The sequence below is a fragment of the Misgurnus anguillicaudatus genome, chromosome 10 (genome assembly GCF_027580225.2).
Source record: "Misgurnus anguillicaudatus chromosome 10, ASM2758022v2, whole genome shotgun sequence".
Classification (NCBI taxonomy): domain Eukaryota; kingdom Metazoa; phylum Chordata; class Actinopteri; order Cypriniformes; family Cobitidae; genus Misgurnus; species Misgurnus anguillicaudatus.
The window spans coordinates 38,741,285-39,029,642 of record NC_073346.2 but is presented as its reverse complement, the minus strand read 5'-3'; the positions used below and the strand labels follow the sequence as shown (position 1 = coordinate 39,029,642).

The 288,358-nt window shown below is 37.5% G+C and overlaps 9 protein-coding genes and 3 long non-coding RNA genes across 17 annotated transcripts; 6 read left to right on the top strand and 6 right to left on the bottom strand.

Annotated features, from left to right (window-relative positions):
* Nucleotides 1–37,091: 37,091 nt before the first annotated feature.
* Nucleotides 37,092–39,944, top strand: LOC141367309 (uncharacterized). The gene is made up of 2 exons (XR_012371645.1): nt 37,092–38,377; nt 38,655–39,944. It is a non-coding gene; the product is annotated as an uncharacterized lncRNA (long non-coding RNA).
* Nucleotides 39,945–73,889: 33,945 nt separating this feature from the next.
* On the bottom strand, nt 73,890–75,500 carry hamp (hepcidin antimicrobial peptide). Its single transcript, XM_055210425.2, has 3 exons — nt 75,211–75,500; nt 74,829–74,918; nt 73,890–74,351 (listed from the first exon to the last, which is right to left on the bottom strand). The coding sequence occupies exons 1-3, from the start codon at nt 75,295–75,297 to the stop codon at nt 74,253–74,255; spliced, it is 276 nt and encodes a 91-aa protein (XP_055066400.2). The 5' UTR covers nt 75,298–75,500; the 3' UTR covers nt 73,890–74,252.
* Nucleotides 75,501–104,423: 28,923 nt separating this feature from the next.
* Nucleotides 104,424–132,757, bottom strand: usf2l (upstream transcription factor 2, c-fos interacting-like). Of its 4 annotated transcripts, none has more exons than XM_055211394.2 (11): nt 132,034–132,757; nt 131,509–131,549; nt 131,142–131,263; nt 127,918–128,022; nt 127,586–127,736; nt 127,254–127,341; nt 116,731–116,769; nt 110,901–110,959; nt 110,446–110,540; nt 109,815–109,943; nt 104,424–104,771 (listed from the first exon to the last, which is right to left on the bottom strand). In XM_055211394.2, exons 1-11 carry the CDS (start codon nt 132,069–132,071, stop codon nt 104,682–104,684), a joined length of 957 nt encoding a protein of 318 aa, XP_055067369.2. In that variant the 5' UTR covers nt 132,072–132,757; the 3' UTR covers nt 104,424–104,681. The 4 variants fall into 4 exon arrangements, with proteins under 4 accessions (XP_055067369.2, XP_055067370.2, XP_055067372.2 ...); XM_055211396.2 differs by having other exon boundaries at nt 104,672–104,808; XM_055211395.2 differs by lacking the exon at nt 116,731–116,769.
* Nucleotides 132,758–132,892: 135 nt separating this feature from the next.
* On the top strand, nt 132,893–139,275 carry etfb (electron transfer flavoprotein subunit beta). The gene is made up of 7 exons (XM_055211398.2): nt 132,893–133,050; nt 135,243–135,401; nt 135,814–135,972; nt 136,104–136,166; nt 137,097–137,255; nt 137,856–138,068; nt 138,738–139,275. Exons 1-6 carry the CDS (start codon nt 132,997–132,999, stop codon nt 138,024–138,026), a joined length of 765 nt encoding a protein of 254 aa, XP_055067373.2. The 5' UTR covers nt 132,893–132,996; the 3' UTR covers nt 138,027–138,068; nt 138,738–139,275.
* A 781-nt stretch (nt 139,276–140,056) lies between these two features.
* Nucleotides 140,057–154,948, top strand: vsig10l (V-set and immunoglobulin domain containing 10 like). The gene is given in 12 exon segments (XM_073872555.1): nt 140,057–140,757; nt 141,973–142,299; nt 142,893–143,165; nt 143,732–143,998; nt 144,074–144,319; nt 147,736–148,014; nt 148,238–148,330; nt 148,418–148,615; nt 150,545–150,649; nt 153,990–154,030; nt 154,110–154,154; nt 154,272–154,948. Coding segments are annotated over 12 exon segments (1,983 nt in total). The 5' UTR covers nt 140,057–140,711; the 3' UTR covers nt 154,335–154,948.
* Nucleotides 154,949–155,962: 1,014 nt separating this feature from the next.
* On the top strand, nt 155,963–161,057 carry lim2.5 (lens intrinsic membrane protein 2.5). 2 transcript variants are annotated; one of them, XM_055211338.2, is made up of 5 exons: nt 155,963–156,218; nt 158,682–158,876; nt 159,259–159,408; nt 160,498–160,632; nt 160,713–161,057. In XM_055211338.2, the coding sequence occupies exons 2-5, from the start codon at nt 158,702–158,704 to the stop codon at nt 160,772–160,774; spliced, it is 522 nt and encodes a 173-aa protein (XP_055067313.1). In that variant the 5' UTR covers nt 155,963–156,218; nt 158,682–158,701; the 3' UTR covers nt 160,775–161,057. The 2 variants fall into 2 exon arrangements, with proteins under 2 accessions (XP_055067313.1, XP_055067312.1); XM_055211337.2 differs by having other exon boundaries at nt 155,971–156,218; nt 158,691–158,876.
* Nucleotides 161,058–161,519: 462 nt separating this feature from the next.
* On the bottom strand, nt 161,520–166,272 carry LOC129449017 (free fatty acid receptor 2). The gene is made up of 3 exons (XM_055211759.2): nt 166,209–166,272; nt 163,522–163,586; nt 161,520–162,866 (listed from the first exon to the last, which is right to left on the bottom strand). Exons 1-3 carry the CDS (start codon nt 166,216–166,218, stop codon nt 161,931–161,933), a joined length of 1,011 nt encoding a protein of 336 aa, XP_055067734.1. The 5' UTR covers nt 166,219–166,272; the 3' UTR covers nt 161,520–161,930.
* Nucleotides 165,534–186,622, top strand: nek10 (NIMA-related kinase 10). 2 transcript variants are annotated; one of them, XM_055211757.2, is made up of 35 exons: nt 165,534–165,721; nt 166,215–166,301; nt 166,380–166,440; nt 167,729–167,823; nt 167,903–168,001; nt 168,096–168,180; nt 168,348–168,389; nt 168,473–168,551; nt 168,656–168,723; nt 169,763–169,842; nt 169,920–170,006; nt 170,085–170,309; nt 170,387–170,526; nt 170,611–170,672; nt 171,518–171,592; nt 171,707–171,771; nt 171,867–171,969; nt 173,988–174,116; nt 174,199–174,336; nt 176,403–176,448; nt 176,526–176,647; nt 176,726–176,828; nt 177,012–177,087; nt 177,158–177,287; nt 177,480–177,550; nt 179,715–179,910; nt 180,018–180,114; nt 180,261–180,309; nt 183,117–183,148; nt 184,089–184,189; nt 184,615–184,725; nt 184,831–184,936; nt 185,014–185,066; nt 186,200–186,255; nt 186,408–186,622. In XM_055211757.2, exons 2-35 carry the CDS (start codon nt 166,240–166,242, stop codon nt 186,451–186,453), a joined length of 3,090 nt encoding a protein of 1,029 aa, XP_055067732.2. In that variant the 5' UTR covers nt 165,534–165,721; nt 166,215–166,239; the 3' UTR covers nt 186,454–186,622. The 2 variants fall into 2 exon arrangements, with proteins under 2 accessions (XP_055067732.2, XP_055067731.2); XM_055211756.2 differs by having other exon boundaries at nt 183,114–183,148.
* Nucleotides 186,623–188,830: 2,208 nt separating this feature from the next.
* nr1d2a (nuclear receptor subfamily 1, group D, member 2a) lies at nt 188,831–194,732 on the bottom strand. The gene is made up of 8 exons (XM_055211392.2): nt 194,509–194,732; nt 192,730–192,957; nt 192,507–192,595; nt 191,707–191,851; nt 190,979–191,631; nt 190,552–190,737; nt 190,261–190,471; nt 188,831–190,182 (listed from the first exon to the last, which is right to left on the bottom strand). Exons 1-8 carry the CDS (start codon nt 194,525–194,527, stop codon nt 189,986–189,988), a joined length of 1,728 nt encoding a protein of 575 aa, XP_055067367.1. The 5' UTR covers nt 194,528–194,732; the 3' UTR covers nt 188,831–189,985.
* Nucleotides 194,733–196,974: 2,242 nt separating this feature from the next.
* On the top strand, nt 196,975–225,029 carry LOC129448789 (uncharacterized). Its single transcript, XR_008645878.2, has 3 exons — nt 196,975–197,146; nt 198,283–198,333; nt 224,423–225,029. It is a non-coding gene; the product is annotated as an uncharacterized lncRNA (long non-coding RNA).
* Nucleotides 205,091–243,985, bottom strand: ube2e2 (ubiquitin-conjugating enzyme E2E 2). The gene is made up of 6 exons (XM_055211393.2): nt 243,799–243,985; nt 241,141–241,320; nt 236,363–236,413; nt 212,138–212,270; nt 209,241–209,388; nt 205,091–205,893 (listed from the first exon to the last, which is right to left on the bottom strand). Exons 2-6 carry the CDS (start codon nt 241,311–241,313, stop codon nt 205,796–205,798), a joined length of 603 nt encoding a protein of 200 aa, XP_055067368.1. The 5' UTR covers nt 241,314–241,320; nt 243,799–243,985; the 3' UTR covers nt 205,091–205,795.
* Nucleotides 243,986–248,858: 4,873 nt separating this feature from the next.
* On the bottom strand, nt 248,859–250,039 carry LOC129414487 (uncharacterized). Its single transcript, XR_012371644.1, has 2 exons — nt 249,523–250,039; nt 248,859–249,189 (listed from the first exon to the last, which is right to left on the bottom strand). It is a non-coding gene; the product is annotated as an uncharacterized lncRNA (long non-coding RNA).
* Between the last annotated feature and the right edge of the window lie 38,319 nt (nt 250,040–288,358).

Sequence of the window (288,358 nt, the reverse complement as noted above, 5' to 3'; positions counted from 1 at the left end):
CTCAGAGCACCTTAGCAACCACCTAGAAACACTTACAGCAGACACAGCATCACTCAGAACGCCTTAGCAACCACCTGGAAACAAACTAGCATCACTCAGTCAGAGCACCTTAGCAACCACCTGGAAATACAGTAGCATAATTTAGAACACCTTAGCATGTCACCTAGAAACACACTAGCATCACTCAAAGCACCTTAGCAACCACCTGGAAACACTCACAGCAGACACAGCATCACACAGAATCCCTTAGCAACAACCTGGAAAACATATAAGCGTCATTCGAAAACACCTAACCAACCACCTGGAAACAAACTAGCATCACTCAGAGTACCTTAGCAACCACCTGGAAACAAACTAGCATCACTCAGAGCACCGTAGCAACCACCTGGAAACACTCATATCAAACACAGCATCACTCAGAACACCATAGCAACCTGGAAGCACATTAGCATCATTCGAAACACCTTAGCAACCACCTGGAAACAAACTAGCATCACTCAGACACCTTAGCAACCACCTGAAAACACAATAGCAGCACTTAAACACCTTGGCATTCCACATAAAAACACACTAGCATCACTCAAAGCACCTTAGCAACCACCCGGAAACACTCACATCAGACACAGCATCACTCAGAACGCCATAAGCAACCACCTGGAAACACACTAGCAGCACTCAGAGCACCTTAGCAACCACCTGGAAAACACTAGAATCACTCAAGCACCTTAGCAACCATTTGGAAACACACTAGCATCACTATAAGCCCATTGACAACAACCTGTAAACACAATAGCATCACTCAGAACCCCTTAGCAACCACCTGGAAACACTCACAGCAGAGACAGCATCACTCAGAGCACCTTAGCAACCACCTGGAAACAAACTAGCATCACTCAGAGCACCTTAGCAACCACCTGGAAACAAACTAGCATCACTCAGAGCACCTGGAAACACATTAGCTTCACTCAAAGCACCCTTGGCAACTGCACAACCACACAGGAACGACTGGACAACATTAACAATACCAAAATATTCTGGTGGCACTTTTGCGCAGGCAAGCATCACTCATATTTTCTGTGAGAGTAAAAATTGAATGTAAAAATCCACTTTGCTTTATTTTTTTATTTGTAAATGTCACACAGGTTTCAAGAAGGTGAAAAACAGCTTTTGTTCAGAAAAGGTTTCAGGAAATTGTCGCTTCATTGCTGAACAGTAAATTGTTTAAAACACGCTCTTTGCTTGATAGCTTTGCGATTACTTTTGATTCTCTTTTTCTTTTCTCCTCTGTCTGTTTCTTGTTGTCGAACTTTCACCCACATCATGTTATTGATTTCATCCATCATTCATCGTACAACTCAAGTCTTCACAATTTTCTTGCTTCCTACACAAAGTATGCATTCACATGCTTGTTCTCTCGCCCATGCGACCTTCTCAATATTTCTTTCCTTTGTTACGCCCCTAAATCAATCATCCCTATTTGGGTTGGAATTGATTGTGTCGTTTCACATTGTAAACGCTGCCTACTTCACCACGCCCACATGTGTCTCAATCCTTTTCATCTGTCACTCCCTGTTTCCTCTTCTAACTCATCACGATTCTCTTATCTGTACTCACTCGCTCCCCTTCACATCCACGAGTGTGAGGATGACGAAACACGTCAAGAAAATATCCTGCTCATATTTCACTCCATAATCAAAAGAAGGATTTAAGACGTGTGAGAAGAAAATGTAGTTTATTTTTAGGACCAAAAATGTTGTGCATTGTGACTTTATTGTCATCACAATTAAGCACATTTTGCCGCCAGTTCTCATTACCATAATCCAAAAAAAGATCTCATTTTCATATCCTCCTCCTCATGAGTAATGTGATAAATTATCTGTAGATATACGGGGTATGTGACCCTGCCTGGGAACATCCAGTTAAAGTCATGTTTTGTGATTTACTGTTTTCTACATTAAATCCTCCTACATAATGTAAAGAACATTGTTTAGAAAATATAACCTTAATATCTTTAATATTGACTGAGTAAGATCATGCCAAAGATTGAAATCCATGAGTTAAATCCAACTTTCCATCATTAGATTATCGCATCGCGTCCTGATCACAATGTCAGGGCTTATTTCTGCGATATCAACCAGCTGCCAATACATTATTCTGTTTATTTCACAGCTATTTACCTCATAAGTAAGGTAAGAAACACTAAATATTGATTTAAAATATTTTCTTTTCTCATTTTTATCCAATGCAGACCTTGCGAGAGAAAAAACTTATTTACTTTTGATAAGAAAAAGATGTTCAAATGTCACAAACACACTATTTTGGTTCAATCATTTGTAAATATAATTTAACGTTTTGGAATCCATTCAGCTGATCTCCGGGTCTGGCGCTAGCACTTTTAGCATGGCTTGGCGTGGTCCATTGAATCTGATTAGACCATTGGCATCGCGCTGAAGAGTGGCCAGGGAGTTTCGATGTTTTTTCTATTTAAAGATTGACTCTTCTGTAGTTACATCATGTAGCCTACTAAAAAAAGATGGGACTATTTTCAGGCAGTGCATAATATCACTACGTCTGCTTCAGTCATGTTACAGCAGCAAAGTCCTTGATTAATACGCCAGTTTGAGAGTATAGTCCTAGCCATATCTGCCTAGAAAATCACAACTTTTAATTTTCTGTCGGTCCTAGTACACGATGCAACCACAGAAGAGTCAAGTTTCAAACAGGAAAAACATAAAAACTCCCTGGCTAACTTTTAGCGCAATGCCAATGGTCCAATCAGATTCAATGGACCATGCCAAGCTATGCCAAAAGTGCCAGCGCCAGACCCGGAGATCAGCTGAATGGATTTCAAAATGGTAAAAATCAAATGTTTAACTCTAGGGGAGTTGGAAAATTAGCATATTTTCAAAAAAAGTGGAGTGTCCCTTTAAACGATACCTGTCAAAATAAAAAAGTATGTTATTAGTTTTGATTGGTACTTATGGTTATAACAAACCTGCAAATGGCAAAATCGCATGGCCAATCAGAATTAAGCATTACAACGAGTCGTTTAATAATAGACTTTAACCTGAATTTCACAGAAATTGTCTTATATTATCTGAAATGTTAAGAATGCATATGATATGGTAGTGTTTGTCAGCATTTGTTAATAAACTAATAATTACATAACAGTATTTTAATGCAAAATGTAGTTTTGTTGGCCCTGAAACAACAATGAAAAACCAACAATCAGCCCAACACTATGACCACAAATGACCTCTTAAACTAGATGTAAACAATAAGAATGTTGTACAAGCACTAAACCTAAAATCTGTTCCAGGATCAGCTAAAATGACCTTAAAATATATATGTGGCTGAAAACATTTTAAAAGAATATATGAGCTGGATTATTCTTAAACACTTTCTAGAATGCTGGGCTGTTTTAACCCATAACAAGGTCAAATACTGACATTTTTGGGGTTCATTTATCCCAATGGTTGGGTTCGTCCCTTTTTGACCCAAATATTGTTTGAAACATGATCTCATGAGAATACGTGTGCATTTTTACGTAAAATGTATAAGTAAAGTATAAGTTATTGTGATTACACTTGTCTTATGCTTTTTTTCTAACAGTACATGATTTTAACATGATAAACTGCACTCAAAAAAAGAAAAAGTGGGATTTACTTAAAAAAACTTCGTCAAGTGGGTTCCACATAGCTTTGTTAAGTAATGTCAACAAATAAAATGTAAGTTGTATTTACTAAAAAATTTTGTGTAAAATTGACAATTTAAATGTTGCATGGACTGAAGAAATCCTAGTAAAGTCATTATTATGAAACATTTAATTAATGAAAAAAAATAAAAATAATGATTTAATAACTCCATAACAACGAATCAATCAATCAAAGTGCAGCTGCTCAATACAACCTTTATTTATTTACAGTTTATCAAACATATCACAAACATATTTGAAATGCAATGTAACATTTCAAACCGTTTGTTATTTGTTTTGTTCTAAAATATATCAGAACAAGTTAATTAACTTATACTTAGCCACTTATTACTCAGGTACCTATCAAATCATGCTACACTTCTGCAAGAGGGTACAACAATTCTGCCAGAACAACAATTTACCCATAATACACTGCAGCATCATCAGCCAATGAGATGCAAGTCTGTATTGGTTTTATTAATCTGTTACTTTTACGCAACAATGTTATATTGGCTAAACAAATAATTTTGAAGTAAAGCTGACAAGACACAGTCTTTTGTTGAAATTACTAAGTTAAATTAATCATATGCCGTTACTTTTGTTTGTTAAGTAAAGTGAACAAGAAATTATTTAGTAAAACTGACTCCAACCAAGTTCATTTTTTTGAGTGTGTTTTGGGTAGGTTTAGGGGTAGGACTGTATAGCTATATTGTTACTAAAATTTCCCTACACATTTTTGTCTGTTATGTTGCATAATATAAAAGAATACATAAATATTTTGTATAAAAACAGTTTGGGTAAGGTTTGGGGTAGGGTGAGGGTAACATTATTGATAAAATTGTTAAAGAGGAATCATGCAGCAATTTTTATGGTATGAAATATTTGTAAATATTTTAAGTTTTTTAGCTGTAAAAACGTAATAAGGCTATGATTAAATGTTGCAAATACGTCTACATTGTACACTTCAGCATCTATTTAAAGGGCACCTATTTCATTGCTAAAAAACATTGTTATTTTGTGTATTTGGTATAATACAATTTGTTTGCATGGTTTATGGTTCAAAAAACACATTATTTCCACATACTGTAGCTCCAGATATCCTGCCTTCCTCAAACACTTTGACTTTGCTCTGTGTCTCTGATTGGAAAGCTAATATGTACGTTGTGATTGGTCTGAATACCTCTGAGGAATTATGATAATGTCGGTCTTTACTGCATCACCAATCCCAGGAAGTGAACTGATGCCTACAATCCGTGTGTTTGTTGTAGTCCAAAAAAAGAGATTTACGTTGGAGACGATAACTCGCATCATCATTTACTTTGAGGTTTGTACCTTTTGCATGTCGTTAACATGTACTAATACACACTTACACACCACAGGAAACTTACAAGGTTAATATAGGTGCTCTTTAACCCTTGTATTGTGTTCGATTTTTGTGGAGCGGGTCAAACTGTAAATAGAAATAATATCTCACTTTTACCCTCTGTGTCTGTAAAAGTCTTTTTCAGTACTGATAAGAGTGAGGAGAAACATTTTTATTCCATTTTGGATAGTAAAACACCAGTACAGCAACATAAACTAAAGACATAAAGATATATTTAATTTGAGTCTATTCAGTTGCTTTGGAACAATGTGGGTCAAATTGACCCACGAACATCAAAATTGTTACAAAATTATTTGCGTACACTTAAAAACATATCAACGTATCCTAACTTTGCATGCATGATCATGGCCATAAATGAGAAAAAGTCATAAAATGTCAAGAATAAAATCACAGGTTAACTGTTTTTAACCTGACAGCTTAAAAATCAAAAGGGTCAAATTGACCCACAAAAAAATCCTGTTTTATGTTTTTTAAGGTTACTAACAGGCTGAAATAACCCAGCATTTTAAAAATAGAGATTTTGGGAGAGTATTTAGAGATTTTTTTGCAACTTTTAGGTACAAAAGAGTACTTTTTGAAAAAGTACTGCCCCCGTGGCAAATTTTGTACCATGTTTTGTGAGAGTGCAGGGAAGAAGCCATTTTCTGGAAAGTTTGTAATGAAGGAAATTAATATGTAGATTAAAGAGAAGCGCTTGCTCTGAAAGACACACATGAGCTGTTCTCCTGAATAATGAAACAGAGTCTGGATAGGAAAGACAAACAAGCCCCAGAAAACCCCAATCTTTGACTGCTGATCACCACTGAATGCATTCACACCCGCTGTATACAGTATATTGTTTATTTCTATTCGAGATATGCAGCGAGTTGTTTGTGTGGCCTTGGTGGAGGAAAAATAAGCAAGAGAGAAATATTTTCTGGTTGTTTGAATTGCAGCATCAATAATCAAGGGAAGAAAAATCTCGCCAGTGAATGGCACACTATACATTACCCTGACAGACGTTTCATTACTGGTGTGTTTATTTAATGACGCCACTATTGATTTTCATCTAATTCCAAAAAGTCAAGATGACTAGTTGAAATAATTAAATGTTGGACTTTGGTTTAGTTCCTGTAATTATTTTACACAACATTGCAATTATTCTTTCGTCATTTATTACTAAATTAAAAGCGGCATGGATTTTACTTGACAAGAATAATTTAACAACCTCATATGCAAAAGAAACATTTGTCAAAGTCAGGGTGATCTCATTTGTATTCACAGGTATTAGTTTGTATGTGCATATACTTTATGTTTGGACAGACACTGAAAAGTGATATCTCAATTGATACCTTCATAACGGCGCATTCACACGGGGCGTAAGCGTTAACGCTTAACGGAAGGTTTGTCTGAAGCGTGACCAACAGCCAACAGATTCTCCATTCTTCCATAAACGTAATTGGCTGGCTCTACCTAGGTTATTTGCATTAGGCCATCTGATTGACTGACGCACGCGTTGCCGCTTGAAAAGTTGAGAAATGTTAAACTTCTGCCGCGAGCAACGACACTGATGCGGCGCCGACGGATCCACAATTCAGTTCGGCAACGCATGACGTCACCCATTAAAAGTGAATGGGAAGCGTTACCGCTGACGCTTTGTGTGAATGCGCCGTAAGGATTCTGCCACAGGTGATAAAAATTAACATTTATATTCAAACGCATTCAAATTTTTATACAGTCATTTATACCTAAAGGTTTCATTTTAGAAACTGTTTATATATTGATATTGCATACTAACTCAATCTCATGGCAATTTGTATGTATTTTATGAAGTGGCAAATTTTTACGACCACATTCATACATTTGTACGATTTGCCTTTGCCCCTGTAACGTTGGGTTTCGTTATTGTTTTTATGATGTTTTTGTACTATTCGCTTCATGCGAATTTATACTAATAAGCCAACTCGTAAAATATGTACAAATTCTATTGAGATCAGGCTGTGTAGACTTGAAAAAATGTCAATGAATACAAATAGGACATATATTTATAGACCAGTTCAAAAGATGTAAACAACACTGGTCCAGAAGCACTTCCTGTTTCCGTTTTTTTAACACTAGATAAATGTTGGGATAAAATAAACCAACAGAACATATAAACCTGAATTAGCTGAAGTTAAACAAACATCTTAAAGATAATAATATATGTAAAATAAAAAAATAACTGTCACAAACTGTAACAGGAACTGTTTCTGGACCAGCGTTGTTTACATCATTTGAACTAAAAATACATTTGGTTCTTTTCCCCAACAGCTAGTTTTAAAACTTAAAAGTCCATGTAAAGTCATTTCAGAGAATTGTTTTTAAAGAAATTATAAATGAAATTAGAAATGTATTTCTTTTACATCTCTGATGTCCATCTCCCTTTCGACTGTGCATGTTGTGCCATGACTGTGATTGTTATGCTTTCGTCTTTCATCAGCTCACTTTCTGATTGGGTATTATTTTGTTCCATGTGACAATCCACAGCATCCATGTTTGGGGGTCCATGTTGAATATTAAAGATTTGTGTCCCAAGTGGCCCAGACATGTTTCTGAGCAGATTCAAGCACTTATAACACACCACAAAATATTGAATAAGATAATCAATACAACTACCAAGATGATCAGGAATTTACCTATGATTGTCGTAACGGAGAAAATATGCCTAAATTTGGCTGATAGTTTGAGTTTTTTCTTAATATCCAACAGCCTTTAATTAATTCTAAGTCATGAATGTGGTTTGTTATTTTGTGCAAATTGACACAAAAAAAGTTGCACAAAAGTTATATTTAACATATAAAGAATAATGTTAGAATTATTTACAATATGGTTTATCCCACTTTTTGCTGTATAGCAGGACTGGAGATGATCCTCAGCAGTAAGAGGATCTTGTGTGCTTCAACAGACGTAAGAACATCTGACATTTGTGCAAAGTTCACACTCTAAAAAACATTGGGTTAAAAACAATGGTTGGGGAAAATATAGGACATAACATGCGCTGGACTAACTTAATACATCATGTTGGGTTGTTAATTTTAACCCAGTAACTGGGTTGTTTTTTAATCCAAAGGATGGTTTCATTTTTATTTAAACATTGGGTTAATTTTATTTCATAAATGGATTAATATTAAAAAGAAAATATTTTGTCTTAATTTATTTTGTTACTTTAATGCAGATGTCAAATACACTATATTAAACAGGGCCAAAATGGTATCTCCTTTATTTTTTTATTAATAACCTTACATGTGCTGTAATACAGTTTACCTCAATCAAAAATATCTAAAAACTTATAATAATAATTAATCACAATAAAAATACACTTATAAACATTTATTTTACCAGAAAAAATTTATAACTTAAAGGGACATTCCACTTTTTTTGAAAATATGCTCATTTTCCAGCTCCCCTAGAGTTAAACATTTGATTCTTACCGTTTTGGAATCTGTTCAGCTGATCTCCAGGTCTGGCGCTAGCACTTTTAGCATAGCTTAGCACAATCCATTGAATCCGATTAGACCAGGGGTGGGGAACCCTGGTCCTGGAGGGCCACTGTCCTGCAGAGTTTACTTCCAACCCTAATTAAACACACCTGAAAAATCTTGAAAGTCTTCAGGATCACTTGGAAATGAAATGCAGGTGTGTTTGATTAGGGTTGGAAGTAAACTCTGCAGGACAGTGGCCCTCCAGGACCCAGGGTTCCCCACTCCTGGATTAGACCATTAGCATCGCGCTAAAAAATAACCAAAGAGTTTGGATATTTTCCTATTTAAAACTTGACTCTTCTGTAGTTACATTGTGTACTAAGATCGACGGTGTCATGGTCCTGTCAGCCCTGTATGTATTTTATGTGTTTCATGTGACAGGATCATGGCAGCCCACTGTTGTCTTGTTTTGTGTGGAGAGGCATGTGGTCTGTGTATGTTTTGGTGTACCGCATGCTCTCCTGTCTTTAGTCTTAACCTTACCCTCCTGTTTCCTTGTTAACTCTTGATTAGTTAATTCCCTCCACCTGTTTGTCATTGTTCCCTAGTTTAGTTTTCCCTATTTAAAGCCCTTGTGTTTGCTGTCCTGTGCCGGTTCATTGTATATCGTGAGATACTGTTGCGTGTGCCTTGTTTGTCCTAGTCGTGATTATTTTCTAGTTCTGTCATTGTTTGCCCCCTCGAGGGTATTTATGTTTGAATAAACGTCTTTGAGTTACGAGCTGTCTGCGATTGGGTTCTATCCACCTCCACACCCTGACAGACGGAAAATTAAAAGTCGCAATTTTCTAGGCAGATATATGGCTATGGACTATACTCTCATTCAAGAGTAATAATCAAGGACTTTGCTGATGTAACATGACTGCAGCAGGTGTTGTGATATAATGCACTGACCGAAAATAGTCCCCTTGATTACTTTCAATAGCAGGGGACTATTTTCGGTCAGTGCGTAATATCACTACGCATGCTGCAGGCACTTTTAATTTTCCGTCGTGCTGCAGGCACTTTTAATTTTCCGTCGTGCTGCAGGCACTTTTAATTTTCATTCAGTCTTAGTGCACGATGTACCTACAGAAGAGTCATGTTTTAAATGGGAAAAATATAAAAACTCTTTTATTTCCAAAACAATTTTTAGCGTGATGCTAATGGTCTAATTAGTTTAAATGGATTGTGCTAAGCTATGCTAAAAATGTTAGCACCAAACCCTGAAGTATATCCTCTTGAAAGGTCCTGACTGGATTCTGTCCTGATGATGGGGTTGATTTGACTCAGCGCACAGTACACTGTTGAGGTGCAGGATAAGCAACTTTAACTCTTTACCTGGACACAAAAAGATGTTCAGAAATGTATTGTGAAAGCTGCATTAGCAGTTTATGCAAGAGTTAAAAACTTTATTTTTAATTATCTGAAAAAAAGATTATGTGTGTTAACATGACATGAATTGCGTCATGCGTAAAAACAGTCTTCTTCCTTTACTGTTATTTGCTTAGGTTTTTATAGGCTATATGGAGAAAAAACCTCATGATAACAAAAAAGCTAATTGCTAATGACCATAGTGGTGCAAACTGGACTGTTGTCACACATATTAGCTTTTTCAAGTAAACAGTAACACTGTAAAAAACAATACGCTGCATTTACTAAAAAATATAGTGCATCATTTTAGCGTCCCTCTTTTTAAGCAAGTTTCACATGGAATTTTAAGCAATTTATTAATTTTTCTTTTTAGCTTAAACTGCTTAAAATTCCATGTAAAACTTACTTTAAAAATTGCAATTGCTTAAACTGCTTAAATTTCCATGCAAAACTTACTTTAAAAAGTGGGTGCAAAGATTGTGCACTATATATTATAATTTTTTAGTAAATCCAGCGTATCATTTTTTTCAGTGAATGGTTTTTGGGAAAAAATATATTTGTACCAACCTTGTTTATCCACATAAATCTGTCCGTGTAAAAACTGCAACCTCTCCAGACCTGAAGTAAATTCAAACAGCACTGTGCATCTATCAAAGCACTTAGTTGAGTTAATTTGACCCAGCATTTGGGTTTATGCTTCGCGGGATGGGTGCATTAATTCAACTGTCTGTAAAACAACCCAAATATTAACCTAATGATTGGATTACACAAAACTACCCAAGACAGCGAATTAAATGACCCAAAAGGCTCAACCCAGCATTTGGGTAGAAATAATAACAAGCAATAGTGCAGAATCTTAATGTAAAATAAGAATTAGGGGGTTTTTCAACCCGGGGAGGCAGCCCTCTTGGGCTTAACTTAGCACCCTCTTCTTTACGTTACATTAGCAATACGCACGCTTATAATGTTGATTCATAGCCGCATCAAATTTAGCTGCTCGTGCTATCGTGTATTATGTTGTGCTATCTGTCGTTTTTCTGTGCTTTCCACTGCTTCTATTAATGTAAAGCTGCTTTGAAACAATCACCAATTGTGAAAAGCGCTATATAAATAAAATAAAATTGAATTGAAATTGAATTAAAATATGTATAAAGCCCTAAAGTTTTCTGTTCATTCCAAGTTATATAAGATATTGAATTTAATATTTTAAAAAGGACTTCTGTATCCTACTGTAAATGTCCTTTAATGCTACAGTAGCAGACATGCAATACAGCCACACAACTCAATGCTGATTCTTTTATTGTTCTTGTTATGAAATCAATGTAATCGCTGCAGTCATCAGATTCGGTTTATTCATCGATTGCTCGTCTTTCACTCCTCCCTCTATGTTAATCTCCTAACAGTCATGTTTTGTTGGTCATTAATTAAACACGTCCCATCGTCTCACACTTCCATCAAGGGATTCTAGTCAATTCTCCTCCAATCGAATCCTTTAGTGCTGATGTCGGTCTGGCCTGCAGCATCCAGAGCGTCAATCAATGCCTTGCCACTTTCTCTCTCTCTTCTGAGGTCCCAATCTTTGTCTCTCGCCCTCTTGCTCTCTTTCCTTTCAAGAATAGTTAATTTGTTAATCTGCAATAGACCACAGAGACCACATACCGAGTTTAAGTTAGTTTTAACAGTCTTTTGCCGCACTTAGTAACGTATTTCGACTTAAAGTTTATTGGAAGCTGCTATAGTTCAGTGCCTTAATTTATAGTTTGGAAGTCACAAAGTTTCGCAGCAGGACACTCATTATCGTACATTTCTAAACACATATTCCCCGAGAGCCTTTAACCCTACTTATTATTGTCTTAAACTTCGCCGCTTTCTGGAATGAATCTGTTGAATTTAACTGGTTAGACAGCCTCAAAATTAAAAGCTTTGTGCCTAAATACTTTCTCTAATCCCATCTTTCTTTCTTTTTCACATCATTCCAGCATCTATGGCTATATTCATGGCAAGAACCGGTTAATCCATACACAAGTTGATTCACACAAGTTAATCCATACACTGGTTAGGGGAGAGCAATTGTTATCTCCAACAGTGGCGGTGACTTCTCTTTCGAGGGCGCATGATGCAAAGCTCGTCATAACATGTATTTGGCCCGTCATGTGTTTGGCACGTCATGTAACTTATGTGCATCAAGCGTCATGTCAAAATACGTGTCTGCTGCAGACGCTTCGAAGGTTTATGATAAAAGAGACGCTCACGTTTGCCAGATTAATCTCATCTGTAATCAGAGTTTTAGAGGCTGTTTACACTTGGCATTAACATGCATTTTCGTCAATCGGATCACAAGCCAGGTGTAAACGGTGTTCAAAACGTTTTGAGCTTGTCCACCTTTGACCACTTTAAACCACAGTCAGAGGTAGTCAAAACCCCTTTCGATCGGATTGCTTTTGTAGTGTAAACGCACATGTGTTTGAATGTGTTTGAACAGCCACACGGACTGCCTCCTCTCCGCCCATTTATCTAATATGAGATACTGAACACAATGTTTTACGTCTTTTCTGACTTCTGGCGCAAACACACGATGTACAGCGCTATTTTTAGCCTTTCATTGATAAAACTAACGTGGCTGATTTCCGCGTAGTTTCATTTTGCAAGCGTGTGAAAGTTGTGTGATCTCATTTCATCAATTGTGCTGAAATATCAGAGAAAGCTTTAAAATATACATGTACAAAACACTGCGCAGCATGTTTACTTACTACACAAGCAGCGGACTCTGACATAATATTAGTTTGCGTCCATATAAACTCATCATTACTCCTGCTCGCGTTTGAATGACAGCAGAGAGACTTTCCCACAGTCTCCCTCAAGTATTCAGGACAGAAGCGGTTGAAAGTGGACAAAAGAGACAGATTTAAATACCAGGTGTAAACGTGATCGTGATTCGATCCAAGTGTAAACAGCCCCTTTGTGTCTTGCGAGCATTTTGTGAATGTCTCTTTTATCATAAACCCTTTCGCCATGTGTACAGCAGGCACGTATTTTGACATGACGCATTATGCACATGGTTCACGTGACATGATGAGCAACAAAGCTTGTTATTAGGTCAAATCTGCATTTTTAGTTATGCATCCTGAGAATGAAGGACACAAATATTGTAGTATAAAACAGGTTTAAAGGAATAGACCTTTCTCACAATAACCAGAAATACGTAATCGTTGTGAAAGCGGAGTTCCTGTCAAGCGTCAACACACCAGAAAAACATAAACCCGGGCAAGTTTAAAATGGATCAAAGAGTCTACACAACTTCGTTAACGGATTTGCCAAATATTACATTTGCTGATGTGACACGACTCAAGGAGGAAAACTTTTTCCATGAAGAATTTGTCCATAAATTTCAAGGTAAGTAGAGAGCAAGTCAAACTGTTTCTGAACTGTTAAATAAAACGACACATTATTAGCGTGTCCACTTACACATAATGTATGTAAAGTAGCTGATATAGACTACCTTACCAAAACATTGTAATTACCTTCAATTACTGCCTATGGTTGTCCAAGTGAACGTCTTGTGTGTAGCAACAATAACGTTAGCTGGATGCTATCATTATCAGTTAACATTTTTGTCTGGTTGTGTGTCGGGTTGAACTCGTTTCAAGGAAAACGGCTAGGAACAACATTTGGTTGCAAGCGGCGACCAGTGAGCCCTAAAATGTAGTTGTCTTTAGTGAAGTGTCTGCTGCATACATAAGTGCTCCCCTTTTTTATGGTGAAGTTAGGTCCTTCATCCCGCCGGATAGCCTGAATCCATTTCTGTGTAAATTACCATCAACAGGGAATGAATGGAACAGATATGGCTTTTTACGTTGCCTTGACTGCGGAGGAAGTAGATTTCCGCGACGATTGCGTATTTCCGGTCATAAATACGGAAGTTGTGAGAAAGGTCTATAGTCCACTTTCATTAAAAATCATATAATTTATTCACCCCCATGTCATCCAAGATGTTTATGTCTTTCTTTCTTTCTTTGTTTTGTTTTTTTAAGGATTTTTCTCCATATAGTTGACTAAAGTGGACCTCCACAGTTTGTTATAAACATTTTCTACGATTTTTTGACATGATGCATGATGAACATGACTCAACAAACACATATTTTGAATTTGCACCCCTTGGAAGAGAAGTCACCGGCCGCCACTGATCTTCAATTCACCTAACTTGCATGTTTTTGGCATGTGGGAGGAAACCGAAGTACATGGAGTAAACCCACGTGGACACAGGGAGAACATGCAAACTCCACACAAAAAGGTCCACCTGACCTAGCCAGGGCTCGAACCAGGCACCTTCTTGCAGTGAGGCACTGTGCCCCCCTAATCCCATTTTAAACTACAAAGACAACAAGAGCGTTTCTTAGGTTGAGTCCTTCAATAAAGTGTAAACACTGCAGTGCTATTAAAGCATTAATAATATCACAGTGCCGAACTGATCTGACACAGGAATATTAACTTAACCATACTGTCATACTAGAAAATGTTGGCTATAACTTGCACATTTAAAATCAGCTTTCACCTCAGTGGAAAATGAAGCATACAGAAAAATCAAGATAAAAGGATTATTTGTCTAGAGAAATCAATGTGGTGACACATCTCACATTAAGTCACCAAACAAAAACATGGAAAAACGTATAATACGTCTTCACTTCGTGACACAACAACCTGCGCTGTTTGTCAATTTAAAAAAATGTAAAATGCACTTTCAAAGCCAAAAAGAAATATTTATCATCTTGCATAAATTTTCACAACTCACCCGTCATTGACAACTATGGACCAGGATGATTAGAACCTGTGAATGATTTGATCAGAAAGCAAACATGTTCACACGACAGGTGTTGTTGTTCATCCGTTTCCGTTTACACCACACGTGAAGCTTAAAACCTAATTTAGCTGGAAATTATCCAGATTTCCTTTGAAAAAACAGCATAGGACAAATAATTGAGCAAAACAAACAGCTTGACAGCACAAAACATATCAGAGGGGATTTTCTTTTTAATGAAAAACTGATATATTTATCTATTAATTTATAACAGTGTAAAATAAACAATGACAGAATTTTAATTTTTGGGCAAAGCTTCGCTCTACAAAATGAGGTTAACAAGATTCAACAAGCTGCTATTCTTCTCCCCCGTGTTATCCCTGGAGAGCACTTTTATTGTATTTTATTTTTCCTGCATCTAGATTGAATCTTTGGGTGATTTATAGTTGCTTTGCAGTGGAAAACCTCTGCAGATAAACACTATAAACAACACTGGAGGGAGGTTGATCAATGTAAATTGGTGTGTGAATGAGTCCGGTAACCTCTGTGTGTCCTTGAAGAGCGAGGAGGGCTTAGGCCTGCTGTTATTGGCTTTTACACACAAATCCTCTCTATTGCTGAATTTGGCCCGTTTCTGTGCTCTCAGCACCATGTCCGTGATGTCATCAGGCCTCGGGCCTTTCATTGGCTGCAGTTACACACAGAATCTGTTTTCATGAAGAGTCGCAGTGCAGTTTCAGCTCACTGAAACAAAGTGACATTGTCAATGCCTTGATATTTATATTAAGTGAATGTGTTGTCATTATTAATATTTATTCAAATCATATTCTTGTTCATGAACCTACACGCAGCATCTTCTTATAAAACATATTTTTATATGTGCATGCAAGTCTGGTAAGAATTTTTTTTTATGCACCAGCAGGTTATACATCACTTGCACTAAATTATATAATAGATTCTGCATTTGTAGTTATGCACCCTGAGAATGAACGCCACAAATATTGGAGTATAAAAGAGCTTTATACTGCAGAGCGACTTATAGTCCGGAAAATATGGTAAGTTTTTGAGGAAAACATTCCAGGATTTTTCTCCATATATCGGACTTTAGTGGACGTAAGTTTACAGTTTCAATGCAGCTTCAAAGGCTCAAAACGATCCCAACTGAGGCATAAGGGTCTTTAGCAAAACAATAATTTTACACAAAAAATTAAAATAAGTACTTTGTAACCACAACTTGTCATCTTGCACTAGCCATGTGACGCATCAGCTTGACCTTGCGTATTATGTAGTCACGTTGAAAGGTCATGATGTATGCGAAACTACCGTTTCAGTGTTTACAAGTGTGGAGAAAGAGCACCGCTCTGACTTTGTTGTATGTGAAACGATACTAATTCATGTATTTGTGTCAGTTTATTGTTAGAATGGTCCGCAAGTGTCCGTTTATATATGTAATGCGTGACCTCTCAACGTGATTACGTAATATGTAAGGTCATGCTGGCGTTACACGGCTAGTGCAAGACGAGAAGTTGTGATTTAAAAACACTTTTTTTGTCAAAAATGACTATTGTTTCGCTAGATAAGACCCTCATGCCTTGGTTGCAATCATTTGAAGCCTTTGAAGCTACATTGAATATGGAGAAAAATCCTGGAATGTTTTCCTCAAAAAAAAAGAAAAAAAAATTCGACAAGACAAGAAAGCCAAAAACATCTTGGATGACCGGGGGGGTAGGATTTTTTACGAAAGAGGAATATTCCTTTAACGATTCACATGGAGCGTAAGCGTTGGCCCTTCTCATTCACTTTTAATGGGTTTTAATGGCATCATGCGTTGCCGAACTGAATTGTGGATCCGTCGGCGCCGCGACACTGCCGTTGCTCGTGGCAGAAGTTGAACATTTCTCAACTTTTCAAGCGGCAACGCGTGTGTCAACCAATCAGATCTTTATGGAATTACCTTTATGGAAGCATGTGTAGCGGCCACTGTGATTGGCCATTGGCCACGCTCCAGACAAGCCTTCCATCAAGCGTTAACGCTTTCGCCCCTCTCACCTGCCTGTGGATCGTCAATAATGGGTCCATTCACTCATACTATTTTTGTTATATTGTCATCTGACCAGTGCCGGGCAGTAGCTTCACTACAAGTAGCGAAGCTAGTAGTTTAACTACATTTTTCAGTAGCTTGGCGGTAGCTTAGCTGCTTTCTAAATCAAATAGCTTTTCAGTAGCTAAGCTCTTTTTTTGACCAAGTAGTGAGGTAGCTTCCACACAGCTACAATTTTCCAAACATTTCTGAAGTCGTCCTGAATTTTAGAATAAGCACGTCATTTTGAATCGACACAGGACTTCGTTTGTCCCGTATGTTTGAGTTGTGCAGCCTTCCTTCATTCATACATACAAAACATTACCACTCGCATTCTGTGAAGACTCGTGCTCTACCTCTGACTGGGTTATGTCATCAAGCCAAGCTAATATAAAAACATGTAATAAATGTTACAATTGAAACTATTAATAGAATGTGCTTTGGCGGGCACCTTACAGACTCTGTGCAGGCTACCTATACTGCCCGTGGGCACCACGTTGGAGACCCCTGTGTTAAGATATGTCAGGGCCAGGGGTTTCTTAAATTAAGGCAGCTCAAACATGCATTTTATTCTGGGAGTAGGATAAGACCTGTCCAGCAAACCGCCCCATAATGTGAAGTACCTAGGCCTACATTATGCTTGTATAGCCTATAATTACCAAAATGCTAAATGGAAACTGGATAAATAATTAAATAATAAAACTGGTTAAAAGTAGCTTGGATGTAGCAAGCTACTATTGATGTAGCTTAGCTTGCTACATTTCCCAGGGGGGTAGCTTCAGTGTAGTGAAGCTTCATATAATGTGAAGTAACTGGTAGCTTAGCTCACTACATTTTCCAAGTAGCTTGCCCAGCACTGCATCTGACTCTATCCAAATCTCCTGATTTATTATACTTGGAAAAGTAGTTATACCAACATCCCTCCAGGCGAGTGAACAAAAGACAAGTATCCTCTGTAAACCCTTATCACCATGTAGAAATCGACTTGAACATCTCATCAGCACCCTGCAGACAATCATCTTCACCTTTAGCTGGTGTACATCTGCAGCTTCATGCGCTGGACACTGTATGCCCAGTCTGTACTGTTACACCCAATTAAGGACTGAATTGTGTAGAGCACATTGTAAGCCTCTTCTGTGTGAAAACCTCGCCAGCTGGATTCAGGAAAAACTAACATGCCAACCAGCGTCTCAGTAGCTTAGCACCTTGCCTCAAACCTGTATTTCTTCTGCTCTTTCCTCTGGGGATTTGATTCTGGGCTGTTCATGCAGCTTGTGGTATGAGCTGATACAGTATTAAAAACATTCATCTGTTACAGTTAGAAATATTCTAGAAGCTAAAATAATTTAGTACTTAAACTACACTCAGATTAGTCTAAATGTTTTGATCTACACTACCCCTTTACTAGAAATATGCAAGAAACAACAAAAGGAACAAAAAGGGGAAAGTAAACCACAAATAACACGACTGTAAACAAAATAAATACTGACCTTGAGCTGAACTAACATAGAGGTAAAAATACACATGAATGAAAGAGCAAACGAAACACAGTTCAACATAATGGGTAACTATGGTAACAGAGGAGGAACTTTAAAGGGATAATATCATGAAAATCTGACTTTTTCATGTTTAAATACTATAATTGGGTCCCCAGTGTTTCTATTAACATTGAAAATGTGAAAAAGATCAACCCAGTAATTTAGTTTTGGTTAACCATTCTCTGCAAGCATGTGAAAAATAGGTCATTGAAATTTGGCTCCACTTGTGATGTCAGAAGGGGATCTTAATAACCCTGTCCCTTAATCTACACTATCCAACCACAACAATGCCATTTAGTGCAGAGATCAACTTATTTGTATTTAAAAGGACACACCTAAAAAAACTTTACATAAAATGCGTCAGCCAATCAGTGCTATATCAAATAATCTTGTCCATGCTTTAAGACACGCCTTCCTTAAAGCGTTAATGTTTACGCCCCTTGTGTACCGGATATTTTTTTTTTTGAGTGTACAATCTACTAACAAATGCTATATCTATTTACCCATATAATGAACTTCAAATATATATAAAACACTGAGCTGAAGATAATTCCTGTTATGTAGTGCCTTGATATTTATATTAAATTATAATGCATTTCTGAAATGTCAAGGCAGGATGGAATATTTAGAGACAAAACGACTAATACTAAAAAACAGAATTCATCAATCTATTCTAATACTTCATAGATGTTAGAGACGGTCACTTGACATTTTCAAAAGACTTAACAGGATGGAAAGATATACTGAAGAAAAAACAAACGTCCCTGGAGATGTATTTGTAAAAAAACGTTGACTGAACAACTTCACTTTTTGAAGAAAATGTACGAAAGCTGTCACAGGAGCGGTACCCTTTAAAAATGTTTTTAATAATAACCCAGCATTTTGCAGCTCAGTTTTGAAAGTGACAGTTTTTGTGCCGTTTTTCAAAGAGTGCATGTATTTGACAAGTCATGAATCTTAAGGAAAATCTCTAAAATGATGCTGATGTTGCAATGATGTGCACAAAACTGGAATCAGTCCTCACAAAGTAACATTTCTGTATAATTACAGGACAATACTAAATCAGCTGAAGTCAGACATGGTCTTGAATTGGTTAGAGGAGAGCTGGTTTCATGCCTGTGGTTCTTGGTATAACAATGATGAATTTAGAAATGCAACTTAAAGGTTTGGTGTTGCTCACATGTTTCAACACATCAATGCAAATCTAAGGTGACCATACGTGCCATTTTCCCGGACACGTCCTGGACAGGATTTCATGTATGTCCTACGGAAGTTGCATAATTCGACTGCATGTCATCGAGGTACTCACATTTCAGTTAAAAACATTATAAAATTAAGATTTATTTATCTTAAGACATACAACCATTGTACTTTTATTCTTGCTTTTCTAAAAAAGAACCTACAATTTTAAACCTCTATGACGTATGCAACTTCTGGAGGACACACCCAAAATCTTGGCCAGGACGTGTCCGGGGAAAATGGCACATATGGTTACTCTATGCAAAGCACACTATCGATACACTAAAACCTGCTTGGTACAAAAATCTCACTAATCAATTGCTAGATACATAACAGACAGCTAGTCAACCATCATGAAAATGTACTGCATAGCAGGAATGACTCAGTAGCAGTAATTTTCAACCCAGCATTGGGTCAAAATGAACAAACCCAACCCACTGGTTTGTACCTATCCTGGGTTGCCTAGTCTCACGAAATTTCGTGATATTGTCACATAAATTTTTTATTCTTTTTTTGTTATATAATCACGAATTTCCGCGTTTCTTGTGATCGTATAACAAATTCCTGTTTTCGTGTGATTATCACATATTTTTGATTTTGTTTTTTTGATACTGTCATAAATTTCCGTGTTTTTTGTGATCGTATAACGAATTCCTGTTTTCGTGTGATTATCACATATTTTTGATTTTTTTTTTTCGTGATACTGTCATAAATTTCCGCGTTTTTTTGTGATCGTATAACGAATTCCTGTTTTCGTGGGATTATCACATATTTTTGATTTTTTTTCGTGATAGTGTCATAAATTTCCGCGTTTTTTGTGATCGTATAACGAGTTCCTGTTTTTGTGTGATTATCACTTTTTTTTTGTGATACTGTCACAAATGTCCACTTTTTTTGTGACCGTATAACAAATTCCTGTTTTCGTGTGATTATCACATATTTTTGATTTTTTTCGTGATAGTGTCACAAATTTCCGCGTTTTTTCGTGATTGTATAACGAATTCCTGTTTTCGTGTGATTATCACATATTTTTGATTTTTTTTCGTGATACTGTCACAAATGTCCACGTTTTTTCGTGATCGTATAACGAATTTCTGTTTTTGTGTGATTATCACTTTTTTTCGTAATACTGTCACAAATGTCCACGTTTTTTTGTGATCGTATAACGAATTCCTGTTTTTGTGTGATTATCACATTTTTTTTCGTGATACTGTCACAAATTTCCACGTTTTTTCGTGATCGTATAACGAATTCCTGTTTTCGTGTGATTATCATGTATTGGTTACTCAACTGTTTTGTCCTATTTTCTTATCATTGTCACTTCGGTTTAGGGTTAGATTTAAATAAAATGACATCCCTACCCAAACCCAACTCTAACCCTAACCCCAGGCGACATTTAAAAAAATAAATCAGAAAAAATAGTATAAACAAATACATAAAGTGACATTCTAATGCAAACACCAAATCTAACCCTAAACCGAAGCAACAATGGTTTGAAAATAGGAAAAAGCAGTTGAGTAACCAATACGTGATAATCACACGAAAACAGGAATTCGTTATAAGTTCAGGAAAAAACACGGAAATTCGTGATAATATCACGAAAAAAGAATCAAAAACTTGCGTGACTATATCACGAAACCTTGTGACACTGGGTAGTTTTAACCCATTGTTCAGTCAAAAACATTTTCTGGGTTAATTTAACCCAATGATTGGGTTGAAAAATTGTTAGATTTTGATAACACCATTGTTATCTACAAATGTAAATAAACACTGTACAGACATGAACAATATGTGCTCATCTCATCACAGATAAAAGAAAAGTGAATATGTAACGGTGGATACAGTTGAAAAGCTGCATGTCCTGCATGAATGGCCCATTTTATGTCCACAAGGATTTCTCTATCTGCACACAGCGTAAGAGATACACACCTTGACACACATCTATTCATGATCTGGTCTCAGTAATGAAGAGAGAGGGTGAGGTCCGTGTGCACTCAATATTCCTGTCAAAGCTCTTCTTATTCTCCTGCAGCTCCGCGACACGTTCTGCCCTTTGGCAAAGGAAAAAAAGAAGAGAAAATGAAGCAGATGAGTGCAAAGAGACTCTTGGGGGTGAAGTAAATGCATCTCGCACGCTAAGCGGGCCAAGACGGGGTCGAGAGAAGTGCTGAAGTCGACCAGCAAGATGGTTAAAAACGCTCTTATGCCGAGTCTGATTATCCAGCGTGGTCTCACCTTTTAATACATACATTGCAAAAAAATATTTTCAATAAAAATGTCTTAGTACTTTTGTCTTGTTTTCAGTAGAAATATCTAAAAATTCTTAAATCAAGATGCTTTTTCTAAATGAGCAAAACGATCTAAGAAAATAAGTCTAGTTTTTAGACCAAAAATATCAAATTTAAGTGATTTTGTGCATAAAACAAGCAAAAAAATCTGCCAATGGGGTAAGCAAATTTTTCTTGAATTTTTCTTGAATTTAGTGTTTAAATGATTTTTTGATAATTTTTGTAAAACTCTAGTTGTCCGTTTTTTATGTATTGTGAACATCCATAAAGTTAAGTTTTTTCTTTTGACATATCTGTTGCATTTTGTTAAATTATCTATTTACATGACAGTTTAATGTAATGTTAACCCATAAAACTAGTTTCTTAAGTTTGATAATTATTCTGATATGTCATGTTTATGACATGACATTATGTTACCTATAGGTTTATGTCAAGTCATCTTTGCATGTCATGTCAGTCTTATGAACACCACCTCAAGTAAAGTATTACCAATAAAATGAACATATTTGTTTAATTTTATGTTGTGTTTTGGTGTAATTATTGTTGCATAGGAGAAAACGCATTTTGTTAATTAAACGATTGTTAAACAATTACAGAACTGTTATTTATTTTAAGGTTTTAAAGTGTCTTGTTTAATATTATGTAATTCTCTGTAAAGTCATGAATATTTCATAAGTTAAATGAATAAACTGTCTTAAATAAGTCGGAAAATAAGACTGAAAACATTTCATTAATATTAGTAAGAAATGCCAAGGCCCACTATATTAATAATTATGAATATGTACAAATGTGTACGTATGTAAAGCTGTTAATACGTAAATAATTAACGTGTTAGTCCCGTCAACAAGTCAATATTATACATTTCAGTGTGTATGAAAATGAAAGTAAATGTACGCAACCACACTTTACGTAAAAATACACACGCTTTCTCATGAGATCACGTTGGATTATTGGCCGGCGTTGTGTAAAATCTGAGAATAACTGAATAATGGTGAAGGATCCCATTCAAACCACTTCAAATGATTTATTCTGTAGGACAGGCACAACTATTGATTGTGGCTTTGAATGATCTTCATCTGTACTGTAGATGTATAAACAAATCATGTCTTATTATAATTTAGTCAAAGGTGCTGAAAAGTGCTTGCCTGTGACAGCAGTCCATTCACTAAGTCTGAATAGGGCTTTAGTGATCTCAATATAATGAGATCTAATCTGATTCTGTGGCCTTTTGTGTTTCTTTTTGTGCAAAGGGCTGCTCATGATTCAAATTGCTGGATTGGGTGCTATTAGAGAAACATAAACCCTGTTTAATGTTCTTTCCCATAGGAAAAGAAAACCACAAACACATTTATAATATGGTATCATTTTAATTCTTTCTTCTTGACAGCTTTTGTTGCTGAATCCCTCAGTAACCTCACATATATTTAAAAGGATTTCAACAAAGTCTTACTGTGCTCAGATTTTTCGATTTCCAAATTTTTAAGAAACACAACCAGCATCTCATTACAGTATAAACGCAATAAAAGATACCCACATTCTTATAGGATCAAATAATCTGAGCTTTGCTGTCCAAATAAATTTTGTTAATGTACTTTGACTTATATGTATCCATTCTGTTTTTCTTTTAATAAATTTTGTGAGGAAGTTTATACTCTATAATTTAGATAAAACTTTGGAAAAATCTGTAATAGGCTTTTCACATTGGGCAATAAAGCGATGCGAATGTGAGACGTGACGTGCTGAAATAAAAACGATAGATCCCTATGAAGTCTTTTATGCTTGACAGTCTGGATGACACTTGAGTTTAAAGAGTTTTTTTAAAAGAATGTGACACACAAATAAATTGTTTATTGACTAATTTAAATGTTTCAGATTCAATATAAGTTACTGCACTGCAAAAAATATATATATTTTCAAGAAAAAATGTCTTAGTATTTTTGTCTTGTTTTCAGTACAAATCTCTAAAAATTCCTAAATTAAGATGCTTTTTCTTGATGAGCAAAACGACCCAAGAAAATAAGTCTAGTTTTTAGACCAAAAATATCCAATTTAAGTGATTGTGTGCATAAAACAATCAAAAAAAAATCTGCCAATGGGGTAAGCAAAAAATCTTGAATTTTTTTAAAACACTAAATTCAAGAAAAAGTTCAGGAAAAATTTCTAACAAAAATACTAAGTAAGAAAGTCATTTTTTGCAGTGCAAGTCAAAACTTAAAATAATAAGTTGAATTGGACAGTGCACTGCAAAAAAAAGACTTTCTTAGTATTTTTGTGTTTCAGTAAAAATATTAAAAAATCTTAAATTAAGATGTATTTTTTAAGCAAATTCAAGCAAATTTGTGCTTAAAACAAGCAAAAATATCTGCCAATGGGACGAGAAGTGTTTATGAAAAAATCTTTTTCTATTCCATTGGCAGATTTTTTTTACTTAACGTTTTTATATATTTTTGTCTAAAAAATAGACTTATTTTCCTAGATAATTTTGCTCATCAACAAAATACATCTTAATTTTATTTTTATTACATTTTTTTACTGAAACAAGACAAAAATTCTAAGAAAGTCATTTTTGCAGTGTGTGATAAGTTTTACGTATCACATGATTCTGGCAACAGGCATTATTAAGGCAATGGAGTCATGTGCTGTACATTCTGCAGTGTGCATGTCTTAGATAACATTACATAAAATATTACAATAAAATTGCATTGTGCTAAAAAGTCTTCTTTTTTTGCTTATATCTGAAAACTTCTTAAGATCAACTTTCTCCAACTCAACTTTGACTTTATAAATTTATCCAGAGATAGAGCATGAACTTTACGAGAGATGCTGTGCCTGGGTTTTTCTGTGGGTTAAAGATAAAAGGATTTCATTTGTTAGTTATTGGTATTTGGGCTGTGAATAGTCATTGGGATACTTTTGGACTAGTTTTGAATGTCCATTGGGCTGGTTTGACACACGAATCTGGCAACCCTGACTGTGCGCTTGCGCAGATGTTTGGTTCGGATTATAAAAAATAAAATACATGTAAACTACCATTTTATTCAGATTGCAATGTTTAGGGTACATGTAAACTATACTGTCGTAACCTGCGATCAGATTAAATTTAGTCGGATTGACAAAATTTTGTGCATGTAAACATAACCAGTTTGGATACGAGTTCAAACTATCTACTGGGGCAATTGAATTACGCTTCAAATGCTGGCAATATAGCTTAAAGTTAAAATGCAATCAATTTTTTTATTCAACTTTATAAAACGATAAAATTGTATAAAAATGAATACTTTGAAATGAACTTTAAGTGACTTCGGACAAAAGCGTCTGTGCCAAATGCATAAACTAAATGTGTAAAGGCAAAGATTACAATGCACAATACAATTATATACAATATATATGCAAAAAATACAGTATACATATGGGTTATACACTGTACATATGTAATTCAAAAAAAAAAAAAAAACACAGATCACAGATGACATTTCAGGTTGTCTTTAACTCACACTGAACCCAGAACTTCTTTTAAACTAGCTGCCAGTTTTCTCTTCAGCAGTCCATTCTGGCGGGGAGGTGGACAAAAATCAAACCATATCAGATATTCTGCTGTTCATATATTTGAAGCTTGCCAACAGCACTGACGGCGCTGTCCGATCCATCAGACCAACTTACTGTCTGGCAGCTCATCTGATATGTTTGTTCCACGTTTGACATTGATCTTAGTTGGGCGAATTTTAATACACTTGTGTTTCGACCATGTCTTGAATCTCCTTTAACTCTCCAACCTTCTTCACTCTCTGCCTATCATCTTACTGCTGACAGATGACATATAAAGCAGGGGGTCTTTCATCTCAGCCTCACCCCCCTTCAGTTCGGCATATGTCCGTTTCCACACCTCCACAGAAAATCTCTACACTTGCTTTATAAATCCACAAAACACCCCGAATAAAAGCTCGCTCACTCTCGGGCTCCGTTCCAAAACCTAGCAGGTGGGCTTGGTGTCTGTTGCTTTCTTTGTGGACTTTAAGCCTATACTAAGGCAACACACTTACTGCAATGGATCCCTAGAAGTGACCAGTTTGCAATACTGTCATACACTTAGCATTCCTCTTGCAAAGTTACAGAAAACTTCAGTCAATTGTGTTCAATAAAGTCTGGGGTGTGCTTGCTGAGTCTCTACCATGCAAGAGATCAATCTGTCTGAAATAATGTAGAGTTTGAATGGATGCACTGCCTTTGATATCAACAACAGAAGATACTGTAGAAGAATTACTCTTATGTTATATTAAAAGATAAAAGGTTATTTATTTTATAATGCCGCTTAATTGCATTTATTATTTAATTTAGTTATGTTAATACTTTCATGTAGATCATGACATAGTGCTAGCAATACCAATTTCATGGGTTTGATACAGAGAAAATAAATGTGTTACTGTAGCTCAGCATTGCATTAGCAGCCCAGCAGGCATATGAATGACCTTCAACGTTGAAATACGGTTGAAATAATGACAGTTCTTGTTTCAACGGTGATATAACAGTTAATGGCAAACGATTGCAAAAGGTTAATAAAAATCAATGTTGAAATTTGGTTGAAAAAATGTCAGTTTGTTAAACGTCGATTCAATTTGCGAAATCAAAAGGTAATTCAATGTTGATTCAACCTTGACGTTGATTTAATGTTGAGTCAACGTTGAAATGCCGGCTGGTAGTACAAGCGGTTGTGGGTTTGATCCCAGGAAACATACATATTGATTAAATGTAGATTTTTCATTGCACTGTACTGTAAGTCAATTTGGATAAAAACATCTGCCAAATGTGTAAATGTAAAATTTATGTAATTTTCGACTGTTTTCATGTAAATTCAAGTGTAAAATCCCATGGGATCACATTTATAACATGTCATTTACACACTATTCAATCAGATGTGAAAACAATCAGCACGTTTCAGATGTGAACCTATTGGCTTTAACATGGGAATTACCCAAAAACTTTTCTAAACCGCATGTTTAAAGGGGACATATTGTAATTGTGCTATCATTTTAAGTGCTATAATTGCATCCACAGTGCTTCAATAAACCTAGAAATGTGAAAAAGATCAACCCAGTAACTTAGTTTTGGTAAACCATTCTCTACAAGCATTTGAAAAAATAGGTGATTGAAATTTGGCTCCCCTTGTGATGTCAGAAGGGGATCTTATTATAATAACACGGCCCCTTAATCTGCACTATCCAACCACAGCACTGCCATTTAGTGCAGAGATCAGCTCATTTGCACACACACAAAAACAGCACACATACAAAGTGGCAATTTTATGAATTATCTGTATGGTATTTTAAGCTAAAAAGTCACATACGTACACCGGGGGCACCAAAGATTTATTTTATATCTTAAAAAAATATTGTGAAACTTTCCTTTTAACATGTGATGAGGTGTTTTTGCACATAAAACACGAAATTCATGTGGTTTTGCTGTAAGCGTATTGTCATAAAAATTGTCAAAATATGTACTCTAGCTTTTACTCGGGTGGTACCCTTTCAAAAAGTACACATTTGTACCTAAAAAGATCATATTAGTACCTCAGAGGTATTGGTACCAAATGTATACATATCAGTACCTAATGGTACATATAGGACATTTTTAAAGGGTACTGCCCACTCACAGCTGGGGTACATATTTTGATAGTTTTTTAACAGTGCAGTTTATTTGTTTTTATTATTTGCATATAACTTTGTTTTCCACTGATGTCTGTGACCCAATCAGTACTCATTTGCAAGCCAACATGTGAGAATCACAGTCTGTACTTACAGTATGTTGTCTTGGTCTTGGCTTTATGTTTGATGTTTAAAATGCAGACTGCATCGGCTTTTGGGTTTTGGAACAGAACCTTAATCTTTCCCTCTGACCAGCTTGAGAATTCATCCACCGCCTCGCTGTACCCGTCCTCCTTCATTTAGGAGATGTAGGCCAGTGGCTTGTAGTGATTTTAGAGAGGCTAACAGCAAGGACAGGCAAAACCACGGTTCACTGAACGCCCCTATAGCATTAACAGGCTGCGAAATAAAATGTACATATAGCAGATTTCACTGCATCATTTTGGGGCATGAAATGGCCGCAGTGGTGAACATTAATCACACATTTTGTTAATGTTATACGCTTTGCCATATAAAAAGTTTACAGTTTTGTTATTGTTTAATTATCATCATGTTGGTCAAACTTTAAAAACTATATTAAACTTGAAAATACATAACAAGATGTAAGAATTTCCTATACTATAAACTATCTATATATTTATATCCACATGCCTAGAATACATACGTATTTTATGAGTTTGCTAATTCTATAAATTCATACAAAATAAATCATACAAAAACACAGGGAAGGCTCTAACCCCGATCTCACAGGGGCGACAAATGTGGTCGTACAAATGAATACAAATTAGTAACCTTGTAAAATATGTACAAACTGAGATGATGTTGTATGAGCTATAAAAGATCAACCTCTGCATCCTTCTTGGGTTGGTAAATGAAGCATGAGATACTTATCCATCAATTATACTAGCACCAAACCAGCATTACCAGTTTAGACCAGCATGATAATTCATGGTTTAACTTTGATTTGTCAGCAGAATGTAATATGTCTGTTTTAAAAGCACTTGTCCTTTTATAATCCACCGCATCACACTGCAGAATTATCAATATCTGCTCTCTTTCTCTCTCTCTGCACTTCAACACAGAGATGTTGAGATGTTGGCAGTTACGCTCTAAAGGTCCAGTGGTCCGGTACGCTTGCAGGGTTAATGGTCCTTGTCTCTCTATCCCATCTCACAGTTTCTCAGCCTATTCAGTCACATGACCTCTGACATACCCGGACAACTCCTGCCTCGGGCAAATGCATTCATTCAGCTGGACATTTCTCTCTCTCTCTCTCTCTCTCTCTCTCTCTCTCTCTCTCTCTCTCTCTCTCTCTCAAAGTATTTGCACCAGCTTTATCGTCATGATGGAAAGGGTTTACATTGCAAAGCACCTCTCTTTGGCTCTCTACCAAACCTGCTGAGTGCCTTTACTGTCCATTACTGTTCAGGTAGCTCCTCTGAATGTGCAGCTTGCCAAACTTCAAGCTACTCATAATTTAAAGTAGATCTATAATCAATATCATTTTAGAAAAGCAGTTTGTTACATGACATGCCACCAATATATTCATGTTTTTCAAATTGTCTTGACAGATGTCATTTAGTTAAAATAATTAACTAATGTTATAGTTATATGTGTAACGATTAAAGGTGGAAAAGAGCATGTTTGTTTTATACATTTTTGCAATATTACTTGAAACTGTCTTTACTAAATGATAAAAGACTATTTATTAGGTGCACTGAAAGTAATAACATTAATGTACGTCATCTGTGCACAAGATAGGGCCTTAAAAAAACATTAGCCAATTGCTCTTGCGGTCGTCGCAATCATCATTGGCCCTCTGGCTTGTCAATCACTGCCATTACGATCCTTGTGAGATACGTCCGCGCTCCAGTAACTTTACACAGGCGACGCATGCGCATAGCGCATGAAACTCCGTCTTAAGTTTCGGTTTGTTTTCATTGTCGATCCTGCTTTCCTCCTTGAATTTGCACCATGGAAGAGAAAAAACCTGAAGTAGGACGCAAAAGAAAGACTTTTTTAAAGCCGCTGGGAATAGGAGAAAATTGTCAGAAGAACGTGACTTAATGTAACCAGAGTCGTTAATGGAGAAACATTTAAACGCTGGAGAGCAAAGAAGGAACAGAGAGGTGTCAAGTCAGACGTGCAGTTCGCAAAAATTCTTCTCAACAGGTAATAGTGATTATTCTTTCTTTGTGGATGTAATTATTGTTGTACTGTTATTCAGGTATATTTGTCACGAGGTGACGACTTTTCAGGGCGGAACCAAAAATTGAAGAAGTTGGTTCCGCCCGGATGTTTCCGCCCCGACCGGAAAAATGGAAACACCGGACATCCGGCAGTTTTGCGAAGGCTGTAATCAGCGGATTGAGCACAGCTGTGCCTAGTTAACGAGATCGCCGGGTAATTGGATAACGGGAGTGTAAGGAGAAGTACAAAAAGCACAGTTAGATGACAGTTGGAGGTCGAAGTGTGTGCTGAGGAACGGAGCTGTGCTCATTGTTAGACGTGGTGACTGGATATATCTCTCTCTCTTCCCTTTTCTCTTGTTGCAGTTACGGTGGACCGGCTGGATTTAAGAAACAACCCTACGGGTGGAGAAGGAACTCCGGTCCAACTAGTAATTTGGAAGGAGTAAAGCGAGAAGCGATTTGATCGCATTGCACAACGTACACAAAGGCTATCCGCTGTGAGTATGCCCGTGGTGTAGTATAACTAGCAGAAACTTGCATTGTGGGATTCGTTGGAATCCTCCAGGATTAGGAAGGCGGCCCTACCCCTATCATTAGCGTGGTGGGCGAGCCGCTAGAAGCATACATTTCATACAGCCACCGCGACGCGACTTTGGTCTGGTCGTTTTGCCATCGCCTCTACGTTAGCCCCAAGCACAGTGGAAGAGACCGGGCGTTTCCCTTGTGGTGTTGCACTTGCAGTGTGGTGAGTGAGATTTTACATATCATAAGCTTTTTCACGTTAGAGTGGTGCTGTGTATTTGCCGTGGGTTGCTGTGTGTCTTGTCAGAGGAACCCCGCACCATCCATTCTCTCCCCTGGAAGGAGGACGGAGGGGCCAACGACCGTAGACCTCATTGCTATTATACACTGTGTGCTGTTTTAAGAGTACGAAGAGACGCAGGCCAAGAGCTGTGGAGGACTGTGAGTATTATATTAGAAGCATTTGTGGTGTGAGCTTATCTGCGTTTGCATTGTCGCAGAGTCGGAGGCGAACGGGTCCGCTACCCCCGTGGTCTCTACGAAAGGGCGCCCCTATCTGGGATTCGATCAGCCTACGGCCACTGGGGATGGGGCGGCCCTCTACCCGGAGAGGTGGTGTGTGACCTTCGCCCCCCTGCTGACCTACCGAAGAACCGCCTGTGAGTAAAATCTTAAAATCATTTGTTGTGTAAGCTTAACTGTGTTTGTATTGTCGCAGAGTCGGAGGCGAACGGGTCCGCTGCCCCCGTGGTCTCTACGAAAGGGCGCCCCTATCCGGGATTCGATCGGCCTACGGACAGTGGGGATAGGGCAGCGTTCGACCCGGCGAGGTGGTGTGTGACCTTCGCCCCCCTGCTGACCAACAGTAAAGAGCCGACTGTGAACGTGATACTTACCCAGAGAGCTGTAAGCAGCGGAGCTGGTGAGAACCATTCAAAGACCAATAACAGTGTTCTGTGTCCTAGCGATCACCTGTGGAGAGAGAGAGGAAAACGAGAGAGAGAGTCAGTAAAGAGCCGACTGTGAACGTGATACTTACCCAGAGAGCTGTAAGCAGCGGAGCTGGTGAGAACCATTCAAAGATCAATAACAGTGTTTCTGTGTCCTAGCGATCACCTGTGGAGAGAGAGAGGAAAACGAGAGAGAGAGAGTCAGTAAAGAGCCGACTGTGAACGTGATACTTACCCAGAGAGCTGTAAGCAGCGGAGCTGGTGAGAACCATTCAAAGACCAATAACAGTGTTTCTGTGTCCGAGCGATCACCTGTGGAGAGAGAGAGGAAAACGAGAGCAAGAGCCAGTAAAGAGCCGACTGTGAACGTGATACTTACCCAGAGAGCTGTAAGCAGCGGAGCTGGTGAGAACCATTCAAAGACCAATAACAGTGTTTCTGTGTCCTAGCAACCACCTGTGGAGAGAGAGAGGAAAACGAGAGGGAATCAGTGAAGAGCCGACTGTGAACGTGATACTTACCCAGAAGCTGTAAGCAGCGGAGCTGGTGAGAACCATTCAAAGGCCAATAACAGTGTTTCTGTGTCCTAGCGATCACCTGTGGAGAGAGAGAGGAAAACGAGAGTGAATTATTGAGGAACCGACGGTGAACGTGATACTTACCCAGGAAGCTGTAAGCAGGGAGCCGGTGAGACCCCTTTCAAAGTCAGTAACAGTGTCTTTGTCGTCCTAGTGGCCGCCTGTGGAGAGAGAAGAAGGCGAGAGTGAGCCATTGGGCACGGACAGTGGGAAAGATCCCTACCAGCCACACCAGAAATTGTCTGCCTCCAGGAGAGAAGAAGGAGGGCGCCACGGCCAGCAGGGTCCAGGCGGGAGCCTGACGTTTCCCCCTTGCCCCCGTTGATGGTGGTTGGCACCCCTGTTGTTTCCATCCCTGTCACCCGTGGCTGTAGTCCCCTGGAGGGAGTAGAAGAAGCCATTAGTTTTAAATTTCCCTTCCCCAATTTCCCCAGTCCTTTTAAGTATTTAAAAATTCAATAAAGCTTGTTTTAAATTTTACTCACCTGTCTCCGTGTTTGTCTGCTCATTGGGTCGGCTTTGGGGACCTCCTCGAGGTGGGAGTTGAAAAGGGGCGTGGCTTAGTCAAATACAGCCAGCCCCTAGTGGTGACAGATTTTGGCGTAGTCGGCAGGGTCCCACCTCGAGTTGAGTAACCAAGGTCACCCAATGACTGACAACGCGGGGCCAGCAGCCCCACCCCGTGCCACACCCGTTATCATGGGCAGTCCATGGGTCCAGAGATACGGAGGAGCCGAGTCGGAGGTACGCCTGACCGAATGGAAGGCCCAGCTGGAGTACTTGTCCGACCTGCAGGGCCTTAGCGCCGCCCAGCGGCTCCAATTTGTGTTAAACTCCCTAGAAGGAGAAGCACGGCGAGAGGTACAAGCCGCCCCCGAAGCGATTAGAGCCACCGCCCAGACTGTGTTCCAGTTCCTTGCTGAACAATATGGTGACCATACCCCCGTAGCTGTCCTCCGCTCACAATTTTTTAATTGCAAACAAGGCCCCCGACAACCTATTCGAGCTTTCGCCCTCAGGCTGCGGGAGCAGTTCACTCGCCTGCAAGCCCGACGAGACCATGGGCTAGGAGATGGAGAAGCTTTGTTACGCGACCAGGTCCTCCTGGGGATGAAAGAAGGCCCCGTGAGGCAAAGTCTGAGGGTCCAGTTCCGGAGGGACCCCGGGCTGACCTTCGAAGATCTAAAGAAGGAGGCGCTAGCCCTGGAGAGTGATGAGGCCGAAGTAACCGAAGCCCCCGTGTGTGCAGCCGTAAGTGGAAACACAGCAGCGCCACCTGAACACACAGACTGGAAGCAAGCCCTGAGGGTGGAATTGTTGAAAGATGTCCGAGAGCAGATGTCGGAGCTATCTAAGACCCTCTTGGGAGAACTTCGCCAAAGTAGGGCGCGAGAGGAACCGAGGCCGGCACCCCGAGAGCGAGTCTACTCTGAGAGGGGCCGAGAGCCACCGGGACGCCCGAATCGTTTGAACCGGCCCCGCTTTGAGTGGGATGACCAAGGGCGGCCAATCTGCAATCGGTGTGGAGAACCGGGGCATTACAGTCGCCAGTGTGGGCCTCGCAGGGCATCAGAGGGGGGTTTTTAAGACGACCGGCCACAGTGGGTCGTGTGGCCGGGACCCCCAGAGAAGACCCTGGAAGACGTGAGGATTCTAGAGACCAGATGGTTGGGCACAGCCCTGTGGCGGAGGTGAAGGTATGTGGCAAGACAATACAGTGCCTAGTAGATACGGGCTCTCAAGTGACATTGTTTGCGGAAAGTCTCTCGCAGGAAGTATTTGGGAAGCAGAGTGCCCAAGGAGGGGAGGCCCCCTGGCTGACGTTGCGGGGCGCCAACGGCCTAGAGATCCCTTATATTGGCTATCGGCTGGCGGACTTAGAAGTTCATGGGGTGTTGGTTCCCCAAAAAGGAGTGATTATCGTGGAGGACAGATGTTTGGGTGCCCATCGAGCCCTATTAGGGATGAACGTCCTCTCCGAATGTTGGGAGGAGTTATTTCGGGCTAAGCCCGGCCCTAGGATCCCCCCTGTCGAGAGGCCCCTATGGGAGCAAGTAGTGGCCGACTGTCGTCGGGTCCAGATGACCCAGGTCCGCAGAGGCCGGGAAGAGGTAGGAAGAGTGATGTGTCGATTTGCTCTGTCTATTCCCCCTAGGAGTGAGGCCATGGTGTGGGTGAGAGTAGCCCCCCGAGGAGTTGGCCCCGAAGAATGGGTATTGGTCGAACCTCACGCCGATTGCCCCCAAGTGGAAGTAGCCCGAGGCCTAGCGGCGGTCCGCCGGGGGAGGGTCCCTGTGAAGGTCCGAAACGACCACCCCTACCCAGTATACTTACACCGACACCAGCGGCTGGCCCGATTAACGGGGGTTGCGCCCCACCAGGTGAGGGAGGAGAGAGACGTTAGGTTCCGTCAGGTGTGCCCCACTGTCATCGAGGTGGCCCTGACCCAGATGGAAGCCCCTTCGAACAACAGAAGGAGGGACGTGCCGAGGCACTTGGCAGGTGAGTCCCTGCAAGGGGAAGAGTTGGAACAGGCGCAGACACAAAGACTCCAAGCCCTCCTTCAGAAATGGCAACATGTATTCGCAAGACATGAGGAGGATTATGGGTGTACGAAGGTGGTGGAACACCATATACCGACAGGAGATGCAGGACCCAGTAGAGAGAGGTACCGGCCGATCCCACCCACCTTGTATACAGAGGTACGCTCGCTACTGCAGGGTATGCTGGAGCGAGGAGTCGTCCGGGAAAGCAGTAGCCCCTGGGCAGCCCCCATCGTACTTGTGCAGAAAAAGTCAGGAGCTTGGAGGTTTTGCGTGGACTATCGGAAGCTTAACCTGGTGACCAAGAAAGATGCGTTTCCCTTACCCCGGATTGAAGACTCCCTTGCCGGTCTCACACGGTCCGCTTGGTACTCCACCTTGGATCTGGCCAGTGGATATTGGCAGGTGCCAGTGGCCGAGGCCGATAGAGAGAAGACCGCCTTTACGACCCCGTTCGGACTATTCGAGTGGGAACGGATGCCTTTCGGGCTCTGTAACGCTCCGGCCACGTTCCAACGCCTCATGCAGCGCTGTCTTGGAGGTCAGTTAATGGAGTCAGTCCTGGTATATTTGGATGATGTAATTGTGTATTCCCCAGATTTCGATTCCCACCTCCGACACCTCGAAGAGGTTTTCCAGGCGATGGAGAAATATGGGCTGAAGTTGCAACCCGACAAATGCCATCTGTTGAGGCGGGAAGTCCAGTTCCTGGGCCACGTGGTCAGCGCTGCTGGGGTGGCCGTAGACCCTGGGAAGGTCTCCGCGGTGAGAGACTGGAGTGCACCCAAGACTGTGAGGCAAGTGCGGTCATTTCTAGGGTTTGTGGGGTACTACAGACGGTTTATAAAAGACTTTTCAAAGATTGCCAAACCCCTTAACCAGCTACTGGTCGGCACAGGGCGAAACCGGGGGCGGGGGTCGCCCTCTATTGATTGGGACGAGTCCTGTGAAGGGGCATTTCAGAGGTTGAAACAGGAATTGTTACAGGCTCCTATCTTGGCCTATGCAGACTTTACCCAGCCATTTCTTTTGTATACAGACGCTAGCAACCTGGGGCTGGGAGCAGTCTTGGCCCAACGACAAGCGGGTACGGAACGGGTGATCGCCTACGCAAGCCGAAGCCTCCACCCAGCGGAGAGGAACGACGCGAACTATAGCTCATTCAAGTTGGAACTGCTGGCCCTGAAGTGGGCCCTGAGCGAGAAGTTCAAGGACTACCTCTGGGGTGCTAAGGTAACGGTGATTACAGACAATAATCCTCTGGTTCATTTACAGACAGCGAAGTTGGGGGCTGTGGAGCAGCGCTGGGTGGCACAACTTGCCAACTTCGATTACCAACTGCAGTATCGGCCCGGCCGGGAACACACGAACGCGGATGTCTTGTCCCGATTGCCAGAGGTGGACGGCCCCGGTGGCTGTGATGGCCAAGAAGAGGAAGGCCAGGGGGAAGGCTACCTGATAGGGGTTGTGGAAGCACCAGGAGGCCAGCAGGAGGCGGTACCCGGGAGCTGGGGTTGGGACCCCTGCCGGTGGAAGGAAAGACAGGCCCAGGATCAGGATTTATGGCAGGTGAGGATGTGGGTGGAGCAAGGCCGGCGACCAACGTCGTCCGAGAGGCTGACCGAGACAGAGACGGGAAAGAGACTGCTGGGACAGTGGGACAAGCTGGAGATACAGGAGGGGGTGCTTTGCCGAAAAGTAAGTGATCCGAAGCTGGGCGAGGAGGTGCGCCAGATCGTGGTGCCCGCCGACCAAACAGCAGCCCTGGTGTCTGCCTACCATGACCAATTGGGACACCAGGGACAAGAACGGACCGTATCACTGCTACGCAGGTTCTTCTACTGGCCGGGGCTGGAAGCATCAGTGCGTAGCTTGGTCCAAGCTTGCCCCAGGTGTACGTTATTCAAGTCTCGACGAGAGGCCCGAGCGCCGATGATACCCATATGTGCCAAAGCCCCCCTTCACATCATGGCGATGGATTTCCTGACCCTGGGCCGGCCACAGGACCGTAATCCGAACATCTTAGTAATCACCGACCTATTTACGAAATATGCTTGGGCAATTCCCACACTCGATCAGACGGCAAGTACCACCGCAACGGCTTTATGGCGGCACGTCTTCCAATCGTTTGGATGTCCAGAGTTCTTACACTCAGACCAAGGGGCAAACTTCGAATCAAAGGTGATCCGGGAATTATGCCAGCTGTATGGGTGCACGAAGACCCATACGACGTCCTACCACCCTCAAGGAAACGGCTGCTGCGAGAGGTTTAATCAAACCCTGCTGGGGCTCTTAGGGACCTTGGATCAACGCAAGCAGAGTGATTGGGTGAGTGCTCTACCGAACCTCTTACAAGCTTATAATAACAGCATTCATAGTACGACGGGGTATGCCCCCACTTATCTGATGTTCGGTAGGCATGTGCGGATGCCGACGGACCTGGTCTTGGGAGCGGCCGCGAGCCAGGAAGAAGGAAGCGTGACTGAATGGGTAGGGCGCCACCACCAACGGCTGCACTTTGCCTATGAGCAGGTATCCCAGAAAAAAAGGGCCACCGGAGAAAAGAACAAGCGGTTGTACGACCGAACGGCCCGGGAAGCCCCCTTGCTGCCAGGAGAGAGAGTCCTGGTACGAGATAACCGGCGGCAAGGCAAAGTAAAGTTGAGCGACCGTTGGGAGGCCACCCCGTACGTAGTCTGTAGGCAGCAGAGACCGGGCCAGCCGGTGTATACCATCCGGCCGGAAGGAAAGGCCGGCCCGGAACGGGTGGTTCACCGAAACATGAGTCGCCCTTGTCCAAATTTTCCCGAGGTCACGGAGGAGGTAGTTGCGGAGCCGGCACCGACGGCCCCCTGGATGGAAGGATGGGCTGTGGTCCCAGGTTTACCTGTGGTGGCACCACCCCCAGCCGCCCCAGGAGAGCCAGAACTTGCACCTGAGCCAGCTGAACCCCCAGCCGTCCAGAGGCAGCCAGGACCAGCACCAGAGCCAGCCGAACCCCTGGCCGCACAAAGACAACCTGAGGTTGTGCCCGAGCCCGCTGCACCTGACTCCCCTGTAAGACGCTCCCAACGGGAGAACCGCGGCCGGCCCCCTTCCCGCTATGGTGAGTGGACTACTCAAAGGCATTCCAGGGACTGGAATGTATTGGCGGGGGAGGATGTCACGAGGTGACGACTTTTCAGGGCGGAACCAAAAATTGAAGAAGTTGGTTCCGCCCGGATGTTTCCGCCCCGACCGGAAAAATGGAAACACCGGACATCCGGCAGTTTTGCGACGGCTGTAATCAGCGGATTGAGCACAGCTGTGCCTAGTTAACGAGATCGCCGGGTAATTGGATAACGGGAGTGTAAGGAGAAGTACAAAAAGCACAGTTAGATGACAGTTGGAGGTCGAAGTGTGTGCTGAGGAACGGAGCTGTGCTCATTGTTAGACGTGGTGACTGGATATATCTCTCTCTCTTCTCTTTTCTCTTGTTGCAGTTACGGTGGACCGGCTGGATTTAAGAAACAACCCTACGGGTGGAGAAGGAACTCCGGTCCAACTAGTAATTTGGAAGGAGTAAAGCGAGAAGCGATTTGATCGCATTGCACAACGTACACAAAGGCTATCCGCTGTGAGTATGCCCGTGGTGTAGTATAACTAGCAGAAACTTGCATTGTGGGATTCGTTGGAATCCTCCAGGATTAGGAAGGCGGCCCTACCCCTATCATTAGCGTGGTAGGCGAGCCGCTAGAAGCATACATTTCATACAGCCACCGCGACGCGACTTTGGTCTGGTCGTTTTGCCATCGCCTCTACGTTAGCCCCAAGCACAGGGGAAGAGACCGGGCGTTTCCCTTGTGGTGTTGCACTTGCAGTGTGGTGAGTGAGATTTTACATATCATAAGCTTTTTCACGTTAGAGTGGTGCTGTGTATTTGCCGTGGGTTGCTGTGTGTCTTGTCAGAGAAACCCCGCACCATCCATTCTCTCCCCTGGAAGGAGGACGGAGGGGCCAACGACCGTAGACCTCATTGCTATTATACACTGTGTGCTGTTTTAAGAGTACGAAGAGACGCAGGCCAAGAGCTGTGGAGGACTGTGAGTATTATATTAGAAGCATTTGTGGTGTGAGCTTATCTGTGTTTGCATTGTCGCAGAGTCGGAGGCGAACGTCTCAGCTACCCCCGTGGTCTCAACGAAAGCACGACCCTATCTGGGATTCGATCAGCCTACGGACAGTGGGGATAGGGCAGCGCTCGACCCGGCGTGGTGTTGTGTGACATTCGCCCCCCTGCTGACCTACAGAAGAACCGACTGTGAGTAACATCTTAAAAGCATTTGTGGTGTAAGCTTACCTGTGTTTGTATTGTCGCAGAGTCGGAGGCGAACGGGTCCGCTGCCCCCGTGGTCTCTACGAAAGGGCGCCCCTATCCGGGATTCGATCGGCCTACGGACAGTGGGGATAGGGCAGCGCTCGACCCGGCGAGGTGGTGTGTGACCTTCGCCCCCCTGCAGACCAACAGTAAAGAGCCGACTGTGAACGTGATACTTATCCAGAGAGCTGTAAGCAGCGGAGCTGGTGAGAACCATTCAAAGACCAATAACAGTGTTCTGTGTCCTAGCGATCACCTGTGGAGAGAGAGAGGAAAACGAGAGAGAGAGTCAGTAAAGAGCCGACTGTGAACGTGATACTTACCCAGAGAGCTGTAAGCAGCGGAGCTGGTGAGAACCATTCAAAGATCAATAACAGTGTTTCTGTGTCCTAGCGATCACCTGTGGAGAGAGAGAGGAAAACGAGAGAGAGAGAGTCAGTAAAGAGCCGACTGTGAACGTGATACTTACCCAGAGAGCTGTAAGCAGCGGAGCTGGTGAGAACCATTCAAAGACCAATAACAGTGTTTCTGTGTCCTAGCGATCACCTGTGGAGAGAGAGAGGAAAACGAGAGCAAGAGCCAGTAAAGAGCCGACTGTGAACGTGATACTTACCCAGAGAGCTGTAAGCAGCGGAGCTGGTGAGAACCATTCAAAGACCAATAATAGCGTTTCTGTGTCCTAGCGATCACCTGTGGAGAGAGAGAGGAAAACGAGAGTGAATCAGTGAAGAGCCGACTGTGAACGTGATACTTACCCAGAAGCTGTAAGCAGCGGAGCTGGTGAGAACCATTCAAAGGCCAATAACAGTGTCTCTGTGTCTTAGCGATCACCTGTGGAGAAAGAGAGGAAAACGAGAGTGAATTATTGAGGAACCGACGGTGAACGTGATACTTACCCAGGAAGCTGTAAGCAGGGAGCCGGTGAGACCCCTTTCAAAGTCAGTAACAGTGTCTTTGTCGTCCTAGTGGCCGCCTGTGGAGAGAGAAGAAGGCGAGAGTGAGCCATTGGGCACGGACAGTGGGAAAGATCCCTACCAGCCACACCAGAAATTGTCTGCCTCCAGGAGAGAAGAAGGAGGGCGCCACGGCCAGCAGGGTCCAGGCGGGAGCCTGACGTTTCCCCCTTGCCCCCGTTGATGGTGGTTGGCACCCCTGTTGTTTCCATCCCTGTCACCCGTGGCTGTAGTCCCCTGGAGGGAGTAGAAGAAGCCATTAGTTTTAAATTTCCCTTCCCCAATTTCCCCAGTCCTTTTAAGTATTTAAAAATTCAATAAAGCTTGTTTTAAATTTTACTCACCTGTCTCCGTGTTTGTCTGCTCATTGGGTCGGCTTTGGGGACCTCCTCGAGGTGGGAGTTGAAAAGGGGCGTGGCTTAGTCAAATACAGCCAGCCCCTAGTGGTGACATATTGACGTTGTTATTGTACTGTAGTTGTAAGGCAGTGACCAGTCTGCTGCATGCTAGTTGAAATGGGAGTAAGTTAGCGTCGACTGATCTAACGTTTTAACGTCTTATGTGTTTATTATCATATCATTTCACATAATGAATTCACTGACGCGACACAGCATATGTCGGTGGCAAACAAACACTCGTTCGTGCACGAGTTTTGGAAGGCGTTCCCTAGAAATGAGCTGTGATGACGGGAGGCTGTTCTTATCCATGCGCTCATTTAAAAAACTCAGTAACCGTTTTTGGATTCTCGGTTGGCGAAAAACATCCTCTTTTGCGCCTTTAATCGTGCAAATGCGCATTTTCTCAATGAATGAATTTTAATGAATTACGGTAAAATCCTGTATCATGGAAAACATTTTCTTTACTTATTTTATCTTTACTTATTTCTACTGTTTAATGATTTGAGGATTTATTGCTGTTTATAGAGTTTTATGGTATAAACTGCACAAGTTAACTAAGCTATATTTTTTCTGTCTTGACCTTAAGTTTAGTTAGCTACGTAACATATAGTGATATGGTTACTGTTTAGACTTAATCTTAGGTACAGAGTGTACAGACAGTATTTGAAAATGTCTAGCAGCTAAGTATAAAAGTGTGAACGCGGAGTTGAAGTTTGCCTTTTCTCTGCACAGTTTGAATTGTGCAGACAGAAGTGCCTATTGCAAGATATTAAAATCATTTCAAACTGTATTGGGTTCTGACTATAATTATTTATGTCAACAAGGTAAAAAATTCCACAACACCCGGCACATCCGAACGCCAGGGGGGGACTCATGCAGAAACTCCCTTTGTGCCACAGAAGAAGTAGCATTACAAACACCGTAGATATACACTAGAGCCGTTTCTCAATGTCAAGGATACTTCTTTGGCAGGACTAGTCCTTACAAGTCACTTCCTTCAGAGGCTAGACGAGGCTCCTTTAAAGCATTCGGAGAACATGTTATATGGAACAGGCTAGCAAGTGCACGTCATTGCGTCATTGCGTCATTGCGTGATTGAAAGGTGTGCTTTCTGTGCTGCGCGCATAGGATTGTGGGTGATTTCAGCGTGTGAAAAGCGTGAAGGATACACATATGCATCCTTTCCTGTACATAGGATATTTCTCGAACGAAGGACTCAGTCCTTGGCTGAAATTTTGAGGATCCTCAACATTGGAACAGTCCTTCGACGGACGTCGATGACGTAGCATCCTTGAAATTCTGGCTTCCGAGGATCCTTCCTTGACATTGAGAAACGGCTTAGATATCGCCTTGGGGTTCTAAGCATGCGTACAAACCGCCGCCATCTTGAAACAGGGGCCTTGTCATAGGATGTAGCTAGGTAATGCTACTATCTCCACCTGTACTTCGAATTCATGGACGATGCCGGACTTTTGTGATGCGTATGGATGTTAGGCCTACTAGTACTATGCATTATAGAAAAAGTAGATTTTCATAATATTAAAACTTAAATTGTTTTCTGGACTCAATGCTAAATACATGTCTGACTGTTGAAATGAACCAAAAGTAAAACCAAGATAATCGCATTTATAACAATTTATGGTGATTTTATTTCCGTTACACCATTGCCTACAATGACGCTGATGCGGGGTTCCCCTGTTTCAAGATGGTGGCTCTATTTGACGCATTGGGTCCAATGAACTGCCGTAGCCAAGGCGACATCTAGTGTACATATCTATGTACAAACACTATTCCAGGAAATGTCTGCAGGAATATTTATATGTTCTCCAAATTGTTTCAGGTATTTTCATGATAATAAAGAATTTTTTGAATGATTTTTATTTAACGAGTCTTGCTTTTTTAAATGCACGTTATAAACGACTCTGACTCCTAATGATTTTACATTGATAAGGACTTCCTACTGACCAAATGCCGTAGTACACGCACAGGCTGTGCATGAAACAAAGAATCGCAGCCTTGCGATTCAGAATCGATTTAAGACAGGCATTTTTAATGTGACACGCAATTTAATCGTTACATCCCTAATATATTTATAGGTTTGACCCCCTTTCGCCTTCAGAACTGCCTTAATTCTATGTGGAATTGATTCAACAATGTGCTGAAAGCATTCTTTATAAATGTTTGCCCATATTGATAGGATAGCATCTTGCACTTAATGGAGATTTGTGAGATGCACATCCAGGGCATGAAGCTCCCGTTCCACCACATCCCAAAGATGCTCTATTGGGTTGAGGTCTGGTGACTGTGGGGGTCATTTTAGTACAGTGAACTCATTGTCATGTTCAAGAAACCAATTTGAAATGATTCAAGCTTTATTATCCTGCTGGAAGTAGCCATCAGAAGATGGGTACATGGTGGTCATAAAGGGATGAACATGGTCAGAAACAATGCTCAGGTAGGTCATGGCATTTAAACAATGCCCAATTGGCACTAAGGGGTCTAAAATGTGCCAAGAAAACATCTCCCACACCATAACACCACCAGCCTGCACAGTGGTAACAAGGCATGATGGATCCATGTTTTAATTCTGTTTACGCCAAATTCTGACTCTACCATCTGAATGTATCAACAGAAATCGAGACTCATCAGACCAGGCAACATTTTTCCAGTCTTCAACTGTCTAATTTTGGTGAGCTTGTGCAAATTGTAGCCTCTTTTTCCTATTTGTAGTGGAGTTGAGTGGTATCCGGTGGGGTCTTCTGCTGTTGTAGCCCATCCGCCTCAAGGTTGTGTGTGTTATGGCTTCACAAATGCTTTGCTGCATACTTTGGTTGTAACGAGTGGTTATTTCAGTCAAAGTTGCTCTTCTATCAGCTTGAATCAGTCGGCCCATTCTCCTCTGACCTCTAGCATCAACAAGGCATTTTCGCCCACATTACTGCCGCATACTGGATGTTTTTCCCTTTTCACACCATTCGTTGTAAAGTGCATTTGCGTGCAAATCCCAGTATCTGAGCAGATTGTGAAATACTCAGATCGGCCCGTCTGGCACCAACAACCATGCCATGCTCAAAATTGCTTAAATCACCTTTTTTTTCCCATTCTGACATTCAGTTTGGAGTTCAGCAGATTGTCTTGACCAGGTCCACACCCCTAAATACATATATATAGTTTTTATATGGTTGTACTATGTTTTTACTATGTTGCATTGTTTTGCAAGAAAACACTGAAAATATGAAATCATTGAATAAATACAGAATGCATACAAAATAGACAACATTGTGATGTTGCCAATTTTATTCTCCTTTTAAAAGATTGATATATAAATGTGATATTAACCCAAGGTTTTGTCAATTTGTCAAGAAAGTAACATTACAAGTAAAAATCTACAGTATAAAGGAAACAAAATATTTCACAGCATCTTTTAATTTGTCTGACCTGATATTATCATGCAATGACATGAAAATCAATTAGCACACCTGCTGGGGTGAAATAACGGAAAACGTTTTGTTTTACGTGTTTGACATCATGAAGCACCACACTGATGTTGTCATGAAATCAGCGACCCTCCCATCTGATCACAAGATCAAAGCTGTATTTAATAGCAAGGGTACACACTAATCCGTCTCGCTTCATCACTTGTAATTAAATCACCCAAGACAGATGTTAAAACCAGATGCAAACAAGGCCTGTGATGCCTTAAAATAATGCCTGTGTAAGCAACTCACCCAGACTTTCTTTGCTGCATGTTCCTCATTTCTGCATCCACTAACTCACAGATTTGTCTATAAAAATAGTTTTTATACCATGAATCATTATATAATTTTTAAGTGCACTAACATTTGCACATTTTGAATTATCATTCTTGATTATTTACCAGTCATCCCTAATTTCTTATTTCTTTCTCTCTCCCTCTCGTTCAAATCCCAAAATGTGTTTCATTGGTACAGCGTTCACAGTGTTGCCAGCACATTTTCCATAGTTCAGATATGGCACTGCATTCAATTTCATATGGAGTCTGTCATGCAGAAACCTTACAGGATACAAATATTTATTCATTTGCTACTGTATACTTGAAACTCCGTCTGCTCTCACTCATTTCTCCAAGATCATTCCCGTTCACCTTTTCCTGCTGTTATCTGTCTGAACATCTTCACTGGCCATCTCTATCTCTCTTTCTCTTACACGCGCGTATCTGGGCTGAGAACAGAGAAACTCTTTGAGTTTGAGAAAAACACTTGTGAACGATTGATCCAGAAATCAAAGAGCAAAATCACCTTCAATGAAAAAAATCTGGACTTCGACCACTGAGGAAAACGTTTAGAAGAGCTTTTCGGCTACAAAGGATGGCAGATTAAGGTAATGGAAGAAAAAAGTGAAATAAAAATGAAACAAAAACCTCGTCTGGATTTATTTGTTTTTAAAGGATTTGTCACACTTTCTTTGTTAGTTTTTATTTTGTTGTGTGATGATAATTCGGTACCTGCAGGGTGGTGCGATTATTTCATTATTTGCTCTGAGAAACATCATCTGTTGTCATCAGACAGTGAACGCGAGGTGATGTGAGAAGTGTAAACGATGCAGAGGAACGAACATCAAACATTTACAAGATGGATGGATGCCAAAGTTACCAAAATATTATTCCTGATTTTTTATTATCTTCCAGGGGCCACTGCACTAATCCTTTCAGATACCCACTGCAAATGTTTTATGTCACATACACTGTTAAAACTATACAGCATCACATCAGCATTTTTATCAGTAAGGGGATTTCTAAGTGGGCTATTGATACAACATTTCCACCAGATGTAGCCATCAAGCCAAATATTGAATTCATACAAAGAAATCTGAACATTTAGGTATACAAGTTGAGTCATAATAAATAAAGTGAAGTGACACAGGGAATAAGTATTGAACACCTGAAAAGAACAAGGTGCAAAATGGCATAGAAAGCCAGGAGATCACCTGCAATCTGTCAGTATTGAGAGAAAAACCCTGCCCCCTATCAGTACTATTAGTATCAGCTGTTTTAGTACTAATTGATGGCCTATAAAGACTTCTCATTACCCAGGAGGCACACAGGAAAGACTTCATGATGGGTTAAAGCAAAGAACTCTCTTAAAATCTTCGTAATCTTGTTGTAGAAAACATTATGATGGGAATGGTTATAGGCACGTTTTTTTTAGAATGCTGAATGTTCCTGTGAGCACTGTGGGGACCATTATCCAGAAATAGAAAGAGCATCACTTCACCATAAACCGTCCATGATCAGGTGCTCCACGTAAGATCCCTGTCCGAAGAGTCCAAAGAATAATCAGAAGAGCCAAGAACCACTTGTGCAGAACTTCAGGAAGACCTTGCATCAGCAGGAACTGTTGTTTAAAAAAAACTATAAGCAATGCACTGAACCGCCATGGCATTCATGCACGCAAGACTCCATTGCTGAACAAAAAGCATGTTGAGGCTCGGTTAAAGTTTGCGAAAGAGCATTTGGAGAAGCCTGTGGATTATTTGGAGACTATAGTATGGTCAGATGAAACCAAAATTAAACTTTTTTGGCAGTCATACCATGTTTGGAGAAGAAATGGCACTGCCCACCACCCCAAGAACACCATACCAACAGTTAGGTTTGGGGGTGGAAGCTTCATGGTTTGGGGCTGCTTTTAGCAACGGGTACTGGCAGACATCATATTATTGAAGGCAGGATGAATGGAGAAATGTACCGGGACATTCTGGATAAAATCTGCTGCCATCTACCAGAAAGCTAAAAATGAAAAGAGGGTGGACATTTCAGCAAGACAATGATCCCAAACACAAGGTCAAGGAAAAAATGAAGTGGTTTCAAAGAAAGGAAATCAAGTTGCTTGAATGGCCCAGTCAATCACCTGACCTAAATCCCATAGAAAATCTATGGAGAGAACTGAAGATCATAGTTTATAAAAGAGGCCTCAAGATTCAAAGACTATTTGTGTGAAAGAATGGGCCAGAATCACTCCTGAGCAATGCAGACGACTGGTCTCTCCATACAAGAGGCGTCTAGAAGCCAACAAAGGCTTTTCTACAAAGTATTAAATAAAGCATGTTCAATACTTATTCCCTGTGTAATTTTACTTTATTTATTATGACTCAACTTGTATACTTAAATGTTCTGATTTCTTTATGATTTCAATATTTGGCTTGATGGCTACATCTGGAGGAAATGTTGTGTCAATAACCCACTTAGAAATCCCCTTACTGATAAAAATGCTGATGTGTCAAATACTTATTATCCCCACTGTATGTGATATCTACTTAATAAATTTGGTAGCAATATTACATATAATATTTTAAGTACTTTTGAATGCTTATTTTTTTAATAGATATTCATGATTTAATAATGTAAAGTTACCTAAAATGTTACCGTAAAACTGTAAAAATGTTACGCTTTATTTACTCAGATAACAGAGAAGCTGATAACTTAAAGTTTACTGCTTTTCCTTAGCTTTTTTAACATATTTATTATTATATACCACAATTTTATAATCAAGTAAGAAGAGACTGGTTTCAGTATAGGGGAGAGCAGTAGTAGTCAATTAACTTGAACTAATGACATCTAAATCTGTCCTCTGGACTTCCTTTAGGTGTTCCTTCCACATCTGAAGTTTATAACTTGAATGCACTGCAAATTGCTTTGGATTAAAGCATCTTTCAAATGCATAAAAGTAAAAAGTGTAACTCAGATCTGTATATGCCAACAGTGAACGAATCAACCCGTCTTCTGATATATGTCATGCACATAATGTTGATTATGTAAATACAAGCATGAACTATGCAGGCACTTGAGTAATTTCTAAAAATGAATAATCTTATTTGCCTTTAAGACAGCTATAGGACTTTAAATGTTTTAATGTGACAGGCCTGGAAATTATGGAATGGATGCTTGCGTACGTTCATGAGCTCATTTACATTGCACTAGAAGCATGTTGGGGGCTCATTGCATGAACTGTCATATTTAATGTCTTCTGTCTAGTGTGCATATGTGCGTATCGTCATGCAAATGTCGATGTGTCTTTTGCTATTGGTTTGTGAATGTATCTGTCTTGTTACGGCACTTTGCAAGGATACCTTCATCTGCGTCTAACCTGCTTTACAGACATGATGAGCGCCTGCAGCCAGAGGCACCTACACGCTTTCAGTAATTAAAGTCTTTGATCTGCCTTCCTTCCCATAGAGACGCGCAAGTCCTGACGCACCGCTGAAACTGTGATCAATGACCGAGCAGTGAGAGAGAGAAAGAGAGAGAGAGAGAAAGAGAGAGAGAGAGACGGCCACAGACTGACACCTCTAAGATTGAAGACAGAGGAAGAGGGCAGACGGCTGCAGGGTAAGAGGAACAAGAATTATTTCATTATTTCCTCTTTATTAGCAGGACCGTTGGATGTGAACTGAGGATGTTTTTTGCATACAGAGTGAAACGCATAATTATGACACTACCGTATAAATATTAAAAAAGTTTCAATCTTCCTTCAGGTTAGCAATGTTTTTCGAATGCAATAATGAGAATGTTTATGATTGAAATTCATATTTTAAGATGCCTGGACCTACCTGGACAACCTGTGATGTTTATAAGCATGCGCACCTACAGTAAACTAACCAACCAAGATAAATGAAACTGCCGCTTTACTAACTCATCCAGATCTTCTCGTGATTGTGAGATTTTACTGCGCAGGACCCTCGCCTGGCTGACCTTGGGTGGGAGCAGATCAGACACAGACAGCTCGAGGTGGAGGCTCCATCTATCTTTCAGCCAGCTGCCAGACTTTCTAAACAGGCTGGAGAAACGATTCCTCACCAGGGAGGCTTCCCTGTACGCCCGGCCCATGCGGTGTAATCGCTCAAATTTCCTGGACCTTGGCTGTACCTGCAGCTAAATGCGCTCCTGTGCTGCACATAGTGATGAAAAATTGCATGGAATTTGAGAATTGTAAGGAATTCCTGGTTCTATAATGGTTGTGGAATTGTTTTAGCAATTGATTTATTCTTTTTATGGTGTTTTGACTGTTATTGAAATAAAACATCATGAAAAATATTTATATTCTATATTTATGCATGTTTCAAAAACCAAATTTTTTACTCATTTACATTTATTTATTTATTTGAAAGATGCATTCGTGTAAATGCCTTAGTGTGGGTTCACACCAGCTGCGTTTGAAGCGTCAAATTTGTGTTTACCGCGTTTAGTTTGCCGCTTGAACACTTTGAGTTTACTCGCTTTATTCGCGTGTAAAAGCTGCGTGTGAAATCCCAGTCATCAAAACATTCAGGCTCGCTCACTTCCTGTAGTCACGTCATTACTAGAGAAAGCTCCTGATTGGTTAATGCGGCAGGTTTTTCTGCCAAAGTTCACATTTTTCAAATCGCACGTTTCCCGCAGCAACGCTCAATTCGTGCTATTCGCAGGAACTAGACGCGTGAATGAGGCGGAATCGCGTCTACTGCGCTAAACGCCTCATTCGCGCCGTGAGACCTCCAGTCGCGTGTCAACGCATCTTTACATTGAGTTAACATTGAAATCACTCGCGATTGATGCCTCTAACGCGGCTAGTCTGAACGTAGCATTAGGGGCCGGATCACACAGAACGCGTTTCTGGCAGTGGCAAGCGCCTATTTCACGCATATTTGATTGACAGGACAGCTGTCCCAATGGTTGCAACCAACCGGCTCACAGCGAATTTATCAAAAATGGAAGTTAAAAAGATTTCAAGATTTATTTTAACTGCCTTTATGTTTGATAGTCATTCTGAGTCTGATATCTAACATAAATTTGTTTACAAAAACGCAATTTTTTAAGCTTTTTGCTCAAAATGTTGTATTTTTGAAGAGAAATATCCATATTTCAGTGGTTAAATTAAGTGGAAAAAGTAAATATATAATGAAACGTTTTTTCCCCATTTTTTTTCTTTGTTTGTTTGTTTGTTTATTGTTTGTTTGAAAACAAAGGGTGTGTTCTTTAATTTGATATAATTTGTATGTTTATATATTTATAGAAGATCATTTTTCCTGCAAGGAATTTTGTGAAACTTTTGTTAAAATCACAAAAATGCAGGTGGGCAACTTTTCTCAAAAAGGCTGGCGGTGAATGAGTTCATTTGTACAACCACGATTTGCTTAAAACCCTTTTTTATGATAATCGTATTTGTTTTGGTACAATTCACTTCATACAAATTCTCATGAGATAATTTGTAAATCGTATTTACACATTATGGGGCGGTCACACTTTGAGCATGAAATATCGTTTAGACGTTGTTGCGAATATAAGCACTTTGTTCATCTTTGCTTTTCAGTAGAGGAAGGTCACACCGTGACGTATCTATGTTTTACTGGTCAGATGTCTTGATGTTTTACAAATTTGCAGATCATAGTTCACCAGACTTGAACTTTGGTACGCAGCTAAATATCTTTGCATATGCGTGCGTTTTTCAGTCTGGAAGTCAGTGTAACGAAAAGTGTAGTGTGACCGCCCCCTTATTCTGTATTCTCACATTACTAAACCTCACGGGTGTTTATCCTTTTTATTCATTAGCCTGTTATTTCAGTCAAGCATTCTTCAGTTGTGCATAAGACTCCTTCTTTTCAGCATCTTTCTGTGTGGTCCCTTCATTTCCTCATCTGTTTTACTCGCCGGTACTTCTCTATTCCTCCATCTTCATTATACACCTCTCTCAGCAAAAAAAACAAATGATAAGATGGGGCACTCCGGGGCTGTTTGGTCCTATGTGGCAATCAGTTTGCAAATCATCGCAGTGCAATGAAAGCGCTACCAAGCTGTTTGCATCACTCCGGCTTAATCTAAGAAACGCCTGGAACGGTATAGGCCATGAAGCGTGCCGTTAGGAGTGGATTTGAGGTGCTTTAAAAGCCATAGAGAGAGAGGGAGACATATTTCTTTGAAAATGAAGCACCTTGTAAACCTCTCCTGAGCTTGAATGATGACAGAATACAAAATACTCGGAGCAAAATCCTTTTCTTTATGGTGACTACAGTGTTGCATTTTGAACTGTGCTGAAGAAGAGAATAGTTTACAGACGCTAAAGACCATCACAGAGCAGAAAAATACTCTTCAAGGTTTTGGCACGAAGTGTACGGAAGCTGTTTTTGTTTGCTTACAGCTCATATAAATGTTTCTATTTAAAAAATACCAGCAGATGTTTTGTTTACTCAAGAGACGTGTAATTCATTTAAATGCATAGATTATTACGTTTTTATATTTGATTAAATCTGTATTGTTCGGCACATCTAAAGCAAACTCTTAAAAGCTAAAACTGAATAAGAAAAAATATTTATTCATCCTCATAGTCTCCTAAATCCACAGAGAGAATCAAACTTCTGAATTTGTACACTGCAAAAAATGGCTTTCTTACTTAATATTTTTGTCTTGTTTTCAGTACAAATATAAAAAATTCTTAAATCAAGATATATTTGATGAGCAAAATGACCTAAGAAAATAAGTCTAGTTTTTAGACAAAATCTATACAATTTTAGTGAATTTGTGGATAAAACAAGCAAAAAAAAATTCTTGAATTTGTCTTGAATTAAGTGTTTAAGAAAAAAGTTTGTTTAATCTGCAAATTCACTTAAATTATTGACAAATAATAGCAATAGTTTTGATATCACGTCTTTTGAGATTGCAATCAAATTTACATTTAATTTATACAATGAAAATATAAACTACTCTCTTCTTAAAGAGAAAAAAAATCTTTTTGTATTTCATTTTTTTTTTTTTTTGCACATTTCTATAAAAATACACTCACCTAAAGGATTATTAGGAACACCATACTAACATTGTGTTTGACGCCCTTTCGCCTTCAGAACTGCCTTAATTCTACATGGCATTGATTCAACAAGGTGCTGAAAGCATTCTTTTGAAATGTTGGCCCATATTGATAGGATAGCATCTTGCAGTTGATGGAGATTTGTGGGATGCACATCCAGGGCACGAAGCTCCCATTTCACCACATCCCAAAGATACTCTATTTGGTTGAGATCTGGTGACTGTGGGGGTCATTTTAGTACAGTGAACTTATTGTCATGTTCAAGAAACCAATTTGAAATGATTCAAGCTTTTTTACATAGTGCATTATCCTGCTGGAAGTAGCCATCAGAGGATGAGTACATGGTGGTCATAAAGGGATTGACATGGTCAGAAACAATGCTCAGGTAGGCTGTGGAATTTAAACGATGCCCAATTGTCACAAAGGGGCCTAAAGTGTGCCAAGAAAACATCCCTCACACCATTACACCACCACAACCAGCCTGCACAGTGGTAACCAGTGTTGGGGTTAGTTACTCAAAAAAGTAATATATTACTTATTACATATTACTCTCAAAAATAGTAATGCCTTACTTTACTTTATTACTCCCTGGAGCAAGTAACTAGTTATATTACTAGTTATATTACTAGTTACATTTTTTTCTGGACAAGAATGTTTATTTGGGCAAGCCACGGCCAAGAAAACATCCAAACACAAAACTCCCAAATCAATAAAAAGTTACAATTTTATTAGATTAAATTTGATAACAATTTACTCATTCAAAATACATGGATGACAACAGGTTGCAATTATTTTTAGATGGACACCTTTAAATGGACAGCTGATGAAATAATGACGGTTCACAATAAATTATTTCCTGATTAAGACTTCCAAGAGTTCTGTATTCTTAGCAGGGGAATACCATGATGTTAGTGCACATTATTTACCCACCCACTATACACAGCAAATTTATCCAACACCCAAACATATAAATATATCAATTTAACACCGCAAAGTAATAAATACACAATCAATTCAATAAATATCATTAATATCACTCAAGCTAAAGACACAGCCTTCGTCAATTACGGTAAAATTGATATACAAAATTGATGGAATAAACAACCTGCACGCAACCCCTGTTTACATACAAACAAACAATGAAATGAGCGCCGGGAGACCGTGGCATAACCTCACATTCGACGAGAAAACCCACCGTAAATACACCACATTTTAATACAACATAAAAATTACTGCTGGCTTCCTTACCCGCTACCGGACGTGGGGCACAGCGTTCGGAGAAACATTAAAGAGTGTGCACTTCACCGTCAAGTTATTTTCCTTCCGTTGAACATAATAAAATAATGACTGAATCTCCTCCCGTCGAAACTAGCGAACCTTCCTCTAAAAAAAAGCTTGCCGTTGTTGACGCTTCCATTTTCCCGATCTGTCTTTGAGTGTGCCGCTCTGCTGCCGGCTGCCGGGTGTCGACCAATCGGTGATGGTAAATGATACCTCATGCCAAACTTAGACCAATCACTGTTCCATTCACGCCCTCCTCCCCTTCCCTTTTGTTCTCTGTGTTGTGTGCCTTTGTGTGATGAAGGTGCTACTGGCGAATGTAACGCAAGTAACTAGCTCGGGAAAACTGTAATAATATTACCATTTTCAGACGGGTAATGCGTTACACTACTAGTTACTGAAAAAAGTAATATTATTACAGTAACGCGTTACTTTGTAACGCGTTACACCCAACACTGGTGGTAACAAGGCATGATGGATCCATGTTCTCATTCTGTTCATGATAAATTCTGACTCTACCATCTGAATGTCTCAACAGAAATCGAGACTCATCAGACCAGGCAACACTTTTCTAGTCTTCAACTGTCCAATTTTGGTGAGCTTGTGCAAATTGTAGCCTCTTTTACCTATTTGTAGTGGAGTTGAGTGGTACCCGGTGGGGTCTTGTGCTGTTGTAGCCCATCCGCCTCAAGGTTGTGCGTGTTGTGGCTTCACAAATGCTTTGCTGCATACCTCGGTTGTAACGAGTGGTTATTTCATTCAAAGTTGCTCTTCTATCAGCTTGAATCAGTCGGCCCATTCTCCTCTGACCTCTAGCATCAACAATGAATTTTTGGCCACAGGACTGCTGCATACTGGATGTTTTTCCTTTCACACCATTCTTTGTAAACCCTAGAAATGGTTGTGCATGAAAATCCCAGTAACTGAGCAGATTGTGAAATACACAGACCGGCCCGTCTGGCACCAACACCCATGCCACGCTCAAAATTGCTTAAATCACCTTTCTTTCCCATTCTGATATTCAGTTTGGAGTTCAGGAGATTGTCTTGACCAGGACCACACCCCTAAATGCATTAAAGCTATTGCCATGTGATTGGTTGATTAGATAATTGCATTAATGAGAAATTGAACTAATCCTTTAGGTGAGTGTATATTTTGGTGGATCCTGAGATACAGTAGATTATACCTTTGGGTAGCAGAATTTGGGAACCACAGACAGATGGGAACCACTTCCGTAAGATTTGATTTTGCCCATGTGCATGAGCGTACATTTTATCTAACGGTATCAATGTAAAAAAAACTGCAGCATGAAGTTAAAAAAAAATTTTTTTACAAGTCATTGCAACCTACTATTTTAAAGAGCAAATATTATTCGATTCACAATTTTACACTTCCTTTGGTCTGTAAGTGTGTAGTACATGTTAACGATATGCAAAAGGTAAAAAACATGAGGTGAGTTATTGTCTCCAATGTAAATCTCTTTTCTTGGACTACAACAAACACACTGATTGTAGGAAACAGTTTACTTTCTCAGCCTGTTGATGTGGACACGCCGATCATTATCATAACTCCGCCCACTTCAGACTCACATCCTGTAAGTGGTCGGTGTTTTCATATTTAAAGACTTTACTACAGACTAAACCATGATTCAAACATGAATTTTGTGCAGTGCAGAGTGGCGCTTCTTGTTTGTCATTTCTACGATCACAAATGCAGACATGGTTTTAATATTTTAGTATTCTTACCTTACCAATCTGTTACGACCTGCGCAAAGCAAAGTAAAGTTGATCGATCAGCTTGGTCATCAGCATTTTCTGGATCAGATTTGGCTCATATGGATAAGTAAAGATGATATTAACTCCTGTCAGCACTGCATTGTGACCAAATCTTTCAAACATGGTACTCATAAAATATCTACTGTGAGATCAAGTTTGAGATTTCATATCACATAGTGTATGAACTGGTTCAATGGTGCTTTTTGTGTTTGCTTTTGAGTCTTGAACTAAAAAGAGCTTTTTTTCAGACTCTCAGTTCCTTTGAAAAATAACAGCATGCAGTTTTACGGACAAACAGAGAGCAAATAACTACTTATTTTCATTTTTAGATAAATTATTTTTTTTAAATCTCACAGCATGCTAATCACTCTCCAAACAACACATCTGCAGTCACATGCAGATCGCAGCAGTGCATGCACGGTCTGTATGCGCAGCTGCATTCCAGACTGCCGCCTCTCTCCATTTGGCCCTTCATGCTGGGTTGAGCACAGACGGTGGAAGCTCTTTGAGGAAAACTCTTTTCTCTGGACTGGAGAGACCCCACATCTGCGACAGCTCCATGAGGCCGCATGCCGCATGTGCAGATGGTGGCAGCCAGGGATGGCAGCTGCGTTCGATAAGCAGCCCTCGCATGATGAAATGGGCTGGGCAGGTGAAAAGAGGGGCGTTAGTTATTCACCTATAAAAGTCGCAGTCCTCCTGGGAGCTGAGTCAGCGTGCGCACGTCGTGCAGAATAGCCGCATGCGTAATTTCACCAAAGACCCATTTGTTTAGGTGTCTCTCCACCACTGCATAGAAATAACTCAAAGAAGCTCCAGAGGGGCATGCGTGTGCAAATAAAGACACCGGATGTGTCGGCTTGCGTTCATGTTCGGCCCACTCAGCAAACCGGGGTCGAGCGCTATATATTCAGGATTGATCTGTGAATGCATTTAAAATTCAAGGTCAGTTCCAGAATTTAAATTGAGGTTGCATGGATGAATCATTTAAATTTAAATAAGTAGAATTAAAATTAAATGTAATATAGGTTCAAGCTATACCACAACAAAATATTGTGGCCAATTCAAAATTCGTCTCATCCTGGTCTTAAATTCTGAAGTCTTTATGTTTTGTCACAGAGCAGAAGGATCAGATCACCCTGCTCGCGCCCCTGTGATGCGGCGGTCCTGTACGGGGGTACAGTGATTGCTCAATACGTTGTGCTCCTGCAGAGATGCTGTAGCTTTAAAGATGCACACAGATGCTGCCCTGAAATCAGATGAGTATTGTGTAAGTGGATACAAGAAGCAGTTTGCAAGTGATCATGCAGAAAATGGAGAGAATACAAAAGTGCCGACTGAGACTGAAATTAGGACGCGTCTCCTGTTGCTACAGATGTGCTTGCGCTACAGTCTTCGGTTTCATTTTGCACCGCACAAAGTCACAATTGATATGTTTACATGCACATCTAAAGTAAATTGAACCCCATTAAAGATTCAATTCTGCTTAAATGTACCACACCGCATGTCTGCACTGAATGTCTTGGATGTGAACATAGGCGATTGGTCTGTAGTAATCCATCAGTCAGCTTTGATGCTCTCATAGACAACACAAGAAAATACTTTTTGCTGGGGGGGGTGAAAATAAACCAACATGATCTCACAAAGTTCCGTGGGATAGACGGTTTCAGCAGAAACAAGTTTTTTAAACTTAGTTTATTTATATAACAAGCAAAAAAACAACACATAATAGATTACCTAGAAAACCAAAACATTTGTTATTTTCGACAAGGCATTTGTTCAAGAAATCAGTTTAGCAACTAGTCAGATCATTAAAAAAACGAAAGCGGAAGTAAAGTTCGGATCCAGACGTGTATCACGTTACCGCACATGCGTCTGATGAAACCGTCTATAGTCACAAAATATTTTGCTCATTTTTCCGTGGCATTGTCACGGATCTCCAAATTTTTCCGTGACCGTACCACGCACTTTCTTTTCTGTGTCATTGTCACGGATTGGTTACTCAAACGCTTTTTCCTATTTTAAAACCATTGTCGCTTCGGTTTAGGGTTAGATTTGGTGTTTGCGCTACCGTGCATTCACACCAGCCACGTTTGATGCGTCAAATTCGCGTCTACCGCACCTAGTTTGCCGCTTGAACAGTTTGAATGCATCTAGAGCAAAGTAGACGCGCGGAAAAAGCAAGCATTTGACGCGCGTCAGAGGCGACATCCGCTTCTTGTGGGAGGGGCAAGTGCTATGCGGTTGTCTGTTTGCAAGATGGCTGATGTTGATTGTGCATTTATCGAGTGAGTTACTAGTTTGATTTGGTCACCTTTTGACCTTTTGATTTTGACGCCTCTACCGCAGCTGGTGTGAACGCAGCATTAGGCTGCGTTTACATCAGCCACGTTTGAGGCGTCAAAATCGCGTCTACCGCACCTAGTTTGCCATTTGAACAGTTTAAATGCGTCTAAAGGGAAGTAGACGCGTGGAAAAGCAAACATTTGACGCGCATCAGAGGCGAAATCCGCTTCTTGTGGGAGGGGCAAGTGCTATGCAGTTGTCTGTTTGCAAGATGGCTGATGTTGATTATGCATTTATCGAGAGAGTTACTGGTTTGTTATTGGTCACCTTACTATATGGGGAAAAATAGTAAAAAAAACGACGGGAATAATAAAATGTGTATTTACAACTTACCAGGTTTCCCAATGTCTCTATAGAAATAAGAACTTGTGTCGTATAGCTCCGGGTGACTGCTCACGGACAATATTAAGCGTTCCTTAATGTTGAATGAGTGACTCCAGGCGGGGCTGCCGCCACAGTAGCAAGCAGGCTCCTGATTGGTTAAGTTCAAATTTTTCAACTCGGGCGTCAGCCGCAAATTCGCGTCAAACGCAAAATGCACAAAAAGCACCATTTGCGCGTATCGCACCAGATGCTTAATTTGCGGCATAGACACGTGAATGAGGTGGAATAGCGTCTACCTCGCCGCGCTAAACACCTCATTCGAGCCGCGAGACCTCCAGACGCGCATCAACGCGTCTTCACATTGACCTAACATTTTAATCACTCGCGCTTGACGCCTCTACCGCAGCTGGTGTAAAAACAGCATTAGAATGTCACTTTAGGTATTGTTTTATACAATTTTTTCTGATTTATTATTTTACATTTTCTAAATTTTAAACCATAGAGACAGAGCGCAGCGCGTCATAACCTGAAAACCACGCCCACCGGGGGGGATAACAATCCAACCGTCTCCATTGACTTTGTATTGCGAGAAGCCGCCTCCTTGTCATTTCTGGCTTATAACAAAAAACTGAACAATGCCCAAAAGCCGCTGTGTGACAACACGCACAGCCAACAAGCCAAAGAACGCAGAAATAAGTTTTTATAAGCTGTCGAGCCGTAAAACCCAGCATTTAAGGAGAACAAAGTGGATCGCCGACTACGTTTCCCCCTATTGGACGCAGTTTTACTATTAGGAGTACTATGAAAAGTTGCCTGTCTCCATTGTCTTTAAACGCTCGTTTTTTGAAGTTGAAAGCTTATAAAAACGTATTTGTTTTTTTTTTGGCTTGTTAGATGTACACCTTGTCACACAGCAGCTTTTAGGTATTATTCTGTTTTTAAGTTTAATCTGTAAATAAGTTTTTATAAGCTGTCGACCCCAAAAAACAAGCGTTTAAAGACACAAAAATGGACACAGGCAACTTTTCATAGTTCTTCTATTAGTAGAACTGCGTCCACTAGGGGGAAACGTAGTCGGCGATCCACTTTATTCTCCTTAAAGACTGGGTTTTACGGCTCGACAGCTTAAAAACTTATTTCTGGGTTCTTTGGCTTGTTAGCTGTACATATTGTCACACAGCAGCTTTTAGGCATTATTCAGTTTTTTGTTACAAGCCAGAAACGACAAGGAGGCGGCCTCTCGCAACACAAAGTCAATGGAGACGGTTGGATCGCTTTCCCCCCCGGTGGGCGTGGTTTTCAAATTTGCATAACTGCGCTCTGTCTCTATTGTCGCCTGGCATTGGGGTTAGAGTTGGGTTTGCATAAGGATGTCATTTTATGTAAATCTAACCCTAAACCGAAGCGACAATGGTAAGAAAATAGGACAAAACAGTTGAGTAACCAATACGTGACAATTACACGGAAAAAAAGTCTGTGTACGGCCACGGAAAATGCGGAGATCCGTGACAATGCCACGGAAAAATCAGCACAATATTTTGTGGCTACACCACGGAAATTCAAACAGGCCTTATAGGTTAACCCTAGTTCTTCAAACTTGTTTTTTGAGATTTCAAACCCTTTGAAAAGCTTCAAAGTTTCCAATTTTGAACAACAACCAGAATTTCTCTTTATCTGATCTACTAGAAAATCAGTCATACGGGTTTGCAAGAACACAAGGGTGAGTAAATAATGTCAGAATTTGTACAGTATGAACAACGCCACAGATAATTTATGCAGTGCTTCTCAAGTAAATTTAGTTTTAGGGATATTTAGTTATTTTCCACAGAAAACAAGACAAGCATGCAAATGAAGAAAATTCAATTTAAAGTTTATTGAAGGGAAAGTGTCCTTTACTTTCAGACTCAACCTTCCCTTTTCCTCCAGGAGCACGACTACAAACATCGTCTTGTTCATTCTTATCCTCTCTGCATTCTGAACAGACAATGATTAGACAAATTTGGAATATTCAATTTTGGAATAAAAGAGGCGGACATGCACCAATAGACAGCTGGATGAGAGTCAGCATATATGAGAGAGAGAGAGAGAGAGCCAGTGAGAGAGAGAGAGAATAAATAAGCTATGTGGCTTGAAATCTGATGGTGAATTATTTGTACAGGAGCTGTGCTGCACAGATTTGCTGACTAGAGTCAGCAAGAACAATACTTTATAAATCAAAAATAGTTTGTACTAAAAAGAAAATCATTTACTCGTCCTCGTGTTGTTTCAAACTCACATTTTATAGGAACACAAAGTAAAGCTGAATGTCTGAGCTGATCTTTTTTTATATAAGGTATACCAGAGACTAAAAATCTCATGACATATAGTTTTCTTTTCTGTGTTCCTGTAAAGCTCAGCGGTAGATCATAGCATTAATAGCGAAAAAAGGTCATAGGTTCAAAACCCGGGAAATGCACATGATAAAAAATGTATGCTGTGTAATGCACTGTATGTCGCTTTGAGGCAAATGCATAATGTACCTGTAAATGTATTTCCTTGAAGTTCCCTTCCCACTAAAACTAGTTTATGTCAAACTTGTTGCTAGTTTGTTGCAGATTATATTAATGAATTATTCAGATTATTGTATTGAATGAAAATGTGTATTTAATTGGAAAAACCAGTACTATCTATTTCTCTGTCCCTGAAAAATAGATGATATCTTCAATATTTTCAGTCTGTTTTCCCATTTCTTATGCGTATATCATCTAAATGTTAATTTTGTGAACTTTAAGGAATAATCTAGATAAAGTTATTCCTATAAGCTGCTGCGGCCTCAAAACTAAGATACATGGACTAAATTTTAATCACATGGGATTTTAAAGGGTCCAAAAATAAAAGAAAAGTACAAAAGTATGGGCTATGATTCTGAAAGTAGACATTTGGAAACATGTCAGGTTTGACTGGTATTGTTTTTTAGTGTTATTGGCATGCTTTGTGCAATCTGATCTTACAAATTTCCGTGAAATAGTCATGCATTATTTTGTTCAGTTTTGCGTGGCATTGTCATATTTCCACCATTTTACGTGCCCGTGTCACGCATTTCTTTTTCGTCAGTTTCACGTATTGATTACTAAACTGGTTTTCCTATTTTTAAACAATTGTCGCTTCAGTTTGGAATTAGATTTGCTGTTTGCATTAGGATTTCACTTTAAGTATTGGTTTATACTATTTTTCCGTATGCGTTTTAAACCATTGACGTTAGGGTTAGAGTTGGGTTTGGGTAAGTATGTCATTTTATGTAACAGAAAGCTGTTCTAACCCCAAAACGAAGCGACAATAGTAAGAAAATAGGAAAACCAGTTGAGTAACCAATACGTGAAACTGACACGGAAAGAAATGCGTGGCACGGGCACGCAAAATGGTGGAAATATGTGACAATGCCACGCAAAACTGAACAAAATAATGCGTGACTATTTCACGTAATTTGTGAGATCAGGCTGGCTTTGTGTGTATTTGGCAGTACATGTTTTCAATATCTGTAAAACCTCTCCCAGCAAGCAATAGCTGTCATTTCACCATGTCCTTTATGTCAAAATAACTTGTGAGGTGCAAGTAACACAAGTAAAGTAAGCAAAGTCAGATTAGCAAGGTGTTATTTTATTTTTTTATTTTTTGAGGGGGATATGTGTCACACCCCGGGGGCGGACCCGAATATGCTACTGGGCCACACCCCTCTTAACTCTTCCACCTCGAGGAGTTTCCCAAGACCACCCCAATGACCAGACAGACGAGTATACTATACTTAAAACAAACTTTATTAAATATTTAAAAGGGGAAAGGGGGAAGGGAAAAAGGGAACTTTAAAACTAATGGCTCTTCTTTGCCTCCAGGGCCACTTGGGGAAAAGACTGGGGGCCGGGGCTCTGGCTCAACAACCCGTGGCGCGCTCCGCTTCTCCTGGAGGCAGAATCGAACACAGCCAGACCAGGGCACACACTCCACTGATGTCCGCAGCCCTGGGGGATCCTCGTTCCCACACAGGGCCTCACTGGTTCAGGTAGGTAGTTGCTGCAAGCATAGAACAGATTAGTCCACAGGTTGCGTTACTCACAGTGCCGGGGGATCCTCGTTCCCACACGGAGCTTCACTGGTTCAGGTAGGTAGTTACTACAAGCACAGAACAGGTATTTCCACAGGTTGCGTTACTCACAGTGCCGGGAGATCCTCGTTCCCACACGGAACTTCACTGGTTCAGGTAGGTAGTTGCTACAAGCACAGAACAGATTATTCCACAGGTTGCGTTACTCACAGTGCCGGGGGATCCTCGTTCCCACACGGAACTCCACTGGTTCAGGTGGGTTGTTGCTATAAGCACAGAACAGGTTATTGCACAGGCTGCGTTACTCACAATGCCGGGGGATCCTCGTTCCCACACGGAGCTCCACTGGTTCAGGTAGGTTGTTGCTATAAGCACAGAACAGGTTATTTCACAGGCTGCGTCACTCACAGTGCCGGGGGATCCTCGTTCCCACACGGAACTCCACTGGTTCAGGTGGGTTGTTGCTATAAGCACAGAACAGGTTATTGCACAGGCTGCGTTACTCACAATGCCGGGGGATCCTCGTTCCCACACGGAGCTCCACTGGTTCAGGTAGGTTGTTGCTATAAGCACAGAACAGATTATTCCACAGGTTGTGTTACTCACAGTGCCGGGGGATCCTCGTTCCCACACGGAGCTCCACTGGTTCAGGTAGGTTGTTGCTATAAGCACAGAACAGGTTATTTCACAGGCTGCGTCACTCACAATGCCGGGGGATCCTCGTTCCCACACGGAGCTCCACTGGTTCAGGTAGGTTGTTGCTATAAGCACAGAACAGGTTATTGCACAAGCTGCGTTACTCACAGTGCCGGGGGATCCTCATTCCCACACGGAGCTCCACTGGTTCAGGTAGGTTGTTGCTATAAGCACAGAACAGGTTATTGCACAGGTTGCGTTACTCACAGTGCCGGGGGATCCTCGTTCCCACACGGAGCTCCACTGGTTCAAGTAGGTAGAAGGCGAAGCTCTCGTTGTCACGCCCCAGGCGCAAAGCTTGATTTTCTCTCTCTCTCTATAGGATTCAGGCCGCAACAGATGTCACCATCTCGCGTCTCGTCGGAGGCTGGGCAGTTCGAACGCTATAAGCACAGCATACGCACAGCAAGTCAAGCGTAAACACCATCAATCAGTGAAACTCACCCACAGCACTCTTATACCACGTCACGTGAATTTTAGATCGTCCTTGCCACCTGACCACGACGACCTCGAGAGATCGGTTGGGCAACAACTGGATCCCAAGGGAGGGAGAGATGTATGGTATTCACAAGCCCGGCGTGTCGGTTATCACTTCCCTGGCTCACCTGCACTTCCTCTTTCCCACAGGGCCACTGGCTTACTGGCGGCCGGTGTTTCATCCACGCTTCTGGTCAACCACGGCTCACCCACGCTCTCCTCTCCAGTGGGGCCAGGGACCTCACGAAACACAAGAACACACACCAGGGTAATCTTTCAAACAAGACATTTGCAGAGAAGTATCACAGCGGCTACTCACGCTTAGTTGCCAATAACCTCTGTTCACGGTGCTCTCGATGGCTCTGTGTCCACTCCTCCTTACATAAACTCCACAATACCCCTTCGTTCGCTGACTGCCTCTCACTCTCTTCCCCAGGAGAGCGATCCGACCAGCGCGATCCGTCTGCAAAGCAGCAACACAACGTACACAACGTATGCCAACAACGCCCCGTTTGATGTCTGCGAAGGTGTCTTTATACCCTGACTCTTCTCCTCGTCAGCCTATTAGCAACCGCTGTGTTAATTTGCCCCATCTGAGCGTGATCAGGCTTAATTTTGCCTTTGGGGAAACCCCGGATATGAAGTGTGGAAGCCGGATTCCGCCCATCGTCCAATTAAAATGTGGAAGCCGGGTTCCGCCCGTCGTTCATTTAAAACGTCACCTGTGACATATGGTTAAACGTCTATTACATTTTCACAGACTTGTGAAAAGCCTAGACGTCTGGGCTGTGTTTGGACGGATATTAGATGCATTTAAACACAAAATTGTCTGCTGGGCTGTGTCTTTAATTCACATATAAATGTTATATGGGTTTTTTTACAACACAAAATTCAGTAATACACAATTCAATGTTTCACTGGCTGATTATGTAGGGGAGAGCGGGTTAAGTTGTCACACTGTTTATAACTCCAGCATTAGAGGCTCTATCTCAAAAAGCAAATTCTTAAGCATCCAGTGACTTATATGCTCGTAATTTTTCTCAAGTGTACACGCTCGATTTCTCAACTAAATACGTAAATATGTATCTGGCCACTATATATTTGGCCATCTGCTAACGTCTTCCATCCACTCCACTAGGATCTGGTAGCCCAATACCATTTGATATAGTCAACTTTTTAAAATAACGTTGTCTGTGTTGCTTAATCCCCTCGTGTAGCTTGACACGCTGCAATACTTCCGTTGCCAAAATGCGCGAGCATACATTGCTACGTCATCATTGTGTACAAACAGTAAAGGTTCTATAGTCAACTTCGTGTCTTTATAGTGGCGTTAGCACTTTTTTTTTTGTTGCTTAAAACTTAACATATTTGCACTTAAAATTTTATGCAATACAACTTGGGTAGGTATGAAGTAAAAATTATTATTTTGCACAAAAAAGAGGAGACAATAATGTGTCTTTTGATACTTTAGGACTCTGAGATTTTGCCAACATTAGCACACATGTGAGTTTGGAGCAAGTCGTCACATGCTGTTCACATTGGAAATAGTTAACCCCAGGTAATTCTAAACCCTGGGTTAACGGAATCCTGGGTTATCTGTTTCACGTTTCACATTGTTCGTACTTAACAAGGGGTTAGGAGATAACCATAGGTATTCATAATCTGACGTTTCAGATTATGCATTCCTAAACCCTAGATCAGCTGTCTGAAAACCTGCTCCTATTCCTGTCTGTAATTATCAAGCAACCCTGAACACCTTGATTAGCTGCTTCAGCTGAGTTTAATTGAGGTCATAACATCTTAATCGTGCTTTGTTTCACACTGTATGCGTTTGGCACCACAACGCAGGGTTAAACCCACAAACGCAGGGCTAGCAGAGTTTCATAACCCTGGGTTAATTTCAGGGATAACCCCGCTTCTAAATTACAAGTGTGAAATGATCGTTAACGCCCCCCCCCCCACCCCCCATTGACGGGTCAATCCGCAATACCGCTATTATCCACCAGGTGGGTTAAAACCCGAACTTATAAAACCCGGAAGTATCGCCCTAAGTTTTGAGGATCACTCTGCATCTGATCTCTATCAAAAGTCCTTTACAAAAATTGAATTATCTCAGCTTTTTGCTCAAAATTAGGTGATATTGAAGAAACTTACCCATATTTGAAGGGGGTTAAAAGAGAACTAATGAAGGTAGGATGAAACTTTTTTTGAAAGCAGAGGGTCTGTTCTTTTATTTATTCATTTTTTCATATTTATATATTTGTTCTTTTATTCACAGCATTAATGTATAGATGGGAAGTAAATGAAAAAAATGATATATTTTTTTAATCATTAAAAATGTAAATATTTTTTGTAATCACTCTTTTAATCTCTGGAGTCATTTTTACAGTCAAGGAACTATCGGAAAATCGGGTCTTTTGAGGGTTAAAGAAGAAAATTTTCTGAGAGGCATTAACCTTTTGTGAAAATCATGAAAAATGTTGGCAGGGAAAGAGTTAACCTAGCGTTAAAAACAGGGTTTCGAAAGAAGATAACCCACGGTTAAGCGCATTGTGAAAAGCCCTAGAGTTAATATTTAGAGTTAACATTTAAAGGTCATGTTCTTTCTGATCCTATTTTTTTAAACCCTAGTTAGTGTGTAATGTTGCTGTTAGAGCATAAATAATACATGTAAAATGATAAAGCTGAAAGTTCACTGTCAGGCGATATATTTTCTTTAACAGAATTCCCCTTTCAAAGCGAACAGCTGGTTTGGACTACAGCCCTCTACTTCCTGCTTTAATGATGTCACTAGGACAGTTTTTGGACTAAACTCCGCCCACAGGAATACGTCAGTCGCCAGCTAAGCTAACGGCAAGCTAAGCTGCTGTTAAACCACACTAAACTAACTACACAATCAGAACTTATGTTTTTCTGAAGGAGGGATTTCATAGAACAATGAAGACATTAGCCTGTTTTGAGGACAGTGAAAACAGCGCTATACAGATAAATAAAGTGTGTGAAAAATACAGTTTTTTTTACACGTGAACCATGAACACATGTTACATTGCGCACCGTAAACACAATCAAAGCTTCAAAAACACAAAAAGACCTTTAGAAGTTCTGGTTTGAATTTAAAGTCACCATGAAACGGAAGCGATTGCCTTATTTTCCCCGTGGTGACGTATATCCGAATGAAACGGCTTTTGACATGAAATAAGGCTCCATGGATTTGAATTTGTCCATCGAGATCTGATTGGATCGTTTGAAGTTTGGCCGTGTTGCTAATTGCTAATCGCTGCGAGCTTCTCCCGGACCCACCCACCTGCCATACTTATGACCGGAAGTGAAGAGAGATCGTTTTGAGGAGGGGAGGAGATTTGCATTTTTGATTAAAGATTATGAGCACACACAAATTTTTTTTTTAAATAATGAAGCTCACAGATAAGTCATTTGTTAATAATACCACAATATTAAAAAAAAGATATAGTTTTTCATTTCAATTTCATTGCGACTTTAAAAATTTAAATCACGATAAATTATTTTTAGATAATCTAGTGTGACAACTTACCCACCGATGGGGCAAATTGTCTCCATAATGAGATATGAAAATGCAATGAATACAACATATGTGCCCAAGACTTCCTTCTTTCATTTGGTATGAGATTTATACCATGTAGTAAATGTTAGACAGTGTGAAAAGTGTGACAACTTACCCCGCTCTCCCTTACTGTAAGAAATCATTGACAAAATTACAGATAAAAAATAATTTATTAAATGAAAGCCTGTGACCAGTTATACAAGCGTGAATATGTGGCTACATTTGCATGTTTTTGCATTGATCTCCAGAGTGCATAAATTCAGTTTCCTGCTGAATAATGTATGCCAAACACATGAAGTAAACAACATAACTGGAGGTCTATTTTCTTACCAGTTGATATATAACCTTCTACACGCAGTTATATGACCAAATAAAAATGAATAGTCCTTGGTTCCTGCAAATTACAATGAATCATATATATTCACTCACAAGAAATAGTTCACAGAAACCTTTTTACGAAATTCAAGAAACCTTATATGTGGTTATTCTCTCCATAAAAATCATCCTATACACAGTAAAGTCCATATGAATAATGTTATATTATTTTCCAAGTTTATAAGACATTTGATTTTTGTGTAAGGAACAGCCTGACATTTAAGAAGCGATGGTGAACGTCAATGAAATAAAATCTAGTCAAGGTGTCACTAAACTGGATGTTATACAGACAGCTTTTATGATTTTTTATATATTAACAGTTTAACAGCATAACATTTACATTCATGAGTAATGCAGATGCTTTTATATAAAGGGACCTACAGTGCATTCATGCCAAACATTTGATTATTAGGTTTGTTGTTTGTAATAAAAACCCTTACGTATGCGCTTTACAGATTTGAGTAAACCGTTACTTTAAAGGAATGCACAAATATTGGAATATCACCCATAAAACATAAAAGAAACATGTGATGCACTCAAGGAAGGTCCCGGTGTAATATCACAGTGAAATAAAAATAACATGTTTTTGTGTGAGTTTTAGTACTTCCCGCAAATTTATGACCATCCAGCTCATGCATATGCTAAATAATGCATGAAAGATCAAGTCATATATCTTAATCTCAGCAGTGTTATGTGGTCATGTGAATGTGCCACTATCACTGTGTCTGTGCTCGGAGTTTGTGTAATGTATGGAAATCTGTGAGTGTAAATAGATGCATTAGGAGCAGATGAAGAAAATGATGTGATTCAATATTTCCGGTGCAATACAAACAGAGAGAACTGAATTTGCACACAATACACAAATAAGATTTCCATACACTCAATATTGCAAGTTTGTTCTGGAACTTTTTGCAAAGATCCAGATGCTCAAGGCAAAACCAAAAAGACTTTACATACCAATAAGACTACTGGAGTGTTTCTGACCTTGAAGGAATTGTTAATACCAAAATTCATACAGTCATCATTGTGTTTTCTTCATCGAAAAAGTGGGTGAAGGTGAAGTGGCTGGGTGTTAAACCCCAGCTCACCTAGCTCGACGGTAAAGACATCAGTCACTCACCTGTCACTCAAATGGCCACGCCCTTAATTATGCAGAACTTAATAAAACCCTTTAACTGGCACCGTCCTGTGAGCGGCTTTATTTCAATAAAACTATGTATCACTGGAAAGGTCTAATGCTACGTAGCATCGCATTGCTCGCTCTAGATTACTCGCGAGATTTAACTTTGTGTCATGCAAATTTTTCGCTTGAGTTGAATATTTTTAACTGCCGCGAAGGCACGTGTCAGGCAAATAGCGGGTGTTTTCGCAGCAATCGCACCGCCCAATTCCCGTCATTCGCATCAGCCCGCGCGAGGACGCGTCTGATCGCGTCTTTGCATTGACTTTGTATGTACACTGCAAAAATGATTTTCAAGAAAAAAATTCTTAGTATTTTTGTCTTGTTTTTAGTAAAAATATCTAAAAACTTCTTAAATTAAGATCGAATTAAGAAGAATTAAGAAGAAAATAAGTCTAGTTTTTAGACCAAAAATATCAAATTTAAGTGATTTTGTGCATAAAATAAGCAAAATAAATCTGCCATTGGGGTAAGCAAAAAAATATGGAAATGTTTTCTTAAACACTAAATTCAAGAAAAATCAAGAAAAATTTGCAGATTTTGTTTTGCTTGTTTTACACTCAAAATCACTTAAATTTGATATTTTTGGTCTAAAAACTAGACTTATTTTCTTGGGTCGTTTTGCTCATCAAGAAAAGGTATCTTAAGTTAAAAATTTTTAGATATTTTTACTAAAAACAAGACAAAATACTAAGATTTTTTTCTTGAAAATCATTTTTTGCAGTGTAATCTACTTGCGCAAATCGTTGAACTCGCATCTGGTGTGAACCCACAGCAAGTCTCTAGATAACATATTTCAACAGTGTTTTATAAAATAAATTATGTAGGGAGAGCAATTGATTCATTTATGGAATGAGTGTGCCTCAAAACATTCATATCCTGTGAAATGTCACTGTCCCGCCAGCAGGACATCTTTGTTTACTTCAGTGTTTTGCATGTGAATTCTTATCCAATCATGACAAACTATATCGTTTGAAAGCTCTAAGAGATTTCATTTATTATCACCATTTTGGTAAAAGAATGACATAGCAAGAAACATTTTCTAAAATGTCACCGGACCACAGGTGGCCCACTTTGTTATTATATACACTGTAAAAAATGACTTTCTTACTTAGTGTCTTGTTTTCAGGAGAAATATCTAAAAATTCTTAAATTAAGATGCTTTTTCTTGATGAGCAAAATGACCCAAGAAAATAACTCTAGTCCCAAGGCAAAAAATATACAATTCAAGTGAAACCGTCCCCAAAACAAGCAAAATTATCCGCCAATGGGATGAGAAAAAAAATGTGAAATAAGATTTCGTTTTCTTAATCACTTAATTCAAGTAAAATTTTCTCACCCCATTGGCAGATATTTTTGCTTGTTTTAAGCACAAATTCACTTAAATTGTATATTTTTTTGTCTAAAAACTAGTATTATTTTCTTAGGTCATTTGCTCATCATGAAAATACATCTTGATTTAAGAATTTTTTGATATTTCTACTGAAAACAAGACAAAAATATTAAGTAAGAAAGTCATTTTTTGCAGTGTATTTGTAACACTAATACCCTATTCTAAACCTAAACAATCTGGACAAACTATATATTATTGGAAAGCTCTATGAATGTAGTTTTCATATTTCAAACCCTTTTTGCATTAAATAAAATAAAAATGTTATAGCAGTTTAAATTTATTTTAATAACTAAAAATAATGCAATAACATATTAATTTTATAAATAAAATTATAAAAATGTACTTTTTTCACAATAATGTAAACATGAAGCCATATGTCACAAGTAGTTGTGATCCAAATTTCAAGTTCAAGTTTTCAAAAAAATAAGTTTGTATTAAACTTTTAATGGTTTTACCAACAACGTCCACTAGGTGTCAACACTTTGCTGTCACTCTTGTCACAAATTAATAAATTGCTGTTACTGCATTATTATTAATGCAAATGGTTTTGAAATATGAAAACTTCTTTCTTAGACCTTTCCAATGATATAAAGTTTGTCAACATTTTTGAAAATGTATAATAGTATATATGAAGAGTTTGGTTCCAAAACGCAATAAATCCATTTTGACAAATTTCGGTAAAAACGTGTTTTCTATACCAAGAAAGTGACAAGATGAAAACCACTATTTTCTGTTACAAACTTTCACATAGCATCTTTAGGTTATAAAAACATAAAAAATTCAAATCCATAACTTGATTTTCAAAGATTTATTATAAAAACGGATTATTTTTTCCACAAAATGCAATAAATCCATGACAAGTTTTTATTAAAAATGCTATAAATCTATTGAATCAATTGCCTATATAAATGTGCATTCATCTTTGCCATGTTATATTCATTTAGTTGACTAGTTGTACACACTAATTAAAAATATAAACATTAATGACATTAATCAAAACACTTACTTTGTGATATTAAGAAGTCATCGGTTAAACTTGACGTCGTCGCTTAACGTTTTTCAATGCGATCAGCTGTAAAATGTTTTGGTCCTGCTCGATTTTCTTTGACTTTGAGTAAAATTATGAAAAGTTTTTCATAAGATCCCCTGGGGATCATGACAGTAACTTGATGCTGTCGGCCCGGCCAAACAAGCACCGGTCTCCCGAGTTCCTCTGCGTAAATTATTAGATGTTGATGGCTTACGTTTCTTTCCCGTCACAGAAAACCATCACAGGTTTATCAATGCTATCAAAGTATTATTTTGTTTTTGTTTGTTTGGTGATCACGAAGTTCATAGTAGATGAGGAAAACTAAGATTCCGTGTACTCAACGCGCCGCCATTCTTTGTTTACATTGCGTGAGGTGCGCTGTAATCTGTGGAGGAGTGGATTTATGGCATTCTGTAAAAAAGGGGGAGTGGCGTTTATTGCATTTTGGGAAAAAAAGGGAGAAAAGATGACAGAATAACACTGCGGAAATTGGATTTTGCATAAAATTAAGAATTTACTTTATAATACTGACCTGATATAATACTGATTCTGGCAGTAACTCATTTTTTTCAAAAATGGCGTTTATTGCGTTTTGGAACCAAACTCTTCATATTGTTATGAATAAATAATAATTAATGTGCATTCCTATGGGGGGGAGGACACATAAAACAAAAAACTGTCACTAGTTTACATTATTTCTATCATCAGATGACCTTGAAATATGAAAACTATACCTTCTGAGAGTTTCCAGTGATATATAGGTTTTGAGTATGGTTTTAGTGTTATAAATATGTAAAAACAAATTTGGCCTACCTGTGAGCCCGTGACCTTTTAGAAACTAGCTCTCACTACATCATAATTCTCCCAAAATGGTGATGAAATAAGAAAACTACACCCTTAGAGCTTTCCAATGATATATAGTTTGTCAAGATTTTTAGGTTAAGAACCGGGTATTAGTGCTATACATATGTAAATACAAATTGGGCCCACCTGTGGACCCGTGGCATTTTAGAAAATGTCTCTTGCTATGTCATTCCTTTACCAAAATGGTGATGATAAATGAAATCTCTCAGAGCTTTCAAACGAAATAGTTTGTCATGATTGGATAAGAACTCACATGCAAAACACTGAAGTAAACGTAGGCTGGCGGGACAGTGACATTTCGCAGGATATAAATGTTTTGAGGCACACTTTCTTCATAAATGAATCAATTACTCTCCCTACATAATTTATTTTATAAAACACTGTTGAAATATGTAATCTAGAGGCCAAGACCTTTCTAATGATACATGGTTTGTTGTGTTGTAGATAAAAATGTACATGCTAAATATTAAAGTAAAGTCAGGTGTCCCGCTCACGGGACAAGCCAGTTAAAGGAGGGTCCATGATCTCTGAAAGCCAATGTTGATATTTGAAATCACCTAAACAAACACGCCCCTAGCCAAATAACACAATAACATATTAATCTTATAAATAAAATTATACAAATTTAAATGTTTCACAAAAGTAAACATGAAGCCATACGTCACAAGTTGTGATCCAAATTTCAACTCTTGTCACAAATTAATAAATTACTGTCACTGCATTATTATTAATATTGTCACATCCAGACATGTCTGTGTCTTCATTAAAACAAGACCAAGATACACTGTAAAAAAAAATCATAGAAATTGCAGCTGGGTTGCCAGTAACTTACCGTAGATTTAAATTAATGTTATTTACTGGCAACATTTTGTTCAAAGTTAAATGAATATTTAACATTTACAAGTCTTTGTCTTTACAGAGTAAAACTAAATAACAGCATCAAGCAAAACATTCTGGGAAACAAAATCTGAAGCAAAAAACAGAAAAAGGTTGATGATGATTTCTGGTTCCCAGAATGCTTTGCAGGAGGCTGGTATTGTATAGTTTTATTCTGTAAAGATAAAGACTTGTTAATATTTAAAATTTATTTAACTTTGAACAAACTCTTGCCAGTAAATAACTAATTTAAATCTACGGTAAATTACCGGCAACCCAGCTGCAATAACATAGTAATTTCTACGGAATTTTTTTACAGTGTAAAGCTTCTAGACCAAAATACCAGAGTTATATTAATTTAAAAGTGTACATCATAGTTTTTTCACATCTACAGTGCTGTTCATTCTAAAGAATCAACGTCATATGAGCTTTACATGAGAAACAGACTGAAATTAACATGTGAGAAGCAATGGTTTTTGTCATCAGTGATATCTGGTTACTTTTAAATCTAAATGCACATGAGATTTACATACAGTATATGCAAACAAGTTGTATGTTGAGTACAGTTCTGCTGAAGAAAATAACAGCCATGGTGAATGTAGTGGGTAAATATTAATGACTAAATCCATTCCTGTGACACATCAACAGAACTGATATATGTAAGCAATAAGGTACTCGAGGCTGTGCTGTATCATGAATAAGATACAGCTGAAGGCCGTTGTTAGGCACGAGTCAATGCAATCCCTTCAGCCGTTACTTAATCATGATACAGCACAGCCTCAGGTACATTTTTGCTTTTATAAAACGATTACTACACAAGAAAAATATCAAAGAGCACCTATTTTGTTGCTAAAAACAACGTTATTTTGTGTATTTGGTATAATACAATGTGTTTGCGTAGTTTATGGTCCAAAAAACACATTATTTTTCACATGCAGTACATTTTTGTAGATGCAGATTTCACTTTCTTCGTGAAATGCATCAATTTGAAAGGCTGTGTGTCCCTGATTGGCCAGCTGATCTGTACGTTGTGATTGGCCTGAATACCTTTGACATCAGCAGGAAATGTGACACTCCTTACCATGTTTGAAAGATTCGTTCACAATGCAATGCTAACAGTAGTTAACTTAAAGGCTGTGAGTCCGAAGCGGGAGGAATTATGATAATGTTGGTCTTGTCTACATCACTAATCCCAGGAAGTAAACTGCCTACAATCCGTGTGTTTGTTGTAGACCAAGAAAAGAGATTTACGTCGGAGATGTTAACTTACGTCATCGTTTACTTTGGGGTTTGTACTTTTTGCATAAACTTTGAACTAATACACACTTACACACCGAAGGAAATTTAAAAACGGAAATCGGACAATAGGTGCTCTTTAAGAAAATATATCGCTTGGCAATGAACTTTGAGCTTTATAATTTTGCAGGTATTATATTGATGCTCTAACAGCAACCTTACACACCAACTAAAGTTTGAAAAATGGCATCAGGAAAACATGGCCTTTAATGTACTATGCATTGAGCAACCTGATTTCACAAATTTCCGTGAAATAGTCACGCATTATTTTGCTCAGTTTTGCGTGACATTGTCATGTCTTTCCACCATTTTACGTGCCCCTGCCACGACTTTCTTTTTCGTGACATTTTCATGTATTGGTTACTCAACTATTTTTCCTATTTTTAAACAATTGTTGCTTCGGTTTGGAGTTAGATTTGCTGTTTGCATTATATGTCACTTAAAGTATTGGTTTATACTATTTTTTTCGTATGCTTTTTAAACCATTGTCGCCTAACGTTAGGGTTAGAGTTGGGTTTGGGAAAGGATGTCATTTTATGTAACAGAAAGTTGTTCTAACCCCAAACCGAAGCGATAATTGTAAGAAAATAGGAAAAACAGTTGAGTAACCAATACGTGAAACTGTCAAGGAAAAGAAATGTGTGGCACGGGCACGTAAAATGGAGGAAATACGTGACAATGTCACGCAAAACTAAGCAAAATAATGCATGGCTATTTCACGTATTTTGTGAGATCAGGCTGGCATTGAGATGCCTATCACATCGGTCTCAGTTATGGAGATGCACATCCCTAATATTTAGGATAAAGAAGCTGTAGTGAAAAATATTTATACAAAATCTTTTCCAGGTCTTTCACTAAGAACATCTCAGAATGTGTTGCACACAAAGACTATATAAAATTGTCCTTTATTTAGTAATAAACCCAAATAAATATTCTATCAACTGTAGGTCACAACCGCACAAATCCTCAACAGTTGGACACAGAAAAGAAAAGGGAGAGAGAAAAAGATTGAGAGACCATTCCCTGGTACTTAATTAAAACGAACGACTCCAGGTGCTGCCAACAACCGGCATAACAAAGAGCCAGGCGTTATGTTTGCATTGGTAGTTTGCCTTGATTAAACTTTTCATCCATTCTGTTTAATTTCTAAAATATCAAATAAACTGCGATGAGGCGAGATCGCCTTGAATTATAGACACTGCATGAGAAGCTGAACACTGAGAGGTACTTGAAAGCGGCCGTATGTGTTTTGTGTCTAGTGATCTGCCCATGTATGTCATCATTTCAAATCACTTATGAGCTTTCATTTCAGTAAGCATGTAGGCACAGCTGTCTATGTAAGCAGTAGACAGTGGGCATCTCACTAGATGTTGAAACAGAGCCATGCGGCAGACTGTTATTGTCACAGAGGTGTTGGCATAAAATATAACATCACTGGTGTGTCAGTGTTGCTGTGTTTGGGCCTTTAGCGCCCCCTAGAGCTGCACCACAAAAACTAAAGAAATCAGGAGTCTGATTTTATTACAAAAGGTTTTCATTTCACTACTAAACAATCATTGATTAAACATTTACGTACACAGGTGTAAAAATATGTACAAAACATGTAAAAAAAACTACATTCAATAACAAAAGAACAAAGCAACATTTCTCCTCATTGTGTTGTTACAAATTTTAGACACTTTACAAAGCAGTAGAAAGCATTCAGCAATCATACACCGCATTTATACCCGTTTTGTGCTTTAAACATAACAGATTTCCTCTTCTGCTCGATTGGCAAATTTCAGGAGGTTTTAAAAAGATAAAATAACTTAATGTCCAACTTGGGATAAGCAGCTCTTATTATGAACTCTCTTATATATCGATATGATCAAAATCTGCAGCAGAATCCGCATCCTTTGTTGCGACAACACTTGCAGCAATATCTGCACATGGAAAGATGACTCTGTCGCTTGCTTCTGAACAGTGCCTAGGGAAAAAAGACAGAAATGAGATTTTAGTGATCTCTGACCCAACAGAAACACTGTATTATTGTACGGTACAGTGATTTTACCACAGTGAAGGGGTATTTCTTAATGCTTGTTTGGTGGTATTACTATAGATTGGCTTATTGTGTTTATAAATGCGGCAAAAGATAAAACATAATTTCTGGCACACGTCATAACATTTTACATTTTCTATGCAGTTACTAAAGTGCTAAGGAGGTTGCTTATGGCTTATGTCCGTCTACAAATGTAATTCTTAGCTTTATCATCTGCAAAACTGTGTGTCTGAACTGAAGATAGTAGGCCTATACCTCTTCTGAACAACACACAGGGCAAACATTCACAACCAGAACACAAATTAAAGTTGACTAGTTACTCGTATAAATACTAGGTCAGGGCGATTAATGCATAAGTATTAGTAGTGATGTCAAATGCCAACAAAATAAAGACTGCTTACATACCAGTGGATTGCTTTGTTCAGGTGTAGTTTCTGTACTGTAGTAGTTCATCTGTGGTGCTTCACTGTTCATCTCATCTTCATGTTGTACCTCCTATAAAAAACAGACAGTGAGACTTTATAATGACCTATTTATTTTTATGAAGTCATAAATAAACATGTTTTATTTTTTAAACAGATTAGTAGTTCACATATTAATATGCTTAATACAATATATAGTTTCTTGACATTGTAACTATTTGACTGTTCATTAACAAGACATTCTGACAACAAGATAATGTTATATTAGATGTTTTAAGTTGCAATGCATTAAAGAGGTGTTTTAAATGCAATAGATATTAATCTGTATTATACGCGGCACTGAGTGCGCATGTGCAGAATCTTACCTGCGTAAATGGAGACGCAGCAGTTTGGAGAAAGCAGAAACACGCAACGATGAACACAGCAGCGAAAAAAAAACGCGTGAGCTTCATTATCTGCTCTGTGATGTTTGTTCCTTGTCAAATTGTTGAATGAGTTTATCCGTTTCAATGACTTAATCTGCTCAGTAGAAGTTGTGCGCAAGACGCGTAAATGCGCATTAACTAAAAGATGAGTGATCTGGCGAAAAGTTATTTCTCTTTCTTTTTTTCTGATACTATATTGGTTTGTCGTGTTCACTAGTCATGATGGTCAGTGCTCTGATATTTATATTCATCGAATAGGGCGTCATTTCTAGCCTTTGACCCGCTTGACTCTTCCCGTCAGCTTCTCTTTACGCAACTGCGGAATTTCTGCGCGACACCTCGAGACGTGCTGGTAATACGCCAAGTTTCCGCTACATTATGCTTACTAGTGATTTAAATGTATATATTTGGAAAATGCTTAGTTTTATCACATTTTACTTACACTGCATTCATTCAGCCTATACATTTTTATAAGTATGCGTGAACCCATGACCTTGATGCTATTGTAATTCTATAGCAAGTAAGATACAAGAACACAAATTAGTAGATTATTAAAGTTAGATTAATGCATAGCCTAGATTTAGATTAATAAATTAGATTAATGTTACCCAAAACGACTAACCAACTAATAAAATAAAAGATGATAATTTTATAACAAAATAAAAAATATTTAATTCGTTATTATAAAGTGCTTCTGTAGCTGAATTGGTAAAGCATTGCGTTAGCAACCAAATGTCATGGGCTCGATCCCATACAGGGATGTATAGTGTGAATGCACTGTAAGTAACTTTGAAAGCCAAATGCATGAATGCAATGATTGCACATAATACAAAAAATAACAGACAAAGAGTTCACAAGCATTATATCAGATACCTCAAACTAAAGCACTGGGCAAAATCAAAGCATTATAGATTAGGTCTTCGCTTTAAATCTTAGATTGATAACCTCTCTGTCTTGTTAAAGGACAAAATGGTTGTGTGGAAATTCCTTGACAAAATGATAAAACGGATTAAAGAAAGCTGGGGTGCGTGACAGATTAAAGGAGTGTGGGAATGATCTGATTTACAGACATTTTCTCTAATCACCTTCAAACATTACACTTACACATTAAACATTAAGTATTAATAGCTTTTGACTTTGTTAACGCCGACTGAGAATTAGCAGTGTATGCACATTACTGTATAATAACAGGGTATAAACACACAAGTGTTGCTAATCTGACACAAAACACGTACTGTTCAGCATCATTAACAGTTACACTGCAGCAAGTCAATATAAACCAAAACTATTAACATCAGAGCAAACAAACTCATTCTGCTTCATCCTCGGGAAAACTTCACGAGGTGTTTAATACCGGTAGACACAGATAACCATCTGCCTACACGTGTTGACGCTGAGAGTCAATAATGTCAATAATCATAAGCGAGTATGGCCTCACGCTGAATGAATAGCGATTTTACGTATTGTTCTTCTTTTCTCATCAGAACAATTTAAATTGCAGATAAAAATCATCAGCGGCTGGCCATTTATTATTTTGGAAATGACAAAATTTCCATTTAAAAAGGCCACCATTTTGTTTTATAATTATTTAGTAAACCAAGTCGTGTATGATCATTAAGGATGATTTTTTTCTTTCTGTTTTTCGTATGCATGTATTTGTATATTTCAAAAATATACAATAATATTCCTGATGAAATGCACTGCAATGTGCATTTGGGTGGTTGTTGTGCCGCTATAGCATTATTTTTCCAATAGTGTGTATTTTCTTCACGGCATGTTGATTTTCTATATGCACAGAATATCCAGACGACCTTCTGCATTTGTCAAAATGTGCAGAGCACTCAGCACAAAATAATGCATCCCACAATGCAATGCGCTCTATTTGGCCTTTCATTTCCAGTGTGACCAATGAACCAGAAGTGACATCAGCTACAATTTTTCAAGCCAATCTTTTATGCCTTACCAAACCCTAATAAGAGTAAAACTGGTTGCATACCAGTTTATTCCTCTGCAGTATCTGTCATGACAGGATGGTTCATCTGGAAATCTTCACTGTTCACCTGATCCTCATGTTGTAAACATTGAGACGTTATAGCAAACAACCTTTTCATGATACACGCACAAGTGTTATATAATTCAAAGCAGATCAGTTTATTGACATTTATGCATTTGGCAGATGCTTTTATCCAAAGTGACTTAAAGTGCATTACAAGGTATACACTTTCCTCTTCAAAAAAAGAGGTTCAAACCCATGACCTTTAGCGCTGAGCTATACAGGTTTGGATTTGTGCATTTTACAAGAAAACAGTATTTCTCAAGAGCACACATTTGTACATGTGTTAGAAAGAGACGCCAGAGCTATCAGCCGTGATCTTCTGGTCAAACAGACGCAGGCTCCAGCGTGACGTTTACTGTCAACCTGACAGGCGCCAAAGCCCTCTCTCTTTCCCTCTGTCCCGGGTCAACGACCCCTTTGTCGCTTGTCCGGACAAATCTCCTTTCCTGTCATTTGACTCATAATTTCCAAAACATTGTTTTCATCACCAAAACGTGACAATCGATATTTTTGCCTCAAGTCGAAAACATTTGGTTTCACCATTTTTAAAGTCAACACAGCGTGTTTTTGTTGGACAGATGCATCAGAAAACAAACAATCATAATATTGAGAGCAAATTCAAACTTGTATCCTCCATACGAGCACCATGGCTCTACATGTAATGGCAAAAAAATGCAATGCTAGGCCACATCTCCAATAGGGTGTTCATTGCTAAGAGAGCCTTTATGGTGAATGAAAGCTTTTAAACCGTTTGGTTACTGAATCCTTGAATGTCTTTGAGCTATTGATCTTTAGTTAGAGACAAAGGAACAAAAAAAACATTACAAGAGCTGAAAAAAAAAACATCAAGGTTTGTCTCAGGACACGGGCACAATGTAAAAAAATAAATCTTTGAAAAGAAAAATTTGCTGAGCTGTTCCAGTAACTTACTGTAGATTTAAATGTATGTATTTACAGCATTGTTCAGCATTAAATGAACTTTAAACATTAACAAGTCTTTGTCTTTAGAGAATAAAACTAAAATAACAGTCTCATGCAAAGCAATCTGGGAACCAAAATCTGAGAACAAAAAAAGAGGATTTTTGGTTCCCAGAATGCTTTGCATGAGGCTGTTATTTTAGTTTTATTCTCTAAAGACAAAGACTTGTTAATGTTTAAAGTTCATTTAATGCTGAACAAACTGCTGGAAATTACATACATTTAAATCTACAGTAAGTTACTGGAAAAACAGCTCAGCAATTTTTTTACAGTGTGCACTTACACTTTATTTAAAGTAGGCTGTATCATGTTTCTCTTAATGACATTGTTGACACATTTTGACACATTATTTTAAACATTTTTTCTTTATGGATACCACCAAAGTCCCTTTATGGAAGTTGAACCACAAGGTGGCCATTTTTTTAATGCTTTCGAGCAGTTGTTTCAGTCATTCAAAACTAAAGTCCTATCTACTTGAATAAGGAAATACTGATTATTTCAAAAATCAAGTGCACAATTAAACAACATATGACCAACAATTAAACCTGACATTAAAGTGCACATATTTTATTTCTAAAAAACAATGTTATTTTGTGTAATTGGTTGATTCTCACGAAAACTTGGTTTTAAAAATGTCAAGCATGAAAATGTAAAAATTGCTTAAATTTACTTTTTTTCCCACCAGACATTGAAAAACAAAGTCTGGAGTAAATGGGAACATTAATTTAAAAACTTTTACTTATCATTTAACACTTTTTGTAACATAACTTAAAAAATGAGTCCTAAAAAATCTCATTACCGCAACAGTCAGAAAACATCAACACTGACATATTTTCAAAATGACATGACAAACCCGAAAGAACATAATTTGGAGATTCTGCACATGCATTTAAAATCAAAGTATTATGCTTGTATTAATTAAATTAACATTAAATAAGCATCTGTTGCGGTAATGAATATCAAAATGTCGTGTAAGCATTCTGACAAGACAATATTTCAAATTAACTGTAAAAAAATGATCTTACTGGTAGCCATCTTGAAGTAACTGGTCCATGTGCTTGGTCACTCAAAATCAAACTTTATTAAAATTCTGTATGTGTGCTTAAAACTGTTCTCAAAAAGTGTTGCGTAGGATGAGAACATCAGGCATGGACACATCATTTTCCTAATTTTTTTTCATTATTATTATACATGAATATTCAGTAAATATTTTTTCTGTCATCTAAAGTAGTCTAGCAAAACATCCATTTATTTATTTTCTTAATATTTTTGTGTTAATTTGATTAAATTACAACATAACGCATGTTCAAACACAGCCGGACGCATTGCGGTAATGAGAATTTCAGCAGAAAATGAGATAAAATTTACAATTATAAATTCTTATGTTGAAATCACACATTGTGCAAGGTAGAACACAGTATTGTGTTAATTCTGATGCTTTTTAATGTTACTATATTACACATTTTAAAGCTAAAATCATTAGTGCCGTGGTGTTTCAATGGTTTCGTGAGAATCACCCAATTGGTTAAATACAATGTGTTCACATGGTTCAAAACATTTTATTTTTCCACATACCATACATTTTTGTAGCTCCAGATTTCACTCTCTTTCTGAAATGCACTGATGTTGCCAAACTCATTGATTTGAAAAAGCTGTGTCCCTGATTGACATCAGCCGGAAGTGTGATGCTACCATGTTTGAAAGATTCAGTCACAATATCCCTTTTCACACAGACATTCTGGAAAATACATGGGAAATGCACCCGGGATTTTTCCGGGATCATTTGATTTTTTGTTCATTCACACTGCCAGTGCTTTCACACAGATTCCGGAAAGATACCATAAAGACACGTGACGTGTTTAAAGTCATGCACTTGTTACAGTTTGCTTAGTCATTATTTCTCTCTCCAGAAACCACTCTTGCATGGGCATTTAAAACCCTCGTTTTGAGGAGCTGAACGATATATATATAGATACGCTGACGCACGGGCATTTATGTTTACTATAAGCTCAAATGAGCGCGGGCGAGATATTCTTTTATGCTGCTGAATAATCTCCGCTTCAGCGTGGTAAGGGACGAGTTAACTTACCTGATATCTGCTTCAGTCCAGTTTGCTGACATTTCTCGTCGTAAATGTTGATCTGCATGTAAATCTCTAATTTTAAAGAGCTGAACCATAACTTCATTGTTACGATGACACTACAACAAGCACATTACGGCATCGTTTCTGGGCGTTGTTCACCCTGAGGGCTTTCCGGGTATCTTACTAGGTCCTCTTTCCGGGAGCGATCCCAGAAAATTTATGGGACGTGTTTGCGTTCACACAGAATTTTCTCAAATTTTTGGGGTATTTTCTGGGACAGAGTGCTGCGTGAATGAGGTTAATGCAATGCTAACAGACGGTTGTGTTAACTTATTTATGATAATGTTAGGGTTAGGTCCAGGAAGTAAACTGTTGCCTACAATCCGTGTGTTTGTTGTAGCCCAAGAAAAGAGATTTATGTTGGAGACGATTACTTTTTACTTTTGCATCTGTACCTTTAGCATATCATTAACATGTACTTATGCATACTTACACACCAAAGGAAATGTAAAATTATGAATCGGACCACTGGTGCCCTTTAACTGTACAATAACTTTTGTTTCTTAAGCTCAAACTGGTTGTTTTAAGCTACTGCTCATGCGCACAGGTTGTCAGAGCGGCCATATTGAGCATTGCATTGACCCCCTATAGCAGTGCTCAATCTTGTTATATCCAATACAGCTGGTGACTTCTTTATCGAGGGCAAACGATGCGAAGCTTGTCACAACATGTATATAGCCCGTCATGTGTGTGGCTCGTCATTTCAAAATATGAGTTTGCCGCGTCATGTGAACCATGTGCATCATGCTTCATGTCAAAATAAGTCCCTGTTGCACACGCAGTATTTTTATGTAAATGTAATTTTTTTACCAGAGATTTTTATTCGTTGGCTGTTTATCTGCTAACAGCAGATGAGAACCATGCACTTTAGGTTAGTAAAGCACCTCCTTGCTGTTTCTGTTCACATCAGATAACAAGCACCTGTTTCTTTTGTTTAGATGATAAGTGAGGTTCTGGGCTGCGTTCCCCGAAACCTTCTTAGCTCTACGTCGTTCTTAAGTTGTACCTTAAGCTGTACCTTATCATTAATACGTGTTTCCCGAAACGTTCTTAGTTACGTATCACTTCTGTAAGTCGTTCGTTCGGAAGGTTGGTCTGGAGCCCTCTTAGCTATACCTTATCCCACTTGACTCCGCTAGGGACCATGACTGTGATAAAAGCTTATGTATATTGCAGTCTATATAACTAAATATCTGTTAAAAAAAAGTTGAAGTACACTCCGTGTTAAATTAGGCATTTTTTATTTATTTAAAGAATAAAACATTCACATAATTAGACATTATTACACTGATGGTTGTAAAATGACCATTAATATGCGATTTCTTCAGATGAACATTCGTTTATTAACAACATGCCACAACAACTCCCCAATCTCTCTCTGTATAGACAACTCAAGTTTTCCCCCGGACACCCCTTCCGTGCTGCCGTCACTCTCCATTAAAGGAACAGTGTTACACCATCACATGACATCTCCCCCCTTTTTTTTTTTTTTTTTTTGTTATATATTAAGCCACATAAAGGTAAACAAACATATAGACGTCAGTCCACAGTAACCCTGCGACAGCAAAATGCCCTGCAAAACAAAACAGCATATATATAGAAATATATATAGATATATATAAATCGCACATAAACATAACCCAAAACCCAGAAGTCACGTACTGAAACACCCATCAGTCCAAAGAACAGAACAAACAGGTTTAGTATCAGAAAAGTGCACCCTTTAACCAGGTAGCGCAACCAGTAACTGAGCATAAGGCATTCAAAGTCCTCACAGATCAAGCCTGACAACAGGCTTACTGACTCGTCCAAACCTAGTTAGCATCAGTCCAGACTTTGGGTCAGGCAATGGTTTCCCGCATGTTTGGGCTGGTACCGACACCGTCGCCTCTGTAGGAGTAGGCTGAAGGTCAACATGCCCTTGTGTTTGTGGTGGATTTGCGTCCACAGTCTGTTTTGTTATCAGGGTTGGTGTTGGTACAGCTTGCAAATGACGTCGGTTACGTCTCAGTACTGCACCTTGTTCTGTCTCAATGACATAGGAACGGGGTGTTACACTTTCCTGCTTAATCACTGCTGGCGAAGCCCAGACCTTCTCATGGTCCAGCTTAGTAAGAACAGTGTCACCCGGTCTCAGCAGAGACAGATTTTTAGCTCCATTACGACGATTATAGTAGAAAGCTTGTCTGTCTTTCTCCATTTTGTCTTTTAACATGACAGACTTCCTGTTTGGCCACCTAGGTTGAAGATTTCTCTCTATGGTTGGAAGCGTTGTTCTGATCTTCCTACCCATAAGAAGTTCCGCCGGGCTGACTCCTGTAGTGGCACATGGGGTTGATCGGTAGCACATGAGAGCTACCAGAGGATCTGTCTGCTTCAGGATTCGTTTTGCTATTTGCACAGCCCTTTCGATGTGACCATTACCTTGGGGGTGGTGAGGGCTTGATGTACAGTGTTTGAAATCCAGTTGCTTGGCCAGTTCCTGGAACTCAGCACTGGAAAACTGAGGACCGTTGTCACTCACCACCTCATTTGGAATCCCGAATCTGGCAAAGACGGCCTTCAACTTTTGTGTGACCTGAGATGTCGTTGTGGAAGGTAAGTGTAGTATCTCTAGAAATCTGGAATAGTAATCAGACACAATTAGATAATTCTGTCCACGATGTTCACAAAGATCAGCTGCAATCTTTTTCCAGGGTCTGTCCGGGAGTGGTGTGGAGATCAGGGGCTCCTTCTGCTGTGCGTTCCTCAGCTCACGGCATATCTGACATGACAGCACAGCATTCTTTATATCCGCTGAAATTCCTGGCCACCACACTGACTCCTGTGCTCTCTCTCTAGACTTTGTAAGGCCCTGGTGACCTTCGTGAATCTTCTCCAAAATCTCAGATCTCATCGCCTTTGGCACAACGATTCTCCTACCTTTGATCACTAAACCATCATGCTCTGAGAGCTCCGCTTTTGCGACTGTGTATTCTCTGGCTGCTACTGGGACTTGGCTCTTGTGTAGTGGCCATCCAGCTCTGATCAGCTTGATTACGGCTTGCAACTCACCATCCTCTGTTGTAGCATTTCTGATACAGTCGATTTTATGGGACGTCGCAGGTATACCCTGTATTACCACGTTCACATAACGCTCCACCTCAGCATGTGTTTCTGTTTCCTTAGTGTGAGCAGTTTGTGGGCTCCTCGACAGTGTATCTGCAACGACAAGCGTCTTGCCTGGTACATATTCTGCTTTGGGCTTAAATCGCATCAGACGCATCAAAAGTCTCTGGCATCGTACTGGAACATTGTCAAGGCTCCTATTGTTAATGAGAGGAACCAGTGGCTTATGGTCTGTCATCAGCTTAAACTCATCCAGGCCGCACAGATATTTCTCGAACTTCTCACACGCCCACACGCCAGCCAGACATTCTTTCTCGATTTGTGCATATCGAGTTTCTGCATCAGTGAGACATCTGGAGCAGTATGCTACCGGCTTCCATCCTTCATTGTGAAGCTGCATGAGCACCCCTCCAAGTCCATAACTGCTCGCATCAGCTGAGACGGCAGTGGTCTTAGTGATATCATAAAATGCAAGAACTGGTGCCTTCATGAGCAGCTCTTTGATGTTTTCAAAAGCTGTCTGCTGCGTGTGTGTCCACATCCACAAACTTTTCTGTCTGAGTAATTCATACAGCGGCTGGCAGACAGTTGAGAGGTTGGGAATGAACCTTCCCAAGTAATTTACCATGCCAAGCACCCTCTTCAGTTCCTGCACATTTTTGGGTGGTGGCAGCTGCCTGATGGCATCCACCTTTTCTGGATCTGGCTGTACCCCCGTCTCATTAATAATGTGTCCCAGGAACCGAAGTTGGCTTTGTCTGTATGTGCACTTCTCAGGATTCAGTTTTAACCCTGTAGACTCCACTCTCTGCAGCACTTGTTCCAAGCGGGAGTCGTGTTGTTCCAGGGAAGACCCGTAGACCAGTATGTCATCCATGAAGACTTCTACCCCCTCCAGCCCTTGGAGCGTCTCCTGCATTTTCCTCTGGAAGATCTCTGGGGCGCTAGAAATCCCAAAAGGAAGCTTCCTGAAACAATATCTACCAAATGGCGTGATAAAAGTGGTAAGTCTGCAGCTATCTGGATGGAGAGGGATCTGCCAAAATCCGCTGGCTGCGTCTAAGGAGGAGAAAACTTTGGCGCCGCTCAGTTTAGCAATAATCTCATCTGCTGTAGGTAGCACAAAATGTTCTCGTTTTACTGCTTCATTTAATCTTTTAAGATCCACACAAATGCGGGCTTTGCCATTTTTCTTCAGAACAGGAACCATTGGCGCACACCAATCCGTTGGTTGTGTCACCCGCTCTATGACGCCATTCTTCTCCATCCTCTGCAGCTCCTCTTTCACCATTTCCAGCATTGGTATTGGAACACGTCTCGCAGCATGTACTGCAAATGGTGATGCAGAGTCTTTTAACTGAATTTTGACAGGGTCGGTCTTGAGTGTGCCATGCTCACCAAATGCATCGTAGTGCTCGGAAGCCACTCTGTTTGCCTCCTCCACTCTCCGTACAAGGTTCATGTCAGCTGATAGCGTCCGGCTTAGCAGGTTATTGACATTGTATCCACGGACCACATAAGCAGAAAATGGGTACGACCGTCCTTTGTACACTGCGGTGGCTTGGAACTGACCTATGCAGGCTAGCTTTCCCCCTGGGCTATTCAGCGTAACATTGACTGGCTCTAGTGCTTTTGTTGGGACTAATGTGCTGAAAGTCTCCTCCGCTACAATATTTACATCAGCACCCGTATCTATTTTAAATTTTACAGGGGTCTCCCCTATCAGCAGCTGCACCATCCACTGCTCTTCTAGTTTGTTTACATTGTAAACTGAACCCAGAAAGTATGAGGGTTGGTCAAAACATTCAGTGACCTCTCTGACTGACCTGTTACTGTGGCATACTCTAGCCCAGGGTCCGATTTTGTGGCATTTGTGGCATTTACCTTTCTTTGCGGGGCAGCGCTCATCGCCTGCATGCACAGCCTTTCCACACTGTCCACATTTTCCATGACTGTCCCCTCGAATTTTGTCCTTATGTTTGCGCTGTCCCCTCACAGGTTTTTTACTTGTGCTGGCAACTGCTCTGACCATGCTCACCGTCTCACCTTGCATGCTAACTTGTGTGGCCACCTCCTCCGATTGACGAACAGTCTGGATTGTTTGTGCTAGCGTGAGATCGGTAATCAATTGCAGCTTCCGAGAGAGATCTTTATCCAAGATGCCGACCACGATGCGGTCGCGAATTGTTTCGTCTCTCATAGCGCCGAACTCACAATGCTCGGACAGCTCATATAGCGCTCTGATGAACGCTTCTGCTCTTTCCCCGGGTTGTTGCACGCGCTGGTGAAAGCATGCTCGTTCGTGTATGACGTTTCTCCTCGGAAAGAAGTACTCGTTAAACTTTTCCAAGACGATCGCGAAGTCATTTTTCTGTCTCTCCTCCGCGAACACAAACGATTTATAAATGTTCTCTGCTTCGCTCCCCATGGCGTAAATGAGACAACTCACTTGCACTTCTCCGTCCTCTTTGTCCAGCTTTGTAGCTGTTCGGAAGCGCTGAAATCTTTGTCTCCAATCCATCCATTCCGTCGGCTTGTCGAAGGAAAAACTCGATGGTGGATTAAACTTCGCCATATTCCGTCACTTCTGACACCATGTAAAATGACCATTAATATGCGATTTCTTCAGATGAACATTCGTTTATTAACAACATGCCACAACAACTCCCCAATCTCTCTCTGTATAGACAACTCAAGTTTTCCCCCGGACACCCCTTCCGTGCTGCCGTCACTCTCCATTAAAGGAACAGTGTTACACCATCACATGACAATGGTTGTTAGATGTTTAATATTTTTCCAAAGGAACATCAGCTTTAAACTATTATTACAGGATAAAGAAACTATTAAAAAAACATTTTGGGTGAAGGAGTTGGTGAAATTATGGCAGGTAGCTATACAGCGAATCTTACTTGGTGCATTTCAAATCCGTTAAATCTTTAGTTTACCGGCTATTTTAGCTGCAAAACAAATCAAGTAAAATCGCATGCCACGGGAGCACATTCATCACAAAATCATAATTGTTGATTTTCCTAAATATTATTATTGATGTTAGGTCCACTGTCCAAGCACATAAACGCTAATGTGAACTAATGAACAACAATTTGTTTTTATATATTTTAAGTGTAATGCCAAGCCAGGTGACTTGCACGACCCACCTTATTCCCCTGTGCAACGCATTTATTGGGAAATTATCCTTTAGAGTGAAGGAATAATGGATGCATTGGAACAGTTTATGCATTATACGTTTGGACATGAAGTTGCGAGTTTTGCATGGGTTTGATATAAAATAAAATATACAAGGTTTATATTTAGTTGTTTGCAATTTGAAATATTTTTACCAGATATCCCTAATAAATGTAACTTGAACTATTTCTGAAATGTTTCTTTAATAAATAACACCGCTCTCTCATAACGCAGCGAAGTACCTATTACATAAAGTGAACAATTGATTGTCGAGCAATCGATATCAACCTATTCAGCACCATCGCCATGGACAGCAACTGGTAACGTCGTACGTAAGAAAGTATACCTTAAGAAACCCGCTAAGGTACAGTTCGGGAAACACGCCTAGAAAAGGTAAACCTGTAGTTAAGGTTTAACTTAAGAGTCTTCGTAGCGCGCTAAGAGAGAACGTTGTCGGGAAACGCAGCCCTGTTCTTATAACCAGAGGTCAGTGAATATACTGATTGGCTCAACCTAGCTGCAGATGGTATAAACAGTGCAGTGTGGGCCATTATCTTTAACTAATGGTCAATACAAAATAAAGTTGAACCTGAACCTGACACTTCAACAAAACACTGGAGAACAATAGGATATGAAATAAAATGCTAATTACAGCGCAACCAGTGTTATATAAAATATAAAATCCACTGCAGATTGATTTCTACAGAAATAATCTTTTGTGTATTCTGAATTAAAATGCCAGTGCTTTTTACTGATGCACAAGTCACTTCCACAAAACATACCAATGTTGCTTGTGGCTGGATATTTCTTTACCAGTTGAGCTACCTACCTAGGCAAAGAAATTTAGTATGCGCCTTATTCTGTTCGCTGACATGTTGATTCCAAAGTGTGGCTGTCATGGACGTCCAGAGCTTTAAACCTATTGTTTTTTATCAGGATGCTGGTCATTCAGCCATATCACAGAAAATACATCATTTTGAACATTTCCACAGGACAAAGAACCTTAGAAATCGATTTTTTTTGTCTAGTTTTCAGTAGAAATATCGATAAAATTCTTAAATTAAGATGCTTTTTCTTGATGAGCAAAATGACCTAAGAAAACAAGTTTAGTTTATAGACAAAAGATATACAATTTAAGTGAATTTGTGCTTAAAACAAGCAAAATTATCTGCCAGTGGGGTGAGAAAAAAAATCTTGAAATTTATTTTTTCTTAAAGGAATAGTCTACTCATTTTCAATATTAAAATATGTTATTACCTTAACTAAGAATTGTTGATACATCCCTCTATCATCTGTGTGCGTGCACGTAAGCGCTGGAGCGCGCTGCGACGCTTCGATAGCATTTAGCTTAGCCCCATTCATTCAACGGCACCAATCAGAGACAAAGCCAGAAGTGACCAAACACACCAACATTCCTCCCACTTAAGACGAGCAGCTATACGAGCAAGTTTGGTGGCACAAAACAAAAGGTAGCGTTCTTCCAAGCGGACTCAAAAGAGGAACTACACTTCATGGCGCAACAGCACTTTTGGGAGCACTTCGACTCGGCGCAGTAACACCCTCCCTCTCCCATTATGAGAGTGAGAAGGGGAGCGGACTTTTCAGGCGAGTCGAAGTACTCCCAAAAGTGCTATTACACCATAAAATATAGTTCCTCATTAAAATCCGCTTAGAAAAGCGCTACGTTTTATTTTGTACCACCAAACTTGCTCGTATAACTACTCATCTTAAATAGGAAAAACGTTGATGTGTTTGGTCACTTCTAACTTTATCTCTAAATGGTACCATTGAATGAATGGGGCTAAGCTAAATGCTATCGAAGCGTCGCAGCGCACTCCAGCGCTTACGTGCACACACACAGATGATAGAGGGATGATTCAACAATTCTTAGTTAAGGTAATAACATATTTTAATATTGAAAATGAGTAGACTATTCCTTTAAACACGTAATTCAAGCAAAATTTTCTCACCCCATTGGTAGATTTTTTGCTTGTTTTAAGCACAAATTCACTTAAATTGTTTATTTTTTGTCTAAAAACTAGAATTATTTTCTTAGGCATTTTGCTCATCAAGAAAATACATCTTGATTTAAGAATTTTTAGATTTTTTTGCAGTGAATGTGGTCCAAAAATCTGTTTGTTATTAGCCTGTTGTCTAATCGCAAATTTCTAATATTGTAAGCATGCTTACTTTTCTTTAAAACACTAATATAGTCCTATAACTAAGTACATATCTCCAATTCGTACAGATTACAAAAAAAAACGCAAAGACATGAATACATTAAAAACTTTTCTCTGGTAAGTTTTTTAAGCACACACTGCAAAAAGTGATTTTCAAGAAACAAAATTCTTAGTATTTTTGTTTTGTTTTCAGTAAAAATATCAAAAAATTCTTAAATAATTAAGATCCTTTTTTCTTGGTGAGCAAAACAACCCAAGAAAATAAGTCTAGTTTTTAGACCAAAAAATATCAAATTTAAGTGATTTTGTGCATAAAACAAGCAAAAAATCTGCCAATGGGGTAAGCAAAAAATCTTGAACATTTTTCTTAAATACTAAACTCAAGAAAAATTTGCTTACCCCATTGGCAGATTATTTTGTGCTTGTTTTATGCACAAAATCACTTAAATTTGATATTTTTGGTCTAAAAACTAGACTTATTTTCTTGTGTCATTTTGCTCATCTTAATTTAAGAATTTTTAGATATTTTTACTAAAAACAATACAAAAATCAATTTTGCAGTGTATTGACCGCAATCAACAGAAGCAAGATTCATTTCTAACTAGATAACATTTCTACACTTTTGGGGTTCATATGGGGTTTTATCTCTAACAATACTTGCATAACCAACTATCACGTAAATAGCTTGTTATCAAGTCAATCATGTTATTAGGTCAATGTTCATGAGGGTAACCATGTGTGCCATTTTCCCAAGACGCATCCTGGCTGGGATTTTCAGACTGATCTCACGGAAAGTCGTGTTATAGTCACAAAAAATTTGATTAATTTATTTGTGTCCATGGCACGAAATTCAGCTTTTTTTCAAGCCTTGAGCACGAATTTCTACAAAGTTTTTTGTGTTTGTGGCACGACTTTTGTTTTCGTTTCATTTTATGTATTGTTTTCTCATAGTTTTTTCCTATTTTCTTACCATTGTCGCTTGGGGTTGGGGTTAAAATAATTTTCTGTTACATATGAAGAGTTTGGTTCCAAAACGCAATAAATCCATTTTGACAAATTTTGGTAAAAACGTGTTTTCTATACCAAGAAAGTGACAAGATGAAAACCACTATTTTCTGTTACAAACTTTCACATAACATCTTTAGGTAAAAACATAAAAAATTCAAATCCATAACTTGATTTTCAAAGATTTATTAAAAACGAATTATTTTTTCCACAAAATGCAATAAATCCATGACAGGTTTTTTTTCAAAATGCTAGAAATCTATTCAATCAAATGTGCATTCATCTTTGCCATTTTATATTCATTTAGTTAAACAGTTGTACACACTGATTAAAAAAATAAACATTAATGGCATTAATAAAAACACTTACTTTGTCATATTAAGAACACTATTGCTGCGGTTATACTTGACTTCATCGCTTAGCATTTTTCACAGCGATCAGCTGTAAAATGTTTTGGTCCTGCTTGATTTTCGTTGACTTTAAGTAAAATAATGGAAAGTTTTTCATAAGATCCCTAGCTGGGGACAATGTGTTAGCATGATGCTGTCGGGAGAGTTTCTTTACCGTCACAGAAAAACATCACAAGTTTATCAATGCATTTAAAGTATTATTTTGTTTCGTTTGTTGATCACAAAGTACAAAGTAGATGAGGAAAACTAGGACTCCGTGTGCTCAGTGCGCCGCCATTGTTTGTTTACATTGCGTGAATGATGCGCTGTAATTTCTGGAGCGGATTTATTGCGTACTGTAAAAAAGGAGGAGTGGCGTTTATCGCAATTTGGGAAAAAAGGGAGAAAAGATGACATAATAACACGGCGGATATTCGATATTGCGAAAAATTATGAATTTAATGTAAAAATATGAAGAAAAAATGAGAATACGTAAAATTACACGAAAGAGAAAGTCTGCCACGGACACGAAAAACTATAAATAGAAATTCGTGCTGAGTGACACGAAAAAGACATTCATGCTCAAGGCACGAAAAAATATGAATTTCGTGCCATGGACACAAATAAATGCATCACATTTTTCGTGAATATAACACGACTTGCCGTGAAATCATGTTGGGATTTCGGCTTTGTCTTCCGGACGTCATCGAGGTTCTGACATTTCAGTTAAAAAAATTACAATCATTTTAGTTTCATTCTTACAGTTCCTTGAAATGTAACAGTTGCTTTTCTGAAAAAGAACCTGAAATAATAAACCTTGATGACATATGCGGTCGACAAATATGACTTCCTGAAGATGTACCCGAAATCCTGGCCAGGAAAAACGACACGTATGGCCAGCCTAATGTTCATGTCTTGAAAAATGTAACTGAGAAAAAGCAGGCAAAAGCACGCACATCAATCGTAGTTTTTGTTAAACAAAACAAAAAACGTAATAGTATAAGAATGCAACGTCAGCAAAGCTCAAAAATCATCAAAAAAAGGTATTATTAAAAACTATTGCATAGCGTATACCTACACGCTATGCAATAGTTTTTAATAATAAAATCTTTTGATATATTTTTGGAGCTTTGGTGTTGCCGACTTTGCGTTCTTATACAAAAACGTATGAGAAAATACATATGGGACATACTATTATGTGAAATACAAACTGGAGACGTATACTTAGTTGTTGCCATAAAATATTGTGTTATTGCACTATATTGGTTTTTTTAAAAGAAGTAAACATGCTTACAATAAGAAATTAGCGATTAGCCAACAGGCTAATAAGAAAACAGTTATTATGTAAACATTGTGCTATTCTCATCTCAAATGAGGTAAGATGTCCTTTCTCATTTTAACAATCCATGATTTCTGAGGCTCTTTGTTCTGTGGAAATTTGTAAAATTATGTGTTTTCTGTGTTTTGATACAAAACAATAGGTTTAAAGTGTACGCTCTGGACGTCTATCCCTTGGTTTGGAATCAACATGGCTGAGGATTGAATAAGGTGTATTGCATAGTAGCGCAAAACTTCATGGGTTCAATTCCAGGGAACACATATGCTGAAAATGTAATGCAAAGCTCTGTAAGTTGCTTTGGATAAAGTATCTGCCAAATGCGTAAATATAAATGTAAGCGTAGATCCCATCTTCCATGCAATCCAATGAGATTTTTCTCCCAGTTTCATTATTCATCATCACCATTTATAAATCTGATTGCATTGAACAGTAATGGCACATCTCATCAATCATGTCTGTAGCATAAACTGAACTGTTAATAGTAACAGTAACGCTCGTCTAAGCAAGCAGCATTAAAAAAAAGTCACAGACAGCACAGACCTCTGATCCACTTACACCACACGCTCATCATAAATTTCTTCTGCTGGAATTTCCATTGACACACGATCTGATGGGAAATGAAATGTGTCAGATAATCAGATTATATAGATGATAATGCAGTTACGTGCATCAGTGAATAACTGTCCATTGTGCATTACTGGATGCCCTGACTCTGTGGATACTTCTGCAAGGATTGATAATATCTGTCATGATTTGAATCCTACACGAAAGGAATGAAAGAATTGTTTAATGTTTCTTTAGAAATCCTCGAAAAACTACAAAAAATAGGAATATCTTGTTAAGGTTATCAAGGAAATCTTTTCGAATTGTGGAGTCTTCTCTTACAAAAATTAGCCAATACACCAAAAACCATGGTTACTACATTTTTACCAGAAAAAAACATGGTTCATTTTCATAAGGGGTTATTTGTCAGTTCACATTCCTTTAAATTTTTCATATTGCAATGATTTTATAGATGAATGCAGTCATCCAAATAATTTGTTTGCTTTTGACCTTTCTGCATTCGTTCATGCAAAAGACAATGCAGTGGTCGCTGCAGTAATGAATCTCATTGATTTTAAAGACCAAAAATAAGAGGAACATTTCGGTCCACAGAGAAAGTCCACTATATTCATACAGACTGCCATACAGGTGCTTCTCTCTTCAGTAAAGTGAGACACAACAAACACTTTTGTTTAAAACAGCAGAGACAGTGCACTGTTTCCACGCTAGACGAGTGATGAGAAGAGCTTGGGAATAGAGGCACGAAACTGTATGAATAAATAAGAACGGCTGTAATCGCCCAACACAAAACCCAGCAGCCGATAGAAAGCATGGCAGAGACAGACGGCAAACAATGGTTTCTGCTGAAACGGTATTACTGTGCTGTAAAATCCATCCAACGCAACACAAAGGAGATGGGCAGCGAACAGCAAAGTTCACCGCTAGTCTGACATGAACGTCGCGCTGCAACAATGAAGTGCTTCAGGGGAACACAGTGAGATGTCGTGAGGTGTACTAAAGCGGGCGACGGCACTAAATGCTTAAATGTCTCTGCTGTGTGTGAAATAGATAGCTTTTGTGAGACTCTCAGAACAAAACATTGCCTTTGAACTTGAGCTGCTGCTATTACAGTCTCAAATCCTTCATCGGTTCACAATGCGACATACAAAACAGCACTGATATTAAGGTCTGCAAAAACAACATTATTAGAAAATTAAAGATGCATTTTGATGGTTACCTGTTGGTTATTTGTTCTGAATTGTTGCCAAACATTTGCTAGGGTGTTGCTAAGTGGTTACCAAGGTGCTGGCATAAGTAGATAGGTAGGTAGAACAACAGACAGAAACATAGACAAAATGATAGATAGATAGACAGACAGACAGGTAAAATGATAGGCAGAACAATAGACAGATAGAGAGACAGGACAGATAGCTAAATAGACAGAATGATAGATAGACAGGCAGACACATAGAGAACTATAGATAGACAGAATAATAGATATAATAAAAGATAAAGAGACAGACAGATAGAAAGATAAATAGAACACCAAAATATAGACAGAACTAAAGATAGAATGACAAACAGACAGGTAGGTATATAGAACAATAGACAGATAGATAGACAAACAGACAGAAGGATAGATAGAACAACAGACAGATAGATAAGACAGACAGAATGATAAATAGAGCAGCAAAAATAGACAGAACAATAGATAGAATGACAGACAGACAGACAGACAGAACAATACATGTAGGTAAGTAGAATGTGAGACAGATAGACAGACAAGGAAAATAGACAGAATGATAGATAGAACGACAGAGAGACAGGCAAACAGACAGGTAGGCATATAGAACAATAGACAGATAGATGGACAGACAGAACGATAAATAGAACAGCAAAAATAGACAGATAGACAGAACGATAACCGACAGAACAATAGATAGAACGACAGACAGACATATAGGTAAGTAGAATGATAGACAGACAGACAGGTAAATAGACAGAATGATAGATAGAACAACAGAGAGACAGGCAAACAGACACACAGACAGACAGACAGGTAGGTATATAGAACAATAGACAGAACAATAGACAGATAGGTGGACAGACAGATAGATCAATAGATAGAACAACAGACAGATAGATAGACATGTAGGTAATTAGAATGATAGACAGACAGACAGACAGACAGACAGACAGACAGGTAAATAGACAGAATGATAGATAGAACAACAGAGAGACAGGCAAACAAACAGACAGACAGACAGACAGACAGACAGGTAGGTATATACAACAATAGACAGATAGATGGACAGACAGATAGATCAATAGATAGAACAACAGACAGATAGATAGGTAAGTAGAATGATAGACAGACAGACAGGTAAATAGACAGAATGATAGATAGAACAACAGAGAGACAGGCAAACAGACAGACAGACAGACAGGTAGGTATATAGAACAATAGACAGAACAATAGACAGATAGATGGACAGACAGATAGATCAATAGATAGAACAACAGACAGATAGATAGACATGTAGGTAATTAGAATGATAGGCAGACAGACAGACAGACAGACAGACAGATAAATAGACAGAATGATAGATAGAACAACAGAGAGACAGGCAAACAGACAGACAGACAGACAGGTAGGTATATAGAACAATAGACAGATAGATGGACAGACAGATAGATCAATAGATAGAACAACAGACAGATAGACATGTAGGTAATTAGAATGATAGACAGACAGACAGACAGGTAAATAGACAGAATGATAGATAGAATGACAGAGACACAGGCAAACAGACAGACAGACAGGTAGATATATAGAACAATAGACAGAACAATAGACAGATAGATGGACAGACAGATAGATCGATAGATAGAACAACAGACAGATAGATAGACATGTAGGTAATTAGAATGATAGACAGACAGACAGACAGACAGACAGGTAAATAGACAGAATGATAGATAGAACGACAGAGAGACAGGCAAACAGACAGGTAGGTATAGACAAATAGATGGACAGACAGAACGATAAATAGAACAGCAAAAAATAGACAGACAGATTGACAGAACGATAACCGACAGAACAATAGATAGAACGACAGACAGACATATAGGTAAGTAGAATGATAGACAGACAGACAGGTAAATAGACAGAATGATAGATAGAACAACAGAGAGACAGGCAAACAGACACACAGACAGACAGACAGACAGGTAGGTATATAGAACAATAGACAGAACAATAGACAGATAGATCAATAGATAGAACAACAGACAGATAGATAGGTAAGTAGAATGATAGACAGACAGACAGGTAAATAGACAGAATGATAGATAGAACAACCGAGAGACAGGCAAACAGACAGACAGACAGACAGACAGGTAGGTATATAGAACAATAGACAGAACAATAGACAGATAGATGGACAGACAGATAGATCGATAGATAGAACAACAGACAGATAGACATGTAGGTAATTAGAATGATAGACAGACAGACAGACAGACAGGTAAATAGACAGAATGATAGATAAATGACAGAGACACAGGCAAACAGACAGACAGACAGGTAGGTATATAGAACAATAGGCATAATGATAGACAGATAGATGGACAGACAGACAGATAGATCGATAGATAGAACAACAGACAGATAGATAGACATGTAGGTAATTAGAATGATAGATAGACAGAGAGACAGACAGACAGGTAAATAGACAGAATGATAGATGGAATGACAGAGACACAGGCAAATAGACAGACAGACAGGTAGGTATATAGAACAATAGACAGAACAATAGACAGATAGATGGACAGACAGATAGATCGATAGATAGAACAACAGACAGATAGACATGTAGGTAATTAGAATGATAGACAGACAGACAGACAGGTAAATAGACAGAATGATAGATAGAATGACAGAGACACAGGCAAACATACAGACAGACAGGTAGGTATATAGAACAATAGACAGAACAATAGACAGATAGATGGACAGACAGACAGATAGATAGAACAACAGACAGATAGATAGACATGTAGGTAATTAGAATGATAGATAGACAGACAGACAGACAGGTAAATAGACAGAATGATAGATGGAATGACAGAGACACAGGCAAAAAGACAGACAGACAGGTAGGTATATAGAACAATAGACAGAACAATAGACAGATAGATGGACAGACAGATAGATCGATAGATAGAACAACAGACAGATAGACATGTAGGTAATTAGAATGATAGACAGACAGACAGACAGGTAAATAGACAGAATGATAGATAGGAAGAGTCATATCACTCCCCCGTTAAATACGGCATACCTCAGGGATCAGTTTTAGGCCCTATCCTATTCTCGTTATATATGTTACCTCTAGGAGACATTATCAGGAAACATAACATAAGTTTTCACTGCTATGCGGATGATACCCAGCTTTACATCTCGTCGCATCCTAGCGAAACCCACCAGTTTTCTAAGCTAACAGACTGCATTAGTGATATTAGGGACTGGATGGCACAAAACTTTCTTATGCTAAACTCCAATAAAACAGAGATACTTATTATTGAACCGAATCGCTACAAACATAATATGTCAGATTACAAGTTGCCCATAGATGGCTGCACGGTGGTGCCATCTTCCACGGTTAAGAATTTAGGCGTAATGTTCGACAGCAATCTATCTTTTGATAGTCATATCGCCAACATCTGCCGCACAGCATTCTTCCATCTTAGAAATATCTCAAAAATACGCCATATGCTGTCTGCATCAGACGCAGAAAAGCTTATACATGCTTTTATGACCTCTAGAATAGACTATTGTAACTCGTTACTCGGGGGATGCCATGCAAATCAGGTAAACAAGCTACAGCTGGTTCAAAACGCCGCCGCAAGAGTGCTTACTCGATCTAAAAAGTATGACCGCATCAGTCCAATTCTGGCATCTTTACACTGGCTACCAGTTAAATATCGTATACAATTTAAAATATTACTAATCACCTACAAAGCCTTAAATGACCTAGCGCCTTCGTATATTAAAGAACTACTATCAGAATACAATCCATCACGTAAACTGCGCTCACAAAATTCTGGTCACTTAATTATCCCTAGAATATCAAAAGTGTCTAAAGGTGGTAGATCCTTTTCCTACTTAGCCCCTAAGCTCCGGAATGATTTAACAAATAATGTTCGAGTATCAGACACAGTCGATCAATTTAAATCTAATCTTAAGACATTCTTCTTTAACAAAGCATTCACATAAAATGTCCAGTAAATGTACATTTCCCGCAGTAGTTAGTTTGTCCAGAACAAAGCACTCACATACCTCATATGGGTAATATACTTATGCCGCAATAGTTAGCCTGTCTGGAACCGAGCCGACTTGAACCACTATAATGTTTGACACTTGCATTGCATGTGAACGGCCCCTACGCTAATAGAATTCTGTTTTTCTCTCCCTGTCTCGTCCTGAACCACGAGGACCATGAGACAAACAGACCCAGTTCCGGTTGCTGTGAAGATCATTGCATCACTGATCCACTGGCTGTCCTTCAACGTGATGACCAGCCGATGCCCGACCAACGACCACCGGCTAAACCAGTTTAATTCGCTTACCCGCCTCCTATCCCTACCGTTTCTATATATATATATATATATAAATATATATTAATTCCTCCCAAGGGTTTTTGTCCTTCTAGGACTTTTTCCCATTGGGTTTTTTTTCCTAGAGGGTTTTTAATCCCAGGGAGAGTCAGCCAACTTTGGCTTAATTTAGCACTTTACAGTATACGTTACTTTATTAATATGCTCGCTTGTACGGTTTAACCGCTTTCTCTACTTCTTATATTATCTATTGATTTTCTGTGTTCTCCTCTACATCTTCTCATGTAAAGCTGCTTTGCAACAATTAACACTTGTGAAAAGCGCTATATAAATAAAATTGAATTGAATTGAATTGAATAGATAGAACGACAGAGACACAGGCAAACAGACAGACAGACAGGTAGGTATATAGAACAATAGACATAATGATAGACAGATAGATGGACAGACAGACAGATAGATCGATAGATAGAACAACAGACAGATAGATAGACATGTAGGTAATTAGAATGATAGATAGACAGACAGACAGACAGGTAAATAGACAGAATGATAGATAGAACGACAGAGACACAGGCAAACAGACAGACAGGAAGGTATATAGAACAATAGACAGAATGATAGATGGACAGAAAAACAGACAATAGATAGAACAACAGACAGACGCACAGAAAGATAGAACAAGAGACAGACAGATAGAATGACAGATAGACAAGAAGGTTAGAATGATAGACAGACAGAACAGATAAACGGACAAACAGAACGATATAATAATAAATAGACAAAAAAATAGATAGAACGACAAGCAGACAGGTAGGTAAGTAGAACAGACAGAGTCAGAGAGACTGAACAATAGATTGAATGACAGACAGAGAGACAGTCAAACAGACAGACAGGTAGGTAGGTAGAACAATAGACAGAACAATCGATAGAACGACAGACAGACAGAATGACAGATACAGGTAGATAGAACGACAGACAGACAGAACAGATAAGATAGAACAACAGATAGACAAAATAATAGATAGAACAACAAACAGAGAATTAGACAGGTAGGTAGAACAATAGACAGGCAGGACAGATACACGGACAGATAGACAAAATAATAGATAGAACAACAGACATATAGACAAACGGACAGATAGACGAACAGACAGAACAATAGATAGACAGAATGATATATAGAACAACAAAATGATAGACAGACAGGTAGATAGGTAGACAGAATGATAGACGGACAAACAGACAGATCCATCGATCGATCAATCAATAGATTAGTAATTAGTCTAAATCACATAAATCATAAGACAATCAACATAATTGACAGTTCCCTTCAGATGTTTACATGTTTTTGTAGTAATAGCTGCAAACATTGGAGGCGACAGAGACACTGATGTCCTAATGGACCCCGGGTCCACAGATCACTCATGTCAAACAGAACAGGGGACACACAGACGCCTGTCTCTATGTGTCTGTCTGACTGACTGACTGGCGGCTGTCCGACGTGCCAAAAAAAGAAGACATGGAAGAAATGAACAACAAAGTCAAGGAAAAGGAGTGATGACCGCAAGTAAGATGAGAAAGAGGTTAAACAGTCATAAAAACAGTGCAAAAGTCACTGCCCCTTATTTATTTACACCTTTAAAATAAAAGAGTTTGAACCCAGTCAACCAGCACTTTGATAAATCAAGAATTTAAATCAGAAAAAAGACAAAGATTGAGAACTTAAACACTTTGAGGAGTAAATAAATGCCATCAAGCCCAGAGAATGACATCACTGAATCAGAAATGCATAAAACACATTATTTGATACTAAATTTATACAGTATAATCTTAAATAATATCCTACATTGACTATGCTATAGGAATGAAACAGATTTTTTGCAGAAAAAACAAATCTTGTAGAAGTTTGAGACTTATTAAGGATATTTAGGATTATGGTCAAAATAGTTCTTAGAAAAGCAAAGTTTACATCACATTTCATCTCTGATTACATTTTAGCATTCTGCAATCAAACCTTTTGGACAATGATAGCTAAACGTTTGTATATTTTATATAGTGTGCTTGTTTCACATTGCATCTCTCCACACACACCTTGCATAGCAAACTAATTCAACTCGAATCAATATTTCATCTCCATTATAATAAGTGGCTTTGCATCCGGGTTCTCCATCACGTTGTTTGTGTTTATTTTGCAATAATGAGCGTCTGGCTGTACATTATCCCTTACTTAACAACCTCAGAGCTCACGGCACATCTGTCCTCAAAGGTTTATACGTTGCTGCTGAGAATTAATTTTTCTTTATGGGGAAATGAATGCATTTTTTTTACCTCTGCTGCTGTGTTTTATTGGAGATGCAAGACACAGCACACATAAATATAGTAATAATATAACACTTGACAATTGACCGTAAAACCCTGAGCGTCTGACATCAGATGAATGCAAGCAGCATGATGTTTTTCATATCGATAGGCATCATATTATTTGTGGAGGTCTGAGATCAGTTCTGCTCATATAGTTAGGGTCATTTCCAAACCAAAGTGTGTAGAATGATAAAACACGAGAAGAATTGTAATGAGTGGAAGATCTCTGGAGATGCTGATGTCTGAAACAAGAAAAAATATGAGCAAAAGTTTTCACGAACGATCGGATCAAATCATCCCAGATGTGACTCAAACCTCATTTAAAGACACAATAGAGATGATTATGAATTGAAAGAGATGGAGTGAAACGCTGTGTGCCCAAGAACTCCTTGACACGATTATCTCCAAGGTCATTTGTTTTAAATTGGCGTACCTTTTAAAATATCGGAGACAATGCATCAATCACAGGAAGGAATACAGGAATGGTTTGCATGAATTCTAGCTTTTACAAATCTCTCTGGTATACAGAAAAAGGCTGTGCAATATATATTTCCACAACGTTATGATGCTTCATCATCTTGGGAGTTTTGAGTATGAGAAAATGAAGAGACATACATTTTAATAGCATCTCTAAAGTTGCAAAAATATCTTTAGTGTATATAAGTTGGATTCATTCATCTGCTCTTCATTAAACTAACACAGGCCCCGTGGATCTCACATGTGCAACCTTAGCACCTATAAAAACCCAATGATGCTCACACTGACAAGACATACAACATGCTTAAAAATAAAATAAAACGAAACATTCACAGATTATTATTTTGAAACCAAGCTTATTTGTTTCTTACAGACTGTGCAAGAAACCCACAGCATCTCTCCAAAGACAACTGATTGTAAACATTTTATGATCCTAATAAAATATCAGCAATTAATATTCAGTGTTTTTGTCAACTGTAAGGCCACTGGGGTAAATACTGCAATGAGGCTTCTGTTTAAGGAGCCTTTATTAAAACATAATATTTTAAAGACGCACAATACCGTAAACAATCCATGTTACTGTAATTTTCAAATAGGTACCTTGCGTCGTATAAGACAATGCATACTGTACTCAAATACTCAACAATCTGTACACTACACAAAGATTTGTGTTCAATGTAATGTCTTAAAAATGTCTAATAAATATTTAGCATTTATTTTAAGTTTTCAAAAATAAAATTGCATTCATCCTCAGTCCGAGCCACATGCATGCCAATCGTGACAGTTTTGTCGAACACATAAACTAAATTAAATATGGTGTCTCACATCAAACTGGAAATCTCATTGGATTCTGCAAGACTTGTGACCAGAAGACAATGACATCAAACCAGATGCTGGAAGATTTTCAGTTTAAATAAAACAACACAAAACTTTTACAATAAAAATCAACATTTATGTTTGGAGCACCATGAAAATGAGTAAATAAAGAAAGTCTTTTGTATGGATTATTTTTTAAAGCTATAAATTTAAATACCAAAGCAGACTGATTTTGTTACTTGGTAAAGTCAAGAAAAGGTGATAATCTATTATGGCTGTGCACTTAATCGTGATTTTCAAATTTTTATGCAAACAATTACAAAAGCAAGATAATCGAGGTAAAACAATTATTGTGCGATTAAAATATAAATTGCATTGTGTTTGTAAGGCACTTCGAAGGCACTACCTTAGTTAACTTCAAATTCAAGGACTTTCCAGGTGCCCTCAAATTCAAGGACTAAGGGCCCTATTTTAACGATCTAAGCGCATTGTCTAAAGCGCACAGCGCAACATCCAAATGGGCGTGTCCAAATCCACTTTTGCTAATTTAACGACGGGAAAGATGGTTTGTGCGCCGAGCGCATAGTCGAAAAGGGTTGGTCTTATTGTAATGGGAGTATTTTGGGCGTAACGTGCAATAAACCAATGAGAGTCCCAGCTCTCATCCCCTTTAAAAGCCAGTTGCGCTGGCGCTATGTCTAATCCCTATTTAGATGACGAACTTTGTAAACTGAAAAACTAAACAGAGGAAGAAGATCCCCAGTTTAAGATTAATGTTAAATAATTGTGTTGTTTTTCACTTGTATTGAAATTGTTATTTTTTTCATTAAAACCTTTAAAAATCGTTTTCTTTTAGTCATGGAAGTAAAAAAGCAGGCTTGTAATTGCTGTAAATGTATGGCTATCCAATATCATCAAAACATAATTTACAACTATGTAAGAAAAGGTTTGTACTCTAAAAATACTTTATTTGTAACAAACAGGAGATAAAGAATTTACAATCGGCTCTCCGCACGTTCATTTCTGCACTTGGACAGCGTCAGTTTTTTAAGCAAAGAGTTTTTTTAAGCATTACTTAAAAATGTTTCTCATCTCACCATATCCACAGGTACAGAGTCATCATATACAATAAATCCATAAGGTAGCATTAAAAAAACATTTAAAAACAGATGCATTTGTTTAAAGCAAAGCATTTATTTACTTACCAGGCTGCAGGTGAAGCAGCTCTTTGCGCCTTCTAACGTCTCATAATTAGTCCTCATTTATGTCCAAGAGACTCAATAATAATCTTTTACATTCAATCCTTTAATCTTTCATATTTAAAAGCATTTTTGTGCTGCTGCGCATTCATGTATGTGATAAGCAAACCCGCGTTGTCCTCCCGTTTATAGGCGCATATTACTAATGTGCTCTTTAAATAACATAAAACATATTGCGCCATTGACTTTAGACTAGGTTTTTGTTGGTCAATGGTGTAGTCTATTTTAGTTGCCTCAAAATAGCAACGCGCCAACAATGCGCCTGAACACACCTTGTTTTTCAGACCAGAACGCCCATGGGCGCAAAAGGGGGCGCAAATGCATTTGCTATTTAAACAACGTGGCGCTAAACGTGAAAATTAGGGTGGAAACTAGCGAAAGACACTTGCGTCGCGCATTGCGCCGGGTGTAAGACAGAGCCCTAAATGTGGGCACACATTTCAAGTGAGAGCAAGGTTACATTGTGTTACCTTGTTACAGGTCCCTTTCAAGGGAACTCACGCTGCGTCACTGTGGTGACACTTTGGGGACACCTCCAGGGGTAAGTGCGTCTGAATGTGTATATTAAATTCAACCAATGGTGAGGCTTAACGATAAAGAAAGTGTGACGCGGGAGCCAGGAAGTATATCGCAATCTGAAATATTGCCAAAGGCGGCGTTACAGGGATGCAGGAAGTATGGCAAGGAGACGCAGCGTCTCGTTCCCTTCTCAGGGAACAACAGTTACATATATAACCAGAGACGTTTTCATGTGTCAAACACAACTATGCAAAAAAGCATTTTGGTATGAATCAACATTCGCATACAGAAGATATAAGCATTTAAAGCGAACAGTTTAGCACGTGTGCTTAAAAAGTCTAGAATTTTTATGACATTATCCTACACTACACAGTAAATAATATGGATTTTTTCCAGAACACTTCTTGCATAAAATAAATTTAAGCACTTTCAATGACCTGTACCCATGTATGATTCAAAAACTTCGCAGGGCCTTGAATTTTTTTCCCCAGATTCACAAACATTCAAGGATTTCAAGGACCCGTGGGAACCCTGTGCTTTAACACATGTAGCTTAATGCAACACTTACTTAATAAAAGGGTTAAATAAATGCATGTTTTCACAGTCACATGGTAATCATGTTTAATAACCGTGATTATGATTTTGCCCTATAATCTATAAGAAAATATTATAGTCTGAGCTATAACACATTGCATGAATGAAACACATGTGTTCAGCTCATTTCTGCCAAATAAACAATATTAAAGAATTAAAGAAGGTATATATTGTTAACTTGTGCATTGTGTTTATCATCTTCAGTCTTTTGATTCAGGTGATGGCAGTAAACACAATAATACTCCAACACACAGTAACAAACATTTGTTGTTTTATCATCAGTATCTTGATATGTCCAACATTAAGCAACAAAACTATGAATATTTTCTCATTGTTTCCCGAACTGAAGCCACTATCTTTTGAAGGTGATCCGAGATAAGAAGCTAATAATCCCAGACGGAGCTCATTTCACGGCATCAGAGGACCGTGTTTGAACACTAAATCTCATGGAAATATACTAATAACATTTATTCCTGGGGTTTTCCATCCCATAACAACTTTCTCAAACACCAGGAAGCAAGATTTACTTAGAGTGAATTTTAAATGAAATGAGGCATCAAATAAACAACTAAACCACCATAACAAAGCTAAGAGAATTTTATTTAAATAAGAGGCTAAAACGTGTCTATTAAAAAGCAAAATACACATAAATAAACGCCACGTCACAGTTTAGTCGGTGTGTTAGGATGAATAAATAATTGAAATTAAAATCATCTTCTGGTGTTGACTCCATAAAGAGTGTCCAGCCACCGAGAGAAGCTCAGGTCAGCTTACTGCGTCATGTCCAGCGCTGACCGTTTTGCCATCCTTGTCTCTTTCCCAGAATTCCTCATTCTGGGTCATTGAGCAGGAACGTCAGGAATCCCCTCAATGCCGTGCTGTTCCAGCTGAGATCGCAGAAGAACATTCTCACTCTTCAGCTCCTCCAACTGCAGCCAATAACATAGGAAACATTGATTATTTGATCTAAAGGGTGTAGAAAATGTTAAAGATGTAAAGAGCTAAAGATCATGAAATTCAGTTCATCTCAAAAGATCTAGAACAAGGAGCATGTTGAAATATTAGAGATAAAGACAAACCTGGAGAAAAATGTTAAGGTAAAAGGTGTAAGGATCTGGAGCAAAAAACATTAAACGAAAGAATATGTTGAAACGGGACAAGCAGATGTAACTTTTAAAGTCACAATGAAACAAAGGTAGCGTTTGTCTTATTTTCCCCGTTGTGACCAGTGCCGGCCCGAGCCTCTTAGGGGCCCTAAGCAGAATGGTGTTTGGGGGCCCCCCCTCACCAATTTTTTATTAAAAAACAAAGACATTGCAAATTTTTTAAAAAGAACAAAGTTGGGCTAAAATTAGCATTAGGTACAGAAATCAAATCAAATGAATCATATCACTGTCTATATTAATGACACAGACTTCGGTTAATTGAAGCACATACCTGGTTTCTGCCTAATCTATACATAAACCTAAGACATAAACTAATGTTTTTATTGGAAAAAGAATACTGTGAAGATCATTTTGTTTGTATGTTCCCTGTCAAGAGTAGAAAGATTTTATGTTTGCTTGCTTTCTGAAACGCATCTCTCCATGTGTGCACTACTGAGTGCACCTAAATGCACGCTGGCACGCGCACACACAGACGGAGGACGAATTACAAATGTTACATTGTTTTTCCATGCTCTATTCCTCAAATGTATGTTAATTGAAGTTATTTAATTGTAAAAAGAAAAAAAAACTATTGGGGGCCCCCTGGTGGCCACGGGGCCCCAAGCAGCCGCTTAGTTCGCTTATGCCTCGGGCCGGCCCTGGTTGTGACGTATTGTATATCCGAGTAAAACAGCTTCTCAAATGAGAAATGCTAGGGTACGACTTGAATTCATCCATTGAGGATTGATTGGATCGTTGGAAGTTGGTTCATGTTGCTATTTCCCCCGACCTCCCACCATTCCTCGTGACTCGACGTAAAGAAAGATGGTTTTAAAGAGGGGAGGAGATTTGCGTTATTTTTATGTAAGATTATAAGAGCAAATTAATTGTTTTTAAAATAATGAAGCGCACAGATAAGTCATTTGTAAAAAAAAAGCACCACAGTATTAAAAAAAGTTTTTCCATTTCAATTTCCAGGGGCGTCAGTTTGTGTTGAAAAGTGGTGGGGACAAAAGATCAGATAAGAAAACATTACAGCACGACGGGAAAATATTGAATAATAGCGCATCAAAAATGGGCATAGCGTAGGCCAGTCAACAACACGAAAATACTCAACAATGTCGACTGCACATGCAACAGTCCCTGCAACACCAGCTCAACCGAACAGTGCCAGAGCACTAGAAAACCGTGTTAAGTCAATGATTACAATGAAATTCATTACATATGTAAAAGAAAACACACCACCCTACTAAAAAATCCAGCAAAGACCAGCATAAGCTGGTAGTTGGTTTTAGCTGGTTTAAGGTGGCAGTAGCTGGTCTAAGCTGGTGCTCCCAGCCTGGCAAAGCTGGTGGGTCAGCTTGTCTTCCAGCTTAAGAAGTGATAAAAACACAGCTAAACCAGCTTAAAAAGCGACCAAAAACACAGCTTGACCAGCTTGCTACACCAGCTAAAACCAAGCTGGCAGACCAGCTAAAACCAGCTCACCAGCTTATGCTGGGCTTAGATGGATTTTTCAGTAGGGCATAAGCATACAACGCAACATATGTGACCCTGGACCACAAAACCAGTTGCAAGTCGCATGGGTATATTTTTAGCAATAGCCAACAATTCTCGAAGTCAAGTTGAGGCACTTCTGCGTTTGATGCTCGTTGTTCGTGCCTCATCTGCTGAAGCAGAGAGAAGCTTTGGTGCCTTGAGACGCCTGAAGACCTGGCTGCACTCTTTAATGTCACAAATCCGACTCAATAGTGTGGCTGTTTGTCATGTTTACAGATATAGAACGTATAACTTGGACAGGAAAAAACTGTGTCAAGAATTTGTTCAAGTTACTGATCGGCGCATGCATGTTTTTGGGTCAATTTAGAATCAGTAATAGTTTATTTAATTACTTTTTTGGATTGTTTATTTCTATATCTAAACTGCATTGCATGTGTTATCTTGTGCAAATAAACCTTTAATATTTCTTGGTTGGCTTGATTTTTCAGAACACTTTAACCAAATGCTTTCAAAAAGTGGTGGGGACAAAATAAGCCATTTCAAAAAGTGGTGGGGACATGTCCCCAGCGTCCCCAGTGTAAATGACACCTATTTCAATTTCATTGTGACTTTAAAAAGACCTTACCCTTGTTTACTGAAATTCATACTTCTCAAAAGCCGTCACATCACAACTATCATTATGAGAAACTTCATCACATCAATGAGAGGTTAGCCAATCACATCAAATGATTTAACCCTCAAACGCTCCTCGTTTTCTGTTTACACTACTGGCCCTTGGGGTCTATATGACCCCAAAATTGAAAGCATAATTGTAAGAAAAATATAGATTTTGAATAATACAAATAATAGATCACTTCTCATCTATACAATGAAGCTGTGTTTTGAAAGATTTTAAGTACTTTTGTACCCATTTACCACAAAAATCCTTGTTAGCCTGCATGTGAAATTTAATTTTTGTTTTTTATTAAAAATTATGATTTAATTAGTCCAAAAATACCACATTTTGAATAAAAAAATCAATTATTAAAGATCAGATTTAGAAAGATGATCCAAACATAGAGTATTTACTGCTTTTGGATTCATAATAGGGATGTGCATGTATGTCACGTATGGCTCTCTGGAATCTCTTGATATTTGATGTTTAAATATGAGATGATTACCCATTGAACCTGTGACAACGACTGTATTTTCGTTTTATCAAATATGAATCCGAAAATGACGGCAATAAATAAACCCGCGAGCGAGCTACCTTCAATTAAGGGGAGCGACGTGTTGGAGACCCCTGATGTAGTTGTTAGGTGTAGAATTCCACCTTTTGCTGGTTAGAGATAAACCTAAAGGAATTACCATTTAAGAAAGAACTAGCTTTGACCAGCAGAGGGCCATAGAAAGCCATTCATTTTACTGGATATGGCCAACTGCTCACATCACTACTTTAGTGATACATTGTGTGAATTTATGTATATATAAACATTATAAAGCACATTAAAAATAAATATTGTGTGCGTGCGTGTGTGTGAGAGAGTCTGTCTGTCTGTCTGTGTGTGTGTGTGTGTGTGTGTGTGTGTGTGTCTGTGTGCGTGCGAGTCTGTGTGTGTGTGTGTGTGTGTGCGTGGGTGCATTAGGTCACACCCCTTTATATCTTTTTATCTGCATTTGTGGCTGATTTCATTTGCCAAAGTCTATCTATACAAATGCTCTCTGTGGCAGTCAAACCTTTGTGTGTGAGCATGTGTTTCTGCATTGTGCACAAGCACCGGAACTTCATTTCTGTGTCAAAATTTTCATATTTATGCTGGATTTTAAGTTTTAATTATTTTTATTTTTTTTGCATATAAAAAATAAAAAAATCATATTGACCCCAAAAGACAGATTAATAAATAAAGCAATAAACCCCAAGAAGCTTTGGGTTACCAGTGCATTTTATAACAGCTAAGGGGCGTTGTTAGGCACGACGCGAAGCGGAGTGCCTAAACCCCCTTAGCTGTTATAAAATGCACTGGTAACCCAAAGCTTCGAGGGGTTTATTGCGTTTATAAAACGGTTACTTCATATTCATAACGTTAGCGGGATTTTGTAAAATAAAACACAAATAAGTTGTAATTATATTAGTATAAATATTACTCTTCCGCCAAACAAAGTAGTTCCTCAGAATCAAGTGTGACTGAAACAGAGCGCAATTCACAAACAACAGAGACGCAGCAAAGGCACAATGAAAATATCTGATTAAAGACTGTGGTGTTTATTTTATAAATCAACATTCATCTAATTTATACATTAACATTTATATCGTGCAACTGTTGAAGTGATGATCAAATATTTTTGGAAGCATGCTTTCCCCGTCAGCGTTTTTTTTTAAGTTACCACCCAGTTTTAGTTGAATGCCTTACAGAAAAATTCTCTTCTTTAAATAAACATAAGATATCAAATGAAAGAACAGTCCATCCGCTTTCCAACAACATCAAAAAACTTTCATCCTACCTTCATTTGTTGTCTTATCAGTTATCACCTCTCAAATTTTCAGCTAAATGCGGAGATAATTCCATTTTTGTGAAGAACTTTGTAAGAGATCAGATTCAGAGCCATCAAAACACACGTCACGCTAAATCCACCACAACGCTGTTGTGTCGAGTGAATGCCTCAGTGTTTAAGTTGGATAAGATTGCCATCTTGTGGATAATAGCGGAAATATCAATAAGACAAAAAAAACTTCAGAGAACGTTTTCTCTTTATTGACGAAATGTTTTATTTATTGACATTTATCTGGATATCGCCATAATTGTGCAAAGGTAGAAAAATAAAAAAATTATTAAAGAATGTGGTGTTTATTTTCATAAATCAGTACGCAGCAACAGTGGCGCAGTGATACTTGTGATGCGGTCTGAACCGTGGGTTTACCGGGGTATTTTATCACGGCTTAGAACGCGTTTCAACCAATCAGAATGAAGAACCAGAACGAGCCGTTTTATAAAAATGTTTTTACATACCTTTAGAACAACCGAATCAAGCCCAGTAGTTTTTGTGTATATATAGATAGATTATTTAGAAGAGTCACAAAATGTTAGATCTCTGAGATATAGGGAATTTTTTTTAACGAATGAAATGTCGTTTGGGGTCATATAGACCCCAAGGACCATTTGAGGGTTAAATATTAAAGATAGCAATAGCAAGTATCAGAGAGAGAGAGAGAGAGAGAGAGATGACTTCTGAGAATATGGCTCCAGTTTCTAAATCTGAATGAATGAAGACATCTGAGAAAAGATGGGTAGTGTGATTACATCACACAGTCATTGATGAATCACAGCTTAGTGCTCAGCTGAACAATACCTGCTGTCTGAGCAGATCATGGTCCATCTGTACTCCATGAAGTCCTCTCAATCTCTCCTGAAGACGCTGGTTACGTCCCTGAAGCTCGCCGATGTAATCACATGCCTTGGACAAGATCCCACCTTTGCTCTGATGGAAACAAACCATGTGCTTTTACTAAAGAGCAGGTTAATAAGGTCAAATCTTGCATTAGTGCATTTGTAGATGCTTACATTGTATGTCAAGAGACTTTCAGTGCATTAAATGTATAACTCTTAAAACTAACGGGGCTATATAGCACCAAAAGTGGTTCTTTGGTCGTAATCATAGAAGAACCATTTTTACAGCCATATAGCACCGGTGAAGCACCAGTGAAGCACCTGTGTAGAACCATATGGAGTGCTATATGGCCCCTATATGGTTCTACACAGGTGCTATACAGGTGCTTCACCGGTGCTATTTGGCACTAAAAATGGTTCTTCTATGATTACGACCAAAGAACCACTTTTGGTGCTATATAGCACCGTTTGCCTGGGGTTCAAACCTATGACGTTTACACTGCTAATGCAATTCTCTACCACAGGCACACTTCTTATGCAGGTTCCCATCATGCAATATACTTAAATCATGTGTAATTTCAGATGTCTCTCACCGCACTGGTTTTGGTGCTCTCCACGCTGCAGTCTGGTATGATTTTGGAAAGCGCCACAATCCAGTTGTTGATTTTGTCTCTTCGTCGTCTCTCCACTGAACATGAGCGACAGGAAGGTGATTCAAGTAAAAACTGATCCAAAGTTCCAACAATTTTTCAGCTTATCAACTCTGTACTGTCCTCTACTGGCAAATGAATATCAATGCCTCTGGGATTTACAAAATTGCATCTTGTGTCATTCAATTCTGCATGTGCGCCGCTCCTCAAGTGTTTGTTTATGAAACATCTTAGATTAACTCATTACAATTCCAGCTAACAATAAAAGGACAGTATTCAGAGCTGTGTAAAATCACAGAAGGACACGTTTCCCATAAATCGGCAGAGATAATGAAAGAATGAATGAAGTTCATTGATTGCATCTGGCCCATCACACTAGACTGAGATCATTCAGATACCTTCATTATGTTGTGCTCTTCTCCTTTCATCTCTAGGGGTGCGCAGACTGTCCATTTTCCTAGAACAGGCATTAAAGATGAAATTTAAACCACCATCATTGCATTTCTTCATCTCATACTGTAAGCATTTTCTTTAAAACAACAAAAATAAGCAAATTTAACCAAACTATTTACCTAAATATATCAAATCAAAAATAAAATGAGCATGTTTCTTATTTCCTAAGTTCCTGCCAAGCTCATTTTCATCTTTAGTACCTATAGGATCCCTGCGCATCACTTGTGGATATCCGAAAATGGGTAAAGAGGTGGGACGTGGGTAAAGCTGAGGTGGCTGGTTGCTGAAACCATCTAAAGATGGCCATTTTAATATGGAGGTCTATGTAATTGGAATTAAGACCCTTTTGGAGCCAGCTTCTAGCGGCCAGTCGATGAATTGCAGTTGAAATCACTTCCATATTGATTTTATCAAAGAGGTCCGAAGGTTGGCCCTCTGTGTGCACATTCACAAGAAGTGCCCATATAAGGAATTCCGCCCTTTATGGCGTCATACAGGGACATACTGGAAAAAAAAATTCATTTTCTTACGCCCCCTTCGGACCACCAGCGCCTAGCAGAGCAAAATGAGCTTATTAATTTCAATGGAAGCTGGGCGACTTTCAGCGATACGAGCTACAGTGGCCATTAGCAGAAAGTGGGAGTGTCCTGTGACATGAAAAGTTTAACGTTATGCAAATGATGAGGAGCAACTACCAATGAGATTGAAGCAGTTGAATACACATCATATGTCTCTCTTCAGTTACTGCAGTGGACGGTACTCACTTTCTTATTACACTGCAAAAAATTATTTATGAAAAAAATTATTAGTATTTTTGTCTTTTAAGTATTTATTTCAGTAAAAAATATCAAAAATTCTTAAATTAAAAGGCTTTTTCTTGGTGCGCAAAACTACCCAAGAAAATAAGTCTAGTTTTAGACAAAAAAATCAAATTTAGGTGATTTTGTGCATAAAACAAGCAAAAAATCTACCAATTGGGTAAGCAAAAAATCTTGAACATTTTTCTTAAACACTAAATTCAAGAAAAATTCAAGAAAAATTTGCTTACCCCATTATTACTGATATTTGTACTGAAAAATAATACTAAGAAATACTAATACTTTTTTTCTTGAAAATATTTTTTTGCAGTGTACAACCAAATTAAATTAAGATGCTTTTTCTTGATGAGCAAAATGACCCAAGAAAATAAGTCTAGTTTTTAGACCAAAAATATCAAATGTAAGTGATTTTGTGCATAAAACAAGCAAAAAAATCTGCCAATGGGGTAAGCTAATTTTTCTTGAATTTTTCTTTATTTTAGTGTTTAAAAATTTTTTCAAGATTTTTTGCTTCCTCCATTGGAAGATTTTTTTACTGAAAACAAGACAAAAATACTAAAAATTGTTTCTTGAAAATCACTTTTTGCAGTGCAGAATTAGAAACGCCTCCTATTGACCAGATCTGTATGGGGTGCTACACGAACCCTTATGGAGTTCACTCAAATACTCTGCCATACTGTACATTCAACTAGTTTTTTTTAAACTTTGCCCATGTTTAGCATGAGAATTCAACTCTTTACCAGTGTAAATAAGTCAGGCTTACAGAGCAACTCTATATGATTGGCCAATTCAGCAATATTATGCACATCTGATTCTGTGTTATTTAGCTGTTACGCATACATCATTGTTATATTAACCATCTGGCAACCTTCTCTCTAAATATCATCCATAAAAACTGTCGCTCAAGCTCTACTCAATACGTCAAGCTCATCCCACAGCTAAACCAAGTGAAATCTTTTGTTGGTGTGGATTTGCAGATATCTCTGTAAGGTCTCTGTGCCCTTCTCTGCAGATCTCTGGGGATTTCAGACTCTGCCCGTGTTCATTACGTTATAAATTGCGGTGCGGTGAAGCAGCTGCTGTCTGTGAAGAGTCTCGGCTTTGCTCTAATGACACAACTGTTCTCTGCGAGGAGTCTTCCCTCAGGTTTGCTTTAATTAAGTCACGACGCCTCAGCGACGCTCCTGTCACACCTCAGAGGGCAGAGTACACAACACTGAGGAAAGAAGCCTCGCAAAACAGCCCAGAAGAGACGCCTTATCAGTGCTAATGCAGAACAACCAGAAAATGTTTTCAACTAACCTCCTTTTCATTTACACTACGGGAAGCCTCGTCTTTGTCCCTTTATATTAAAAGCACTATAACGTACACGGCAAACACAAACAAACTCACTAGTTACATCAGGGTGCCGGTAGCTCGCCTATATCATATTAAATGCACAATATGTAATAAAATATCCCAATCACAATAAATAAAATATGTATTTAAATTATCCCAAAAGTTCCCAGGGATTTGTAAATTTACATAAATTACAACTTTATATGATGGCCCGACACTTGTCATACTGTAAGCTGGGTTTCCATTTCCCTTTATTTTGCGCAAATTGACATTGCGAATTGAAAATACGTCAATTTCGTAAAATCTCCCATATATTTCGCAAAAAAAGTTTTTACGCTCGCATGAGGTGGTTTTCGGGCAAATCGGAAAATGTGTATTTCGCAAAACTGCAATGGAAACAGTTTATTCGCATTTTCACCTGATGCAAGTAATTCACATAATTATTATTTGAAGATGACGCGGTATGAACCAAAACCTCACAGAAACACCTCAATACATGTTTGCTCCCAAGTATGAGGCTTTCTTTGCCAATAATGTTCGGATAAAACTCCTTCGATTTAAAATAATGTACTATTACCTCCAAGAAACACCTAGGGCCCTATTTTAACAATCTAAGCACATTGTCTAAAGCGCACAGCGCAACATCTAAATGGGCGTGTCCGAATCCACTTTTGCTAATTTAACGACGGAAAAAATGGTTTGTGTGCCGAGCGCATGGTCGAAAAGGGTTGGTCCTATTTTTTTAATGATTAATGGGAGTATTTTGGGCATAATGTGCAATAAACCAATGAGAGTCTCATGTCTCATCCCCTTTAAAAGCCTGTTGCGCTGGCGCTATGTCTAATCCCTATTTAGATGACGGACTTTGTAAACTGAAAAACTAAGCAGAGGAAGAAGATCCCCAGTTTAAGACTAATGTTAAATAATTGTGTTGTTTTCACTTGTATTGAAATAGGTATTTTTTCATTAAAACCTTTAAAACACGTTTAGTTGTGTGTGATAAGTAAACCCGCGTTGTCGTCCCGTTTATAGGCGCATATTACTAATGCGCTCTTTAAATAACAAAAAACATATTATTGCGGCATTGACTTTAGACTTTAGACCAGGTTTTTGTTGGTCAATGGCGTAGTCTATTTTAGTTGCCTCAAAATATCAACGCCCCAACAATGCGCCTGAACACACCTCGTTTTCAGACCAGAACGCCCATGGGCGCAAAAGGGGGCGCAAATGCATTTGCTATTTAAACACGGCGCTAAACGTGAAAATTATAATTGCGCAGGGTGAAAACTAGCAAAAGACACTTGCGTCGCGCATTGCGCCGGGTGTAAGATAGAGCCCCAAAGCTTTTACGCCCGCGGCCAGCGCATCTGTTCAATTGATTCCAATGGAAACTCAGCGTTTTTCAAATAAGCCAGCAGCTAGCATTTTTTCCCACGCTGAAAACCGGCGCTCGGCGTTTTTCTGAGCTCTGCGCTGAGCGTGGAGAGTTGAAAGAGATTCAACTTTGGGTGAAAAGCTCCGCTTGTCAATGTCAGTTCTCACACGGCCATCCAATCACAATGGAGAAGGGGCGGGACATTACCACAGCAACCAACCGGCTCACAGCTCAAGTATCAGAGCTACCAAAGCACTCGGCTGAAAAACAGCTGGCATTCTGCGTCCTCAAGGCGTTGTGTTTAAAAGTTTTGTTGTGTCCAGCCCCCTACAGTATATGTTGCCACTCCTAATGCTGCTTTACACCAACCGTGGTACAGGCGTGAAGCGCGAGTGTTTTCAATGTTAAATCAATGTGAAGACGTGTTAACGCGCGTCTGGAGGACCCGCGGCGCGGATGAGGCGTTTGGCCTGGTGCGGAAGACACGTTTCCGCCTCATTCGCGCATCTAGTTCACGCGAAAGGCACGAATTGAGCGTTGTGCGCGGTATGCGCGAATGGTGCTTTTTGTGCATTTTGCGGTTCACGAGAATTTGCTGCTGACCCCCGGCTTGATAAATTTGAACTTTGGCGGAATTTCACGCCGCGTTAACCAATCAGGAGCCTGCTTGCTGCTGTGGTGGCAGCCCCGCCCGCAGTCACTTATTCAACCAACGCTTGATATTGTCCATAAGCAGTCACCCGGAGCTATACCACACAAGTTCTTATTTCTATAGAGACAGGAATAAAAAGGACCTTGGTTGGAAGAGTTGTCAGTGAGGACTTTGGGCAACCTGGTAAGTTGTAATACACGCTTCACTTTTGAGTCACATGCTGTTTATCGACTCGCGCCGTTTATTTTCCCTCTATAGTAAGGTTACCAAATACAAACTGGTAACTCTCGATAAATGACGATAAATTATAAAATCAACATCAGTCATCTTGCAAACAGACAACCGCATAGCACTTGCCCGTCCCACAAGAAGCGGAGTTTGCCTCTGACGCGCGACAAATGCTTGCTTTTTCCGCGCGTCTACTCCGCTCTACACACGCGAATGCATCAAAATTGTTCAAGCGGCAAACCACGCACGGTAGATGCGATTTTGTCGCCTGAAACGCAGTTGCTGTAACTCAGCATAAGGGGTGTTTCCTGGCATTAATGTTTGGATAATACTCGTATGTCTCCTTCAATAAAAATTAATGTCTAGTGCAGTGGATGTAATATTAGTTACCAACAAACATTAGTCGACACTACTTATCGCGACCAAATTTTTTTTTAGTTTCAGCCGCATATCATCGATTAATGGAAACACCAACATTTAGAAAATAACGCTAAAGTTTTGCACAAATCTGCAATGGAAACAGCTATTGTCACCTATCATTTATGCCATCCTTAGGGGGCGTGTACACCAAAGCTTTTATGCTGGCAGCAAGTTTTCAATTGTTTTCCAATGGAAGCGCACTTTTTTTTTTAAAAGCCAGCTGCTGGCAGTTTTTTTTCTACGCTGAAAGACAGTGCTTGACGGTTTTTCCTCGCTCAACGCTGAGTGCCGAGAGTTGAAAAATATTAAACTTTGGATAAAAAACAAAGCTCAGCTCATCAATGTCAGCTCTTAAACGGTCGATCTTATCACAGTGGAGGAGGGGCGGGACAAATATCACAACAACCAACCAGCATCGGCTGACATAAAGCTATTCACTGGGCGTTTTCGGCCGCCTGAAAAAGCTTTTGTGTGCATGCCCCCTTACCTATTGCAACTTTAATCTGAACAGCCACCTCAAAATAACAGTAAAGCGTGTAATTTTTTGGTCCTCCAGCAACACCCAACAAAATGTATTTATTCTACTATTAATGATTTAGTTTATATTTGGTTTCTCATAAACGTATAACTTTCTCATAAACATTACTAACAGAGCACAGGCCATCATACCCCTCGCAGCAACATCATATATGAGATGAAGCAGTCACGTCTCACAGTAAAACTGTCACATAAACACTGTGTTTTTGTTCATGGAAAGAAAATGTGAGGTTTTTACCACATAAATATCTGAATATGAATATCTATTGCCACAGGAGTATCTGGATGACTGTTGTTGGCGACACTAGTGGTGCAGAAATGGCATACAGTGTATCACCTTTATGTGACAAAGAATATGAGTTTTGTGTTTTTAATTTGGTTTAAGGAGATATGAAAGCTTTTCTCACCAGTTTAAAGCTTCGTGCCGCTGTGCATGTTGTTCATCACTGCAGAAAAGAGCAAATTCATTTCACAAAACATTTTGAATACCTAGTGAATGACATTTTGCATTAAAGGATTACTCCACTTTCATAAAACAATACCGATTATTTACTCGCCCCAGTGTCATCCAAGACTTCTATGTCTGTTGTTCTTCAGTCGAAAAGAAACTTAAGCTTTCTTGGGGAAAACATTTCAGGATTCTTCTTCATATAGTGGACTTCAGTGGATCTCAACAGTTTACAGATTCAATGCAGCTTCAAAGGACTCTAAATGATCCCAACCGAGGCATAAGGGTTTTATCTAGCAAAGCCATTGTCATTTTCGGCAAAAAAATCTGTGTGACGCGGCGGGACATTACATATTACGTAATCACGTCAAAGGTCACGCGTTACATATGTGAAACGCACACTTGGGGACCATTTTAACTCATTCACCGCCAGCCTTTTTGAGAAAAGTTGCCCACCTGCATTTTTGTGATTTTAACAAAATTTTCACAAAATTCCTTGCAGGAAAAATTATTTTCTATAAATATATAAACATACAAATTATATCAAATTAAAGAACACACCCTCTGCTTTCAAACAAACAAACAAACAAACAAAATGGGGAAAAAACGTTTCATTATATATTTAATTTTTCTACTTAATTTAACCACTGAAATATGGATATTTCTCTTCAAAAATACAACATTTTGAGCAAAAAGCTTAAAAAATTTCGTTTTTGTGAAGGAATTTATGTTAGAGATCAGACTCAGAATGACTATCAAACATAAAGGCAGTTAAAATAAATCATTAAATCTTTTTAACTTCCGCTTTTGGTAAATTCGGTTTGGCGCCATCTGGTGGATAAAAGCGGTATTACACTTTCACTTTGAAATTCGTCCAGAAAGGCATATTTAGTAGTTAAATATGAACTCATAAATGACGAGATAACTCGTCAATGGCGGTGAATGAGTTAAACAATAAACTTTTGATTGGATCACGTAATATGTAAGGTCACGAAGGCGCATCACACGGTTAGTGCAAGACCAGCTTTGAAGCTGCATGGAAACTGCAAACTGAGGTCCACTCAAGTCCACCATATGGAGAAAAAATGAAATTGAAAAATCCTGGAATGTTTTCCTCAGAAAACTTAATTTCTTCTTGACTGAACAAAGAAAGACATCAACATCTTGGATGACATGGGGGTGAGTAAATTATCTGATTTTTATGAAAGTGAAGTAATCTTTTAATAGAAGAATAATATCTACCATAATAATATATTACAATTGATTATTTAGAAAAATGTATAGGATGGACTGGAGCTATCATCTGAAGAGTTTGGTTCCAAAACGCGATAAACGCTATTTAAAAAAAAAAACACCAAAAGCAGTATTTTATCAGGTCAGTATATAAAAAGTCAATTCTTAATTTTACACAAAAATCCGATATCCGCCGTGTTATTCTTTTTATTCTAGTCATCTTTTCTCTATTTTTTCCAAAACCGTGACAAACGCCAGTCCTTCTTCTCCACAGAATGCAATAAATCCGCTTAACCAATCACAGCACACCATTCCACGCATTGTAAAAAATAATGCCGGCACTTTGAATACACATGAATCCTAGTTTTCCTCATCTACTTTTTACTTCGTGATCAACAAACAAACAAAAACAAAATAGTAATTTTGATGGCATGACCTGTGGTGGTTTTCTGTGGCGGAGAAGAAACGTAAGCCATGAGCATCTAATAATTTACGTAAGAGGCACTCAGGCAAAGGGAATATGCCGACTGTTGCTTGTTCTCACCTTACAGCATCAAGCTTCTGTCACGCTAACACATTGACCCCAGGGGATCTTATGAAAAATATTCCATTATTTTACGTAAAGTCAATGAAAATCGAGCAGGACCAAAACATTTTACAGCTGATCACTGTCCAAAAAGTTCAGCGACGATGTCCCAACCTGTTGAATTCATTTTGGGAGCGGTGACTGATTGGATGTATTTTTTGGTCCAGTGCCTGTATATATGGTATTAGCATTGGTACTGACCAAGTTCAGAGGCTGTCATATGTTGATCAACTTACTTTGTTACTTAAAAAAATAACTTTTATATTGATTCAATAGATTTATAGCATTAAAAAAAATTTACTTCATGGATTTATTGCATTTTGCGGAAAAAAGTTAAAAGTTTTTATAATAAATATTTGAAAATTAAATGATGGATTTGTTTTTTTATGTTTTTATAACCTAAAGATGCTATGTGAAAGTTTGTAACAGAAAATAGTAGTTTTCATCTTGTTACTTTCTTGGTATAGAAAACACGTTTTACCCAAACTAGTCAAAATGGATTTATTGCGTTTTGGAACCAAACTCTTCATTTACACTTTTAGAGAGCCAATTTCTATATGGACACATACTTTAAAGGCCTATAAAATAAACATATGTTGACCTATTTGTTATGCTGTACAGGGTAAGTTCACGGAGAATTGTAAATGTTTAAAAAATACTTATAATAAATAGCATAACAAATATGAAACACAAAAATTCATAAAACAGCAAAATTATAAATGTGTAACAAACACAAGAATTCATTGAAATAATTTTAAACATATAAAATATGGTCTGTCTTGCCTAGACCTAAAATGTATGAAAATACCCTAGTTAAAATCTACCTTCATTATTGTTGACCATTGTCTGAATGTAATGGAAATGCTTGTCCTTGCTTTTGCAGACCCCTTAATCATTTAATTTGACCCAATAATCCCATAATGATATATATTTAATAAAGATAGACTGTCCTTAAAATGATTGATGATTTTTTTTTCCTTTTTAAACTTTTTCTTTTAAATGTCAGGTCCTGAAAATTGCCCTGTCCCTTTGATCATACATGGAAGTTGAACTGTGTACTTATTATTTAAAACCATGTTTTTATAAAACAAATCTAATTTACATTTACCTTTAACCCTGTATGAATTTACTACAACACTGAAATGGTAAAAATACACTATTAATATGAATAAAATTAAATAAATATTTGTCCCCCAAATTTTTGTCATTGGTGTTACCCTACCCAAAGCACTTTTATTTTGAAACAATGCATCAGCTCTTTGAAGTTTTTCATGGGTCAAGAGGTCAGTGAAAGAAGTGCAGTGGAGGAAGGCAAAGGTTTTTGAGATGTCTTACCTTATTTGTCTAAAAAATCACGATATATGGTATCTAACAATTTTGAGATAAGATTTTTGGGGTGTCATTAGTGTTACTCTTTTTTATAGCTGGCAGTGTTAAGATCTTTACATAAAAATACATTATACTGAATAAGTATGTGTTAAAATATTATTTTTTTCTGTAAATTGTCATTGGTGTTACCATCATTGGTGTTACCGTCATAGTGTTACTTCTCTAATGAGTACTTCCTAAGCACTATTCCTTTAACTGACCAACATAAAAGCATAAAAACAAAACAAGATGGAAAATTTTATGAAAGTTTAATCATATTCTTTATCTATTATTATATTCTAATGTTGTCATTGGTGTTACATTGTGTCAATGGTGTTAAACCAAGTTTTGGTGTTATGAATGTATTTTCTTGTACTTTCTAGTAAATATTTTGTTGTTGATATGGGATGTAAGAAAATGTTGATATTTCAGTCTTTGCATCAAAGCCTTTTTGGTTGAATATTTCTGTTTTTGTTGGTTTTACAGAAAAAAGTCAAACTGAGAATCAAATAATTTCATACAATGCTGGGTAAAGATGAATTTAATTAAACAAATATTAATAATCAATTATTATTTGCTGTTATCATTCCTCTACTCCCCCTTTAACTAAATACACAAGCTGTAATGGGAAAAAATATTTAGTATCAACATTAATGTTGTTTAAATCACACCAACGACAAATAAATGACTCATGGATTCTTTATTAAAATGTATTAAAAAGTTCAAAATAGATTAAGCTCCCCGCTTTGCGGATTCATAGATTTGTTAATTAATGCTATTAAAGAAGTTTTGGGTATGTTGAAAGAAGTTAATTTAAGCAAATTTCCATCACCCGAATTCCACCTTTTTTGTAGAATGGCCCATATGCTACTTTGATTTTATTTAGTTTGCCTCATTATTCCACATATACAGCAAAATCTACATAATCTTCCTAATTTAAGTGAACTAGTGTAACCCAACCACAGTTACAGAAAAACACAGAATTGTGTAATTGAACTTCTGACTTAAATCCTCATAGCAACTAAGACACGGCCCTTGTGACAGCCAGGTTTTCCTTTACACAACAGTAAACAATATATGTTAGCATTCAATTCCAAACACAAGCCGTTCTCTCTAACTGCTGTGGCATTTATCCCGGAGTCTAATAACCTGTGGGATTTTAGACTTAAGTTATTGTGAAATTCAATCATTGTGCTGCAGACTGAAAATCCTCAGATGCAAAAGCTGTACGTGTCAAAAAGAACAAAACAATCCAAGAAAAGGCTCGACAGACACACGATTCTTCAGCAGGATACTTCTTTATGCTCCAGAGAGCATTTTAGAGGATGAGGATGTTGTAACCGCACAAGCACATGAGCATCATCTATTAACACAACACTTCTGCTTTATCAAAGAGAATATAACAAACTGCACTCTCCCATCATTCATCACTGAATTTGGGAACATGACCCCACCATAAACCATATTTTTGTTGTTTTCACATATGCATTTGCCTGTATGTTAGTGGGATCCAAAGGTTGCAACATAAAGATTGTAGCTTGAAGGCCCTTGCGGTAGCCAAAGTGCATAAAGGCTTATTTATATTTCTGCATCGGGCCTATGGCGTACCCTTAACGTGTCAAGTTTCATTTATACTTTTGCGTTGTTGTCTGTATCGACATGCAGTGTCGACGGGCATGTTACTGGTGTATCGTGAAAAAAGCTGAAGCAGCAGCAGCTTGTAGTGTATGATGTTATAAATACAAAGCAACTTTTATTACAGCCTTAGTTGTCAAATTTTGCACCTCAACTTGGTCCATATATTTCCGTCACAAGCATATGATGAAATGTGACGCGATATATCGCAGGTTTTTTTTGACCTGAGGGACGTGTTCTAGCAGACCAATCACAGTGCTTGCGGTCCACGTAAAATTGTTACATTTATGGGGAAAGATGCACATCAGACTATGGTGTAAGGTACACATCTATGCATAGGCTATACACTCGACGCAGTAGTATAAATTGGGCTTTACTGTACATGCAATTTATGCTTCTTATATTCTTACAAACTGTAAGATGAGTCTAAATTACTTTTGGTGATATTTAAAGGATTACTCCACTTTCATTAAAAAAATATGAAGAGTTTCGTTGCAAAACGAGATAACCACCTTATTTTTAATTGTTCAGAAATCTCTTTTTTTTTTTTGGTTGTGCATTCCAATTAATTTCAATTGAACTGCAGTTGGTTTGTTTTAATTTAAACCTTCATAACTTAAAAAATACAGCTAAGAAGCACCATAAAACAAAATAATGACATGATAACATAAATTTAACAAAAATGTTAAAAAATGGATTTATCTCGTTTTGCAACGAAACTCTTCATATTATAATTTACTCAGCCCCATGTCCTCCAACATGTTTTTTTTAGTCGAGAAGAAATATTCACCATATAGTGGACTCCAGCGGACCTCAATGTTTTGCAGCTTCAATGCAGCTTTAACCTTTTCCCCGCCATTGAGGAGTTAACTCGTCAATCAAGAGAAAACGCTTCCCTGCCAATGACGAGTATTTCCGGCAATCCGTAATATCGCAATTATCCACTAGGTGGCGCTCTTCCACAGTTTATAAAACCCGGACGTATCGCCTCAGGGCAAACAGCTGTATGTCCGTGTATGTTTTAAGGAACGCTCTGAATCTGATCTCTATGAAAAGTCTTTCACAAAAATGAAATTATCTCAGCCCTAAAATTTGGTGTTTTTGAAGAAACCTTCCCAAATATTTGGGTGGTGATAAAAAGAAAACTAATAAAGGTAGGATGAAACTTTTTTTGGTCTTTCATTTGGTATACTGTGTGATTATATATGTAAAAGAACATTTTCTGGATGGCATTAAACTTTTGTAAAAATAATGAAAAATGCTGGCGCTGGCTTCAACTTAAAAAAAAAAAAAAAAAACGCTGGCGGGGAAAGAGTTTAAGGGGTCTTAACAATCCAGGGTTCCCACACATTAGTTAACTTGAATTTGAGGGTATTGGACCTGGAATGTCCTTGAAAGGTCCTTCAAATTCAATGACTAAATGTGGGGACACATTTCAAGTGAGAGTAAGGTTACATCGTGTTACCTTTTAAGATACATTGTTACAGTTCCCTTTCGAGGGAACTCGCGCTGCGTCACTGCGGTGACACTTTGGAGACGCCTCCAGGGGTAAGTGTGTCTGAATGTGTATATCAAATTCAACCAATGGTGAGGCTTAATGACAAAGACAGGGTGACGCAGGAGCTAGGAAGTATATCACTATCTGAAATATTGCCAAAGACGGCGTTACAGGGACGAGGAAGATATAGCAAGAGAGACACAGCGTCTTGTTCCCTTCCCAGGGAACTAGGCTTGCCGCGATGGTCGGTGAAACGGTGATAACCGGTGCTTCAGCCTCTCACCGGTTAGATCACTTGCCCACCGCAACACCGTCTTTCACCGTCGTTTTGATATTTTCGTGTAAATAAATCATTTAGTTTCGTTAGAGAGCGCAAACACTTACAACTGAATGTGTCTGCTGACTGAATTTAGCGGAGCTGAACGCGCGTCACGTCAGGTGTCAGATTTCATTTATTCCTGTCAGAGTGTGCGAGGCGAGCTGACTGACCAGACGAAGGCAGAAGCCGCGCCCGCGTGCTCACTCGTTTTTGTTATAATATACATAAATGATGTTTAATATAACCGAGATCGTTTTGTTCTTGTGTTTTTCATCAAGAAAAATAATAAACCCATCATTCAAGCAGTGCTTTATGGAGAAGTAGGCGGTTGCTCTGCTTGGGACTGGCGGGTTTCTGTCAGAAGTACCTGGGCACATTGACTCAAGCACTTAAGTAAACCAGCTGTTTCACTCGCATTGCACGCAATTCATATGCGATTTAACGCAGCATACGCAAGCACTGCATTTAAACAGTTGCGTAATTCAAAAGTGAAAGTAAAATGTGCACGTCTGCATGCGCATTTATAAGCCCCTCCCACCCGGTGAAACCGGGATCACCGGGTTTGTGACGCGCCGATTAACCGGTGAGAAAATTCTGTCACCGCGGCAACCCTACAGGGAACAACAGTTACATATGTAACCCGAGACGTTTTCATGTGTCAAACACAACTATGCAAAAAAGCATTTTGGTATGAATCAACATTCGCATACTGAAAATAAAAGCATTTAAAGTAAACAGTTTAGCACTGCAAAAAATGACTTTCTTACATAGTATTTTTGTCTTGTTTTCAGTAGAAATATCTAAAAATTCTTAAACCAAGATGTATTTTCTTGATGAGCAAAATGACCTAAGAAAATAATACTAGTTTTTAGACAAAAATATACAATTTAAGTGAATTTGTGCTTAAAACAAGCAAAAAAAAAAAACTGCCAATGGGGTGAGAAAATTTTACTCAATTAAGTGTTTAAGAAAAAAGAAATCTTATTTCACAATTTTTTTTCTCACCCCATTGGCAGATAATTTTGCTTGTTTAAAGGACAATTTCACTTAAATTGTATATTATTTGTCTTAGAACTAGACTTTTTTTACTTAGGTCATTTTGCTCATCAAGAAAAAGCATCCTAATTTAAATATTTTTTACTATTTCTACTGAAAACAAGAAAAAAACACTAAGTAAGAAAGTCATTCTTTGCAGTGTGCTTAAAAAGTCTAAAATTTTTATGATATTATCCTACACTACACAGGGAATAATATGCATTTTTTTTTCCAGAAAACTTCTTGCATAAAATAGATCCAAGCACTTTCAATGACCTGTATCTATGTATGTATATTTTGAATTTTTCCCCCAGATTCACAAACTTTCAAGGATTTCAAGGACCCGTGGGAACGCTGACAATTTCAACCGAGGGTCTTATCTAGCAAAATGATCGTAATTTCACAAAAAAAAAATAAAACACGGACCTTTAAAACCACAAATTCTCATCTTGCACTAGCCAGCGCGACCTGGCGTATCACGTAATCACGTTAAAAGGTCACGTATGCAAAACTGCCGCTCCAGTGTTTACAAGTGTGGAGAAAGAGGACCATTCAGATGTTGTTGTATGCAGGGGCGGACTGGCCATCGGGAGTTCCGGGAGCAATCCCGAACGGCCGGTCCATTTCAGGCCGAACCGGCCGGAGGTCAAAAAGTTTTTTGTTTTTTTAAATGCCTGACCAGGCGCTCAGCTGCAGCGAAACGCTGTGTCTGTTTCAGACTGGGCCAAACCAATTCTTCAAATCTTGAGGGGGGATAAGAACGGCCCCTCCCAATTTGGACTGATCCTCGTTTTTCCTCACATCCGATTGGCTCAAAGGCGCCGATCAAAAGAGTTTACTTTTGGTCAGGTTTGGATTCGTGTGAATGCAACATAGACAAGACGGTAAAAATTGCGAAAACAAGAAAAAAAGAGAAAGAAATGGGTGGGGCCTAAAAAATAAAAATGTTGGCACAAGAGGCAGCTAAATGCGCCAAATTAACAGACCTTTTTCGCAGTCAAAAGGACGCTGTGGCAGGAGGTGCAGATGAGAAAGGACCAGCAGCATGGACAGGACAGGTGCACAATTAGTGATGCATCTATTATACACTGAAATCATTTAACTGTTATATTTGCATTTAAATATAGGCATATATAAGGGATAATGTAGAGCGAGGCGGTTGTTATAGCGAATACAACCCCGACAGGCTTATCAGGACCCCACGCAAAGCGGAGCTTGAATCAGCCTTACGAGGTTGTATTCGCTATAATAACCGCCTCGCTCTACATTATCCCGCTTATGAAATTGATGAAATAGCCTGCGTGCGCATTTTGGCAACAGAAGTGGTGTTGTTCCCCAGTAGTTTTAACGTGTTAGCAACTCAGTAAGTTTATCAAAACAGTTTCCCAGCATCAAAATGTCTGGTAATTGCGTTTGGTTGCACTAATAATATACTAATATATGTATATATGGTCACTTTATATTTGGCCATCTGCTAACGTCTTCTATTCACTCCACTGTAGTACACGGATCTGGTAGCTGTGTTAAAAAACTTGATAAAGTCAATTTTTAAATATAACTTTCTCTGTCTGTGTTGCTGCTGATTCTTGCCATACTTCCATTGCCAACATGCGCATGCATACGTTTCCACATCATCATTGTGTTCAAACAGTAAAATGGTCTAAGGAATCCCTGTATGTCTGTATATTAGCTGTTAAGGTCACTGATGGAGAGAGACAGGTTGATGATGACTCTTGCAGTCATATTGATGAGGAGGAGGAAGGAAAGCAGAACAAGAGGAGGAGGAGAATGGAACCAGTACAAAAACAGTGATGAGGCAGGGCGGGGTAGGCAATCATATTACCCTGCTGGAAAAACCAGCATACCAGCAAGACCAGCATATGTTGTGTTTTGGTGCTGGTATGTATGCTGGTGACCACCAGCTAAACCAGCATCAAACCAGCATAGACCAGAATAATTCCCATGCTGGTTTGATGCTGTTTTTTTCAGCAGGGTAGGCATATCAATCAAGCAAAGCTTTATTAAGGACACACAAATAGAAAAATACAGCACAATATTACATATTTACATATAGGATAAAATGCAATAGTTCCACTTACTAGATTATAACCTGACTAAAGCACAGATTGAATTAAAAAAAGGAATTATTCTTAGTCATATTTATTACTGATGTTCTTCTCATGCATATGTAGCTGTACAATCAGTAAGCAGAGCAGCAGAGGCAGGATCCAGCACAGGGGAAGTGGAGCCAGGGAGAGTTGAAAGTGAGTACGTACACACACAATCTCTATTTTATAGGACTGTATTGTAGTTTTTGATTATCTGAGTGGGTATGTGTGAGTAATTGTAACAATTTTATCACTCCAACTGACTGTACACATGACATGCTGGTAGTTAGCAGTATACTGTGACTTATGTGTTCGAGATTTGGTTTTGCTGACCTGGTTGTGTTTACTGCAGTGGTGACTTGCTTATACAACCTGAGGAGCAAGGTGTTATCCTAAAGTTTTTTAAGGTCTTCAGCATAATCTGATTCTCTTCAAGTTCATACCATAAAACACTACTAGAATTAAAATAACTGCAAAAAATCCTGCTCGTGCACCAAGGGCACTCGCGTAAAAGGCCTCTCCATCTTAAAGTCCCGGGCTGAATTTCAGTCCCAGTACGTCCCTGGTTGTATGTGGAATGACCAAAAAAAGACAAACATCTTGAATAAATTAGGTAAATTATCGAGATTGGATCTAAATATCCATTCATACTGCCAAAAAAACAAGATAAACCCTGTTTGGCATCTACTTTGCTACTTACACAGTATATGCATGAGCGTGTGGAGCTATAGTCCTCTGTGATGCAGAATGCAGACTATCTGAGGGAGTCATCATCACGTAAAACTGACCTAAACCAGAAGAAACAAACTATTTTACATTCATGCATTTGGCTGATGCTTTTATCCAAAGAGACTTACAGTGCATTCACGCTGTACACATAATCAGTTTGTTTCCTGGGAATATACCCACTGACCTTGCCGCTGCTACCACCGTGCTTAAAAAACTAAGCTTTAGGAATACACCTGAGGTTAAATAATAACACAAGGCCATATTGCGATTATTTCTATCTGAGGGTCTGAAAAACCTGTGTACCTGGGGTTTGTGAGAGGGAGGGGTCATCTGCAGCCTGCACAGACATGGCTGTGGCCGTTCCCTCGCTCACAGGGGCTTCTGGGAAATATGCACATAGTGACTCTTCTTCAGTATGTCTGCCTCCATTATGAAAAGGGTTTTGAATTACTGTCTGGGAGAAAACAGGCATTTAGTAAAATATATCTTTTGCTGTGCTGTGATGGACACTGAATACGAGTGAGGCTGTTAAACATTTCAGTGTAATAATAGACAATGATGGAATGTTAGATGAAAGTGGTGCTGAGGCTGCGGTTCAGTTGGTTGTCATGGTGCCGGCTCTGTTGATTCTGTACCTGTGTAACAGCCTGCTGGGGTCTGGTGAGGTTGGATGATGACACAACATTAACTGATGCTCCTCTACTTAGACCGTCTGCTACCTGAATCACTCGATAGGTCACCTGATGAGAAGATAGAGAAAGAGAGATCCGCATTGCATTCTTTAACAAGATAAAAACTTAACTCTTAAGACTTAACCCTTATGTGTTGTTGGGGATAACTTTCTCTCCGTTCAAGCAAATTGAATGATTTTTGGTGACAAATCTTAGCCTGGGTTTCCCCATGCTGCCTTGCGCACAAATTTATTCACGCTGCAATTCTAGCATGGAAACCATGGACCTATTTTTCCCCTGAAATAGGGAACCAATCATAGAGCGGGGAGGGGGCAGCATGACGATGACGACGTCTATGTGACACACAGAAGTGGTTTTGTTTATCCAACACGACAGCAAGTTACTTTTCGATGCAGCCTTAGATAGTATTCGAAGTAGTTTTGAACGCAAGTTTATAAAAAAAAAGGGCAACTTTTGGCGTTAAACAATTTCATATCCAAGAAGGATGTTTGAATATGGCAAGACATGATAACCACACAGTTTTATAGGACCAACCTATACACATATTTTGAGGAAATAGTTTGAAATTTTTCAAATTTACTACACTTTCGTGTTGTTAGTGGATGAAAACATATAAACATACACTAAATTAAGCTGCTGTAAAAATGTATCAGATAAATATTTTTCAAAAAAAAAAAACATCTGTTAATCAACCCCATTACTGATCAAAACTACCAAATATTTCACAAGACTGTGAAAAAGGTAAAAAAAAAAACATTCCACAATTACTTTTATATTGAAAATTGGTCGTTTGTGTGTGTTTTTCCCCAAATCAGGGACACAACTTGTGAACTTGGTAATTAAAGAGTTAAAATCATGGAATTTGTGTAAAGATTTGGTCGTTTTGATCAGTACTGATTAACAGATTTATGAAAAAATAGTTAGTGATTTTTCATCCACTAACAACAAAAAAGGGTAGTAGTGAATTTGAACAATGCACAAGGGTTAAAGGAATAGTTTAACTGTTATTATTTACTCCTGTATCTTATGTTTTCTGTAGACTTTTGGAAAATGCTCATGCGATGAACACATCCACCAAGCTCCAAGTAAATCCATATGATAGTATTAGCGTAAGGAGTAAGGACGAGCTTCCTAGGAAAGGATGCTTTCAAAACCAATAACGTCAATGATAGATAAAAATTGCGATTTTGGATAATGACATCAATGATGCATCCATATTAAAACTTTTTTGTCATCTGAAGATATACAGAGCGCATATGAGTCATATGAATTACTTCTATTTTGGTCAATTTGTTCATCTTTGAAAATGCTGGGTTATTTTCTCTTTGAGTCAAAAAAGCATTTTTAGAGCACTCCATGTCATTGTATGGACAAGAGCATTCCCCTAGTGTTAATTTCGTCAGACGAGACAAGACTAAATATGTTTGTTTCATGACTAAGACGAGATGACAATCGTCTACAATGGTCTCTAGTAGATATAGAATATTCAGCCGTTACGTTACGCCTTAAAAATACACTGAATGAGTTTGCGCTGTTTCTCAAGTTAGTATAGGTCTCATACTCCTGTTGCTGCCACCCTGCATTTTAAGATATGTCAGGGCAATTTGTTTTCAGGTTGGACAACTTCTACATTTATTTTAGTCTAATCCCTGTCCGGGAAACTCCCCCATAGAGTTTTCTTTTGACTAAAACTAAAAAACAAGACTAAAATGACAAGACTTTTAGTTGACTAAAACTTGACTAAGATACCTCGAGTTGTCTTTTGACTAAAACTAGACTAAAATGATGAGACTTTTAGTCGACTAAAACTTGACTAAAAAAAAAAGAAATGTGAATGACTGAATATGACTAAAACTAACATTTGGCACATTTGGCACAAGACTAAGACTAAGACAAAATAAAAAAATAGGTGAATAGGTGAAATGACAAAATGAACACTATTTCCAGGTTTATAATCAATGTGGTAAAATCGTGTTCTGTAAATAATTGCCTTAAAGGCGGAGTCCATGATGTTTGAAAGCCAATGTTGATATTTGAAATCACCTAAACAAACACGCCCCTACCCCAATAGAATCTGGACCTTCTGTTGATAGACCCGCCCCACACATACGCAACCCGGCATTTGATTTGATTTGATTTGATTGGCTATAAGTGTGTTTTGGTAGTCGGCCCGTCTCCTTTTCCAAAGCGTTTTTCAAACATCGTGGACTCCGCCTTTAACAGCAGAACACTTTACATTCTGTTCCTTAAATAAAGACATTTACATTTAGACATCCCGCAAGTGCTTTTGTCCAAAGCAACTAACAATGCATGACAAAGCATACATTTTATCAGTATATGTGTTCGCTGGGAGTCAAACCCATGACCCTTAATACAATTTAACTACAGGAACACTACACCTAAACAGAACAATGCACGTAAACAACATGTGTGATATAATGATATTACTTAATAATGTGGTGCTTGTGGTAGCTGATATCATATTGCAAGATGTGATTTAGGTACTGTGACAACTCTACAGAAAGAGATTTATAAAAACAAGACTTTTTCACCTTTTCTGTTGGCCACAAAACCTGAGATATTAGGAAAACAAGCCAAACTGAGTATGCTTTTAGTTCAAGTCCTGACTGAATTCTTCATTCATCTATTTAACAAACACAGTATATGCGGTATGTGCACGAAGCTGTGGATGATCTAATTTAAAGGTCCAGAAGAGCACACTTGTTCGCTAAAAGAATAAGTATTTGTGAAAAACTCTTTACCAGCACCAGTCGACCCATCATGTGACTCGCCTGCTGATAGACATGTGACACAGGCCCAGTGCCAATCCCAGCCAGACTGTCCAAACTGATGCTAAGTGACTCGTATGTGCACGTTACATCTTACCTCAAAATCATGTGCATCATGCTGATTCATAATACCATACCTTTACTGTATCACAGTAAAACTAAATATTGAAACCAAATTTTGTAAAATTATCTTTCACGTTAGGAATATCTTATTTCTTTCTTTTGATTCTGAAGTGAAATAAGACCAGACCATATTCTTGACAGGTTTTGTGAGTTTTGACAACCGAATTAACCTATTTTTCAGCATCCAGACAGATAATCTGTGGCATTGGAGTTAATCTTGCACTTATAAAGGATGATGTTGAAAAGAAGATCTACCTGTCCACCTGTATTTTCTGTCTGAAACTGGTAGGGAAAATTGCCATCCAGGAAAGCTGAAGGCTGGGAAACACCAGTGAATGCTGCGACCCCACCTGCTGTGGCTTTATTTCCTGTATCAACTAAAACAAGTCGGAAAAATTAAATGCTGACAAACCGGAAAAACTGACTTCAGATTGATAGCAAAGATACTGCGAAACAGGACAGTCACTACTTTAAGTTTCATTTCAGATATCCATATATAAAGCAAACATCTTATGAATGCAAAAGAATATTAGAAACATTTGAACTTTGTCATGACACATACATGCTTATGAATTACCAAAAAACATCTCATGATTTTCATGAAAGAAATATAATAGCATACCTTCAGATATATGTGCAACCTTCTTTTCTTGATTTTTCTGACTGTAGATAAACAGATTTACAAATATGTTTGTACAATTTTGTACAATTATTTAAGTGGTAACTTCTGCAACATTCCTTAAACACTTATGCTGCTAACAATGTGAATCAAAAAATTAAAAGAAAGGAAATTAATTTATATTTTGCATGAAAGACCAATGAAAGTTGTTGCAACAAAACAGTTTCACTTTTCTTCCTTGTGTCTTTCCAACATAGATGAAGATGTAAAGATTAAAGAGAATAAACACCTAACAAACAACTTTACAATTTTAGTACTGCTTAACTCCATCAAATAGACACAGAACTTTCAGATTTGAGATTTGATCTGACAGATATGACAAATGCATTTGATGCACATGATCACCTAATACCCAATGCATTCACAATCAAACTTTTTAACTTACATAGCATAATATTTTCTTAATGTGTTAAACATATCGCAATGATATTCATGAAAACATGCATCAAAAATGTCTGAATGCATTACCTGTATAAAGTGTGTGAGTTGTGCTCCAGCATGTCCATCAGTGCATCTAACTGCAGCTGACACGCAAGTGGATCTCATGATCACGGGAACAAACACTCGAGTCACGTGAGGCTTCTTCTCTCTTTTTTTAACATCAAGCCGCTATGCGCAGAATGGTCGGGGCATGACGTCATAAGACAGTCGGTCTGCGCAGGGCAATCAATCGAATATAGCTTTATGGTGATAAATGTTAATTTTATAGTAGTAGTAGTTAAAATTAATAAACCTAACTTAAGTTACTAAATCAGACGGTTTAAAATTATAACGAGATTTTCAAACGTTTGCGTCTTTTTAATATGTGTAGTTTGGTCTAAACTGGAAAACGTAATGTAGCTACGCGCCTGTAACCAGCAGATGTCACCAACGAGTAGTGAATCATTTAGTAAGAACTGAAGTTTTACAAATATTCGCTTTGCCCATCATTCACTGCGATAGTTTAATTGTAAGCGCCTCACATGAACATTACAAAATGTAATTTAATATCAATATTGCACATTGTGCCACACTTAATCGTAAGGAAGATGAATTAGTACGTTCAAAAACAGACTGAAAACCCCCGTTTCAATATTACAAAGCGTGCAAATGTAATCTGTGTCCTTACGAAATCGCTCGGGTGTGTTTTGTCGCATGATGCGCTTTGATTTTAGTTACAAAATTCACACGACCTTTAACCTACTTATCAAAGGAACGACTTTTCGCTTAACTTTAGTCAGAGCGCTGTTTTAAGAGCACTCGTACTCATTGATTGGCCACAACTCGGCATTTGATTGGCAGCTCGCTGATCTGAAGAATTCTATTGGTTCAGAGAATGGGCGTGCGCCCAATAGCCCGCCCACAAGAGTGCAGCAGCATTAAGATTCCGGTTTGATCCCCGTCCTAAAGCTCATTAGTTCCCGCGGTAGACCAGTCGGTTGAGCGTACAAGATGAGCACACGAGTTCTGGTCGGAGTTAAACGGGTCATTGACTATGCTGTCAAGGTACACGAAAACCTTTCAGTTAATCCTTTCAAACGTACTTGTTTGTTTATTTAAAAATATGAGTCTGCACTACTTTAGACGGTTTATGTTATCGAAGTGAGCTGACTTTAACGTTAGCCCTGATGTGCTATTGAATGAGGTTAGAACTGATCAAGGTCAATGTTACTAATAATAAGGATAATTGTTACTTTTCATCCACGGTATTATCTGTAACTACAGTTTAGTTGTTCAAGTTGAGCAATGAGCTGTCGTTTAATTCTCAGGACCTCGTTTGAACTCACCTAACCTACCTGACCAGTTGTATTTTAGTAAACATAAGTCATGTAACGTTATGTGGGTATTTGAAATTAGTTTAAACAACACATTACCCTTTCAGGGTATATGATATATTATATATCTTTACCTAAATGTCCATGTACAATTTTAACACAAAATATTGACGTTGAAAAACAAGTGCCATTATGTAATTAAATCTATTTTCGTTTGATTGATTATTTCTGAACATCATCACGTTATTTACTTTTATTTTTGGGGTATATTTGTATTTACAAAAGGTTTGAAATTGGAAAGGCTATAAGCAATAACAAAGTGCATGTCTTACACATGCACAAAGTGACAGTGTCAGTTCTGTTACATGCTGTCATCACTGTTACTATGCCTTGGTAACAGGGTTTAACGTAACATAGTTGACATTGACTATAATTTGGACAACAGTTAATCATGATTTTTTGCTATATACAAGATAAAATATTCAATATGGCCTGTAACATCTTGTGATCCAAGGATACCAGATTAAGTAAATAAGTAAAATAGCTATTTAAAAAAATAATGACTAGGCACACCAAATGTACCTGCAATTATATAATTATTCACACTTTGAACGCAGCAGAAGAAATTTGCTCACTGTGTAATGCATGTAACTGTTAACGCTTTATCTCAAACCTCCATCAATCCCACAATCCACCTCAGGAGTGTGATGCTCGGCTTCCATAGAAATTAATTGAAAACAACTCTTCGAAAGTAATCAGTCACTTTAAGCGAGACTTTTATTAAAAATTCTATTTTGTTAAATTTATGACTCCGTCTGTAAAAGTCAGACTAAGATCTCATTATTTGGAGAGTTGGAGCATCAAAGTTTGATTTCACTCATTGATTTCAATGCTTGACATGACCTTACTTGGTCAACATTAAAGATATCAAGGGTTTTTTTCACAGAATTATCTTTACATTATGTAGTGTGATTTTATTTAGAAAACCGTACATAACAAAAACTGGGTTTTTACAGACTGATAATTCACATATACTGGATATTGGTTACTTTGTGCAAAGCTGAATTCTTGCATAGTTTCAAATATTACTCTACTATATATAATGTTTTACTATATATTATAAATATAGCATTCTTCATTAAGTTTTTGGAGTCTGTGAGTTGCCCGTCAAAGCACATTCTACTTAAAAGCCTTAATTTTAATATTTTTTATTACATATTTTTATATTACCTTGGCTTTTTTATGATTGTTAACATTGTAAACAATGATAAAACATATCAACAAGTAAAGTAAAATCAACAAGTAAAACTTCATTGAGTAGTAGACTATATCACCCTTCAGATTGTTTTATCTATCGTGTTAGCCCTTGCTCACAAAAAGGTTGGAGACCCTGATCTATACTGTATGTGTGAGTCCAGAGATGGGTTGACACAGAAGGATTTTTGCAAGGTACAGAACGCCAGTGTAAAAAAACAGTACTATAGATGTGATGATTATTTCCACACATGCACACACATTGATGTAACTTGCTGTATTGCATTGGCTGGTTATCAGTACATCATGACAGTTTATAGGCTTCTGTTTGTTATCATTTGTCATCAATAAACTTCAGCTGTCATCTAAAAACCTTTTGCATACTAGTATTGATTCTGGTGTTGAATTGCTGAGTTTGCTCTGGTAAAGGTAGATTACTTTGTGTTGACTTCATGAAGGTGGGTTATAAAACTACCTCAATGGTCTGTCTGTGTCCTCCATGCTACCCATGGCATACTATGCATACAGATCTGAGGTTAAACATGTAGTCTCTTATTTAGAAATGGACTGTTATCATCTGCTTGTTCTGCATTAGCAAAGTGACTATGTTGATCCAGCTAGATCATTTTCTCATGTGATTGCTGTTATTTTGAACTTTACACACCTCAGATCCGAGTCAAGCCGGACCACACTGGAGTCGTCACGGATGGCGTCAAGCATTCCATGAATCCTTTCTGTGAGATTGCAGTGGAAGAGGCGGTTAAACTCAAGGAGAAGAAGCTTGTCAAGGAAGTTGTGGCCGTCAGCTGTGGCCCTCAGCAAGTTCAGGTTTGAAAAAAACATTTGATGTACAGTGTTAACTTTTCATCGTTTTGTGACACTTTTCTAAAGGATCTCTTTTTAATTGGGATTGTTTGTAGCTTGTAAATTTCCTGTTTGATATTGGTGACTGGTTCAAAATGTACTACCACTGAATAATAGGGATGCTCCGATCGATTAGCAACAAATCAGTATTGCATTAAATGATTCGATCGGTACTTGCTAAATTTGCAGATCTCATGAACTGATGTTTTTGTGCAATTTGAGACATATTAGCTTGAAGAATCAGTATCGGGCTTTGGTATCGGCTGAACATGACGACACAAAATCTGTTCTCTGTATCAGCTGCAAAAAGATCAGAGCATCCCTAAATAATAGTTAACCTGTAATTGGTAGTATTACAGTACTAAATGTATTGTAGGAGACGATCCGGACCGCTCTGGCCATGGGGGCTGACCGCGGCATACACGTGGAAGTTTCTGGAAAAGACTACGAATCGCTCGGTCCTCTGCAGGTCTCCAAGATTCTGGCTGCACTTGCTAAGAAAGAGGAAGCCAATTTAATTATACTGGGTAAACAGGTAACTTATAAATCCTGTTTTATATCTAACTAGATTATAACTAGGACTGAATATTCTTATTTTAATAATTATTTGTGTATAAGCTTAATTTATTTGGTAATGTGATGGTAACATCAACAATGTTGTTTCAGGCCATTGATGATGATTGCAATCAAACCGGTCAGATGACAGCATCATTGTTGGACTGGCCACAGGTCAGTTATCTCTCTTTATTACCTTTATCTTTAGAAAATGTACTCGTTTAGTATTTGGGCAAATGTTGTTTTGTTGTTAAGTTAAAAGTTATAATTGTCAGACATACTTTTGTCATTGAGTGCGTTTACATGCGCAAAATATCTGTCATAAAATAGCTTATTATAGAAACCTGTTTCATGCATTTACATGCAAATTGATAAAACAACAACGCAGAAAACTGCATTTACATGCAAGATTTGTCAGGTTTGAGTGAAGCCAATGTCTATTGTCTGCATAGTCGTTTAAAAAGCTGTTGGAAACCTGTCAGTTTTTAATTTCACAGTTTTCCCGTCAATTGCATGAGTAGAAAGCAGACTTTATGTATTACTTTATTGTGACTTTTATCTTTTACACATGGAGTCATGCGTGCATCTACAAAACTTTAAGAAAAAGCCGGTTAAGCCGTTTACATACAGCACGAAATCGGAGTAATTGGCAGAAATCTGCCGTACCTGTAACTAATCACATTTTGCTTTAGCCGTTTATGACCTTTCCCTGATAAAAGAAACGTTTGACGTGTTTACATGACCTTCAATATTATCAGTTTATTAAGCATATGCATGTAAACGCACCTACTGTTGCTTTAAGTAGTTTTATTGTGTGGTAAGCACTTGTTGCCTAATCTAGAAATGTGTCATTCAAAGACCTAATCTAGAATTATGTTTACATATTAAAATGTCACACTGATCACTTGTTTTTATTCAAACCACCAGCAATAAACTTAGCCCAACACCTTCAGCAGTGACCATATTTACGATATAGCCTTATTTCTTTTATGAAATGATTACCAGATAATGTCATTTTTTAAACATCTGTAAAAATATTCATTGAATTTAAAAAGAGCATATAAACGCTCTTAAACAAATTTGTTTGTTTGTTTGTTTTTTTAGGGAACATTTGCATCTGAGGTGACCATAGATGGAGAGAATATAAAAGTGGTGAGAGAAATTGATGGTGGACTGGAGACCATCAAGATTAAAATGCCGGCTGTGATAACCGCTGACCTCCGTCTCAACACACCTAGATACGCCACACTGCCCAATATCATGGTACGATGACCGATCACTCTGTGGTACATAACCTGTGAAATAACATATATTGTTTCAAAGGAGCTTTACAAAGAGAAATATCTCATTAAAAAAAAAACTTTTTTAAAGTAGATAAAGAAGAAACCTTAAAAGAAACCAAAACTCACCTCAGGATAACCTTCCTCATCACACTGGCACATATTTAAACATTTATATAAATAATACATTCTTGCAGATGTAATGAAATGGTATAAATGATAATATTGAAAAAATGTTCCATATTGAGTACCATCGGGGTCAAGTAATTTACACAAGCTGTCGGATAGGAGACTAAAAACTTTCCAAAAGTTCATCTAGTCAGAAACCACTTTTTATTAAACCTGTCCTAATGGGCTGTATAAATTCTACCTCTGTGATGAGCTTATTTTCATTCCAAGTAGAGTTTTAGTTTTTCTTCAACGTATTTTGTTTTATTCTTTATTTATAAAACTCTCATAGAAAGAAAGAAAGAAAGAGAATGATAATATGAATAATTTGTTGTGTATTTAAATATAAATAATAAAAATGACATTGTGAACTCGGCACAAGTATATGGATAGTTGTCATCTTGTGATTCTGCAGAAAGCTAAAAAGAAGAAGATTGCAAACGTGAAGCCTGGAGACCTGGGAGTGGACGTGAGCTCACGGTTGGAGGTGCTAAAGGTTGAGGAACCTGCACAGAGACAAGCTGGAGTCAAAGTGGAAACTGTGGATGATCTGGTTAGCAAACTGAAAGAGGCGGGAAGAATATAAAGGAGGCAGATACAGGAGGGGCAGAGCAGAACACCAATGAAGGTAAAAATAAAGGGGTCATGATGTGAGAAATTGAACTGTTTATTTATCTACTGAAATGAAAGATTGTCACACCATGTTGACTTTGTTCGTACCAGACGTGAATGAAGCAAAAACCGTGTTATTTGTGCGTAGTTGAATGCTTGACGTGTGCGGTCTTCGCCACGACATTGAGACGCAGAAGTGTCGTACAGCTCTAGGTGTTTCCGCAAGCAGCGATGATGGTTTTGGCAATGATTGTTGTATCGTATTTCTGCCTCTGCTCGCTACGTCGTAATCATGTCACTACTAAAGCAAGCTCCTGATTGGTTAACGTGAATATTCACCAAATTTTAGATTTTTTTAAACTGGCAAATCGCAGGTTACGCATGTTAAACGCCCGAAACACTTAATTCGCACAAAACACGCCGCAGGATGTCTATCACATCTTTGCATTGACTTAACTTGTAAATCCCTCACACTTAACGCTTCTTTCGCGTCTGGTGTGAATGAACCATTAGACAGAATTAAGGCTGTCATGTTATGTTATTAAATATGAATTTATTAGAAATATTGCAAAAGTATTTGTATATTATTTTCACTCTTTCTGTATGTCCATATTAACTGCATTCTTTTCAATTATAGCCGAATCTGTTACTTTTTTTTTTGTCTTTTTCTCTTTACCATCTGCAGGTCAAATCCAACTTCTCTCAGACATTGTGGCCAGTAAAGTTGGTGTCGGCCCCATCATGAATCCGTAGTTTACTACGTAGTATCAGCTCTCTTGTGTTTTAAACTCCTTTGTGTTAATGTGTGGATTCTGGGAGACGCTGTTCCTTTAACAGTCCATCCGCTCCATCGATGGGATCACCATCATAAGTCCATTAATATTATAGGAAGGAGGCAAATAATTTGTTCCTGTACTTTTGAATGCACTAATAAGCCATTATGTTCATGTTTCATTGTATGGGTGTCGACGTGAAGGGACTTTATCTGTATTGCTGTGATTTGTTGTGTAATAAACATTCATAGCAGCATGGATAAGTCACATGGTTTTGTGACTCTCATCAGGTTATATTGTTGTTTAAAGCTAAGCATAATTTTTAACCGGACAGCGTCTCTCAGCATAAAAACTGTAAATCTGATTAAAAACCACAAGCGCCTCTGGATGTGTTTTGATTGTACAGTATCATTCAATGACAATAAAAAATATGTAGTTTTTTCATATGCATATATTTTACCTCATTGTTTTGCTTTGAAAAGCAGATCGTAAAGGTGCCGTAAGCTGATTTGGATTTGCTGATATCTGTGACCCAGTTTGTGAAAATCCAGTTAAAGTCATTTTTATTGTTTTCATTAAATCATCCTAGATAATAAAAATAACATTCTGTGAAAATATAACCTTGATATATTTAATATTGACTGAGTAAGGTCATGTCAAAGATTGAAAATAAGTGCAAAATCAATTATTTGATGCTCATTTTAATCTCAAAGCTATTCACAGCAGGGTCACATTATAAGGAGGACACTTGGGAATGAGATGGGCAACATTGATTTGTCCATTATTTGTCTGCTTGTCTGTATTTTTCATATTTGGTCTTGTTTGAGCTGTTGGGAACATGATGGGATAACATATAGGGGAGATCCGAGTCCTGTACCACCAGTTTAGTTTACTGGTAAACACAGATAACATTCATTCAATGTTGATATCAGTGATTTGAACTTTACTGCAAATTGTACATTCCAGCAAATAGTTGTAGGCTTGACTACATAAGTAACCTAACCGATATCAGTAAATTGTTCCTGCTAAGAAAAAGTCTCCCCTTTGCCCAATTAGTAAAGCTAAATTGTCTTACTATAAAATATATATATATATATATATAACTATATTTTAACAAATGTAATATTTTAATAATAAATGATTTTAGTAAATCAATGTTATTTGCCATTGCAACTGAGTGTAGTAGCAATAGCATTAGATTTTCTCCAGGGGGCGCGTGTTCAGATTTCGTGATGAGTTTAGTTTTTAAAGAAATATAATCGTTATGTTGTGCTCATTGAAATAATTGCGGTGACCATTTAAAAAGCTTTCTTTTTTTTACTTTAATCTTTTCCAGTAATCAAACACGTCCGCGCACTCGGTACAGATTAGAAAAAAGTAACAGCTGACACGTGACAACACAGCGGCTAGCCAATTGGATAATAATTTACATCTGAATTAAACACCAAGAAACCTGAAATAAGCGCAAATTGAATATTTGAAATAATTATACGATTTTATTTAACATGAACCCTTTGTGACAGACCAACTAGAGGTCACGACCATCCATAAAAACGATTTAATTGTATTGCCTTTCTACTTCCATTATTCCATCTTTACATGTACAATTTTTAGTTTTCAATACATTTAATTTTTAGTATTTATAAAAAGAATAGACGTTTATGTGTTAATGTTTATGATTTATCCCCCGATTGGATGATTTTTGCGCAGGGTAAGACGCACCTGTGCGACTGGGGGCGTGGTTTAGAAACATTTCTCCGCTAGCCTACGGTCAAGGACTTCACACCTGTGGAGAGATGCAGTGCTGTAACATAACTTCACCTAAATCATCATTTAAAGTTAAACGGTGACTTACTAGACTCGTTTGGAATTTGGCTTTGGTCGATATGCAGACGCTATTTGATCTGAATGTTTTCCTCTTCTTCATCACAGGTAAGAGAAAACCTGGAAAAAATGTTTTATGTGATTCAATATCCTTGTTTAAAAAAATATGATTGTTACCCTTTTAATATTTACAATGTAATCTGTCTGCTATTTTTTCTTCCTTGATGTTGAAAAAATACTTGCAGTTGCAGTTAAGTAGGCTAGCTACATTAAAAAAAAATGTATTATGATTTTCCAAACACTTTTTAGGACAAAAGCATGACCCGGTAGCACAACAGGATTTATGTCTGATGTTTATTGTTGTTGTTTCGTGCATTTGTAACTGATGCTCAGGGTCTTGACATTTATTCTTCTCTCCTTTAGTTTGGATTTGCTTGAAATTTTTTATTTAACATTGCTAATTTCAAAAGTATCACATTAATTCAATTCAACTTTATTTATATAGTTTGTAAAAAGAACTTAAATGTTCTAATATAACTAAGGCCTAGTCCTGGATTAATCTAAACCCTGTTCAGGAAACTGCTATTATGTTAAGAGAATTCTGTAATCTTTGACTCCCAAAAAAGAGGCCACCGTGCAAAGCTAAGGTAACATCAAATAAAGCAAAGGATTTTAACACAGAGACCTCAACAACACTAGAAAAATAAATATAATAGATAATAATAAAAACAACAGTCCGATATGGTAGCAGTTATTTTATTACAATCCATGATGGGTACAATTTTTAAAATCCAGAGATTTAAATAAGGTCAAATAAATTGATTCAACTCAAAATTTCTTGTTGAATAAGAGAAATCATGCAATTTGTGTATTAATAGTTAGGAAGTGGTTGGTTGTTGCTTGGCAGACTTAGGCAATCCAGTAGCAAAATATACTATATTAATAAATAAAAAATGTAATAAAAAAATGGAAGTCGTTCCAGTATGACCAAGCCTCTTTTCGACTCCAGTACATTGTATGGTGCTGGAAAAAAACTTGGAGAATGATTACAGGCCATGCAGCTTGTTATGGAGAGGTTTAATACTAATTTTCTTAGTAATCAGTCTTACAGTTTTAACTTGGTTGTTAAGAAAACATACATTAACAAGTCATCCCATAGACTTTGAAGGCCAAAATCTAAAGATCAAAATATCATATTGATTTGGGGCACACAGAACACCTTAGCAACCACATGGCAACACATCATGATAGCGAGTTTTGCATACACCGCTTACAAGTGAAAATATCCACTTCGTTGTTTGTTTTTTCTCTCCTATCATATAGGTTATGTGTGTGATCAGAGCATCTCCCCGACTGAGCCCGTGTCCGTGGATGCTTTGGTGGGCAGTGATGTGACGCTTGCTGTATCTCATGGAGCCTCTCATCCTCTGGTCACATGGTTCATGGAAGGTCTTCCTGTTGTAATATGGACCATTAGTGATGACTCCTCTCCAGATGTTTCTTCAGACCACTCCAGCGTGTTTAAAGTGGAACGGAACGGATCGCTCACCCTCCGAAATGTGTCACACATTTATAATGGAACATACACCGTGGAAATGACTAAAATCGGAGCGATGAGGGTGAGCGCTACATTTTACCTTTTTGTTTATGGTGAGTATGAAGAACCTTTCTAGACACTTAACAAATGTTAATATCTTATGTGCAGTCTATAAAATAGTCAGTAGGCTATATGACTATGCTGGCAAATATAATAAATATAAATTAAGTTATGAATTTTGTGTTAATTTTTGAACAATCTTGAGATTGTAGGTTTTAAAAGGACAGTTCATTTAAAAATTAAAATTCTGTCATTATTTACTAATTCTCAAGTTGTTCCAAACCTGTAGACATGTCTTTGTTCTGCTGAAAACAAATTAAGATATTTTAAAAATTGAAAATATCTAAACAGATCTGGGGCACCATTGACTTCTATAGTAGACTACTATAGAAGTCAATGGTGCCCCAGATCTGCTTGGTTACAAGTATTCTTCAAAATATCTTCCTTTGGTTCTGCAGACATTGGATGAGTAAATAATGACAGAATTTTGTTTATTTATTTATTTTTAGTGAACTGTCCCTTTAAAGCACAAAATTTCGACTTCAGCAGCAAAATATCAGCTACCATGTTTGATTCATTTTCCTGAATCTGTTCAAACTTTAATGACCTGACTCAAAACTGATTCACTGGCTCTCTTATTCAATAGATATCCTCACAAATGTCTCCCTGCGCACGGATCCAGATGAGGCCATTGAAGGTGTCCGTGTATTCACCTTCTATTACAACACAATGCAAGGGGAGGCCAGAGAGGTGCAGTGGCTCTTTAATGGAGTCCAGCTGGAAAATGGATCCCATTATTCCATCGACGGGAAAAACCTAACAATAAACCAGCCTAGCAGAAATGACATGGGCCGCTACGCTGTAGTCCTTACAAACCCGTTCAGCTCTGAGACACAGCATAAGACGATCACAGTGCTGTGTATGTATTACATTTAGTAACTTATAAGTTGAATTATACTTTGAAATGGGAAGGCACATTTAAAAATTGGACCACCAGCTTATACAGTACATACTCTCATAAAAACAAGATACAAAACAAACTTTGTAACTGGATAGCAACACTGTGCCAAACACCCTCAGCATGGCAGCACTGCGGTCAGCCGGGTGTTGCTATAATAAATAATAATAATAATGCTATAAAATCACATTGCATTACATGTAGAAGGAAAACTATTTTGGATGCAAATGCCACAAAAGACAGGATCTGTTCGCTTGAGGTATGATAAACTATCATGCAACTATTTCCTCAAGTTGGCAGAGCTTCAAAAAATGCAAGGCAGTATTTTATTCCAATATTTCACATACCGCAATATACATTGCAGAAAACTAAATATTGCAATGTCAGTTCCCCCAATATTGTTCATGCCTAATAATTGCACATAATCTGTTAACTTTTATACTAATGCATATCTAAGCCATCAAAAGGTTTTTGTTTCCGCTCAACAATAACCTGTTTCTTTCTTTTTCTTCCCCGTCTGTCCTTAGATGGACCAGATATGCCAGTTCTCAAGGTGAGTCCCACAAAAGCAGTCTTTGTTTCTGGAGATTCTCTGTTCCTCTCATGTCAGGCTGAGGGTCTGCCGCCCCCCTCTGCCACATGGTTTTTCAATGGCAGCTTCATTCAAGGGTCTCCAGGAGGATCCGTCAACCTCACCGACGTCAAAACGCATCAAAGTGGTGTTTACACCTGTGTGTTGATTAATCCAAAGACTGAGGCGAAGCTGAGGAGAAACCTCACTATAGATATCTATGGTAAGAATGACCAGCAGGTTAGGATGTTGGGACAACACTCAGACATTATTTACTCTCTCTCTTATTTTATACCAGAGATTCCCAGCGGTGAGCCATTGTGTTCAGTACAGGCTGTAAGTGAAACCAGAGGGCTTCAGTTCTTCTGTCTGTGGCCAGGTGGCGCTCCAGAAGCACTGTTGTCTTTCCCCGGCCTGAATGCGAATGAGAGTGGGGTGGGAAATTTCAATATAACTCCAAGTGACATCCAAAAATTAAATGAAAAGGAGATCATCTGTAAAGCAGAACATCCTTTGATTCAGACACAGTGCAGTGTCATTGCAAGTAAGTTATACTCTATTACTCTTATACTCTTAAAAGTTAAGGTTGTGTATGAATCCATAAGAAGCTTCAACCTTCCTAAAAGACTAAATTATGTAAGGTCTTTACACGTCACTGATAATATAGTTTTGTATAATATATTGCAAGAGATACTTGGGTGATTCTCACGAAAACTTGGTTTTAAAAATGTCAAGCATGAAAATGTAAAAATTGCTTAAATTTACTTTTTTTCCCACCAGACATTGAAGAACAAAGTCTGGAGTAAATGGGTACATTAATTTAAAAACTTTTACTTATCATTTAACACTTTTTGTAACATAATTTTAAAAATGAGTCCTAAAAAATCTCATTACCGCAACAGTCAGAAAACATCAACACTGACATATTTTCAAAATGACATGACAAACCTGAAAGAACATAATTTGGAGATTCTGCACATGCATTTAAAATCAAAGTATTATGCTTCTATTAATTAAATTAACATTTAATAAGCATCTGTTGCGGTAATGATAATCAAAATGTCGTGTAAGCATTCTGACAAGACAATATTTCAAATTAACTGTAAAAAAATGATCTTACCTGGTAGCCATCTTGAAGTAACTGGTCCATGTGCTTGGTCACTCAAAATCAAAATTTATTAAAATTCTGTATGTGTGCTTAAACTGTTCTCAAAAAGTGTTGCGGAGGATGAGAACATCAGGCATGGACACATCATTTTCCTAATTTTCTTTATTATTATTATACATGAATATTCAGTAAATATTTTTTCTGTCATCTAAAGTAGTCTAGCAAAACAAACTTTTATTTGTTTCTTAATATTTTTGTGTTAATTTGATTAAATTACAACATAATGCATGTTCAAACACAGCCGGACACATTGCGGTAATGAGAATTTCAGCAGAAAATGAGATAAAATGTACAATTATAAATTCTTATGTTGAAATCACACATTGTGCAAGGTAGAACACAGTATTGTGTTAATTCTGATGCTTTTTAATGTTACTATATTACCCATTTTAAAGCTAAAATCATTAGTGCTGTGGTGTTTCAATGGTTTCGTGAGAATCACCCACTTCTAAAAGTTACACAATACACCTTTACAAGGTTTTGATGGCATTAGTGTAAAGATTTTTTTATAACTTTTGGGTTTTAAAGGTATTAAGTAATTTAACATAATAAATTGTTTTCCTTAAAGAGCACCTATTGTCCAATTTAGATTTTACATATTCTTTGGTGTGTAAGTGTGTCTTAGTACATGTTATCGATATACTAAAGGTACAAACTCCAAAGTAAACAATGACGTGAATTATGGTCTCCAACGTAAATCTCTTTTCTTAGACTACAACAAACGCACAGATTGTAGGCAACAGTTTACTTCCTGGGATTGGTGATGTAGACAAGACCGACATTATCATAATTCCTCTCACTTTGTCTCACAGCCTGTAAGTTAACTCCTGTTAGCATTTCATTGTGAGCGAATCTTTCAAACATGGTAAGGAGCGTTGCATTTCCGGCTGACATCAGAGGTATTCAGGCAAATCACAACGTACAGATTAGCTGGCCAATCGAAAACACAGCGTTTTTTAAATCGATGAGTTTTGTACAAAATCAATGCGTTTGAGGAAGGCAGGAATATCTGGAGCTACAAAAATGTACGGTATGTGGAAAATAATGTGTTTTTTAACTATTAACCACACGAACACATTGTATTATACCAAATACACAAAATAACGTTGTTTAGCACTGAAATAGGTGCATTTTAATATATTGTATTGTTTAGTATTTATACTTTAAATATTGTTATAGATATTTATAAATTCATGTATTTGTTTCAAAACCTAGTAAACTGCCCCTAGCCCCACCCCACGGCCAAGCCCCCCCCCATCATTTTAGGGTCACCGTGATCCTGATCAACATTTTAATAAAAAAATCCCAAATTACCCTTAACTCAAATCCTAACCATTTCTACCCCTAAAATTAGTGTGAAATAATAGTTTTAGAAGTTTTCTTAAAAGCCCCCAACCCAATCCTAAATCTAAATGTAACAATCTGTCTAACAATTCCTCCAGAAAAAAGCATGAGGCACCCTTGAGAGTTTACATTTATTTCAGACCAAAATCTTTTGGATTGGTTTATTGCAAAATTGGGAAAAATAATGGATAGTATTGCTTTGTGGTAGCCTGGGTGCCAGCCGATCTTAGCCCCGCCCACCACATTTTGAAGAGGGGAAGATCGGTCTGGGGTTTTTCCGTTGAGGAGCTACTATGCGAGTCCCAAAGCTGGTCGAACCAATCAAATTGTGAGGGCGGGCCTTATACGATGATGGACAGATGTTTAACAGTAACTTAATCAACCGCGTCACCAAAGAGCCTGTGTGTTGAATCTGTTTACAACTAAATGGCTGCCGCTGGAGAATTCAGATGTGTGGATTCTGACATTGAGTCTGTTCTAAAAGATATCGACAGAGCATTGATTTTAAAAGAGGAACAGAGAAACGCGAGCAAGGCATTTGTTTATGTTTTTGCCGTCCTTCCCACGGGATTCGGCAAAAGTTGGTCGCACTTATGGAGGACAAAGTTAAAGAAGCAACTGAAATGAGTGTCACGGCGATGCAACTCGGTGTGCACGACGACATGGATATAATTAGCGTTCGTTGCCAGCTTCTTTTCGGAAGCCCGGAATCGTGACTGCTGAATAAGTGGAGGGACATGCTAGGCTCCAATATTTTTCAAGCCAACGTAACGTTAATGGGTATCGTCGTGGATGAAGTTATCCTAACGTACAAATGGTAAGAGATAGTCTTACTGTATGACTTAGTAAATACTTAATGTTGTGATATAAATGAAATGTTGTAAACATAGTAGGTGTTGATGTACGTTGCTAACTCTGACTTAGTATAATCACAATGTTAGTGTCATTGTAGCGAAATAACTAGCAGTTCGGTCAGGCTACAAAAGACGACATTTCAACATACGTTACACTCTCCGTTGCTCTGATTGGTCGTAGGTCTGTCCAATTGAGTGCAGAGGCATTTTTCGGTTGAGACACGCCTCATTTATAGCTCAATGGAGCGGTATCAGACTCAAATTCTGACTAGAATTGAGTATGACAACGTCAGGCTAGCTTTGTGGCAGCACAGCACAAGAATTTTTTTATTCATGTTAAATTTAAATAAAAACCAGGGGACCCCCTAAATGATATTTTTATGCTTTATATGGGGTCCCTCAATGCTTATAGGAGGTCCGGGACCACCCCAGCCCCCTCAATTCGAACACTGGTTAAAATACACAACCATTTAAACGTTTTTAAACACTGGACTGAAATACGTCTCATGATCCTACTTTTTTTTTATTTAAGGCATATACTTAAATGTTTACAATGACATTATATATTTATATCATTGATGTGATTATGTGCAGGTGGTCCTGTTGATTTTCTACCAGTAATTTTCACCAACATCAGCCAAGATGAACGAACAACTGTTGTGATCCACTGCAATACAGAGGCTTCACCCAAACCCATCGTGTGCTGGCTTAAAAATTGACACAGACTGAAAAATGGGTTCAAATAACAGATCATTATCAACTAAACTAAACAGTTCATCCATGATTTTAATTCCAGTTATTCATACCACGACACATAAACCAGAATAGCCAACAATACACTCGGCAATATAACCTCCAACGCCACACTGCTCGGTATGAATTATGACACATGCTTGTGTATTTATTAGCAATTGATTTTAAGGAGAAACTGATCATATAAGAGTACAGTTTACACGATCCATGTTGCTCTAACACTTTTCAAATGTTTTAGGTCACAGGGCCAGATCATAAGTTAACTACTAAGCTCTGAATGACAAAGATGTTTTATATGTTTTGTACTTTATTAACAGCTCCTACTTATTCTTCTTTATTTTAGGCCCTCAGATTTTAGATTCCAGTATTTTTCTGAGTGAAAATCAAACAGAAGTGACTTTAAAATGGGATGTTCCTCCCAATTCTGTCATTACAGGTACATACATCCAAATAAATTGAACGTGATTTATTATAATATACAATAGGTGGATTTTTTTGCTCAAAGTTAATTGTACATTTAAAGGATTTAATATTCAGATGAAAGGCCCAGACCTCACTGGCTCTTCCCGATCAGAGTTTCGCACTATTCGAATGATGCCGAGCTTCGCCAGGACTACAAACATCTCTGGTCTTGATCCGGAATCTGCTTATATCTTCAGGATCATTCCTGAAGCAGGAAAAACCACAGGGGAACAATCAGAGCTACACCGGGTTCAACCAGGTGCCAAAAGATTTTTGTAATAATTCTCTTACATTGTACAAAATCATACAGCTTTTCTTTAATTAATCACAAAGTGAGTGTTTTGAAATAAACACCCTGTTTTGTGTGCTTTTTTACAAGTAGAAGAAAAGTAGGTGGCGTTTTACTGCAATGGTCAAACAAAAATAAAGTCTTATTTATGATGCTGTAGATAATCGTATTCAATTCAGTTCTTCTCACAATACTTGCAATAGTTGCTTTGAAAGGCGCTTTATGTGTTTGTTCATATACCAGAACACAAAATGCTACAAATGAACACTTAAAGGGCACTGGGCAAGCAGGGGGCCCTGTCAAATTTAGTGTGTCTATTCTTTTCAAATAAATATTTTTATTTTAATTTTATTTTCAGTAAAATTGTGTTAAATATTGAGGAATAATGTGACTTTTTGCAGTTGCAAAGTATTAACTAGTAAATAAATCAAATAAATAATTTTAATGTATTGCTGCGCTGTTGAGAGGGACATCTAGAGGTGAGTGAAAAGCTTTGCTTAATATAAAAGTCATGCGTAGAAGACGGTTACTTAAAAACCAAAACAAAAATGAGTTTAAAACCACAACCAAGCGGATCAATTATAAGAAAGCACAAAAAGGACAGCTTTTCCTCACCCTGCCAGTCAGCAACTGTAAAGGAGAACGTGCATTTTCTCTAATGGCAAGAGTAAAAAACAAACTAAGAAGCAAAATGTGTCAAGGACATCTAAATTCACTGTCTTTAATGGCCATTGAATGCGATCTTGTGATGGAACTGGATTTTGATGATGTTGTGGAAGCGTTTTCTCAGAGGAAATCGAGAAAGTTACCCCTCAGCTAAACCAACTATTTTGTTCTAAGCTAAGGGGCTGGACACACGAAGCTTTTATGCCCGCGGCCAGTGCATGTTTTCAATTGATTCCATATATCAAAAAAAAGCGGCGCTCTGGGTTTTTTTCGCGTCAGTGCCGACAGTTCAAAAATATTTAACTTTGAGTGAAAAGCTCTGCTGGTCAATGTCAGTTCTCACACAGCCGTCCAATTACAGTGGAGAAGGGGCGGGACATTACCACAGCAACCAACCGGGTCACAGCTGAAGTATCACAGCTACCAAAGCGCTCGGCTGAAAAACAGCTGGCATTCGGCATCCTCAAGGTGTTTTCAGCTGCGTTTAAAAGTTTTGGTGTGTCCAGCCCCTAAATGCCTGTGGGGAATGACAGTTACACATGAAATGTAATGAAATGTCTGCTAAATGTAGAAATGTTAAATATTTATGGAATTTTCTCCTGTGATATGATTTGGAGAGGTCAGAATATTTTTGATTGAGTATGTTGTACAGTATGTTGTATGTTGACAGATACTGGTGAGATAAACCAATTTGTGGTGTGAAAGTACCGAATATTGTGTGCATTCTCTCCCCGCGTATTAGTGCCAATGTTAATCCTGTAAGATGGGGCATACAGGCAGAGGCGAACCAACACTTGAGCCCTGTGCATACAGGTACAACGCTGTTGCCCAAAAAATTGATAAAGGGGCCTTTGAGACATCCGTGCCCAGGGCACATCATCGCCATAATCCGTCCCTGACCAAAACACGTCAAAACTTTTGATCTACTGACAGTAAGAGAAAAAGACCAAAAATACAGATTGCTCTGCACTGTATAAATATGTAAAGTAGCCATGTTACAATTAACCCGTTGTTTGTGCCTGCTAACCCCTACAAATCTAATATAATACATATGCAGTTAGCTAACATGTATTCATTTAAGCTTTGTATAACATATCAAAACCAAAAAATTTTGGGCTGTAGTTCTTAATAAAACGTTTGTAAATAAATCATTTTTGGATGAACTTCCTTTAAGATGCTCAAAACGTTTTAGGAGTTTTGAGATATACTGATGTGCATGTGTGTATCTGTAAGGTGCAGGTCTTAAAGGTGCTGCCATTGCTGGTATTTCTGCTGGACTCCCCTGCAGTATTATTCTGCTCCTCGTTGTCTTGGGTTTCATCTACTGTGGAAAACCTGGTAAGTTTTGATCACTCTGCACGTATTAGTCGTCTTCTATAGTAAAAAAGAGCAACATAAATGTGGTTGTAATTAGGGCTGGGTAAAAATATCGATTTATCAATGCATTGCAATTATTTGTTTCTCAATTCGATATCGATTCATCAAATCCTATGAATCGATTCAGCCCCCCGGCCAGTGGCGGCGCTGTGGGCAACACTCTAGTGAGAGCGTTCAGCGTTGTACAAGACGTGCTTTATCAAAACAGAAAGATAAAAGATGGCAAACAGCAGCACTTCTTTCAAGCCTGCACCATCAACGTAATCAAACATTAGTAATACTACACACATTATTTAAAAATATACTCAGGTACTTAAAGGGCAATTTCACCGATAGGAACATTAATCTTTATGGAAAGTGAGTCATATTTGTAGTCAAAATGTAACATAAATGTAGAATTTTGTGCCTATTTGACAGAGAAAAGACAAAATGTGACTTTAGAGCACATTTGTATGAAAAACTACAACTGCCACTATGCACCACAATGCACAGCTCTGCAAGCCACTCCCATTACTCGGAACACGGCTCAGACATGCTATTATGTACATAAATGCCACGTTAGTAAAACAAAGAAAATAGCCACCACCACTGTGTCTGACAGACACCAATCATGATTTACTTTTAAACGTGATGTTACATTGTGTTACACACAATAACACTCTGGTCTGGTGTGTAGCAAAGTCTTATTCAAACAGTAACGTGCAGTTTCAGATCCGCAGTACAAATGTCTTTCCAAGTACTTAAAAAAGGGTATGCATTTTAAATGTTTATTTAGTTTTACCAATTTTCTTTTTGTCTCTTGTTTACTGTAATTACATCTGTGTAATATCAGCCTCACTGCTCTCACAATGTAGACATATAAAACACCGCTCAGATATGCTATTGTGTACATAAATGCCACGTTAGTATAACAAAGAAAATAGAAACACTCACTTTAGTCAGACGTCCGTTTTTACCATGCATCCTCCACACAAACGTGTACCCTGCATAATATCTCCACAGAAGCGCTGCCTCAGCTCTTGGAGCTTGTGCTCGTAAACCGAAACACGTCTTTAAAATAAGCACGCGACCAGAAACATTCACAAAACAAACGTTCATATCCTTATCTGATCCAGAAATGTTAAACCGAAAGCAAACGGCGCGAGTCCGTCCAAGCTTATATACTCCGCAGCGCGTCTGCTCGTAAACCGAAACATGTCCGTGAAATAAACGTTCCAAACGCGCGCAAAGTTCCTCTCTTGCATAGAAACCTTCACCAAACAAACGTCCATATCCTTATCTGATGCAGAAATGTTATAAAGAAGCCACACAGCGAGAGAACAGGCAAGCTTCTCTACGCAGCAGACGCCGATGGTTGCTGCTTCTTCACCGGGCTCCTCTATCCAGCCGACGCCCAGGCTCCGGCCTACTCCTCGGGCTTCTGTTCCTACATCTGCCTCAGCTCTTTGCAGTATTGTGGCTCATAAAGGTGCAATGCACAGCGGATTAGAGCATCACGCTTGTAAAATCACCCTCTTCCATGTAATATTGATTAACTTCCACTGTTATTGTAACATGAATTCGGCTTGCTCCACAACTTCTGTTTAGCTTAGCTTAGCATAAAGATGGCGGCTGATCGTTTTTGTTCGGTCTGTGTTCGTATATTTTCGTAAGTCCCACCCACTTATCTGTAATTGGTCTGAAGCGCGAGTGGGTCCCACCCATAGCCCCCACCTTGGAAAAATGAGGAATGAGTGTCTGTAGTCTTTCACACTCAATAGAGATACAGGATTTCCTTCTTTCAATGACGCAAAATGACGATTTTTACATCATTGAAAGAAGGAAGTGCCTCACTGAAATAAGTATTTCTCCCCTCTCAGGGGAAACTGAGGGAATGGTGCACGACCATTCAAAAACATGACTGGGGTTCTAACGGTACAAAGCTTAATGCAAATGGGTGAAGTTTCCCTTTAATTGCTTGTGTATTTACTTATTATTGAATCGATATTGACGCAAGTAAATCAATATCAAATTGAATCGAATCGAATTAAATCGAAGCATCAAGAATCGAAATCGAATCGAATTGTGAAATTCCTAACAATACCCAGCCCTAGTTGTAATGCATTGCTGAGTGTGTAAATTTCTTTAGATGGGACGTATCATGAAAATCTGACTTTTTCATGTTTAAGTGCTATAACTGGGTCCCCAGTGCTTTTATCAACATAGAAAATGTGAAAAGATCAACCCAGTAACTAAGTTTTCATAAACCATCACTGTAAAATTTTTTACTGTATAGTTATCTGTTTGCTAGTAACTTACTAGGGCAAATCCTAGGCTTATAAATGGACATGTAAAAACGTTTCTGGATAATTTTAGCACTTATAAAGCCACATATCTTCTATGTAGATATCAGAGAACAATTATTTCAATGCATTCTTTGGCACCTTTAAGTAAGTGTAGTAAAGATTAATATTATTTATACCACGGGTCTGTTGAATGCTGTATTCTGATTGGTTGAGAAATGTTATGTGGGTATGCATTATTTTTCGATAACCGCACACCTAACTTTTCAAATGTCTTAAAAATAGGCACCAGAACAATGTTTGTGGTTACCGTGGTATAAGAGGAATAACTGACTCCGGTCCTTTAAATTATTTGAAAATAATGCACACCCGCAGTGTAACTCCTCTTCGTGTCGTGCCGCATAACCACCTTGGGTGTGCATTATTTTCTTGTAATTCAATGGCCGTCGTCAATTATTCCTTACTTATACCACGGGTCTGTTGAATGCTTTATTCTGATTGGTTGAGAAATGTTCCATGGGTGTTGATTATTTTTCAATAACCGTACACCTAACCTTTAAAATGTCTTAAAAATAACCACCAGAGCAATATTTTTGGTAACCGTGGTATAAGCGCAATAATTAACTGCGGTCCTTTGAATTATAAAGCGGAGTGTGCATTATTTTCAAATAATTCAAAGGACCGGAGTCAATCATTACGCTTATACCACGGTTACCACAAACATTGCTCTAGTGCATATTTTTAAGACATTTGACAAGTTAGGTGTGCGGTTATCAGAAATTAATGCATACTCACAGAACATTTCTCAGCCAATCAGAATACAGCATTCAACAGACCCATGGTATAATTGAAAATAAAGCACAACCGCGGTGTAATGGTACGACCTTGGGTGTGCATTATTTTCTTATAATTCAACGGCCTGTCGTCAATTATTTCTTACATATTTTAACCTTATAATCTGGATATTGGTTATGGCATGAGCACTAATAGTTCTGCACAATGATTATTTTTCGTAATAGACAGAAACCCCAAGTATCCCATCTCAAGAGCGGTGGAGAAGGTAAGGGGAATGATTTTTTACAGTATATTTTCTCGGCTTCTTCATCATCTCTTATAAAGGCTCTTCTTCTTTTCTGTAGGTCATCTGTCAGTCAGCTGGAACTGACCCCCATCATATCCCAGAAGTAAGACAGAAACCTCCTGACTTCATACTCCAACAGTTACACTACCTTTCCATTTCAAGCACAAAAAGCTTTCTGGTGTTCACAGACTTTCTTTCTCGTGTTTTTCCACATGTGCAGCCCAAGCGGTCGAATGCATTATCTTATGCGAATGCTCGTGTGAGGATGGCCACCACTGTGTGATTCAGAGAGATCTTTAATCTTATCCAGTAATTGAACTAGGGCTGGACACAGTGTCCTAACCAGATATGAGATTGCAGTTGAAAATGAGAATGTTGCTCGATGCAACAAAATTACAATTGATCAGATCATATTTTCATGGTTAATATAATGGTTTATGAAGCAAGATTTTACAGAAACCAAGTAACTGACAAAATTGTGGCCGGTTAATAGGTCAATGTTTACCTGTTTTTAACGTTTTTTTTTTCTTTTTATAGGTGATGTTTGATTATATTCGTCTTTGATCGTGTCTGTGAAATCCTATAAAGTGTATTTGGAGCATCAAAGTTTGATCTACTGTATGTATGTATGATCTTACTCAGTCCATAGTAAATATATTAAGGTTATTTTCACTGAATGTTTTCTTACATTGTGTAGGAAGATTTTATATTAAAAGCTGTATGACACAAAAATGACCTTTGCTGGATTTTCTTAGGCAGGATCACATATTATTGGATTATTGTGAAATGGTAATTTTTCACCAATAAAATCTATTGCATACATTACAACTGTACAAAAAAATTTGCTGTAATACATTTGACATCTTCTGTAAAATATAATGCTATTTTATGTATTTCATAAAAGCAACTAAGCCAATGTCTATTTATCACATCAACATAATGCTGTTCTGCTAATAAGGATTCGATTACATGCAATCAACATGTGAAATAATAGAAAATCATCTTCTTTTATGTGTGCATGGCAGTGCCGGCCCGAGCATCTTAGGGGCCCTAAGCAGAATTTATTTGGGGGCCCCATCACCATTTTTTTTATAAAAAATAAAGAAATTACAAACATTTATTAAAAGAAGAAAGTTGCACATTAATTAAAGGCTAAAATTTGCATTAGGTACAGAAATCAAATTAAATGAATCATAACATACAAACGCATGTGTGTCCAGAAAGCTTCTTACTTTGGCGTCTTTTTGCGGATTAAAAGGTTTAAAATCACTTGAAATGTTAACATTTGCAAGCCCTTTTAACACGTGAAATGATAAACTTTCCCTATTTAAATCTGCATATTAATCCGCAATGTCCTTTTCTTCTTTCTCTTTTCGGCAACAGAGGGATACATACTTTTCTGTGACATGGCTTATCATTTATTACAGTTACGCGCACTTGCACACCGGCGCGAATTGTCAATGCACGCTAGGTGCCTATATTGCGCATGAGTCTTTAACGCTATCTAGTTGTCTGCAAATCAGATTTTTTTGTCTTGAATTATTCATTTATTCATTTGTATTCATTCATTCATATTCATTCATTAATATTACTTGTTTAAGTTATTTAATTGTAAAAAAAAAACGATTGGGGGCCCCTTGGTGGCCACGGGGCCCCAAGCGGCTGCTTAGTTCGCTTATGCCTCGGGCCGGCCCTGGTGCATGGACACGTGTATCTGTGTTTAACCATGACACACTAAATCCAAATGTGACCCCGTGCACCAGGACTGAAAGAAAGTGTAAGCTTCAGCATGTTGTATTGACAGCAGCAGTAATGCAAACCTCGGCACATCCACGCTTCCAGAATGACCAATACAACAACAAAAAGAGTCCATGGTCTTATTTTATCCTCCCTTCCCCCTCCAAACCCTGACCGTGGACCCGGTGTGCGACCGTCACGTGTCTACACCACCGACAAGCTCAAGTGCATTTGTTCAGTGGTTTTGTTTTAATAGATTTTGCCACCATCAACAGAAAAGCAGAGAGCATAACTTTTTGGAATTAGGCCTAGCAGGTCCTCTTTGACGTTACGCTCTCTGCGGACTCTCACTTTCTTTCTCTCTCTCTCGCGCTCTTTTCCTTCGGGAAGGTCCAGATTTAAGCAGGTTTAATTTTCTTGAAGACTTCAGGTAAGAATCATTTTGAGCCAAGAGGTTATTGACTGTGATGACTTTTAAAGTTTGTCAGGTTAAAGGTGCCCATTCAGATTTAGCCTGTTTAAAGTGATCATGACGCACATGTTCAATTTTTTTTAAAGTGTAGTCTTCATGTACACCCTTAAAAATAAATGTGCTTAAAGGTTCTTCACAATGATGCTGTAACAACCTTTCAGTCAAAGTTTTTTTTAAAAAAAAATCTTTATCAGACCAAAGAAACTTTTTTGAAACAAAAAAGTTTTTCAGATGTTAAAGGTTCTTTATGGAAACATTCAGCCAAAAATGGTTCTTCTACTATGACATCATGAAGCACCTTTTATTTTTAAGAGTTCATGGTAAGGTCCAAAAATCTGAGGCTGCTTTTGAAATGCTTTTTATGTATGTTTGTTTTTGTTTTTGTCTGTTTGTTTGTTTTTACAAGACAGGATATCAGTTCAACATTTTGGGAGAAATTGTTTTAAATTTCAGAATGTTTTTAGTGTTTTTTTTTTTTGAAGAGATAGTTAACCCATAAATTGATATTCTGTCATCATTTGCTCACATTTGTGTTGTTTAAAACTTGTATTAATTTCTTTATTTTGTTGTACACAAAATAAGATATTTTGATAAGCACACAGTTGACGGTACCTATTGACGTCCATAGTATTTGTTTTTCCCTGTGGAAGTCAACTGTATGCTCACCATCATTTATCAAAATATCTTATTTTGTGAATAAAGAAACTCATACAGAGATGTTCCTCCCAGATTTTTCTGAAAAAGATTTTATTCGATTTTCTTTTGAATTGCTAAGCTGCTATCACTTTATTTTTTATTTTTTACAAAACCAGGTAAAATGCTGTTTTTTTTTAAGCTAGCGTTGTCAAAAAGGGACAAACCCAACTGTTTGGGTTAAATGAAAATATCCAGAAAATATTAATATTTGACATAACAATGGGTTAAAACAACCCAGCATAGATTAAATTACAACCTACACTGAAAAAAATGATTCATTGAATTTAATCAATTTTTTAAGGTAAGTGGTTGCAATCAATTTATTTAAGCTACATTTAAACAAAAGTTTTATATTTTATTTTACTTTACTAATCTTTTTTGTTTAAATGTAGCGTAAATAAATTGATTGCAACCGTTTACCTTAAAAAAATTGATTAAATTCAATGAATCATTTTTTTCAGTGTAACGAGTGGGGTTCGACACCTTTTTGACCTAACGCTGGATTAAAAACCCAGCATTTTTTAAAGTGTAGTTTTAGCTTTTGTGGTAATTGTGTTTTTCCTCTGTTAATATTACATTGTGATTTTGCATTGTGTATTAAACATTTATGCTTAAATGTAGATTTCTAGCATTGCGCTGATAATACTGTAAGTGTTTGCTGCTATTTTTGCTTGTGAAACTCTGATGTGTGTTGCATAGCTTTAAAACACATGCAACTGCATTTATAATGCATACTGTATGTAAAAAACTAACAGTGATTAATAAATGTACAATTTTATGGCAAAATAATAACGTTTTAGATACGCTATGGTTTTCATTTATTATTCTGCATAAATAAAAACACAACAGCACTGAAAAAAATGATTCATTGAATTTAATCCATTCCTTCAAGGCAAGTGGTTGCAATCAACCCATTCAAGCTACACCCAAACAAAAGTTTTATATTTTACTTTACGTTACTAATCTTTTTTGTTTAAATGTAGCTTAAATAAATTGATTGCAACCACTTACCTTAAAAAAATTGATTAAATGCAATGAATCATTTTTTTCAGTGAGGGACCAATCAATATAAATGTTTAGTGATATGTTGGTTACACACTATCAATGTTTAATGGACGACTAACCCTAATTTAGATGCTTAACCCCAATTTAATTAACCCTAACCTTACAAAAAGGTAGCACACTTCAGACTAAAATTTTCTACAATCCATTTGTGCATAGTTGAGAGCAATTGCGACACTGTAAAAAATACTTTCCTGCCTTAAAATATTTTGTTAAATCAACTCAGATTTACAAGTCATGTCAACAGAGATGAGTTGTCACAACATATAAAATTAAGTTGACTTTTCTCAACTATATTTTTTAAGCTATAAAATCTTACCTGTAGCTATAACAACTCATCTCTAGTCAAGATAAAACATAAGTAAGTTGAAATGACTTGTAAATCTGACTTGATTCAACAAAAAGTTTAAGGCACCAAAGTATTTTTACAGTGTATGTACACTGTCAGAAAAAATGGTCAAAAATTTTCTCTAGCTGTCACGGGGGCAGTGCCCTTTAAAGAAGTCCTACATTTAAGTACAGCTATGTATACATTTGGTACCCATATGCCCTTTTGAGGTACTATGATGAACTTTTTACTGTAGTTACAAAAGTGCACTTTTACTTTTTGAAAGTGTAGACCAGTGTGTCTAATTCACATAATCATTTATCTAATGTGTGTAGTGTGTTTAGTTTTTGTCAGGATGTACAGTTTCATGGGAGGGGGTTTGTTCTGTGCCATCGTGGGCAACATCCTGCTGGTGGTTTCCACGGCGACGGACTACTGGATGCAGTACAGGCTGTCCGGCAGCTTCGCTCATCAGGGCCTGTGGCGTTACTGCATGTCCGGCAAATGCTACACGCAGACCGACAGCATCGGTGAGTCTGACGCATCATGTCTATCGTTACATATATGACTTCTCAAGTGTCTGAGTGACACAATAGTGTTATGTCAGAAAAGTAAGTTTAATCATTGTGTATGTAACTTTAAAATATATACATTAGTAATGTAAAACACCATTCAAGATTTTTCTCCACATTTGCATAACACATAACTTTTCCAGTGGTTTGTAATGTGTTGGGTGATGAAGTCTGGCTAAATTAGGGTTAAGCTGGATTCTTGTAAAATAAAGTCTGGAACCTTCTGGGACCTTATATCCTATAAATGTTATATTAAGGTTTATTTCACTGTTATAGTCATATTGAAAACAGGTGTCCATGTATTTTTGGTCACCCATTGTAATTTCCTTTTTGGTTTCAGCTTACTGGAACGCAACCCGAGCCTTTATGATCCTGTCTGCCTTGTCGTGTTTTTCGGGAATCATCGCAGGAATTCTGTCCTTTGCTCATTTTTCTGCCTTTGAGAAGTTTAACCGTTCCTTTGCAGCAGGAATCATGTTTTTTGTTTCCAGTAAGTCTTTTCATCTTCAAGTCATATGCTTATGTTTGCCCTTTACAGGAATCTGATAGCAAACCCAAGTCACTTGCATGTTGTGGTCAGACATGTATATTTTGGTTTGTTCTCTTCCAATAGAGGTTTATGCAAATCTCAAAACTCTTTGACATTTGTTCATTTTGAATTTATTTTAAATCTGGTTATGCAACTGTCTAGTTTCTTTTTAATCTCATCACAACCTCACACCTTTCTTGGTGAAGACAATATGACCTGTCAAGACTTCTTTATGACCTCTAATACTGCTGAGTTTATCTTAAGACACTTCGATCTGTTTCAAAACATGAGAGAATACTCTTTTATAAAATATGAATATCATAATGTTAGTCTTCATGGCGTTGCTTTCGGTTTCTATGTATAGATGAAACTAAAGTTAGTGTATGGGCAGTGGCGGCTCATGACTGCTCTTCTGAGGGGTGCAAATTCAAAATATGTGTTCGAGTGTCATGTGTGTTGCTCGTGTTTTCAAAATGTGAGTTTGTTGCATCGTGTGAACCATGTGCATCACGTGTTTTGTCGAAGTAAGCGTCTGCTGCACACGCGTCAAAACCGTTTATGATAAAAGAGACGCTCACGTTTACAAAATACTCGCAAGATACTCCCTTAACAGTAAACTCTGATTACGCATGAGTTTATCTGGCAAACACGAGCATCTCTTTTATCATAAACCCTTTAGACGCATCTGCAGCATGCATTTTTTTACAGGACACGTGATGCACATAGGTTCACTCGACGTGCCGAACACATATTTTGAAATTACGAAGCACACACATGATGGGCTACATACATGTTGTGACAAACCTTCGCACCATGCACCCTCGAAAAAAGAAGTCACTGGCCGCCACTGTGTATGGGTATGAATTTCATTATTATTATTATTTCAGAGATGTGGTGACTCTTACATTTACTTTTTATAGTTTATTTATTTATAGTTAATCTTATTATCTAATCATTCATTTTTTTACATATTAAGCACTGCTACAAATATGATGAATAACAATCACAGCACAAAAGTTCTCATTCATTTCTTATGTATTTGTCTTCAAGCACTTTTTGTTCTTCTTGCTATGGCCATCTACACCGGTGTGACCGTGAATTTCCTAGGAAAGCGTTTTGGTGATTGGCGTTTCTCCTGGTCCTACATACTGGGCTGGGTCTCTTTGCTCATGACTTTTTTTGCAGGTCAGTAAGGATTATATATAAACATTAAATGTTCAAATAGATTTTTATGAGTCTGACACAAATGTGTTTTGTTTTTGCAGGTATATTTTACATGTGTGCCTTCAGGATGCATGAATGCAGAAGAGTGGCCGGCCCTCGCTAGACCGAAATAAAGCATTAACTTTATATCAAGCCAATGCCAATCTCATCCTGATTTAAATTTGAACGTAAATGAAGCAAGTAGTCTACATAATAAAATATTTATCCTTCAGCCTCTGCTGCTTCCCCACATGATGTTACAGCATTACTTTAATCTCTTTAATCTCTATACAAATTTTCCCCTGATGCACATTTAAAATGCAAATTATAATCCATAGTCAAAACTGAACAATATTTCATGCACAGACGCAAAATCTTAAATAAAATTTCACAGTGTTTTCTTGTCATTTTGTTTGTTGTTATTATTTGATATAAAAAAACTAAGATTATTACAAGGCAATTGTTAAATGCTTTCTTATTTATATGTTGCTTTGGATAATGATGCATCTGATGAATTAATGAATGGAATGGAATGAACTTTAGCACAAGATTAGAAAACATTATATTGCTAAGAGGCTAAACTTGCAATCCTGGTAAATCTTAAGGAAAAGCAATGAATATTGTCATATAGTAAAAGCACAGACCATCATCTGTTTTAGACAGAATATTTTTCAGATTTTTTTAGCTACACTTTTACCAAAGCAACTTGCAAATTAGGAAAACTATTGTGCAATTGATCTTAAGGAGACGGTAATGTGAAAAGTGCTTACACAAAGAAAATCAGAGAAAAATATTTTTTTTTTAAATAGCGAAAATCCAAAAAGAGAAATTTCCAAAAGAGATGCATGTTTAGCAGTTTGGCAATATTTTAGACAAAGCTGACTGAACAAAGTTTGTAAAGTTTATGCCCATTTTGTGAAGAAACTACAAGACGCCACTCAGTTCTGGATGGGGTGTAGATGTGTAAATCATCTAAATTATAATAGATTTGAGATTAAGATGACTTTAAAGAATAAACACAATACAGTTCATTTCATCTTTTACATAAGACCCATGATATGCAAGATGAGACTTTTCTTGCCATTGATAGCTGTCTATGGTAAGCAAAATAGCAAATGAAAAACTAGAAATATTACTTTTAAGATCATATTTTTTATATTTAAGTCATTAGAAGAATAAAAGCACATTAACTAAAGAAACTGTGCACTTTCCCAAACCCTTAAAGCCACCCAAACATGCAACTGTGGTGATGTGATGAATTCTTCTAATGCCAAACACGTTCAAGGTGATATGATGTTCATCTCAGTTGCTTTGTCTTTAACTTTCTGAAGTCCGATATGCAACATATTGAGAACAGAAAAACTGTTTTTATCACGAAAAGTTGAAGAAGAAAAGTAAAAAACGATGGGATCCAAAGAGGTGTTGAGAGTGCACATCAGGAGCGCGTAGGCTCTCCACGATGGACTCGTGTTGGTACTGTAGGTGATCAGATGAGAGACGTTGTACGGTAAAAAACACACCAGAAAAATACTCAATGTGCCGAATGCCATGCCAATGGCTCTCTGCTTTTTGTCTTTGGACATAAGGGGTCTGGTGTACAGGAAGTAGATACAGCTAGCGTAACAGAAGAGACAAATCAGGAGCGGGACGAGGTACAGAAGCGTAAAAAGCTCAAGTCGGAATGGCATCAAAACCCTTTTCTGTTCCTCTGTGAAGTTGTCATAGCAGACCGGTCTGGGAGCGGTGCCGTTTGGCTCAGGCATCTGAACCACATAAATGACTAAGCTCAGGTTTGAACCAGCGATGAGCCAGATGAGAACGCTGCCGGCCATGGCGTACACCGGCTTGCGATTATTTCTGTATTTAATAGGAAAGACCACTGCAAAATAGCGGTCCACGGCAATGGCCATGAGTAGCAGGGAGCTGGAGTAAATTGTGGTAAAAAACACATAGGCGGTCATTGAACATAAGGTCTTTGATAAGTACCATCTCATGCCCATCACAGCTTCATACATCTTGAGGGGCAAGAAAAACAAGAAGATGAGGTCAGAAACCACCAAGTTGAAGAGAAGAACGTCTGTCGGATTGGGTTTGTCGCCAAGTTTCTTAAACAACGTGGACATGGCTAAAATATTGGATGGAAGTCCCACCAGAAACGTGCAGATGTAGACAAAAAGAATTAACCACTGGTTAACCACCACCATTTTGGGAGATCTCTGCAAAAAAATAAAATAAATGTGAGGTTTATTTAACTTTCAAAATGCACAAAACATTATTTAACACTGAAATACAAACAAAATAAAGTGTCTGTGAGGTATTCATTGAATGGTTGCGTCCCATGCATGTTCACAGTAGCCGGCACTTACCACAAACTTCCCAGCCTCTAAGAGTTTTTCTGGTGGGTTTTATTGCGCAAAAAAGCTTCGTAATGGTCACGCTGAGCACAGATCAGTGTATACGAGAGTCTTATGTTGTAGGTTTGGGTTACTGTACAGTAAGTGGGAGTTGATAAGATATCATTATATTATAAAAGACTAAACTAAACCTTAACTAAAATGCAAAACTCTTCTAATGTTTCAATTCAGGAGGCATGCAACATAATATCTAGATTTGTATAGGTGCAAATAAAATGCAAATTTAAATGCAAACATTGTTATCGGAATATGTGTGTTTATAAACAACAATGAACTTTAAATAGTCTTTATGTTAAAAGTTTGTGTGTTACGCTTCAATTCAAGTTCTAATCCTAAAACACAACAACAGCAGCAGCAGTCCACCAGTAAATACTGACTAACATGACAGTAATCCAAATCAAAACGTTTTCATAAATTTAACTTAAATATAAAAAAGTATTTGTATAAATAATGGTACCTGATATTTTGGTTGAATTTGCCTTAATCTGGACGACAAAGTAACAGTTGATCTTCTGGGATGTCCTAGCAAAAATATTTAAGCGATGAGAACATCCTGAACAATCAACACAAGTGCAATGCAAATATTACTGTCAATCATGTGTCCTATTGTATTACACTTTTGACTGCTGATCATGCACAGATTATTACATTTACATTTATTCATTTAGCAAATGCTTTTATCCAAATGAGAGAGCATGTCAATGAGCTAACAACACGTGTAGTCTCCAAAGCAACCCATGGAAAAAACTTTCTCCAGCCAAAATAGTTTTAAATATATGCTAAATACATTAAATATATTTTTGAATTTGAAAATATATTTCGTTTTAACCTTCAAAATGTATTTCAGGGGCAACAAATATATTTCTAATTTTACAACCCATACAGCAAAAAAAAAAAAAATTCTCGGCCAAAATGTATAAAGTATAAGTATAAAATGTATACGTATAAAATTACAAGTATATATTTTGCAGTTGAAAACATATTTTATTTAAAGTTTTTAAACCTGTTATGTTAACAGGTTTGTAACATACAAAGTTATTCTTTCAATGTGACGTGAATAAAAAATGCTTTAAAGGGGACATATCATGCAAATCTGACTTTTTCATGTTTAAGTATTTGGTCTCCAGTGCTTGTATCAATCTAGAAAATGTGAAAAAGATCAACCCAGTAACTTAGTTTTTGTAAACCATTCTCTGCAAGCATGTGAAAAACTAGGTCATTTAAAATTGGACTCCCCTTGTGATGTCAGAAGGGGATAATACCGCCCCTTAATCTAACCAACGCATTGTCATTCAGTCAAGAGATCAACTCATTTGCATATAAAGGACACACCCAAACAGCACATTTTCGCTCACACCTACAAAGTGGTAATTTTAACATGTTATAATAAGTTATTTATATGGTACTTTGAACTAGAACTTCACATACGTTCTCTGCGGAAACCAAAGATTTATTTGACATCTTAATTTTTTTTAAATATATTTTAAAATAAACAAAAAGCACATTGTTTAAAAATACATTTTTTAAACATATTTCAAAATATTTTTAGTACATATATTATTTGGCCATTTTTTGTATATTTGAATTTTTTTATTTATTCTTTTGCCGTATGGGAATGTATACAAGTAAGAGAAATGAATAGATGAACAACATAAAAAAAGGAGATTTTTATATGTTAAAACAAAAGTTATAGACTGTGTAAAAGTTGACAGTTAGGGGTTAGTTAGTTATGGCAGTAGTTATGCAACTAGGTTCTGTGCTAAAAGTCCTTTCACGTTTATGTAAACCATCAGTGATAAATCAGACTTTATCTTCACCACAGTTTTGATAAGATTCAATGTTAGAGAATTCACAACTGATGATTATTGTTAAATGACTGGTGAGACTTTATAATCTACCTAGAAACACGCCCTGTTGACTAAAAACATTAAGTATGAGCACGTCGTAGGCGATATGTCTAATTTGCTAATGCTATATGCTAATGTTGGACAGAGTCACCTTAGCACAAATCGTCTCATTTATTTTTATTTCTCAAACAGAATACAAAGGTAGGTTATAACCCCAGTTAGAGCATCCGATCAAACAACAACTATTTTATTAACTGGCGGGCAACTCTGCTTTTGTCCGCCAGGTGGGAGTGTCTGCGGGGAATGACGTCACGCTTTACCTATGAAGGGAATCTTTTGCATTTCTGTTTGTGTTTATCTATATGAATAGAAAACTGGCGTGTATTATTGAAGTTTGTGTATTTAGGTATATTTTACAAAAAGAAAATTGGCTTTTTGCAAACCACTTTTTCACACTTTATTTTAATGATATTAAATAATTAAAAAAGTCTGGCATGTTAACAATGTAACTACCTCTTTTTCTATTAAGTAATAAAAACGCGTTTTTAAATTATTATTTATTATTTTGAATATATTAATTATCCACTGTTGCGATGTTCGTGCTGAGTGGATGATCACCAAGGTAACCGCAGTGGCGTCAACATCGCGTCCTCTCATTGGTTCATGTGTTTGTTCACGCTCCACGGCGCAAGCTGATTCGAGTTTCTCTGTGTTGTCTTCTTAAAAACATACAGAAATCCACAGTTTCATACATCGACCTTGAACTGCACCATGAGATTATATCCTGACGAATATTTCTGATACATACAGGTGAGAAAAAAATAAAGTCATTTAGTCTTATAAGCTGTAGTGGCGCAAAGGACACTAGGTCACCTAAAATATATGTGGAATATACTTAACATACATATAAATAACTGTTAACGTTATACTTTGCAAGTTACACAGGCTATTAAGTTTTAAATGTTGAAAAAATAAACACACTGTTCAAAACAAAACGTCCTTGAACAATTTCTGTGTCAACTGTTAGTCAGTGTGCATAGTTAGTGTGATATACTACACCTGTAGAGACATCTAATAAGACACCTGTGTAAACTTGAGGTGAACTGACCTCAAACATCCTCTAAAATCATGCAATGACACTTCACAGTGATCATGTTGGCCAGTATCCAATAAAGCAATGCCATCATCAAAGTAATACACATGACTGTATTTAGTTCTGAAATGCTTTGTGTCCCATTAAAATTGAATCTTCCTCACATTAAGATCTTACTTAATATTTTTCATGTGATTGACTGACCTGCAGACATGAAAGTGAAGATTGGATCAACATGCCTCTCCAAGACAGAAAGTCTAGAGGTCCAACCAGATCACACCCTAAACCCAAAGACAAGTAAACCATCACTGAAATGACATTTAATGGAAGTGTAGTTTGCCTGCTGATGTATATAATTGTGTTTTTTATTTGTAGGGAGCTTTTTGATCTTAAAAGACTTTTAGCATTGATCACAGCTCCTGTATCCAGACAACAGGTAAGATGTTTACCTCAAAGTGCTGAATGTGAATCAGGATTGGGTAACATTCGGTGTAGGGCTGCAACTAACGATTATTGTCATAATCGATTAATCGGGCGTTTATTATAATTTTCGATTAAACGACTACGGTAATCAGAAAAAAACACACAAATTTTCTCAATTCGATTTTCACCTATAGCTAAATAAGAAAAATTAGGGTATTCACTTGTAAAAGTTTACTCATGTGGTAAATGTGCAAAAGCCACACACTACTACAGAGTTTTACTTATATAATATTTTTGGTTTTAATATTTTAAGCCTTAAAAGGAACATTTCACGACTTTATTAAGATTTAAAATAAATATTTGGTGTCTCTAGAGTACGTATGTGAAGTTCTAGCTTAAAATACATCATAGATAAGCAATTATAACATGTTAAAATTGGCACTTTTATAGGTGTGAGCAAAAATGTGCCGTAACTGATCGCCATAATGGTGGTTTCTTGAAATTAAAACTTTTTTGTGGTGTTAATTATTTTCTCTCTCTCTTTCTGCACTGAATGGCAGTGCCGTGGTTGGATAGTGCAGATTAAGGGGCGGCATTATAATAAGATCCCCTTCTGACATCACAAGGGGAGCCAAATTTGAATAACCTATTTTTTAGAAGCACTGGGGACCCAATTATAACAATTAAACATGGAAAAAGATCCTCTTTAAATAAAAAAGTTTGTTCAGCTTTTAAATAGTAAAAAATTTTTAAATGTCAAAATGAACAAAATGAATTGAGTCTTCAGAGATGTGCTGAGGAAATTTTGCCACAGATTAATAAACTCATTTAATCTTCAACTTTGGACCTTGATGATAATTAACATTATTCATTATAGACACAATAAATAAGCCATATTATATGACACACATGTGTTCTTACTGTAATAAAATCCTGGACTTCCTCCTTACTTGCGTGTAAGATGCTTGTGGTTCATACTATTTTTATGAAAACCCAACAATACTAACTTATATTAAAGGAAATTAAACTTTTATTAACCAGCGTTCGTTTGCGCAGCGTTCGTCATTGTCCTGTCAGGGTTGCCAGATCCGCGTAACGAAAGCAGCCCAATGGGCATTCAAAATTTGTCCAAAAGCCTCTTAATGGCTATTTGTTGACAACGAATGTCAGATTTGATTTTGATTAGTTGTTGCAGGTGTCTTTCAATGGATATGTTGTAATGAAGATAACAAATGAATTTATAATCACATTCTGAATTCAGATCTGTGGTAGTAAACATGAATCTCTACTCATCACCTTAGGTTTCCAGAGGACAGAAGTTACAGATCTCCTCAAATGTTCATGACAGCCGTAAGAACGGTCCGATCACTGAAGCGTCTGAGCTGGATAACTTCAGGTGCGCACATCATGCTGTTTGGTAAACCAGGTTTGCCTCTCCCGTTGTTTTTTGTAACCACTATTAATTTTGTTAACAGCGTGACTTATCGAAACCAGAGATGTTTTAGTGAGCGACCACATCATAAGGTTTTCTTGGAGATCTTCACAGCCTTAATCAAGAACAGACTTGGTTTCAGGTCAGTATATATGAACATGATTTTGTCCTGCTATAAGAATGACCCCAGATAAAGATGTAATGTTAATGGCTAGATAAGTCTTTTTTGATTTCAGTGAGTGGTTGGAGATTTCTTCATCCGACGGTGTTCTGAGAGTTTTAAACTGCTTGAGATTATTCATCAGAGATCCGGTTTATCAGGCAAGTCCCAAATCCAGTATCTGTGAAGAAATTGTGTCATACTGTCCCTATAAATAGGTATTCAACCACATAATGCAAAGATTAACTGGGAACAGTGACGTATTATAGCGAGATGTGATACATATATGCATGATGGTTTTTGCATATATGTCTGCATTCTGTTTTAGAAAGTCTTCTTTGAACTTGAGGGGGCTGGACAGCTTGCTAAGGTAAATATTTTTGGATATTTTAAGTTATGAGTACATGGCACAGTAGCTCATTTATAGTGTTTGTCTCATTGGATGATTTTCAGTATATGGAGTCTGTGGCCACGGTGTATCTTGAATGTAGAGAACAGACACTGGACATTGAGCAGCTGGTCGCCATGACATGTAAGACAAATGTGCTTTAGTGTGTTATATGTTTGTTTTAAAAATGTGCCACAAGATGAATAAAGTGTCTGCTGTCCCTGTTTTCCTAATTCGCGGTGTTACAGATATGTTTCAGAAATTGTCTTCAGTTGAGGAACAGAGACGGTGGATTATTAACTGTGGGGCACATAAGGTAACAGATTCACAGAGGAAATATGTAACCCAAATTTGGCCTGAAAGTTGAATAAATAAGCTTTCAATTGATGTGTGGTTTGTAAAGGGATTGTTCACATTACAATGAAAATTCTGTCATCATTTACTCATCCTCATGTTGTTCTAAACCTGTATGAATTTATTTTTTCTGATGAACACAAAAGAAGATATTTTGAGAAATTATGGTAAACACACAGCAGATATGACCATAGACTTCCATAGTAGGAATAAAAAATATGATGGAATTTAATGGGTACAATCAACTGTGTGCTTACCATCATTTATCAAAATATTTTCTAAGTCATTTATCACAATACTTCCAAAATATTTTTTTCCTACTATAAAAGTCAATGGTCACTTACTGCTGTGTGTTAACCATCAAAATATATATAAAAAAAATGTTTGGGTGTTCATCAGAAAAAACATTAATACAGGTTTAGAACAACATGAGGATGAGTAAATTATGACAGAATTTTAATTTTAAAGTATCCCTTTAGGATAGGACAATATTTGGTCGAGATACAACTATTTAAAAATCTGGAATCTGAAGTCCTTAGCAAACATATTATTAATGATAAAAATACATTTTTTATATATTTACACAGTAGGAAATGTACAAAATATCTTTATGAAACATGATCTTTACCCAAATGATTACCCAAATATTGATAATCTTGACCCATGCAATGTATTTTTGGCTATTGCTACAAATATTCCTGTGTGACTTATGACTGGTTTTGTGCTCCAGGGTCAGACATAAAATGTATTATGCTTTAAAATGTCCCCCAACTATAATCCCATGTATGGTTTAATAGATTAACAGTGGGATTGTGAATATGATTGATGTGAATGCAAAATTAAAACAATACAAATGTCATAGTTTTAATCAACAAAAAGATCGCTCTAGTGAGGTAAACTAGTCTTCAATCAGTAGATGTGAAACAGAAGATGAGAAATTTGGATTTGCAGCAGGTTGTTATGTGTTTATTTTTGGTAACTGTTCAATGTTTTTTTTGCAGACCTTAGTAAAGCTGCTGTCTATGCGGGACAGCGGTGTGATATTAGGAGCCCTGCTGGCACTCACCACACTAGCTGAAAGGTGCGTTTTTATCCCACTGATATAAATCTACAGTCATTATGCTAACCTTCCTGACCTAATCGCTAATCTTCATTTAGTCAAGAATGTAAAGAGAAGATCGGAGAGCTGTCTATTGTGGAGCATCTTCTAGTTGTGTTACAAGAATATGACATGTTGTCTAAAAGGTAGGCTTGACTTCTTAAAGTCTGTTATTCAAGTATTTGGGACAGACCCATCATGTGTCTTTGCGTCTCCTCTGTCAGGTTGAGCGCAGAGCTGCTGAGGTTGTTGTGTGCCGTACAGTTCGTGAGGGAACAGGTGCGCCACTGCGACGGTGTTCCCGTGCTCCTCAGTCTCCTGCACGCTGACCACGTAAAGCTGCTGTGGAGCACCGTATGGGTCCTCGTGCAGCTGTGTCAGGATCCGGACGCCAGCGCTGAGATCCGAGCCTGGGGTGGCGTGCAGCAACTCCTGCGAATCTTGCATGGGTGCGTCACAGTTAGAGAGTGCTGGTTTTAGTGTTCATGATGTGTACGTCATTCAAAACCTTTTTTGTTTTTTGCAGAGAGCGAGTCTACGTGTCGGATCGTTCCACAATAGACACGATCTCTAGTGCCAACGCAGCGGGCAGGATACACAGACAGTATGTGAAGGCAGAGGTCAGCACTCAGGAGACAGCAGAGAATATCATGAATCTTCAGGCAGGTGAGGTCAGATGAGATTAGCAATTTATGTAAGTTGCACATTCGGATAATAACTGAAAGCATTAACCCTCATCCCTGTTCCCAGCATGCTGTGCGGCGATCACTGAGCTCGTATTGGATGACACGACAGCACATAATGTAGTTCAGGTAGATCTCATCATTAATTTATTAAAGGCACAATAATTTGTGAGTCCTGTCAGATTGATTCCTATCAACAGTGAAGGTGAAGACGACAACTCCCATTTCACGCTCTTTCACAGCGTCATCAATCTGCATCGTTGATGTTGTTTATCGCCCTCTAGTGGTGAAAATTACATATTGTGCCTTTAATTTGTACAGCGATTTTTCTTTTTTGTCTTGAATTAAAGATATCAATTTAAAAATACACAATTCAAAATCTCCTACTGTCTTACTTAAACAGGGTGTCCCACAGGGCTCTGTTCTTGGCCCACTATTGTTCTGTATTTAGCCGCTTGGCAACATCATCCGTCGACATGGCTTTAGCTATCATGGTTATGCCGATGATATTCAGCTATATACTGCTTGTCAACCAGATTCTGTTAATGTAAAATCCTCACTCTCCTCTTGTGTTAGCGAGTTAAAACTATGTCTACAATTTCTAAGGCGGAATCTGGGTAAAACCGACATTCTGATAACTGGTCCCCCATCTCTAATAAAAAACATCTCTGTGGACTTTAGTTTTGAACTGGATGCTGCTACGATTTCCCCTCAGCTACTGTTAGAAATTTAGATATCATACTCAACCCCTTACTATCCTTTGATGCCCATATTTGCAGCCTCTTCAAAACGTCTTTTTTCATTTACAACGCATTGTCAAACTGCAACCTTTTATCTGCAGAAATTATGCCAAAACATTAGTACATTAGTCTTGATTACTGCAATTCACCCTTCTTTGGTCAATCAGCTCATTCAATCTCATGTGTATAAAGTGTAGTCTGGAGTATTTCCCATGCTCTACATTTATATTTTAGGAGAATGGAGTGTACATAATCGGCAAACTGATTTTGCCACAAAGCTTTAACGGACCTCAGGCAAAATCTCTACAGGTTTGTCAGTCGAGTGAATATATATTCAACTATGATTTGCAGTGAAATGCATGTTGAACTACAGTATATGAAATATACTAATTATTTATTATTGTTGCTCCTTATTTTCTTAAGTGTTATGCTTTTAGGGCTCTGCGGTTCCTTTTTAGTATGGAACGCCATAGACATCATTTTAAAAGGTATTATATTTCAGATTTTTTATTGATGAAGTAAGTGATGTACGTATAGTGTTTCTATCTCTCTGACGGTCATGTTGTTGGTTTGTTGGTTGCAGACTCTTTTCCCCAGAGCTGTTTGGGATGTTTATTGATGTTGGACATTATGTAAGAGACATTTCTGCATATGAACCTCTGCAAGAAAAAATCTCACTTCTTTCGGTAAGATACTGTTGTGGGGTGAGTGAAGACACTCGGTCACATAAATCTTTAAAAGGAGGATTTAAATGTCTGTAGGGAAGATAGTGTCTGTCTATCTAAAACCCTATTCACACACAGATTACGGAAAATACCCAGAAAATGTGTCCCTGGATTTGTCCGGGATCGTTTGATTTTGGTTCAGTCACACTGCCAATGATTTTCCGGAATCTGTGGGTGCTTTCACACACATCCCGTAAAGATCCCGTAAAGACACTTGACATATTTAAAGATATTTTCCGATAACATCTTGTTGAGATTACACCCGCGTACTCACTATGGCACGCCCCTTACGGCATTAGGTCTCATTCACTAAGCATGAGTACTAGGGATGCATAACGATTAATCGCGATTAATCTATAGCAAAATAAAAGTTTCTGTTTAAATCATATATGTGTGTGAACTGTGTATAATAACTTTGTATAGATAAATGCATAGACATGCATGTATATGTATATATATATATATATATATATATATATATATATATATATATATATATATATATATATATATATATATATATATATATATATATATATATATATATATATATATATATATATATAAGAAATGTTACATTTGTATTTTATATTTATGCATAATTAATATTATATATAAACATAAATACTTAATATATAAATATATTTTTTTCTTTAAATTATACATGCATGTGTGCATATTTATATATACATAATTATTATACACAGTTCACACACACATATATGTTGTAAACTAAAACTTTTATTCTGCTATAGATTAATTGCGATTAATCATTAGGCATCCCTAATGAGTACGCACAAATTTGTGTGTGGGATATGCATACTGATGTTTTCATGAACAAATCATCAATCTTTAGTGTCTTAAGTGTCTTCTAAATGTATAAAAAAATTCCCAAGAACAACTAATACCACACAGTATAATCACGTAATAATCATGTACTCTATAATCAAATACTAGGCTATAATTATAATGCATTTAATAATGTTGATAGATAATATTTATATTATATTTTCTATTATAATATTTTCTATTATATATTATTATATACATTATCTATAATAATAATAAGTATATTATACATTATTTTATAGCCTAATTATTGTTTTCTACTTGGGCTGCATAACGATTTATTCGCAACTAATTGTTTGCAGAATAATTGTTTTTGTTTACATTATACAGTATATATGTGTGTGATAATAATAATGTATTTATAAATACACACACATGCATGTAAATATTTGTACATGTGTATGTAAATTTTTTTATTTATATATATAATTCATATTTTATATAAATACTTAATATATAAATATTTTTTTCTTAAAATTATGCATGAATTTGTGTGCATTTGTGTGTACATAATTATTATACACAGTATACATATAAACAAAAACTTTTATTCTGCAAACGATTAGTCGTGATTAATCGTTATGCAGCCCTATTTAAAGATGCATGTAATAACAAATCTTAATGCTTTACTTCCTCACTTTTTAAATCTCTATATTAAGCGTTTGCTTAATGCCTAATGTAAACATTATGTAAATGTAATGAGAAGTCTAAATATCAATTACTAGTTGTCCTATCTGTTTTATTTTAGATACAGATGCACGTCTTTAAGAAAGTTTTTCTAAGAACTTCAAATGTGCATATAAATACGAAAAACGTATTAGTGAATGAGACCCATTGTTTCTGTCTTTTGTTCACACTGGACGTTTTCTGTAAATGATATGGCAATGTTACTAGGTCCCCTTTATGGGAGCCAGAAACAATTTCTGGACGTGTTTGCGCTCACACAGAAGGTCATTTTGTGACACAGACAAATAACAAATGCAATACCAAAAGAGCATGAAATGAATGATTCAGAGGAGATCTCAACAATCTTTGGTACTGAGCCAAATCTGAGCACAGTTTTAATGTTTGCAACTTTAAAGGTTTTATATCTTGACAGTCTTTTCCATCTTTATGTTGTTTATCTGTAGAAGGACGAATTGGATGTTCTCAAGGAAAACATAGAGACAGTGAATCAGAATCGACCTCCTTTGAGAGTTATTAATGGTTACGCTGTTCTGGATCATCTGGGCAGTGGTGCATTCGGCAGCGTCTATAAGGTGAAGATGACTCCTATAGTTATCATCACACTATGTGCCACTAAAAACACTCATCCACTGTTGTTGTTGTGATGATTTTAAGGTCCGTAAGCAGAGTGGGCAGAATTATCTCGCACTGAAGGAAGTGAACTTTCACAATCCTGCTTTTGGCAAGGACACGCGCTCCAGAGACAGCAGCGTGGAGAAGATCGTCTCTGAGCTGACCATCATTAAAGAACAGGTTCACATGCATTCTCACTTCACAATGGCTATGTTTACATGCACAAAATCGTGTCAGTTCGACTAAATTTAATCCGGTTACGACATACAGTTACATGCACCCTAAACTTTAAATGTAAAATTGTTCATTAACATTTACATTTTATATAATCCCAACCAAACGTCTGCGCAAGCGCACAGCAAGGTTTGCCAAGTTCGCGTAATAAAACCAGCCCAATAGACATTCAAAACTAGCCCAAAAGCATCCCAATGACTATTCACAGCCCAAATACTAATAACTAATAAATGAAATCCTTTCATCTTTAACCTGCAGAAAAAAATCTACTTGCTCGTTTTAAAGGTGCAATGTGTAATATTTAGAAGGATCTCTTGACAGAAATGCTAAATAATATACAAAACTATATTATCAGGGGTGTATAAAGACCTTTTAATAATGAACCGTTATGTTTTTATTATCTTAGAATAAGACGTTTTTATCTACATACACAGAGGGTCCCCTTGCATGGAAGTCGCCATTTTGTGCCGCCATGTTTATACAGAATCCCTTAACGGACAAACTTTTTTACTAAGTGTCTGTCAATTACATGTTTTTCCGGTGGCAGCTACCATAGCTTCTCAATGCTTTTCAAAGCCGTGGACTGAGCCGTTGGTTGTAATTCACAACCTTACCACTGGATGCCGCTAAAATTTACACACTGCACCTTTAAAGTAGCCGAAATCTGATCTCCGCCAAAAAGCAGAGGACTTGGCAACGCTGTGCAAACATCTCTTGTAAAGGTTCCCGCTTTATCTCTGGATCAATGTACAAAGTCAGAGTTGAGTTGGAGAAAGTTGTTCTTAAGAAGTTGTCAGATATAGGCAAAGAAAACACACTTTCTGAAAGACACACATAAAGCCCTATTTTATTGCTTTATGTAGCCTTAATGAAACAAAGTACACATGAACATTGCAGAATGTATAGCACGTGACCCCATTACCTTAATAATAATGTGTGCTTTGCCATTGCCTTGTTATTGCATGTTTCTGTGATGAGAATCATGTGATATAAGAGGGAACTATAAGACGTGAACTTAAGCACAATTCTTCTACGCATGTGCACGAGATTTTTTTGCATCCGATTGAGAAAATACTACTATTCATGCGTTTGCATGCATAGTACTTTTCTCCCGATGTTCGGATCACAGATCGGGCTACACCGCTCCTTTCGATTCGAAATTTGCATCCGATCGACCCCCAAGGTTTTTACATGAAGGCTTTTCAATCCAATTGAGCCATCAATACGATTACAAACGGATTATTTGGTTGCATGTAAGCGTACATTTATACGCACTTCTTACAATGACTTTCAGCCTAATTTACAACAGCCACGTGCACAAGGTTAGCAATTTGCATAATACATGCCCAAATAATAAACAGTTCCATATAAGGGCATTCCACAAAGCAGCAATTGTCCAGTGAAAATTTAGAGAAGGATGAAGAGCTAATAAAAAAAAATTCATTATCATATCCGTTATCCGTAAATTTAGGTTTTGTTTAGATTTTCGATTTGGGAGCGTAACAGATATTGGTAAACAATTAGTATAAGATGCGATAAGGCCGGTAATATGATTTTACCAGAGATGCGCATCTGTATCAAACAGATCAAGTGATTGACTTTTAGACTTGTCATTACATTTACTTTGCATTTACATTTACCTTTAGGCATTAGGCAGACCCTTTTATTGAGATTTAAAAAAGTGAGGAAGCAAAGTGTAAAGGATTGTCGTTAGGCGCATTTTCTTTATATGTGTAGAAATAATTTAGTGAATATACTAGATATGTAAATCTTATATCAATTATATCTTTTATTATTATATACATTATAATTATACCACACGTATGCAATAATCATAATTAATGGCGACTATAAGTTGTTCTTGCATTTTTTTTTCATACATTTAAAGGAAATTTTAGTACCAAAGTTTTTGTTGAATTATGATTTGTTCTTGAAAACAAATTTGTGCATAGGCCCAATGTCTCAAACTCTTTCTCAAACATTGAGTTTAAGTTTTTCTTGATTTCTTTCAGATGTCGCACCCGAACATTGTAAAATACTTTAAGACATTTTTAGAAAGTAAGTACCCATCTGTGAACATTTTTTCAACCTTTTATATTGTTTACGACTGACAGTGTTTCTGGTTTCGTTCTCAGCCGACAAACTCTACATTGTGATGGAGCTCATCGTTGGAGCGCCGCTGGCTGAACATTTCAATTCTCTCAAAGAGAAACAGCAGACGTTTACTGAAGAAAGAGTCTGGAATATTTTTATACAGGTGAGGATCTGAACGGTAACAGAGAGGAAAATCTGATTAGAAAATTAGTAAACTAACATTATATTAATACTTTCACAGATATGTCTGGCTTTAAGATACTTACACAAAGAGAAACGGATCGTCCACCGTGATCTTACTCCTAATAATATCATGCTCGGAGAGAGAGATAAAGTCACACTCAGTGAGTCAAGTTTCATTACTTTAATGTAATTGTATTGTTGGACTTCTCATTAGGAGTGTGAATCGTCAATGGCTTTGAGAGAGATGCAAGCGCCCACTGATTTTTTTTTTCTAATAATCAGTTATTTGTTTTTATGCATTAATGCACTCTTTTTTTAAACAATATGTATTTAATATTTTACAGCAGATTTTGGTCTTGCAAAGCAGAAACAGGAAAACAGCAAGCTGACGTCAGTCGTTGGAACAATACTGTACTGCTGGTGTGTACATCTGTCATTATCTGCAGGATTTTAAGGAGAAGTTTATGAGTTATGTTATATTTTTGATCAGTCCAGAGATCGTGAAGAACGAGCCGTATGGTGAGAAAGCAGATGTTTGGGCCACAGGTTGTATCCTCTATCAGATGGTCACCCTCACTCCTCCTTTCTGCAGCGCAAACATGCTCTCACTCGCTACTAAGGTGAAAGATCTTAACATTGCTAAATCTTTGACATGACCTTACTCAGTCAATGTTAAAGATACTGTAAGAAGATTATATTTACACAGAATGTTCTTCGTGTAACAGTAAACAGTAAATCACAAAAAATGACTTTAGCTGGGTTTTCACATGCAGGCAGGGTCACATATATATCTTTATTCCTCCTGTTTTCAGATTGTGGAAGCAATGTATGAGCCAATAAAGGATGATGCTTTCTCTGAGAGAGTTACACACATGATTCAATGGTACAGTATGAGATCCCTGAAGTTTACATTTTTAACAAACGTGGAGACAGCTTCAAAATTTGTTTACATTTTATTTTCTTAGTAACCTTTATTGTCCCCCTTAAGGGCAATTTGTTCTGCAACATAAGAGTCAGCTTACACCAAATATACAAAATCTACCCATTCCTTTTTGAGTTAATCAAGCTTATAGCATGAGGAACAAATTCAGATTTCAGATCCAGAGGAGAGGATCTGAAATGCGTTATGAAGGGGTGATATACACTCACCTAAAGGGTTATTAGAACACCTGTTCAATTTCTCATTAATGCAATATCTAATCAACCAATCACATGGCAGTTGCTTCAATGCATTTAGGGGTGTGGTCCTGGTCAAGACAATCTCCTGAACTCTAAACTGAATGTCAGAATGGGAAAGAAAGGTGATTTAAGTCATTTTGAGCGTGGCATGGTTGTTCGTGCCAGACGGGCCGGTCTGAGTATTTCACAATCTGCTCATTACTGGGATTTTCACTCACAACCATTTCTAGGGTTTACAAAGAATGGCGTGAAAATGGAAAAACATCCAGTATGTGGCAGTCCTGTGGGTGAAAATGCCTTGTTGATGCTAGAGGTCAGAGGAGAATGGGCCGACTGATTCAAGCTGATAGAAGAGCAACTTTGACTGAAATAACCACTCGTTACAACCAAGGTATGCAGCAAAGCATTTGTGAAGCCACAACACGCACAACCTTGAGGTGGATGGGCTACAACAGCAGAAGACCCAACCAGGTACCACTCATCTCCACTAAAAATAGGAAAAAGAGGCTACAATTTGCTCACCAAAATTGGACAGTTGAAGACTGGAAAAATGTTGCCTGGTCTGATGAGTCTCGATTTCTGTTGAGACATTCAGATAGTAGTGTCAGAATTTGGCATAAACAGAATGAGAGCATGGATCCATCATCCGTTGTTAACACTGTGCAGGCTGGTGGTGGTGGTGTAATGGTTTGGGGGTGTTTTCTTGGCACACTTTAGGCCCCTTAGTGCCAATTGGGCATCATTTAAATGCCACGGCCTACCTGAGCATTGTTTCTGACCATGTCCATCCCTTTATGACCACCATGTACTCATCCTCTGATGGCTACTTCCAGCAGGATAATGCATCATGTCACAAAGCTCGAATCATTTCAAATTGGTTTCTTGAACATGACAATGAGTTCACTGTACTAAAATGGCCCCCACAGTCACCAGATCTCAACCCAATAGAGCATCTTTGGGATGTGGTGGAACGGGAGCTTCGTGCCCTGGATGTGCATCCCACAAATCTCCATCAACTGCAAGATGCTATCCTATCAATATGGGCCAACATTTCTAAAGAATACTTTCAGCACCTTGTTAAATCAATGCCACGTAGAATTAAGCCAGTTTTGAAGGCGAAAGGGGGTCAAACACAGTATTAGTATGGTGTTCCTAATAACCTTTAGGTGAGTGTATGTCGGATGTAATGTTATGTGCTGTCTTCCGCACCTGCCTATTATACAAATCTGACAACCCCATCAGTTTCACACCCACTACTTTAATGCAATTATTCACAACCTTACCCAGTGCATTTTGACAAGTTTTTATTTGTTGCAAATAAATGTACATAAAATTATATTTTTTTAACCTATAAGTAGTACATTCAGAAAACTTCGATTATTTTGGAGTGGTCTTTTATTTTTTTCAGAGATGTGTATTATCAGAATATTATAACTGCAACCTTTTGTGTATTTGATTGATTTTTGCTCTATTCTATGGTGGGTTCAAGTTATATACCGATATTACTTTCTTGGACAATTCCTTATAAACATGATGGTTTTTGAGCATTTTCTAAAACAAAATCAAAAGCAAAGCTGTGATGTAACGCTTTAATTTGCATTAAGGCTTACGTGATGTTTGCAGGGTTTCCAAAGTAATAAAAAAATAGTTTAAATTTCCAAACCTGTAAAAGTCCCCCTTTTTGCTCAGCTAAATACTGAATTAAGTTGAAACTGCTTTTTGAATTCCCAAAACGTCATTCTGGCCGATGTCAAATACCTTTGCAAGACATTGTGGTGTCGTTGATGTGTCCTTATCTTATGTGCCGACTCATTCTGAGTTATCATTATATTAGTTCATTATATAAGTCCTTTTTGGCTTCTGTCCAGGTGCTTGACTCCGAACCCAAACATGCGTCCTGACATCATTGAGGTCAGTTCCCGAATTTCTGACATCATGATGAGGTTTGTGGACGGTCTGTGTGCATCCCATAATTCATTAGAGAGAAGAGCAGAGCGTGACAGGAAGAGAGCACAGAAGTATTTCCTGGAGAGTAACAGGACCAGGATGTGCGGCCCACAACAGGTTTGCTCAGAAAACTTTTATTTATTATAATCTGTGTGCATGTCAATGTCTTGCCCTTTCAGATGGAATACAAGCTGAATAATCTATGGATGTTGTTTTTATTTTAGAGCATGAGCCTTAAAGTACAAGATGATCAAGATGGACCACAGACACAGAGTTTTGAAACATCTTCATCTGTTTTAGAGGAAGAAGATCAGAGCCGAGGTTGCAGAGATCTGTTTTAAAACACAAATAACATTGATGTTATAGTTGAGTTTAACTCATTTGAGACCGAATGAGTTGGACTATAACACTGTGACCATAATAACACTTGCTAACACTTCTTTCTATCACTTTCTTAAAATGTACAGAAAATGCCCAGTGTGATGTCAAGTGTTCAGATGAGCTAAACCTGGTCAGGTAAGTTTACATACTGTACACTGACATACAAGATATCATTTTATTACCAGAATTGATATATAACAGTTGTAAAAGTAAACATTTCTGACATCAGACATGAATGAACATTTTAATAGATTTCAATGTAAGTTTATAAAGATAATTTAGAGCAGTGTGTTGAGATTATTCATTCACAATAAGATCATGAATGTTAAAGGAGGGGTTTAATGCCATTTCATGCATTGTGACTTATTAACATTGTTAAGGAGTTGTAATCCTCATGCTAAACAAATCAGGGTTCCCACGGGTCCACGAAATCCTTGAAAGTTTGTGAATCAGGGGAAATTGAAATTGAAATCATACATACATAGATACAGGTCATTAAACGTGCTTGAATCTATTTTATGCTAGAAGTTTTCTGGGAAAAAAATCCATATTATTCCCTGTGTAGTGTAGGATAATATCATAGAAATTCTAGCCTTTCTTAGCACACATGAAAACGTCTCTGATTACGTATGTAACTGTTGTTCCCAGAAAAGGGAACGAGACGCTGCGTCTCCCTTGCCATACTTTCTGCGTTCTTGTAATGCCGTCTTTGGCAATATTTCAGATAGCGATATACTTCCTGGCTCCCACAACACACTGTCTTTGTCGTTAAGCCCCACCATTGGTTAAATTTGATATACACATTCTGACGCACTTAATCTTGGAGGCGTCTCCAAAGTGTCACCGCAGTGACGCACCGCGAGTTCCCTCGAAAGGAAACTGTAACAATGTATCTTTAAAGGTAACCTTGCTCTCACTTGAAATGTGTCCCCACATTTAGTCTTTGAATTTGAAGGTATTGGGCCTGGAAAGGTCCTTGAATTTGAAGTTAACTAAGATGTGGGAACCCTGACCAGTGCAAAGTGTATTTTTGGAGCGCCTCTTGGGTGTTACATATCAGTGACCCCATATTCCTTTTATGGGCACTTCCCCTGGAAAAGCACGCCCATAATGTCAATCAAGAGTGAGCGCGAGAATGACGAAGACGCTCATTAGCATTATTTCTTTCAGTAGAAGTCACAGGCATCATTTCACGTGACAGCTTTGTTTTATATCAAGAATCAACAATGGCATGAAAGAAGAAGGGCTCTATCTTACACCCGGCGCAATGCAGCGCAATGCGCGACGCAGGTGTCTTTCGCTGGTTTCCACCCTGCGCAATTATAATTTTCACGTTTAGCGCCACTTTGTTTAAATAGCAAATGCATTTGCACCCTCTTTTGCGCCCATGGGCGTTCTGTTCTGAAAACGAGGTGTGTTCAGGCGCATTGTTGGCGCGTTGCTATTTTGAGACGCAATATGTTTTTTGTTATTTAAAGAGCACTTTAGTAATATGCGCCTATAAACGGGAGGACAACGCGGGTTTGCTTATCACATAGTACATGAATGTGCAGCAGCACAAAAACGCTTTTAAATATGAAAGATTAAAGGATTGAATGTAAAAGATTATTATTGAGTGTCTTGGACATAAATGAGGACTAATTATGAGACGTTAGAAGGCGCAAAGAGCTGCTTCACCTGCAGCCTGGTAAGTAAATAAATGCTTTGCTTTAAACAAATGCATCTGTTTTTAAATGTTTCTTTAAATGCTACCTCACGGATTTATTTTATATGATGACTCTGTACCTGTAGATATGGTGAGATGAGAAACATTTTTAAGTAATGTCTAAAAAATCTCGTGATGCTGTCCAAGTGCTGAAAGACGTTTGTAAATTCTTTATCTCCTGTTTGTTACAAATAAAGTATTTTTAGAGTACAAACCTTTTCTTACATACTTGTAAATAATTTTTTGATGATATTGGATAGCCATACATTTAAAGCAATTACAAGTCTGCTTTTTTACTTCCATGACTAAAAGAAAACGATTTTTAAAGGTTTTAATAAAAAAATAACAATTTCAATACAAGTGAAAAACAACACAATTATTTGACATTAATCTTAAACTGGTGGTCTTCATCCTCCGCTTAGTTTTTCAGTTTACAAAGTCCGTCATCTAAATAGGGATTAGACATAGCGCCAGCGCAACAGGCTTTTAAAGAGGATGAGAGCTGAGACTCTCATTGGTTTATTGCACGTTACGCCCAAAATACTCCCATTACAATAAGACCAACCCTTTTCGACCATGCGCTCGGTGCACAAACCATTTTTCCCGTCGTTAAATTAGCAAAAGTGAATTCGGATACGCCCATTTAGACGTTGCGCTGTGCGCTTTAGATAATGCACTTAGATCGTTAAAATAGGGCCCGAAGTGTTTTGGGAGTGTTATAGGGAGAAGAAAGCCTTGTTCAGCTTTCTAAGTAAGCCAGCCTTATAGAAACAATGGATATAGTTTGTTTATCCGGGGTAGCAGCGGAGTTTTGCGAGTGTGGTTGTTTAACGTTGGATTTCGTTAAAAAGTCCCAACCGGGTCATGAATCGCAGGCGGTAAGTAAAATTGCATTAAATGTTTGTGTTTTGTTGGCAATCGGCACTTGAGTGCCTTTAATGTAAATGACACGAACATGTCATGAATCATTAGTTGTTCAGATATAGTGGGATGTTTTGTGTGTGGTGCTTGCTCGTGACTCGCTTCTCCTGCTGGACCCCTCCGGGATTTCGTGCTTTTCCAGAAACATTTCCAAGAGCTGATGTGTCTTTTATAAATTCGATCAAAGACTCTTCGGAGATATAAGGATGAAATACTACTCTATAGGTACTCAAGATTAACATGAGTCATCAGGGTCAACTGTGATGTTTTTATTTTTTATTCAAAAGCACTAAACGTGATTTTGTATGTTCAGCAGTGAGGGCTTTCAGAAGGGAAAATCTCGACCAGGTAAATATTAATATTAATCTTTGCCAATAATAGGGACATTTGTGACCCTGGACTACAAAACCATTCCTAAGGGTCAATTTTTTTTACTTGAGATTTTACATCATGGGTTAGGGTTGAATTAATAAGCTTTTTTATTGATGTTTGGTCTAGGGTAGGACAATATTTGGCCGCGATACAACTATTTGAAAATCTGGAATCTGAGGGTGCAAAAAACTCAAAATATTAAGAAAATCACCTTTAAAGTTATTGTCCAAATGAAGTGCTTAGCAAACCCTATTATTAATTATAAATACATTTTTATATATTTACGGTAGAAAATGTAAAAAAATGTCTTCATCCAATATGGCAAAGAAATATATTTTCAAATATAATTTTAAATATTTTTCACAGAAAATGGCCCAAAATATATGTACTGAAATATATTTTGAAATATGTTTACAAAAATTAATTTTTCACCAATATACTTTTATTTTGAAATATATACTTTAAAAATAAATGTATTTTAAGCATTTATATTAATGTCACATTAGAAGAAAAACTTTGTGTTACAAACATGTCTGAAAAGATTCAAATTAAATACATTTTCAACTGCAAAAATGTACTTATATAATTAAAACACTTATACATTTTATACTAACTTTTATATTTTGGCCAGGATTTGTTTTTGCCTTATGGGATGGAACATGATCTGTTATTAATATCCTAATGATTTTTGATTGAATAATTTTGTTTGAATTTGTGGTTAAGGGTCACATATTTCCAATGCTCTGTGGTGTTTTTCTTTAGCTGGTTTATATAGATACATAATAGACTGACACAGTTTTGCTTTTTACTGCTTGTTTTTTAAATTATGTCTAAGTAATCAAATATCGATATCAGCACAGAAATTTTGTGTCGGTGCATCACTAATATATCACTTTTGTTTCACATACGTTTCCAGCATCAGCAGGCATCTGTTTGTCACAGAGAAAAGTTCGACAGATTGATGATCCAAACCAAAGACTTCTGGAGCTTCTGCATAAGATTGTGTTCATAACTCAGGTTAGCTTTAGTCTCAACGATTGTTTTAATAACATATTGGGGCAGTTTCCCGGACATGGTTTAGATTAATCCAGGACTAGGCCTTAGTTATATTAGGACATCCAAGTCATTTTTTAAAAATCAAACCTGACAGGAAACAATACTGGTGTGCATCTTAAGACAAAACACATGTCAGTGTGAGATGTTTTTAAATGAAGGCAGCTCAAACATGCATTTTAGTCTGGGACTAGGCTAGGACCTGTCTGGGAAACCGCCACATTAAGTTATAACTTATTTAAACTTTTTGGCGAACAAATAGCTGAATTTATTTAAAATGCTTGTTTTCTAATAATAATACAAATGAGCCAGATGGTGTGTTTTATCATCGTAATGCATATGAATGCATTGGTTTCTTTGACACTCAGATCTGTGTTTGGTACCTTTAGCTTCCACCTGCTCCCCAAACCAGCTTCAAACAGCGAACGATCGAGCGTTTTAAGAAACCATTGTTTTCTCATGGAAGTGATCCATACAATCTAAAGCTGGAGCTCAATAAGGTACTCGATGAATGAAGTTTATCTAGTGCATTTTCATTGACAAAGAGAAACAACTCCATCTAGTGGTCCCTTTAGTGAATGTAAGACTCCTTATCCTCTTGGCAGGTGCTTCAGGGAAGCCAGGAGTTGGTAGAGATGACCTCAGCAAGCAGGGAATGGTGGTCCATGATCCAATCTCTTGGTTCAGAACCTTCTGCAGCCGACAGTCGAGGTAGATCAAGTCAGCTTTCCTCCTGGATTGAGATTAAAACATTAAAAACCCCGCTGAGATCATCTTGTGTTTGGTAGGGGATTCAGGGTATTGTGGTCTTCAAGATGGACTCACCTATGAGGACATACAGGTGAGATTTTTAAGATTTACCCTGTACATTATCCTGATGAGAGATCCACCATGAAAAATCTCTGTTAGTATGAAAGCAAATTTACTCATCCGCATTTTCTAATGAATGTAAAATATTTTGCATTGCGCTCCTATTTAAGTCATTCATGTTTGGTCGCTTTTGCAATTCCTTTTGTGTCATTCACCATTCTTTGTAATAGATGCAGTTTATTTAAACAAATGAAAATTTAAAACTTTATGAATGACTTTGTTTTGCTGAATACAAAGAAATATAAAAAAAAGTTTGTAACAAGGCAGATCTGGGGCACCATTGACTTCCATTAGGAAAAAATAATACTATGTAAGTGAATGGTGCCCCTGTTTTGTTACAAACATTCTTCAAAATATCTTTTTGGGTAAACTATCACTTTAAGTACACAATCTATACCTTGAAACAGGTTGTAATGTTTTGAGTCTGGTTGGTTTGGTTCATGGCTCTGACTCAGACTGATCTCACAGAAAGTCGTGATAGTCACGCAAAATTTGATTAATTTATTTGTGTCCATGGCACGAAATTCAGCTTTTTTGTGCCTTGAGCAAGAATGCCTTTTTCATGTCACTCGCATGAATCTCATGTCTGTGGCACGACTTTCTTTTTTGTGTCATTTTATGTATTGTTTTCTCATGGTCTTTTCCTATTTTCTTACCATTGTCGCTTGGGGTTGGGGTTAGAATCACTTTCCGTTACATTTTTAGACATCCTAACCAAAACCCCATCTAACCCTAATTCCAGGCGAGAATAGTTTTAAAAGTGAAAGAAAAACATGTAGAAACCAATACATAAAAGTACATCCTAACCCAAACCCCAAATCTAACCCCAAGCGACAACGATTTAAAAATAGGGGGAAAAAAAGAGAAAACAATATATAAAATGACACGGAAAAACTATAGAAATTCTGAAAAGCTGAATTTCGTGCTATGGACACAAATAAAAAAAAATTGTGACTATGACATGACTTTCCATGAGATCATGTTGCTTAGACTTCTTTATTGAATCACATTTTTTAAATGCCTCTGGAAATAAATGAAGAAACTAAGTTCAATGTAAACATGGCTTTCTTTGTTGTAGTCTGAAGTTTTAAATCTGTGTTTCAGAGCATCCTAGAGGAGTTGCTGGAGGAGAACGGTTATTACAACCGAGCTCTGAGCAGGTAGTCATCAAGTTTAATACAATTCAATATATGAAGAACCTGACGACTTATATTATCGGCTCCTAATATGAATCGCTTCACGTTTTCCTCATTTTTGTAAGTCGTCTCAGATAAAAGCATTTGCTAAATGTAAATACTTGTTCGATTTACAGGGGCAGGCTTGATTCTGGAGGAGAATCGAGAAGTCACACCTCGTGACCTGCGTGACATCAGTGATTAACATCTGATGCATTCATGAGATGCAACAGCCTGAAAGCAACCCCTCAGGTCAACACATGCAAGGACGACCTAAACAGAATTACATATTAAGCTATAAGATGAGTTTATACCTAACTATAGGCTGTATATAAAGAGCTCAGATGCAAAACCCTCTAAGTGCGTATGACATCTTTTAAATTTGCAAACCGTTATTTCTGAATGGTCTGAGGCCGTAATTAAGTGAAAGTATGATGAACGTATAATATTTTCCCAGAGCATTCGTGAGAAACCTTTTTTTGTTGTTTTGACATAATTAAGGGCTGTAGTTTAAATGGATAAATCAAATATTTAGTTTTTTAAAAACCCTGTGGTGAAATAATAGCATAGATGGACAAATGTACACATTTTAAATATATATTTAATGTAAATTTATATAATGCAACTGTTTGTGAGCTTTGGCTTTATAATAAGGCCAATTTTATTTTCCTATTTTAGTGGCTGCACAGTGAGCTCCAATAGTTTAAACCCCTTAAAAACGGAAAAATCATGAAAAACTATTTAGGATCCCATACGGCAAAATATATATTTTATATATATATGGGATGCACGATATATCGGCCGATAACTGCTTATTCTTAATATTATCGGTTATCGGTCTGATAGCAAAATTAGGCCGATAAATGAAAGCCGATAAATGATGGATTATTTTGGTTTGTTGAACCACTTCACTTGCTCATTGCTGGCCATGTGGAGTTTTGATTGGTGCTTTCTGTGACATAGCACGAAGATGACACGTGTAGCGGGCTTAAGAAGAGTATGCTAACCTAGCGCAAAGACAAGATGTCCGCGGTCTGCGAGTTTTTCATTGTGAAAATAATATGAATATTTATCGGCCTATAGATATCGGTTATCGGCCCCCAAATTCAAAGAGTTATCGGTATCGCCGAAAATTTCCATATCGGTGCATCCCTAATATATATATTACACATATATATATATATACACACACACACACACACACACACACACATATATATGAAGAGTTTCGTTGCAAAACGAGATAAATACATTTTTTTAACATTTTTGACAAAACATGTTTATTATTATGTTATCATGTTATTATTTTGTTTTATGGTGTTTTTTAAGTTATGAAGGTTTAAATCAAAACAAACCAACTGCAGTTGCATTGAAATTAATTGGAATGCACAACCAAAAAACAAGATTTCTGAACATTTAAAAAAATCTCGTTTCTCGTATCTCGTTTTGCAACTAAACTCTTCATATATATATATATATATATATGGCCAAAAAATATATTTTGGAATATATGGAAAATGAATTTTCACCAATATATTTTTTGGCCTTTTTTGTATATTTTGAAATATATATTTAAAATAAATACATTTTAAAGCATTAAAAAATCTATTTAGCCTTCCATGTATTTTAACACAGGGAAATATATTCACGTCGCATTGGAAGAAAAACTTTGTTACCAATCTTTTACAAAGGTTAAAAATAAATATATTTTCAACTTCAAAAATATACTTTCTAAAATGAACTTGTATTTAGAAAATATATTTAGAATACATTTTGGCAAAGAATACATTTTGCCATATGGGATGTAAAATGAGAAATGTATGTGCTTGCCCTTGAAATACATTTCGAAATATATGTTGATATATGAAGGTTAAAACTAAATATTTTAAAATTCAAAAATATATTCAGTTGAGCAAAACTTTCTACAAAATGTATTTAGCATATATTTAAAAGCATATATTTTTTTATTTGCCGTATGGGATTTAATGCATAAATGTAAACTTATTTCAGATTCAACTCTTCGAAACCTATTAGGTAAAAAGTTGGTTCAACTTAAAAAGTTACTTCAATTGATAACACCTAAAAAAATGATGTTTATTCAACCTTAATTTTCAATTTGGTTTCACTTTAGGTGAAAATTTTTATTTTAATAAACTTACTTTTTTTTTAAGTGTTAGAAATTAATGTCAATTTTTGAGTTGATCCACCTTTTACAGTGTAAATCATGCTGGATTGCATTGGTGAAGTCTGAATCATGCTAGTCTAACTGCATGCCGGCATTATAGGTGATGTGCCGAATGAAGAAATGAATTGTATAATTTGTTATTGACTAGGGGTCTTTGGACACAAAGTATTTCTTTTTCACCACCATCTCAGGATAAAGACTGCACTTTACACGCTTTAATATTTGTTGAATACTTGCATATCACATGTCCTGTGGTCTTTTATAAATACTGCGTACCATTCATGCTATCCTTACAACAGTACATTATGCATATACATGATGGCCCTCTAGTGGGCAAAGACAGCTACTGCAATAAATAAACAGAAGACAAGAAAATAAATTGCAAGTAAATATTTATTGATTTACTTTATATTGATAGATTTCAAATAGATATACACAACTATACATACTGCACTGTTATTTAAGGAAACAAAAACATGGACAACAAATGTGAACAAGGGAATAGCACATATTATTTATTGAATAAAGGCTGAGAAATGTCCATTTTTGTCAAGCTGTTTCCATATGCATAGTCATCAAGAACCAGAAGTGTATCCCAAAAAAATGGGATTGTAATATTGTTTCTCTGCTCTGATAAAATGCGATTACCAATGAAAAATATGTTCCCCGATGTGGCAGAGAATGATAAGGCAATCTAAAAACATCTGTACAAACATCCATAAATAAAACTCCATCTCTTTTAATTGTGCACGAAGCATACTTTGTTCACTTCAACTATACACATTTCCAACTGCATAATGGAAGACATAAAACATCTCTCTTTACGTGGTCTATATAAAAATGACAGCAATGAAGGTAAAATATTGTCCTCCTGTCATTTAAAGTGACACCGCTCATAAATTACTATCGGTAGAGGCAGATGTTCTCCGCCTCGCCGTAATTATGGTGTCTGGGGTAGCCGAATGCGCGTGCAACGCTGCGGTTTGTGCTCGCCGCTTTCGATCTGTTCCTCAACACCGCGTGCAAAAGCATTGCCCCTGTTATACAGGTTTAAACGATGCCGACATGCATCTACACCGCCAGCCACTGCTAGCAACACACATACATTCAGGAAAAAATGACAACACATAATCAGTCCTTTTTTTTTTAAAGACGTAACGTCTCGGACGAGATACGACGTAAAGCTGCTCTTAAACGAATAGCCATGCATTAGCAGCTATTGCACGTAATCAGAAGACGTAATAATTCAAGCTTTAAAAGGGTTTAGACAACCTTTGCTCGGGCATAACAAATAATTACAATGAACTGGTTCAACAAATCAAATATCTAATAATATATAGCTTCAACATTTGAATGGTGCTTTAATAAGACTATGGTTTCTGTATGCAATAGTCAAAGCCAAAGTATATACGTTCTTTAAACACTTTCTTTATTCCTAAACCTTTAAGGTACAAAAGCTTGTTAAATACATTCAAGAGTAGAATGAGAACCGCCGTTGGTCGGACCGAAGTAGAGGAAGCACGTTTTGGTTTAAGGTTGGATTTGAAAGGCCAGTAGCTCTTCTGAATGCATGTTATTGAGCGATCTCAGTTCAGGCAGTTTCAGGAGGAGCTTGGTGAAGATGGCCGATTCGTTCGAGTGGTTCTTCATGATCAAGTTCCTCAAAGCTCGGATCAAAGTCTCCTGCAGGGCCTCCACGCCGTTCACGTTCTCGATGGCCGATCGGTCTGCACCGGCAAACAATCGTGTCAAACTCATTTGCTATATATTTTATTAATGCACGGTTTTAAAAGAGAGATGTTTACCTGCAGACACCAGAACTACGGCCGTGAAGAGACTCATCTCCTCTTCGTTGAGCTGCAGGGCCGTCAGCTTCTCACTGAAGTCAAACATACAGGTGAGCAGCTCTCCGGTGCCTATGGAGCGTAAAAGGTCCACGCTGTACTTCCTACCGCCGAGGAAGGTCACAGTCCGCTCTTTCACATCAAAGAGAGACACGAAACGCACCATCAGCACCTGCGTGGTGGGGAAGAGAGGAGAAACTTATGAAGGAAGGAGATTCTGTAAACGGTCACGGTGTCCGGATGATGCGTTACCTCGAAGGTTCCTGCCTTCAGGAGGTTGACCTGATCCTGTTGGGAGAGGTCCTGAAAACCGGGGATCCGCTTGGCAAATTCCACGACTTCTCTTACGGCGGGGATGAAGCTCTTGGAAAACTCCTCCCAGATTTCATGACCGGGCTTGCAAGGGTCCACGAAGGGGGAAACGTTCATGGGACATACCTGAGAGAAAACACCAAAGAGTCAAATTACAACAGATAAACGCCTATACTGTCTTCATGTTTTACAATGCAGTGGCTCTGTTCAAAAACACTGCAACGTACTGCTCATATAGAGTCACGTAGACACCAAGGCATCTCAACAGGTTTGGGAACAGAGCCAACATCTCTTGCCCTAAGCAAGTACTGAACCTAATATTTATACACGCACTTTAGAACTAAACAGTGAGCAAAGTATCACTAACCAGATGCCTTCTGTATCCTCCTCTCTGAAGTTCGTTGACGTTATTCCCATTATAAGCGTGGTAAGGCAAGTTTTCCGACTGGCCGCCGCAAGGGCTTTGACTGCTCTGCTGGGCCACGTGATACCCGGTCGCGTGTTCCCTGTAAGGCGCAGGCGTGACTCTTAGGTTCCTCTCACAGTCCGAGCGTCTCTGGCTGTCTACCCCACTGCCGTTGCTCCAGTGGTTCCAGCATTCCTGCGGCTGTTCCTCATCCTTACTGCCGGTGCTCAGCGTGTCCGAGCTGGCCGGAGAGACGGAGCCGGCGCGGGGCGGACTCGCGGGTCGCTTATACGCGAACAGTTCTTCCCGCTGTAGTGCGTTGCTCGCCGCGTCTTCCTCCCCACTGTCTGACGAACAAGACGATGCCGAACTCATGGACGTATCCATGGGAACGACCGACTCAGAGTCCCGAGACAGATCCGAAGCGGACCTTGGCGAATCCGGCGGTGACGGAGAGGAGACGTTCGAGCTGGTTTCTACGGCACACGGTACGGCCTGGGTGCCGTGAAGCATGCGTTGGAGCTGACTGTTGTTCATCATGTTATTCATGGCCGTCTGCATCTCCAGGAGCATCCGCTGTTTCTCACGCTTGGGGATTCTTCCGAATCGTACAGCTGAAAGATGTTTCGTTTATTAACTACGGCACTAGCAAAATAGCAGATAGGAGAACGGCGGCTGTTTATACTCACCGTCTCTCGACATCCCGACAGATAAACACTTCTTGAAGCGACACTGCTGACACCGATTACGGTTTATTCGCACGATAGTGCAACTTTCAGTTTTTAGGCATTTCTTGTACTGAATATTCTGCTGGATGCTTCTTCTAAAGAAGCCCTGTAAGAAAGAAATCCATTTGGTTACTTACAAATATCAGGGACGACCACTGTGCATCATAGAAATAATGCACTTAACGTGATTTATACTTCTGTGTCAGACCTACACCGTAGTTACGTCTTAACCCTGGAAAACCCGGGAGAATCAAAAAAACATTTCTACTATTCAACAAATTTGACCCTGTGGGTTCTCCAGGGTTAAGGGACGGTCACACTACACTTTTCATTCCATTGACTTCGATTTATCGGAATGCAAATGCGTCAGACCGGAAATGCACGCTCGTACTGTAACATGCTCGTGGACACTGCCTACTAGTGGTCTGCATGTGTAACTGCATATGGCACAGAAGTATAAATCAGCCTTTAGTTTATTTCGAAGGCGTATGGTGCTACTTAGCCAATAAAAGGATAATCATTAAAATACATAGCACGCACGAATATCCAAACTTTCTTTTTTGGATTGGGTTGACCTACTTTTTATATTTATCAGTATTTAATAACCATTCCCTCACTTTATCTTCCATCCCAGATGGATTTTCATAACCAGAACAGCTGTTTTGCTTATGATACCCTATAGGGCTGCCTATGTAAATGGTAAAATGGATGTTGGATTAGAGCCAACATGTTTAGGGATCCTTGGAGAGGCGTTTTTATACCTTGCAGCCCTCACAGGCGTGAACGCCGTAGTGGAAGCCAGATGCGACGTCTCCGCACACTTTACACAGTAGCACCATTCCATTAAGCTCTGGAAAAATAGCAATTAACTAGGTTAGCCTATATACACTGAAAGGTAACAAACCCGGTGATGCAGAAATAATACAAATACATTGGAATTCACTTGGTTATCTAGGGAGTGAGTGTAGTTTTTAAATGACTTACTTGTAATACCGCTCTTAGTAGCGAGCATCGGCCCGGTCTTATCAGAGGCGTGGCCGCGAGGATGGACGGGCTTTGAGAGAAGCCCAATGGTGGGAGTGTCTGAGGTACGGCTCTGATTAGTGGACAGAGGTGGAGAGCATGATGGTGAACGGTTGTTTGAGCTGTCAATCATGTATGACTCTGGGCTGGAGGCGGAGCTTGAGGAGCAGACGTAGGCTATCACCCCTCCTAAAAATTAGACGAAAGAAAAAAATGTAAATGAAATTTGATTACCAAATGTCTTTTATGAAATATATGATTGTTTATTTTATTCTTGATTTAAAAAATATTTTGCTTCAATAACTACTAGACCAGTGGTTCTCAAACTTTTTCCGCATGCGGCCCCCCTTGTGTACGGTGCATTCCTTCGCGGCCCCCCCAAAGAAAATTTATGACAAAAACTGTTCTAAAATTTATTTTTTAATTAAACTAAACATTTTAAGTTATACAAAGTAGTGCTGTTGGTTAGTAGCCTTATTTTTATTAGGTTCAATTACACAGAATTCATAATTTAAAAATGTCATAAAACTGGGGCCCCCTGGCACCATCTCGCAGCCCCCTTGGGGGCCCCGGCCCCAGTTTGAGAACCACTGTACTAAACATTCATATTAGCATCATCATCACATAGTGTCAGAGGAAATGAAGTACTAATTCGACTAACCAAAAGCTATTCTGTAATATCACATAACCATTGTATAGTATGGTACATAAATACCATACAAATAATATCTAACAATTATATAGTATTCATTTATTCATATAATATTGCGGTCTATATATAAAAAAGGTTTAAAGTGCTTTCACCGATAAGCAAGGAGAGACAAGCATAATGGTTTTTAAATGGACAAGGGGAGGTTCCTTAACCAGCAATAACCCTGCGTTTCTCAGACCCACCCACACGTGGACCTCTCGTGTTTTGTTCTGAGAAATAATCTAGGTCACTAGATGTCTGCTGCCTCCCTCACGTGGTACTGCAGAGAGCCTCGCGTCAGGGTAGTGTGCTAAATTATACAACGCACGCCCCGCCGAGCTTGGGCCAATCACGAACCGTGTGAGTCAAACAGCACGCCACGGTCGTCCAATCAGAGAATACGGACCCGATTTCTAGTACACACGGGCACATGGCTAGGCTACGCGAGCCATGTGAGCTCGACGGTTCTAGTACTCGGAGTACTCGTGACGTCAAGGGCACTCCTAACCCACATATACTGACGCGTATCAGATCATGCACCGGCTGCAAAGATGCTTTAAATCACCAATTTTGCGTTATTCTGTCGCGACAATAATAAATGCATTATTACTAGTTACTCCTTACATAGTTAATGTTACCAGGTTAACATGAGGTTATTGCGCTCTCGGGGATATATTAATATTTCTTATTACTATTAGTGTGCACAATGTAGCGCATCCTACCTGTCTGTAGTGTTTTGCTTTCATTTTTTTTTACATTTTTGGTGCAACATATCAAACATGACTTCAACATTATATTACACATAATGTTAAGGTAGCATCGTGGAGCTTAAAACACTGGGACAACCTATTCCTACTTATAAATATAGCATGGTAGACTATGCAATTATACTATGTAGACTAGTATACAATAATATTGCGAAGGTTAACATTTAAACGAATAAACTGATATATAACCTACACTTTTCGCTTTAGTTATGTTTCAAATACTAGGCTACTACATGATGATACAGTATAATTTTGGGAGTTTTCTCATCAAATGTCTCTTACCTTGCTTTGCCGAATCCATGTTGAAAGATTTCTCTTCAGATGAGAGATCTGCGCTAATGATGTATCTGTATTTCAACCGGTAAAAATAATTCCAGCTCGACACATGTACGTATAACCTGCAGCTAATTCGACGTCGATCCGACTTGTGATACTCTAGCTGCCCTCGAGCCGGATACAATGTATCGTCAGATCACCGAATGTATCATCAGATCACCGAATGTATCATAAGATCACCGAATGTATCATCAGATCACCGAATGTATCGTCAGATCACCGAATGTATCATCAGATCACCGAATGTATCATCAGATCACCGAATGTATCATTCTGTGTTCCGCCAACTGCGTTTGATCCTCCGCGTTTCACTGGAAGTCCCTAGCTGCGCGCGAGCCCTCAGAACTGAATGTTCTTCTCTCGCGCGGTTCCGTCACCGGCTCCTCCTCCTCGTGTGCGCGCCTGACTCACTTTAACCCAGTGACACACTTTCAGACATCCAGAGGCGGAACCACAGCTCAAGCACCCGCTGCTGCAACGTGAGGTCGGCGATTTTGGGAACATCGTGTTATTTTGAACCGTCGCCACTCCCTGTCAAAATAGCAACAAATGCCATGGGCAGATAAATGGGGTGGGAGTGTTGCCCCCTCCACACGAATGAAACACAAGGAAAACAATCAGTTGCTCATTTCCAAGAAATTGAAAAGAGAACCTTTGAGTTTTCAACGTGACACCACGTGTGGGTAACATGCAGGTGAATAATGGCCTTTTAATTGGGAATCATTAAAAAGCCTAAGCAAGATGCAATATTATTGATTATATACCTTTAGGCGACAAGAAAAAAATATATACTGTGTGTCTGTGTAAAAGTGTGTGTGTTTTAGTGTGTCTGTGTATGCACGTGTGTGTGTCAGTGTCTTTGTGTGTACTTATCTATTTAGAGATTTATCAGAAAATAGCTGAGGATATACGTGAGGAGACAAATACTTAAAAAACCTGCTCAGTTTAAATGTCTTTTGGGGCATATGGTCATGTTTTTCTTTTTGTTGTGAACTGGGTTGCCAATTTTGTTGCATGAATATTTTTTTAAATCAGCTAAGCATTTTAAAGTTATTTGGTTCACTCTCGTGACTCGACATAAGATATAGATCTCCTAGATATAGACTTTTCTATTCACAGAGAGAAAGTGATGTCTGAATGCATCCTATAAATAATATAGTAAATGTTTTATAAAGTTTAGCTTTATTACACTATTGCTTCACTTTTTCTTTTTTAAGTCACTAACAATAAAACATTTAGCAGATGCTTTTATCCATTAACTTAATTAAAAAAGCATGGATAAAAAAATCTAAAATTCAAGGTCAGTCTATGCCGTTTCAATTCGTTTCGGAATCAGGTTCTTCCACACCAGACTCAGTAACCGAGACATGTCTATATATATATATATCTTGTTTTGTGGAGATGTGCATTGTCATGCTGGCCCTTCCCCAAACTGTTATATACATCATCTCAAATGTCACTGTATAGTGACACATTAAGCTTTGTGTTAACAGCAGTGACAAGAATAGCTAATCCCATATAGACAGTGTTTATATCTGTATATAGAGGAAGAGAGAAAGTCTTAAGATTAAAGGTATGTTGTTGAACGAGAGAAAGGCTGAAGATATATTGTTTAAAAATAACAATTTTCACACCAAAATATCTATATTAATAATACTTTACCATTTAGTATAACTGTAAATGTAAGTATAAAAAAATATTTTGGGCAAAAAAGCTCCGGAAGTTACAGAATGTTACAAAATGACTCATATACAAATGGTTACATAACAGTGGTCGTAGATTTTATTAGTTATTTCCAATGCAGTTACTGGCTTTAATGAAGGACAGATTGTTCCTGTGTCATACTGGAGGAAAACTGGAATGTAAACACTTAAGGGTTGACATTCTCCTAAAGTCAGGATTCGAAGAACTCCAGGACACAATGTACTGTACAGATCCAAGAGATATAAGGTGTGGTTAAATGTGCAAAACTAAAAATAGCCATAAAGGTTAGTAGTTCAGTAGGTCCAATGCATTCAAACCGGTATTAATCTGTTAAATATTACCCAGATATACAGTATCTATACAGTATAGGCTAATGACATGTTAAACATAAACAACACAGATCTTTGCCCTGGATGCTTACAGATGATGGTATCAGTTGTAGAAGCTGGACAGGACAAACTATATAAACAGAGTCATATTTTAATTTTCTTTGCTTTAGTCTGCGATAGAGAGCAGATGGACATCAGCATCTCTCTAATGGAGAGACTTTCATACACATCATTGCGTGTTGCTCATTATTTAAAATCAGTTCTTTAATGACCAAACACTGTTTATTACAAAGAAACTTTCATGTAACAGAAAGTGGATGTTAAAGTTTTTTTTATAGAGCTATTCAACTTGACAAGGAACCTTTTTTAAGAAAATACTGACATCTAGTGGAGAAGCCAGGCTGTACAGGCTCACATGAGTGACGCAACGTCTGTTCTTAGATGTTCTTGTGTTGTTTGAACATGTCGTCACGTGGAAATGTGAACTCGAGGAACAAAACAAAGTGTGCAAACAGAGTCTGATGCCCTTATTGAACCCATTCAGAGATAAGGTTAGGTTCATTTTATAATTGCCTTATTGGGTGATTCTCACGAAAACTTGGTTTTAAAAATGTCAAGCATGAAAATGTAAAAATTGCTTAAATTTACTTTTTTCCCACCAGACATTGAAAAACAAAGTCTGGAGTAAATGGGAACATTAATTTAAAAACTTTTCCTTATCATTTAACACTTTTTGTAACATAATTTAAAAAATTAGTCCTAAAAAATCTCATTACCGCAACAGTCAGAAAACATCAACACTGACATATTTTCAAAATGACATGACAAACCTGAAAGAACATAATTTGGAGATTCTGCACATGCATTTAAAATCAAAGTATTATGCTTCTATTAATTAAATTAACATTTAATAAGCATCTGTTGCGGTAATGATAATCAAAATGTCGTGTAAGCATTCTGACAAGAAAATATTTCAAATTAACTGTAAAAAAATGATCTTACCTGGTAGCCATCTTGAAGTAACTGGTCCATGTGCTTGGTCACTCAAAATCAAACTTTATTAAAATTCTGTATGTGTGCTTAAACTGTTCTCAAAAAGTGTTGCGGAGGATGAGAACATCAGGCATGGACACATCATTTTCCTAATTTTTCTTCATTATTATTATACATGAATATTCAGTAAATATTTTTTCTGTCATCTAAAGTAGTCTAGCAAAACAACCATTTATTTTTTTTCTTAATATTTTTGTGTTAATTTGATTTAATTACAACATAACACATGTTCAAACGCAGCCGGACACATTGCGGTAATGAGAATTTCAGCAGAAAATGAGATAAAATTTCCAATTATAAATTCTTATGTTGAAATCACACATTGTGCAAGGTAGAACACAGTATTGTGTTAATTCTGATGCTTTTTAATGTTACTATATTACACATTTTAAAGCTATAATCATTAGTGCCGTGGTGTTTCAATGGTTTCGTGAGAATCACCCTATTATTTATTAACGTTACATTATTTGGTGTTGTTCACATTCATTTTTATTCTAATGACAAATGAAATATTAAATGCATAAATAAAACATGTTAAGACCATACAAAACATCTGAAATTTGTTTTATTTACCTAAAAATACCTGTAAAAAAATATTATGTCGTCCAAATTAATCATTCTGTTATTTTTCTAGGTTCAGATGCTTTCTGGAAAATCCTCAAATCATGATTATATGAATCATTAGGTAACATCATATTAACTACATTTTAATCTACATTGTCTATAGTCACATAATTTAATAGACTCAGTCATATTTATATTTAGATATAGTGCTGTTTGAAGATTGAAGATTTACCTGTTGTGTTGCACAGAAACATTAACAGTGCATGAGTTTAAAATGACATAAGTAGACAAGAGTTTACATTTTTGGGTAAATGCAACTCACTTCTGAAGCCTCGGGAAAGAAACAGCTTGACATAAATGCTAAATACATGCGTTTATTCTGCAGGATGTGAAATGTTAACGTGTGTGGGGGCAAAGGCTTTGAAAATATCTTTAAAATTATAGTAATGTTGAAAACCTGCTTGTGATAGAGTAAGATGTGATCCTCACCAGTTTAAAGGCTCATACATCTCCAAAATCATGTATTTAATATCCATTTAGTCTAAGAGATGTTATAACTGATATAACTTGTGCTGACTGTGGTAAAAGGTTAAGTGTGTGTAACGCAGACAGGAAACCAAAACCATCATCATACCATTTGATCTAGTAAAATAACTATGAACTCGAAGCAGGAAACAACAACACAGAAATAAAGAAAAAAGACTGTGTGCAAATGTTAAAGAGGTTATAGACCTCAGGTGATTTCCAAAAGTATTTTTATGGCTAATGTTTCAACCATAGATGGGGTATTTAAACTTACTACTGTCAAAACAGATAACCACAGGTTACCTGAGGTGGATTGTAGTATAAAGTGCCGCCAAAAGTCATGTTTATCTATTCTTTAAACATTTGTAGGCCAAGTCTGTGTAATATTTTAAAACAATTCACCACACACTAAAAATGCTGGGTTATTTTTTACCCACACTTTTAAAAAATAAATTCATTTTAATGGTAATAGTCTGTATTTTTTCACAGGCTTTCCCTGTTTTTTATTTTATAAGGAAATGCCTTGTTTGAAAAATACACCTTTTTTTGTAAATAAAAATATTTGGAAGAAGTTACACCGCACTCACGATCACCGAGGTGCCAGACAAACAAGACTGAAAATCTCAAAAAACAAAAAATAAACTGTCTGCACACTTGAATCCTTAAAGCAAATTTAATCACCAAGCTTTGATCATGATCGAAAACTTGGTGATTAAATTTGCTTTAAGGATTCAAGTGTGCAGACAGTTTATTTATTCTTTGTAAATACATTACAATTCAAATTTACGGATATTTAACCTTAATTTGAGATTACATGAATATAATTTTTTAAGGTAAGGTGAACTTTATTTGTACCCGAGGGTAGAATTTGGTTGCAGGTAAAAAGAATGGATTATTTTACAACCCAATTTTACAGTATTTTTACAGATTACATATGTGATTCTGCAGTTTTTGGTTATGTAAAATTACAGAAATCAGTAATTTGTCTTTTCCGTAGAATTAATTATGCATTTTTAAGGTAAATCGTGTTTATACCATAGACTGTAAAAATATGGAAGTGTCCGTGACATCACACTTAGGTTTAAGCCAATAGTTGGCCAATAGCACATCACTCACGAACAGTGTTGGGGGAAGCGCATTACAAGCAACGTGCATTACGTAATAATATTACTTTTCTGAAGTAACGAGTAAAGTAACGCATTACTTTTTAAATATACACATTAATATTTGAGTTACTTTTTAAAAAAAAGTAATGCAAGTTACTTTTTTAGTTAAATTAATTTGATTTAAAAAAATTATGTACTGAATTAAACTAAACGTAGTTACATTATGCACTCTGTGCGTATATGCCTGTGTGGGAACAGTTTGAGTCAGAAACTGAGATGGCAGGCAAGAGCTCACCATTTTTGTAATGAAAGATGCAATTTCTAAATGCAAACCTTTCAGTCATAAAAAACACCTGCAAGGCCTGAAAGAAATCAAGCCTCAGCCAAGAAAAAGTAAAAAGTAACGTAAGCATTACTTTTCATGAAAAGTAACTAAGTAATGCAATTAGTTACTTTTTGGGAGTAACTTAATATTGCAATGCATATGCATCACTTTTAAAAGTAACTTTCCCCAACACTGCTCCTTAATCGAAAATAGGTAAAGAGGCGGGAAGTGTGTGAAGCTGGGGTGGCTGGTTGCTGAAACGGTTTAAGTCCCTTCCGTATTGGCTTCTTCAGAGAGATCGGAAGGTTGCCCCTCTGATTATAAACACACTTAATTTACCTCTTGTTTTGCAAATATTTGGCATTCATTTTCGTAACCCCAACAAAAAATACCATGATGATTCTAAAGGGTCAAACCCAACCCATTGAGTTGAAATTTAACCTATGCTGGGTTGTTTTAACCCATTGTTGTCAAATATGAACATTTTCTGATTTAACTCTTTTCCCGCCATTGACGAGTTAACTCATCAATTAAAGGTGCAGTGTGTAATGTTTAGAGCCCGACCGATTTATCGTTTTGCCTATTTTATCGGCCGATATGAGCATGTAGCAGATATATCTGTATCGGCTTATTAGCCGCAGATATGCGCCGATATGAACTTTTGTTACAGAACACATTAAATGCATTTGAAAGATGTAAGTACTTGTTTGTCCAGCAGAGTGCGCCATACTGGTTGCTAATGGTGACCCAGATCACTCACTGTAGTGACACCAGCCAATCCCCCACCCCCTTCACTTCAGACAGTCTCTTCAGTCTCTCAGTTCAGGTGGCATGGAAGCAGTCACGCAGTGTCTTCTTCACAACATTGTTACACCTGGTATTAAGACGCGCTTTGGTCGATTGGATTATAAATGGACAAGAGAGACGCATTCCCGCTTACATTTGGTGTTTTTAATCCGTCTCTTTGTCGACTTGCGAGTTAAAACGCAAGCGGGAGAAAGACGCGAGACGGAGAAATGACACGTTTAAACTACGCGCAGCCGTGCACTTATATAACACTATATGAGATTACTGCTGCTTGTGTTGTTAGTTAACACGCTCATTTCAGAGCAATTGATTCAATAAGCTCGCGCAACTCTACACCCTTGCTAAATAAAAGAGGCGGAGCGAAGACGCTTTATTTTTATAAAAGTCTAAAGTTTGCACGGAACCCTGGGTTTGTGTTATAAAAACGTTGTGCACAACATTAAACATAGCGTACATTAGTATGTGCTCCGTCAAGCATTGTCTTCGTAACGGTGAGTGGCTAACAAATTTGTGAAGTACACAACTTACTGTAAAGCCAAAATTAATCAATGACTTCATAAGTTTCTCTTTATAACGTTATTCTCGTCAAAACTGCAAATGATGCAAGTTTTTTGTCTTTTGTTCTCTTTGTGTTTTAAAGTTATTTATAATAAGTCAAGTTTACTGTTTAGTGCACTGATATCCAACTAATTTTGGATAATAAAGTTTATTGTTAACTTCTTGCCTATAGTACACATCTTTGTCACATCAATATAAGTGTTGGATCACCACATTTGTGAGTGATCACCACATTTGTGAGTGATCATTGCATTGCATTGTATTTATTCATATACAGTATATTATGTTAAAGTATATAGTGTATTCTATGTACAGTACTGTAGTATAATATACTGTAGTACATACAGAACTATAATATACACATAAAGAATATCGGCCGATATATCGTTATCGGTCTTTTTTTACTCCCTAATATCTGTATCGGCATCGGCCGGAAAAAACGCATATCGGTCGGGCTCTAGTAATATTTAAAAGGATCTCTTGACAGAAATGCAAAATAATATCCAAAACTATATAATCAGGGGTGTATAAAGACCTTTGTGTAATGAACCGTTATGTTTTTATTACCTTAGAATGAGACGTTCTACATACACTGCGGTCCCCTTACGGGAAGTCTCCATTTTGGATCACCATGTTTCTACCGAAGCCGTTAACGGACAAACTCTTTGTTGTCTCGGTCTATGATAGGGCTGCACGATTAATCGTTTTTAAACCGAAATCGCGATGTGAATGGATGCGATTTTCGAATCGCAAGAAATGCGATTATTTCGATTCAAAACTATTAAATATAACAATCATCTAGTACGCAGTTTTTGACAGTTCGCTTCATGCGCATTTTACGTTTGATGCAGTTTAGACCAATAGAGTGCATGAACACTGAGGTGCTGACTACACGTCATCACACCATTTGGAAAACACGAGCGCGAGCAGCAGTTCAACTCCTCAACAAAGTGTACGGCCATATGATTTCCGCGATGCGGAAAACACGGACACAATCGCGAAATGCATACAAATGGAATTAACTGCACAACGCGGAATGTCATGAAGTTGGCAGATTTTGGATTCAGTCATTTTAAAAACGCATTATAACTCATTAACCGGCAAATGAAAGGACAGAAATGCGCGAAAACATTTCCCTTTTGTGTAATGTTGGACTTAAAGAAAGGTGTATATACGTCCGTTTCTCGTCATGCATCGCAAACAATGACAAACGCCTCATCAGACTATAAGCAGGTTTCATTAAAGCCCGGAACACAGCAGACGAAACAGGTACATTATACTTTCTTGCACGCGCACATCTGCACCGCTTTGAATATTTACAGGCATGAGGGTTCATGAAGCGCGCACACAGAGAGCAGTCAGCACACGCGTGATCACTAAACTTAAGTTTTCTTTCTTGTCTAAGTGAACATAAAAAGCTGGATGTTTATCAGTAGGCTATATTGAAGCAGAGCAGTTTTAAAGCTGTCTTGTGTCTTAAAGTGACAGTAACCTGGTGCTTTCTGTGTCAGAAATGTTTATTACACACCAGAAATTTAAATCACTCCTTACTCTTAACTGAACAAGCTTCTGCAGCTCCACATTTAAAATCCTACAGTGAGGACTGTGCAGTCTTTTATTTGTATTTTTTGCTTATGTTAAATCATAGATTCTAATAACTAATATATTTACATTTATTACAGATGCCTGAAAAGTAAAACAAGATGAGTATAGTCTTATGATTAAAAGAAAAACTAAATATTTGCTTGTCAGTTGCATTGTTGTAGTGACAGCCGAAATACATTGGCCTATATGTTATTTTAAATAAAACTTTCACAAAAAAAAATTTTAAATTGTATTTTTTTTAATGTTCTTAGATTAAAAAAAAAGTTTGTCTGCAGAATAGCAAAGTCCTGCAGACAACTTGGTACAATGTTTAAGAGGATTTAAATAAACAGTAGCACAGCATCTTTCTTTGGTGCTATTAAAACCACCACAACAAACCTGGATGTACCTCTTTTATTATATACTAATGAATCGCACTTTAAATCGCGAATCGCAATTTTGATCAGAAAAATCGCAATTAGATTTTTTCTCCGAATCGTGCAGCCCTAGTCTATGACATTTTTTTGGTGGTGGCTACCGTAGCTTCTCTATGTGTTTCAAAACCAAGGGGTGAGCAGTGGAGTAAGCCATTGGTTGCAATTCACAACCTCACCACTAGATGCTGCTAAAATTTACACACTGCACCTTTAAGAGAAAACGCTTCTCTGTCAATGACAAGTTTTTCCGGCAATCTGTAATACCGCTATTATCCACCAGGTGGCTCTTACCCAACTGATAAAACCCAGAAGTATTCCCTTAGGGCAAACAATTCAAACTCTTTGTATGTTTTGATTATCGCTCATGATCTCTATCAAAAGTCATTCACAAAGATGCAATTATCTCAGCTTTTTGTTTAATTTTTTTTTTTTTTTTTTTTTTAAGAAACCTACCCATATTTGAGAGGTAATAAAAAGAGAACAAATGAAGGCACATGAAACCTTTTTTTTTTTGAAAGCAGGGGGTCTATTTATATATTTAAAAAAGAACATTTACTGAAAGGCCTTAAACTTTTGTGAAAATCATAAAAGATGCTGGCAGACAACTTTTTTTAAATGCTAGCGGGGAAAGAGTTAAAGGTGCATTGTGTAACTTTTAGAAGGATTTCATGACAAAAAATGCAATGTAATATACATAACTATATTGTCAGTGGCATAAAACAAGCAAAAAAATCTGCCAATGGGGTAAGCAAAAAAAATCATGAAAATTTTTTCTTAAACACTAAATTCAATAAAAATTCTAGAAAAATTAGCTTACCCCATTGGCAGTTTTTTTTGCTTGTTTTATGCACAAAATCACTTATATTTGATATTTTTGGTCTAAAAACTAGACTTATTTTCTTGGGTCATTTTGCTCACCAAGAAAAAGCATTTTCATTTAAGAATTTTTAGATATTTTTACTGGAAACAAGAAAAAAATACTAACACATTTTTTTCTTGAAAATAATTTTTTGCAGTGTACATAATGAACTGTATTGTTTTTATTACCTTAGAATGAGAGATTTTTATCTCCATACACCGTGGGTCCCCTTACACTGAAGTGGCCGTCATGTTTCTACAGTAGCCCTAAACAGACAAAATGTTTGCAATCTCACCACTAGATGCCGCTAAAATTTACACACACCACCTTTAATTCAACCCAGCGGCTGGGTTTGTCCCTTTAGACCCAAAACTTGGTTAAAAATAACCCAGCATTTTTAGATGCCATAATAATTAAAGGTAAATATGTAAAATGTTGGAGCCAATAGAAAGCAAAACAGCTTTTGTTATTACAAACTGCCAGCGTGACATAATCTGTAACAGCAAAATATAACCGGATTAATCAGTTTGGTTAATAAATCAGTCCAGCTCTACTAGTTATGACTCAGGTGCTATTTGTGTGTGTGTGTGTAAAAGATATTGTGACTGATGTTACACAGCTTTCTTGTCATTAAAACAAGTAAACATGACATAACATAGTGTAAATGATGTACACTGTACAATTCAGCCACAGTGTTTATTTATGTTTTTTCATGAAGCAAGTGCACAACAGTTCATTCTGGCCAGCGGTGGCATGTAGCAATATGTACACATCGTTTTTTTTTCTCCATTAAACTTTAAATTCACAAGCGAGCCTCTTTTAGAGCGGCCGTCGTGACGTTTCAGTTTAAAAAATACATACGAACAAAAGAAGGGTAGGGATGGATTTCGATGGATGCAACTTCTCATCCTATTACATGCACATAACTTCACCGACAAAAGGAGAAACAAAAAGAAATCCACTATACGCCGATGAAACGCAACTCTTTATATGCTGTATTTGTTCCACTTAAAAAGAAAGCATATAGATACATTAAGTTGGTAAAGACAACAACAATAACAACAACAACAACAACAACAACGATGACGACAATAATAAACAATAGTATTCCTTTTCTCCTAAGGTATTTCAAACATTCAGATAATTGGAAAATAAAGTCCCAATCTACTCTTTGTATAAAAAGAAGCTTTCAAGTCAATAAGGAACAAAGGAGAGAGTTTTCGTCACAGAAAGGTTTACGGGAAGTTGGAAGGAAGAGGGGCCAGATGTACGGCGCACTTGGTGAATGTGCTTTTAGCAGACGGGGAGAGGTAGAGAGGCACAGTAGGGCTGGGACCGGGGGTATAGTGTGTGGTGGTGTCGGCCGATGCTTCGAGAGCCGTTTATGTGGCGTATCTCTTCGTCCACTGTTTGGCTATTCTGTCATGTTCCGTTCTGTTGGTCAAGTACTGTGTGGCGATGCTTCCGACCAGAGGATCAGCTGGAAAAACACAGATCGAACACGTCAGATAGCCAGTACAAAACCTAGTCAGTGAAAAACAACCCTAATCTGTGGTGTCCGGCACAGTTCGTTCTACAGGCATACATGACACCTGGAACTTTGTATGCACATTGTGTTCCTGTAGTTTAATTGGTAGAGCATTGCATTAGCAGCACAAAAGGTCGTGGGTTCAATTCACAGGGAACACACACACATAGTGATCAAATGTACACCTTGTTATGCACTTTAGATAAAAGCGTCTGCTAATCGCTAGGGAGGTTTTTCTATTTGCCCTGCTAAACTTTTCACTGATCACACCACCAAAACAAAATAGGACTTTTATTAGTTTTGACCCGTCTAATATTAATAAATAAGGTTATGACACCAACACCACTAAGCTACCTTATATAATTGTTAAATTCAATACGCCTTATTCAGTCCACCGCCATGCTGAATCCAAACCGAGGATGTAAGGGATAGACATCCAGAGCATATGCTTTTTAAAGGCGGGGGATGCTATTTTATGCATTCTGACTTATTAACACAGTCCTAAAGTTGTAAACCTCATGCTGAACATATGCAGAGTGTCAAAAAAGCAGTTGAGCTTGTGACGGAGTATTTCTGGACCAAACTCACACCTCCTTTTTCCTACAAGTTTTGGAATTTTTTTTTTCGAACAGGGGTATCCGTTAAGACTGATTGACCCCATATTCCTTTTATGGACCTTTACCCCCGGAAAAGCACGCCTACCCTGCACGTCAAGTGAGAGCGAGAACGTGCATTAGCATTGCTCTGTCCAGTAGAAGTCACCGGTATCACTGCACAGCACGCGATAACTTTGTTTTATCAAAATGGTTCGAAAAAAGAAGTGTGTTTTAGGATGCAAGGAGAAGAAAACTTCATTTAGCTCTCCCTGACTTAAGACAACAGTGGATGCAGTTTGTTTTTCCCGGACAGCAAGTAATTGCGAATGAGTTTGTTTTTTCCTGGATGCATTTCAGAGAGGACTGCTTTACAAACAAGGCTCAGTTTGATGCCAGATTTGCCACTTGTTTACAACTGATGGATCGGTTACAATTTTAAAAGACCCCGTTTAGGAATTGCAACCAAAGGCGTAATTAAATCAAAATCTCACATGTTTTGTTTGCAATCAGCGGATACATGAATGTAATGTAAACAACACAAAACAACAGCAAAAATTTGCTGGCTCAGTTGGCATTGTAATGCACTCACGACATTTACACCTTTTAAACGGCAAATGCAGAATTTTTTTATATTAAAATAGCGGATAAACAAACAAGGATAAATTACCAGATAGAGACGTCCTGCTGTAATCGTTGCTGATGTTGATCAATTATATAGTGCAACAACATAATATTTTATGACTAAGTTTACATCTCCAGTTCGTATAGATCAGGGGTGCCCAAACTTTGTCCTACCAAGGGCAAAAAAAAACCTTACTGAGGGCGTGGGCCGAAAGTAAATGTTGCGGTGTTATATTAAAATTGTCCCGATTCTGTTAATTTATAATTTTCTAATATTTAAAAAATAAATAAGCAAAGATTATTCTGTTTATGCATAACTAATACAGTTTTATTTTCAAAGGTGAGGTCTTTTTTAAATTTTCTTATGTCTGTTTGCCACTGCCTTGACCTTTACATTAAAGCTAAAACACGGGCAAATTATAACTATTTGTGGTGGTATAGTATTGGCCTGCTAAATGCAGTGCACTGCAAAAAAATGACTTTCTTACTTAGTATGTTTGTCTTGTTTTCAGTAAAAATATCTACAAATTTTTAAATTAAGATGTATTATCTTGATGAGCAAGAAAAATAAGTCTAGTTTTTAGACAAAAAAAATATAAACTTTAAAGTAAATTAGTGCTTAAAACAAGCAAAAAAATCTGCCAATGAAATAAGAAAACTGTTCTTGAATTAATTATGAAAAAAGTAAACTTATTTTTCTTATTCCATTGGCAGATTTTTTATGCTTGTTTTAAGCACTAATTTACATAAAGTTTATATTTTTTGTCTAAACTAGACTTATTTTCCTACGTCATTTTGCTCATCAAGAAAATAAATCTTAATTTAAGAATGTTTAGATATTTTTACTGAAAACAAGACAAACATACTAAGTAAGATAGTCATTTTTGCAGTGCACTTGCCACACTGCAAAAAATGACTTTCTTACTTAGGTCATTTTGCTCACCAAGAAAAAGCATCCCAATCCAAGAATTTCTAGATATCCCTACTGAAAACAAGACAAAAATACTAAGTAAATAAGTCTAGTTTTAAGACAAATAATATACAATTTAAGTATATTGTCCTTAAATTGTCCTTAAAACAAGCAAAATTATCTGCCAATGGGGTGAGAAAAAAAATTGTGAAATAAGATTTCTTTTTTCTAAAACACTTAATTCAAGTAAAATTTTCTCACCCCCATTGGCCGATATTTTTGCTTGTTTTAAGCACAAATTCATTTAAATTGTATATTTTTCGTCTAAAAACAAGTATTATTTTCTTAGGTCATTTTGCTCATCAAGAAAATACATCTTGATTTAAGAATTTTTAGATATTTCTTGTGAAAACAAGACAAAAATACTAAGTAAAAAAGTCATATTTTGCAGTGCACCGACCATTGCACTGCAAAAAAAAGATTTTCAAGAAAAAAAAATCTTAGTATTTTTGTCTTGTTTTCAGTAAAAATATCTAAAAATTCTTAAATGAAGATGCTTTTTCTTTGAGCAAAACCCAAGAAAATTTGTCTAGTTTTTAGAGCAAAATTATCAAATTTAAGTGATTTTGTGCATAAAACAAAAATTTGCCAATGGGGTAAGGAAATTTCTTTTCTTGAATTTAGTGTTTAAGAAAAATGTAAAAAATTGTGTTCCTCAAAGCATCTTAATTTAAGAATTTTTAGATACTGAAAACAAGACAAAAATACTAAGAGGGCACACTTATTGTTAAGTCCTGCTTAATGCATAAATGTAAATGCGAACATAAAACGACTTACTGTATAGTGCATTACAAGGTATGCATTTGTTTTTTATAAGTGCATATACCCTGGGTCTAAACCCCTTGCGCTGCTAACGCAATGCTCTGAGCCCCAGAAGCACGGTTTACGCTATACATATAGTATATACATACTATACTATATACAAAACAACACGTTTGGGATTTCCTCACATAAAGTAATTCTCAGTACAGAAGACTTTATGCACAACTGCTTTAAAAGAAATTATCCATAAAACAAAATCATGCCTATGGCTTTGGAACAGATAGTGACGATTATTATTTTTAGGTGAACAATTTGCAAAGATAATCAATTCATAATCGATGAGATCTTACCTGGGTTACAGTCTGTAAGTAGAGAACAGATGGACAGCAGGACCTTTGAGATGGTGAGCGCTGGACTCCAGTTGTCCTTCAGGATGTCCAGACAGATCACTCCCTGACTGTTAATGTTACAGTGATAGATCCTCGTTCGAAACGTGACCTAGAAAATGCAAACCAAAGTCACTGGAACGCTAATAGGAATGAGAATCCTGTACATAAACGGCACATTTTCTTGAAATTTATCATTGAGACTTAAATGAACTGAATTAGCTATTTATGCTTATAAAGCCGGACCATAAAAAATTCCCAGGTATTTCATCATACTTGGCATGTTTAAGTCTGTATTGCATCGGTGTAGACTAGTTTGCATCCTCTACAGCCTAACTAAGTCAAATTACAGTCCCATTCAAAATAATTTTGTGGATTTGTTTAATAGTTTGAATAATTTATTTGGTGATCTGGTACACAGCACACAGTTCAAATAAACAGCATTATATGCAGGCACAATTTCTTTCCAATTTTCAATACCTTTAGCTAATATGTCGTCACACCGATATAAACACCAAAGTGTGCCTTAAAATGCAAGAAGCTCTGAATAAACTACAGTAAGAAGACGACATTGATACGTTTGGTGTATGTGAGACATCTGTGAGAGTTCTGGCCTTCAGGGTGAACCTTTAATGGACCTTGACATTCCCTGCCTGAGATGTATGACAGTTTAATTGCTAGCAGAATGACTTCTTCTATCCGCTTTACCTACAAACCCACATGAGCTGAAAGAACAAAAGCGTCTATGACAACGTGGCCCGTCTGAAAATGAACATCTTATTTTACATGGGGGCGAAAGGCAAAGATAAAAGGGTCGGAGAGAGAACTGCGGAGGAAACTGTCCCTTTAGGCACAGACATCAAGAGGCTTTATGAACAATCTCTCTGAAATCCAACACTGTGAATTTAAACAAAACATAACATCAGCTGAACACCACAAACATGCAATCTTTCATTTCCAAAAAAACCCAGACATCAGCGCTCTCAAGCTGGTGCTCAGTCAGGTGTAAACTTCTTTAAGTACAGATAGACTAATGTTTTAAGTTGCACCAATGCATTAAATTAAGTAGTGGTAACAGATCACCCTAAGTGACCCGTGCTGGCAAAATGAGTCGAAATGAGCATCGTCTATTTTCATCTAGGTTTTCATAAATATAAGTACATTAAGCCCTCGTCTAGTGATCCCAAGTGTACCGTCCTAAATGCTTAATCTATCACAAAGATGAATGCATCCACATGTGCTTTGAAAACATGCAGGAATTAGAAAATAGAGACCTGAATTATGTTAAAAGAGTTTTTAAGAGCAATAAGACATGAAAACAATCTTCCTCGCTCTGACTGACAGATCCAAGGCATGGATAGCATGAGTGTGCGACCCTGACATATACACATTAACAGAGAATTACAATTTTAAAAATATATGTTTTGAGAAGAATTCACAAAGATATAATCTGTTATGTCTTCAGTGAATGTTTGGTTAACTGTTGGGGAAAAATATTTGATGTGTAACATTATATGAGATCCTTGCATTACAGTAGATCTTAAAGCTGTCTGTCTCAATGTCAATCAAACAATAAAAGATAGAAAAAATTAACATATATTTTCCCTATAGATACTGTTTTTGACTGTGTGTGTGCTAAATCTATTAGTTTTACCGGTGATTTTAAGGTATGGATGCTGTGATTTTGTTTTTAAAATTTTAAAAATTCAAAAAATCTCGATTTTTTTTTTCTCAAAACTGACTTTGCTGACTATCAAATTCAAACAGGTGTTATCTCTGCCATTTTTGTCAGATTCCAACAAATCATACATCGCTCTGAGTTTTTTTTAATAGAGAATGACAAAATATAAAATAATAATTAATTTTTGAAAATTTACTCATCTCGACTCATTTTGCCAGCATGGGTAACGTATGATTTTTTTGAAATGTAGGGACGGAAATAAAGTATTATTCTGGTTTTCATCTATCATTTTAAAGGAGCATTAAAAAAATTGGCTTGATCATGGTGTAAATTAAAATATTTGGATTAAAAACACTCAAATAAAAATTTATTTTGAAGAAACTATGACAGAAAAATGAACACATACTTTAATGAATTAAATGTTTTTAACAGAAACCTCTAACAGGAAAAGCTGCGGGATGAAGTGAAACTAAAGGGTTAATAAACACAAACTGATGCGCTTTCTATATGATGCACTTTACATAATATTATCTGTTGGTTTTTTAATCATGCATGTTAACGTTACTGATGTCATACACCGGTCTGCGTAGCTTAACATAACTTCAAACACGTGACGCACCCAGTCTTTACTACCACATGTGCTTGTAATGCTCACCAGACATCCAAATGCCGCTATAACAAATAAATAAATAAACCCACATGATAATTGTTTTCGTGTTCGAGAACCTGAGCAATCACTAGGTAGTCGTCCAGTTTATGTTTGTAGTTATATGCATTTCAAGCAAACTAAAGCAAAACTCTCCCTCATGTTTAATATATCAACCTAGATCCGCTGGACCGATGTGTTTATAGGGCACCTTTGAAGGCACCACTGCTTTGACATGTGTAGCCTTCTGCAACAACCCTACACAAATGCAATTGAGTACAATGTTTAAATGTATGTATGCATGTAAAAATGCATGTTTTTTACAGTCATTAACTGTGTTAAATAATCAGGATTAGGATTTTTCACATAATAGAGCAGCCCTACCTTAAATCATACAAATTATTTCTATTGTACCATTTAATCACCAAAGCTTAAGTAATATCAAAGAACGATCATGTCAACAGCAGTAAAACATTTTGATCCTTAAAAAGGAGGTCTCATATATGACACAAAAGCTCAAATGACTTCTCTTACCTTGGGAGGTTTAAACGGGTAGTCAGGTGTAAACGCTATGTCAAGGAAAAAGACCCCTCCTTCATACACAGAGCCCGGCGGTCCTAAAATAGTTGACCTCCATTCATAGATGTTGTCTCCTTTGGGACCGGCGCTGTTGTTGAAACAAAAAGAAAAAGACATTTGAGAAGAGGACCAAGGTTGGAACAGCCATTTCAGGAAGATGAATAATCATTAATTCATGAGTGAGACACACTTGTGTCATTGAGTATCTAGCAGACTAAACCAACAGGATTTTATAATTATATTATATTATTGATGTCTAATGGTGTGCGGATACAACACTGACATCACAGTAAGCTAACAGCAAACCCCTAAATTAAATCAGACAAGTGACGACCTGAACACAATTATTTATAAAAGCATTTAATCTCTTGTGTATTTAACATAAACAACATTATCCTCTAAAAATTGAACTACACCACTACACTGAGGTCAGCCCATCACATAGCCATTCACACACATTATTTACATACAAATAAATATCCTTTTTTAGTGAAGTCAAATCACATTTATTTATATAGCGATTTTAAACAATGTTTTGTTGCTACAAAGCAGCATTACAAAGAATAGGGAAATTATTAAATGTAGGATATAGCATATATAATAGAATATATGTGACCATGGACCACTATATATATTTTTTAATGAGATTTGCAGTCAATAAGATTTTCATTGATGTATGGTTTGTTATGATAGGACAATATTTGACCAAGATACAACTATTTAAAAATCAGGAATCTGAGGGTGCAAAAAATGTAAAAACTGAGACATGAAACATGATCTTTACTTAATATCCTAATGATTTCTGCATTAAAAAAAATCGATAATTTTGACCCATACATTGCATTGTTGGCTATTGCTACGATTATACCTGTGCTACTTATGACTGGTTTTCTGGTCCAGGGTCACATATATTATTATTGCAAATTTTATTTTCCTCACAAATAGATTATGATCTATTAAAATGGCATTTACGTTTTTTATTAACTATGAAACATGTAGTAAATTGATAAACAGCTGTCATATTAAACACTTTACAAGAAAAAAAAAACATTTGTAAAGAGCAAAAGTTTGACATAACATAAGACATTTAAATAATACGAACAGCTGTGTAAAATAGAGAAATTAAAGCAACATCATTAAGTGAATTGTAGTATTTAATATTGAAATAAGAAATGCATTTCTCCATGTAACTTTAAATACTCCATCCTAAACTATATTTAAAAACTGCCATGCTTTTGTTTATCTTTGCTTTTCTGTGTTTTCAATTCATGTAAAGCTGCTAAATAAAGCGTAAAATAACACCGAATTGAATTTATTTACAGAATTTACGAATCATTAAACTAAGCTAATGTCAGCAGATCCTAGTAAGCAAGCCAACAGGGTTACAGCGGCAAGGAACAAAAACCAGTTTAATTTCTAAAAGGTCAGAGGAGTACATTTCAAGCCTTGACTAGAGGAATAAAGCGAATGTGGAGACTCATAGACAATACTATTAGAGGTCAGAGATTAATGTCTCAGAATCATGTAGATCAGATATAATTCATTCATAATTCACAGCTCGGGCACATTCAGGTCAGATTCATTCGAAAACAATCCTTTAAACTTAATCAAGACATGCGACTGTGACGCGATAAAGTCTATCAGATCTAAGTGGCGCTTTATGAGATAAATGTCAATCGCTCATGTCTTTATTCCTCAGGCTGACTCCAACATTAATGCATGAAATAATTCACACTTTAGTCTTAAATCTGCTGAAATAATCCTGGCAGCTGAGCTAAAGAAAGCACAGCTGTAGACTTCAGAGAATCACATTTACATTTATGAATTTGGCAGACGCTTTTATCTAAAATATAATTTTATATCCGTTTCCTGGGGATCGAACAACCTGTTGCGCTCCTATATTAATAGAGCTACAGAAACTGTTGTGTTTCTGCAGCCAGATCTGTCTGATTCTTTCACGATAAACTTGATGAATGAACAAGTCAAGCTTGTATTAGCTGAATCTGTGCAAAACATGTCTGTCTCATGATAAACAGGGTGGTGTGTAAAAAAAATCATTGTCAACCCCAACTACTAGAACAACCAGAAAACAGATTTTCATGACGAAAACGTGTCGCTTGTCGAGGCAAAATTCAAAGCTACGATCTTGTTTGCCACAGCGATCGCTTACTATCAAAGTCAAATTGGGGAAAGAACAACATACGAGTTAAGTTCAGATCACTACCCGCATGTGTCAGCAAGAGTAACAGCGTTTGCCTTAACCAACACCAATAATCGGTCTTCTGGTCAAGGCTTTGAACCGGTTCACGTAACGAAAACCAGAAACTTTTGATGTTTTACAAGGAACAGAAACGAAACCAGAAACTTTCAAAAAATATATGTTCCGGAACAGAATCGTTTATTTAAAATAATGGTAACGGTTAATACCATTATTTTTTGTTCTTTGACAAGATTTCTGTGCAATATGACTTCTGGTCGTCGTTGACTCATCAAAGAAATGAGAAGTTTGCCACCAGCAAGTAGCCTACACTCAAGCCCAAGTCTGTAATCCTCAATCATAGGAGGTAAATATTGTAGGCTACCAAGTATCTCAAGATGTTTGTTTTTTAATAATAATTAGTGTTGTAACGGATCGCAGTTGTTCCGTGTCGGTACAGATCACGACCCACAGTTCAGCTCGCACGCGATTTGCGGATTAATACGCAAAATTAAATGGGGTGAAAGTTGATCATTTGCACGTGTTTCAAAGGCTTGCAAATGTTAACATTAAAGGGCGATTTGCAGGTAAAATTTTTCAACGAATTTGTGCAATTTGCTTGTTGATAATAAACATTTAAACTGTTATCCATTGTATTTTATGTTGTTGGGTATCACAAAACCCGAAAAAGTATGAAAAAGTACAGCGGTTTGCAATGATTCTCCTTTCCCACACGACGCACTGTATGACGTCACGCTGGGTAGAGAATTTACCAAAGCCGCCTTGAGAGCATTGAGAATGACTATAGAAAGACGAGTAAAGTACAGTTCTGATAGCGCAGATGATAGATAGATAGATAGATAGATAGATAGATAGATAGATAGATAGATAGATAGATAGATAGATAGATAGATAGATAGATAGATAGATAGATAGATAGATAGATAGATAGATAGATAGATAGATAGATAGATAGATAGATAGATAGATAGATAGATAGATAGATAGATAGATAGATAGATAGATAGATAGATAGACAGATAAACAGACAGACAGACAGACAGACAGACAGACAGACAGACAGATGGATAGGCTAGTATAGAGAGATAGGCAGACAGCCAGATAGCATAACGTTAGCATATCTTCGTGTAGAAAGTAAACAAACAATTAACATACTCGTGCATGCTGGCTTGAGGGGGTCCATGATCCTGCCTGAAATGGGTGTAACTTTATGCGATCTTCAGCACAAACGGTTTTGGCAGCATGTCTCTAATCCTGGAAGGTGAGTGAAGCACGTCACATCTGTTCGCGGGGACCAGTGACCCAAACGCACTCACTTTCTTACAGCCAGTAGCGAATGGCAATCGGGAGTGCGGGACTTTCCGATCTGATAATAGTTATACATTTCGAGTTAACACCGTCTGGCGGCGTGAAACGCGTCCGGTTCCCGCAGCCCGCTGGTCAAACTGTGCAGCCTCTCTCAACAAAGTATATTAAAGTGCTCAACGTGTTCGGCAGGTCCAAACATGTACAGGATTGATAAAAATACGGTGATCAATGAGCGGTTCCTCCTCAAATGGCATAGTCTGTCGTGATGTAAAAAGCCGCCGAACGCCTGTTTATTACAGTATGTATGCGGTCGGATCCGAGTGTGCTGCAGCTGCTGACTGCTGCTGCGTATAAAATGATCGTGTGATTCGTTATCGCATAAACAATACAACAAAGCATTCTTTTTTTTTTTTTACAAAACAATACATTTGAGATATTATTTGATAGACTAGTAAGTGTGGATTAAGGATGTTTAAAAATCTCTAGCCTGGTGGTCAGGACATGAATGGATCAAATCACCAGATTTGCAAAGTTGTATTTATCTCCACATATATCATAAATAATAATTATCATGGTAACTTTGCAGTATAACACATTATATATTTCCTACGATGTATATATGATTTCCAAATTATATACGTAAGTATTAAACAGCAATAAATGTCTCATCTATCTCTATGGCTCTGGCTGAGTCTTTCTTCACTTCTACCCAACGTGACGTCATCGCAGAATTGCCTTAAAAAAACCGTTAATACCAAAAACGTAAAAAAAAGTGGTCTTTAAGACCATTTTTGAGACATTTTAAAAATTATACACATATCTTGAGTGATTTATGTACCCATTAATCGACAGTGGTGGTTAACCTGCAAGACGCACTTTAAGTTATTTTAAACAATTTAACCACAAAAAGGCACTAAAGTGAACAATTTTCTGTACGAACATGCGATTGAATGTGTCCGGTCCAACTCCAATCAAACGTGATTATCCCTAAAAATACATTTGCCAAATAAAGCACTGAAAAACAATGTAATTTTCACTTTATGTGGAGCGACTGTTTATGCTGCATCTTCTTCCAGAAGAGCCGTTTGGAATTCGTCCTCCGTCTGTGTGTGTGCGTGTGTTTAAGTGCACTCAAAAGTGCATACACGGAGAGACGCGTTTCAAAAAGCAAGCAAACTATCTTTCTGTTCTTGATAGGACACATACAAACAATCTCGAAATAAAACAGTATTCTTTTTCTAATAAAAAAATTGTTTAAGTTGTTTGCCAATAAATGACATGGCATAAATTGTCCTTGTCTTAATTCATGTATAATGCTGACAAATGTAGGCGTGTCAGAATTACAGTTATGCTGCTTACATCTAGCCTTTTTTAATGTTTGATGACAAGATAGAGACTTAAGGAAAATTATGTGAACTAATAATTTAAGTTTAATGTTCTAATTAGCAGCCTACTTATTTGTATGTCCCACAGCTGACATGGAACGTTAAACGGTTTGGGAAATTTATTTTTTGTTCTAACCAGTTCAGGAACGTCAATTTTAGGGTTGAATCGAAAACCGGAAACGTTAAAACACCGTTTCTGTTCGGAACAAACCAGTTGGGGAAAAAAATCTGGTTCAAAGCCCTGCTTCTGGTTAGATCACTTGTGCCCTAATAAAGGGAGGAGAAACTTCAGATAGAAATGCGGTGAAACTCGTTTCACTGTAGAAAATTCTGGAAGCGAGATTTGCATCTACCAAAACATGTGAGGCAGGAAATGATATTAAAAAGAATTCTGGAAGTCATCGAATGCAAATCTGGATTTTATTAGAAAATTACACCCAAATTTAAAAGCGTCTCGAGTCTGCATTCATGTTGGTTTTGTGTTAAACTGTAAGGTTTACAAAAATCATGTTTGATCACAGAAACTGAATGAAGCAGCTGGAAACAAAGTTTTTTTGGCAAAGCAACAGAAATAATCCTGTAATTGCAATACGAAAAATAATCTGCGAAGAAACATCTGGAGTGTGTTAGCCGAATGGTGGCGTTTGACAGGCGTGCGGTTCTGCGACGCTCGCTGGGCTTTTATTGGCTGAAAGTGCTGGATGCCATTACGGCTGTAAATCTAGGTGACTTATATTTCATTACATATCCACAGAAAGCAGCCCTGGGCATTGCTGTGGGGTTCTGGGAGGTTTATAACATCGTGCCATTTGGTTGATAGGGTGTTCTGGATGGTTACATTCTGGTCTGTGTCAAATGAGACCACCCGCAAGTCTATGCAAATTTCTGGTCTTTAGATTCATCTGTTGAGAGACCAAACCACAAGTCTTTAGAATTTTTTAGATGTTTATCATCTGGTGAGTGAATGCTAAGTCTAACTGCTAAGAATACCTCCCCAGTAAGACATACGATCTGAGGTATCATTCACATTTGAAGCGCAAACAGTGGAAGTGTGGGAAGTTTTAAGCTGCAATCTGCAACTTTTGCGTCTATCACCATCTCTGTTTGAAACTACTTGCAAGTGTCTGAAATACCTCCCTATACCCTTAAAGTGCTCATATTATGAAAAACTCACTTTTTCTGGGTTTTGGGGTGTTCATTTGTGTCTCTGATGCTCCCACAAGCATACAAACTTGGAAAAAAATCCATCCATGCTGTTTTGAGTGAGATACACGTTTCTGAATGTCCTCTGCCTTGAGTCTCAGATTGCACGAGTTCAAACTCAGCGCGTAACTAGGCGTTTCGTCACATTCCTTTTGAATTTTCCCGCCCACCACCCCACTCGCAGGTCTCCACCCACCAGGTAGCTAGAGAGCACAGAGCAGTCACTTCGCTGATACCATCTATACTGTTATCATGTCTCACGGAAATAACAGCGCTATTTGGATATTATGGATTATACTCCCGCCTACTTTTAAAAACAAAGTTTTAACGCGTGTTTATTGGAACCTAAAGTATAATCTCATACACAGTGTGTTATGACGCAAATAGTCCTCAGATTGTAGGCGATAAGACGTTCATGCGAAATCTGATGTAAGACTATGTATCTATATTTCACGGATTATACACATCTGTGGACAAAAACGGTCATTGGATTTTTTTGGACTTTTATGGATTATTCACACATCTGAAACAGACTTGATTCGATTCGCGATCGTTATGTCAACACAAAAGGTAAGAAGTCACGTTATATTTTGCATGTTGTCCTCTTCTGTCACAAAATACTACATTTAGGATGCTAGAGCATCTGTATCTCAAAACAGAGATCATACATTGATGCTAATCCCGTAAATTATACCTTTTAAATGTATAGTGATGTTATTATTATTGTTTGTAGAGACCGTAGGCTATATAGATACTTTTTTGTAGGCTAACTGTTAGATAGTTTGCAGCCGGTTTCGAAAGTTAAAAAAATATTTAACGGCTTTATTTTACAATTCTACATGAACTAAGTAATAGTGCTTTGCCAAACTAAGTGTTTTGCCAAACTAACCGAGACCGGGCCTTACCGACCCGGCTTTTCTGACGAGGCTCAGTCAGAAAAAAATATTTTTTTTGCAGTGCGTGTGGTGTCAAGAGAACTGAAGCACTTGACATCAAAATACACACAAAAAAAGACTTTTAGTATTTTTGTCTTGTTTTCAGTAAATAAAAATCTAAAACGTCTTAAATTAAGATGTATTTTTGTCTTGTTTTAAGTACAAAAAAATTTACATTCTTATAATTTTCTTGAAAAGCAAAATTAACTATAAAGAAAATAATTTAATTTTTAGATAAAAAACATAAAATTTAAGTGAATTTGTGTTTAAAACAAGCCAGAAAAATCTGCCAATTGGGTTAAAAGAATCTTAAAATAAGTTTACCTTTTTTCAAAAACACTTAATTCAAGAAAAATTAAAGAAAAAATTGTCCAGTGGATACTAACATTTTTATACTTATATATATATATATATATATATATATATATATATGAAGAGTTTGGTTCCAAAACGCCATTTTGACAAATTTTGGTAAAAATGTGTTTTCTATACCAAGAAAGTGACAAGATGAAAACAACTATTTTCTGTTACAAACTTTCACATAGCATCTTTAGGTTATAAAAACATAAAAAATTCAAATCCATAAGTTGATTTTCAAAGATTTATTATAAAAACGGATAATTTTTTCCACAAAATGCAATAAATCCATGACAAGTTTTTATTCAAAATGCTATAAATCTATTGAATCAATAGCCTATATAAATGTGCATTCATCTTTGCCATGTTATATTCATTTAGTTGACTAGTTGTACACAATAATTAAAAATATAAAAATTAATGTCATTAATCAAAACACTTACTTTGTCATATTAAGATCACTGTCATTGCGGTTACTTACTTGGTTGCTTAACGTCTTTCACAGAGATCATCTGTAAAATGTTTTTGGTCCTGCTCGATTTTCGTTGACTTTGAGTAAAATTATGTACAGTTTTTCATAAGATCCTCTGGGGTCAATGTGTTAGCATGAGAAGCTTAATGCTGTCGGGAGAACAAGCACCCGTCTCCCGAGTGCCTCTCAGGGAAAATATTAGATGCTGATGGCTTACGTTTCTTTCCCATCACAGAAAACCATCACAGGTTTATCAATGCAATTAAAGTATTATTTTGTTTTGTTTGTTGATCACGAAGTACAAAGTAGATGAGGAAAACTAGGACTCCGTGGACTCAGCGCGTCCGCCATTGTTTGTTTACATTGCGTGACTGGTGGGCTGTAATATCAGAAATGGATTTATTGCGTTCTGTAAAAAAGGAGCAGTGGCGTTTATCGCATTTTGGGAAAAAAAGGGAGAAAAGATGACAGAATAACACGGCGGATATTGGATTTTGCGTAAAATTAAGAATTTACTTTTAACTACTGACCTGATATAATACTGATTTTGGCAGTAACTCATTTTTTTCAAAAATGGCGTTTGTCGCGTTTTGGAACCAAACTCTTCATATATATATATATATATATATATATATATATATATATATATATATATATAGCTTTTGACAAAGGCATTTTCTTCTCACATACATTCACATATCAGAATAAAAAAAAGAATATAACACAAATAATAATACTACAAATGACAATAACAAACTACGATAGCACATGCTGGCAACCGGAACGACATTTTGAAGATAACGCTAAAGTTTTGCGCAAATCTTTAATGGAAACGCAATACCAAATTAACTCATGCATCTCAACACTATATTAGCGACTATATTAGGGGCGGTTCACATTTCGCGTCTAACCAACCGTTGGTTGGTTCTTGTCACATGACCCGATGTTGTGTGAACGCGCCTGGAAAAAAACGAGCACCTCGCGTTGCGTCGCTTCTGTTATGAGTGTGCAGTGTTTCCCATACATTGATTTATTTGTGGTGGCCCACCACAGAATCAACACTGGCCCCCATAAATAGAATTTTCATGATTCCCATTTACATTTTTATTTCACCAGTGTTTCCGCTATATACATTCTACCGTGGCGGCCCGCCATGCCTAAAACATCCCCGCCACGCCTGCGGTTGTGGATAGAAGGGATACAGCAAACGAAATCTCGCTGGATGACCACTGTTTTATCCTAATCCTTCAACCAAACCGAACTCTAAACACAAAATTTTACACGATTGTAGGATGTATTTGTATCTCATTTAGCCAGAGCCGCTGTTTTCATCGTAATAATCCTACCTCCAAATCTAATCCTTAACTTTTCGGCATTTGCTGTATCCCTTCTAGACAAAACCCACAGCGGCAGCTCGCAAAAAAGCTACAGAAATGTCCGCTCTGCCAGACTGGCTGACTGTCTAGAAATAAATTCCTTTCTGGATTCGCGTTGTTAACTCATTTATAAATAAATCTCCTAAGTATCATAATATCTTCCATGGGTTTAGTTTAATGAACAAATAGATTTAAATCAACAGAGGATGATTAGGCTACGTCTCTGTTTTGAGAAATAATAATAAAATAAATAAGCCTATACGAAATATGTTGCACTTAAATAATTATTAAATTATTAAAATGACAAAACGAATAAAAAAGTATTTGAGTTTCTGTTTTTTTTTGTGACGCGCTGACCAAAGCAGCAGAAAGCACGTCATGTTTTTAATTATTTTAAATAAGCACAAAGTTTTCTCCTTATTGTGAGTTTACAGAAATAAAAATACATAATTTGAAGTTTCGAATATTGTTTTACTTTTATCTTTATGACTATAAATTTAAGGTAATTTAATGTGCAAGGTCATCACGCATTTGATGTTCACCGGCGCATATACACGGACGCAGCGCAGGGCTGCGAGAAAAGACATTATTAAACTTTCGATTTAATATATTACGAGTTTTTTGGACATTCATTTGGAATCACTGTACTCATTTTATCAACTTATCAGGCCATTAGTTATTCAGAATATAGGCTAGAAGCGCAGTAGCGCGCTGCTGACCGCTCAGCTGTCAGTCAATCTTCTGTGCTTTAGATCGACCCTCACAAAGTTTCACATTAAATTATATGATATTTGTCCAAAAACAAAAGGCTGAATACTACTTATATGCGACTGCAAGACATTAATAGTCGAATCTGTTTGTAAGGAAACTTACATTATTCCCGTGGAAGAGAAGAACGTAATAGAAACTTGAGGCAGACGGTGAGACTGTTTTATCTGTTTTCAGACGAAACAGCAGGGTCGGGGTACCCGCGGGGTGAACCGCATAATATTTGATGTAACGGGTGTAATAATAGGCTTTTCGCGCGTCATTTGTGTTGTAGATGCAGGTCGGGACTCAATAGACAAGAGTAAAATGCGGGTCTAACATCCAAGACCAGAATTCGACTCGTTTTTAAATGGCCCCGTGCTTTGTGTTTAAGATCTGTCTGAAGACCGTAAAAGGTTTCTATTCAACTGCGCGATTTGCGGTGAGACCGGCTCGGGGTCTTTATGTCAAATGGTCTGGGTGTGAAATAAAATTGATGCTGATGGATGTTCGGTCAATCAATCACAGCGGTGCGGATTTTCAAACAGGACTGTGCGTGTGTTTGCAAGAGCTCTGTAACGCTAAACATGAGCACATTAAAGTTTTCTAACTAACTAACAACTTGCAAGGCACACTACATTAAAACTACAATGAAATATCCGAACTACGTACGTAGCTATGTAACGTTTTTTAAGAAAATACATTTTAGATCAAACATAGAAAAGCAATATGCTATAAAATTAAAGAAAAAATAAATGACAGCATGAAAATGATAAAAAAATACATGTTAGTTTACTGTAGCCTATATTCTACTTTAAAAAAAATAATGTACATTTATAATCATCATGGGCGCCCCCTGCCGCCACAGCTGAAAAAATCCTAGAGGAAACACTGTTCACCATTTAAAACAGCTTAATTCGGCTTAAAATATAATTTGATATGTAATACAGATCAAATACAGATACAGATCAAAGATTAGAAGTGAAACATATTTCAGGTACCAACACTAGATCAAACGCAAACACGACATGATGACGTCACATATATGCCAATTAGCGGGTGACGTTATTACCACCACAGTCTCCTCAAAAATAAAACACTGTGCATACCGCACACCTACATTTGAAACAACGAACTTGAGTGTGCAAAAGATGCGATAAGTGAACCGCCCTTAGTGGACTAAAATAGGGGATAGTGAGTGAAAGTATAGTATAGGTTATTTCAGACACAGCACTAAAGTCATTTTCTTTATGTAGGTTGAAGTTGAACAAAGTCAAGCTCACATTTCCAGAAAAAAAACATAGCTGACAGCTCAAATAATAAATAATCATTATAATCGTATTGTTGCATATTTGGGGTCAGGTTTTTAGCACTTATTTTTATGTACTTATCCAATCTTTGTTTATTTTTAGTCCCAAAACAGTAACAGTGTAGGCTTGATTTAAAAAACAACACTTATCTCCAGTTACTAATCTTATCTAAATTACACACATGGCTGTTTAATGAGCAAGTGTATTTAAACTTGAGGTTTATGGTTAGATGTGGTATTTACAGCTCTAGGAAGAATAAGAAGGTGGGGCGTTTCCTGTAAAACTCATCGTAAATGCACACTTGTTGTCAAAGTGAAGACACTTAACAGACCCATGTGTGTGATGGCAGACGAGAGGTGCCAGTGGGAAAAACCGCTGTGTGGATCCAATTGGCAAACACTTCTGTGTAAACCCTATGCCAAAAGTTTAAAGTACATGCCAGCACTGGTGGTTGCCTGGCAACAACCCCCCCACCACCACAGGTTCATGGGTGAATGAACACGCAGTTTAAACCCTCAACCGAAGTTAACCAACCTTGTTAGTGAGATTCATGTACTCTAAAAGGAAAACGAAAAGTAACTCACCGGCTGACTCAGTATAACAAACAATATTAAAAACAATGCATTTATTTTTTAATAACTAACAAAGCTGGTTAACTTGCTACAACACCTGTTGATTTAAATGTGCTATATAAATAAACTAAACTACTACTCAGAAAAAAAAACGACTTTAAATATTTACAAAATCCACAAATACTTTTAGGTTAAAATCTCTCATTGAGAAAGAAATGACACGAGACTGAAGAGCTGAAGTCTCCCAGTGGCTTTGCAGTTAAATTCAATCAAATCATTAAATGTTATAAAAGCAAAACAACACTGAGTTATTTAAAGATTCAATGCGTAATCTGCGATCTCTCCTTATTTCCACAGAATGACCTGAGGTTTAACATGCAGCTGTGTGCAAACAGAGTTCATGGCATAAATTTAGCATTGGCCTGGCTGGTAAGTGTCAATTACATCCACTGACCTGATTCTCTTTCACTCTGGAACCGGGCAATCGAGCCAATTTTACTGTCAAGCCCAACTTAAATTATATCCCTGTTTCCACCCAAAATCACGGTGGATGAACAAGTGAACTTCCATCACCGACTCAGTAAGAGATAACGTTACTGTGCCAACCGCATCCACTGATTCTCCCGAGACATCACATCAGCAACTGCTGCTCTATTCCCAAACAAACGCACATTTATAACATAGAGAATAGGAATGTTCATATTGACCGATTAACCGTAGGTCAGAATTTATAATGATTAATATAAAAATATGTGTTAATGCCTACAGACATTTCGCCACTTTTCTATCCTTCATTTTGGAATGACCTGTAAATGATGTTAATTATGCTACCCTGACGGTCTGGTAAAGTAATCATTTGAATTAGAAATCATTTATACTGCATGTGTGTCCTTGCTTGAGTATGGTTTGGAAGCTGCATGGAGACGTGTGTGCGCAAGATGACACCGTCCGTCTCAGTCTCAGTCTCGCGGGCGTCCGGACAGACCTTCTCTGATCGCCTCTGTCCTAGACCCTGACCATAAACATCTCTCTTTTTGCACAAACAGAAAAAGATGCAGCAAAGATGTCCTGCTTTAGAAATGACCACTGTGGTAGATGAAAAAGAGACAATCTGGCCTCTTTGAAATTCGTTTAACAAGCTGTCGGGAAAATTAACTGAAATGAAATCCCTAATAGTGAAAACTAAAACTAGTGCTGTGACAGATCGCAGTTGACCCACGGTTCGGCTCGCTTGCAATTAGCGGATAATACGCAAATTTAAATATGAAAAGTTTATCATTTGCACGCGTTTCAAATGCTTGCAAATGTTAACATTCAAGCGATTTTGAACAACCTAACCACAAAAAGGCGCTAAAGTGAGTAGTTTTCTGTATGCACGGATGCGTATGCGGTTGAATGTGTCCGGTTCAGCTCCAATCAGACGTGATCATCCCTTTAAAAATCAGAACTCTTAATGTATGAACTTTAGCGAGAGTTGCGCTATTGTGTCTCATACTGTAGTCCATTATCATACTGTTTATGCTGCGCTGTTTGTAATTCGCCATCCGTCTGTGTGCATGTGCACGTTTAACTGCACTTAGTAGTGCATACATGGAGAGACGCGTTTCAAAAAGCAAGCGAACATAAACATTTTCTGTTATTGGGCGCATACAAACAAAATGATCTCCTCTGTATTCTTTTTCTAATAAAACATGTGTTTATGTCTTAAGTGTATGTATAGATTAGAGTCATAAACCAGTCTGCTTATTTGGTCTTAAAGAGACAGTAACCTCAATTAACATACTTAAGTCATTAATGTTAATCAAACAACCCAAAATTAATGCTAATTTTGAACCTTACATAATGATGTGCAACATTGTTCTTTTTATAAATGTTTGTAATTTCTTTTTGTTATTAGATTTTTCCCACCCTTTTTTTGCTGATTTGAAAAATTATCCGATTCGTGCCTCAAAAAGCGGAATGTGATCCGAACTGTGAGGTTTACAATCAGTCACACCCCTAACTAAAACACAACCTTATTCCTCAACCTGCATACAAAGTACAGTAGGGAGTACAGTACACTGGTTCAAATTCCAAAAAAGAAACTATATTGTGGTATATTTTCTCATGTGTCCACCTTCAAAACACTCCAAGATGCTGAACGTTTCACAAGTGACAATACAAGCCTTTCAAAATCCTCTTCAAAGTCATGGGAATTGGGAACACAGAGATGGCTTTAGTGTTACTCATACAAATCAGAGCCATGTAGACGTCTGTGGTTTCTTAAAACAAACCCAAATACAAAACTGCACTGTCTGGCCAGGTGCGTGCAGAAACAAATCAACGTGATTTCCTAAAACAACAGAAAAACAAACCACAGGAAAATCACAAATCTCTCATTTTTGCAAGGACAGCCATTGTGCTTTTTGGAAACGGAGATAATCTGCTCGACATGACTGTAAAAGCGATTTCATGAAATCAGTCTGAACTTTTTCCAGGTGGATCTTAAGAGCTTTAAAGGAACGTAAGTATGTTTGAATGTTGAAGCATGTGTCATTTAAAGCTTATTATATATGCTGAAACACACGGGACACTTGATCTATAGTCAAACATATACACCACTACATCTCTAATACTAAACTCTGATGTACATACATAAATGTGTAGACCTGCATATGAAACTGGCATAAGAGAATGTATTCAACATTGAAAAAGACATTAATAAAGCGAAGCTCATAAGAGAGCGACAAAATAAAAAAACTTAGTAAAAAAATAAGAAGCCATCATCTAATAATTTTTGCAAATAAACACCTTAAAACTCAAAAACAATCATCCTCGGTTTGGTTTTGTACTTCTGTTTTCCAGACGCATCCAATTACAGTCAGAAGAAAATGCAACGCAACATTGTGTGATTATTAATGTGTGGGCTGTAGGCAAGGTTGTGCAATCTGTCAATGTGCAAAACTAATTAGTTAGCATGCATTCAGCCAGCAGGTCAGAACCGAACAGAAGCTGCAGGCAGAGTCACAATAAACTATAACAAAGTCAAGATTTTCTGACAAATTCAATCAAGTGCGTTTACATATAAAATAAGCAGATATCTATCAGAACGCCAGTGTACGCAGTCGTACGCACATCCTCACAAAGCATACATCATTTTACTCGAAAACGTACTTAGTCATTGGTCGCATGCAATACCTCTCCTGGCCTACAGGGGTCCATACAGAGCAGTTAAGTAGGTCTTAAGGCATGCCCGATGGTCCTTTAGTCTTGTGATTTTTGTCGTCAGAAGAGTGTGCACCGCTATTTTTTTGTACGTGTAGGTCACACATGCGCATAAAGGAGAATATATGTAGGCAACAAGATGTATTGCAAATTTTTCTATTGAACGTCAGCACACGTGTATGAGTCAATATGCTTTGCAAGGTTATGCGTTCAACTGTGCGCATATGCTCACATGCATAAAAAAAGATTAAACTCATGTAAACATTTTTTGTACTCTTTCATGGTACGGTTGTATATATGAGAGGATACTTCCTGACCTCTTCGCACAATCTCTCATATATGACCTCATATATGTGAGTGCGTGCACCTGGGGGAGTAGGGAGGAGTGACAATCGCGCTGGAGCATGGTTTAGTTTGGTTTGGATAATGTGAGTGCGCCCTTAGTGCCAATTGGGCATCGTTTAAATGCCACGGCCTACCTGAGCATTGTTTCTGACCATGACCATCCCTTTATGACCACCATGTACACATCCTCTGATGGCTACTTCCAGCAGGATAATGCACCATGTCACAAAGCTCAAATCATTTCAAATTGGTTTCTTGAACATGACAATGAGTTCACTGTATTCACCAGATCTCAACACAATAGAGCATCTTTGGGATTTGGTGGAATGGGAGCTTCATGCTCTGGATGTGCATCCCACAAATCTCCATCAACTGCAAGATGCTATCCTATCAATAAGGGCCAACATTTCTAAAGAATGTTTTCGGCACCTTGTTGAATCAATGCCACGTAGAATCAAAAATTCATTACTTAAAAACATCTCTTTTCTATTCCACAGAAGAAACTAAATCCAACAGGTTTGGGACCATAAATGGCAATTATCATATCTGGGTGAACTATGCCTCGAAATTGCTTTTCCTCATATAATCCAAAGATCTACATCTGAGACGACATCATCTCTCTATATTTCAGCATTCAAGTACAGCGCTCTTGTAATTGTGTATTCATTCAGTTAATATCTGCTATTATGCGGCGTAGCCGAACAGGAACTTAATGAAGCAATATTCCCTTCCTCTGACCGTGAAATACCCCGATACCAATTACATCTGCAGTGCAGTCTTTAATGATAGTGTCCAATAGCTCATCTCCTGTACAAATGCCACCATTATACGCCAACAATTAGCGCTGAAACAAGCACTTATGAGGAAATATTTGCTTGGTACCCAAGTGATTATCATCTTAAAGGGATATTTTGCATTTTCTGTATCAGTTCCAGCTGTTTATTCTGCCTGGCTGTGGAATGTTGTTTTGTTATCGTGTTCGATTGTTCGTGTAATCTCATTTCCATGCCGATCTATAAGAAATGCCAGGGGGTCAATATTAAACTTTAAGTATTAGAGAATTTAGAAGTCAAGCTACATTTTGAAATCAAATGCGCCTGAAGGGAAAAGATCAGCTGAACTGAAGTGTAGCCTCCGGGATGGATGAATAATACATCACAGATCATTATAGTAATAATAAACAGGCTTTGCACTGCACACACGAGTGATAAAACACACAACCAGAAAGATTCACAAAAAGCAAATTGCCTTTAATTCTATCAACAGCCCTTTAAACTTAAACTCACTTCAACATCTGTTCGGCTTATAGATACACAAATTACAAACAGCCGTTTAGGATTTATATTAAATCTGAGAGCTCTAATAGAGAACCGATGCCCAAAGCCAATCTCGCTTCCGTGAAAACCTTTACAAAGCTTAGACGCTTTCATTTATGGAGCAACCGTAGATGGGTTTAGATAAACATTACACACCGTGTTAAATAAACACCTCTCTACCTCAGCACACAGCACAAGTTTGGCCCACAGTGTTTAAATAAACAGGTAGCTAACCGGATATTTTAAGTGTCATGCACTGAATACTGTATCACAGAGCCAAATCCTGCTTTCCTGTTTGTTTGCATGTTTTAACACGACCTGAAGAGTGACACAGTGAGATATGCCAAACTGAAAACAAGACAAAAAAAAAACGAATTTTTTTTTTTTTGGCCTTGAAGACAAAGTTTGGAAAAATATCCAAATCGAACGGCATACGGCAATCTTGTCCATTGTCAGCGCTGGGTGTAAAATCAGACCCTGCACTGCAAAAAAATTATTTTCAAGATTTTTTTTTTGTATTTTTGTCTTGTTTTCAGTAAAATATCTAAACATTCTTAAATTAAGATGCTTTTTTTTCTTGATGAGCAAAATGACCCCAAAAAAATAAGTCTAGTTTTTAGACCAAAAGTATCAAATTTAAGTGAATTTGAGCATAAAACAAGCAAAAAAAAAAAATCTGCCAATGGGGTAAGCAAATTTTTCTTGAATTTGTGTTTAAGAAAAATTTTCAAGATTTTCTTGCTTACCACATTGGCAGATTTTTTGCTTGTTTTATGCACAAAATCACTTTTTGATATTTTTGCTCTAAAAACTAGACTTATTTTGTTGGATCAAGAAAATCAAGAAAAAGCATCTTAATTTAGGATTTTTTTGATATTTTTACTGAAGGCAAGACAAACATACTAGGAATTTTTTTCTTGAAAATCATTTTTTGCTGTGTGCTAGCATAAATGTCAAGTGTGCAGGGTAGAGGACTTCTCAGGTACCCGACCCGAAATGACCTGAACCAGACTTGCTTAAATACAATTTTTTTTAAAGACCTGACCCGAGAATATTCAGAGTCAGACCCAAACCAGTGGCAATTTTTTAACCCGAATGTAAACGACATCCCCGCATGCAGCAGTCAGACAAAAAGAAACCCAGTTGGCCTTGCATCCAATTTGGCCCGCTGTGCCCTTAATTTTCTTTGTCATCTGACGACGACACCAAGGTAATCGCTTAAATGTGCATTCAAAATTGATTGACAGGTCTGTCTCAATGAAAATTAACCTACCGCCAGCCACATGATGTCGCAAACGCTCTTGGCAAACAGGGGGGTTGGAAAAGCCCTTGATGTACACAGGATAGTTTGGTTCGTATCAGGTCCATTCGGCAAAAACAGATTCATTTTAAATTACCCAAGGCCTGATGGCGCTAATATAATACCCGACCTTCACGTGAAACTTTTAGACCCGAACCTGCTCTGGTATCGGGTTGGATATCTGGTTTTCCGATCTAAGTGGACCCGTGAAGACCTCTACACTCTAAGAAAGTGTTAATTTTAACACAATGTTTTATGTTAACCTATTTTAACACATTATGTGTCATTTCGTGTTGATTTTGAGTTCACATAAATAAAAGTAACACAGAGATGTATTAAATTAGATGTGTTATTTTAACATATTCGTTTTAAGAGTGTTAGTTAAGACCTCTAGTTCAGGGCACATTAAACAAACAGTTTAGCAAATATGGCTGCAATCGTACATATTTTTTCTCTGTCAACAAATAGTGTAAAGGAAGTGCTTAACCTTTATAAAATATTAAATCGAAAATAATTTTTTTTTTACGGTAGATAAGTTTTGTGTATCTAACATTTCTAATAGCTTTAGATATGCATGTACGTCTAATGCTTTAGTAAATACAAAAGTAATGGACCACCCAAGTGTAGTGTATTTGGGGTAAAGGCCTTCCAATAATTGATTACGTGTTTAAATGAAACGTCCTAAACGAAAACAACACAAAGGATTCCCTGCTCGATTTCAATTCTACCTAACAGCTTTGGTCTCACTCTCGGGTATAAGATGGAGGCCTTTCACACTGAGGATCAAGACGATTTCTCAGAGCGTGCTCTGCCCCTCCCCCCTCATAAATATGCATGTCCCCCCTGCCACAGCTATTGGTCAGGAGGTGACAAATTACTCCCGGAGGATCCCGATGCTAATCAGCAGCCAAGCAGCATTCCCGGGAGAGATGACATTCCGATCAGCTGCTCATGAAGAATCCTCACAGAGAGGACAAACACAGCTGGAAATGGATGCAAGAAAACAAAACGAATGGAGGGGTGATAGATCAAAGTTTTTAATTGAATTTATATTATGTAACAGAACATTATGATGTGGAATTTATTGAATATCATAAATGCCTATTTCATGTTTTTATCATTTCTTTTTACGGTATGTCTATATAAGTAAGGTTGTTATGTTTTGTTAACACTAGTTATTGCATTAACTAACATGAACCAGCAATGAACAATACATCTACAGCATTTATTAATCTTAATTCATGTTCATGTTATTATTACTATTATGTTATATCATTTACTAATACATTTATAAACTCTTAACTTTAAAGATGTAACCGTTACCATTAGTTAATGAACTATATGAACAATTAACTTTGATATCAACTAATATTAGCAAAGATAAATAAATGCTGTAGAAGTACTGCTCATTGTTAGTTTATGTTAGCCAATGCATTAACTAATTAGGGCTGCACGATAAAAAAAACACTATTTCGGTTTAAACACCCACACAATATTATTCCTAAATTATAACGACTTGTTTGTCTATTAAACCTTTAACAAAAAAATTAATGTTTTAAAAACACAGATGAAGCTCGCGTTCATTGCGCTTTGGTTTCACGGATGCACAAGCGTCGCGGATGAAGCTCGCGTTGATGCGTTAACTGTGCTTTGCTTTCACGGATTCCTAAATTATAACAATTCGTCTGTCTATTAAACATTTTACAAAAAAAATCAATGCTTTAAAAACATGGATGAAGCTCGCGTTCATTGCGCTTTGGTTTCACGGATGCACAAGCGTCGCGGATGAAGCTCGCGTTGATGCGTTAACTGAGCTTTGCTTTCACGGATTCCTGAAATTATAACGACTTGTTTGTCTATTAAACATTCAACAAAAAAATCAATGCTTTAAAAACATGGATGAAGCTTGCGTTTATTGTGCTTTGCTTTCACGGATTCCTAAATTATAACGACTTGTTTGTCTATTAAACCTTCGAAAAAAAAAATCAATGCTTTAAAAATATGGATGAAGCTCGCGTTCATTTCGCTTTGGTTTCACGGATGCACAAGCGTCGCGGATGAAGCTCGCGTTGATGCGTTAACTGTGCTTTTCTTTCACGGATTCCTGAAATTTTAACGATTTGTCTGTCTATTAAACATTCGACAAAAAAAATCAATGCTTTAAAAACATGGATGAAGCTCACGTTCATTGCGCTTTGGTTTCACGGATGCACAAGCGTCGCGGATGAAGCTCGGGTTGATGCGTTAACTGTGCTTTGCTTTCACGGATTCCTAATTTATAACAATTCGTCTGTCTATTAAACATTCAACAAAAAAAATCAATGCTTTAAAAACATGGATGAAGCTCGCGTTCATTGCGCTTTGGTTTCACGGATGCACAAGCGTCGCGGATGAAGCTCGCGTTGATGCGTTAACTGTGCTTTGCTTTCACGGATTCCTAATTTATAACAATTCGTCTGTCTATTAAACATTTGACAAAAAAAAATCAATGCTTTAAAAACATGGATGACGCTCGCGTTCATTGCGCTTTGCTTTCACGGATGCACAAGTGCGCGGATGAAGCTCGTGTTGATGCGTTAACTGTGCTTTGCTTTCACGGATTCCTAAATTATAACAATTCGTCTGTCTATTAAACATTTGACAAAAAAAATCAATGCTTTAAAAACATGGATGAAGCTCGCGTTCATTGCGCTTTGCTTTCACGGATGCACAAGCGTCGCGGATGAAGCTCGCGTTGATGCGTTAACTGTGCTTTGCTTTCACGGATTCCTAAGTTATAACAATTCGTCTGTCTATTAAACATTTGACAAAAAAAAAATCAATGCTTTAAAAACATGGATGAAGGTCTCCATGTTTCGTCTCATTTTTGTTGTAAAATATGATAGAAATGTTACATTAAACAGCACTTGTGGTAAAAACAAGACTCCAAACATCTAGATAAACATTATAAATCTCTCACTGAATGACTCACAATTATAGCAGTTGCAAAAAAACAAACACACACCTGTGACCCAGCACCCGTGCATCAGTCCAATCCTATAATAATGCAGCTTGGCAACCATAAACTGCATAAGCCGCTAACAAAAAGCCCTTATTAACAGCACTGACAGCCATGTGGACACATTTCTCCTGTAGCAAGTCACCTGACCGCAATTACATCACACAGTCTGAATTTAGCCGACCAATAAGGCCCATGTCATTCATTCCCCATAAAACCTCAAGCTGGTTTCACAACAGCTCACCGCTCACAATACACCACAGGAAAAGCGCTACAGTATTTATCGCTAGACCTCGGCATCAGTGGTGAACTGCGTCTCTTGTTCTCATTGTGGACGAAATCCTATTACTGACGGTTCGGCTCACAGGCACAAAAGCTCCCCGAACACAAATATCGAAAGAACACCTACAGCTTCCTTTTACAGCCCCCATAAACTCAATATCAATTTGAAGACGCTTTTGATATGAGAACGGTTGACTAGAAAGTGCTCTTACACAAAACGGCACCACTCAATTCTGACTACAGCTATCTAGCAAACGCCTTCACAGTAACAATGAGATGAATTACATCAGCGTCACTTTTATCAAGTGTCTGAATGAAGTAACAAGACAAAACAGCCAAGATATAAACATAACAGCTAGTAATCCTTCATGAAATCACTCACTTGAATTTGAACTTGACATTTCTGAAAAAATGCTAAGACCTATGAAAGTTGCTCCATATATGAGTTTTATCTACGATCTGAAATTACAAGCAATCATTTCTTTTTGAGATGTTAATATTACCTTTATCCAACTATATATACATATTAATCTAAAAAGAGACTACAGATTTAAAAAAGCCCTACAGACTTTTAATGGCAAACGATAAATCCTGCCAAACTAAAAATTGGAGCATGTTTCGTAAGTGTTAAATTTAGTTTTCAAACAATTCACATCTTAAGCCCCGTGTCCACCTAAGATGCTTTGGCATTTTTCCAGAGTGTCGAGAGTTAAAAAAATGTCAATATCACTTGTCAAAGCTCATCAATGTCACTTTTCGCTAAGCCGTCTAATCACAATGGAGGAGGGGCAGGACAAATCGCACGAACCAACCGGTGCATCGTACAACGACTGATAAACAAAGAAACGTTGCCACAGTCGACATTCGCCTGCCGTTTTCAGTCGCATTTAAATGCGTTGTGGGACACAGAGCCTTAAGGGCCATTCACATTATAACGATTACTATAAAATATATCGTAAAAAACTTCTTATATTTAACTATACCGAATTAATATCAAGTTATTGTACAGTGATTAGTGTTGGGCGATATGCCCCTTTTTGAGATTGTCCTATCGTCAGCCTGCGAGACCGCCGATACAACGATAGTATCGGTGGGTGGGGCAGTAGTTTACTCGTTTATTTATTTGTTTATTTTTTCCTCATTTAAGTCACTTGATTGGGCAACACTGTCACGATCGCAACCTTCTTAAAACGGATGCCATTAATCCGAGCGCATCATTGCGCTCTAAAATGTCCTGCGTGCCAGGAGGGATCAACACACTCGCTGGTTTTAAACCCTTTCGCTCCCAACAACCTCTCTAGTGCAAGGAAATGTCAGACCCGCGCATATTAAAAGCTTATGTGCAAGGAATCATGCGCATTACAAGTTCGGGTGCTAGGAGTCCATGCCGCGTGCATTACAAGCTCTCTCGCGCAAAGTGAAGCCCACAAACCCTCTCATGCGAGGAAAAGCACGCAATGCGCATGTTAATGTGAAACTATGATGATAATAATAATAACCATTGCTAACTATCGTCATGAAAGCTTGCTTTTGCCGATATGTCTGACGATTGTCGATACACGATACTATCGTCTATCGGCACAACCCTAATGGTGATGTGGACGCTATTATATATAGTAGTTATTGTTATGGTTAACGTTATAGTATTGTTAAAGTGTGAACGGCCCTTTTGATATCAACAGATCCAGGTGATTAAATCACATTATCAGTGGCGTTGCAAGTCAGTCCCGGGCCCAAATGCAAAAAAAATGTACGGGCCCCCTTAAGCCAAAGCCCCCCCCAACCTTGCCCGTTGGCACTGTTAACTGTGGCGCGCAGGTCTGTTAACAACATAAACTTTTAATAAGGTAGTCAATTATTTTTACTTTATTGTTTTTACTTTAAAGGGTAGATTTAAGTAAAGAAAAACGAAATGTTTTAGGTAGTTTTTGACTCGTGACTAACTTCTCCGCCTTCTCTTTTCTCTTTAAGGCCCCACTTTTATGTTTATATTTGTCCATCCTTAATGTTCATGTAGATTGTCGCTATATTAACCTCTCACACTGTGTTTTCTTTTTTTTTGGCGTGGCGATGCGTCATGTAAAAAAATGATAGCGTAGTAGTCTACGGCAGCCGCGGAGTGCAAAAAAATTATAAACGCAAACAAGAAATTAGACATTATGGAGAAATAAGAAATCACTACACATGATATGCATACAAAAATATATTTATTGCAGCCAGAAATAAAAATTAAATTGAAAAAAAGTTTTAATTAAAAGCTGGGGCGGGCCCCCTATTGGCCTGGGCCCATTTGCATGTGCATACCCTGCATGCCCAGACGCTACGCCACTGCACCTTATAAAGTATTAATATAGCGATATTTTACAACGTTACATTGTTTTAAAGCAGCTTTACAAGAAAGAAGAAGAAACAGCAGAAAATGGGGAAAATAGTAAATATAGTATATAGCATAGAATATATGGCATTGCAAATTTTATTGTACTCCTAAATAAATTATAATCTATTAAACTTTTTATTATACACATCGCATCGCGCTTGCGAGGATTACTCTGATATTTCGCCTCTGAAAGCAGGGCTTGTGGGTAATTATTGTTCTGATACAAACATAGGAGCAATCAATGACAATGTCAGTTCCAGTTATGTGCTTTATTAGGGTCTGGCTCTTTCTCCACGGCCCCTGGGGAGTTGCAGTCATTCAGGCGCGCCGCAGCACATGCGACGGCTCCCTTCTCACTTAAAGCCTGACGGTCTCATCAACACACAATAACCATTATCCTCTCCCTGCTATTATCTCTCATCCAGCGCAGACAGGCACAAAAGAGCAGCGCGCTAAAGAAACACTGTGTGCTTACCTGCAGTTCGGCGGAGGGTCAAGTGTGATTTCTGCAAGCTCCTTCTGAATCCTGCAATGCAAGAAAACATCATTTATTTATGTAAAAGAGATCATTCATTTACTAAGGTCACATGCACACTGCAGCTAAAAAATGTCGAGCGTTTAATTCATCGTTCTTTACGTTCACGGATCTGTTATTTATGGGGGTGAAAAACGCATTATGAAACCAGACGCAGTGTGTACAGAATTAAACTAGCTGTTAATACAGTGATGTCATTCATTTTGGACACGGGCAACTCAAAAATCAAGTCATGACTCGTTCGCAAATGTTAAATTAATGTGGTCAGAGGAACGTTGAGGTTCAAAGAGACGATACGTGACACCTCCATTCATAGTCTTTATTTTAAACAACTACAATCACTAATATCTATTTTGTCAAAATGAGTAAATACTAAAATAAATGCATCACGTTTTTTTGCCAAGACGATAAAACTGCCTCGGTTATTGTTGCATCAACCATCGCAATTTTGGTAGCTCACAGCATGATCATTAAAGGCGATGCGCTTGTGCGTTTACAGTGTGGTTGGCACTCCCAAAACATCACAAACAGACTAAAAGATTTAGACTTTAATTCTGGCATCAGAATGACTGATACCTGTCGTGGAATCCTGCAATGTGTCATTCCACAAAAAAGTGATTCACATACAGGACGACTGTGACAACGCCCGTTCAGGAAACCATGCATCATCTAACATCCAGCTACAGTGGCGGACACTATTTATGATCATTTAAACTGCACGCCATTCGTAAAAGTTATTCATGACACCTGCCACAAAGAATAAGATCTATTGAAGTGCAAGACTATGTCATAACTAAGGGTGTAACGGTACACGTATTCGTACAAAACCGTTTCGGTACAGGACTTCCACATGTGTACTGAATGCAATCCTTAACAGTAGTTTACAGTAGAGCCCGACCGATATGCGTTTTTTCCGGCCGATGCCGATACAGATATTAGGGAGTAAAAAAAGACCGATAACGATATATCGGCCGATATTCTTTATGTGTATATTATAGTTCAGTACACATATACTACAGTATATTATACTACTGTACATAGAAAACACTATATACTTTAACATAATATACTGTATATGAATAAATACAATGCAATGCAATGATCACTCACAAATGTGGTGATCACTCACAAATGTGGTGATCCAACACTTATATTGATGTGACAAAGATATGTACTATAGGCAAGAAGTTAACAATAAACTTTATTATACAAAATGAGTCGGATATCAGTGCACTAAACAGTAAACTTGACTTATTATAAATAACTTTAAAACACAAAGAGAACAAAATACATATAACTTGCATCATTTGCAGTTTTGACGAGAATAACGTTATAAAGAGAAACTTATGAAGTCATTGATTAATTTTGGCTTTACAGTAAGTTGTGTACTTCACAAATTAGTTAGCCACTCACCGTTACGGAGACAATGCTTGACGGAGCACATACTAATGTACGCTATGTTTAATGTTGTGCTTGTGCACAACGTTTTTATAACACAAACCCAGGGTTCCGTGCAAACTTTAGACTTTAATAAAACTAATGCTTTTAGTTTTCTTCGCTCCGCCTCTTTTATTTAGCAAGGGTGTAGAGTTGCGCGAGCTTATTGAATCAATTGCTCTGAAATGAGCGTGTTAACTAACAACACAAGCAGCAGTTATCTCATATAGTGATATATAAGTGCACGGCTGCGCGTAGTTTAAACGTGTCATTTCTCCGTCTCGCGTCATTTCTCCCGCGTGCGTTTTAACTCGCAAGTCGACAAAGAAACAGATTAAAAACACCAAATGTAAGCGGGAATGCGTCTCTCTTGTCCACTTTTAATCCAATCGACCAAAGCGCGTCTTAATACCAGGTGTAAAAATGTTGTGAAGAAGACACTGCGTGACTACTTCCATGTCACCTGAACTGAGAGACTGACTGAAGTGAAGGGGGTGGGGGATTGGCTGGTGTCACTACAGTGAGTGACCTGGGTCGCCATTAGCAACCAGTATGGCGCACTCTGCTGGACTAACAAGTACTTACATCTTTCAAATGCATTTAATGTGTTCTGTAACAAACGTTCATATCGGCGCATATCTGCGGCTTATACACCGATACAGATATATCTGCAACATGCTCATATCGGCCGATAAAATCGGCAAAACGATAAATCGGTCGGGCTCTAGTTTACAGTACGCTTGTTTTACGCGTAGGATCCGAGTTTCTAAATGGACATAGTAAGTAACAGATCGCAAGCTTGTTTAGCAAAGCCGTTAAAGGCGAACACGGTTTTTCATTCCACTTTGCTACTTTTTTTTTGCTTTCTTAGCAAATATGCTAAAGACGGATGTGTTTGATCGTTATGCAGGGTTCCCACGGGTCCTTGAATATTTTGTGAATCTTGGGGGGATTCAAGGCCCTGGGAAGTTTTTGAAAATATACATATATAGATACAGGTCATTGAAAGTGCTGGAATCTATTTTATGCAAGAAGTTTTCTGGAAAAAAATCCATATTATTACTGTGTAGTGTAGGATAATATCATAAAAATTCTAGACTTTTTATGCACGTGCTAAATTGTTCGCTTTAAATGCTTATATCTTCTGTATGTGAATGTTGATTCGTACCAAAATGCTTTTTTGCATAGTTGTGTTTGACACATGAAAACGTCTCGGGTTACGTTTGTAACTGTTGTTTCCTGCGAAGGGAACGAGACGCTGCGTCTCTCTTGCCATACTTCCTGCGTCCCTGTAACGCCGGCTTTGACAATATTTCAGATAGCGATATACTTCCTGGCTCCCGCATAACCCTGTCTTTGTCATTAAGCCTCACCATTGGTTGAATTTGATTTACACATTCAGACGCACTTACCCCTGGAGGCGTCCCCAAAGTGTCACCGCAGTGACGCAGCGCGAGTTCCCTCGAAAGGAAAATGTAACAATGTATCTTAAAAGGTGACACGATGTAACCTTGCTCTTACTTGAAATGTGTCCCCACATTAAGTCATTGAATTTGAAGGTGTTAACTTCAAATCCTGGTTATGTTGTCGTGCACGAGCGCCAGTTTTAAGATGCTCTGTCAATTTAAATGAATTTTAAATTTTGCATGCAGCGCAGCTCATCAATGTCAGGTCCAGAACAGTAGACCAATCAGGAAACCCCAAGAGGTGGGACAAGCATTGCAAGGTTTTTTTACAGTAGCAGTTGGCACAGCAATTTCCATTATTTCCACATGTTCAATGCTGCGTACACACCATCACATTTCTCGCCCTAGATTACTCGCAGGATTTAACGTCATGTCATGCAGATTTTTCACTTGAATTGAATATTTTCAACCTGTGCGAAAAGACACATTTGAGGCAAATAGTGTGTGTTTTCGCTGCAATCGTGCCGGCCGATTCGCGTCATTGGCATCGCCCCGCACGAGTTTGCGTCTATTCGTGTCTCTGCATTGACTTTGTATGTTATGTAATCTACTCGTTGAATTCGCGTTTGGTGTATACACCCATTTAGTCTAATATTTATTTATTTTAACATATCAGGGTTTAAATCTATTTAAAATATATAAACTGTTGATGCTAAAAAATGTTAATAATAAACGATAAAGTAATTTTATGTCTTGCATTGGTTTCCATACATTTTGTGTACCATTATAACCATTAGCAGGTGCCATTTGTGTGATTTTCTCTCTTTTGTACATGCAGGGAGACACTTTCATCCAAAACAACTTTTTTACTTAGTATGCGTGTCTACATGGCACTTCACAGTCATGATAAGCTTCATAGAAACACTAAATCCATTAAATCCAAAGGATGCTTACTGTAGCTGCTAGATGCAATAAAAGTAAATCATTTATATTTGCAATTGATTGAAAGGCATTTCCGGTACCGAATGTGGGAACAATTACATTCCTGGTTAAAATGCACAAGCTTATCGTTTTCATTTGGATGCCAAAAACATCTACACAAGAATCAGGAAGACACTCCTGTGATGTTGACAGCGTAAAGCTCTTCACACCCGCAGGCAAGTGAAATTCAAGCACAGACAAAACCTTCCACAATCTTTAGATCTCAGATGCACTGAAAAGCCGAAGGAAACCGGACGTTGCCGTCACCGTTTTAAAAAGCAGCATGTTCCAGGCAAAGCTTTGCTCGGGCGATTGCATAACGCCAACACGCTGCAGTCTACTGAATCTGGAAGAACAGAAATGCAGCGAAGCAAACTTCAGCGCTATGATCGCCTTCAATCATCTACATACAGTTTACACAAACACACATTCAGGCTGCTAACAGACGCTTTATTCTTTACAGGGATTACAGAGATCCTTCTACTGTAATTGCATTGAATGCGTGCTAACGTGTCATTAAAATTTGCATCGAAGCTGAACGCTTTGACATTAAGACATTTACATATCTGAAAAAGAGGATATTCACAAACGAAGATTGCATGCATTTTTATGAAACCTTGAACAACTAGGCTAAAAAATAAACTTGCAGCAGCAAGCATGCGCTGAGCAAAGCATGAAACCATTTAAAACAAATTTAAAGAGCCATTCAGAAACCAAATTGACATTTTCCTGTTCAGCCCCACTCAAGTTAATAATTCAGCATGTCGTAAGGACATTTCTGCTTCCTTTTCATGCAATAAACAGTCCTGGTACTGTTTTTATTAAATCTAGGCCCAGAAGCACAGACATAGACATCACGTCTTCTTTCTTAACCGCAGACGAACGGAGCTTTACCTCTTGGCACTGGTGGAGAGTTTGGCAGCGGTTTTACTGGAGATCTTGGTCTCTTTCTTCTTGGGCGCCACCAGATCTCGCTCCTGAGGAGGTGCCGTCTCTCGCTGCTCGATGTCTGAACTCCCACCGCTTGTGCTGGGGCTATCATCTGGTCTCTGCACCTCACTAGACATCTTGGCCCTGGAAAAACAACAGGATTCACACACGATGACATTAGCAGACTGCCGGATGAAGTCCACGATTGGGTTCATTCCAGCAGCACCGTGTCAAACGGGAACAGACGCTAGGATTTAATCTTGAATGATAAGCTTTTTACAATAGTACGATATTAATTTGTTGGTTTACATCTTCTGTAATAATGACTTAAACACAAAAAGTTGTCATGATCGTGCTTCACGTCTGAGGCCCAAAACGTTTTTATCAAATATTAGATGACTTCACTGTTCAATCAAACACAATCTCAGACGTTTCCCGAGCTACCAAAGTGAAAATCCTCGAGTTGTTCTCGCAGACATTTGATCACAGTCAGATGATGATTTTGATGTGCATCTAATCTCCGAGGACTTCACAAACCATCGTGAAGAATTTTCTGTTATCTTATCAAAGGACGGCACGGCAGAGAAAACTCACTCATCACAGGCTTTAAAAAAAACACGAGTCCACCTAATAAATACCTGCACACGCATCTCACCCTTTAAACGCAGATAAAAGACACGATGGAGAGAGAAAAGCGATGACTGTGACCCGAGACCTCGGCTTCAAAGCCGTCCAAACTGCTGAGCAGGCTGTCGACTGTAGAAATTTGCACTTGGGTCGTCTTTTTTAGTATCGAGATGTAAACGATCGCACACACACAAAGAAAAAGCGTTAACACGGCAGACGAGTGGATTTTACGGCTCAACTCATTTAGTGCTAATGCGAGACATTTAAAGTGTAGATCACGTGCAGACGGACCGGACGGTAAACAGCTAGTTTAAATACAGTCTGTGTGCTTCTCTTACACACAATACTGCCGTTGCGTTTACAGTCCTGCTAGAGATATTTTTATTCCAGAAGCTCATTAAAGTCAATAATAAATCACATCAATGTGTTCAGATTCTGTCTAGTGACCTTTAGTCCCTGGTTTACTAATTCAGGAGTAATGTTTCCTGATGCTTTAGGATTGGACGACAGTCTTTTAATGCACAAACTGCACCGTTCTTGTCATGTTTTGAGTATAATTTTGCATCACAAAGTACATATTTGCTCAAAATAATTAATTCAAGGCTATTCACCATTTTAAGTGCAGAAGAACGGCTTTATACATAAAGCTATAAATGTTACAAATTTGCCATGTAGTTAAAAAAGACACCGACATGGCATAATAAGGGTTACAGTGTATTACTGTAACCTTTTGTGCTTATATTTTACCACAAAGTGCACAAGTTTTGCACCTCAATAGGGTACCACTGCAGATTTGTATCACTTCAAATACACAAAAGCACATATACTGTACACCAGAGTACATATTTAGGTAATTTATAGGAATTATGTACCCCAAAATCAGACCACTACAAATTTGTATTGTTTTAAGTATCCATAAATATCTCTGTGGTGCATACTGACTAATTATAGCAAAAACTTTAAAGGTGCCAACACAATGTCAAATGTTAGGCCTACTTTATGGGGCAGTTTCCAGGACACGGTTTAGATTAATCTAGGACTAGGCCTTAGTTATATTAAAACATTTAAATAGTTTGTACCAACATACCTTACAAAAATCAATACTGGTGTGCATCATGTGACAAAACAATGACACTGATATATGTCGGTGCAAGATGTTTTTAAATTAAGGCAAAACAAACATGCATTTTAGTCAGGGATTCGGATAAACCCTGTCCCGGAAACCGCCCTATGAGTTCATTGTGGTGCCTTTATGAGTTTATGCTTGTATCCAAAACTAAATTTTTAATTTACAGAAATGATAAATGTGTATAACTTTTGATAAATGTGTAAAAAAACTTTTTAGTATACATTGCATAAATGCCTATTGGTGCATATTTTACACCCAATATACTTAACAACACAAAAGGTGCCACCACAATGTCAAGGTACCGTTTTTGTGAGTACATTGTCCCCAAAAGCATACCACTACAGATTTGTATAATTTTAAGTATGCAAAAAATGCCTCTAAATATACAAAGAGTGCCAACGCAACACCAAGGTTTTTTTTTAACTTAAGTGGGTTGTTGTAAGTAAATGTTTGTACCCCAAAGTATCCCAGATGTGTTATTAGTGTTTAACACTAAAGGCCAAATCGTTTATGCATCTGGATGGAGGCTGTCAGACTGCGCGTAATGCGCTTTCCACACCACACACGCGCGTCTGTTTATGCGGGAGGCCGCGAGCGCCTCGCAATCCCGCAGAAAATATCATAATACGCAGCCGTCGAGACGCATCGCGCGTCCACGGCGATTCCCTTTAACGCCCGGGCGAAGAGTTGTGGCAAAAACCGCGCGACGACTCACCCGCGATCGACCGCGACGCGCAGCTGGCTCGGCACAAAGGGACGGGGCTCTTGCCGCACATCCTCGCACGCGGAGGGGGCCAAAACAGACACTTTCGCGGGACATTCAGCGAGTTTTCACGCGCGATCGACGGATACGGAAGGATATTTACCTGCCGAGCGGCCGTCGGTGTGCGGTCCCGGTTCGCTTGTTCCGTGTGATACCGTGTCGCCAGATTCGGGCCGTCCGCTCGTTCTCGCCTCCGCGCTATTTAACTGAATGTAGCAGAAAAAAGCGATTACAGAAACCGAAGCAGCCGGACCGCCTCTACACGCGCGCCCCCGCTCTTGCAGTGAACGCGCAGCGCGTCCGCGGTTGGGCCCCTATCGGTATACTGCGGATGCTGGATAGAGTGTTTATCAATATTTACCATCAACAGTAAAACTTATAAAGAATCAAAGACTATATTTCAAACTAAAGGCTGTTGCGTTTTCTTCCTAACTCAGTCTAAGTCACAAACAAATATATTTTTGCCTACAAAACATATTTCAAAATGTAAACAAACTTCAGATTAAAAGATTGCATTTACCTCTACAATTGATTAGTCCTAATATGATTTTGATAATATTAACTCAATTAATACTTTGAAAGTAGAAGGCCAGGACAAATAATGACAAAGTGTATTGAAATGTGCAACTACTGAACAGATTAAATAAAATAAATAAATACAGATTAAAATAATAAACACAAATACATATTTATAAATTATATTATAATAAACGATCACTCGTAAATCAATGATCAAAAAAGAGTTTGGCTAAACAAAAAATTGTTTTGCCAGCCACTAAAAAAAATGAATGGGGGAAAAACACAGCAAAAATAATACTTATAATAACAATAAAATAATTTGTAAGCTCTTGCGGGCCACACAAATTAAATTATTTGTAAGATTTCACGGGCCACATAAAATAAGGGGGCTGGCTGGATTTGGTCCGCGTGTCTTGAATTTGACACCCCTGCTTTATACCTTCTATTGTCAACCATCTTTAGACTATAAAGTGCAGTAAAATTCTGGAAAACGGTGAATGTAGGTCTGGTACTGAATCAGACTGTTTGTCATTTTTAGTACTGAGACTTATTCTGCTATATGCTTTGCAGGGTTACAGAAAGACTCTATAAATGATTTTAAATGGTTTTGAATGAACAGGCCTCAGTGACAGCATGCATGAAAGGTAAGACCAATGAAATATCAAAACAAAATGATAATATCACAGTTTTAAATGTTGCGTTTGCTTTACTCTCTTGAACTAATCCAGATTACATGTAATCAGTTTCTATTCAGCTCTGCATATTTTTATTTATCACAAATGTAATTGGCTTCCCTAGATCAGTGGTTCCCAAACTTTTTCAGCGTGCGGCCCCCTTGTGTATGGTGCATTCCTTCACGGCCCCCCAAAGAAAATTTGTGACAAAAACTGTTCTAAACTCAACAGTTTACTAAAACACATATTAAATTACAAAAAAAGTAGTGCTTTTGGTTAGTAGCCTTAATTTTTTATGTTTAATTACACAGAATTCATGATAAATTAATGTATTTTATAAAATGTCATAAAACTGGGCCCCCCCTGGCACCATCTCGCGGCCCCCCTGGGGGCCCCACCCCCCAGTTTGAAAACCCCTGCCCTAGAACACACTAGAAAATTTATCCCAGATGGGATTGCAGTGAAACAGTGGCATTGGGGACCTTTATTTTAGTGTATTTTTATGAAATCCCCAAAAACTTGAAAACATTATGTTCAGTATGTCTGTGTGTGTGTGTGTGTGTTTCCATTGGTTTGAAAAATGTTTACACATTCAAGTATTCTGAACTGGAATACACCGTCCACAGAAGATAAACAAAACAGTATTTGAGACATTACTAATTGGTGTTTGAATTTTTTTTGTAGTTCAATAATGATTAATTTTAGGAAACAAAAATCTATAAATAAATCAAATATTTTTAAGGAAAAATAAAACCTTTCACCAACATAGTTTATGAGCTAAACCGTCTGAGATCACTAAATCCTTAAACAGTTTCAGTGGAGTTGAATTGAAAAATTAAAATAAAATTCAGAATGTCTTAAACATATAGGGGCGGTTTCCCGGACAGGGATTAGTCTAGTCCTAGACTAAAACAATTTTAAGAGCTGTCCAAACTGACAACAACTTGCACTGACATATCTTAAAATATACATGAGTGCCCTTTGTTTTGCCTCAAAATGCACACAAGTAATGTAGTAAGGCATGTTTGTTAAAACTAGTTATATTTCCTAATTAAACTAAGGCCTAGTCCTGGATTAAGCTAATCCCTGTCCGGGAAACCGCCTCATGGGGCTTATCGTAGTCCCAGACTAAAATGCATGTTTGAGCTGCCTTAATTAAAAAACATTTTGTACTGACAAATCTTAACATATATCAGTGCCATTGTTTTGTCTCAACATGCACACTAGTATTGTTTTTGTAAGGTATGTTTGTAATAACATTAATTACATTTTCTAATATAACTAAGGCTTAGTCCTGGATTAATGTAAACCCTGTCCGGAAAACCATCCCTTAATATGCCCACATTGAATAGTTCTGCAGAACTGATGGTTCAGATTCTCCCAGGAGTATGGGTGGACGTTCCAAAAATAATCATGTGTTTCAATGAAGGCAAGCTAATGTGACCTTTTGTACAAGTTAACAAGCGTAATGTCCCTAATTTGCCCACATTTGTGACCATGGATAAATAAGCTTTCTATTGATGTATGGTTTGTTTGAATTGGACAATATTTGGTTGAGATGAGGAATCTGAGGGTGCAAAAAATCTAAACCTTTAAAAGTGTCCAGATGAAGTCCTTAGCAATATGGGGTCAGATTTGTTTCGTATTTCTGAATAAATATACTATGATCCACAAATAAATATAGAGAGTTTCATAAATATTTTTTAAATCCACAAATGCACAATAAGTGAACCATAAATATATGTTAGACATTTCATAAAAAGGAAGGAAATTCACAAATAAATAAAATGGGATTTGCAAATGAATTTTTTTTTATAAATATATATTTTTATTTTATTTATATGTGAATGGCTTCCTGCGCATTTGTGGATCGCTTTCTGTGCATTTGTGAATCGCTGCACACATTTGTGGATCGCTTTCTGTGCATTTGTGAATTGCTGCACTCATTTGTGGATCGCGTTCTGTGCATTTGTGGATTTGAAACATTTCTCACGTCAAGACATGCACAAGAATCCACAAATAGGGGGACTCCGCCCACCGTCTACTACAGCCAATCAGACAACAAGCACACTGTGCTGACCAATCCTGGCAAGATTTCCCTCCAACCAATCACATTTTGTTTTACTGTTAGGTCGGGAACACAGTTGAATTTCATCAGGCAATCTTTTGTATGCTGCATACATCATCATTTTAGAAAATTAACTATTATAAAGTTGACTATTATTCTTAGTTAGTCGTTAATTGTTGTAAAATGCTTATGATTTGCGGATGTAATGCTCAGTTAACTTAAATTAACCAGACGTGATGACTTATGCAGCCTGCATATGCGACCTCCGGAGGCTGCAGCCTTCCGATTGAGGAACGGGCACTGTTGACAGTTGTCAATAATTCTTTACTAGGGATTCTCTTAATACACTTTGTGGTAAGGTATGTCAAGGTTAATATTTGTCAAATTAAATTGATTAAAACCGGTTTTTAGCAGTAGTTTACTTCACACGTGGCATTTTGGTTCCTTCTGTTGCCGTGTTGGTTTGTTTCCTGGCTGATAGTAACTAAGTTTAGCATTTTGTAAATTCTGTTAATATAGCATATAGCCTTTCTTGAAATAATTCGGCTACAATCTTAAAGACGTCTTGGTTTCAATTTTGCTAATCCCTTATGTAATATCAAACTCCTGTTCTCAGGTAATTTTAATCCTTTTAAAGTTCCATTTTAATGTGAGGTGGAAATTGGAAAGGCTTGTATAGTTTGGTCTGTTCCTGATTATTTATATTATTTGACTAAATTATCAATAGTTGAAGAACAAAATACTGTTTTATTAGATTATAATCTATAGTTTGGAATAATACTATATAACCCATTATATTTACTATTAATTTAGTAATTTCCCTGGTTTTTGAAGCAATGCAACTTTGTAAAAAAACACTATATAAATAAATCTGGCTTGGCTTAACTTAAAATTAAATGTACACCCCATTTAGAAATTACAGATGTGTGTGTGTGTTTGTTTACATTTAATATTTAATTTACTTAAGATAAGATATTGTATTCTATATAAATCTGTACTACTTATTTCAGCACACTCTAACAAATGTCTGCATCTAAGCTTACACAAAGGATTAGCTTTTTTATTTATTCCTTCAAATTATTGATTCATAAATAAATGAGTTCATTACACATTTCATTCATTCACTCCTGTCTACTGCAATTGCTGATTGAGAAACATGGCATTGACCTTCAGGCCTTGTTCATTAACACAGTATGACAAAAAAATTCAATATCCTCTTGAACTTGAAATATGAACACAAATGCATCCTTTACTTCAGAGAATTCCCCACTCAGGACCTTCCAGAGGGCATTTTGTTGATCATCTGTAACACCTGGTCAAGTAAAGATGCAAGTCGTAAAACATATAAAAATCACATGAAATGATATGTAGCGTCTGACATATCCCTTTTAGGCAAACATCTACATCAGCTGAATGCACCCCCACTCCTAAAAAACACACAATAAAAAACAAATAACATACCAGTTGTTTGATTGCATATTTGTGTAAAAATCCATCTTACGTCTATGAATTTTACTGTTAATGACAGTAAGAGCACAAGCTTGTTCAGAGCATAAAAGGGAAAATAAAAACAACACTGTAAGACTATCTAACAGCTTTGACATATTAAACCTTCTTGACATTAAGATGTAGACGCCACAGGAATTTCTTGTTCATTTAAAAGATACCATAATGCATAATGTGTAATTAAATGATCAGTTCTGTAGTAGGAGACGAGGTAAAACACATTTGTTTTGTCATGTCATAATTAAATGTACCACGTTAGATACAAACTATCTGTAAGCAAATGTCACTACATAACTATGATGGTAGCGAAGACTACTCTGAAGTGTAGGGGGCTAGTTACGAATGAATATAGCAGTGTACCAGGGTGTCTGTCAGAACACAATAGAGAGCGTTGAACCAACTTGAGCTGTTTATTAGGCACACAAGAGAACATACATCAGATAGGAGAGAGCCAGCATTCAGTATTTATGAGGTAGCACACACCGCACAGAACTCTGAATGAGAGGCACAACTTGGATAGCAGAGCAGTCGTTGATGAAGGTAATGGTGAATATTGGTAGTAGTCCTTTAATGAAGCTCTGCACAGGATGAGGGTATGCTCCTTTAAGAGAGATAGGCCAGAGCTGTATTTATGAGCTTGGTTGCATGGCATGTGAATGGAGATGCATGAGTGCCTGGCTATATTTGAGAGCTTAGCCAGATCATAGGCAGGTGGAGATGTGGTTTCCTGCAACAGATTACAACAGGATTCCCAAAGTAACACTAATGCTAATAAACATACATTGACAAATTAGCTACAGCTTCTCCCCTCATACGTTATCAAAATAAAATAAACAGAGACGTGTCTCAAATGACACATTTTACACCATTAGCAGTGTTTACACAACGTATGTAATATAACTGACATTATTACAGGATAAACACATTGATGAACAGCAAAAGAAAGTGATTTATATAACGTTAGAGCGTAGTAGATTCACAGTTTAGCTAATAACATGTTAGCGCTATTAATAACGGAAATTTTAACAACAAAAAAACATGCAAATCTAACTGTACTTACTCTAATGACGCACATGAACACACCGCGTAACAATCTGGTGCTATTGTCTCCACAACAACACGATTCATGCCTCACACAGCGAGACACTTGTACAAAACTAGCGCTTTTCCGCCATTGCTTTGAGTGAGCGATACTCGCTGTCATAATAAAAGTCCTCCTCCGTCTGGGTCTTTTGCACAATGTTTCTAGAAAAGACTCTATGATTGGTTGAAGGGAGATCGTGCCACGATTGGTCAGCACAGTGTGCTTGTTGTCTGATTGGCTGGAGTAGACGGTGGGCGGAGTCCACCTATTTGTGGATTCTTGTGCACGTCTTGACGTTAGAAATGTTTCAAATCCACAAATGCACAGAACGCGATCCACAAATGAGTGCAGCAATTCACAAATGCACAGAAAGCGATCCACAAATGTGTGCAGCGATTCACAAATGCACAGAAAGCAATCCACAAATGCGCAGGAAGCCATTCACATACAAATAAAATACAAATATATATTTATAAAAAAAATTCATTTGCAAATCCCATTTTATTTATTTGTAAATTTCCTTCCTTTTTATGAAATGTCTAACATATATTTATGGTTCGCTTATTGTGCCTTTGTGGATTTAAAAAATATTTATGAAACTCTCTATATTTATTTGTGGATCATAGTATATTTATTCAGAAATACGAAACAATTCTGACCCCATATAGCAACAACTATTATTAATGATAATATATTTACAGTAGGACATTTACAAAATATCTTCATGGAACATGATCTTTACTTAATATCTTAATGATATTGGCATAAAAGAATTATAATTTGGACACATATAGTGTATTTTTGGCTGTTGCTACAGAAATACCTGCGAGTTACTGTATGACTAGTTTTGTGGTCCATGCAGGGTCACTTTTGATATTTTGGACATCATTTCTGATGTATTTTCCATCATATATTTTCTTGGTTGTAAATTGTTTAAAATGCTAAATACTAAAGTTCTTACACTTTTGGACATCTCTGTATATTATAAATTCGGTGGTAACATATTATCTTTTAAGCTTGTCACAGCCTAGATTTTGCGAACGTGTCTCATTTAAAACTAAGTTCGTTAAAGCGTCTTTGTCTGGCTTTATGTTCTTTAAATAAAGGTGCTTTAAGGTTCTTCACAGTGATAGAAGAACCATCGAGTCAAAGGTTCTTATTTCTTTCATATATTTTATAATCTAACCTTTTTACTCCAAAGAACTTGAACCAGAAAGATTATTTGGATATTAAAGGTTCTTTATGGAACCATTACGCCAAAAATGGTTCTTCAATAAAGCAGCGTTATTTGCGTATGCATCCATAAAAAACCTTCCAACTTCCACAGAACCGTTCTGATTTACAAAATAAGCATTGTAGTGAATAAAGGCAGACTATAAAAACTTTAGAAATAGCATCACTGTGAAAAATCCATTTTTGCCCCATTGAGAGTATAATATTTCATTTTGCTATGTCCTTCTTAAATCAATTTCAAAAGCCTTCATTTCAAGCAATAGCATAATAATAAGCAGCTTGTATTTACAGTAGTCTTTTTATTCATCTGCCCACTTGAGGACTGACCATGAAACCAGGTCTTGCTCTGTGGCTTTGTGTTGCTCGGAGGCGTCCGTCAGATCGGCATGATAATGTGGCAATCAAGCGGCGGAGGGTGGCCGTGTGTCTGTGAGATTGGAGAAGACCTCAGTGCCACTTTTTCCTCTCTCACACCCGTCAGGGCTGAAGGTCAGGGCCACACTTTGAGCCGAGTGCCTTTGTGATGGTAATGGAGGGTGTAAACGGCAGGCACAGCGACTCCCCTCCGCGCTCCCCCCACTCCTGTCCTTCAATTCAGCCACCGGTCATTTGTAACACTGCTGAAAATATACCCAGAAGAATACTTATTACTGTGTAACCTGTCACTGTGGTTGTACCTTTTTGGGAAGGTTTTTACATTTACATGCATTTGGCAGATGCTTTTATCTAAAGAGATTTACAGTTTTTATGCACTGCCAAAAATGCATGGCCCCTTTAAAAAAGGTCTTTATTTAGGTACAGATATGCATTTCTTTGGGGTACCACTCAAAAAAATGAGTCAAGCCCTTCTTAGAAATGACACATTAAAATTGTGTTCAATTAATTTAAAATACCTCATTAAGAGCAATAAGTATATAATAGTCTAACACAAAATGAATATGTACTATAATTTATTGATTTCATTTTAATTGCGTTAACACAATTAGTTTGAGTTTGGGTTCTGGAAAAACAATTTCCCAGCATGCTTTGCATGCAACTGCTTTTGGAGAGTAATTTTTAAATTAAGTGTTATTTTATGCATTTTTAGGTAGAGAAAGCTTTATTTGTGTAAAATGTCAATTTATCTTATTGATTTAGAAGCGTTTGTGTTATATTTTTTCAAATTGTTTGGTTACCATCGTGCAGAAGAGTGCGCTTGTGGTTAGGTTGTGTATGTGACATATTTCTCTTAATGAGCACTAACTGTGTTAATGCCTGTTTTGAGATCAGTCTCTTCTCACATGCTCATCCAAAGTATCATATGTTGTTATTATTAGCATGCTAACATGTGCTTATGCTAATTAGTATGATATAAAAACGTTTTATATAAACTAACAGAATTTAGTTAATCAGACTACACTACATTGAGATATTCAAACTACGCTAAATCGAGTTATTCAGACTACACTAAATTGAGTTGAGGCAACCAATTGAGTATTGCCATTTACTTTAAATTGAGTTGGACTAACGCAATATATTTTTATTGTGTAAAGTAGTTTTTTATGAGTTAGGGGTACACATTCATATTGGATGGAAATCCTGCCAACAATTTTATTGAGTTAATCCAATTAATCATTTTTTTGAGTGTATGAACTCTTTCAGTGCAAAGGTGTCCTTTTCAAAAGGGTACCTCACCAGTAACATTTGAAGTAAGCTGACCCGACCCAAACTGTGGGGTACTATGCAAAGGAAAAGTGTCATTAGGGACCATTTTTTCTCATTGTGTGTTTCCTGGGTTCAATCCCAAACCTTTTAATCTGCTAATGCAATGCTCTACTTCATAGCTATGGATCAGGAATATGCAGGAGTATACAGAAGATAAAGAAACTAATATGTGTTTTGAGTTTAAATTAACACAAATGGCTGAATAAATGATGATTTATTTAACATCTGTAGATAATTTTAAAGGACTGTTTGGTTTCTGCGGTGACTTAGTGATACCTGACGAACTGTCAGATAGCGCTGTGTTTCATTAAACACATCTTCATACTGGTGGCAGCTGGGTGAAAAAAGGACATGTTGGCTTTTCGCAGTGTGAATTAGCAGCGAGTCTCTCCTGAGATCTCTCTCTGTGGTTGATCTGTGCTTGCAAATCCCTGCCTCTTCTTCCACAAATGGATTTCAGCTTCTGTTAACTTTTATAGAAATGACAAACAAAGCAGGCAGCAATGGTGGATGATGTCTTTCATTCATGCCTTGATATTTACTTTAAACCCCAGTCAAAACAAAAATGCATGTTTATTTCATGGTGAGTAATGTGTGCAGTATTTCACAGAGAGGCCCGTGTTACAGGACTCTCCCGAGGCATTTTATGGCTAATCTGCTCATTTAAGATAGTTACAGAATCCACAAACACAGGAAAGTCTTCTGCAATACTGCAGCTTTATGGTGTAAGAGCACAAACATTTCCTCGCTCTGTATAATAATGACTAAACAGAGCAATAGCGAGTGCCTTAATGATTATTACAATAATCTTGCAGGGTTTGGGTATACAGATGCACAGGTAAATATACCTGGGTGACGAATTGCACTGAAAAAAAAAAATATTTATTCAATTTACTAAAAATTTTTAAGTGGTTGCAATCAATTTATTTAAGCTACATTTAAAAAAAGTAAAATAAAATGAAATTTAAAACGTTTGTTTAAATGTAGCTTTAATAAATTGATTGCACCTACTTACCTTAAAAAATGTAGTAAATTGAATGAATATTTTTTTCAGTGTGTACTGTGAAACCATTCTGGAAGTAGTTTGCATAAAAACATGAGAGGCCGGGAGTTTTAAAGTGATTTTAGTACAGTGTCATTTAATGCATGTACTGTAGAAAGAATAAAATATTATACACCCATAAAAAGGTATTAAGTCCAAGTGTATTAGTCTATCTGAATGACTAAATATGGGGCCAGTTGTTCAAAAGTAATCCATTTGAATTTCGGCTATCGGATTAGATCAACATTTCAAAATGGGTTGTTCAAAACAAGAAAATGGATTCTGAATTTGGATTGGATCACAAAATCCAATATAGGTTTTGATCTGGATTAAATCATCACTTTGTGTTGTTCAAAACTTTTTAGCAAGATTGGGATTTGTTTGATCCCAAAAAGTAGGATTATACTGATCCCATCAGAAGGGTGGATTTCAGGAACAAATATGTAATTAAACTTCTAAAAAGATTTTACTAAAACATACAAACCTACAGTGAGTCTACAATACAACATTTCTATCATGTAATGTTTATAAATGTATCATTTTTTGTTGAAATGTTGCTCTTGATAAATCCTTATAATGATAAAGTATAACATTGAGCTATACCATTTAAACGTTCCAGTCAATTAAGAAAGAAAAAAGTCCATATAAATCCCTCATAGAGCAGTCAATAGCAAATAATTTAATTTTAAGAAAAGTAATCTTTAGCTGTCATTGGGCACTGTAAAGTAGATTGATTACAATCACAATCATTAGAGACCAAACAGTCAAAAGTAGTTTTAACAACTGGCATCTCTACAAATGTAAACTATCAGACATTTAGCCTCTTTATGACTTAAATTTCATGTGTTTGGGTATAAACTATATTTGTTTGTTTTTTTGTGGGCCAGAAGAACAGACAATGTTCAATTAAAATAAATTAAGAGAAAAATTAAGGGAAAGTGTGTTTTATTGTCTCTTCAAGTAAAACACTTAGTGACCTGGGGGCGTATTACAGAAACTTTCTATCTTAGGTCTTAACTTAAGATATGATATGTTAAGTTAAGATTTTTCACAAATTCATATTACAGAAGCAAATCTTAAATTGATTTAGGATTCTCATCTTATCTCACCAAATCTTATCTCATCTCTAGTTAGGAATCGCTTAATCATGTTCGGCTATCAACTGTCATGTCTGTTACCAAGCAACCAGCAATGCGTGAGCTGCTGCTACAGTAAACAAAAGAATTGTCCTTTTAATTTCAATGGGCCAGAAAAATACATTTTATTAAATTCATAGTAATCATAGTCTGTGTTTTTTTATTAGTGTTTTAGCACATCATCTATCAGTTACCATTCAATTTAAACATTTAGCAAATGTGACTTACAAAAAATAAAAAAAATATTCTTCCTAAGTGCTAGGATACTATTGTACATTTCAACATTTGATAAAGACATGACAAGAAATAGATGCTGAGTCAAGTGTGTACTGTATTCACTATAATCCCATCAAGTGTTCACAGATAAGATAACTGTTTTTTAATAATGAGGGTTGACAGGAATTAAAAGATCGCTCCACTAGTGAGAAACATTGTGATTATGTGAATGTGTGAAGGTAAAAAACATTCAAAGAGTAATCCAAAAACAAACATTGATGTTTTTCATCCTCAACTTTGTTAAAAATGTAATGTCATTCTCCCGCAGCTCTATCATAATGTGATTGTTTTAGCTGGCTCTCATTAAAGTTTTAAGTTAGGACACCTGTGAGGTTACCCTAAAGTTAAGACCGTTTTTAGGATGTTTTGTCAAGTTAGGATGCTTCTGTAATACCACTTTCCTATCTGCAGTTAAGATAAGATAATGCATTTAGGAACATCATTCTGTAATAGCTTTTGTCTTAAATGAGGTCCTAACTGAAATTACCATGGTTACCAAACAGTTAAGATAAGATTTTAAAGTTAGGATTTTTCTGTAATACGCCCCCTGTTGTATAGCTTATAGTCAACATTGACATGTGATCCCATTTAAAACAATTGTAATCCAGATTTGCTAATCTGAAAAAGTGTAAATCTGGATCAGGTTGATCCAATCCTATTTTGCTTTGAAAAACCAAGACGAAAGTGAGATGGTTTACCTGATCCTGGATAGCAAAACATGGGATTTCCAAATCTGGATAATTTTGATCCAGATTAAACTTTTAGAACAACTGGCCCATGAAGATACAATTTAATAAAAATGGACTATCATATCTAATTTGAACACAAGGTGGCACTCTGACACTACATTGCCTGTATATGATCTTGTATGTTTATATTACAGGTTTAGACAGCTGAATTGTTTCTCTACACACTGAGGTTTTGCCCCATGTCATTGTATAATTCATTCTTCTGTCACCGTGCTGACAATACTGACAGCGTGATGACACTTCTGCTTACTGAGGTGAGGATGATCTGCACTACAGGATAAAAGCCAAAGCATTGACTTACTTTCTTTTTTAAACGGGAATGACAGAAAGATAAAATGACTAAACTGAATAAAATAAACCTGCTCACAAAAAAGATCAGACAACACAAGATTTGTGACAAAACAAGTTTGATTAATTATGCACTGTAAAAATATGCAGCATTTTTGTGAAATCAATATATATTTTTATGTTACTTTAAACTTTAAAAATTAACTTAAACATTTTCAACTTAACTTTATAAGTTATGTTAACTGTTTTAAGCCAAATCTTAAAATAGTAGGTTGAATTGACTTGCAAAACCAATTTGTTTTAAGTTCATGTTGCATTTTTGACTTTTGTGATTTTATTCCCAGCTGATTTTAACTTTACTAATACTTTTAAGCAATCAAAAGTTAACAGGACTGTTCTTCACTTATATAAAAAATAAAAACCAGATGCATCACAAAACCAGATTTATGCATTTATGCATCATCTGAAAATTGAATAAGCTTTCCAATGATATTTGGTTTGTTAGAATAGGACATTATTTGGTATTTGGCTGAGATGCAACTATTTGAAAATCTGAAATCTGAGGGCGCAAACTAAATAAATAAATAAATTGAGAAAATCGCCTTTAAAAGTTAACCAAATGAACTCCTCCTCAGCAACACATATTACTAATGATAAATACACTTTTTAAAAAAATATATATTTACAGTAGGAAATTAACAAAATATCTTGAACATTAACATAACCTTTACCTAATATCCTAATTATTTTTGCATTAAAAAAACATCAATAATTTACTACAATTAATAATAATGCTACAAATATACCCATGCTACTTATGACTGGTTTTGTAGTCCAGGGTCACATTTGTACTGCATTATAAACTGCACAATTTTCCACTCTTTAATTTACATTTTGTTAGGGGTGTCACGATTACAAAATTGTCTTATAAATTGTGATGATTGACGATTAATTGCCTGTGTTAGGGCTTTGACGATTATGACGATAAATTGTCTGCTTTATTGCTTTGACATTTAATTCTCATAATTTTTTTTTTGTTTGTTCTTGAAATAATTTTCACACATTGTTGTGAATATTTAAATTAAATCTTTTGCAAGGTTTACCTGGCAGTAAATATTATTACACATTACACACATTTTAAAGTAATTATTTAATGAATATATCTTTTAAAAACTGAAAATTCTTCATAAGAAATAAACACAAAAAAGTAAATAAAAATAAACTGATTATTCCAGAACAGGCCTTAAATAATAGCCAATCCTATTATAATAGTACTGGACCACATGTCTGTAGTGGCTGCAAAATAATAAATTCCTTACAGATCCTTAAGAATAGCATCCTTTACTTCCCTAAATTTGGAATTGCTGTTTTGGAAATGTATATTTTACCTGGCAAATCAAACTACTTATTAAAGTTTTGCAGCATTTCTTTAAAGGTGCAGTGTGTAATTTTAAGCAGCATCTAGTGGTGAGGTTGCGAATTGCAACCAACAGCCCAGTTCACAGCTCACCCCTTGGTTTTGAAACGCATAGAGAAGCTACGGTAGCTGACACAAAACAAACATGTCATTGTTGGAGACAACTTCTGTAGAAACATGGCGGCACAAAATGGCGACTTCCATGTAAGGGGACCCTCGGTGTATGTAGATGAAAATGTCTCATTCTAAGGTAATAAACACATAACGGTTCATTATGAAAGGTCTTTACACACCCCTGATAATATAGTTTTGTATATTATTTTGCATCTCTGTCAAGAGATCCTTCTAAAAATTACACACTGCACCTTTAAATGCTGTTTTTTACTGTCAGTAAAGGAGCGCCATCTGATACTGTCTCGTTTATACAGGCGCTGCAGCTCCCCCTTGTGTTTTTTAAAGAGATGTGCAATCATTGCGGTGATTTGAAATCATCACGATGAGGTCAAACAATCGCGATGAGACGATTATTTAATCATTGTGACAGCCCTAGATTATGTACTTTGCATGTACGCATTTATCCAAAACTATGACCAGTGCATAAAATGTAAACATTTCATATGTACTGTATGTTGCCTGAACCCCTGACCTTTGTGTTGCCGACACAGTGCCCTACCAATTGAGCTACAGTAACATCCAGTTTCATTTCATTGGATCTCTACTTGCTTTTTTCTACAATTCGCATCTTGTTGGTTTGTTTGTGGGTACTTTCCATATACATAATGACTTTTATACTGTACAAACTGTATATTGCACCCCCTTCCCCTAACCCAAGCCCTTAACCCTCAAACTTTTCACATTTACTTTGATTAGAGTTGGATAAAAGAAGGGCCAATTCTTAAACAACAACATACATTTTTACATTTTTGCATTGATCCAAAGCGACCTACAGTGCATTACATGGTTTTTAAATAGTATGTGTGTTCCCTGGGTTCAAACCCACAATGCTCTACCACTGAGCTATACATGTAGAGAAGTGAAAAAAAAAACACAACAATAAACATTACATAAACATGTTTCAGCATCCAGAGGATGACAGCAGCTTTGACAGTAAATATGGGTCTTTGGGAACGAGAAATGAAAGATTTCTACATTAAAGACTTGCTAAGTCGTCTCTAGGGAGGAATACAGCTGTCACAGTTGTCACTGTCGCTTGCGATGTAAGATAAAGCCTCTTATTTGCCCATCAACTTAAAGATGCTGAAAGTATTTTTTTTTTCAGAACAGCAAAGCATAAAATGACCTGACAGGTGTCACAGAGAAAGGTGAGCGGGGAGATCACACCTGTCTCAGTGACAGCTGAAAAAAGATGTTTTTATTAGTCTATCTGAATCTAAAGCTGCTGTCTGCCTGTCAGTCTTCTGATATGAAATTCTCATCTATTGCAATAAACATATGTTTACGGAGTCAGAATTAAAACAAAGAAATTGTGCACGATATAAAGCTGCTAACAACAGCTGTAAAAACTTTCACTCTGCATTCAATTTGATTTTTGTCATAAAAATGGCTCTGAATTACGATCGTCTCAGTGAAGCCTCTGAAGTGAAAGCATTATTTTATCCAAGCAGACGTTTTGTTTGCTTTGAAATTGGTTGAAGTGTTATATGTGCTTGCTGGCGTGACGGAGCATCTCATTTCAGCCTGCCGCTCCGGTGACTGTGAAATAGAGGAATCTGTTCAATTGAATCTTTTCTATTGTCATGAATGGCTGATTGCTCACAGCTGCTGCGTTTGAAATAAAGTCTGAATATATAATGTTATATTCTGCTTAAAAATGTAAGACAAACTTTTTTTAGGTCAAAGTATTAACAAACTCATCTTTAATTTAACCAGGTGTGTTTCTTTAGTATTGCAATAGGTTTTGTGCTTTATGCAATTGAACTAAAAATGTAAGAGCGCTGCAATATGTTTCTTACCCAGCAGAGGGCAGTAGCGTTATTGAAGGCGATAATAGTCATGATTATTATTTTTAGTGGATTTAACATTTTCCAATGTAATTATTTGTTGCTGTTTATCCTATTAGATATAAGCAGTGGAAACATGGCATTGTTAAAGCTATAATCCACCATCGACCATATTGTGTTGTTACATAACCAAAGTGCCACTTATGTAAATCTAATTAAAAATAGCATCCACGTTGTACTTTGTAAATGAAGCTTTTGTTCAGCAGGAGAACAGTTTCCTACTGTATTTATATTGCACTATGTCATAGCACCAAATCTTAACATGATGGACACTTGACATTTGTGGTCAACCGTGGGAACACCTTAGAAAAAGCCATCAGCGGGTCTGTGATCAAAAATCTCATTCTTCTCCAAACTTCGGTGTTTATTTTACACTCCAGTACAGTTACAATAACACAAGAATGGTTTGCTGATAGTGGCAGGGTAGATTTACATCCACGAAATCCTGTTTCATGGTCGGTCGAGGGACCTGCTGACATTTAAGTATGGTGTTTATCAATGTAGCGTAAAAGCTCATTCTCACCCGTGGATTTGATATGCTTACAAGAATTATACGCAGCTGCATGGTGGTCAAAAGTAGACACTGGATATAGTAACTCCCTAAAACATTGTTTATGATGAAAAAAGGCCAAGATGTAATGTAGTGTTAATAAATACTTAAAATTCATTCCAAAGTATTAATAAAAAATAAGTCAAGTCTAAATAAAATGAAGATATCAGAGTCATTACATTTGCTTAACTAGCAGCATGCTTTCATGAGTTGGTCGAGAATGGTGGCAGCAATTCCAAAGTCATGGGTTTGATTCCCAGGAATGCACATAATGATGTGTAAAGCCAAATAAAACTGTAAGTCACTTTGAATAAAAGCATCTTCCAAATGCAGAAGTTTGTATATGCATTAATCTGTAGCTCACTTCTTTATTATTAAACAAACCAATGTTTAACTTTTAGGGGCAGTTTCCCGGACAGGGATTAAACTAGTCCTAGACTAAACATTTTTTTAAGAGCTGTCCAAACTGAAAACAATTTGCACTGACATCTTAAAATACATCCGTTGTTTTGCCTCAAAATGCACAAGTGGGTGATTCTCACGAAACCATTGAAACACCACGGCACTAATGATTTTAGCTTTAAAATGTGTAATATAATAACATTAAAAAGCATCAGAATTAACACAATACTGTGTTCTACCTTGCACAATGTGTAATTTCAACATAAGAATTTATAATTGTACATTTTATCTCATTTTCTGCTGAAATTCTCATTACCGCAATGTGTCCGGCTGTGTTTGAACATGCGTTATGTTGTAATTTAATCAAATTAACACAAAAATATTAAGAAAAAAAAAATAAATGGATGTTTTGCTAGACTACTTTAGATGACAGAAAAAATATTTACTGAATATTCATGTATAATAATAATGAAGAAAAATTAGGAAAATGATGTGTCCATGCCTGATGTTCTCATCCTCCGCAACACTTTTTGAGAACAATTTAGAGAATTTTAATAAAGTTTGATTTTGAGTGACCAAGCACATGGACCAGTTACTTCAAGATGGCTACAAGGTAAGATCATTTTTTTACAGTTAATTTGAAATATTGTCTTACACGACATTTTGATTATCATTACCGCAACAGATGCTTATTAAATGTTAATTTAATTAATATAAGCATAATACTTTGATTTTAAATGCATGTGCAGAATCTCCAAATTATGTTCTTTCAGAATTGTCATGTGATTTTGAAAATATGTCAGTGTTGATGTTTTCTGACTGTTGCGGTAATGAGATTTTTTAGGACTAATTTTTTAAATTATGTTACAAAAAGTGTTAAATGATAAGTAAATGTTTTTAAATTAATGTTCCCATTTACTCCAGACTTTGTTTTTCAATGTCTGGTGGGAAAAAAAGTAAATGTAAGCAATTTTTACATTTTCATGCTTGACATTTTTAAAACCAAGTTTTCGTGAGAATCACCCAAGTAGTGTTTTTAGTTGGCATGTTTGTTAAAACTAGTTATATTTCCTCTTTAAACTAAGCTAATCCCTGTCCAGGAATCCACCCCTTAAAGCATAACAGTATGTTTAAGAAATGTAGGCCTTGATGTGAATTACTATATTGATAAGATCAATAAGATCATAAGATTAATTGACTCAGGGAATTACTTGGAATTTTTAATAATAAATATAAAGCACTCAGATTTACATTTTATAAATGTGAAGACAGACATTTGTCTCTGTAATTTTGTGAATGCTAAGACTGGGGAGTACTTAATAGAAATAAATAATTAAAAATCTCTCCATCAAAGTTATTAAAGAGCTTTAACAATTTGAGTTTCTTTACGTGCACCTAATGACAATTTAAAATAGAAATTAGTGTTTAAAGGGCCTGTAATGGGAATAAGGTCACTTTATAGGGCTTCATGTAAGGGCCATGGCCAGACGTAAACATTACAATGTCTGAAATTGCACATGTGGCAAAAAAGATGATATATTTCCAATATAATTTTAAATATATATTAAAATATACTAAAATGGCTAAAAAAATATATGCACTGAAATATATTTTTTTACAAAAATTTATTTTTCACCAATAAGTTTTTTGGCCATGTTTTGTATATTTTGAGATATATTTTTTAAAATAAATATATTTTAAAGCATTAATATTCACGTCACATTGGAGAAAAAACTTTGTATGTTACATTTTTTTTAATTAAATATATTTTTAACTGCAAAAATGTATTACGCATATATTTAAAAGATATTTTTGGACAAAGAAAATATATTTTTTTGCCATATGGGTGTTCTCACATGGATTTGGTTATAGTTTAACTGAAGTAACACCATCTAGTTTAAGCGTTAAATTTTCTTTTCTTTGGTTGTTCTGACACAAAATGGGCTGCTCACTCAATCTCAGAGTTACCTTAAAAACTGATTTAGTTTATTTATTAAAAAAGCCCAAATGATTAAAATAAATTATTATAAATAATGGGCTATTATAAATTATAAAGTGGTGGTTTCTCAGACAAGGCTTATCCTAGTCCCAGACTTAAAAGCATGTTAGAGGTGCCATAATTTAAAAACATCTTGCCATGACATTAACATATTTCAGTGCCATTTTGTCTCAAGATGCACACCAGTATTGTTTTTTTGTTTTTTGAAAGGTATGTTTGTAAAAACTATGAAATATCCTTATAAACATAGGCCTAATCCTGGCTTAACCTAAGACCCCAAGTATTATAAAACTACAATTGTTATGATGGTCATAGTGATAGATGTCATGTATGGAAATAAGATAAATGACTTAATAATCTCTTTACTACTAAATGATTTAATTTTTGTTAAGAACGTGAATGCGGCCTCGCGTGGCTACATCACTAATACGTACGGTTGTGTACACATGCGTCGTCGTCAGCTTAAATGTAGTCTACGCGATTTACTTTGAAATTGTGCATATGTGTGAATGTATATTGGTCTGGTTCGCTTCAAAGAAAGTTGTTATGTATTGCAATCGCACCTGTTTCGCGTGTTTTTGAGAGTATAGAGGCGTGTGTCTGTGTTTGATACGTTTACGTCATGTCGAACTGAAGTGTAGGCGGCTTACGCTGCACTGTTTAGTAATTGTTTGCAATTTTATTAAATACTCTGTTAAGTGGTGCACTTTTTTGTTTTAAAACATGTATAGAGATGAATTAATAAATTATTTAATATCTAAATAATTTACTGCTGCATATAGGCCCATTATGGCGTTATTGAGCTTTGTCAGTGAAATGAATAATTGATAAGTCTGAGGATGTGTACACACTTTGTAACAGTGATTACGACATGACATGAATGCAACATAATACCATCCAAAGCTTCTGAAGAGTGAAGATTTGTGTTAGATTTATGAGTATTTTCTCAGGAGAAACATCCGAGATGCATGAGGCTTAAGCAAAATTTCCTTTTATGCTTTCAATTTAATCCACTGCTGTCTCGAAACATGTGAAATATTATAGAGTGATTTTTCTTTCTTAAGGTTTTTTGCATCCTGGTGATAAGTTTTGTACAAATAGGAAATGCAGTTTGCATTTAAATGTTAAAATGTTGAGTATAAAAAAGCAAATGCGTGGTTAATATTATCTCTGTGTTTTGGATGCTGATTCCTGATGCTGCTATTTAAAATCATTAATCATTATTTTATAATGTTTTCTTTCCAACTCAAGACTCCTTGTGACATCACCTATGTTAATACACGATTACTTGAGGTGTCATGCACTGCATCCAAAATTTCGTGTGACAGTACATACTGATTTAGATGAAGTACCGCTTTATTTAAAACATAATGTATACATTTATTGGTTCCTTAATTACTTAAAGTCACAATGGAATTGAAATGAAAAACTTACATTTGTTTTGAAATAATGCTGTATTTTTAACAAATTACTTATCTGTAAGTTCTCAATGGACGAATTCAAGTCCAGACCTACTTTTTTTTTACTCGGATACACGTCACCACCAAGGGGCAACCTTTCAATCGCTATCGTGAAGCCAACACAGAAGTTACCAGTGGCGGCCGGTGACTTCTTTTTTCGAGGGCGCTCGATGCAAAGTTCGTCACAACATGTAGCCCATCATGTGTATGGTTCCTTTTTTCAAAATATGTGTTCTGCGCATCGAGAGATTCTATGTGCATCATGTGTCTTATCAAAATAAGTGCCTGCTGCAGATGCGTCTAAAGGGTTTATGATAAAAGAGACGCTTGCGTTCGTCAAATACTCGCATAATATCATGCACAATCAGAGTTTACTGTTAAGGAAGTGACTAGCATGTATATTGGGAACGTAAGCTTCTATTTTATCATAAACGGCTTTGATGCGTTGTGATGTCCCTCCGCTACCTGTGGTGGCTCTGTTTATTTTTCTAATGTTTGGCTGCTTGGCAGTGTTTTGTTCATTTGTTATTGTGTGCAGGTGTGATCTGTAATGAGTGGGCGGAGGGACACCCTTTAAAACCTTTCGTGTGGATGGAGACTCGAGCCCCGACTACCACGCCTGTGATTGACCTTCCTGCCTTAATTTCTATTTTGTTGTAGTTAATCTCCCATTCTTTGTTTTGTTTGTTAGTTATGTAATTGTTTAATAAATCCCTTGGATAAACGAGTCCAATTGACTTTGCGGTCATTTTGTGTTGTGGCCAGTGTGCCTGATCATAACAATTGGGAGCTCGTCCGTTTTTTTTAAAAAATTGGGTAGGAAGTAATTTGCAGCAGGCACTTATTTTGATATAACACATAATGGACATGGTTCAACAAATATGCAACTCAGAACACTTATTTTTCCACTGGAAGTGACTTAAAGTGCAATTCATCGACTGGCCGCTTAAGGCTGGCTCCAAAAGGAAGTAAATTCTCAAAGACCCCCATGTTAAAATGTCCAACTTTACAGCAGAAAATAATGTCTACAGCCTGGTACAAAAAGTGGTTTTGGTCTTTATAACTAATTTTGAAAAAAAAAACTCTTCACAAACCTATGGGTGATGTCACGGACATTACGTCCATATTCTTTTTACAGTCCATGGTCACCACCAATGGTGGCCGGTGCCTCCTCAAAAAAAGCAAAATGTGATCAGGGTGTCCTGGGAACCTATGTGCATCGTGCGCAAATATGTGAAAATGTGCCTGCTGCATACGCGTCGATAGGGTTCATGATAAAATAGATGCTCATGTCTTGCAAGATACTTATTTAAAGGGACTATCCACTTTATTGAACTTATGCTGATTTTCCAGCTCCCCTAGAGTTTAAATTTAATTTGATTTTTAGTGTTTTGGAATCCATTCAGCTGATCTCCGGGTCTGGCGCTAGCACTTTTAGCATAGCTTAGCACAATGTATTGAATCTGTTTAGACCATTAGCATCGCGCTAAAAAAATAACCAAAAAGTTTTGATATTTTTCCTATTTAAAACTTGACTCTTCTGTAGCTACATTTTGTACTAAGACCGAAAGAAAACTAAAAGTTGTGATTTTCTAGGCAGATATGGCTAGGAACTATACTCTCATTCTGGAGTAATAATCAAGGACTTTGCTGTCTTAACATGGCTGCAGCAGGCGTAGTGATATTAAGCACCGCCCGAAAATAGTCCCCTTGGTGACTTTCAATAACTCCTTGGTTATTTTTTAACGTGATGCTCATGGTCTAATAAGATTCAATGGATTATGCTAAGCTATGCTAAAAGTGGTAGAGCCAGACTCGGAGATCAGCTGAATGGATTCCAAAACGGTAAAAATCAAATGTTTAACTCGTGGGGAGCTAGAAAATCAGCATATTTTCAAAAAAAGTGAAGTGTCTCTTTAACACTTTTTCCATTCATGCCTCCTTCGAAAAGAAGTCACAAGCCACCATTGGTCACCACTGGGAAAATAAGCACTACTTCAGTTTCATGGTGACTTTAAAGAGCCGCCGGGTTCATAGATTTCCTGTATTTTTATTATATAGTGTTCAGACAGTCCGGCACAATTTTACTGTCACTATACACTATTCAGTTGATCGCTGGAAAATGACTATACCAGCTTTCCTGGTACAGCAGGTATCCCGCCAACAAATTAGCAATAACCTGCATGAACCAGCCTGGATCTGCAAAAAATTCATGCTGGTCTAACCAAATAAAAACAAACAGTTTAGCTTGCATTTAATCATCGTCCTGCGGCACGCACAGAGGACATCTTTCTACATCAATACAGACTCTCGGGTTTGTTTTCAGAGACAAACAGATAACACATTTAGGAGATAAAGTAGATGATAACTTTGACAATAGTGCTCTTTACTAGAGGTAAATGGCTGGGGGGAGCGCAGTGAAACATCAAACACACATTTATCTGACTCAGACAGGGTCTCGCGGCACCAAATAATTAATGCTTGTGTCTGTATGAGTTTGCTGTGGGGGAGATGGTGAAGCGTTGGCCCTCGGCATGCCTCCGGTCAAAGCCTCGCACATAAATGTTCATCTGAACATCAACCACGCTACATTAATGTTTGTTTTTAATCACTGATGAAGTTTATGTGTGGAAACCATTAGCTGTAAATTGCTATCAAACATGCCACGAAGTGTGCTTTTAGTAGAAAAAATCTTATTTTGGTTCTTGTAATAGATTAGTCTGGCTTTTAGGCTAAATCAACTGTATATGTGTTGTTTTTGTAAATGGTGCTGCTTTATAATTTGTTGGGAGATTTAATAAAGCCACTGTTATATAACTTTATATCTAAACACAGTCAAATACTGCAGTGAGAGACATATTTTATGGCTGAATGCTTGAGGCTTTCCATCTCTTTGTCTTTTATATAACTAGCTGTCAGTTAATGCCGTGCAATTTAGTATCATTAGTCTGTAGTAACATTAGTTCATTTATGTTGTGCAAATGAAAAGATTTGTTGTCGTGTTTTGTAATAATAAACTCGCAAATGATTTTCATTTTAGTCGAAGAGTTTTTGCTCTTGCAATTAATTCTGGGCATATTTACAGCACAAAACTCATTTCTTATCAAGTCAACCAGCAAACAGATTTATTGTTTGAGGTTTTCAGAATATTTATGCCAGTTTCTTCATATCGATTAAGCCAGAAGCTGTTTTTCCCTAATTCAACTCGAGAAACAGTAAATATGTTAGCTTTCTACAATTTAGATGTCAGTGCCAGGTTTGGATGTCAGGGGTTTAAGATGAATTAGGAGAGACTTTTATACCCAGAGGAGTTTGGATCGAGTCCCATGAGATCTGGGTCTGTGGAGTCAACTAATCCCATCTTGACAAAACTCTCCCCAAATCTATTGCCCAAGGACAAGATGAAAAATTCCTCTGAGATTCTTAAGTAGTTCGCTTTGATTTATGTCTCGAGTACTCTTACAAATACAGGTTCCACAATTTTAGTTCAACAAAGATACCTTCTCATTAAAGACCTCACTTAAGCTGTATTTCCATTATACATTATGGGGGTTTGTAAATTAAGGCAGCTCAAACATTCATTTTAGGGTGTACTCACAGTATCCAAAGGCACCCGGGCGCGTTTGACTCCCAAAGCCTGGTTCATTTGACTAGTGTGATCAGTGGCGTGTTTACCATTTTGGGGGCCCTAAGCAAAGTCCAAGAACCGCGACAAACCAACTAAGCAATATGATGTGTCATCGCACACCATACGACTCCGAATAAAAACACAGACTTAACATTACGTTGGGTTCCGGTGTTAAGAGAGTGCTTTACTTCCTGTTTTCTCAAAACAGTCACATCCTAATGACCAAAGCATGCCCGGACTCGGATTGATAAAAGTACAGACAATCATGCTGGGTCACAGTTTGGTTTGGGTAGTTTGAGTGCGTCCTTAGTCTTGGACTAGAATAAGCCCTGTTTGGGAAACAGCCCTATGTCTTTTCAGACATTTTTCAACAAACATTATAAAAAAAAAACATTGATTCAAAGCCAAGTGTTCCCTGGAAAAATTTCCATTCACACTTTCAGTAATTTTCTGTAGTTTGTGCGTGCATTCAATTCAATTAAATTCAATTCAATTTTATTTATTGGTAATTGTTTCAAAGCAGCTGTACAGTAATAGAAGCAGTGACAAGCACAGAAAATCGACAGATAGCATAACATAATACACAATAGCATAAGCAGCTAATTTTGCTGCAGCTATGAATCAACATTTTAAGCCTATTACTAATGTAAAGTATTGAAGAGGGTGCTAAGTTAAGCCAAAGAAGGCTGCCTCCCCGGGTTGAAAACCCCCCTAGTAGAAAAAACACCGGACTTTTTGCCAGGGAGAAAAAAGTCCTAGGAGGGAAAAACCCTTGGGAGATATATATATTATATATATATATATATTTTTGGGATGCCTCAATTCTCAATACATTATTGAACCGTTCGGTTCGACCCCCACGGTCCAATACGCGCATACTGCCGGTGGTCGTTGCAGGCAACAGCTGGGTATCACGTTGAAGGACGGCCAGTAGATCAGAGGTGTGCCGACCTTCACATTTACCGGAACTGGGTCTGTTCACACTAGGGGTGGAAATCTTTTGAAATCTCAAGATTCGATTCAGAATCAATTCTAAAGGGGGGTCACACATTGGACGAGAAGTGCAGCTTAGCGTCGCGTTTAGGAGAACTTGGAGTTATCGTATACTGGAAGTGCTCATAAATAGCATGTGTCTACTTCAAAATGCAAAATAAACGTTAGCCGCAAAAGTTGTTCGCTAACATTTTGGGACAATTATGATGATATTTAATGTTAAACTATGTGAGTGACCCTCTGTGGCACGACGGGGATTTGAGCAGCGTCCAGAGTCACAGCGAACAGCTGCCGCCGACAGGCGCCACCGGTGTGCATACATCCATAGAAAATAATGTGTTCTGTTTTTAGATTCATGGCGCGACGCGGCGCTTCTCGTCCGCTCTGTGACCCCCTTTTAGAGTCCCGATTCGATTCAAAATTGTTTTTAGGCGTACTAATTAGCATATTTTTGATGTAATTACCTCGCATTTGCACTCAAAGTCAGACTAGCGCTGCGCTTTTGCTACTACTCTCTAAACTGTCATAAAATGCATTTTAATGTTCAAAAGGCCATTATCATTTACATATATGTTATGTTTCTGTTGTCAGACATTAAAACAAGTAAAAAATTAAAAGTTATTAAACGTGACTCATTAATTCTACATGTTAACCGGCATGTGACGTGATGTGTAATGTATTTGTAATCGTGCAATTGGTGTTTTTTTTTAGTATTATATGCGATTTCTCACTCTAAAAACCACACTTGTTCATTTTTTTTTATAATCCTATAATAAACTAGCACATGGCATGCTGTGGATAGTTTCTGGTTTAAACCAGTTTGCAAACCCCCCATGTCAAAGAGCTGAACGATAATGATAATGATATGACACACCCCTTATGGCATGGTATTTGCTTTTGTTCACACGAGACGCGTTCCTAAATGTTTCAGTAATGTTGCTAGGTCCCATTTATGTCAGCTATCAATTCCAGGACGTGTTTGTGTTCACATAGAATATTTTGGCATTTTTTGTGATCAATGCATTGTATGAAATGGGTTTTCGATGATTTATGGTATTGTCAAAAGGTTTGTTAAGGCATCATAAATTCTTTTAGTTTTTTATAGAAACCTAATTTCACGGACAAGACTTAAGGCTAGTCCCAAACTAAAATGAATGTTTGAACTGTCTTAACTAAAAATAATAACTTGCCCTGACATATCTTAAAATATGTCAGTGTCACTGTTTTGTCTCAAGATGCACACTTTTAATGTTTTTTCTAAGGCATTTTTTAAAAAATTGACTTAAATTTACTAGTTTAACTACAGACTGATCTCACAGAAAGTCACACAAAAATGTTATACATTTATTTGTGTCAATGGCACGAAATTCAGCTTTTTTCGTGCCTTGAGCCCGAATGTCTTTTTCGTGACACTCGCACGAATTTCTGTAAATAGTTTATCATGTCCGTTGCACGACTTTTTTCGTTTCAATTTATGTATTGTTTGCTCACCCCCCCCCCCATTTTCTTACCATTGGTTAAAATCACTTTCTGTTACATTTTTAGACATCCTAACCCAAACCCCAACTCAAGGCGAGAATAGTTTTAAAAGTGGAAGAAAAACATGTAGAAACCAATACATACAATTACATCCTAACCCAAACCCCAAATCTAACCCCAAGCAACAATGATTTAAAAATAGGAAAAAACAATACATAAAATGACATTCGTGCTCAAGGCATGAAAAAAGCTGAATTTCGGTCTATGGACATAAATAAATGATTCTAATTTTGCATGACTATAACACGACTTTCCGAGAGATAATGTTGTTTAACTAAGGCATAGTCATGCCTTAAGATAAACCTTGTCTGTGAAACCAGGCCATAGTGCGAGTTGACGGGTCTTATCGTACCCATCATCTTCAGCTGAAAACTCTCTGTGCTTGACCTCAAGATGATCTGGATCTGATAGATGGATTGGACTGATTGGAGATCCTTTATCTTTACTCTTCATTTCCCAGTTTGACAGGACTCAGGAGTGTAGCTCACCCTGGAGTTATGCAGATGTTTGTGTCAATGGTAGAAGAACAGGCTGGGATTTGCGTGTGGCAGTTTCACCACTATTAGCTCAGTGAAAGTTATTCATGTCTCTAAAGCTTCCGATTGGGCTTTGCAGATATCAGCGGGTGACAGGAGAGGTCATCGATTATCTGTCCCAATGCCCGTCTGAGAGAGATTCTCTTCCTCTGCCCGATAACGGAGACTACAGCTAATTGACCTCAAAGCATGTGTGCTTTTAAAGGAAGGACAGTTAAGAGAATGCTCCACATTGTGTGTGTGCACAATGCAAGAATAATTGATTTGTACCTCTGAATAAAACCATTAAGTGCACCAGCTCTGCTTATTTATTTTTAGTGATATCAATTGAATGATTCTTCCAATCAATTGAAGGTTTGTTTCTCGCTGCTTAAACGTTCCCTTGTTTTGCAACACGTTCTGTAAGTGGAAATGTAGCAGATACTTTTATCTAAAGTGACGCACAGGACATTTACCACTAAGTCCGGAAACAACATGAGGTTAAGTGCTCCAGGGAATATTGGTGAGTGTTTTTTTTATATTTTTCCTGAGGGGATTCAACCATTTGATGACCAGTCCTGATGTTTTAACCACTATGGTAAACCACATAACTTGTGGTGAAGGTCTTTAGTGATAAGGAAGCTAAATTACAGATTAGAGGTCTTTAATGTTTTAATTGCTTCTCAACAATGCGACTCAGGCTTTTTGTTTACACAACCACAATATGGTAAAACACAAACATTTCCTTTGTGCTTTTGAAATCATAACAAGAATGCTGACAAAAATATGTTTACAATCTAAAAATCGATTAATGAGACTGTATTATGTGTGCCAGGCCAATAGATGGCGATGTTACTTTCTAAAGAAACACTACACACATATGCATTTTTCTGCAGAACGATTAATAAAAAAACTAAGATGGCAAAAACATTGATCAGTTTTGTTTAGATAGATGATGAGGTAGGTTTATTACTAACGTAACCCTGAACATAATGCGTCAAAATTTAGTAAACTTTTGCGGTCTTGAGCAGCACAGACAGGGTCCTGTAGGCCACTATTGTTAGTGTTGGGGAAAGTTACTTTTAGAAGTAATGCATTAAAAATGTAAGTTGCTCCCAAAAAAGTAACTAATTACGTTACTTAATTACTTTTCATGGAAAGTAATGCTTAAGTTACTTATTAGTTAATTTTGCGTTACTTTTTCTTGGCTGAGGCTTGATCTCTTTCAGGCTTTGCAGGTGTTTTTTATGACTGAAAAGTTCTGCATTCAAAATTACATATTTCATCACAAAAATGTCGAGCTCTGGCCTGCCATCTCAATTTCTGACTCAAACTGTTCCCACACAGGCGTGTACACATAGAGTGCATAATGTGACTACGTTTAGTTTAATTCAGTACATACTTTTTTGTCAACAACATTATTTAAACTAAAAAAGTAACTTGCATTACTTTTTTGAAAAAGTAATTCAAATATTAATGTGTACATTTAAAAAGTAATGCGTTACCCCTAACACTGACCATTGTTGTTTTGGTTATACTCATGCATGCCTATAATAAACACATGCACATGATGTCACCATTATCACAGATTTGCGTTTACCAAGGGGCAACCTTTTCGGTCGTGAATAAAAACACGGAAGTGACTTAAACTGCAATTCAGTGACTGGCCGCTAGAAACTGGCTTCAAAAGTAAGTCGATCCCCGTAGACCCCACATGTTAAAATGCCCAACTTTACAGCAGAAATAAATGTTTACAGCCTGGTACAAAAAGTGTTTTGGTCTATATAGCTAATTTTGCCCTGTTTAAAGGTGGTATATGTAAATTTTAGTGGCATTTAATGGTGATATTGTGAATTGCAACCAACAGCTCACCCATTCATTTCAAAACGCATATGGTAGCCGCCACAGGACAAACATGCCGTTGTAAGAAAACGTAACAATACGCAAGTTTGTCTGTTTAGGGCTACTGTAGAAACATGATGGCGATTAAGGGGACCTGCTGTGTATATTGATAAAAATGGCTCATTTTAAGGAAATAAAAACAATACAGTTCATTATGTAAGCTCTTTATACACCACTAATAATATAGTTATACTATATTGCATTTCTGTCAAGAGATCCTTCTAATTCTGCGTTCATACCAGCCGTGGTAGAGGCATCAAGTGCGAGTAATTTCAATGTTAAGTCAATTTAAAGACGCGTTGACGCGCGTCCGGAGGTCTCTCGGTGCCTTTGAGGCGTTAAGCGCGACGTGGTAGATGCGATTCCGCCTCATTTGCGCATCTAGTTCACGTGGATGACGCGAGTTGAGCGTTGCCGCGGCAAAGGCGCGAGTTGAAAAATGTGAACTTTGGCGGAAAAACGTGCCGCGTTAACCAATCAGGAGCTTGCTCTAGTAGTGAAGTGATTACAGGATGCGAGCGGAGTCGCAGAAGCCCCTACCATGATGCAAATCTCCGCGTGCATGTCTCAATGACTAGAATTTCACATGCGAATGAAGGGAGTAAACTTAAAATGTTCAAGCAGCAAACTAGACGTGTATTTGAACCCTCAAACGCGGCTGGTGTGAACCCACGGCAAAAGTTACAAAATGCACCTTTAAATTATATTCAGCTTTAAATTTCTGCATAATTAAGGGCATGACCATTTGAGTGACAGGTGAATTGCCGCTGCTGTCACTCCCGTCGAGCTTGGTCAGCGTGTCCCACCTCTTTGCCGATTTTCGGTTATCCAGGAATAACGTGCTGCCAAGATGGCAGTGGCAGGCTCCGCCTACTTTGGGCTTCAAAAAAGCTCTCCACAAACCTAAAGGTGACGTCTCGGACACTACATCCATTTTTTTTTACCGGGGGCCTTATGCATTTTTTTTAAGGGGGCACAGTGTGCACAGCTCACAGAATTTAGACATCAAATGAAATATATTATTTCCATGGCACTTACATTTCTAACAATCTGAGCACCTTCATGCAAAAACCTCCAAAATAAAAGTGTTGACTAACTTTTATATCAAATACTAATTATTCAGAATAATGACATATTGGCATCATATTTACATCTAAAACGGCATGTTTTGTTTATTTACGTTTTGTCGAGACGATCACATTTTAAACCATACATTTTCTACACAGAGAAGGTTAACTGCACATTACCGTACTGGGGTTTGAAAATGTTGTGAGCGTGTCTTACATGTTTTAATTCCTCAGATAAGCTTGTGAGCGCGCTCATACGCTGACATCTGTGGCTGTGCTGACTGATCAAAACGGCAAAAATCTCTGAAAAGTGACAAGGACGCAGCACAGAATTGATAATATTGTGCATATTAAACAGATTAAAGGAAAGTAACAGATTAATGGACGCTTCTTTGATTTTGAGGTTGCATGCAAAATACATTTGGCTCAAAAAACTGAGGGGGCACGTGCCCCTCAGTTTGAATGGGCATGACGCCTCTGTTTTTTACAGTCTATGAAATGTATGTAGTTAAGACACAGACAATGTGTCGTTTTCAAAACTCGACTTCACAAGCTTGTGTTTTCAGGATCCTTTATTTTAAAACCAGATTGAGCTATATTAGCAATGCAGTCTATATTTATTTTACGCTCAAAAACATTCCCATTTGTTTCTAGTTCGGTTTCTCCTAAGCCATGTGAGGAGAAACGTCTGATGCAAAATTCATGCTTAAATGAAACATAATTGAGAACTCTCTCAAATCTCCTGAGCTATGATATAGAGCAATAAAATCTTCTCCGGGTGGCTTTAAGATAGTTGGATCACTATAAAAGGAAAGAAATATTGCTGAGAAATATAGCCAAGATAAAAGTTGTAGCTTCTTCCCAGGGTCCATTCGGGAAAGTATGAACATCTGTGATAATTTCTTCCATCTCTAAAATATTTTCCCTCTGGAATACATTTCTCACGTTTTCTGTAATTGATTTGTCCTGATCCCAGTTTTTCACCTATAAAGTCTTCACTTAAATTATGTGTGCCAACTTTTAACCCGGGTCTTGACATTGTCACAGATAACTCACAGCTGTACAGTAGGAAAGTAAAACACAAATGAGATATTGTTTTGTTTCTCCTAGACGACTATGAACGAAAACGAGATGAAAGTTTTCTAGTGATCTCAATGTCTTGTATGTGTTATTCTGAACTCTCGCCTATACTTAATTAGATATTTAATGATTGTTACATCTTTGTTATTTTTCCTGAGGCGTTTTAGGGGCACCATCCTGAGACAAAGTTAATACTTGAACGAAAGATGCGCGCCAACTTCATTAACTCTCTTGAACTGTATGAAAGAGCAATAGACTTTTCCTCCGGTCATCCCTGCGGCTGCGTTTTCCTCCCTATCCATTTACACAGACTGGTGTTTACCGAAGCAATTTAGACTAAGTGCTTTTGTTCATGGCCACAGCTGCCCTGTAACCTCCTGAGAGAATGAGGGTAATGCAATCGCGGTCTCCTCGCCAAACTATAGTCGTGAAAAGAGTTATTCGCTACCGGTAAGCCACCTCCAAAACCGTAAGCCCAGAGATGATGGGCTCCTCCTGTCCCCGTAGCGCAGAAGACAGTGGAGATAATTACATATTGATAGCAGAGCCATAATTAATGATGATGAGCTTTGCGGCGGTGATATCTGCGCAGGATCCCATCCAAATACGGGCCGCGATTGAGCCAAAGGCCTAACGTTGAGATGGGCGCCCATTTGTCAGGTTCGAATCGGAGGTATAATTTGATTCGGATGTATGGCGTCAGTAGTTTCTAAGATGAATTTGGTCTGTTATAGATTACAGAAATCTATTTATTAGCTAGTATTTAGGAGAGGTTTAAGGCGGGTCTGATAAACAGAGAAAGAGAGATTTGTTTGGTTTCCCTTTTTCTGCTCTTCTTTGTGGAGGTATGCTGTGTGTATAGATGCCTTGATTTGATGTGTGTGTATCTGTAGTGTATGTGTGTGTGTGTTTGTGGGCCCTGTAGGGGACTGAGCTTTGTGAGAGTGATGGTCCGTGTCTACAGGACTGCATTGAGGACAGTGTCATCGTGACTGATGGTTGAAGCTGTGAGATGGGGCTGTGTTGAAGCTAGTGGAGCGTGTAATGAACGCTAACTCACTCTCCGCTGTTTCCTTTTCTCTGGCATCCTCGTGCCGTTCTCCTGGGCCAGGTACACCCTGCACAAATGTGTGGGGATTTTTTTAATGAGATATGCTGGGTTGGGTGTGTAATGCACAACCATCGGTGGAGATGTTGCAGTACTGTTTATATTGCGGTGAAAATATTTGCCTGAACTTTGTTATATAATATTAGTTTTAATAGTTTCAAGTTCTTAACTCAGAGCTGTTTTACACCAATGCCAGCGTTTACGGTTTGCGTCCAATAAAATGAGATTAAATTAGTGTAATTTATGTTTAATTAACTAGATTATCCATTGTTACATTTATAACAAGAATAATTATAACGCAATATAAAATGACTCATTGTGAGATATTTGGGCATACCGCCCATCTCTAAGCTTTGGTTATTTTTCAGGCTCCCTCTCTGGTCCTTATTTAAACCACATGCTCTTATTTGAACTGATATCTTTGTTATCATTGTTCGTCTTCTAACCCTAAAATATGTGATCCAGACGTTGCAAGTCACGATCTAAATGCTGAATCCTCATAATACGTGACTTGTCTCCTACTATACCAGGGGTGGGCAATCTACGGCCTAATGGATAATTTGATCTGACTTGTGAAGCAGTATAAAGAGTATTATATAATGGGGGTGTAACAATACATAGATATGGATTGATGCATCAATTACATTTTTTACGATATGATGCATCAATGCCACACATAAAATATATATATGAGGTTTCTTTATTTGGACACTCTCTGCATCCTCATTCCTCGACGTAACGTCCATCTACACATTTCCGTCAAAGCACGCATTTTCGTGTTTTTTTTTTTGTGTGTTAGTGTCAGCAAGTGAATGCAATGCAGCAACAAAGTGGTTGTAGCAGCGAAAACACAGCGAAAGAGGATGTTGTGACTGCTATCGGATGCAAATCATTGCTTTGGAAATAATTTGTATTTGGAAAATGGATTAAAAAACAAATTGGCAGAAAATCTTTGCCAGCTTTGTCAAGACTTTGACATTATCATAATGCTGCGCTCACACCAGCCACGGTAGAGGCGTCAAGCAGGAGTGATTTCAATGTTAAGTCAATGTGAAGAAGCGTTGAGGCGCGTCTGGAGGTCTGGCGGTGCAGTAGACGCGATTCCGCCTAATTCGCCGCGGCAAACGCGCAAGCTGAAAAATTTGCACTTTGGCGAAAAAACGCGCTACGTTAACCAATCACGAGCTTGCGCTGGTAGTGACGTGATTACAGGATGCGAGCGGAGTCGCAGAAGCCCTTCCGAATTTCCGCGTGAATGCCTCAATGACTAGAATTTCACGCACGAATGAAGGGAATAAACTCAAAATGTTCAAGCGGCAAACTAGATGTGGTAGACGTGAATTTGACGCCTCAAACGCGACTGGTGTGAACCCACAGTAAGCTTGATTTTATGTGACATTTTTTCCCCCTCATAAAATATCGATAAATTAATTGTATCGTATCGAATCTTAATTTCACAGAAGAAAAGTTTGATGTATCTGCAAATACCGCATTGCTGGCGGAAATAATCAATACTGTAATTTAATTGCAATGAACTGTCTGATTAACAGCCCTATTAAATAACATTGCATTCAAGCTAGGATTTTGGTCCAAAAGGACTGAAGCCCAAAGTATATCTCGGCCGTCCGTGTCCCGCCCGCATGACATAATTATTGTCATCAGGAATGTCCGTGGTCGAACACACAACCTCTCCATGTGCAACTTAATTTTCGAGACCGCACGGATGGTAATAAACTAATTAAGGCTTAATTAGTCATTAATGTACCTTATGAAATAAATCTTGGTTTTATTATAATAAAAGTGTAGTAACCATGTTTTTTAAGGGATTGATTAGCATATGTAGTTTTAACTACAAGCAAAACCAAAAAGTATGTTTACCATAGTTAAATCATGGTTAATGTTCAAATGGGTTAGATGTAGGATCATCCATTCAATGATTTATTGATATTTAGACAGTGTTTAACTTTCTTCCCGCAATTGACAAGTTATCTCGTCAATTAAGAGAAAACATTTGCATAAAAAATGTGTTTCTGAAGAATTTTTATGTCAATCTGCAATACCGCAATTACCCAATTGTAAGGGTTAAGTCTTGTATTGAGTTCTGTTTTGAGTTTTGTACTTTTATTTTAACACCCTGTTCTGTTCCGGCTTTTATTTTGAAATATCATCATGCCATGCTTCACTTCCCACTTCCTGTTTGTATTGTATAAAGCCACTTCAGTTCTCTCACGGCTGATTATTACATAGCCTGTTTGTTAGCCTCTTTACCTGTTATCCTGAATCCTGTTTTGTGTTTGCCTGTTTTTTGACCTGTGCCTGTTCACTTGGATATTGCTCAACATGATCTCACAAAGTTCCGTGGGATAGTCACAGAATTTTTTGCTAATTTTTCCGTGGCATTCTCACGGATCTCCGCATATTTCCGTGGCCCTGCCACAGACTTTATTTTCCGTGGCATTCTCACGGATTGGTTACTCAACTGCTTTTTCCTATTTTCAAACCATTGTTTAGGGTTAGATTTGGTGTTTGCGTTAGTATGTCACTTTAAGTATTGGTTTATACTATTTTTTCTGATGTATTCTTTTATATTTTCTAAACTTTAAACAATTGTCGCCTGGCGTTGGGGTTAGAGTTGGGTTTGGGTAGGGATTTTATGTACATCTAACCCTAAACCGAAGCGACAATGGTAAGAAAATAGGACAAAACAGTTGAGTAACCAATCCGTGAGAATGCCACGGAAAAGAAAGTCCGTGGCAGGGCCACGGAAATATGCGGAGATCTGTGAGAATGCCACGGAAAGATGAGCAAAAAATTCTGTGACTATGCCACGGAAATTCGTGAGATCATTGCTGCCTGCCCTGACCTATTGCCTGTTACTGGATTAAGGTTTGGATTGCCCCTTTTGGATGTGTTTGCTTGCCCTTTTGGGATTTACTTAATAAATCTCTTTTGCACATGGATTCAACTCTCAATTGCTTTCTTTAATGCACCCACGTTACACGAATTTATGAAAAAAAAACTAAAGTCAAAACGTTATTTACTTATTTTAAACTCTATGTATGTTTTGATAATCGTTCTAAATCTGATCTCTAACAAAATTCCTTCACAAAAATGCTATTTTTTTAAGCTTTTTGCTTACATTTTTTATTTTTTTAAATAAAAATACCCATATTTTAGAGTTTATAAGCAGAGGAAAAATATAGATTGGATGAAGTTTTTTTTTTCCCATTTTGGTTGTTTGATTATTGTTTGTTTAAAAGCAGAGGGTCTGTTCTTTCATTTGATATATTTGTATGTTTATATATTTTTTGAAGAAAATCACACAAAAATGCTGGCGGGAATCTTTTCAAAAATGGCTAGCAAGGAATGAGTTAACAGCAGGAGACGTAAAGTTTGTGCCTCTGTCTTTTACGCTGTGTCAAAATTCTGGTACCTCAAATTGAAATGGGGCATCAATGCATCGTATCGGTAAACATTTGATCAAGGCATTGATCCATATTGATTGTCTATTGATGCGGTCCTTCACAACAGTCCCAGTTTCTTATGTGGCCCTTTTGAAAGAACTCCTGTCTGATTTTCTGCCTTTAAGTACTTTATTGGAGTCAGATGCCTTCAGAGATTTCTTTAAAGCACTTAGTAGTGAATTGACAAGATATTCATGAGCAGAACTGTACATTCCAGTGTGTTTTTATTGACTGTGAAGTGGTACTTAAACCATCTTGACGGACAGAAACTCTGATGACAGAGTCTGTACACATTTCTGCTCGGTCTGTTTATGTGGTATCATCAGTTTAGATATACCCAGAACAACAAAATGTGCTTGGTTTAGTTTATACGTCAGTCTCTTCCTGAAGCCCAGACAAGCTTCAATGTGAAGCAGATTTTATGCTGATGGATTTTATCTAGGTCTCGCTTTTCTCTCTCCGTTGTGACCCTGTGACCGGTGATGTGGAAGTCTCATTATGACACGTCCATGCAGGTGGATGTCAGCAGTGATGTTGGTCGGCCTTCGTTCCCAGATGGCTCCCATATGTTTGAACAGCCCTTTAACTTCTCTGATTGATATCTTACCCACTAAACGTGCTCACACACCAATGCCAAATTTGCATATGTAGTCAGTATGTCCATACGCTCAATGCACACACGTATGTTTTGTTATAGGTTGGTGTTTTCACGAACGTCCTTGACACATTGATAAGTTTGCGTGATAAATGGCATCATGGCTGTCATTGCAGCGCTGCGCGTAATGTTGGCTGAGTGCGCATTTTAAATACAGCTTGTGTCAAGTCAAAAGGTTTCTCCATTTATCTGCAGTTGCTTGCTGAACTGCTGCATGGAGAAGTAATTGTGTAAAGAAAGCAGATGCTGCGTTATGAGCAACACACTATATCATGTGATAAAACAGACAAAATAAATAGTTGTACTGTGTTAGGGAGTAAATAACTAAAAGTATTGCTCAGTTTGTGGAGAACAGAGCTAGCAATGCAAAGTTAATTGATTCGGTTCTCAGAGAATGTATGTACAATGATACAATAATAGTTTTACAATGTTAACCCTTTCCCTGCCAGCGCTTTTTTTGTAGTTGCCATTTTTTATGATTTTCACAAAAGTTTAATGCCTTCCAGAAAATGTTCTTCTTTAAATATATAAACATATGAAGAGTTTGGTTCCAAAACACAATAAATCCATTTGGACAAATTTCGGTAAAAACGTGTTTTCTATACCAAGAAAGTGACAAGATGAAAACCACTATTTTCTGTTACAAACTTTCACATAGCATCTTTAGGTTATAAAAACATAAAAAATTCAAATCCACAACTTGATTTTCAAAGATTTATTATAAAAACTAATTATTTTTTCCACAAAATGCAATAAATCCATGACAGTTTTTTATTTCAAAATGCTATAAATCTATTAAATCAATGTATAAATGTGCATTCATCTTTACCATTTTATATTTATTGTTTGTTTACATTGCGTGACTGGTGGGCTGTAATATTAGAAATGGATTTGTTGCGTTTGTCGCATTTTGGGAAAAAAGGGAGAAAAGATGACAGAATATCACGGCAGGTATTGGATTTTGCGTAAAATTAATTATTTACTTTTAACTACTGACTTGATATAATACTGATTTTGGCAGTAACTCATTTTTTTCAAAAATGGCGTTTATTGCGTTTTGGAACCAAACTCTTCATATATAATATAAACACTGCAAAAAATGACTTTCTTACTTAGTATTTTTGTCTTGTTTTCAGTAAAAATAAGATTTAAGAATATACAAAAATAGACAAAAATATAACATTTACCGTACTATAAGCCGCACCGGAGTATAAGCCGCATCATTCAAAAATGCGTCATTAAGACGAAATAACATATAAGTCAATATACGTCGCGTTTATTTAGAAAATTATTTCACAAAATCCAAGCCGAAGAACAGACATTTAATCTGGAAAGGCAAGTTATTCAACAAAACAATAGCAGAAAGAACAGCAGGCTGAAAAGATGTCTGTACATTAAAGTAATATAATCAGTTATTTAAACGATAAACCATAGCATACAGAACTTACCTAGAAGGTTGAATAGTCTACATTAACCGTACAAGCCAATTAGCGCGAAGTTGGCATACTCGTCATTCCACATTACTGAATCTATAGAATTACATAAATACAGAAGCAGCATATGGCGGACTCTCGCGGCTGTAGACGGTAATGATGTCTCTTGCCTCATAATTGTCAAAATTAATTCATACTGACTTACAAGGCGCACCTGACTATAAGACGCAGCACCAGCCAAGATATGAAAGAAACCGCGGCTTATAGAGTGAAAAATACGGTAAGCGAATTTGTGCTTAAAACAAGTAAAAAATCAGATTTTTTCTTGAATTTATGTTTAAGAAAAATGTTTAAGATTTTTTTGCTTACCCCATTGGCAGATTTTTTTGCTTGTTTTATGCACAAAATCACTTAAATTTGATATTTTTGGTCTAAAATCTAGACTTCTTTTCTTTGTTCGTTTTGCTCATCAAGAAAAAGCATCGTCATTTAAGAATTTTTAGATATTTTTACTAAAAACAAGACAGAAATACTAAGAAAATGTTTTTTTGAAAATCTTTTTTTTTGCAGTGTACACTGCAACACTGCAAAAAATGATTTTCAAGAAAAAATCTTTCTTAGTATTTTTGTCTTGTTTTCAGTAAAAATATTTTAAAATTCATGGGGTAAGCGAAAAAATCTTGAAAATTTTTCTTAAACACTTAATTCAAGAAAAATTCTAGAAAAATTTGCTTACCCCATTGGCAGATTTTTTGCTTGTTTTATGCACACAATCATTTAAATTTGATATTTTTGGTCTAAAAACTAGACTTATTTTCTTTGTTCGTTTTGCTCATCAAGAAAAAGCATCGTCATTTAAGAATTTTTAGATATTTTTTACTGAAATCAAGACAAAAATACTAAGAATTTTTTTCTTGAAAATAATTTTTTTGCAGTGTAGTTGTAGTAATTTTTTTGCAGTGTAGTTGTAGGTCATTTGATCCAGAAAAATGTTTCCTCACATTCTGATAGCAATCACTATGTTAAATTGTCTAAATGTATTATGAATATATGTCATATGTGAAAACAATGTGCAACCAATCATTGCATTTGGACCGAATGCAATGATTGGACGAATGCAAATTTTGCCTCTCTATCAACGTATTTTTGCATACCACTCGCACCTTGTTGTTCACACAGACATCATACTTTATCAGTGTGTTCATGTCTGCTGTGTAGGGTGAATGACAGGCAAACAGCAGCAAACTAATTTTACATGATAAAGTGGGCTTCCGGTTTGTCTTTTTTCATGTTTTTGCAAGGAGGTCTGGCTTTGGATTGTGATTTCAATGCTAGCAGGCCAAGTTTAGCATTTTTCAAAACGAAAGACCAATTAGCTGATAGTCGATTGTTTCACCAATGAACTATCGGTGCCGATTAATCGGTCTACCTCTACAAATTACACTGCAAATAATTTTTTCCATATTTGTTTTCTGTTATTTTAGTTATTTCTTATCATGCTGATGTACTTTTAAGTGTTTGTTTGATTTATTTAGTTATAAGATGCTATTAAAAAGTGGTGTGATGATGGGCGGGACTTTAATACCGCAGCTCCACTTCACGATCACTACTGTGCAGACTCAGGCTTCAAATGACGTATTTGGCGCAAATGTTTTGGCCATTTTTAAATGTGAGATTTTGGCCTTGTTTTTCTACAGTGGAAGTTTATAAAGACTCCTCATATCTAAATAATAAATCACTGTCAGGTTTAAAGCAAAGGAACATGGACAAGTTGTTTAAAAAATATGTCCAAACAAAATAAGTGTGATGCATTTTCAAGCTCATATGAGAGAGACATCTGGACCCTGTGTTTGTTTTATAAATCTTACAGCTTATTTTAAATGTATATAATGGTGTCTGTTAGTTCAGTCCATGACTCATAATGAATGTTTCTGCTTTTTATAGAAAAGAGCGCTGTTCATATTTGTGGTTAGTTAAAGGTGTGACGTTTTTATCCAGAAGCCTAATGCTTTCTTTTAAAAACAGCTTAGACTAGCTTTACAAGTAAGTCATCACATTTTTTATTCAGACTGGTCTTAAAGGCGTAGTTCACCCAAAAATAGTCCCCATTGACTTGACCGTAGTAATTTTTATTTCTACTTTGAAAAGTCAATGGGCTACTCCTTTAACTATTTTTAAGCTAAACAACAGAATGATTGGTCTAGTTTGAATCCGAAAAGTACTTACTAACTGGTAGTTGGACAGACTCGTTTTAAAGAAACAGTACGATTGTTTAGCTTAGTGGTCGAGCATTGGGTTAGCAGCGCAAAAGGTCATGGGTTCATGTGCTCACATACTTATAAATACGTATAACTTGCAATACCTGATGCATAAATGTAAATGTCTTAACTTAGCGCCTATGTTTATGCAACCAGCCACAGCATGTACATATTTTAAATTAAAAAATGCTTATATGTGTCCTTATAAAGCTTAACATATGAGATGGAGTGATCATCATTGCCTGTGTTATGTTTTTCACTGCAAACAATGTAAACACATTTTCATGCCTGTATGGATCATATTGAAGAAGCGGCATCCAAATTTAGTTTTGGTTGTAAACAATGATGGGAACGAACGCTGTCCATCACGCATTAATGCAGAAGAACATTGCACAGCGACTGTCTCATCAGTAGTAGCTCGGGGAGACGTTTTTACCACAATAAAAAATCTCTGACAAAAAATCTCTGACAAATGTGTCGACTCCCCCCCCCCCCGCTCTGTCTGAAGTCCTGTATGAGATTAATGCGATCCCTCCAGGAGGGTTGCGAGCACCAAGATGACTGAGTAATTGCTTCTCTCGCGGCCTGCTGCCTGGAGTACACTCATATAATCGTATAAATATTACATGTGCTGCATTATATTTGATTGTCATATTTAATGCGAAGCATATGAGATTGGCTGCTTTTACTCCTACAGAGAAAATGGCTCAAGTTTAGTGAATGGTCCATCGTGAAAGTTAAACTCTAACTTGTGTTGTAATTTATATAAAGAATATATAAAAAAGGCATAGCAGACATAGAAATGTGCTGATGTGTATTGAAATATGTGGCAGCCATGCAGAAAACAAAAACTACAGTATTTGCGTAAAGGCAATAGACTTCTTAATTGCCTACGTCACTGTGACATCACCGCTCTAGCTGGAGGCAAAACATAAGTAGGAACTTAAGTAGGAAAGTTTGAGGTTTTGACTTTAAAAAGTCATCTTCTTGTGTTTTTGGCTGCCAGAATAGAAAGAACAGCACTTTTGGTTCAAAGCAAAAATTTTACCGGATACCGGCAGACATTCCTTCACAGAAATCAAGAAGACAATTGTGGTTGAATGTAATACGGCGTACAGACTGAACGGAGAGTCGGAGACGATCATAAATAATGTTCATGTTTGCAATGCACACTTCATATCAGGTAAAATAATCTATGCATATGTACTGGTGTTGGTTTTATCTAGTACAAATCAGCAAGTTTCTGTTTTATAGGTGAAAAGTCGCCAACCTTCAGCGCTATTGTTTAGCTTAAATGTTAAACAAACATACAGCGATAGATGTGTGTGCGCCATCCTTTGAATAGTCTCTTAAAATAATTCACATTGCTAATCATAGTTAGCCCAGCGATAGGTTACATTAGACAATAAGCCTTGACAAAATTCCCCAAACTACCCGATAGTAATTCATATGTTGTCTAGGAAATATCCCAAACCTGGTTAAAATCGAGTTAATTTACAAAAATAGCTGTCACGGTCCCGCAGAATCAGTGACTGTCATATTCGGACAGTTCCTAAACTTCTTCTGCATCCATGTTTAATAAATTCCTCCTAAAACGTGCTAGCTTACACTTGTCAACATTGCGTCCACAGCTCTTTTTGCCTCCAGCTAAGCCCCGCCCACCCAGAGACATTGCAATAACTACAAACTTTTAAGGGCTCTATGTAGATTTTACATTAAAATATGCGACGATCACTAGCACAGTGTTATATAGTTTTGATCACATGTGTACTTGCATTATCCCAAATGTTTTCAACAATGTTTAAATCCTCGTTCGTCAGTAGTGTCATGTCCGGGTTATCCTCGGCTTCGGCTTTTGCTGCCATTAAAATCATAGGTGTGTTTGACTTCATGTGGTGCTGCACAGACCGATCACCTGGGACGGCAAAGTAACGTGAGAGCGATTGAAAAGCAGTACTTTTGTGATAATTTGATGTCATACGTCGATCAATTTGCGCAGTGCAGCTAGTGCTTGAAGCAACTATCATGCAATTCTGATATAGTTTCTATTAAGCCAAACTGTGGTCTTACATTAAAAATTAACCGTTATTTATTTCATTATCTCACCCATGAATTAGTAGCTGAGATGATTCATACTAATAATACCTGTCTGAAACCGATTCTGATTGCAAATACTTACAGGTGACTGTGGAGATTTTTTAAATTTAAGAAAAATCTGAATTTAGGAAAAAAGGATTGTAAGGCCCTACATAGATACAACTTTTTTGTTTTCCTCCATATAGTCCACACACCTTGCTCGTCTTTCCAGTGGTAAATTCTGAGCCATGCGCTACTGCACCACTGACATGAAGAAAAGGCACGTCAGATCTAAGGTAAAATTTCCGCTTAGATACACTTTTAAAAATAATTTATTAAAATATTTCACTTTAATGCATTACTTAAAAGTATGCTTTTAATCGAAATTAAAAAAACTAGCCTGAATTTCCCCATGCTGCCATGCACACAAATGTATTCACGCTGCAAGTCTTGCATGGAAACTATGGACCAATTTTGCCCCTGAAATAGGGAACCAATCACAGAACGGGGAGGGGGCAGCAAGACGATGACATGGCAGCAGATGCGAAGTTACTTTTCAATGCAGCCTTAGATTTTTTAAGTAGTTTTGAACGCAAGTTTATATAAAAAAGAGCAACTTTTGGCGTTAAACAATTTCATATCCAAGAAGGATGTTTAGATATGGCAAGACATGATTGCCACAGAGTTTTATAGGACCAACCTGTTAGGCATCGTCGCTGATGAAGTACATTTAACTTATAAATGGTAAGTGGTATTTATTAATATCATATTGTCATTATGCCTGTACTGTGGTTGTCATAGTGCCACTAAGTTTTGTTGCTTTTCAATATCAATATACAGCTACCGGTTTAGTTGCATAGCTTTCACCTGTGTGCACACGCACCCGATAAAAGTTGTTTACGTTTGAATTTATGTCGCTCTACATACGTCATCTGGTATAATTGAAACGATTGGCTTTGAGCTACGCACATACGCAAAATGAGCATGTGGTTCCAAGACCACGTCTCTCTCTCTCTCTATGAGACTGGTCTGGTGTTAGACAGGCTATAAAATGACAGTAATTAGAAAAAATAGAATACTTGTATTTTTCGCGTAGTCGACTACTGTTTTAGGTGTCGACCAGTAGCAGCTGTACCATTTAGTCGACTAGTCAACTAGTCTCGCACATCCCTACCATGAACATGATTTGTAAGTCTTGTCAGATTGATTCCTATCGACACTGAAGGTGAAGACTTCCATCATTCCCTGCTCTTTAATGGCGTCATCAAGCTACGCAGTTGCGGTTGTTGTTTAGCGACCTCTAGGGGCAAAAATGAAATACTGTGCCTTTAAACCAAGTAATGAATGATTTAAAATTTATCCCAGTTTACTTAATTGTTATTTTGTGAAAATATTATGAATTCCATCTTTTAAAATCAAAGACTAGAATTGACTTGCATGAGTATTTTCACCTCTCAGGTAATGTTAGCTAAACTCAGAGGGTGTTAACAATGTTCCTCCATAGCCCTGCGGCTTGGCACCAAATCAAACCCTTCATTTAATTGGATGGTTTTGAATTTCTCTCCATCTTGCTACGAGGCTTTTAAAATGATCCCAAGCGTGGCATCAGTGTCCCTTAGCTGAGAGAGAGAGAGAGAGAGAGAGTCCATCAGCCACGCTTACAGGACAGGAAACCTTTAGCTCACCATCTTCATTGTTCTGGGAAGGTCAGACGCATCGGAGTGGAATGAGATGACAGGACGGAGAGATATCGCACAATAGAGTTGGGCACCTGGGTCACAGCTCCAGTGTTTTACTGAACCTTTAACACTCAGAATGATGACTCAGTCGTGATATAGTGCTTACGGGAACAGTGCTCACTTTAAAGGTCACCCCGCTGGGCCTTCAGCGAAATTATCACCTTAAACATCAAATCAACGTCGTAAACATGGAAACAGCCTTGCATTTATTTTCATGCTAGCGTGCATGTGGTTTTATGGCTTATTTTTGATAGTTTTTCTTCTTTCTTGCTTTTGCGTTTTAAGATAACTTTAGACATTTCTGAAAAAGAAATCCACTTTTTTTGGATGCATGTCATCTGTCGTCATGGTGACTGCTTGCATAATGCATGCATCACATTCAATCACAGAAGTGCCCTGGAAAGAGTTGCGTTGATTTTTAGCAGCAGAATTGTTTCCTAAAATAAAAAAGTAAAAGAAAAAAGTAAAGCGGCTAGGCAGAGCTAAACTAACAATATTCAACTGTTTCTACAAATTCTCAAGGATTTGGTTTTGCAGTGTGAATATGCAACACTAAATCATGAGAATTCGTACATATTTTACGAGTTGGCTAATTCGTATTAATTCATACCACCAGATTCGTAGATTTTTGTATGATTTGCCTTGACCCCTGTGACATTGGGGTTATGGGCAAGGTTAGGGTCGGAGTTAGGGTTGGGTTTCGTTATTGTTTTTTGCATAAATATTATACAGTTTTGAACGATTAACGGCGTATGAATTCATACGAATTAGCCAACTTGTAAAAAATTTACAATTTCTCGTGAGATCTGGCTGGAAAATGCCAACACAATCTCATGGCACTTCGAACATATTTTACACGGTGGATAATTCGTATTAATTCATGCGACCACGTTTTTGTATGATTTCCTTTTGCCCCAGTGACATTGGGTTTAGGGGCGGGGTTTGGGGTTTCAATGTTATTTTTCGTCATTAATCGTACGCTTTTGTACAATTCGTATGTTTTTGTATGATTTGCCCGTGTGACAATGGGTTAAGAGGTGGGGTTTGGGGTTTCAATGTTATTGTTTTTTCAATAACC

What these genes read in the sequence shown, in the direction of transcription:
- usf2l (XM_055211394.2), bottom strand. Translation starts at nt 132,071, where the DNA reads ATGGACATGCTGGAGCACAACTCACACACTTTATACAG. An exon ending in CACGCTCATGCATATACTGT is followed by an intron (nt 116,770 to 127,253) that starts GTAAGTAGCAAA and finishes TCTTTTCTGCAG; the next exon opens with TGATGAACAACATGCACAGC. An exon ending in CGGCACGAAGCTTTAAACTG is followed by an intron (nt 110,960 to 116,730) that starts GTGAGAAAAGCT and finishes TGCCTGTTCTAG; the next exon opens with GAAAATGGACAGTCTGCGCA.
- hamp (XM_055210425.2), bottom strand. Translation starts at nt 75,297, where the DNA reads ATGAAGCTCACGCGTTTTTTTTTCGCTGCTGTGTTCATCGTTGCGTGT. An exon ending in CTGCGTCTCCATTTACGCAG is followed by an intron (nt 74,919 to 75,210) that starts GTAAGATTCTGC and finishes TGTTTTTTATAG; the next exon opens with GAGGTACAACATGAAGATGA. An exon ending in CTGAACAAAGCAATCCACTG is followed by an intron (nt 74,352 to 74,828) that starts GTATGTAAGCAG and finishes TTTTTTCCCTAG; the next exon opens with GCACTGTTCAGAAGCAAGCG.
- nek10 (XM_055211756.2), top strand. Translation starts at nt 166,240, where the DNA reads ATGCCTCTCCAAGACAGAAAGTCTAGAGGTCCAACCAGATCACACCCT. An exon ending in TATGACATGTTGTCTAAAAG is followed by an intron (nt 170,007 to 170,084) that starts GTAGGCTTGACT and finishes CTCCTCTGTCAG; the next exon opens with GTTGAGCGCAGAGCTGCTGA. An exon ending in TAAAGCTGGAGCTCAATAAG is followed by an intron (nt 184,726 to 184,830) that starts GTACTCGATGAA and finishes TCCTCTTGGCAG; the next exon opens with GTGCTTCAGGGAAGCCAGGA.
- LOC129449017 (XM_055211759.2), bottom strand. An exon ending in AAATTCAACCAAAATATCAG is followed by an intron (nt 162,867 to 163,521) that starts GTACCATTATTT and finishes ATTTTTTTGCAG; the next exon opens with AGATCTCCCAAAATGGTGGT.
- ube2e2 (XM_055211393.2), bottom strand. Translation starts at nt 241,313, where the DNA reads ATGTCTAGTGAGGTGCAGAGACCAGATGATAGCCCCAGCACAAGCGGT. An exon ending in GACCCTCCGCCGAACTGCAG is followed by an intron (nt 212,271 to 236,362) that starts GTAAGCACACAG and finishes TTTCAACAACAG; the next exon opens with CGCCGGTCCCAAAGGAGACA. An exon ending in ACTTACAGACTGTAACCCAG is followed by an intron (nt 205,894 to 209,240) that starts GTAAGATCTCAT and finishes GTGTTTTTCCAG; the next exon opens with CTGATCCTCTGGTCGGAAGC.
- etfb (XM_055211398.2), top strand. Translation starts at nt 132,997, where the DNA reads ATGAGCACACGAGTTCTGGTCGGAGTTAAACGGGTCATTGACTATGCT. An exon ending in TCATTGACTATGCTGTCAAG is followed by an intron (nt 133,051 to 135,242) that starts GTACACGAAAAC and finishes TACACACCTCAG; the next exon opens with ATCCGAGTCAAGCCGGACCA. An exon ending in TAATTATACTGGGTAAACAG is followed by an intron (nt 135,973 to 136,103) that starts GTAACTTATAAA and finishes ATGTTGTTTCAG; the next exon opens with GCCATTGATGATGATTGCAA.
- nr1d2a (XM_055211392.2), bottom strand. An exon ending in TACTAAGAGCGGTATTACAA is followed by an intron (nt 192,596 to 192,729) that starts GTAAGTCATTTA and finishes CTATTTTTCCAG; the next exon opens with AGCTTAATGGAATGGTGCTA. An exon ending in TGTCGGGATGTCGAGAGACG is followed by an intron (nt 191,632 to 191,706) that starts GTGAGTATAAAC and finishes AACATCTTTCAG; the next exon opens with CTGTACGATTCGGAAGAATC.
- lim2.5 (XM_055211338.2), top strand. Translation starts at nt 158,702, where the DNA reads ATGTACAGTTTCATGGGAGGGGGTTTGTTCTGTGCCATCGTGGGCAAC. An exon ending in CACGCAGACCGACAGCATCG is followed by an intron (nt 158,877 to 159,258) that starts GTGAGTCTGACG and finishes TTTTGGTTTCAG; the next exon opens with CTTACTGGAACGCAACCCGA. An exon ending in GCTCATGACTTTTTTTGCAG is followed by an intron (nt 160,633 to 160,712) that starts GTCAGTAAGGAT and finishes TTGTTTTTGCAG; the next exon opens with GTATATTTTACATGTGTGCC.